The sequence below is a fragment of the Gymnogyps californianus genome, chromosome 1 (genome assembly GCF_018139145.2).
Source record: "Gymnogyps californianus isolate 813 chromosome 1, ASM1813914v2, whole genome shotgun sequence".
Lineage (NCBI taxonomy): Eukaryota > Metazoa > Chordata > Aves > Accipitriformes > Cathartidae > Gymnogyps > Gymnogyps californianus.
Genome location: NC_059471.1, coordinates 125,837,614 through 126,123,905, shown reverse-complemented (window position 1 = coordinate 126,123,905; position 286,292 = coordinate 125,837,614). Strand labels below are relative to the sequence as shown.

At 42.1% G+C, this 286,292-nt stretch overlaps 9 protein-coding genes across 14 annotated transcripts in view; 6 read left to right on the top strand and 3 right to left on the bottom strand.

The window, feature by feature from the left end:
- CCDC80 (coiled-coil domain containing 80) overlaps positions 1–9,616 on the top strand; it is a 26,918-nt gene extending 17,302 nt beyond the window's left edge. The window contains 2 exon segments of the mRNA XM_050915417.1: positions 2,132–2,212; positions 4,974–9,616. Of these exon segments, the coding sequence (XP_050771374.1) occupies positions 2,132–2,212; positions 4,974–5,320 (428 nt within the window). The 3' untranslated portion in view covers positions 5,321–9,616.
- A 965-nt stretch (positions 9,617–10,581) lies between these two features.
- Positions 10,582–22,364, bottom strand: SLC35A5 (solute carrier family 35 member A5). Of its 3 annotated transcripts, none has more exons than XM_050915421.1 (7): positions 22,300–22,364; positions 20,917–21,069; positions 19,999–20,097; positions 18,201–18,334; positions 14,984–15,051; positions 12,846–13,641; positions 10,582–11,659 (listed from the first exon to the last, which is right to left on the bottom strand). In XM_050915421.1, the coding sequence occupies exons 2-7, from the start codon at positions 21,044–21,046 to the stop codon at positions 11,591–11,593; spliced, it is 1,296 nt and encodes a 431-aa protein (XP_050771378.1). In that variant the 5' UTR covers positions 21,047–21,069; positions 22,300–22,364; the 3' UTR covers positions 10,582–11,590. The 3 variants fall into 3 exon arrangements, with proteins under 3 accessions (XP_050771378.1, XP_050771379.1, XP_050771380.1); XM_050915422.1 differs by lacking the exon at positions 22,300–22,364 and adding an exon at positions 21,936–21,982; XM_050915423.1 differs by lacking the exon at positions 22,300–22,364 and adding an exon at positions 21,866–21,925.
- Positions 22,365–22,885: 521 nt separating this feature from the next.
- ATG3 (autophagy related 3) lies at positions 22,886–48,095 on the top strand. The gene is made up of 12 exons (XM_050915428.1): positions 22,886–22,972; positions 26,101–26,142; positions 29,433–29,482; positions 30,728–30,798; positions 32,572–32,679; positions 34,676–34,725; positions 36,753–36,834; positions 37,325–37,359; positions 38,131–38,286; positions 38,952–39,079; positions 45,499–45,567; positions 47,873–48,095. Exons 1-12 carry the CDS (start codon positions 22,901–22,903, stop codon positions 47,952–47,954), a joined length of 945 nt encoding a protein of 314 aa, XP_050771385.1. The 5' UTR covers positions 22,886–22,900; the 3' UTR covers positions 47,955–48,095.
- Positions 48,096–55,857: 7,762 nt separating this feature from the next.
- Positions 55,858–92,492, top strand: F5 (coagulation factor V). The gene is made up of 25 exons (XM_050915416.1): positions 55,858–56,018; positions 59,129–59,220; positions 60,642–60,764; positions 62,047–62,259; positions 65,722–65,865; positions 66,792–67,013; positions 67,786–67,951; positions 69,724–69,901; positions 70,940–71,042; positions 71,431–71,642; positions 72,458–72,608; positions 73,016–73,228; positions 75,035–76,973; positions 78,886–79,051; positions 80,276–80,512; positions 81,006–81,216; positions 81,711–81,890; positions 84,190–84,306; positions 84,761–84,832; positions 85,923–86,017; positions 87,367–87,522; positions 88,365–88,509; positions 88,674–88,822; positions 89,613–89,795; positions 90,589–92,492. The coding sequence occupies exons 1-25, from the start codon at positions 55,858–55,860 to the stop codon at positions 90,775–90,777; spliced, it is 5,817 nt and encodes a 1,938-aa protein (XP_050771373.1). The 3' UTR covers positions 90,778–92,492.
- An 8,990-nt stretch (positions 92,493–101,482) lies between these two features.
- On the top strand, positions 101,483–113,972 carry SLC19A2 (solute carrier family 19 member 2). The gene is made up of 6 exons (XM_050915420.1): positions 101,483–101,668; positions 101,774–102,379; positions 105,568–105,790; positions 109,952–110,144; positions 111,063–111,204; positions 111,424–113,972. The coding sequence occupies exons 1-6, from the start codon at positions 101,483–101,485 to the stop codon at positions 111,547–111,549; spliced, it is 1,476 nt and encodes a 491-aa protein (XP_050771377.1). The 3' UTR covers positions 111,550–113,972.
- Positions 113,973–115,133: 1,161 nt separating this feature from the next.
- CCDC181 (coiled-coil domain containing 181) lies at positions 115,134–127,918 on the top strand. Its single transcript, XM_050915419.1, has 6 exons — positions 115,134–115,181; positions 121,260–121,420; positions 121,952–122,950; positions 125,331–125,465; positions 126,117–126,271; positions 126,885–127,918. Exons 2-6 carry the CDS (start codon positions 121,283–121,285, stop codon positions 127,045–127,047), a joined length of 1,590 nt encoding a protein of 529 aa, XP_050771376.1. The 5' UTR covers positions 115,134–115,181; positions 121,260–121,282; the 3' UTR covers positions 127,048–127,918.
- A 78-nt stretch (positions 127,919–127,996) lies between these two features.
- BLZF1 (basic leucine zipper nuclear factor 1) lies at positions 127,997–137,474 on the bottom strand. Of its 3 annotated transcripts, none has more exons than XM_050915427.1 (7): positions 137,418–137,474; positions 135,711–135,767; positions 134,157–134,596; positions 133,280–133,479; positions 131,548–131,676; positions 130,735–130,954; positions 127,997–129,804 (listed from the first exon to the last, which is right to left on the bottom strand). In XM_050915427.1, exons 2-7 carry the CDS (start codon positions 135,727–135,729, stop codon positions 129,619–129,621), a joined length of 1,194 nt encoding a protein of 397 aa, XP_050771384.1. In that variant the 5' UTR covers positions 135,730–135,767; positions 137,418–137,474; the 3' UTR covers positions 127,997–129,618. The 3 variants fall into 3 exon arrangements, with proteins under 3 accessions (XP_050771384.1, XP_050771382.1, XP_050771383.1); XM_050915425.1 differs by having other exon boundaries at positions 137,348–137,466; XM_050915426.1 differs by having other exon boundaries at positions 137,361–137,466.
- A 381-nt stretch (positions 137,475–137,855) lies between these two features.
- NME7 (NME/NM23 family member 7) lies at positions 137,856–231,326 on the top strand. Of its 2 annotated transcripts, none has more exons than XM_050898655.1 (12): positions 137,856–137,886; positions 157,532–157,639; positions 161,103–161,269; positions 166,459–166,569; positions 170,289–170,339; positions 172,818–173,025; positions 176,322–176,427; positions 191,611–191,675; positions 192,535–192,603; positions 196,980–197,081; positions 214,211–214,318; positions 231,266–231,326. In XM_050898655.1, exons 1-12 carry the CDS (start codon positions 137,884–137,886, stop codon positions 231,296–231,298), a joined length of 1,131 nt encoding a protein of 376 aa, XP_050754612.1. In that variant the 5' UTR covers positions 137,856–137,883; the 3' UTR covers positions 231,299–231,326. The 2 variants fall into 2 exon arrangements, with proteins under 2 accessions (XP_050754612.1, XP_050754602.1); XM_050898645.1 differs by lacking the exon at positions 231,266–231,326 and adding an exon at positions 214,645–214,835.
- Positions 231,327–231,342: 16 nt separating this feature from the next.
- Positions 231,343–246,807, bottom strand: ATP1B1 (ATPase Na+/K+ transporting subunit beta 1). Its single transcript, XM_050898664.1, has 6 exons — positions 246,532–246,807; positions 243,722–243,850; positions 236,354–236,509; positions 235,384–235,568; positions 233,398–233,478; positions 231,343–232,736 (listed from the first exon to the last, which is right to left on the bottom strand). Exons 1-6 carry the CDS (start codon positions 246,629–246,631, stop codon positions 232,470–232,472), a joined length of 918 nt encoding a protein of 305 aa, XP_050754621.1. The 5' UTR covers positions 246,632–246,807; the 3' UTR covers positions 231,343–232,469.
- Between the last annotated feature and the right edge of the window lie 39,485 nt (positions 246,808–286,292).

Below are 286,292 nucleotides of genomic sequence, written 5' to 3'. Positions count from 1 at the left end.
CCTGTGGCCAACTCCCTCTAGTTTATATACTGAGCATGATGTCCTATGGTATGGAATATCCCTTTGGCTAGTTCAGGTCAGCTGTCCTGGCTATGCTCCCTCCCAGCTTCTTGCACACCTGCTTGCTGGCAGAGCATGGGAAACTGAAAAGTCCTTGGCTTAGGATAAGCGCTACTTAGCAACAACTAAAACATCAGTATGTTATATCAGCATTATTTTCATACTAAATCCAAAACACAGCACTGTACCAGCTACTAAGAAGAAAATTAACTCTACCCCAGCTGAAACCAGGACACCAGCTCAGAACTGGGCCAGGTATCAGGGAGATGCATGGACATCAGGTTTTTTTCTTTTCCTTCCTGCTTCATTGCCAAAACCTGTAAAAATATTAATGGAAGCTGCTTTAATCCAATAAGGACCCTCCCAGCCCCCTAACTAGGTACTTAAGATCCAACTACATAGTCAGTGGAGACAGATGGGCTCCTCCAGGAGGTGATTAAGGGCAAGACCCAGAAACACTCTGTCTTTCCATTATGAAGCCCAGAGAGACTTACTCCTTAACTTAGGTTCCTAGCAATGCAAATACCATACAGGGCCTAGACTTGACTCCTACAACAGAGTGAAACAGGTCTCATTCAAAAGCTGCTATTTCAATACATTTGAGTTATGCCTGAAGGGAGATCTGCACAGTATTGCTGTTTATTCCTAATCACCTGGCTTTCATTCAGACTGTCAGCATCATCTCATTTGGTAACTACCAAAGTAAACTGTGACATAGACCACTGTAAAATGCTTTCTGAAGAATGGAGTGTAATTGTCCTTGTTTTGGCTGAGATAGAGTTAGTTTTCTTCTTAGCAGCTGGTACAGTGCTGTGTTTTGGATTTAGTGTGAGAATACTGTTGATAACATGCTGATGCCTTAGTTGTTGCTAAGTAGCGCTTATCTTAAGCCAAGGACTTTTCAGTTTCCCATGCTCTGCCAGCAAGCAGGTGTGCAAGAAGCTGGGAGGGAGCAGAGCCAGGGCAGCTGACCCCAACTAGCCAAAGGGATATTCCATACCATAGGACATCATGCCCAGTATATAAACAGGGGGGAGCTGGCCAGAAGGAGTGGATCGCTGCTCGGGCATTGGTCAGCGGGTGGTGAGCCACTGCATTGTGCATCACTTGTCTTGTCTTGGGTTTTATTTCTCTCTCTTTCTGTTATATTCCTTTTTATTACTATTATTCTTAGTTAGTAGTGTATTTTATTTTACTTCAGTTATTAAACTGTTCTTATCTCAACCCACGAGTTCTACCTTTTTTTTCCCCTCCTCCCCACTCCACTGGGAGGGGGGAGGGGGAAGCGGCTGCGTGGTGCTTAGTTGCTGGCTCAGGTTAAACCACAACAGTAACCAAAACAATTAATTCTCCCCACCCTTTGTTAGGGACAGCTTGAAGGAGATCTAGTGAGTTCCTAAAGCATTTGTCCTCAATGGCTGTTTTAACTAAGTGATATGTTTCCAACCATCTTACCTCCAAGCTGTAAAAACAGTTACATCAAAGATTTTGTAGATCGTACAGACTGATGTTACACGAACAGTTTCTATAGTCCCTAAGGTCTTTCTTCAAAGCAGAGGCAACAGTCCAAGCCTCTGCCCAGAACAAATGAAAGAAGTGAACGCCTGTCATAAGCCATTCCCCACAGTCATTTGGAGTTTAACTGCGATAGGTTATATTGCCTCTTAATACTTTTTGCTGTGTGTATGACAAGAGCGAGCTTTACTGGTGAACAAAACAGTGCAAAAACATTCTGAATTTGAGGAATGGCCTCTGCAATTTACTGCTGTGTCTGATGCTTGTATCCCTATGCTACAGAACCACAACAAATGCTGTTGTCCTTGGGACACTAGCAACAGCTTTTATGCAACTGATACCATATTTACTTGACACACTAGCTTATCCCCATGTTTGGGACAGGTGATGTGACTGGCAGAGACTCCGTAGAAATCAGTAACTCTTCCTCCTAGGGGGCTGGCTGAGACTGGCCCCCAATTTAGCATGCACAGATGTGGCTGATTAAGCTGAAATCTGCCCAAGAATGAGCAGAAAGGCCTGGTCTGACCTGAAACCTCCTTCATTTCCTCCACAGGTCTGCGCCATATAACTATCCTCAAATTGCTAGGACTTGGAGAAGATATTGGAGGTGTCTTAGAGTTGTATCCAATTAATGGTAAGTGACTGTTTCCAGTTTCTTCAGTACTACCCATGAAGGGCATTACACAGTGCTGAGTGTCTTTGCTGTAATTTCTTTAGAGGGATGGGTATGACTGTGTTTTTCTCTTTTGTTTTGTTTCTTTTAAGAAACAAGACAACACAAAAGCAAACAAAAAGCTTTCTTGGTGTTCCTGTGCTAAGCATTATATAGCTTCTTCTGGAGAGAAAAGCCCAAATATCATCTGGAAGTCATCTCACATCTTTATCTCCCACCTAAACATACAGTCCCAAGTACACTCCTCTGCCTGCCTTGCTGTCAAAGACAAAGGGATGTCTGTGCCTTTTACACGCTCAAGAGCGATAGAACACAGACTCAGCAGATTCTCTTATATGGGTCCCTCATCCATGTTCATAGAATGGTTTGGGCTGGAAAGGACCTTTTAAAGATCATCTAGTCCAACCCCCCCTGCCATGGGCAGGGACATCTTTCACTTGATCAGGTTGCTCAAAGCCCTGTCCAACCTGACTTTGAACACTTTCAGTGATGGCACATCTAAAACTTCTCTGCACAACCTGTTCCTGTGTTGCACCACCCTCATCCTAAAAAACCTCTTCCTTATATCTAATCTAAATCTACCCTCTTTCAGTTTAAAACCATTACCCCTTGTCCTGTCTCTACGAGCCCTGGTAAAAAGTCTCCATCTTTCTTATAAGGCCCCTTTAAATATTCCACTTGCATCCCAGCAGGCTACTTCAGGTAGCTATTCTTAGGAGATCTCACCATCAGGGTACATTTCAAATGCTACAGGTTCCTCTACCACCTAATCCCAACAACTGCCTCCATCACTGGAGGAACAAAGACAGGAAGGAGCTTATTTATCCCATTGTCATTCCTACTGCTCTGTACATGAAAGCATCGTAGTCCTTCTACCACATATAAACATTAAGTCCGTGCCTAAGAAAGAATAAGCACAGAGGAAGCAGATGTCATATTTCTTCCATCAACACTCTTGCAGCCTCCACTTACTTTTCACTGAAGGACTTCATGACCTTGGTTATAGTTCCTATTTGTTAAGATCAACATATCTCTCTTCAATTTACTTGTCTAATGTCCCTTTGAATCCACACTAGCTTCTAGCATGTGTCCTCCTGTGAGAACCTCTACAGATCTGCAAGGTACCTTTTATTTGTCCTGAACGTGGCCCCTATAGCTTTGTTTGATACCCCTTATCTCTTGTGTGGGGAAAAAGGTAAACATTTAATCTCTATCCATCCCTGCAGTGACATTCACAATCCTGTAGACCTCCCCCCAGCTCATTTATTTTACAGACTGCAGTCTTTACTTGGTCATTTCTCATACAGAGTTTATTCCAAACCTATGATCAACCTTGTTGCCTTTCTGACTTTTTTCCCCAGTTCTACCATATTCTTTTGAGATGAGAGAACCAGAATTTCATGCAGTGTTCAAGATGCACACAAATGATAGGTTTCCATGGTGGCGTAATAATACTCTGCTTTGTTTTTTATTATTTTCCTCATGGTTTATAATATCTGCTTCGGCTTTTGACCATTAGTGAGCACTGAACTAGCCTTTCATGAAACTCTCTTTCATAGCCCTAAGATCTCACTGCCAAGTGGTACTGGTCAGACTTCACCATTTCTTATGTGGAGTTAGCAAAATTTTCACCACGTGCATCATTTTACTTCAATCGGAACAGAATTTCTTCCATTTTATTAACCAGTCACACAGTCTTACAAAGGTCTTCTGCAATGCTTCACCATCATCCCCTGCCCTTACTGCTCTGAGTATCTCCACACCCTCAGCACACTTCCTCACCTCCACGCTCGTACCTTACGTGTGTCATTTACAAATACATTGTAAATGTATTGAACAGCACCAGTCCCAGCACAACCAACCATGGAACTTCACTGGTGGCCTCCCTCCACTCTATGGACTGATCATTCACTCCCACCTTGTTTCTGCCTTTCAACCAAGCTATCAAAGTTCCTTTTGAAGCCTTCTGGAAATCCACATAGCCTGTATCAGCCAGACCACCCTTAGCCACCTGCTTGCTGACCTCCTTCAGAGAACCTCAACAAGTTTGTAAGGCAGGATGCCACTTTGTAAGAGTCCTGTTGCCAAGCCAACTATGTATATATGTGTGTGTGTGTATATACATAGGTGTCCACTGATCCTAGTTGTCTTATAGTTTCTACTCATTTACCCAGATTTCACACTTACAAGCCTGAAGTTCACCAGATTTGCACTAGAATGTATATTTTAAAGTGGGCATGACATCTACCACATCCCATATCATGACAGTTCAAGAGTGAGGCTCTCTACTGCCATTAATGACCCAGCAAATTCATCCTGCAATTCTTTGCACTATCACACTTCAATCCTTCTGATTTCTTTCACTGTGACTGTTTTTCACATATGCCTTCCGCATTATGTGAACCAGTGACCCAAGCTGCATAGAAGCTGAACAAGTGCATGCGTGTTGGGTGACAAAAAGGTGTGCCACACTCCAGTAGCTTCAGCCTAGAGAATAAAGACAAGTTTACTAAACCTAACAAAACTGTTAAACACACATCTTTAGTTCACAGTGGAGCAGTTTCATTTTGGAACCAGAAAATCCTGAACTTGTAAATGACAAGAATCTTACATTGCCAACTATTGGGCTGTATCCCATCTCACATTGCTAACTCGCTTACTACAAACCATCATCACTGCCTAAACAAAATATCAATGCTGTTTTTATGTGATCACTTTCCAGGAAGCTCTACTGTAGACCGAGAAGATATCCCAGCTAATTTGGTGAAAGACATTCGAAATTATTTCCAAATTAGCCCAGAATATTTCTCCATGCTTCTAGTTGGGAAAGATGGAAACGTCAAATCCTGGTATCCTTCTCCAATGTGGTCTATGGCGATTGTGTATGATCTGATTGATTCCATGCAGCTTCGGCGACAGGAAATGACAATTCAGCAATCACTTGGCATGCAGTGCCCAGATGATGAGTATGGTGGGTATGGTTACCATAGCTATCACCAGGGATACCAGGAAGGTTACCAAGATGACTACCGTCACCACGGAAGTTACCACCATGGATATCCATACTGAAAAGAGCAACTTAGCCTCCGACTGTCCCGTGTCTGTCTTCTAATAGCTATCCAAGCAATAGGTGGCCAGTTGCAGAAAGTCTTCCCAGGCCACCTAGATATCCATGCCTCATTCTTCCACTGTTCAATCAAGGGACTTCGGTCATTTGCCTTCTTAAAAACAGAGAAGCCTTTACAGTGAAGCAATTCAAACCAGTAGTATTGAAGCTTTAAACAATAAAGACTCCTTTATATTTTTAAACCTTTATAAACAAAGGGCATCAGCAGGTGCTGTTTGTATTAAAACCAAACAAAAAAAACCCCACAGCCCCAGTCCACGGACACTACTGTAGGGCAGGACACAAACTGTCCAACAAATATTGCAATGCTCTTTTTAGTATTTTTTTCTAAGGAGAAAAAAATAAGTATATTTATTGGAAAGTGAGGTTGCATTGTGCTGATGAAGAGGAGCAAAGAATCACACTTCAGGACTTTCCCAGAAAAGGAAAAATTAAGAAAGAAGCATGGGGCAGGCTCTTTAATAACAACAATAATAAAATCCTTTTGAAGTACCTTGTCTAAAAAGACAGCATCCCTTCTACAGTGCATTAACATTGTAATTAGCTGACTTTATCAATGAAAATAAGAATTTATGGCTATGGCAGGATTTGTTCCAATACAATGTAAAGTTCTTAACTACAAAGCTTGCTGCATGGTCATTCATTCTTTTAACTGGAGTCCCTGTTCTCTTAGGTCCTGCCCACCTGACAGTTAAATCCAAGCTAATGAGAGCTAAGTGGAAACACCAACCGTAGTTAGCACTGTCTGAAATACAGAAAACAGAAAAGCATTATTTTAATCAGAAAAAAAGGAAAAAAATTCTCATTCACTTATATTTTAAATTAGTTGTAACTAGCTCTCTATAATAATGTTTTTAATTAAACTATTGCTCTAAATTTCAAATTTCCTTCTACCTCTTCTTCTCATATCCTCCCCCATGAAAAAAAAAAATCTAGACTAAATATTTATAAAACTATTTGGGAATAATTTGATCTGCTACTAAACCAGCTCTATTTCTGCCACACTTTCTGAAATGGTTTTCTTCTCCCTTCTCATTGGTGTCTTTGGGCATTGGATCTCTTGCACCACCCTACTCCTACTGAAATCAGTGGCAGGAACCGCATGCACAGCTATGCTTTCAACACCATTTGGGTTAGATTTCTAAAGGTTAAAGAGCCAGCAGAAAGATTCAGGAATATCCTGAAGTGAAGGTATCACGCAAGCCTTCATAGTGGCACAGCGGTCACTTCCAATGCCGAAGGCATGCCTGCCCAGTCACATTTCTTTTTATAATCCGTGACATGGCTGCACATGCCACACATAGATACATGCAACAGGGCACTTCTTACTAGGTTTTGCCATCACAGCAGTAGCACGGGAATAGGGAGAAGCTACAGCTCTAAGCTGGCCAGAGCATGCCCCACAGTTTGAGTTTATACATTTTCCTGATCCTTTTTTTTTTTTTTTTTTGGCCCAGATGAGAACAGAACTGGGTAAAGCAACACGTTCACTCAAAACCAGATATTTTCTTTAGAAACTTAGTCACAGAAGGTCAGACCTTGCTTGCCCTTCTGAATGTCAGAAAGGCAGACAGACGTTGAGAGGTCACAGGACCTGGCCAGTTCTTCCCTAGCTTTACAAACCTGGTCACCCTCTAGGGCAGGCTGCCCTCCGTACCACAAGGTCTAGTCAGCACAGGGTACAGCTCCCGACTTACCTCTCTCAGGTGACTGGAGCTAAGTGGGGGAAGGTAGGCATTTGACAGAACCATTTTGAGAGGACCACTGCCTGCAGAGAGCTTCTGAACTTTGATTAACTACAGCACTTCCACAGCTGAAAGCAGTGGACAGAGAAATTCAAAAAACCAAAGAGGAGCTATAAAAGAGAATCACAGAACTGAAAGGTTTCTAGAAGAAAATGGGAGGTCCAATAGCTCAGTTTTAGAAAACAAGTGCTTATTGCATCAGTGTATGAAGGTCAGCTGCCTAACTTTCTTTGCCTGAAGCAAAAGCAGAGGAAAGTATACCAGATGTCTAACAGGCACCTCCTGTAGATAAAGAGAGAAACACCTTCAGGGTGTTTTCTTTCAGGTGTTCATTTCAACTTTTCTGTAATCTTGTTTTTCATGTAATGTCTTTAAATGTCTTTTAACTCACATTACAAATCATGGAAACTAAATGTCCTGTGCTGAGCAGGAAGAGGAGACAGTTAACTTACAAAAGAGAGTGCAACACCTGATCCAAATTGCTTTTTTTTTTTCCCCTCTCCAGAATTCAAAGTTAAGTTGTGCAAGTACCAACTCCAGCCTAGGCATTCAGTGGGAGTTGCACTAGAAAGACAACTCCAAACAAGTTGTCCACTTCTAAGGGAGGTTGGGATGGGCTCTTAACCAAAACTACATGTTCAAATATTCATAGAATGTGAGGAAGACTCAGTATTACTCTATATTCTGGTGCCAATTCCTGCCTTCATTACAAACTGGCTCAAAATTACCAGAAACTTTTAGCAATGATTTAAAATCCTGATTTTGCAACCTACCTCTCCCTATGGAAAACTAAAAGCAAAGCCTGAAGGAACACCAAGCCAAAAAAATCCTTTCAACAACAATATATAGTTATCTTGAAAACGATAAGCATTTGGGAGCTACAATACTCCAAATAAAGACTTCATTTTGCGAAACACAAATCAAATCCAAAGCACTGGATCTGTCCCTGCAGCATCACTCTGAGGACAGACTTACTGAAATTAAGGTCCTATTTCTACAGCCCTTAGTGGGAAGATTCCACACGATAAAGAAAAACTTTTTAATATGTATTTATGGGATTAGATTCAGCTCCAAGATGGCTGTTTTCATCCACAGGCTCTTTCAAGCACCATGGCTCGGTTGCTACATTCACAAAGTAGCTGAAATTAACCAAAAGAAATATTGCTTTAATTGGCTTGTTATAAACAAGAGAAACATGAACACATCTCTCTTCCTGGGAGGTTTTGTGAACTATTTCCTCAAACCTGGAGGGAGGAACATAACATCCTCAGCAGCTATTAAATTCAAACATTTGTGAATCTGGGCTCTAAATCACAGCTTAGAAAGAGCTCTCTGCCCAAGGTATTTATTAAAGACTATGTGCCAAACTAATGCTGCTCTCCAAAAACCTCTTCATAAATTTCCCTATTGTCATTTGAGGAGAAAAATAGTAAGCTTTCCAACATGGAGTAGGTCAACAACCATATAGTGGAAATACTTAATCAAGTGGGATTCACGTGATCTATCCGAAACGTGTAACTCTATAGAATAGCTTCCCCTTGCTAACCAGGGCTGCTCTCCAGCTGACAATCGTTTACACTCACTTCCTCTAACAAATCTCATGTACACACTAAATTTGACTATTGCCATGGATAGTACAGCTGCACAGAAATGCATGCTTATACTTTCGGGTTACTTTACACACTTTTTTATTGCTAAGTTGATGCAAATCATTATCCATTTTTAGACAGCAGTTAACATTCCTGTTGCTGCAAAGGGGATATACAGTTCTCCTCCATTATTAAAAGAAACCAGCCTGGCCAATCCAAGAGAATCTCTCTGAGACCTCCGACATGAAGGTAACAGAAAGATTTCTACATGTTAGACAGGACCAACTCTACAGTGCAAGTAAATGCTTGGATCAAGTTATATACCTGATTTCTTTGTGCAATCTAAGACTTTGGCAAATAAGTTAAGCATGATAGCATCAGCGAAATTTAGAGAGGAAAAATCATTAAGCAGGACAAGAGTTGAACGCAAGAACTAAGTGCACTTTATAAAATCTGCAGATCAGTCATTTCTGTATCTCATTTCTCTTAGTGCAGATATTTCAAGCAGGAAGGTCAAACATATGGTTTTTAAGACATTCATCTTTGGTTTGATGCTCTCGTTAGAGGTATGAGGCTGATTTCTATGTTCTGACTTAACGCAAGGCAAAGCCCTCTGGAAAAGTTCACGTAAAAAGCTGCTGCTTGTGTAAATGCAAAGCAATCTAAAGCTAACAGTACTTTCATTCTTCTTGGAAATACCTGCTAAAGTTGGTAGCTTTGATTGAAAAAGACAATGAACTCAGGCAGGTATATATTGCAAAGCTGTATGTAACGGGAAAAAAATGAAAACATCTTATTGCAACTAAGTCTTTAACAGTTTGAGCATTTTTTTTTTTTTGCGTTGAAGTTTCGTTTCCCAAAATAGGACATCGTAAACCAATGAAAACCATGTTTCTGGAATTTACATTGAAATATGCTTTCTTATTCATTCTGTATAAATGCAAATAACTAGGATTCCTTTTGTTGAAATGGCCTACTATACAAGAACAATGAGATCAGCTGTAAAAAATTTTTCAATCACAACAGTAATTTCACTTCATACAGTTATTCTTAATATATGCCAGAAAAAGTTAATACTCCTGGAAAAAAAGTAAGAAATGAGAATAATAATTTTAGACTCATAGTTTATAACTTGACAGTCATCGGCCACATATGGAAACAGGCTGCCCCTCTTGATGCATCAGTGACAGGAGGTATGTTAATTAATATAGCAATGAGCCATCAATACAGTATGCATAAGTAAGCTGTTACACACAGAGCCTGGAAACAGGATGGCAGAGGGGAACAAAGGCAGGACTGTCTTCAGTCCACAGAGGAGTGCATCACTAACTGATTACTATACACTGTGGTATGAGGCTTTGACACTGAACTCATTGCTTATCTTCTTAAGAATTCTTTTGACAGTATCTTTCAACTATGAAAAACGCATTTTTGAAGGGAGGAAATTATAAACCAACATCTTTTCCACTGTTCTGAGAGAAGAGGCTTTAGGAACATACCAAGAATCTCTTATCTGCATCCCTGTTCCCTTCCCCCTTTTAAAATTCTCTGAATTATTTGGAACCTATTTTTCATCTCACTCAAAATACAATCCAGCAGACGCCTCAACAGTGATTCTGAGATCACTATGCCTGGCACTCTGCAGAATGATTTCTCTCTCTACAAAATGAATGCAAGATCTTATCAGTCTGACAGGGTGGAGCAACGCCAAATGATACTACCAGCTGTACCTTCTTGCTCAGTGCTCCAGATGTTGAAGGGCATCACTGTAGCTGCATAATACTTGTTTTCAGATAGTGGCCTCAGTGCAAACTAAGCCTCTACACACTAAGCCTTTCTAAACACAAAAAAGACCCTATGATGCATTCATACTGTATAACACACTTTTGTTTTATTCAAGCTCTTTCAAAGTTAGGCCACATAAGTTGCATGTAAAATTCACAATCTGCTACAAAGGCATTCCAGATTCCTATTTCCCCAGACTCTGGGAGACAGGCACACAACAGTCTCACACTGAAAATGTGAGGAGAACTAGTGGCTGAAGTCAGTGAAATCTATTCTGCTCTCAGTCACATCAGAGAAAAATCAGAAAGAAAGTACTCCATAGGAGTCAGTACAGAGTTACGCTGATGTAAAAACAGGAATGAAGACAGAATTAAGATTATTCAAACTCAAATCACACTCTAGAGATCTGCCTGTTTGACGGATCAACATACCCTTAACCCAAATTATTTATTATACATTCTCAAGTGAAAGTTTGATGAGCTTGGTGCAGAGGGACTCTTTTACTCAGATATGTCAATCTGAATTGCCAAAATACAATAGAACAGTCAATATGCCTCATTATTTATGAGGTTGTTAGTAACATCTTAAGTCCTGAAAAGAAAGCTTACTGGAGCATTTGTACATTGGAAGATGCAGCAAAAACATTAATCAACGCTTATATCACTTCTGCAAGGTGGAGAACAGTTTTATCTCTGCTTTGCTAACCAAGGAATTCATACAGGAAGTTACAGTGACTTGGGACAGTCAACGGAAGTGGTGAAAGACATATGGTTAGAGTCCAGGACTCCCTTCTACAATGTAGCACATGTCACTCAGACCACTGAGTCCAGGGTTCAAGCCTCTTCTTGTTTGTATCAGTTACAAATTTTGTTTCTTTCAGCAGATTTTTGAACTCCTGATTTACATGGACAGGAAGAGGGAATACAACTCTCCATATATATGGCTTGAATGTTTTCCTCATCCACCTCTGACATCCAGCCTGAAAATAGTCTCAATTGCTCTGCAAGTGGGGAAAAATTACCCTTCTCTATGTTAATAAAACATTAACATGCTTTCACTATGAGTAATAGCACTCCTCTGAGCCAGCCTCATGCTAGATGGAGTCTTCATCTGTATCAATGTCACTGCTTGGTTTGTTCAATCTCTCAAATTCTTCTCCATCCTACAGGAACAAGAAGCAAAAGACAACAATGTGACTAAAATTTATCTTGTTATTAATACCAAAAAAAAAAAAAAAAGGAAAAAACCAGAAGAGTAAATTTTATTTTGAAGGCATCACTTATACAAAATCGAGACCCTGTAATTTCAATCTCTTACCAGTGTGTTATAATCTTGCTCTAGGATATACATGCTCATAAAAAACATCCCCTGTATCTTTAACACTTTTTAGTGACTCACTCCCTAAAACAGCTTGTAGCCCATTCCTTCATCTGGAAGCCTGCTCACATAGTGCTATTTGTTTTTACCACAGCTGCTCAATTGTAAGTGCTAACATAGATAACGCCTGGTATACCAAAAATATATGACCGTGTTATTTATTGCTTGTTAAACAACAACCTAAAAAGGCACCACGTGGAATTTCTGGAAAACATCTCTTCCAAGTTTAATGTTTCTTAGACGTAAATGGAGACAGCACTCTCTGCTGGTTGCAATGTGTATTACAGAACACATCTGTACAGGCAGACTAAAAGTACATAGACATTAACCCTTCCCCCTCAGACTGACTGCTCAGCTCAATTGAATGACATATCTAAGAGCAAGCCCTCCCTGCCATGTTCTAGTTAACTAGATTACTATTCAAATTAGGACAAAAAACACTAACGGGCCTGGAGGAAATGTTTCATAAGGAAAAAAAGTGTTAAAACTCTGTATTTAAACATTACCTTTTTGTCTTCAGGTATCTTTGACTGTTAAGGTAGAAAGAATCTTAACATCAAATATATTAACTTCTTCATGATGTGTGCTCACCTACACAGATTTACCAGTTCTACTTAAGTACAATTATCTCCCAGGCATCAACTCCAATTTCTGAATGCCCAGGGCCAGTAAAATATTTTGGTTATAAAGGTTTCAAGAAAGGATTTGTACAAAGCTGAAGTTGCTCACAGGACTGTCTATAGTCACAGCAGGAAAGCAATGCTTACCTAGGCTTCACGAATTGAAAAAGTGGAATATGCAAAGCAATACCCAATCAATTTAAAAGATTTTAGGAAATACTGAGGAGTTCTGGTGTTTGAGTTGAGGGATGAGTCTGGTCACGTGCAAAATGAATCTTCCAAACATTCCATAGCATAAATGGAGGTGAAACACAAGAGAAACCAGAGGAGACAAGTCCTGAAAAGCCTTACCCCACTTGACCTCTCCCATGCGTCTCCTTTGATGAGTTTGCCCCTTTCCCGCAGAGTGGCATACTCCAGGCCTCTTGGTTTACTGGCATTATAGATGAATATGGAGAGAAGCACTACAGGAGCTTCCAAAAAGAACTCTAGAGAAGGCCTGAAGTCAAAGATGACGAAAGAGACGGTGGTGATGATGACAGTGGTGATCTGAGCAGTCATAACATGGAACATATTGTCTCGAAACTTCAAGATGAAGGCTACAGACAGCCCCAGGAAAGCTGTGACAAATATGAGAGCCACCGAGAAGACATTGTGCCCATAAAAGAAGCCACAATTCCCTATCTGCCTCCGGTCCTTAGCCTGCAGCCCCAGCATAAGCCCATTGAAGAGCACCCCAAAGGCATAGAGTTTGCTGTTCTGCATGAAGATGCTTTCAGCAAGCTGATCCCCGTCTTTCAAGATCTTTTCGTTGTAGATGTTAGCCAGGGCAGAAATGAAACACTGCACTAGAATAAGCAGATGGCCCAGGCTGAGGCGGAGAGGTTTCAATGCTCCTGCCATGGTACTGGTGACATTCCACTGGAAGCTGGGAAGAAAACTTGGTGCTGCACAGTTGCCCTTTTCCAGGCACGCTTCCTCAGGTCTGGCATAGAGAAGGCAGTGGTTAGATGGACTAAAAAACATATTGTGATGGAATCCATGTGCAGCCAAGCTTTGCTGATGGCCTCCAGTTCCTAGAGTCAGGGCAACGATGGACAGGAATAAAATCACCAGAGATGCCCATTGTACCCAAGAGAGTTTTCGCCTAGAAGTAGACAAAAAAAGCCACCAACTTTAGAAACACAGTAGCACAAATTAAATGACAGGAGAACAAGCTCTATAAAACACATAGAAGACATCATGCCACAGATAAGGAGACAGAGATATGCGCAAAGAAAAATCTTGGCTTTTCAGAATTGACAGTAAAATGCCAAATCGCAGCATGCTTTTCTATGGCAAGGGGGGCCCAGCCCGGCAATCACAGAAATACAAAATGGAATATTCTGTAGAGATAATTTAAGGAAAGTCTTTCAAGATTGTGTGTTAGTTCTAGATACTGACTGCCTGACAACTTAAAAGCAACTGCTGTCTCCATGGGAACACAGGTCTGATGGATAAAAAGAAATCACATACATTCAAATAATTACCCTCTTTCTCTGGTAAACTTTCACTACATTTCACTTTTCCCCCATGATTTTGTGCCCTTTTCTAGTATTTTATGATGATAAATCATATAAATCTACTAAGGTAATTTGTAAGACTGTTAGAACTATTTATACTATTTTTTCACTCAAGCAAAGCCTGTTTATCTTGGGGAAAATCGGAAATTTGGAAGATTAAGTAAACTGTGACATGACAAGAGACATAAAACTAAACAACTGAGAAAAAGCATTTCAAGTCAGACTATCAGACACTGTTTTGGTATATTAACACCTGTAGAAAAGGCATCTTTGCTCCATGTTCAACACAAGTGACATTTTGAGTAGAGTGTGAAGTTAATATCCATTTCCCTGTCAGTCTTTTCTGAATCTAAATCACAGCATAAAGAGCACAAATTAGGCGAAGTGGAACACATAAGACAGAGTGTGTGGCTTTTGTCACATGAATAATGAAGAAGGGACATATAATTACTTTTTAAAGCTTACTATGCAGTTGACCAGAAACACATCAGGGCTGGCACAATATTACTGAAGACACCTCTATCTTTCACTCTTACATATCTCATCCTCTCTCATTAGATTACATTTACATTCAATTAAGAATTACAACAGACTGGAAAGAAGTACTGCTAATCATGAAATATGAGATTTAATGTACAAATGAAAGTACCCAAACCTTAATTCTGACCTTCCAACAACTATATAATCATGATTTCAGTTGTTTTCTATTACATTTGACCAAATGTGCAGAGATATGTAGGGACTCCTAATAAGCTATTATTTCCTACACCTTCAGAGGTAGAAAACAAAGCCATCTCTTCAAGTTGGTATAGCCACAAGACAAGAGAATTACTGTTCCCATCAGACAAAGAGAAAGAATGTAGCTTAACTTCTTCATCAATGCTAGGAAGATAGAAAATTTCATTTGCTTTAGTAAATACTACTTACTTTAGCACCATCCTGAAGAGAAGAGCTGTTGTTATAATGACAAAATTTGAGAAGAGTACAGCCATTGCCTAGAAAAAGAAGGGGAACAAAGTTATACTCCAGACATAGTGTGGACATCAAAAGCCCGCTGACTTCAAGTGTTCACCTTTCTGCAAGGTGCCAGAGTGAAAAGCATCATCCTGGTACTGAACTTTCTTCCTTACCCAAGTGGTAGAATAACACGCTCCTAAAATGACATTAAACTCCCATTTCAAAATCTCAAGCAAACCACAGAGCCTAAGTTCCACTGTAGTGGGGAAAGCCACACTGAAACAAAGATGTGAGGAAACCAATCCAGCGGAAAACTTACTTAGCAAAAAAGAAAATGGTTTAGTTTTCTGTCAGATCAGTTCCCCAGCCAGGCTGACCAGTCAGCTGCAAAAACAGCTGTGTCAGCACAAAGGAGGAAGTTGCTCCAAAATGAAAATAAGCAAAGAATAGGGGAAGGTGAGGCTGCTTCTGGCTGCAGTGCCAGCTTACAGCATTCATGAAATCCCACACTTGGACAAGGCACTTGCAGAAAATAAACTTCTTGTATGTCAAGTGTACTTGCTGTATCATTTATCAAAGGTAAGGAGGTGCTTGGCTTGAATTTTCAAGATGTAACTGTCCTAAAAAATTCACCTATTTCAAAGTACAACTGCAGACAACTATAAAGCTCCTGTCTAATTTGGGAACAGTTGTATAATAATGACAGTGCCCTAATCCATGGCCACGATCCCAAGCTGCAAACTCCTTGTGGCAAGGATTGTCTTTTTGGTCTCTGTATGAGACACTCTATACTGGGACACTGGACCACAAAGAGGCTCTCTTAGACACTGCAGTTACCATTAAAGATCAGAATCTACCAGCACCAGTGGGGAAAAAAGGTTCTTTTTGGGGGGTAGGGATGTTTCCCAAATTATGTGTTATTCAGGACTGCCCTGTGTAGTCAGTACACGTACAAAAATCTAGGCATCTGAACTCTTTCCTCCAATTCAGCCTCAGAGTGGGATCACTTTTTTAGACAATTTTACACAAAAACATATATGGACTCAGAAGTGCAAAACACAGACTTTATCTTGAACTTTCTTATCTGCATTTCCACATTCCCAGTTCTGCAACAGAAGAGCCTTTTTCATTTACCAGAGGAAAAGCACAGGCCCTTTTCCAGTACCTTAGTTCCACTCTATTCCAACATACTATCTGCTGAATAATAAATCTCATGAAACAGCACAACACAGGGTCCCAAGTAAGCTGAAGACTGACACAAGACATCTCCCTAAGAAATCACAGCTTAATTTTCTGCTTTGCAAGATTACAACTCAATAAATATTCGTATTAGGTGAACACTGTGGAAGAAGAAAAATATTGAATAAACAAGTGAATCTGGCAGAAACCACTCCAGAAAAAAGAGGCTTGATGCAAAATGTACAAGTGTTCCACGTATACTCTGGTTTTGCTTTACAGTCAAAGCCCCCCATCCAACATCTCTGGTAACATAATATGATCAAAATCTATAGCAGGATAGTTACAAGGAACTAATTTTGAGTTGCTTTGTTCTCTGAGGCCTCAAGGGACCTCTGTCCTAAATGAGAAGGAATAAGAAAAAAATTTACCGAAGATCACCATGCCACTAATGTCCATGTCACAAACAAAGACTCTAAAAATAAGTCTATCCATAGTTATAGCTGAAGCTTCAAGCAAAAAAAATCTCACCAAAGCAACTCTATACTTCAAGCAACTGCTCACCCAGGTACTACTTAGTCCCAAACCTACTTAGCTTTTAAAGTCACATGAAACCAAGTTCAGTCAGGTATGGCCTCCTTCTTTCAAGCATCTTGCCTCCACCTTTTCACTTTCATGGTCTTGTACACTGTCCAGGTATTCTATCTTACAGGTATTTAGTTATCTCTTTTAATACTTGTTTACCATGATAATGTTACAATTTCAGCTAACCCTCATAAAATATATCCAGTTAAAAGGTATAAGACGCTAAGAGTTCTAAAAAAGAGGAATCTTAGGGCACATGTTCTGAGGGGAAAGACACAAGGGGTGTGGTGGGGTGTGGTGTGTGTGAAACATAAAAGCTGTGCATATTACAAAAGATGACCTTAACTGAGCCAAATCAAATTCCTCAGGAAAGCAATAATGTTTATGTAACCTTCTAAACATCAGGCTTTGCTATTACAAACATTATAGCTGAATTTCCTTCCTAAAGTAAAAAAAAAAAAAACAAAACAAACCACACCACAAAAACCCCACACACAACAAACCACAGAACCAAGCACCTGTGCATGTTATTTTAAGATATCTGACTCTTGATTTTAATTAGATTTTTCCAGGCAGGTCCTATTCTAGACCCTGGTCTGTCCCTGACAAAAACATACACCTAAAAGGACAATACTGTAAAGAGAAATTCTGAAAGAGAAGGAACAGACACATTCATACTTATTTTTAATGTCAAACAGGGGCAGCCACAGTATTTTATAGCAAGCACTAACCATCTGTTTCCATCTAACTTTAAACATGGATTCTGAACCAAAAAGTATCCTAGCACGAAAATAAAAGAAAGCACAAAAACTGTAGTATTTCCTGAGCATATGTAGATTCATCCAAAAGGATGAATGTAGCTAGAAGAAAGTACCAATTAAATTTCATGCTTAAACATAACTAATAAACAAATGCAAAAATTAAGAGCCAAACAGTTTTCTTCCTCCCCTCCTCAGTTCCTGTTACGCTTACTCCCTTTGTGGGATTACATTTACTCACTTTTCTTTGGAGTCAGTGAGGAAAGAAAACAAGTCATCATGTGAAGTCACATACATAAAGTGGTAGAAGCCGCACAGAAAAGTGCGGCTCAAATACTAGCAAGACAAGCAAATGCATTGAAAGAGAAATACAGAGTTGAAGAAACCAAAAAAGGGAAAGCACCAAAAACCCGCCTCGTACTTAAGCAATTCAGCCTATTTCTAAATCACTTCAGATGGTGAAAATACACAGAGACTCTCCTCTACTGAGAGCTGTACAACACCGACCAGTGGGCAAGAGAATGGGAAGGTCTGGCTGGTCAGGTAACAGATCATTCTTTTACCTGCAAATCTTGCCTTGCCAGTGTCACAACTGTAGATAGTCTAAGGGCAATGTTACCTACCACTCAGACATTGGAAGATACTTTATTCAGTATACATATACTTACTGGCTGGAGGTAGGACAGTACGTAGAAGACAATCAAGTTATCCAAAAAGTAAAGAAAGGCAGGAACTGACCATTTCATGGAATTACAAAAATTCTTCCAGGCAAGACATTCAAAGGGATGATCCAAACAACCCTCTGAAAGGAAAAGAAATGAGTAAGACATCTTTCTTATTACAAAAAGCCCATTCCTTTGTAATAGAATAGATAAGACTGTTCTGTTTTCAGGAACACCGTTCACTGAAAAAAACTAAGGTACCACACGTCCCTCTGGCAACACAGAGGACAGATCCAGGGCAGAACACACAACTAGAGCAGCAATCCCGTGTCTACGGGCATTCATATCCTTGCTTCAGCAGAGAAAACATCAAGGAACATGTTATCTCCATCAGAGTATTTGCCCACTGGGAGAAAAAATTCAATTATCAACCATTCTTTGAGGGCCAAAAAGCACCCCAAAGTCCCCACACAGTAGCGACATCATTACTGGGTATCATTTTCTGATCATTATCAATCAAATCTAGAACTGAGACAATGACACAGACAGTGGATATGCTCATGTAGCACCCAAAGGGCAGCCAGTGATGTCAGAAATATAAAATAAACCAGAACTCAGTATCTGTAGCACGCAGCACATGATCTGGGTAAAAAGAGAACATATAGAAAGAATGAAGAAAGAAAGGACAAGGCACAAAGAATGACATTTACTTAGGTATTCAGGACACACTTTAGGAGGAAGACTGTGATAAACCTTAGACTACTCTAGAGTTGGTGACAAAAGTACTTTGTTAGCACAGATTTAAGACTACACAATGTTATCTAATCCTCTTCTGAACCACAGACATATTGAGTTCAGCAAAACTCAGACATCTGGAAGAAAAAAAAAAGAAAATCAGAAAACACATAATCAGCAGTAGCCAATGATGGCAAACACTGACTGAATATATTTACTGTCTTAGGTATATGTGTACTACATGGTGGAGATAAAAATTTCATCAGCTCACCAGAGCCATGACTGTTACATGGAGAAGTGGACAAAACCAGCAGTTCAATTTAACATGAGTCTCCAGTGCCCAACACCTTCTTCCAATTTAAATGTCTGTTCTCTACCATTTTGAAATGCTATGAAGTTAACCTCTCATCCTTTTTACATCAGGACAGAAAAGCCAAGAAAGAAGAAAGAAAAACAGCCTGTAATGCAAAACCAGTAGCTAGTGAAGCCTGACACCGCTTTTTCTGAACAGCAGCCCCAAGATTTGTCTTTACAACAAAGCTACCTTGAATTGTAACATCGATATGTTGCCTCCGACTCAAATACCACTACACACACAAAGCCTCTTCAGTGGAAGGTGGTGGTGCTTTTAAATAAAAGCAGTCAGAAAAACAGAACATAAAGGCCAATCCTTGAGTTAGTGCAATTTATCAGCTTCTGTTCAGTCACGACTTCACAGTGAGGTGACTATTATCCTAGCATGATGCTGTGTTAAAATTCTGAAAATGTTAGACTGTGTCTTCATTACACTTTCTAATTCAACTTACCTGTCCCCATTTCAGCTACCATACACACAACTAACAACACCTGAATTTACAGCACAAAGTAGGGTTATAAAAGTAAAGTTTAGTTATAATTCTGCATGGAAGACACAATTCCAGTGAACCTTACTAGCAGGACCTACTCCATACTACTACATGTGAATCTATCATTTAAAAAAAAAAAAAAAAAGCAACAAAAAAAGGGATTTGAAGTACAGCAAATCCTAGATAGTCAACACATTTTAGTTATTTTAAACATAAGTACTTACCCTTTTTCTTAACCCATAGTGCCAATACCACACACAGGACCAGTTTTACTACTTCAGAACATATGTTCACTGTTGTAGGAAGGTAATCGTATTTGTTATCTGTGGGATTCAGGAAATCATAGAGTACACAATCAGATTCTGTCTCCTGCGTTCATAATTAGAACAAGAAACTATTTTAACCCCTCCAGGCAGAATTTTAGCCACTTTCCATAAATGCAAAAGACTATGTCAGCACTTTCATTATAAATATTCCAATTTTTATGACATACAACTTCCTCAATGGTGTCCTTTCTGGGTTGAAATCTTTCCTCATTTGGTCCCAGTTTACAGCAGAACTTTTTGGAAGAACTCAAGAACATCACTGTTTTAAAAAAATTTTAAAATGGGAATGTTTTCCCCAAACAGCAATATGCTATTTTTTCCCCTCACAAAAAATGGCTTCCAGGATGACACAACCTTCTTCTAGGAGTGCATCTTTTCTTTGTTAGCATATTTTGCTAATATTTGGTGAAAGGAGAAGCAGTAATACTAGCCAGTTATAGCATACCCACTATGATGCAACAGGCTTAGGAGAAAAGTGGTAAGACAAATATTTCAGTCAAGACATGTACCATCGATAGTGCTTACACAACAATTTAGTCTTTGAAAATCAGCTATAAAATAATTCACTGCCTTATCTTTTAAGGGTGAATCTCCATATGGATCATATACCTTGCAACCCAAGTTATCACTTTAACATTGTTAGACCAGTGACTATACAGAGATTTTCCAGTACAGAAATACACATCACCATTTATATAATAGAATGTTTATGCTAAGAACTCTACAGGTGGAGAACTAGGCTTTTGGGTATCTGTTTTACTCCAAATGTCAACTCTTTCTTATTTGAGGTACATTATGTTTATTGCTCAACAGCACCTTCATTGGCAGAATACTTCATCAGGAGGATTCTACTTGAGCCCAATGCAATAAACACTCCTCCAAGCAGAAAGGTATAGATGGTTGTCTTGGAGCAAAACACAAATCGAATACAGCACTTGGTCTTCATTCTGCTGTCTTGCTGTCAATGCCCTTTAGATGACAAAATGAAAATGCACTATAAATAGTACTTCCAGAAACTAGTTAAACAAGGTGAAATGTGTGTATTTTACTGCTTTGTGTTATTTTATACAAAGATGCTTACATCACAAGCCATGATCTCATGCTACAGTTATCTTTTTCTTTTTTATTTGGGAAAAAAAAAATTAAGAGAGAAAGATATGCTATGCAGACCAGCAAAGGGGGATAAACAATGTATACACAGGGACTCAGAAGGTGGCACGAAGAGGCCAGTTTGTCAGAAAAGCGCATCTACAGAATACTGATTAGCTAGAAGGATTAAATGAATTGCATGCTTATTTTTCTCTAATATTTTTAAAAGTGCTCCTGTTCCTAATTCCAGCAAGGAAAAGTTTTACAGCTGTGGAGCGAGAGCAACACCTCACAGATGACTTGGTGCTTACTCAGCGCCGGCTTGTGCCCAAGAGGCAGGGGAGGCATACGGATTGCCGGAGGCAGAGCCAGAGCTGTACCCGTGTTCTCCGTCTCCAGCGCTGCCGTTACTCGGCCGACCCGTTAACGGGCCCCCAGGTCTGAAAAACCGGCCAGCAGACAGCCAGCACCGGCCCCGGTGCCAGGGGAGGAGGGGGAACCCCTTCGGACCGGTTGCGGCCGTTAACGGCCGCCGCGGCGCGCGCCGTTCCACCGCAGCGGGGCCGGGCGCAGCGCGGCACCCCGAACGGGCCCGGGGCGGCAGGGAGAGCGGCTTCAAACCAGGCCCCGAGTGCCGGCTCCGCGGGCCCCGGGGAGACACGGGGCGAACACCCACCTCGCAGCGGCAGCGAGAGCGCGGCCGGTAAGCGCCGCCGAGCGCTGCCCCGCGCTGAAGGAACACCGACCTAGCTCTGCTGACCGCCGCCTGCCACGTCGCTGCCTCAGGTCGACGCGCGGCTGCAGCAGCCAGGAGCGGGGCCGGGGCCGCGGCCGCGCGGGGTGAGCCGGGCTCCGAGGCGGCAGCGGCCGGTGCTCAGACACCGCGGCCAAGCACGCCGCGGACACACGGGCTCCCGGGAGGCCGCAGCACCGCGCTCGCCCTCACCCCCGCTGCACGCCCCCAGCACCCATCACCAGGCTCCCCGGCCCCCCACCAGGCCCGCAGTAGCACGGCCAGCCCCTCAGCACCCCGCGCAAAGCTCCCCACTTCCCCGCCACGCCGCAACCAAGGGGTACTGCCCGGCTCCTACCCCTCCCCACCAGTCTCACCTGGCGGGGCGGGGCGAGGCGGGGTGGTGCCCTCCCGCCCGGTAGCGCGCGCCCCCTGGCTGCCCTCCCCGTACCGCCGCCCTGCGCGGGCGCGCGCACCCTCATTCTCTTTGACAACCGGCCCCGCCCCTCCCAGCCGCTCCGGCCACGTGACCGCGGGGAACCGGGTTCTGGCCCGCCCTCGTCCCGTCAGCCACGTGAGCCGCCCCCGCCCCTTCCCGTGGGCTGCGGAGTGCGCATGCGCGCGAATAGTCGTTGGCTTCCCGCCCCGCCCCTCTCTTCCCTCCGCACCTTCCCGCCTTGCGCGCGCTCACCCGAGGGGCGGGGCAGCTACGGCGCAGGCGGGCATTGGGCTGCCGCGGGCCAGGGCCCGTTCCCGCGCAGGCGCATCGCCGCTGGGCCGGGAGTGACGCAACGTTGAGCGCCTGTGTGTCGTCACGTGTGTGCGACATGGGGTGGGCGGGGACGGGAAGGGCTCAGGGAAGAGCGGGGGGGTCACGTGACCGGTGGGGGCGGTGCTGGCGGGGCGGCCGCCGCCGCGGAGATCGTTGGCCGAGGGGCGGGGGAGGCGGTTGTCCTCCTCGCGGGGCCCGCCGGCAGCATGCAGAACGTCATCAACACGGTGAAGGGGAAGGCCCTAGAGGTGGCCGAGTACCTCACCCCCGTGCTCAAGGTGCCGGTCCGCGCGGGAGCCTGGCGGAGGGGCGGGGTGAAGTGAGGGGAGGCGCGCGCTCCCTGTAAGCGTTGGAGCCGTTAGGTAGGGGTGGGGGGAGGCGCCCCCGCCCTCTTGCGGCGGGGCGGCCGCGGAGCCATGAGCCGCCGGGGTCGCGGGTGGCGACGGAGCAGCCCCAGCCTCCCCCCCCCCCCGGGGTGTCGCCTGCAGTGCAGCCGCTGCTCGCCCGCTGGCGGCTCCTTATGGCGGCTCCCTCCTGCGCGGGCATTTCCCTGCCGCCCCGGTGGGGTCTGAGGGGCGCCCGACCGCCCCGGGAGTCGCTCCGCCTTCCCGGAAGCCGCCCGGCGGCTGCGGCTTCGATTGTCGCCCGGGCCCGAGGAACTCTGTCGTTGCGGCGGCTTTACGCAACCGGCGGAGGGTCTCCGAGGGCGCGGTGTTCCCTCACGCCTCAGGGGGAGGTTGTGCTGGGGCAGCCTTGCGGCGGTAAAGCCATCGGCCTTCATCCTGCGCCGGGGCGCGCGGGATGGAGGGAGGCTGAGTTGGAGCTCGCATCCCATTAGGGGTGGGAGCATTCACCTGGGAGGTGTAGGCCTTCGAAGACCAGATGTTGCTGGTACTACTGCTCGAGGAATAACTTATTTGTTGCTGTTTTCTATTAAAGTGGCTAAAGTTTAACTGATTGTGTGACTAGGAATGGAAATCCAAAGGCGCTCATGTACTGATAGGCTTAAGCCTGGTTTCAGGAATGCATTGCAATGGTTATTTTGGGTAAGAGTGCAACTTGTTCAGCTGACAAAAAAAACCCTAGTCACCTCTTCATTATGTGAGCAGGTATAAAGTTATGTAGCATAGCTTATTTCTGTATCAGCGTTACTATATTAATACAAGCCTCTGTGCGCTAAAGTAATTGCAATAGTAGAAATGGGCTGTTTAGTTCTTGAGAGTGAATTGTAACAGTCTGCTTGTAAAGGTGGGCAGCACATCTGTTATAATCCCTGTTATTGCTTATTTAGGTAGAAACAAATTGTGGTTTTCTGCAGTTGTTAGATTACATCCCATCTTCTGTCTCCTATTTACAAATACTTTTTTATGTAAAACCCGACTTTGTGTGTGAATGCTTAACTTGACAGCAGTTCTTTCACTACTGATTTTCATATTTTTCCATGTTTTTGAAAAAATACTTCTGCTGTAATTGTTTATGACAGCAACCTCTCTGCCTGTGGTTTTATGGTGTGCATTATTCTGTATGCCTTGTACTCTGCGGCTTAGATTTTTAGGCAAAAGACAGTGATACTCAATTATTAATTGAACTTGTCCCTCCGTGGTATATAGTATGCTCTTGCCTGGATAGTGGAGCTTTCTAGAGTTGCCCACCAATGTGACATATATGGGCTGCAGTGAAGTTGTGGCGTGGAAAGGTGAAGTGACTTGTTTACCATAGTACAGTTGCTGTTGCACAGCTGGTGTAATAGTGGAGGAACTCTTGTGCCCAGATGTACTGTTGGGAGGAGGCAGGAGTAGAACCTCCCACAAATGGGAGGTGATAATATTATATGTATGTGTTCCCTTTACAAGGGGTTGAAATAAATACTCCAGCTTGGTAGCTTCGGAAGGAAACTAGACCTGTGTCTCTCCCTAGCTTGCATACCACAGAATGTACAGGGATGAAAAAGTGAACTGTTTATCCTGAAGGAACAGAGGATGGATATTTTACATATTTTCCTTATGTAATTCCAGAAACACAAGTTTGTGCATGTTCCCTACTGCTTATAGTTCATTTTGAGGTTAAATAGTAAGTTGTTTCCACTGTGGTGTGGAGAATTCTCAGTTTTACAGCAATCCAAATTGCTAAATTAGCATTGTTTGAGTTTCTTTGATTTCTGTTAACAAGCATATAGTGATGTTACGGTGTTTGTACAACTGCTGTTTTGCTTATCTTAATCTTGTTTTTAAATGTCTCTTCTTTAGAAATGAGAGAGAAAGGAAGTAATCAGTATGGTATGAAACAGGTGTGCTCATTTCCTTTTACATAGCACAGGTGACAGCATGCACCAGAGTGAAGCATCAAGAATAACCAAGTTAAGCAGTGGCTGGTTTTCTTTAACGGTTTCCTAATGATTGAATAAGGTGAAGTTGTAGCCAAAAGTGAGGTACTTTTCAGTTGCTGCTTTTAGTCTTGATTGAAAAAAATCATGACTTCTTTAGGGCAAGAAGTTATTCAGTAATTGATGATGCAAAAACTTGGAAAGTGAGCTATGCCATGATTGAAATTGTATTCTTTTTCAAAAGCCATTCTTAGATACCTCTAATGCTGGGGAATAGTAGGTTTCTGTGGTGCTTCAGACTTTTCTGAAGGAAAAAAATCAAACAGAAACAGAAGTCTGACACAAAATACACTTACTCTAGATTTGAATATGCTAAAAAATGTTGTATCCTTAAACTTCATGTCGTCTTTAATGCAAAAGTACTTCATTTCTCCATGCAGAACTAAATCATGTTGCTGCTTGCCATCTATTCTTTCATCCATAAAAAACCACGACCATATGAGAAAATCAAAACTGTTTCCATGGAGTGCATAATGAAGGCACAGAAATGGGTATTAAAAAAAAAGTTAATAACTAGGTCTTACTACATAACTTTTCCTACCACAGCGAAAAGTCGGTTTGGTCATTCATTTCATGACCTTTCTTAACTGCAAAGCCTCATATTGATGCATTGCAGTGCTGTTCAGTGCCTAGAACAGTCCCAAAGTCCTGACCATGAGAATCGCTGATTCCAACTGGTTTTCTATCTCTGTTTTTTCTGGCAAATGTAATACTGAGTACCAGGGATCTTTTCTTCATTACTGATATAATTGGTTGTAGCAAAAAAATTATTTTGTATATGTGATCTTTTTTCATAATACCCCACATTCTGCAACAAGTAATTTTGTTGAGCCTTACATTATAGGATGTGGAAGTAAGCTGCCTATCAGCCCTGGCAGAGGTTGCCTCCAAGACTGATTCACAGATCTCTGTGGACGGAGCTAGTTCCAAGACAAAAGTAGAGCAGATGTTTGTCTTACCAGTAAAGTGGGGTACTTTGATTTGTCAGCAGTTCTCAAAATTTCTAAATTTTCTTTATTGCAGGAGTCCAAGTTTAAAGAAACTGGAGTAATTACACCTGAAGAAGTAAGTATTTAGAAACTTTGAAATATATTTTGAAAGTAATGATAAATTTTACTCAAAATTACCATGTTCATCTCAAACAGTTCATGTCTTTGCCAACTAATTATTGCTTCTTGAAACAATTTCCGCAAAATGGAAGTTCTAAATGGCCTTTTTACTCTACAGATGAAGTAGATCAACAGAATTCCTCTTGAGATGACACTTGACATCTGAATGTGGGATGCTTTTTTCCTGTGTTATATTGTGAAAAGCTTGTAAGAAAGCTCGTGCTGGGTCAACAGCTCTATTTGTCATGGGAGTTCAGGACTAAAACAGGAATATATTGATTACAAAAGTCTTTCCTGTAAGCAGCTCAAAGGGGAACTTGTATCTTGGGAATGGTCTTTGCTTACCTCAGTTTTGGTTTCTTCCAGGGCTCTGGCTAAATCATTACATATGCTTGTCCACACCAAGTATCCAATGATTATTATTTTTTCCCTCCTCTTCTCTGTAGGCTACTTCAGGCTGGTTGTATTTTGGATTGCTGCCAAGCAGTTGTAGTTTTTCAAGGAGTCTGCTGTGAAGAGAAACAAGCAGGATTTTTTGTAGAATAGTGAAAACACTGTTTGTGCAGTGCTATTTTGACTTCCTCGTTCTGCTTTTTCTCATATTAAAGTGCTACTGTTCTGAAAATACATTGTCTTTACAGAGGTATAAGAAAATAATGTTAAGACTATTAGGTAGAATGAAAGAAAAATGAGACAAAATGCACAAATGTGAAGATGAGATGGAAAAAGATGGAACAAATGATGACTGATACAGGTAGATAATGTGGACAGATGTATTTTTGCTAACGTTGGTACCTAGCATTTTTCTGCTACGTTGCATGGCAAGCAAGCACTCGTGCTTTCTATGATCCAGAAGAGTACCGCTCAGAAAAACAGGCTTAGCAACATGATGTTCTGCTGTCCTGATAACCATACATATATGTGTGTGTATAGAAATGTTTATATATTGTGTATTACATAATAATATATTTATAATCTGTTATATATAAAACAAATATAACAGAATGTCTAGACAAGTGTTCTACTAATGCTTAATCCCTTCTTGATCTATGGGAGAAAACTTTGCAGTAGTACTGAAAGGAAAGGTACTTTCTATAGAACGTAGCAAGAACCACACTATGTTACATTAAACAGTGCAGCATTTAAACACCAGTAAGAATGCGAATAGTATGTATTCTCTGTATAAAGTTAGATGCTGATAGGATGAATAAATTGGATCGTTCAAAGCAGTAGTCAAGGGAAACAATTATATAGCAAGATTAATTTTTTGTTAAATTTAGATGAGACTGGAGCAATGATCTGCTGATTGTCCCTTTGACAGTCTTTCCTCTTCCCTGATGATTTTGGTCGTTATATAGTAATGATTGCTAAAGAAGAATTGAAAGTCATCAGTAGGATGCTAGGATGTTGTCTTCGAACGAGTTTGGATTTCTTAAGTAATGAATCTCAATTCAACTGTATTTTAGTCTGAGATGCTGACTGTTTTATAGACTTTGTGGGGTTCCTGTGGCTTGCCTCTGAAGATGAATCAATTAGCGATAAGGCTAAAGATGACTCATTAATCAAACTCAACACCTACTCCCTCTTTTCATACATCTGTGTACTTGATTTAATTGCAACAAACTCTTCCCTGTCATGAGTTCTTACTAGTTAATACCTCAGAAAGATAACACCTAGTTTAATTTTATATGTAAGTACAGACAAATCTTAAAAATCATTCTTTCCAGGAGTAGAAATAAGATGTTGTCCTAAAATTGATCTCTTGCCACTTTTGCAATATTGATTCAGGTATGAGATAGCATTAGTGCTTCAGAAATAGGAAGTGAAACCAGCTAGATAATTTTGCTGCCTAAGCTGAAGAAAATGGAAAAGAAATTTCAAGTATTGTTTTAGGTTTTTGCATCTGTTAGACCCACAAAGAACACTTTAAATTTTTTTCATCTTTAATAATATATTTTAACATCGGTGCTACAAACAGTGTTCCAGTTCCTTGAACAGAGAATTTTAAATAATTCTGGAGTTTCATGTGTTATTTATTATTATGTAAAGGCTAATGAGTTTTAAAATTTTTATGTGTACTGGGAGGGATTACTGTTTTCTTTAAAGTGAAGATTTCACTTTTGCTAGAGGCTTTTGTTGGAAAATGGGTGAAAGAAAGCACTTTTGCAGAGATTAAATCTGTTAATCCATATGCAGTGCGTGGTGTGGTGTTTTCCACTATGCTGATATGCCTCGTTTTGGAGGACATGGTGAGAAAATGGCTGACACGCTGCAAGCCTGTTGTGTCACGCTACAACAGCATCTGGTCAGCTAGGAAGTATGTTGTTATAAACTGGCATTTTAAGACAAGAAAGCAACTGTAGCAAGAGTTGTGCACCTCATTTTCAGAAGTAACTGGTGCGAAGACCACACAAATTGCTTTTCTTGAGCGCATGCTTGCCTTCCTCAATTTATGTGTACAAAAAATAAGCCCAGTGGGATAGACTTTGCTGGGTAAATTTTTAGTTTGTACACAAGTGTAGCATGAGTTTTCCAATACTGCTTTGCAATAGTGATGTAATTTTATAAAAGCCCTTATCTCTGATGCTAAGAACAAGTAGAGTGAAGATTTTTAAAAGCTATTTCTTCAGAACAAAGTTATAACTAAGTTTTTCAATGTACTAAGTACTTGGTTATCCATATTTAGTTAACATCAGTGGTGAACTATTAGAGTGATGGTTGTTACTTAAAATGTATACTGTTTATTCCTCTGTTGCAGTTCTCTCACTGATTCAATGAAATTATGTCAGTCTCGCTTTTTTTCTTGCTGCAAAATTGTTTTGAACACCGAAAGAGAATTAATTTTTTTTTTTTTACATTAAGCTCTTCATTGCCTTTGTAAAACTTTGAAGAATGGCAAATAAAAACAGTTTCTTCATCACAAAGTAAACAATGTTACTGGGTCTAGAAACTTTTTTGCTTGTTAGAAGACTGGTAGGTAATACCACAGCTTTTTAAACTTTATCTGAATTTGCTATTGTGCTTAATACGCATTTCCTTCAGGTGAAGTCGATTTAGTCTTTGGGTTTTCATGGTTAGCTGAGAAATGGAGTTAAAATAAAGCATCAAATTGATATAAACAGTTATTAGTTACATAGTTAATCTATCAAAGGAATGTGCAACTGGAATATTAATATTGAGAAAAATTGGAGATTGTTTCCTTATGCTGTATTTAACAGTACTTTAATTTTTTTCCTGCCTTAACAGTTTGTCGCAGCTGGAGATCACTTAGTTCACCACTGTCCTACTTGGCAATGGTAAGTAAAATCAAAAGAATTATAGAAAGCTAGCATCCCTACCTGTGCTTTGATGTGTTTCTGTTGGATGCAACTATACAGTTGTCTCATTTCAGAACAGTATATGGACTCTTCCAGTAGAACTTGTGCTGTTTTTATGATGAAGCTATCTTTAAGTCAGGCAGGACTTACTTATTACTCTGTGTAGCAGTAGTTGAGAAGAGGATTTGTTTGGGAATTTTTTGTTTGTTTATTTGTTTTCCTAAGGTTTTAGAGGAAATAAGCTGGTACGTACTGTGAATGCTTTCAGTGCTTAGCTGCAGTAGCAGTATGTCTCCCTGAGCTTCTCTTGGTGATTGGTGATTGAAAAAGCAAAGGCCATGTGCAACTGGAATTGCTAGGAAGTAGTTGTAATTGGTATATTTTAGACAAGCATTTGTTAATTAAGTATGCTCAAGTTGGCCCACATCAGATCACTTTGAGCAGTGCTTGCCCTTGGAAATCCCTTATCTTTCCTGTACAATAAGGGTGCAAATAAGGTGCTTCCTGATGTTTTACTGGTGTCTTGCATTATAAAACTAATCAGTGCCTAGATGGGCATTGTCTGTGCCATTATCATCATCAAGGTTCTTGGCTCTGTACTGGGCCATGAATTGCTGAAGGAGGAGTTATTATGCTAGAATCATTGTTTCTTGCCCTTTTACTGTCTCCTTCAGCGAAAACATGATGTTGAGTCTGACCTATGTGCCAGCAGTTTGAAACAGGCTATTTAGAATGTTACTCTTATTTCAAACCAAAAACCACTGAAGGTGAAAGCAAATGCTTGAGTAATGTGAACTTGGCAAAGATTACTTGAGCTCTAGTGACTATGGGCAGGTTTTATATTTATAGAGGTCTATTTCTTGCTTTTTCTGAAGTTGCTTTCTTCACACATTTGGGACTATGTTGTTGCTGATCCTAGAAAATTTCATATAGACAGACTAGATTGTTCTGTCAACCTGTCTTTGCTTGGCCATTTCAAAGTGAAAGTAGTTTTTGAAACAGAAAATAGTTTTGATCCAAGACTCCATAGTTTAGGGGTGGCCAACCTTTTTGACTCCATATCAAAGTCTTTGTATAGGGAAGAGTGAAGTCATAGCAAACAGATTCTGAGAATAGGTAAAGAGAAGCATATAAAATGTTCCTGATATACACTGAAATTAGTAGGGTTCTTTTGTTTGCAGATCATCAAATTCTCAACCTTTTATGGTGCACTTCATTTTACAGGGCTTCAGGAGAAGAACTAAAAGTCAAGGCTTATCTGCCAACAGACAAACAGTTTTTGGTAACTAAAAATGGTAAGGCTGAAGTTTAAATATAAGTGTTCTTAGGATTGATAGCATGGTTGACTGTGCTATCAACTCTACTGATTGTCTGTATTGACAGGGGAAGCAAATGTCTTGCCATTTTGGATGCTTTGGCTTTGTGATATTAAAAAAGTTTTTCCTGCACATCTAAAATCTTTTCCTTAGACTAGTTGTTAGCAGGGCTTTATACTAGTAATACAGCTTGCCTTGGTGAAGTAGAAATGAAGTTTAAACATTATAAAACCTCCTTGTCTGTCTTTCCCTTCTCCTGTCCTTCAACTCATACTCAGTGTCTAAAAGGAAAATATGTTTATTTTCCTCTTTCTTTTGGAAAACTCAGGCTATTGAAGTGTTCCCGAAATGTCTTTCACGGTGACACTGACACTTCTAGTTCAGATATGTAATTAATGTCACTGTCCCTGTCAATAACAATAATATAAAATACAATTTTAAATAAAATTTTGATCAGCTTTATGGTTGTGTATATATAATACTTGTGGTGACTACCTTTTTAATGAATAAGAAGGCTAACATCTTGGCACAACCATGGGGAAGTAATTTTCTCAAAAGATCTTGTATCAAAATGTGTCAAAGATAATGCCATTAGATGAACCTTTAGTACTAAGAACAGCCTGAGGAGGTTTTTACCTGCAATGGGTTGTATTTTATACTTGGATTTCACTTGCTGGCTTTTGGAGTCTTGCAGTGCACTGTCATGTGAAAATGCTTACAGTAGTGTTGGACAGACTTTCCTAAGATGGTCCTGATGGCTGGATGGCCAAGTGATCTACTTTGTTTCTCTTTTCCCCCTGCTTCCAGGGTCCCTCATTGCTCTGATCCTTCTAGATCACATTCCAAAATAATGTGTTTCCTGCTGATGGTTTACACATTGGCCTACCACCTGAATAAAAGTTGTGGGCTATGAGTGAGGCCGGGAGCCATCCTACAGACCTCATTTTGGAAGTCTTTGGAGAACTTCTCTTCACTGTGATTTTCACACCCCTCTCCTCCCTTTCTGAAAGGTCTAAGAGCAATTTACAAATTCTGCACTTTACGCAGCAGGGGTTTTTTTCTCCGCATTAGTAGAAAAGAAGCATTTTTTACATAGTCCTTGTTTATGATGTTGGAAAATGTCTGTTTTGCCTTAATCAGATCTGCATTCTTTCTTTGACTATTTTCTGAAAACTTTGTATAAGTCTGTACTTGAATGGCTCTGTAATGCATGTGACTGAAGTTATTCTAAATAACACATTAATTCTAACGTCTTCTAAACTTCTAGATGTTAATTTATAATTAAACATACCTAATATATCGCATAAATAGCTGATGCAAACTTCTAGCAGAATTCTAAAGACAAATCAGTTTGGTAAAATGCTAATCCAGGCAAAGTTGTACTTAAACTAAAAGTTGTTTAGCGATGTGAAGAAAACTAATAGGTTGTCTCCAGTTGTTAGCAAATGAGAAGTTAATTCTTTTCTAATCCTTAAGAGTCTGGATGAAAGTGCTCTAATGGGTAACAGAAGAATGAACTTTTAAGGCCACTCGAAGTGTTGTACTGTACATGAAATAAAGTATCTGGTACAGCACATCAACATATTTTTTTAAGTTCATGCTTTTGCATTTGAAATATAGCTTTAGGATTCCTTAAATAAGGATATATGAGAGACTACCACATTTCAGAAGGCCTTGTAGGATAATTTCTTGCTCCAGTCTGGGTTTGTGTAGGAATGACTGCACTCATTTTGTTTTGCAATTTTTTTGCAGTGCCATGCTACAAAAGGTGTAAGCAGATGGAGTACTCAGATGAGCAGGAAGCAATTATAGAAGAAGATGATGGTGATGGGGGATGGGTAGACACTTTTCACAATGCAGGTATTCGAAGTCTTGCTTCAGACTTTGCGTTTGGTAATCTGAAAGATTTTCAGTTTCCACTCTTAGAAAGTAAAATCTTTCTTATATATAGATGGCTGTGTACTAGTATCTAATCTGGAAGAAATAATACATTGCCAGCTACCCACTTGATTGGTACATGACTGCTCAGGTGTTTAACTGTATGGCTGTACCTGCCTGAAACAGGCTACTTTTTAGAGGAGTTGACAATAAATTATTTCAATATTCTTTTATTAAAGTTCTAGGAAGTTATTTTTAAAAATGAGCTGTGTAGTGGCTCATTCCTTGGTAAGGAGATCCTGTGAAGAGAGTGCTGGTTTAAATTATTTGTTTGAAGAATATGCAAACTTCTCTTTTCTGTTAAGATTGCATGTGAAGCACATTGAGATTTTTATCTTAATGATGACCTCAACTGACTTAATTATTTCAGTGTTTCCCAATCTGTTGAATTGTTGGATTGAGCTAAAAGGGGGAATCATTAGAAAATAGCTATTATCTTAGTATCTGAGGTCACTGGGGGAAGCCGGGGGGGGCACTAAAAAGAAAGAAAATATTAAGTACATAGATTAGTGTGGGAGATAATCCTTTTTTACACTAAGTCCTTAGATGAGCTTGTGTTTATAAAGAAGTCTAAAAATTACTGCTTACATGAATCTATCTCATTAGCTGTTCTAGCACAGCCTCTTATAAATCCTTTTGTTCTTTTCTAAGAATTGGCAATTTTATTAGTTTTAGTCTGTTTCTCGATGTTCTATCATGAGTTAATAAAATTTTGTCTTTCAATGATGTTTTCTCCACCATTTCCAAATCTAGTTTTTACTTTCTCTGGTGTAAATTTTTTGCTGTAATGTGGAAGAAGTTCTCTAAATAGTTCAGCCAGGGTGGGGAGAAAAAGGGTGGGAGAAGATGCCTTTTGTTTCTGTAGATGTACATTTTCGTCATTGGCAATTCTTAAATGTATCACGGTTCATAATTGAACACCCCACACCAAAGAAATCGTTTGGCATAGCTTTGTCATGTCCTTGAATTAAGGATGCATTCTCCATCCCTGCTGTGGATAGACTCCTCTGCCAAGTTTTTCTTTTTAGGGTTGACTGGTTTGGGCACCATGCTGTGGTAGCACAACTGTAACACTCTGACTAGACCTGGCCAGGTCTCCAAACACTGTCAAAGGAGATAAAATCCTGTTTCCACCCATCTGTATAGATGTCCTTTATAACACCACTTTTTCTGGTAGGAAAAACACTTATGTAAATGATCACACAGCCACTAGAAATGCATTGTTTCCAAGAAGCATTCAACTGGCATTCCTTTTCTTTAAACAGTTATTTCTGCTGAGCAGTTACTTGATTCCAGGTTCATTCTCCATAGTGATGTAACTTATTTTCAGCTGAAGAGTTAATTAGACAAATGTACTGTGGCAACATAGAATCTTGTCATGTATCCCAAAGAGTACTGGGTGAGAGCTGCAGTAAAACTAGAAGGCTAATGAGGAGGAATTAAAGAGTTGATACTACTGTGATTTGGGATGTTTTTTACCCCCACTTCGTCTCAGCTAAAAGCACTGAGTGTTCTGCTACATTATGCTTTTTCACGAGCACCGTGCTTTCAAGAGGCTCAGAAATATTCATAAATGCATGCCTTGCTCATGAAGTTGAGTTCCATTATTGTGATGTGAATGCCTATCCTGAACTCACTTTTATGCAAAAAATCCTTAAAATAAAAATCCAAATTACTTTGCAGTGTTCCATCAACAAAATTTGTATGATATGCAACAGCTGTGCTGTTGTGCTCTGTTACTGGTATGGTTTGTTGCTACCAATACCAAATAAACAGCCCGTCAAATATCAAAATTGTTGAGAGATCTAACTTGGAAAAATCATGTGCTGCTTTCTGAAATCTTTGCAACCTCTTTCTATACTATTCTGTAACAAAGAAACAAGCTTTTTTTAACACAAACTTCTTGTTCAATTAACAGGTGTAGTGGGTGCAACAGAAGCAGTTAAGGAGATCACACTAGACAGTAAGGTACTTGTTTCTGAATTTTTCTCTTGCTTTATTAAAGGACCTAAAGGTAATAGAAGTCTTACCTGCAGCAATCTAGTACTGCCTGTGAAAGATTAAAATATACTTTGTCACTAGGTGTGTGGCAGATATACATTGAACTTCAGAGCCCATAATATTATTCTAAGCATGTGCATCTCCTCATTACTATGTGTTTACTGAGGCAGTGTTCTTTTTGGAACGTCTTTAGCCAGTGTGCTTCTGTGCCAGGCTTCTACAAACTGAAAATGAAATTCTGTTTGCAGTGATACCGCACCTTTGTGTCTCAAGAAACTAATGTTTGGAGATCCACTGTAAAGAAATTTTTATATGGAAAAATAATGTAGGGATGTAAAGTATTTCTTTACTTTAACTACTGCAAGCAGAGTTTTAACACATTTAGTCCTGTTTCACAGGCTTGTACCATCAAGTTTAGGAGTACTAAAACTGTTTAAATATATACGTTTTACAAAGTCATCAGTTGCTGCACATGTTTCCAAAAAGTCACTCTGCAGCAGGAGCCAAATCTGAAACTTAAGTCCTCAGGAAACTGAGAACAACTGGAAGTACTTGAAATGGAAATGTGTTAGCTAACGTGTTTAAGAAATGTGGAGAAAGTCACAGAGACACAAAATGCTTTTAAAGATGAGTTGGTTGTTAAAGTGGAGTTCTGTCTGTGTGCTATGAGAGTTTGTTAAACCATCCAAGCACAAAGCTTCGGATTCTAAAAATTAAGGGGGAAGGGAATGGGCTGCTGAATGCTACCACACAATTGTAAACAGCTCAAAATGCTATTGATATGATGAACTGTGAAGTACATGTATTTCAAGTGAGACTGTGCTGAACATAGTAAAAATACTGCTTTTTCACAAGTCAGTAACATAAGGGTGGAAGAAACACTCTAAGGAATACCTGAAGGTGATCACTATTTCTGCAAAACACAATAGTTGCAGAATGTTATTGTGATTCATAACTGCTGTTGTGTGTTATGAATTGGATTTCACTTCTAATATATTGTATGTAGAAAAACTTGCTTGTTGTACAGTACTTCATTTCTTGGACCACAGGTCCAACGCAGAAGGACAACCCTTTTTCTGCTAATGTTCTGTTTGCCAAAGCACTTCACAACTTAGTTTCTTACTGGTTTTGGTGTTTTGTTTTTTTTTTTTAATGAGGAAACCAGCCACCTGATGCTTACCATTAGAGCAGCTTCTAATTGTAATCATTATTTGGAGTATTCTCCTAAAGTCTTCATGAAACCTTCGTAAATTGAGACCTCCCCCTTCTGAATTTCACTGGGGTTGTCTGTTGGGTTCAAATGCTATGCGTAGGCCCACAACGCCCAAAAGAAAAAGTTGGCTGAGGGCTTGTGCTGTATTCATTTCTGTTGGACTGTGCTTCCTCAGACAATGATATCAAAATGTGGTATCTTTTGGGACTCGCTTGTGTTTTAAAAACAATTATGGAACTGGATAGTGCTCTTAGTTTATGGAACTGGATGACGCTCTTACTCATATGATTTAGCATTAGGTAGTCCTGCAAGGAGCAGGGAGTTGGACTCGATCATCCTTATGGGTCCCTTCGAGCTTGAGATTTTCCACAATAACTGCTGCACAGTTGGCTGTGGGTTAGGACATACAAAATCTTAACCTACATATTTAGTCATAGCTGTTTAGTCATTGCCTTTCATTTGAGATAGGTAGGTTTTTTGAAAAGAATTAAGGGCTGTTTAACACCATGTTTATTCTTCTTTGCTTGGGAATTAAAGCCAGGTTACAAAATCAAAGGAGAAATTTTAAAGCGGATTTTTGATGTCATACCAGAACTTTGAAACTAAGATTGGTTAAATAAGCAAATATTTTAGTTCAGTATAGTCCTCCTTAATATTGCAGAAATTATTGTTCTGGTTCACTGTATGTATTGACTGGACTTATACTTTAAATTTGCTGGGGCTGTTAGGCTGTGTAGATGCAGCAGTCTTTAAAGCAGTGTTTTCAATTTAACTTCTAAAGGATAATATAAAAATACCAGAACGTTCAGCATCTTGTGAAGATGATGATGAGGAAGATGAAGGAGAAGCTGCAGACATGGAAGGTATTTCCTTAAATTGGGTGGGATGTGCTTTATTTCAGGCCTTTAACTAAAGCAGTGAACTATGAGAAAACACTACTCTTTCTTTTCATGGAATGCATGCTGAAAAATTCAGCAGGTATATGCTCTTTATTATCTTTTGTGTGGTCTTATTGATGCATGTTTACTCTAACTTGCCAAAACCTGTGTGAATGTTAGTGACTGGGAAATTAATTTGAGTAGCAGAGCAGATCCAAGCAAGTATAAATTAGGGATTTAGCACAGCTTCCTTCCTGCTTCATACCTACACTTAATCTGCCTACTTAAAACCACTTAAGGATTGCTCATCATGTAGTTACTGTAGTCTTGGTCAAATTTGTATTAAAAAAGGTGTAGTCTGGTTTGGGGATTGGGAAGTCTACCTGAATAAAACTTCTTTAGATATATGTAGATTGTTTTAAAGGAGTTTATGAATGACAAACTGAACACAGAATCTTATGGGTCTTCTTTTCAGAGTATGAAGAAAGTGGGCTATTGGAGACAGATGATGTGAGTGAACAGTTCTCTATCTTGTCTGTTACAGTGCTTATCACCAATATGAGCACAGGCAAAGTAAGAATAATGATAACAAATGGATGACGTAACAAGCTTGTTAGGAGCAGTGGGATTACTGAGCCTGGTTTCCTGTGGATTTGTCTCCTGCGAACCTACTGCAGTAACCTTAACTTTTAGGTCCTCAAAGATTTTGATCACAGTAATTTTGCTTTTTTTGATGATCCTTTTCGCTCTGCTTACACATAGTGCTGTATTCACAGGAGGTAAAAAATGCAGTGGTTGTTCTTGAGGCTTACATGTGGAGGATGAGTGGTGTATAGGTTCAATAGATTACACTGATGCACCAGACTGTCATGAGGGAAGACAGAGGGCATCATTATGCGTGGTACTCTGCTAAGTCTTCATGAACCTGCATAAACGGAGACCTCTGCCTTCTGAATTTCATCGGAATTGTCTGTTGGGTTCAAAAGTTATTGGTGAAAGGAGGGAGGGGGATGGGACAATGTAGTTGCATCCTTCCTTAAGAAATCGGACCTTTTTTGAAAAATAAAAAACCCCACCAAACATAAAACCAAAAGCCACTTGGTGGGAGAGAAACTGATACTCCTAATTTAAAGGTAAAAACAAAACCCAAAAGCCTATGTTTTTTAATGCTCACTTAAGAACATTAATTTCAGTTTTACAGTTTTACATAACTACTTAGGATGGGAAAGGAGGGAACCCAAACAAAACTATACTAATGTTGTCATTTTTACCTTGAACCAGGCAACGCTTGACACAAGACAGATTGTAGAAGCTAACAAAGCTAAAGTTGATGTTGGAGGGGAAGATGCTATTCTACAGACTAGAACTTATGACCTCTACATCACTTATGACAAATATTACCAAACTCCAAGGCTCTGGTTATTTGGATATGATGAGGTATAGCTATGTTGTTTTTTTCCCACTTCTGTGAAATTAGACTCACCATGGCAAATAGCAAGGCTGTTTTGTTGCACAGTAGAAATTTAAAGGAAAAAATGGTGAGAAAACCATTATACAGTCAGGGTTGCAGACAGGACTTACGGTACTTGCAAGAAGTAGGAACAGTTTCACTGAAAATTGTACTTGGTAACCAAGCACATTTGGAAGGAAGGAAATCATGCTGTGTCATCTGAGTTTCTGTTAGCTCTGTAGAGCTAGTAATAACCCCAGTAAACTTAGTCAAGTAAGTAGGTATGTGTTTTCATGATCTTCAGAGGGAGAGGATTAGATAAATTATTCTTCCCTTTAATGACTAAGTTTCTTGAGTTAAAGTTGGTTAGAGCTTACAGCTCAAATACCTAGATGGGAACCTAGGTGGTTCTCAAATATATTGACTTTACAATTCACCTGGTATACTAAAAACAAAAATTTGTGCAGTACTATTTCTACACCATATGGATTTTAACACACTCAGTTCTTTCAGTGTACCTTCAGAACTGTTGTATATTAGATGCTTATAATTTACAGTGCTTCATCTGTTAATGATGTTAGAATCTTTTGCTCCTTCTCAGCAATTCTTTGTTAGTGATGCTTTTGTTCTCATGTTCCTTTTTTCCATGTAGCAACGGCAGCCTTTAACAGTAGAGCATATGTATGAAGATATTAGTCAGGATCACGTCAAGAAAACAGTGACCATTGAAAACCATCCTCATCTTCCTCCACCTCCCATGTGCTCAGTTCATCCATGCAGGTAAGTCTTTCTGGTCTGATTCAACATGCAGGCACAAGGCACTTCACGGGTCTTGTTAAGGATTTGGTTTATGTTTTCTGGATGTACTTCCACAGTTGGCTGCTATAGTGGTCCATTAGCTTCTGAGGGAGTATGAAAGGAAGATATCAGCGATTCTCTGAAGTCATTCCAGTGCTCACTGCCGCAAGTGTGTTCTGCAGTTAGAGCTGTCTTCTCTCTGCTCAAATTGCTTTTCCTCCACTTCCCTATGGACTCCAGAAGATGGCAGACTACTAGAACTCTATAAAAGAAAGTTCTCCTATACTTTCATTTGCTGCTTTTTTGGGAAGTTAAAAGTATAATGTGTACTTTGGGAGCAGAAAAAGCTATTTGAACATGAAATAACTCTTTCTTATTTTGTAATAAATACATTCTGCTCCCCCAGAAGTCCTTGAAATTTTACACTGATAAATAGAGGTCCTCTAATTGCCACACTGAAATATTTGTGAACACAAGTGCAAAACACACTTGTGTTTTCAGGGTTTTTTCTGTTGCATTTTCCACATTTCTCACCCAAGACATAGGGAGTCTGTAGTTTCACTAGCTGCACAGGTATTTTTTTCTAGGTCTTTGAAAAGTGCCTTTCATCTTAGAAGTAGGCCCTAACATCCTTTTAGGTGTCTTAGTAATACAGAGTCAATATCTTAAACAGTGTAATTCCTCAGCTTCTTGATAATATGACGTTCTTAGAGCTATGAGTTTGGGGTTTTATCTCATTTTTAAAAAAAGAGACACCCTTTGTAGTCTTGCATATGTTTTAAAAAAAAAAGTCTGGATTGCCCCTTTAAGTCTTGTAACTTTTTTTGACTTAAAGAAACACTTCTGGGATCCATGTCACTAGCTGAGATGTCAAATAATCAGCTTGTTGTTGACAAGCTTGTGGTAGTTTTTGCAGACTCAAAACATTCTTATTTCTGGTTTAGGAATTATTTGATCATAAGATTAGTCTTGGGAAGGGTATACCATTCTTGAGAGACAGAGAGAGCAATGGAGCTTTGCACCAAGTAGTTTATGGCTACTTTTGATCTTATTATGAGGATGTATATTCATGGGTGTTGTAAATCTATCTAGTGTTTCTTCCAGTTCATAGTTCTTTAACTACTGCTTTACAACAGTCTTTGCTTTCACCAAGCAGTCAGGCTTATATCTGGACAATATTGAGCAGAGAAGCCATTGTACAACTGGGAAATAGCTTTTTCCCCAGTTTAGCTGTCTTGTAGAAAATTTTAAAGTGGTAAAGTTTATTGTTGGTCTTTAAATCCTCAGGTTTAAGTCTACACTAACACAGTAGACCTGTGAAAATGTCAGTCTCGGTGCTCAAGAGTAGTACAGGAAACAGTAGTACAGGAAGTACTTAAAAACTGTTAGGAAAAGAATAAAGAATAGAACAGAAAACAACAGCATAAGGCCTCTATTAATCTGTGGGACCACCCACATATTGAATACTGCAGTACAGCTCTGGTCATCTGTTCTGTAGTCTGTGAGATGAAGGAAGACTAAAACTGGAAAAGGTAACAGAGGGGTTATCCAGGATAACTGAGGTTATGAAGATCTTTCCCATAAGAAATGATTGAATAAGCTGGGACCCTTCAGATTTGGAAAAGGCAACTGAGGAGGGAGTTATGATTTCTGTGACCTTCATCATGAATGGCACAGAAGGTAAAGTAACAGGTGTTCAGTTTTTTCTAATAGTAAAACTGCTAATAGTAAAAATGCTACTCACTGCTGGCATGTTCTAAGCCAGAAAAAGGATTAAACTCTGCACACAGCACCTAACTAAACTAAATATTTATTTAAGCAATATGATGTTAATGAAAGAAAAATTTGTCAAGAGGTGTTAAAAGTGAAGTTATCAGAATGCTCCAAAATTAGAAAGTCCCTGGGTTGCATACTGCTGGAAACTAGTAGTACTTTGGGGAAAGCATTACTAGGTCCTTGCTCCGGCCTCTTTCTTGAGCATGTACTGTAGGATAATAAGCAGGACGAGGTAGACCTTTGGTTTGATCCAATAAGGTATTCTTGTACCTTATATGAACATACCAGTCTTAATATGTCAACCTGTTAGTAACTTTGACTGTCTTATTGTTTGCTGTCTGCAGGGTTTTGGATGAAAAAATGGATGCAGCTTTTTGTGCAACTAGTGTTTTTGAAGGAGTGTGAGGTGGGGTGAATGTAGGAAGGCTTAACAGACTAACTAGGAAGATGATTAATAGAAGAAAAGGAGGAGAAAAGGCCTGAAGCCAAGGCTTAATTTAGTGATTGCTGGAAGCCCTGCTAATAAATTGGTTGGGAAGAAGCTCCTGTTGATGGATGCAGGCTGGGAGGACTCTCAGAAGAAACAAAGATGACCAGTTATTTGGGCATGACAGCCCTCACTGACTAGGTAGGCCTGTGGGTTTTATACTGGGCTGTGGCTGCAATGTAATCTGCTTAATTTTGTAGACACCTTTGCAGAGTAAGAACCAATTTAATACTAGTCTGTGAATTTGGATTGAGAGTCTTCATGGATGAGAGCTCTGTGTGCATGTTTTCACTTCTTCCTCTGAAGCCAGTGAAGTGCCAGTGCCTTTGTTATGTAATCCGCATCTACACTTGAAGAAACGGTTTGCATCATGGCACTTGTTCCAATTAGTCTTCTAAGCATGGAAGAGATGATTGTATCACAGTGAGACAGACTTGTTGGTAGTCTTAAATGTGGAGGAAACTGTCTAGTCCTTCTCAAAAAGCAATCTAGTTGACCAGCAACTGCTTAACATCAGAAAGGTTTGAAAAGGTCATCTTGAGACTGTGAAGAAAGAGGCTAACAGTGTGTCTAAAATGGAGGATTTAATTATGTTCTCTTACTCTCCGAGGTGAGCTATTCTATTTTCTTAAATTGGTAAGGCTAACAGCTAACAAGGTCTGGGCTTCTGAGGTGAAAAATAATAGCCAAAAATGTTGTTTTGTTCTTAATTTAGCTGGGAAGTACCAGTGTTTAGCTAGCTGTGCTGCTGTTGCTTCCCTGCACGTTACAAGAATTGTGTAATGCAGGGTATTTGGATGGTCCTAAACTTACTTGGCTGTTTCTTGTGACGTGTATATCCCTATGTCATGCGTCAGAGAAAGGGAAGAAATGGCAGTCTGGTGCCGCTGTCAGCTGCTTGAGATTGCTTCTATTTTGAGTAGTTAGTTGAAACTGTTCATCTTGCAGCTCTGCTCTACATTTTATTTCTTGTCAGCATTTTTATGGTACTAGGAGGAACGTGGTCAACTTCCTCATTAATTGCTGCGAACTGGTTTATTCACAATTCTCAGCTTTTTTCATGTGGGAGTTATGAAGGGACTATCAAACTAGTTAACTACTAAACACATTTACAATTAGATCTGAATTACTTGCACTGATTCCAAGGGCTTATTTTTGTCTATTTCAGAATAAATGGTGATGGGCTTCTGAAGTCTTTTTCCTTCTTATGTACTGTATAAATATCTGCAGGGAAGTGACTAGAGGCAACTGCAAGGATCAGTGAATTGTAGATCTTAATCGGCAGTAGTCAGTTAACCTTCTGAGTGTTTCTCCCAATGATGACATTTATGGGTTTTTCCACACCTGTCTCACTGTGTGTGAGCAGTTACAGACACTGAATCAAATTCATAGGTAATTTTCTTTTCTTGAAAGTACACTGTCCTAAAAAGTCTTGTGTTTTCCCCTCTGTTATAGAGGCTTATAGTTGTTGTCCACTACACTGAGAGCCCTGTGGAAGGCCTTTTATCTCTATGAACTGTAAGGCGGGGGGGGGGGGGGGGGCAGGGAATGAATCATTTCTGGTGTTGGGTTTTATCCCCATATATCAGGAAGGCTTTTATTTTTTACTTTTACTTTCTGATGGTATTTATTTCCCTTCCAGCTGATACTCAGGCAATGTTAATGTGTCAACTGTGCTGAATTCCAATGTGAAGTTAATAACAAATACTTTGACTGACAGCTTTGGTCAACTGCAAAGCAGGAGAGGGGTTCTTCAGCTGAAAAGCAAACGTTCCTGATGAGAGCATAAAGGGTTGTCGAATCAATCTAAGAAATCAGCTTCTTTCAACTTATTTTTAACCCCTTAGTGTATGGTCTTAACTCTGTATATCTCAATTTATTTTCAATAGAAGCAGCAGTATTTCTGACTTGGAATATGACTAGTAACTCATTTATTTTACTTGAACCACCTCAAGAGTTGGTTGGTATACGGGAAAGTAAATTAGGTGATTTTTAGATGTTTTAAATGTCTGATCTGTTTGATAGCTCAAGTGATCTACAAACAGGTCCTGGAACAAGCGCTGGTGAGCATGTAGTGTATTTAGTCATCTTGAGTTAAGAGTTACTTCTGGGGGAGTAGAGATTTCTAGATAGCAGGATATTTTAGATGACATTTCTCCCAAAGTTATCTTATTTCTTTCCATTATGGGGTATACATACTTCATATTAATTCCTCAAAATTTTCTTATAGAAGGAAACTGAAAACAGGAAACAAACTTTTGAAAGTTTATAAAGCACCTGCAAAGCTTTTCAGGGTAACTGTATGACAGTAACAATGACCATTACTGTGGCCATTATGGAATTCCAGATATCTAACTAGTCCTTGGAAAACAGAAAAGAACAAATGTCATTAAGATGCATGAAGTTGAGCCAGTATCCTGTTAAAGACTTCTAATAGCTGTAAGGTGACCTGTATTCTGTGCCAGTACAAAAAATAGTCCACTGTTACAGACGAGGTCAAAGCTTAAGTTTTGAAGGTGGCCAGGTTCCTATATAGAAGCAACTGATCTTGGCACCTGATACGGCATGTGTTCTGCAGGGGCATCATGAGGATCCGGAATTGGAATCAACTGTGAGGGTTAGCTGATTTGCAAAGACCAACAGCACAGTGAATGACAAATGCTGACCTTTAGTATTTCCCCAGACTTGCGTGTTCCTGTTTACAATGTGTCTTGGTAACTTTGCAACAGCTTCCTTCCTTGTGTTTGCAGTCACTGGCAGCATGATTAACTGTGGAGGTAACTACTAAATGCCAGTTACTGGTCAGCTATTTAGATTTGCATAATGGTATCAAAGCATGGTCAGAAAGTTACGCAAACTCTGCTTACCACTCTTCCTTGTTCTCAGTAGGCACATAGGTTGTTTCAGGACGGGTATTTTAAACTACTACTGTTAACTAGCTTGCAGTGTTGTGTAGGTGGATGTCCATAGTAGCCCTATGTGATCTCACTGATAAAGATTGCCTACAGAATCATGAATTTAAAATAAAGTTGAAGTATAGGTAAAAGTAAGATGAGTTACACAACCTGGGAGTTTGTGTTAAAAATATATAAATAAAACCTCAATTAACCATACAGTAGTTCTCCCCTCAGATTTTGTATGTTCTTCATCCTCTGATTTATGGGGTATAAGAACTATCCTGAACACAAGACCATTACTTCTGAATTGTAACTGGTCATGAAAAGATTTGAAGTCTTCATCACTGGAGATATTCAAAACCAGACCAGACAAGGTCCTGAGCAATCTGTTCTGGTTTACTGCTTATTGAGCAAGGGCGGTTGGACTAGGTGATGACCAGTGTCTTCCAACCTTAGCTATTCTGTGATTCCATGTTATATTCCCAGGATCAGCTTTGTACACAAACATTTGTGTGGTTCATAGTAGGTCTGGTATGTCACTGATGACTTAAAGTCACTCCCCTGTAGTGCTTTGCAATAACAGAGTCATGAGAGAGAAGCAGGTAGCTTAGAAACTGTTGATCTGCCACAGAACCCAAGTTATCGCTGTAGCCAGAGAAAGTTTCCGTACCCTAAGTCACTCCGAGCACAACAGTTCTGAATTTCTGCAGGGTTGGTTTAGTCTGCCTTTCCTAGGAAACTATGAATTGTGTAAGTGTTTGATACCACATAGGTTCTACAAATTTAAGGGTGCAGCAGAGGCAGCTGAAAAAGTTGCGGCAATTTCTAGGCATCTTTTTCAGGAGTCATCTGGGAACTTCTGGTGGCTTGCTGCTGGTGAGGATTACCTTCTGGGGACTTACCTAGTGGCTTCTGTGGCATTTAGCAGTTAAAAATTACACTAGTGACAAGCAATATGTATTGACTCTCATTATAGCACTCAGTCTACACTGTAGCATAGAACATCTTTCTCTTTCCTTGTGAATGTAAGGAGCTGGCAAATAATGTTACATTCATCACGTAGTATTAACTTTCCGTTATTGTTGAGATTTTTTTCCTTAGTAAACTGAAAGCTTCCTCTTGCTGCTTCTGAAGCTAACAGTCCAAAACTACTTAATTTGCACAAAACCTCATATTATTGAGATGACGAGGGAGCTACTTTTTCCTTGAAATGTTTTTACTGTTTCTGATCTGTTTTTCAGGCATGCAGAAGTGATGAAGAAAATAATCGAGACTGTTGCAGAAGGTGGGGGAGAACTTGGAGTTCACATGTATCCTTTTTTGTTACTACATCGTATTCTTAGAGATTTCTTGCAGTGTAAGGAGCTGTTACCTCAAGGTTCCTAAACTGGAATGCAATTGTGTGTAAAAGCAGTAAACAGCTGTTTGTGGTAGCACTTACTAGAGTTCTGGGATGAGCTCCTTTGTGCAAACAAACTCTGTTAATCAGTTGTTGGGGGTGAGGGGAGGATGGCAGGAGCAACGAGGAAAGTAGGTAGAATTGAAGGGACAGGATTGAGCCCTTGTTTGTAAGGGTGTGAAGGAGGTAGCTGTGAGTATGAAACTGAGATCCCAGTGTAGGAGGATGACGCTGGAGGTTCGTAGACTCTGGCCAGAATGTAATCACTCCTATTGGTACAGCAGCTTCTGTATTAGATTTGAATCTGAGATTCATTTCTGAAAGGTGTAGAGGTCCCATTATTCTCTACTCTGCATGTGAGCAATATCTTGGTAAAACATTCAGCTGACAAAAAAGCAATGAAAGTTATTGAAACAGTTCTGAACATCAATATCAAATGCCTCACAAGTATAATTTTCTTTTAGCGAGGTGACTGATCTTAGTTATGCTTTGTAGTAATTCATACTGTGTTTTCTGACTGAAGTAACCTCCGTGTTAGAAGCAAGTGTGTCCTTTCAAAATAGTGTTCTAACTGCTTTTGCTGCTATAAGGCAAGCAAGGAGTGATTACTGAGCAGCTATAGGCCCTGAATCAGTAAAATTCTTGTTCGCTGTATGAGTAGAGATTTGCTCAATTTGTGCAGCAAGCAACTGAAACTGAAATGGAAAATAACTTTTCTGGCAAGGTAGTTCCTACTCCTCAATAGTTAGAAATAGCTTATTTTCAAGATTTTGATTACTTTTTTTGCTATTGCTAAACAAATTGAGGGGTTTTTAACAGGCAATTTCTTCCCTTATTATCATATAGTTTGTGTTTGTCAAGAAACGGTCCATGAGACTGACATGCCAAAATAGTAGGTTTTACTTATATCCAGTACCAACGTAACTTAATTATCAGTTGAAAGTAGTGATTTATTTTAATTTTTCAGTTTGCTGTCTGTCTCAGTCCCAGGTGGACAGACAGTTTATAATTATCCAGTATACTCCAGACTGCAGATTCAGGCCCAACATGCATTTGAAGGTGATACACACAAGGGAGACGAGGAAGGTCTCCTCTACAAAGGCAGACTTCTCAGCTTAGCAAAGCTAATCTCTCTACTTTCCCTCATCAACAGGAAGGAGCTCTTTCAAAGGATGGTTCAGAACAGGAACCTATTTCTTTTTCTGAGCCACTAAAACACTGAGGAAGGAGCCTGCTTTCCCTGCAACTACAGGAAGGTAGCTAGGGATTAGCCCTGCTAGGTGCAATTCACTTTGGCATTTGTTAATAACAGATATTAAGTACGTAAATGCGATTGTAAATGTTTGTGTGGTGTTTGTAAGATTTATTGAAAATAACTCCTGGTTCCCTGCTTTAACTAACTTAAAACAGGAAGGTCTGTATGTTTGGGCAAGCATCAGATGTCATTACCAGAGTTCTGCTGTATTAATTTCCCAGTCTCTAACTGTGTAATTGCTAGGTGTTATTTTCCTATTAGCAAGAAATACTGTTGAGCGGATGTCGTGGTTTAACCCCAGTCAGCAGCCAAGCACCACGCAGCCGCTCCCTCACTCCCCCCCGCCGCTCCCAGTGGGATGGGGAGGAGAATCGGGAAAGAAGGTAGAACTCGTGGGTTGAGACAAGAACAGTTTAATAACTAAAGTAAAATATAATGCTAACAATAATAATAATGGAATAATAATAATAGTAATGAAAAGGAATATAACAAAAAAAAGAAGAGGGGGAAAAAAGAAAAAAAAAAAACGAAGTGATGCACAATGCAGTTGCTCACCACCCACTGACCAATGTCAGAGCCATGATCCGTCCCTCCCAGCCAGCTCTGCCCTGTTTATGTACTGGGCATGATGTTCCATGGTAGGGAATATCCTTTTGGCTAGTTCAGGTCAGCTGTCCTGGCTACGCTCCCTCCCAGCTTCTTGCACACCTGCTTGCTGGCAGAGCATGGGAAACTGAAAAGTCCTTGGCTTAAGATAAGCGCTACTTAGCAACAACTAAAACATCAGAGTGTTATCAGCATTATTTTCATACTAAATCCAAAACCCAGCACTGTACCAGCTACTAAGGAGAGAGTTAACTCTGTCCCAGCCGAAACCAGGACAGCAGACCATTGAATGTGACTTCTGCTTTGTTTTACAGGATTTCTAGCTATTGCACACTTTCCTTAACAAGAAACTCAGGTACCTTCTTATTTTCTTGAAATTTGTACAGGCGGTCATTCCAACGATAGAATATGACTACACAAGGCACTTTACGATGTAACTAAAATAAGAGATGTCCTCCTCTGATTATCAAATCTTTTTTTTAAATAACCCATCCATGTGACTTATATGACATTATACACAATTTCTGTAACTAACCTTTTATCAAGTTGATGCATTAAAATAAAATGTTCCATTACCAGCCTTTTTAATAAAATCTTTGTGTGTAATATAAATAAATCACTTTCATTCCTATACAGACACTGCATTAAGAGATGGGATTTTTTTTCTCCATAATTCCTTCAATTTCCTTTCAACAGAAGACTATTTTTGTCTATATTGGAAGCTAAAATCTGCTTTCCTAGTAGAAGCGTAATGCTTTTGGCTTCATTGCTGATTCCTGAACATGTGAATTTTTCTTTTTTTCCTCCCATTTAAATTCACTTGAGAGCTATGTGGTTTTTTCCTAGTTATGGAAGGTTATGTTTCCTCTAGCTGGAGGAGGATTTTGAGAGCTGAAAGAAAATAAGTGATCATCTTGTTAGGAAAGTTTGACGACATCTTAAACTAAAGTAGCTGTAACTAACCAATCTTTGAAAGGTGATTTAGATTTACACTTGAGCAAGACCAGTGCTTTGAGATGGAATTTTTTTGGAGACAAAGGAGGAATATTAGTGTGTAGTCTGTTCATCTTGTAATAAAGGCAAGAACAGTCTTATTGACAAAATTACAGCTTGGGGGTAAAGGGAGAAGATTACTATGGTAGAGGAAGGTTCAATCTTGATAACTTGTCTGCCTCAGCTACACTAACTGGTAGTCTAATAGCATGGTTTCCTTTTTGGGGTAAATACACATGGGGTTGTTTATGAATTCAGATGTTGCAGACGCATCCAGGCTTTAGCAGCCACTTTCTGCCCTGTAAAATGTAAGTTTTTCATTAATGAAAATGGGAGGAAAGGACCATTATATATATATTAGGTTCACTTAAACTCTGTTTAGCTTTCAGGACAGCATCTTTGTCTCCCAAACATCCAACTTGCATTCTGCAAGGTAATCTGAAGTTGGGTGTCTGCAACTGACTGAATTTACTGTTGGGTAGGAAGGTTGGTCCCTGTCTTGGCTGTCCTCTGTACCGTGCTGTTACTTACATGAGAGCCTGTAATCGAGTTCTGTGTACTATGCTTAAATTGGGTTTCCTCTTTTGATATCTATCTTCACTTCCTCTTTCTTGGACAATATCTTAAGCAATGTCTGCATAAGTGAAGAGTAATGCTAGCTGAAACCTGTTAAAACTTCACCACACCCACTGAGTCATGCCATAGGATTTTCCCTATCAGACTAATTTCAAAGATGTTTGGGGGTTTTTGGTAACAAAGGAAGTAGCTGTCCTGCACCCAACAAATAGTGTGTTTTGGAGGGGAGAAAAGAGGGAATATGACTTAAAATAACCAGCAGTGATGTATATTTTTTTTTTCTTTGCTCTGTCAGAATCTTTTGAAACATCCTTCTCCCTAGAAGGTGTCTATTCTCCTCTAGGAAGGTGAATTAGTCTTTCACTAGTTTCCAGTATGTTGAGTTAACAACACATTCTTCTTTGTCAGGCTGTTGACAGAAGTAGGTGGCATGATTTTTTTTTTTTTTCCCCAAGTATAAACTGATGAAGGCCTCTTTCTCTGACCGTAGCAGAAAAACAGAGGAGCAGCAGAACTGAAGAAAACTTGCCAATGACTTCCGTCAGCACCATGGTATTTAATGTCTTATGGCATTTGTAGCACAGAAATACCTAGTATCACAAAACCTGGTGCTTGGTGACTAATATGTGATGCTCTGCTTGGCTGGATATCAAAGTGGCTGTACCTGGCCAAACAAATTCGACCTGGGTACACTTGCAGCGGGTGTACTGTATGTTAATCCTTTTCTTCTGTTTGGGACTGGTATTAAAAAATCCTGTTAGAAGTGAAGATTGCTGCTGTAGGAACTGCTATAAACATATGCAAACATTGTAACCTCAGTTATAGCTTCTGGCAAATCCTGCATGGTCATCAATTGTCTGAATTTGCCTCTACATCAAAATAGCTCCTGAGAAGTTCTGCTCTGCTGGAGTCCCTTTCCTTCTGCACATCTTACAGTTCTTGTGGCTCTTTACTTGCCCTCTAGATCTCTACCTCTTGATCTTGGACTTTGAGTGCATTCTAGTTTGTAGGTGCCGCATGCAGTGAAGATGTGGGTGAAATTTTGATTCCACTGAATCTGAACCAAAGTTGTGCACAGGGAGTGGATTATGATGCAAAGGGAATAACCTTACAGAGATTTAAAATAATGACCATCACAAGCTCTGTTGTCAAACTTAAGATACCTAGTCCTCAATTTACATGAAATACTTTTAAAATACAAAAAAGACTTGCTTCCAATAAAAAATAAACATAGAAGAAAAAAATCAAAGCAGTACCTTCCAAGCAATACATGGGAAGCACACTTCTGTATTTAGTCTTCTAAAAGTCTAATCAAAGTCTAAACTATAAATAATGAAGGGTGGAAATAGTGTTAAAGAATGAGGGCAATTTCAACTTTGTCCTTCTGTGGCTGCATTTTTAGGTGTGGGAAAGTGGAGCTTGTTTAACCAGCTTGCTAACAAACAGCCTGATCCATTGCTAGAGAACTAGAATGCCTTGAATTTGTCTGGGTGTTGTAAAGTCTGTAGGGACAGATGTGTAATTTAGTGTCTTATCAGCTAAAAACTTATTGATTTCATGTTTCTTCCTGAAACATACCTATCTGCTTTCCTATTGGAAAATAACCTTCTCTGCTAGTAACTTGTAAGAATTGTTCTAAGTCTTTTTTTTTTTTTTTTAAAAAGATACCTGGATGTAGAAAATGCAACCATATGAAAGAAGAAAAGTTAATTCATCCAAAGTATCATGCCTATTGTTAGAAGTAGGTATGTATACAACTTGATAAGAGGCTCTCTTTTTTGATAATCCACTTTAAGTCCCAACAAGGATTTATGATAAAAAGATGCAAATCTTCCTAGTTGCAAACTCTTGGAATCCTGTACCACCTGGTTAACATCGTGTTATGGGCACTGATATTCTTACTACTTTTATTCTCTACAGAAAAAAAGCCAAGTTGAATATGCTGCTAGACTGACTTAGTATGAGGGCAGCTGGTCTGATTTAGCATATCAGTTGTAAGCCTGGGCAAATAAAGAAATCTCTTAGTAAAGAGGACAAACTGGAACACAGAGAACACAAACATGGTTTAGAGTAGGAGCAAAATTCTTTGTGGAGCCAAACTGAAAATTTTCTGGCAAAAAACTAAACACACAGAAAAAAAAAAAAAAAGGCTTCTTTTGGGTCAGTCCAGAATTTAGAGTCAGGCATTATTAATGTAGTTTTTGAAGAGAGGAAGCTGGTGTATCCTCCTCTCTTTTTGTTCCTTAAAATGAATTTTTTTCAGACCAAAAGCCAGTGATCTTAGACAAATTTGTTAAAGCACTGAAACTAGATTTTACAATATTTGGAAAATTCACATATTTCTTCTTCTCTGAAACTGTTTACTGAATTCAGTATTTCTGTGCAAATAGTTTTTGGTCCTGCTAAATAATTGGTTTTGGCAAACATATTGACTGGAGAAACACCCAGTTCTAATCAAGGACACTTGCTTTTCTCCTAAGGAAAAATACAGGTTTAAAACACGTGAATGTGTTTAGGTTTACATTAACTTGATTATGTATCTTCTGAAGCCTTTAGCACCAGAGCAGTCTGAAATGCTCTTCTACATTCTTACTGCCCTTGTAGTGTGTGTACGACCACACAAGTTACAGGGCCTGCCTTCCTTTAACAGTTATGCAGAATGTGTTCTTATATGACCTGCCATCAAATACAAAACGCATGTACGTATTCCTTTTGAGTAAGTTGTCTGAAAGAAAGCCTGAGTTTCTCTGCCATCTTTTCTTTTTGCCTGCTCACATGGTTTTCGACATAGTACATCTACTTTAAACTTCTAAAACGAGCCATTTCACAGATTAACCTTTCTTGGCTTTAGTGCCTTCTTGCAGAAGTGAAGATATTTATCTGATGGCTTCTGTTCCAAGTTGTGCCTGGCAGATTTGGTAAGTGCCCCCTCTGTCTTTTACCTACATTCAGAACCGTGTGTTTGCTGCTGATCAATAATTAACTCCTTGTTTGCCCATGAAAGTCCTTTCACCCTGCATTAAACAAAGTATGCTTGCTGGGGCATTGTGCATCAATTTGTGTGTTTGAATGAGAGAGAGATCTATGTTAGGGCATTATTAGCAACCAATTCAATAATTGGTTTACAACTTTTTACTCTTTGTAATAGCTCCCTCTCGGTCACTCTAATACAGTTGTTAAAACTGATAGCAGCCATCAGGATACGGCTGCCTGCTAGCACTTAGGATAGCATTTGTGATGAAGTAGAACTAAGTTTATGGTGGGTCCTAATCCATAATTTGCAGAAAGTTCCAAATCACCACTTTACAGCTCTTTTAAAGAGTTATCTGTTCTTGATTGCTCAAACTCAGCCTAGGCTATTCTGGGTGAAAAACTGGCAATACCAGTTAGTTTTAAAGGTCAGCCTTAGAGCAGTACTGTGAGTATACTCTTTTAGTATGTTTTCACATGTAGCATAACAAGAATCAGAACCATAATTACTGAGTGTCAGAACAGACAGTAATCTTCCCCAGTTAGAAGATGCAGACCTGCTTTTAGTGTTAAAAAGTATTGCTTATGCTTGTCTTTCTATGCTTTCTTTTCATTTGGCATTTCACTATCAGTACATCCCGAAGGTACTGCTTAGTTTTGGCAATAACATTGTTTATTGTGCTGCAGAGGTTGTTTTGCCTGTATGGACTAGACCTATGCTCCTCCATACGTGGCTTTTGCCCACAAGATCTTTTGATGTTGCTGATGACCAAATGTAAGCTACATTTGAACATGTGGGTAAGCAATGAGGATAAAATACAAAGTTTGTGGCATGTGCAGTGTTATGAAGTAGAAGAAGCTAAGATCACGGCTATATGTATGAATAGACAATAAAGTTGCATTGTCTTGGAAGACTTCAACCTGAAGAATGTATTCTGTAGTCACTTGTCATGTGACTAATAGTGATAGCTTGCAGGCAACCAATGCTAACTAAAAAAATTATATGTATGTATTAGACTTTCACCACGTCAGACAGAGGATATAGTTGCAGATATTAGAAATTAATGGTCAGGTGAAAGGGAACAAGGTCTTTGGATTATTAACAGTGATTTTCAGAACACTGTGAAACTTCGCAAAGCCTAGAGGAGACAATGTGATGCAATAGCTTAAAGAAAAGAAAAAAAAAAAAAAAAAACCCAGGCTGACCCAGATAATTTCAGACGGCTCAATCTTACATTGATCCTAAGAGGTGTGGGAAGAGGAGAAAATAAGGGAGTAGCCAATATTGGACTTTTTGTTCGTAAAGGATTAAAGAAGGGTGATACATGCTAATCAGTGTAGCTTAATGGAAAGTATCTCTGGTCTAATTTGATACTCTTCTTTAAAACTATCAGTATTATCAGCCACCCTTGTAAAAGTAATTTCACTGATGTAATGCATTTTTAATTCCTTTTACCATTTGATTGGTACTGCACGATTCATTGGCTAAGAAATTTGAAAAATACAATCCCCAAATTCATCAAAATGGATAAAAGAGAAGTAACTGGTGTCAGCTTTGATTCCCAGCTCACAGTCACAAAGCACGGGGTTTTAAGCAGGTATTCTGGGTATTAATTTTTAGCCTGCAATATTCTAGCTTTTATTACATGGAAGAATTAAGTAATAGAAACCTATAATGGAAAATTCAAATTCACTTAGTTCTTTAAACAGAATTACAGGAAGACTTGTTTGAAGTGTATTTTAGTTTCATCTCCTCAGCCAGTCACGTAAGAATACAGGAAGGTCTTCAAATACCTGTATGGGAAGGAGCTTTAGGAAAAGCGTTGTAAAGCCCAATGGGTGGAGATGGGACTCAAACGTGAATCAGTTTCTGTTCTGATAAAGATGCATCATATTTTCTGTGTGCTTCTGTATGAATGTTGAAGACCTGGAGATGAGACAAGCTAACTTAAAAGTGAAGATGGTTTAGGTTTAACAGAATGCACCAGGCACTTCAGCACCAGCTGCTTCCCATCAGTTCTGGATCGAAGGAAGGAATTGTCCATCTGCCCAGAGATTTCTTTCATAAAATCTAACTTATAGGCATTTTCACACCAACTATCAAACTCTTAAGCACCAGCATTGAAATAGATCCTGAGCAGAGATGAGATTGGGACCAGAGTAGAAATGAGACAAATATTATAACTTCTAATTAAAAATTATTGAAATAGTTTACCAAGGATTATGGTGAGTTCTTTAATCAAAACAATAATTAATTAGTAATGAAATACTATTGGACTGTCTTTACCTGAGATTTTCTCTTCAATATCAGTGCACGCATTCTGGTCCAACTTAATTGTTGCTGGATTCTGGGTTTTGAATCCTTTTCATACATAATGTCTGTGTCAAAGCAGCTAATGGGAAGAAGTGATTAACTGTATGCAGATGCAGTAGGAGGCCATTTAAGTTCAGTTTGCTGCCTTGAAACTGCTCCATGATGTCTGTAGTCTTATGCTGTCCAAGTGATCACGATTGTTTTCAGATTTAGGCACCAAACTATTCTGAAGTCCAGTAGGGAGCATTCAGCTATTGATCTTCATCAATTTTTTTTTTTCCAGCCATCTTCCCTATGTCTTCTAAGGCCATGTGGTACTGTATAGTTTGGATAGAACCAAGCTGCCAGTTAGACCATTCTGCTGTTGAACAATATATCAAACCTAGAATTGATCAGGTTTTCTTTTGAAGTAGTCTGAGGAAATGTTGTCCTTATTTTTGTCTGCATCTGGAGTGGAATTATTTTGATTTGGGGTTTTCGGCAATTTTTTCATAAAAACATTAGCAAAACATTATTGAAAAAGTTGTTGTGATCTTCCATCCATGAAAAAAATAGGTAGGGATTTTTCTTTTTCCTGTAATCCCAGTGCATAGGAAACACACTCAACAATTTTCTTGTTGTTTTGACAAACTTCTCAGCACTGGCAAAAGCAGGGAAACATTTTTGGTGATATAGTTGACATTGGTAGTTAGCTTATCAGAAGGTATTTTCTTAATCATTTCTATTTAGATAAATGCCAACAGATCCTAATCAAGGATTCTGACTATGGGCAAGTCTTCAGGCAGACCCGTTAGCTGCTACTGAGAAGCCAATTTGTTATCCATTACCTGAGATACCTGAGAGTGTAGTAGGAACCAAACTGAAGCTGACAACATGTTTGGAAAGGTTACTGACTTACTATTATGAGTATGCAGTATATGTACTAGATTTGAACTAGATTTAGCTCTTCTGGTGCCCACACCTAATCCCTCAGCATTTTGCTTTCTAACTGGGAATGATTTCTTAGGAGATGTAGCATCTAACTGGGAAATTTCTATCAGTGCTAGCCGTATGCTGGGTTTCTGTTTTCTGGGAAGATAGAAAATATGCCCCCCTTCTTCCTAACTATGCAAGTCAAATATGTTGTAATTGTAAGAAATCTAAGTAATTGTTTTCTGCCTCTGATATCCTGCTGCTTCAGTAAACAATGACCAAACCACAGTCTGTAGTGGGGCTGAAGCTGCTTCTCCTTGGTGCTTGTCTCTCACTGAAGATGGTGTGGAGGAGGGGACAGAAGGTAGTTTAAACAGGGGGTTTTTTTATCTCTGTTGGATCCCTGTCAGCAAGGGCAGGAGGAGGTGAAGAGCAACGACCTGAGCATAGCAAATGCAGTTACCCTCTTGCATCACAATTATTTCATTTCTGAGGGGAAGTTAGAAGCAGCAACAGCAATAAAAGCAGCGGTTTCTGCCTTGTCTTCCAGAGTAGCATCAACAGGCATCTGTACCATGACACTCCGCTGCATGTGTCTTTTTCTCTTGCTTCTGCTTGGTTCATGGTGGCCAGACTCAGAGAAGCATGTGGTGGGAGCTGTGAAGGTCAGGGAGCACTATATAGCTGCTCAGATCACTAGCTGGACCTACAAACTGGAATCTGAGGAAAAGTCCAGGTAACAAAGTACAGGATAAGAAGGATGAAACTAGTCTTCTCTTGTGACTGGAAGTGTTTTATGTCTCCCATCTCCTGTGGAATTTTAGAGCCCAGGAGGACTTTAGAGCCTGATCTGTTGACTTCAGAGGAACTTGTGTGACTTTAAACAGCATGATCTTAACTGAAGCCAGTGGAGTATTAAAAGTTCCTTTTTACTTACTTCATTAGTGGATAGAATTATTTTTATGTTTTCAGAGCACTTTTGTTAAATATCTTCCAGGGCTTGCTTTTATCATCTTCTGTGTGGGTTGATGTTTGTTGGTTGGGGTTTTTTTAATGTAATTATTTTAGGTATATGGATTTTGAGCAATGTTAAGTTGACCCATGGTTTGGTAAGATTTCAAAAACTTTCAGACTTTAGAATTTGCTGAACGAATAAATATGTTCCAATTTGGATACTATCACTTCCACTTAAATCGGAGCCTGATGAACTTTGGAACTAGCTATGTTGTTTCTGAGTTGTTCAGTAGTTTTTGTGAAATGTCCATCCTGAGTTCTGCCGACTAAAGGTTGTAGGATCAAGCATTGCTATACTTCATTAAGTGAAAATACTAATTTCATTTTTTTTTTTCAGATAGCATTGCAGAATGGCCAGCCTACATGCATACACCAATCAAGCATATAAAATATCTTATTTGTATTACCACTGTTATCCTTAGGTTTATAAACACTGCAAGTGCAATGCTACAGATGACAAAACTTGGACTTAATTTAGAATTCTGTTTAAATTAGGCTTCATCCTTATGCTTTGTTTGCTATAGTCACCATACACAGCTTTTATTTGTTCATGAAGTGGCATGAACTGGTACAAATTACTTGTTCTCCTACATTGAAGTGTGTATTTGGATACTACTGCATTTTTTTACATTGGTGGATGGCTTGTTTTCTTTATTTTTGTTTAGTTTGTGATATTTTTTTAGAATATGTATTGCATTTCTGGATGTTATGGAAGGGACATTTCCAGTGCAGGTTGAGACTTTCTAACTATTCTTTTTTCAAGACTTATTTAAAACAAAGTTTCTATGATTTCTGAAACTCCCCGTAGAAGTTTAATACAGCTGGTGTAAGCATAATGTCAAACTGGCTAAACAGAAGAAGACAGGATTTAAATGTAAGAATATGAAGCCAAATGCCATTGAAGTATTGACCCAGGCTGTGAATTTAGTAGTTAGAACTTCATTCTTATCTGCACTGGATGCATCAATATAAGCATCAGCTGCTGTTTCATTAAACGTCACATTGTGGATAGACTGTTTTCATGCAGTAGAGACCCACAAGACTGCCTCAAACCTCAGCTGAAATACTCTTTGATTAGCTAGGAGTTTTTCATACACAGTGCCTATTGAGATAGCTCGCATAAGTATTTAGAGCAAGTCACAACCCAGATGGGTCTGATGAACTTTGTAGAGCTTATAGAAATTTAATTTAAAAAAACCCCAAAACAACAAACCAAAGATACTCACTAAGGAAGAGCTAACGGCTTGGATCCCAAAGGCATTTGGGTATGTAACTTGCTCTGATTTCAGTAGAAGCTGAATGTCTAAATACAGTGTAAGAATCTGATACTTTGCTGCTTTTGGTTCTAAATAACTGAAGAGAGGCTGAAAAGAAAATGGGTTCTTCCTGAACTACTTCCTTAATTTTCCAATCATACAGGCTAGAAAAGGACACTTAACTTCTCTGAGTGTCAGTCGTCTTATCTTTGTAGAGATTTATTTGTTACATGTACAAGTGATATTTATAAGACACTTCAGAGCAAATTGAAATCCTATTATCTGTGCATGCAGTGTTGCTGCTGCTAGTCCCGAAAGTTATGTAACTAGACCTGCTTGCGTAGTCTGAGATTTCTGAAGTGTTAGTAAGCTACGTATTTTGTTCCTTCTAGCTATACAATTGGCGCTGATAAATTTCCTCTTCCACCCCGTAGTCCTATGCGCTTATTCTATTGAACATTGCCACGTTAGGGCAACACTTGTCAATGAAGGTTATGGATCGGGTCCTTCTCCTTAAAGAGCGAAACAATTTTATCAGTGATTTTAAAGAGAGGGGAATGAATTGAAACATGAACTGCTTCTGCCTGACTCTTCTGTTGCAAGAGAGTGTCGCAGAGGGATTTACAAAAGATCTGTGCAAAAAGAGATCTCCCCCTTATGGACCCTGGATGTCACTGAAGCGAGCTCACTGTGTTATCTCTGCCCAGCCTCTCTATGCTTGAGCAGCCCATCAGCTCCCCACTATCAAATGTGCCTGAAAGGGCATTACAAAAAAAGCAAGTGGAATTACTGTTGGATGCAGTCATCATATGTACTATACGAAATCAACCAATAAATGTGAAACTAAATACAGGCTATTGTCCCTTCAGCCCTTTTCTCATCATTATTTCCATTCCAGAAGCGTTATATGCTGGTTTCCTTCTGCTTGCCTAAATGTTTTCTAAGAAAACGTGTCGTCTACTGGGTGCCTGATTCATTTACATAACAAGACTAAGGACACTTGCAGTGTTTCTCAGAAAGCAATTTTCTGACTTGCTGTGAGATCCTTAGTTGTTGTCAGGGAACAGTTTTGTGCTTGCCTCCAAGGTCATTGCTGCTACAGGAGCTTGCTGTTAATGCTGTTGTAGAATCCTTGTGGTGAGTCTTGAAGTTCAAGCATGGGGCTGAGTAAAGAGAAATTCAGGTTTCTTTCACTGTGTTTTGTGAGATGCTTTCTAGGTTAAGCATGATCACGACATCTTCCTCTGTGTCTTAAATGGACAAAACAAAGACATCTTAATCTCAGAATCAAAAGGACCTATAGAAATCACCAGCAAAATCAGGGGTAAACTGTGCTAGATACTGTAATTGTCTAATATGAAATGGCCTAGCTCAGGAACATCATCGATTCAATAGAGTAAGAGGGAGAGGGGAAGACACTACAAAGGGTTGGACTGTGTGCCTTGCCTTCAGCAAAATGTGCAAGTGATTCAATGTAATTCCAGGATTCATTTTCTGAGATATCTGTTAAACAGCAGTGGCATCTCTGGGAATCTTTGTCCTTTTAATTTTTTTTTTGTACCTCTTTTGTTTTCAGATTGGACCGTTCAGATCCTGTGTTTAAGAAAATTTCTTACAGAGAATATGAAGTGGATTTTAAAAAAGAAAAGCCAGCAAATATATTTGCAGGTAAACAGGAAGGAAATGTTCTGAGTATTTTTGTTTGTTGCTTGTTTATAAAGCCAGGAACAAGCTAAGCAAGCTTGTATTTTTGTGTCCATTGTTTTGCACATAAACCAAATACGCACAGGGGATGAGGTCTCTACAGTGCACTAGGCTTTCAAGGGCCATGGAGGGTTTGGATTTTCAGAGGCTGGGGCTCAGTGCTATCTGCAAATTAATTGCACGATACAAAGTTGTTCCCTTTGTTTTCAGCATCTGATGAGACTTCCCATACACATTTAGACTTGTACAGCACAGTCACAGTGGTGACACTATAAATTCACATGGAAGGAGCTTAAGGCCTGAGGCTAAATATGTTTCTGATAGATCAGTGGAAAGGAAAAGAAAAACTATGAGGTTGGGTGTGAAAGATGTCCCCTTGCCTTTGCGTCTGTTACTGCTTGAAGACGCTTTAAATGGATGGAGGCAAGTTCTCGTACTTATGCCATACGTAAGTATGGTACTTGTGTTATGATGCTTATGCGGAGTACTTACATGGTCTGTCTGCACTTCATATGAATAGATAAAATAGCTTCAGATGTTAGATGTTCAGATTTAGATTTCAAAGTAAACGTGTGTGAGGTTGGTGATATGAAATTGTTACAAGTTGCCCTGAAAGGTCTAGTCTATGATCTGATTCCTTTCAGTTTTGTTTGTTCTCCTGTGTTTTCTGAAACTGCTCTTTCTTTTCAGAGAAAGAAATCTGCAAAATAGTTTACACAGAAAGAGACTAACAAGCCATAGGTTGTCTTAGCAGGTTTCTTCCATTGCTTATTTTTGCAATATGGGGAGTACGGATACAAGCCCCTCTTGAAACCTTTTGCAGGCTATGCTTCAAGAAATTTGCAACATGGAACTGATTATTTCTTTAGATAATGTTTTGGGATTGAAAGATCTTTTTGTTCTGTGACTTCTGGCATTGAGAGTGCTATTCAAAGAAATGTGCTTGAATGCCTTTCTCTAAACTTTTAAACTATAAAATGTCTGCCTTCCTAAAACTGTTTAATTAAATTGTGTGTGAAGGATTCCTAGAAATTCCCAATGAACCTCAACACGAACCTTTTGATAAATTTTCTGTATCTGGAAATAACTTTTTTCCCCCCAAATCTACCATTTTCCTGTGACTTTTTTTTTTAAGTGCTAGTTGCCAGATACACAATTTGTAACATTCCTGACTATGAGCTGCAGGTTTTAAATCCCACGTGCCTTTTTATGGGTAAATCTTCATTGAATCTTCATTGCAGTGGTATTACATTCTCTGCCTGTATTAATTTTGCAACTTGTACTTTGAGAGCTCACGTTCCCTAATGGGGGGAGAGAACTCTTCATTTCACTGAACACACTGTTTTGCTCACGTTTTCCTCTCTCTTTATCTTGAATAACTACAGGACTTCTGGGACCAACTCTGCGTGCTGAAGTGGGAGATACTTTAGTGGTTCACCTTAAGAATATGGCTGACAAGCCGGTCAGTATTCATCCCCAAGGCATAGTTTACAACAAAAATGCAGAAGGTAAATACTATAAAAACTCCATGTTTTGTTCATTTACTTGTAGACTACTCTATGAAATAATTGAGAGGGGCCCAGACCAACGTTTGAGGATGTGTAACACAAGTGTCTGTTGATCCTGGATTAAAACTTTACACCCATTGTTAGCTCCTTTCTTGTTCATCAGTGTAACACTAGGAATATGAGTGTCATCTGACATGCACAGTCTCCTGACCAGCTGCCTGTGTGCTAATACTGTTTCATAGAATCACAGAGTGGTTGAGGTTGGAAGGCACCTCTGGAGGTCATCTGGTCCAACCCCCATGTAATTGCAAAATATTCTATTTCAGGACATGTAAACTCTTAAATACAGGTCTTAAAAAAACTTTTCCAAATCCCTTGCAATAGCACACATCAAGATGTTATTGGTAAAGGCAGTTGACAGTGCTGATCATGTTGTTCTGATACTTAGCATTTCATGCTCAGCTTTGTAGTGTTTTGCTCCTGGAACCCTCATGAGACTAGCAAAAAGAGATCATAAACCGTGACCGAATTGACAGTTAAATGTCTGCACTAGCCCAGAGTGAGCTGGATTGCCCGTGCTTCTTGGATTGCCCTGCCCTGGGTGCTGAGCCAGAGCTCTGACCTGCAGTTTACAAATTTATTCAAGGCTTTGTTTGTTGTGTCGATACAAAAAGAGTTTTGCAACCCCATCACATGGAGTTGAACAGAACACGTTACTGGAAATGATAGGCAGTTCGGTTTGACTATCTTATTAATGTGCCTTTTGCACCTAGGATTTTGATTTCTGGCTCCCCTTTGTCATATTGCAGATTTGTTGGATATGGTAGGCATAGATATGAGCCATTGCTGCCATCTGGATATGCAGTGCACAAAAGGTCTAAGGCAACAAGGCAATAAGGCAATGCTAGCCTGTGCAATGGCTTTATGAGAAACAATTAGAAAGTTGACAGAGTGGGCTGTATTCCTCCACGGAGTATCAGTGAGCAGAGGCTGAAGCTTCATGCCATCCTAGCCCTAGTCAGACTGATGAAGAGCCCCACCTTTCGGCAGTGATGACAGTTCTAGGAAATCTTTAATCTTTAAGAAACAGGATGGTGGAACAGCTACTCTCCCCTATGCTACTGTCCACAATGTGAGCGGAATCATGAGTTACCTCTTTGAAGCTGAAGTATCATATAGGCAAGAAACAAACCAAGCTTTTGGAACTGATTGTAGAAGGACATTCCAGATGCTTTAATTGCTCTTTGTCTTCATGCCACCCTACTGACTCTTTTCTTGGCAGGCTTCCTATATGATGACAGAACATCATCTGCAGAAAAACAAGATGATGCTGTACTTCCAGGCCAGGTCTACACATATGTGTGGGATATAACGGAAGAAGTTGGTCCAAGAGAAGCTGACCTTCCTTGTCTTACTTATGCATATTATTCTCATGAGAACATGGCAATGGATTTTAACTCTGGTCTGATTGGAGCACTGCTTATCTGTAAGAAAGGTAATGAAATGCTTTAAGACTACTATAAGGTAATATAGTTTCATTTCTTAATAAAGCTAAGATTTTATGATAATGAGGGAAGATATCTTATTTTCCTTATCACATCTTTACATGCAGTGTAAAGTAAATGGCTTTCAACATCTTTCTCTTAGATGTTAAATTTTTTAAATGCCAGCTTTCATGCAGATCCATCCTATAATTATAGGATGGACAGAGAGTGCTATTAATAGATACATTTGCCTGTACTGGTTGCATTTTCAGTTGCTTAACTGCTAAATATATGACCTCAAATTTCCTGTCTTAGAATAGATATTTTTTAAAGCTTCATTCAAAATGGTTCAGCCATTCCAGAGAATAAGGCAGGAAATAATTGTTTTACCCATGCCTTTTAAAGGCTGTCTGATCAAGAGGCTGTAGCGCACTCTCTTCTGTAACAAGGGTTTGAAATCTTTTGCTAGTCATTTGAAAAGATGGCCAAATTTGAACAGATTATAAGTCTTCGAAAATCGCTTTGCATGTGATCAGGGACTTGAGATTTTAGCAGTTTGAGTCACTGAATTCCATCTCCACTAATATGAACTGGTGTCTTGTAGGACTTGTAAGTAACTGCTAGGTACATGCCACTGATTTGAGGGAAGTTTGAAACAGCATGCTACTTAAACTACTTACTGGTCCCTTAAATCCTAAATTTTTCCAAGTTATATATCCTTCTTTTAGTGAAAGCTCTGAGTTATTTAGCTTGATCCTCTTTCCCTGCAGTTTGAGCCAAACATTTTGTATAGACTGCAGACTGCATGGACTTGGACCTTGAAGCTTTCCTGAAAGTAAACATAAAACTGGTTCAGTGTGGGTTGTACAAGGGCACTCGTCTCACTGATAGATATCCATTTAATTGCAGAACACACCTACTCATATCACCTCAAAGGAGTGGCGTTAGTATTAATTATATTCCTCCTGAAGTTTTTTTGAGAATTAGCGCTTTTAGTATTATCTAGGACTTGTTATTTTCCTGATTTTCTTGGGTTTTCTTTCTCTATTTTCATGTGTGTGTGTGCATTTTATGGCATACTGGTGGAGTTAATCTGGACAAATGCTTTGGAATTACTTGCTTTCTTTCCTTGTCAGGCTTCTCAAATTCATGCATATATTGTGGGCTTGAGTTGGATATGAGTTTGAGATGGATTGGTTTGAGCACTACCTTCAAGACAATTTGAGCATATGTTTCTAGCTAGAGCAAATACAAACGGCTAACTACTCACATTTTTAAGATTTCTGAACAGGGTTTCTTTGACTGGGCACTGTGTGGTAGGTGTGCAACATGCATGTGTATTTGGTCTGGCTGGTATGGAGTTAATTTCTTCACAGCAGCTCATAGGGTGCTGTGTTTTGGATTTGTGTCTAAATAGTGTTGATAATACACCCATGTTTTAGCTGTTGCTGAATAGTGCTTGCACCTTGTCAAGGCTTTCTCTTTTTCCTGCTCAGACCTCCCCAGCTAGTGGGCTGGGGATGGGTGAGAGGTTGGGAGGGGACACAGCTGGACAGATGAACCAAAGGGGTATTTCCTACCATGTAATGTCATTCTCGGCAATAAAAACTGGAGGTAGAGGAAGAAGCAGCAGTGCGGGGGGAATGAGGGGTGTTGACTTCCAAGGTGGCTGTTCCTGAGAGACTGGCGGGGCATCAATCTGCTTGTGGGAGATGATGAGTGATTTCCTTCATGTTGCTTGTTTTTTTTTCCCCTCTTTCCTTCACCTGTTGAACCATCTTTATCTACCTCCAAGTTTTCTCACTCTTGTTCTTCCTGTTCTCTCCCCTGTCCTGCTGGGGGTGGGGAAGCATTGAAGTGGCTGTGTGGGTGCTTGGCTGCTGGCTGGGGTCAACCCACCGCAGTCTGACACATAAGAGCAGCATAGGTGGTATAACCTGGGAAGGTTATAAAAAGTGGACTTCTGAGTTAAAGCACTTACTGAATGTTCTTTGTGTGACAAGCAGATAAATTCCTCTGTTGATCTGAGACTTCTTTTGTGCAGGAAAACAGGACTTTGTAGCCTCTCATAAATAAAAAGGATTACATTAAAGATAACTGCTTCCACTGCCAGTGTCTCTTCCTAAGTAGAATAATCAGCAAGCTCCCAAATTTTTAGTCCCTGCAGTCTAGAGGGACATCTATTTTAGACCTGGATTATGTATTGAAAGTAGCAAATGGAAGTTTTTGATGTGAGCAATCTACAGAAAGAATCAGTAAAATCACACCAGTTCTGTGTGGCATGTCCAGAATGAATTCTACTTGAAGACAGAAATCACACCTGTATCACAAACTCAACTAGATAGTTTCTTACAACCAATCCAATTCAGCAGTATTTGTCAAAGTCTTTTGTATGTAAAGGTTGTGTCGTGGTTTAACCCCAGCCAGCAGCTAAGCACCATGCAGCTGCTCCCTCACTCCCCCCTGCCCCGCTCCCAGTGGGATGGGGAGGAGAATCGGGAAAGAAGGTAAAACTCGTAGGTTAAGAACAGTTTAATAACTAAAGTAAAATATAATACTAACAATAACAATAATGAAATATAATAATAATAATTGTAATGAAAAGGAATATAACAAAGAAAAGAAGGGGGGGGGGACCAAAAAAACAGTGATGCACAATGCAACTGCTCACCACCCGCTGACCGATGCCCAAGCAGCGAGCCACCCCTCCTGCCCAGCTCCTCCCTGTTTATATATTGGGCATGATGTTCCATGGTATAGAATACCCCTTTGGCTAGTTCGGGTCAGCTGCCCCGGCTATGCTCCCTCCCAGCTTCTTGGGCACCTGGTTGCTGGCAGAGCATGGGAAACTGAAAAATCCTTGGCTTAAGATAAGCACTACTTAGCAACAACTAAAACATCAGCGTGATATCAACATTATTCTCACACTAAATCCAAAACATAGCACTATACCAGCTACTAAGGAGAAAATTAACTCTATCCCAGCCGAAACCAGGACAGGTTGTTTGCTGAGTGGTCGGTTTTACGCTTTTTAAAGGAGCTGATGACCTCAGTGTAGTGCTTGAAAAGGCAGTGTTCACACTGCAGGTGACTCTACCATCATTCTTCTCCTTGCCTCTCAGTCTCAAAAGAGAGGCCAGCATCTGATTGTGGACAGAAGGCTGTTTGGCGCTCCCATTCATTAAGGCAATCCCTACAACGCATTGCCAGAATTGTCTGAGACAATTAATTGCATGTTGTTTAATCTCCTCTGGGATATTACAGACTTTTGATTTCGTGGTTACCGAACCCAAAAGTACTTTCAGAAATAAAATCACTTTATGAGCATTCTTAAGGTCTTGTTTTGGTCAGGCTCAGCCAGTACATGCTAACAGGTGAAGCAAGCTCATTAAATACACATTAATGCCACTACGTTGATGTGAAAACTGCTTTACTTCTGCTTCAAATTAAGACCTGTTGTTTCTTCTCCATAGGAAGCCTAAATGAGGATGGGTCACAAAAACTTTTCGACAAGGAGTATGTACTGATGTTTGGTGTGTTTGATGAAAACAAGAGTTGGCAAAGATCAGCATCACTCAAGTACACAATTAATGGCTATACTGATGGAACATTACCAGGTACTGTTAAGGCTTATGTGAAATGAAATTAACATTGATGAAGACTGAATATTACCTTTGTTCGCTTTTTATGCAAGAGAACAGGAATGTGGAGGAATGGGATACAGCCTTTTTTAGAACATGTCTGTGAGCATCGAAATTCTAGAAGAGAAACTGCTGCTGGAAGGAAGTCATGCCATATTGCTGATAAGAATGACAGGATTAGTTCTAAGAAGAGTTCTGCTCGAAGAACAGGATTACTAACTTCAAAAAAATAAGAAATCCCTCATTTTTTTTACACAGCTGATGGGGAGAGAGTGATGTGGTTAAGTGAACTGCTGGTTTTACAGCATGTAGAACATACTAGGTGAAGAACTTCCTGGAAATGGAAAGTCAGTTACCATTAAATGAGACAATTAAGTGGGAAGACTAGGAAGGTGGTAATGGGGCTATTCTGTTGCTAGTGTTTTCCCCTTGTTCTCCTAAGGAACTATTTTCATATCTCGGTCCAGTCCATTGTGCAAATACAAAAGACTGTCTTAGGTGGGGTTTTGTAAACAAATATTGGATAAGGTAGTTACTGTCACTAGATACCACCTCATTCTTTATCTTGGATCCTTGCCTTTTTATTTTCTCCCCCCCCCCCCCAACAAGGACAGATCAGCTTTCCAAAAGAGGCTGCTGGTTTTCTTCCTTCTTCCCCAGCTCACTGTAAGTCAGGTTGTCACTTGCATGTAAGATTTAAACACCTGTCTTCCACTGACGTACAGGATTTTGGTACCTGTTCCATTTATAAGTTTCTGAAACTTCCTCTTGTTGCAAATGCTGATCACAGGAGTCAGAGATTTTCTTAATGTTTTGAGCGAAGATTCACTTCAGACCTAGTGTGCATAGGGAACTTGCATGATTTGCCTGTATTCTGAACCCTACTCTCATTTCTCTTTCAGATTTAGAGGCTTGTGCATATGACAACATTAGCTGGCATTTGATAGGAATGAGTTCCAACCCAGAAATTTTCTCCATTCATATCAATGGCCAGTCCATGGAGCAAAGACATCGCCGAGTTTCTACTGTTAACCTAGTGGGAGGAGCATCAACCACAGTAAACATGACAGTGAGTGAGGAAGGAAGGTGGCTGATATCTTCTCTTGTCCAAAAGCACCTGCAAGGCAAGGAAACATCTATTTATTAGGCAACTGTAGAGTTGTCCTTCTCTTCTTTACACCCCAAATGGCTTCTGCTGTTTTGCAGTGGTACGGTTACTGTTTCAGATGGTAGTCATTTCACTAAGAGACCACTGGAGAACAGGGCATTGGAATGAGAAGTGCACAATGAACTAAAAGGCGTTCTTATCTGCAGCTTTACTGTTGTGTGCAGATCACAGAACAACAGTGAATCAGTACTCCAGTGTCTAAGTGTCTGTGAGCTGTTCAGATAAGCACCATTTTAAAATGAGTAAGGAACCACCTGCTTCCTGAGAAACTGAGCACTTCAGCTAAGGGTCACTCAATCTGATGAAAATATTTGCTGTTCATCATTTGAAAGTGGATATGTGGGTATCTCTCTCTCAGCAGTGATCAGAATTCTGTTTTAAAGAATGAGAGAAATGTCTCTCTTACAAGAGCTGTGTAAGACATATTTTGGAAAAAAAAAAAAAAAACAAACCAGCAAAAAAAAAAGCTTTCTATCTGTTCAGCTGGTATTTTCAAAGAGGGCTAGTTGAGAGAGCTTCTCTATTCCATTTGATTAATATGGGCTCCTTGGAAGGCTCCCAGCCTCTATGTAGTCTACATGGATGCAGCCTTTTCAAGCCTGAAAAGATGGCAATCAGATGAACCAAACGCTTGCTGGCAGCCTTAGCTAAAGAAATGAGAAATGCAGTTGAAGTGGTAAGGGTTCATAAAATAGAAAATCACTATGATACTGTTTCTTCTCAATTAGCTGGAATGCACGGTTACCTCACTATAAGAGACTGTGGGGACAAAGAGGTGAAGAAGAGTCGTCTCTCCTATAAAGAACGTCTTATGGTCAAAAACTGGGAATATTTCATTGCTGCAGAAGAAGTTACTTGGGATTATGCCCCAAGTATTCCAGACAGCCTTGACAGGTAAAATAGTACTTTGTTGACATAATATGGAATGTTAACATGAAATCACAGAATAATTCAGGTTAGAGAGGACCTCTGGGGATCCAACGGCAAAGTTGGATCCAGTTGCACAGGGCCTTAGCCAGTTGAGTTTTCATTGTCTCCAAGGATGGGGACTCCTCAACTTCTCTGGGCACCTTTGCAACCTCACAGTGAAAAAGTTTTTCCTTATATCTAATCAGACTTTCTCATGTTGCACCTTGTGTCCACTGTGTCTCATCTCTTCACTAGGCTACTCTGAGAAGAGTCTGGTTCTGTTTTCTCTATAATCTCCCATTTGATAGTTGAAGATAAAAATAAGATGCTCCCTTAGCCATGTTTTCGCACGACTGAATAAACCAAGATTTTGCTTCTATGTCACATGCTCTAGCTCCCTAATCACCGTGGTGGCCTTCCACTGGACTCTCACCAGTGTGTCAATGACTTTCTTTGCTGAGGAGCCCAAAAGTGGACACCTTGTTTTGCCTCTAATGGGGAGACCAAAATATGAAGATGACTTAGGAAATGCCCTAAGTAGCATACAAGCCTATTTTCTAAATTACTTTTCAACATGAATTCTGCTGAAATAAACAATCCTTAAGAGGAAGGGAAAGGGAGGGAGGGAGTATTTCTGGAGGATAAAAGTTTTTAAAAGTTCAGTACAATAAAGTGTTTAGGAATGGGTGAAAGAGAGGTCTCTCTATAAATGACCTTTGCATGGCACCAATGTAGATGTAGTAAAAGTCATAATAAGTAAGCATATTGGGCTATTTTGTTCAACTTAAGGTAAATAGAATGAATTCTGTAACATACATGAGGTCATAGTAAACAATGCTGCCAGTGCACTGTAAGGTTAAATTTGCAATCTGTCAGTTCCCCACTGCTAGAGTACTGGTGACTTTACAAGCTGATGTTCATAAGAACCTTTAAGGATTTAAGCAGAACAAGACAAATTGCTTACCCTGTATGGGGTTATAGTTTCATATACCTCCTCAGAATATAATGTTCACATAACTCTGTTAGTATTCCTCCTTCTTTGGTATGATTTGCTTCCCTTCTTATTTGCTCTTGGACTGCATGAAGCAAACTTTCATATCTTTCCGTGCTAGTTACATAGCATTACTTAACCACCTCAGTGCTCTGATTTTTCCTCCTTTGTTCAAAATTACAGAGTTTATCCCTGTTCAGTAACCTTTTTTGAAGCACAAGTGACCAGGACAAACATGTTACTCTGTGTTACTTCCCAGTATTTATCCTAGGTTTGCTCTCAACATTAACAATTCTAATGTTTTTAAACTTGAGTGTAACACTACTTATTGTATGGTACTTGACTGGGATTAGGATTATTTGTTCCTGTCTCTCGTAGAGTCTTTGCTACTGTAAGCAAATTGTTTATTTTTGCTATGCTCAACTATGCCTTTGTAAAAGGAGAACAGTGATTTCTGCTATCTTATCTTGAAAATGTAGCTGCTGCTTCAGTTTGTTTCTTTCTTGCATGTATACCCTATTAAATTAAATGTAAACTCTGATACTAATTGGTCATATGTGATACTAAAACACAAATAATGTTCCAAGCTTCTTCTTACCTAATGTAGGTTAGAATTTCGAGTGAAGAGCACTAGGTTAGTTTAGGGTTTGGATTTTTTTTTCCCAAGCAGTGAGGTTTCTACTCAGTTGCTTGAGTACTAATTCTGTATTCTAATAGATGTCACTATTCAAGTTTTGTTGATCATTTCTTTTCCTTTATTTTTAAGACACTATAAAGCGCAGCACTTGGACAACTTCTCAAATCTCATAGGTAAAAAGTATAAAAAGGCTATTTTTAGGCAATATACCGATGCCAGCTTCACTAAACGTCTGGAAAATCCTCGTCCCAAGGAAACTGGAATCTTGGGCCCTATTATCAGAGCTCAACTCAATGACAAAGTCAAAGTAAGTAACATAAATTCAGAAATTATTTATACTACAGCATAATTTTCTGTTGGGCAGAGATACAAAAGAACTAGTTTGATTTGGTTTTTTTGTCAAAAAATATAGCTAATGTTAAAAATACTGGCCTTATTAAAAGGTACGATCACAAGTGACAGTGTTTAGCTTAAATTTTTCAGCATTCCCTCTATAGTTTCCATGATTGTGCTTTATTTTACAGCATAAACACACTTCATTCACACTCTCTGTAAAATATATTTATATGTTGACACTGGTCCAAAATGGGAAAAAAATGCTAGACCCAAGTGGACTTCTGGGGGGATTTGGATGTGAGGCCAAACTTCATGAGCCCTTCATACCCTACGTTGTTATTTTTTCTGGCTGTTTTAGACAATGGTTCTCAGTTTTCATAGTTCTGTCATGGAGTTATGAAATGAAACTACAAAGCGTTTGTATTACAAGCTTGTGCTGCTGTCACATCCACTTGTCTTTCTGTTGTCACTTGATGCATCACAAAGTTTCATGACCTTTAATTGCCACCATGACTCTGTGACTCTGAGTTTAGCATGTTTCTTCTTTTTTTTTCTGGTTTCATCAAGAATAGGCAGGACATTTTTCCTTTTCCTCCCATATCCCCTTCGGGTCTTGGAATCTGGGCAAGATTTGTTTTTAAATCTGTTTAAATTTGTTTTCTCCCATATTGAAGGTTCTTAAGAACTTTAGTCAATAACTTCATATTCCCTGAGGTAGTGTGTGCCTAGTAGCTGGAAGAACAAGTGTTCTTTTTAGATTTTCCAAAGACCAACCGTAAGAAGCTGAACTTCACTCAATGGGCTCTACAAAGCCCACCAGCGGGGTACCAGCAGCATTTAGACTGTGGGTTTATATTGTCAGACAATATTTAAGACATCCCTTTGCCTTTCCAGCACTTCCCGGGCTGAAACCGGGCACATTCTACTGTAGTTGAAACCTTGTTATGTATTCAGGCAAGGATTAGCTGAATACTAAATTCTTTTTTTTTTCATTTGCCTATCAATATAGATTGTATTCAAAAATAAGGCCAGTCGACCCTACAGCATTTACTTCCATGGAGTGACACTTTCAAAGACTACAGAAGGAGCTGATTATCCTCTGGATCCCACAAGTAAGAAATTTGTGAATTACATTTTGCATACCACTAACTGTTGTGGAGAGTTTCATTGCTTCAAAGGAGATGCTGTGGCTAGGAATGTGCGTGACTGGGAGACCTCAATTCTATGCTCTGCCTCTGCTGACCTGTTGTGTTGCCTTACAGAGAAACCAAGGTATTATCTGCAAAGCATAGACAAATACCCTTTTTTGGTGTCTTAGTTTTCTGTTCTTGTTTGTGATTTTTGAGAGAGACGGAAGTCCGTGCTGAACTTCAGTTATCTCAGAGGTAGCTTGAAATGGCATAACTGTACCAGTTTCATTAAAAGGTGCAGCCTGATGTTATATAAAGATCTAGCTCTAAGTTTGTATCATTACTGTTCTCCTTCTTTATTTTTCCTTAGGCAATGGCACCCAGAGTAGAGGAATTGAACCAGGGGAGACATACACTTACGAATGGAAAATTGCTAAAACAGACCAACCCACTGCACAGGATGCACAATGTATTACAAGGCTATATCATAGTGCTGTAGATACTGAGAGAGATATAGCCTCTGGACTGATTGGCCCACTTCTGATTTGTAAAAGTGAAGCATTGACGCAGAAGGGTGTGCAGGTAACATGTTTGGCAACCTCTTAGAGGTTTTGCTCAAACAATATTATTTGATCTACAGTGAATTTGGTTTTGCTCCCCTTAGAGAACTGTTGTGTAGAGAGCAATTAAACCAATAGGCTCCTGAAGAAATGACTTGAAGAAACAGTCCTCTAACTGTCCACAGCGGTAGAGGAATTATATTCTGATTTTCTTAGCAAGAGCAGCATTTCAACAAAAGGTCAGCCTGACTTGAAAGTCTATTTCTAGACTTGATAATAAACTTTCCTGCTGCTATTATACCTTCACACGCTAAAGACATTCAGATCTGAGCTGGTCCCTTTCTGTAACAGGTATAACTCAATAGGGTCTGACAATCTCAGGCATCACTGAATCCATAGCAACCCAAACAGCATGGGAGAGTTCTGGGAGAGTGGTTCTCTTTGCCATCCATTGAAATCTTGCTTGGCAAAAACTTGAGCATCACTTGGGAGAAAAAAATGTCAAAAGCTATGCTCAGGTCAAACCAGAAGTCTGGTCCTTTTACAGAGAGCCCAGTCATATACCATCTGCTTATCAGCAGTTCTAGTGGCTTGCTCAGTGCTCCACCACAGGTTGGTTGCAGTAGTAGGATTGTCACCTTGAAGTCTTGACCCGCTACTCCCTTTCACTTAGCCCTTGGATCATGCTTACCACAACTCTGGTGAAGGTTATATTGCTTATATAGAAAATATTGCTTATATAGTAAGTAAGAAAGATAGTAGGATTGAGTCCTTAATACATGTCTCTGCTGTATTGTACATGTATAAGATGTAACTGCTGTGTTGATTGTCTTTCAGAAAAAGGCGGATGGGGAGCAGCAGGCAATGTTTGCTGTGTTCGATGAAAATAAGAGCTGGTACATAGAGGATAACATCAAGGACTACTGCAGCAACCCTGCCAGTGTTAAAAGGGATGATCCTAAGTTCTATAACTCGAACATAATGCACAGTGAGTGCGATATCAAGCTGAATATTGTGAAAGCTCATGCGAACTTGAGCATTCAGTGATTGCTTGTTCTTGGATGTAGTGCAATCAGGGAATTCTCTAGAGAGTCAGTGAACTTCTAACAGTGCCAGGTGGCACTGCACAGAAATATGCAATATTTTAGGGACCAGGCTGGCTCTGGACTCTGAAGCAAAGGCAAGAGTTATTTAACTTTGATGCAGCACCCTGATTAGAGATACTATTACCAGAGCTGGATTCTCCATCAAGGCTATTGTGGTTTCAGCCCTGTGCCAGTCTCTTTCCAAGTGCAAATGTGAGTCCAGTTCAGTGGACTGACATCAAAGAACAGGAGGTTTTAAAAGTTTTGTTCTGAAAATACTGAGACCACTTTTATTTTGCTTTTCTTTTAGCAATAAATGGCTATGTGTCTGACAGCAGTGAAATCCTTGGATTTTGCCAAGATAGCGTGGTTCAGTGGCACTTCTCCAGTGTTGGCACTCATGATGAGATTGTCTCTGTTCGCCTTTCTGGGCACTCTTTTCTGTATCAAGGGAAATACGAAGATGTGTTGAACCTTTTCCCAATGAGTGGAGAATCAGTCACAGTGGAAATGGACAATGTTGGTAAGTGGTAAAACTATAGTGTTTGACAGCTCTTCTAAGACATTTTTTCATCTCCACTCTATAAGGACTTACCTAAATAGGAAAGAAAGCTTTTCAGATAAACACAGTGCTGGAAAATGTTGAATCATTCCCCAGTGCAACTGATGTGTGTGGAGTTTTGTTGGCTACACAGACTTAGCACATAGCATAATTGATGCTATACTGAGGCTGGGTTTTGTTGGGGTTTTTTTCACTTCACAATTAGTATTGGAGTTAGCAATGATCATTTTAAGGCAATTCTAAGATTGTTCTTGGAAACAATCCAGTATCAACTCCACTGTCTGATTCCCAACTCTGCCACATATTTGTCCATTCTGAGTTAGCTAAAATGAGCCAAGACTGTCAAATTATGCTAGTCATTATTGGACAAAGTGGCTACACCTCAACTTAGGCTTGTGGTCATTTAGCAGTAGTAAAGTCTGCCTGACTAAATCGGATCACTGGTCCATCGGTATACATCTCAATGTCTAACTAGGATTAATACCGTATCTTGAAAAGGTGACGCTAGAACCCACGTAGTCCACACTTACAGAATTACCTGCAAAAGGACAGAGATTCTTCCTCATTGAAGGCTGTGAGTGTTTAGTGATCATCCTAAAATCCCACAAGGTTTAGGTATCCTTATCCTATTTAAAATACCAATGGGGTTTTGTATCTTTTTTCTATTTAAATAACAAATTCTTTATGTCCTCAAACCTTGTTTTCGGTGATCGCACAGCGTCAAGACCTTATAAGTTAAAAATGTATTGTATGTTAAGTGGTTTTTATTGTTCAAGGCTAGGGAATCATTAAAACTCCATCAGACTTTATGGAAGCCTCCCCAGTAATGAAGTTGTACTTTTGCTTGATTTTGGTATGTGATCTGTTCTTTCCATCTAGGGCATGTTTTCTTTTGTAAATTTGCTATTGTTAGAAATAAGGAAAGCTATGCAGGTCACTTCAAACTCTAATAAATACAGAAAAATTTATGTGACTTTTTTAATAAAAAAGGCTGGTTTTCTCAAGCTCTGTTAATTCTGTCTATTCTGTAATTTCTGCTAGTTCCAAAGCAAGCTGTAACTAGCAAAGAACTTGATTTAATGCTGTTTAGGGAAACAGATTGTATTTTGTTCTCTGCAGATCCTAGTTTCAAATGGAGAACTTATCTTCTGACTAGGTTTTGGAGGAATTATTAAAACTTTTAAGTTAATCTAAGATGCCTCAGATTGGCACCTTAATGTTTTGTGTCCAGATTGGAAATTCAAATTACTTTATTCTTTTAAAGATCATCCTTTATGCATTCAAAAGCTTTTAAAATACGATGTTTGTCAGCATTGCCTCAGAACATTTGTTCTGTTCAGAATGCTCTATCTGTGTGGCAATGCATGCAACACTAAGGACAGAGCAAAGTTAAAAGTTTATCTCAAAATATCCCAATCTTAGATCCAGATCTAAACATAGGATCCTTTATATTGTTTCTTTCTTTTTTTTTTCATAACCATCTCTTTCATGGGTTATGTTTGGACTCGGGTCCTAGGTACAGCTTAATCTGTGCAGAAGAGCTCCAGCTCTTCGATGTATTTATTTATATGTGCTATTACTTATTTACATTTATTAATTATTTTTCATTGCAATGAGAGCTCATGGAAATCCCAGATGAGGATTAGCACTCTGCTGTAGCAGGTGCTGTAGAAACAGACCCAGCAACTTGCCCTGACCACTTACGTGATAGGTAGTGTCCACTCGTAACTACTGCATATTAGAAAAACACTTTTATTTCAATTGCAGGTACTTGGCTTTTAGCATCCTGGGGTACCCCAGAGATGAGTTACGGCATGAGGCTGAGATTCAGAGATGCTAGATGTGACTATGAGGAAGATGACACGGTTGATGTTGTGGATTTCACTTACACCAAGACTGATAAAAAGGCTGTTTCCGCCTCAGTTGAAGATGTGCGAGAAGAAGGAGGAGATAAGGAGGATTTGGATTATCAGGATTACTTGGCTTCTTTTTATTCCATCCGAAGCTCAAGGAAGGCAACAGGCGATGAAGAAAAACAAAACCTTACAGCACTGGCCTGGGAACAATATGAAGGCACTGATGCCACGAGTTCTGAGGTGGCAGCTGGCTCAGGTCTGACAGCTATAAATAGTAGTGAATCCACAGACACCTCTAAGTTCTTAGAAACTCGTATTACTCCTCTTCCCCCAATCGAGGCTGAAACATTCCAGTCAAATCACACATCAATCACAGCAGAAGAGGACTTATTTTTAGCTAGCACAAGTGATGGAAAGGCTGACTTGGTATTTGAGAATAGAAGCCAAAGCAGTTATGAAATAGATCACAGTAACATGTCTGCAGGTGAACAATTGCTGAGCAATGGGGAAGGCCAAATAAATGTTGCAGAAGAGCTTCCAACTGATGGAAAGGACAGTAAATTTTTTTCAGAAAAGCATCAAGAGGAAAGCACAGGAAGAGGAAATTATAACATTAACAGCAAAAGGAAAAGGCGAAACTCACTGGCCATTAAGTTTTACTCCATCCAAAAGATGAATGCTCTTCTAAATCATGTACGAAATAAAAATGTCTCATTTTCTGACAAGACAAGTGTACCTCATTCTGTGCATCGTGCAGAGAACACATCCGATATAGACATGGTGGGAACTGGCCAGCTTCCAAATGATGATGATGATGAACTGGAAGAGGAGGAAAGCAAGGTGGAAAATACCATGCGTGCAGTTAACTTGACGCTTGCTTTGGACCTCATTGTAGGAGATGGGTCTAATGCATCCAGCCTCTCTGAACCCAAGCTATCCAAAGATAAACAAGCAGACACTTTTCCTTTAGATCATACATTAGGCAATATAAGCCCTAATTCCAACCCTGCACTAGTGAAGAACTTATTAGAAGCATCGTTGGCCAGGACTGGGAAATATTCATCTAAAATGACCAATGAGGAATGGAATTTGGTGTCTGCAAAGGGGAGTCTGAGATTAGAGGCAAATTTAGATAAATCTGTTAGTGGTAAGTTAAATCATTGTGGCAGAAATGGTACAGCATTCATAAATAAGAAGCATATGAAGAACTATCAAGGGTTCTCACATCGAATGGGAGAAAAACAGAAAGGGAGCCACATGCACCCAACTCTGAAAGGAAAGGAGAGGAACAAGAATGACACTGTGAGTACATCTGGAACCTTTATCAAGATCCGTAGGAAAAAAAAGGAATATCCAAAAATTACTAATTTGCTGAGCCCAAGGAGTAAAAAGCCCCCCAAAATCACCAATTCAATGGCAGGGTTTGGCCGTACATTGTTTCTGGGTGAGACCAACCACACGACACTGCCATGTTGCACTAACACCACAGAGGCACCCAGCAAGGCCAACCATACAGTGAATCTGAGTAGAGCCAGGCATGGAGAGTTGCTAAATTACACGCTCACCCCACGGCAGCTTAAGCCATCGATCATGATTGGGCTTCCCCAAGAAAATGGAGGCTATGAATATGTTATGGAAGGATCTTACAGCGAGGAAACATCAGGTGGTGAATACGAATACCATTATGTGAGCTTTGATGACCCATACATGACAGACCCAAAAGTGAATATCAACGAACAACGTAACCCAGATTACATTGCTGAACATTACCTGCGTAGCAAAGGGAATGAGAGGAGATACTATATTGCAGCTAAAGAGGTCTGCTGGAACTATGCAGGATATAAAAAAAGGTTTGGCTAAATCATTTGCTTTCATTTTGCACACCGTCCTGATAGATATTAGCAGAATGTTGATTCACGTGCTGATAGGCTTAAGAGCATCTGTAATGTGCCAAGTGATTTCCAACATTCCAGTTGCAGAACCCTAAGAATTTTCCATGGGAGGCTGGGACACCCCTAGAATGTCAGAGAGAGAGATTACTATAATCAAGAGCAACACAACTAAGAACTCTTTTCCTCCCCCCTCCCCTTTTTTTTCTTAACACCCTCTTGTAGACTCACTAGAAACAGAAGTTGAAAAACCCACTGTGAGAGGTCAAGAGGGAAACTTCCAGCTAGTTTTGTTATACTTGAATGATCTTTTTTACTTCCTCCTTGAATTCTTGGATTCTGTAGTAGAGACAGGATAGAGACCTCCTTGTACAAAGTCTTTCCAGGAATTTAATGGACTGACTGATCTAATATAGATAGGATATGCTTACAGGCAGGATGAAATCACAGTTTCTAGCACTAGGAAGAAGTGGTTCTGGTGTCTCAGTTCTCTGTTGTAAAATGGGATAATAGCACTTTCCAACTTCACAAGGCTGCAGTACTGAAAAATATATGAAAGATGCAAAGTCATTAACCACACTGGTGACTGCCTTATACTTAAAGTAAAAATAAGGCTGCATGAATTATTGCATTGTTGTTCCTACTGTTTAGAGAAATCAGAAGGTGACTGAATCACAAATCCTAATGTTGAGGGATTTTCTTACATTTTGACAGGGAAGACTGACCACTATGCCACAGGAAAGAGTACATGTGACTTGAGAGAAGCTCTGTACTAAAAATTCATTATCTTAATTCATACAAATTAGGATCAGTGCTCACCCTACAATGTGTAGAATTCCTAGTCACTTTTCATCAAAAAGCTGAACTTTGTGGCCCTTGAAATGGACAAGACCAAAACTGCCACAACTTCAGGGTTTTTATCAAAAGCAGCAAAAACAGGAACAAGAAGATTTTCATTATACAAAATTCAGCTCCAAACATCTATTATTTCTCAAATTGAATTTCTGTTTTGTTTGATTTGATATTTTTCCCCCCACTTTTTCAATACTCTCCAGGTTTACTCCTGCCTTATCTCAGTCCATATAAATGGCACTTGCAAAAATGGCAGAAACCACAGTTTCTTTGTGCACCTGGAAAATAAATAAACCCTTATGCTCAGAGCTGTATATAGATCTCCCCATTGAGGTTCATCCTCAGCTGGTGTGAGGTGCATAGTTCCAGTGAAATTAACAGAGCCTATGGCATACACTGTCTCAGTGTGTTGAAGAGCTGAAAACCAATCTTCCTTCTTACTAGATGACTTCGGTTAAGTTTCTGGTTTTTGCAGAATTGATAATGAGGCAAAGTTTATAGGGAATTATAATATGTTTTATCAGCATAATAGCATTTTGATGCTTCTATTTAAGATCTGAAGAATGGTTTGAATGCCTAAAAGCTTATTTTTTCTTACCAGCACTGTGTTGCAAAATGCAGATATAATCAAATGTAAAATGTGTTTCTGTTAGCTTTCCAGAGAAGGTACATCTGTGAGACAGTAGGGTATAGGTGGTAGGCTCACTACTCTCTGAGCTAAGCTCTGATTCAGATTATTACGGCAAATGGTAAAAAAGGAGAATAGAGCTCAGGTGGGTTTTCAGAGACTAGTTGGAGTTTTTCGGTGATAGTTGACCAAATCTTTGAAGGATCTCATATACAACTGTAGAACTAGAGTTGCTTAAACATTGCAAGTCATGATTTTCAGAACCATCTGACATTTATTTGTGTGTTTATTCTTTATATTGTAAAATGTCCCTGCTGTATGAGTTCTCAGATTTCATCAAAGCTATTATTTCTGTTTCACTGTGTGGGTTTTTAATTGGGGATTTCCTTTCAGTACAATGATGAATGACAAAACCTGTAAAGATGGCACCACATATAAGGTGATTTTCCAAAGCTATACAGACAGTACCTTTACGACTCTTCAGGATGAAGATGAATATAAAGAACACCTTGGCATCCTGGGGCCAGTTATCCGGGCTGAAGTGGACGATGTTATCCTAGTACGTCAATGTTTTGACTATGTGTGCAGGATAAGATTCTTATGGCAACCTTACAGTGTGACACAGAATGGGTCTAAAAATACCACAAATTTTTAAAAGATCATGATGGGAAGACAGTTTTCAAAGCTAGAAATTGCAGTGTGGACATACAGTTCTTTGAAACACAACCTTTTTCTCTCCTATCCACGGTAAATTCACTTCTGTTTTTCTTCCTTATGTTTCCCAACATTAAATACTGTCTTATCAGTCTAATGTAAAATGAGATTTAAGTTTAACATTAAAAAAAAGTAAGTTTTTTAAACCCAGATTGCACTGAAAATATTACTTTTTATATATGTAAAGGGAGCTTCTTAATTTTTTTAAAAGAAATTAGTAAATTTGTATTCAAGATGAATATATATATATTTGTCCAAAAAGTGTATTTTCATCTGAAAAATTTTGCTGTAAATAAGTTGGTTAGTTCTAATACAAACAACAAGGATGGAGAGGAACTGTATCCCTGGTGATACAGTGGTATATTTGCATTAGGAAGCACATTGCTGTAGCATTTCCCTTCTCTCATACTTCTTCATCCAGTCTTCCAACACACGGAGATGGACTTAGATGGGGAGAGTAGACCTCACTGCTTTCTGCTTATTTCAGTAGGAGTAGTGCGCAACAAGAACACGTTGAGCTACATTTAAAAACATAAGTAAGAGAAGAAAGAGGCTATTTTAGCTTGGGAGCGTCATTCTCTAAGGAGAGGTAAATATGTAATCTCCCTATCCTAATGCTTCTCTGGGACAAGTGAGAAGCACTGATTTCAGTGAGAGTGATACATCCAGAGGTCTAGTGTTACTGTTTTGTGCACTTTAGTGCAGCTGTGCAGCAAAGCATAAGAGGTAGAAACTCCCAATCTCCCTGCTTGCTGTAACTAAGCATATCCAGGTGTGAAGGACAGCAGTGAAAGTCCTAGGAACCTAGACTCAGTGGAAGACAGGGAGTTAGACTCATGCTTTCTATTTTTTAATTAACTACCTGCATCAAAGAGGGTGACTCTGCATGGAGATGTCAAAAGCTCTCCCTGCCTGCTTTGTCATGCACAACATAGTCTGTAATCATTATACAAATCTTGACCCTGATTTGAGGTCATGGGAATGTATTGTGTGGGGACTTCGGTTTAGGCCTGAATTTGTTGAACAGAATCTCTCTCTCTCTCTCTCTCTCCCCCCCCCCCCCCCCCAGGTTCATTTTAAGAATCTGGCATCCAGACCATATTCCCTCCATGCTCATGGACTCTTCTATGAAAAGTCCTCTGAGGGAAGCATTTATGATGATGAATCTACTGCTTGGTTTAAGGAAGATGACGAAGTTCAGCCAAATAACAGCTATATATATGTATGGTATGCAAACAGGCGATCGGGACCTGTGCAGTCAGGAGCAGCTTGTCGGTCCTGGATCTACTACTCCGATGTAAATCTGGTGAGGAAATCAAAATAGAAGTGGTAGTGTTGCTCGGGTTGATCGCAGAATCACAGATACATTTATGTTGGAAGGGGATCACTAGAGATCATCTAGTCCACCCCCCCCAATTCAAGCATGGTCAGCTAGAGTAGGTTGTCCAGGACCATGTCCAGTCAGGTTTTGAATCTCTCCAAATGATGTTACTGTATGGCTGTAGAAACATAAGCCGCAGAACATGTTTTGGATAGCTGTCCTTTCTTCTGGGCCTGATGTTCCCATCTGACATTTAATCTCTTACACTCAGTTAAAAGAGGATATAAGCTGTTGAAGAATTCAAATTAGGGAACTCTTTGGTAGACTGAGCAGGGGAAAGTAAAGATACAAGGCAACAGCAATTCTGGCCTCTGCTTTAAATTTTTAGGGCCTGATGCATTTCTACAGAATGCTATGGTTTTTTGACATCTTTTGGGAAATCCACTTTTACATCTAATATGAGTTTATTACCTTCTAGGAGAAAGATATTCACTCTGGTTTGATTGGGCCAATACTGATCTGTCAAAAAGGAACCTTCAGTAAGTCAAATAACAGCAGAACATCAACCCGAGACTTTTTCTTGCTTTTTATGGTCTTTGATGAAGAGAAAAGCTGGTACTTTGACAAACGTTCTAGAAGGCCTTGTACTGAGAAGACCCAAGAAACGCAGCAATGCCACAAATTCTATGGTACTTATTTCATTTTGCCAAGTATTCAGTTTGTTGGGGTAGAGGGGAAGGTGTTGGGGGAGGTATCTCAGCTCACAGTGCCTTTGAACATGTATAAATCCTACGTGTTAATTATGTGAATGGGTTTTTTTTGTTATTCTCCATTGTACCCATAATAGTTTTATATGTAAGCTGCAGAACACGTTTTGGATAGCTGTCCTTTCTTTTGGGCCTGATGTTCCCATCTGACGTTTAATCTCTTACACCTCCTTGTTCTCCTGGCTGCCATGTGTTGCAAGCAAACTGTGCTCAAATCCTCTGGTGAGGTCCCTGGATTTTCTGAATTAATGTACATAGACTGTAAAGTGTGTAGCACTTTGAATTGGAAAAAGTGGTATTTTTCCCAAATGCATTACTTCATTAAATATTTTCCTCATTTTAATAACTACATTCTAGCACTTTAAGAGACCTGTTTTGTGAGCGGTTTTCCTTACTAACAATATCTTTTTTTTCAGCCATTAATGGGATTTCCTACAATTTGCAAGGCTTGAGGATGTATGAAGGTGAACTGGTCCGATGGCATTTGCTGAATATGGGTGGTCCAAAAGACATTCATGTTGTTCATTTTCATGGACAGACCTTCATAGAACAAGGGGAGCCAAAGCATCAGCTTGGTACATACACGCTCCTTCCAGGTAAGTATCAGAGCAGAATAAGTTCTAAGGTGTGATCATTGCAGTCGGTCATCATCATACCAATGTAAAGGTGAACAGAAGTTGGCTTTGGGCACAATAAGAAAGAGTTCGAGAACACTAACGGTTCATTTGCCTATGATGGTCGGAGGAAGATCATCACTTTGCACCTCACTTAACACTGTGGGAGGGGGGAAATAAAGATAACGTTGCTGTCCTTTAAAACTGGAAATATGAGTAAAGTTACAGACAAAACTTAAGTGCTTGGACAAATGTCTTCCTCTCATGAGAAGGGATATATATGGAAAATGAATAGCAGTGTGGTCTGCAGCACTACTTCCTGTTTTGCACTTTCCTTGCCACTCACCAGATATGTGAGCATGAGCAGGTTTCTCTCCTTTATCGCATCTCTCTCTTCCTATCTGCAAAGTAGGTCATAGTGCTGGGCTTGGCTTTGAAACGTGCTCAACAGTAAAGGTTGGTTTTGGAAAAAGGAAGTCAGTAGGATAGTGTCAGCCACCAATTCCTCGTGAAATGACAAACGTACAGTGGCGCAGCCATCCTGTTCATGTGTCCCCAGGCTTCAATACCACTGAAGTCTCACTGATGTTTGCTGGGAAAGACTATTGGTATCTGGCTCAGTATGGTGAGGGTTTATTTTTATAATGTCAAGATGAGTGTGATACAGAAGAGAAAGAACAAATGTGAGCCCTAGGAGAATTCTTATGTCCAGGAAGAAAGAAAATAGGCTAAAATCATTCATTAGGCCACAGGATATACTCCTTTGCCCATCACGGTCAGCAGTGCAAGTGTGCAGTAACAGGATTATGAAGCCTGTATTGCCAGCTACAAGTGTTTAAAAAAAAAACAAACAAAACAAAAACAAAAAAACAAAAAACCAAACAAAAAACCAAACAAAAAAACCCCACAAAAAAAACAGGAAACAAGGAGATCAAAATAATGGGATTAGCTTGGAATAATAGGAGTTTATTTTAGTGAACAGTAAGTGGTTTATTCACTACTTAAGCTTTTTAAGGTGATGTTTTTCACTGTTGTGGTTTAACCCCAGCCGGCAGCTAAACACCACGCAGCCGCTTGCTCACTGCCCCCCACCCCTGGGATGGGGGAGAGAATCAGGAAAAAAACTCGTGAGTTGAGATAAAGACAGTTTAATAGGACAGAAAGGAACAAAAAACAATGATAATGATAATAATAATAATATGACAATAGCAATACTAAAAGAATTAAACTATACAAAGTAAGTGGTGCACAATGCAATTGCTCACCACTCGTTGACCGATGCCCAGTTAGTTCCCAAGCCGCGATCCCCCCTCCCAGTTAACTCCCCCCAGTTTATATACTGGGCATGATGTCATATGGTATGGAATAGCTCTTTGGCCAGTTTGGGTCAGCTGTCCTGATGGTGTCCCCTCCCAGCTTCTTGTGCCCCTCCAGCCTTCTTGCTGGCTGGGCACGAGAAGCTGAAAAATCCTTGACTTAGTATAAACACTACTTAGCAACAACTAAAAACATCAGTGTGTTATCAACATTCTTTTCCTACTAAATCCAAAACACAGCACTATACCAGCTACTAGGAAGAAAATTAACTCTGTCCTAGCCGAAACCAGGACATTCACTATGACATCTACATATGTTTTTGTTTAAATGGGAACCAGAATTATCATGTCTACACTAACTAGGAATATAAGAAAAGCAACGAAGCGTGTAGTGTGCTTTCTAAAAAGTGGAGCAAACAGCCTAAACTATATCTGCTTCCTGCTCAATCCTTGGCCCTCCTGGGGCATGCAGAAAGTGAGGGGAGGGCCCATACATCTGATTCTCCTATATCTACTTTTGGCTTCTTTACATCCATTCTTTACATTACTTGAACAACACACTGGGGCAGCAGGAGTAAGAACTATAATCAGCACCACAGAATTAACATCCCTGTGTTATGTAATAAGCTTAATAGCACTGTTCATTACATGGCTCAGCACTGTACTTAATGTGCAGATATCTGTTGTTACCTACAGGCATCCAAGGTTTTGTACTTTGCACCAGAAGCAAAGGTTAGGTTTTGATCTGGTCACTTAATTCCAATCTCAGTCTCCAGCTGGAACGTGCTCGCTAAGAAAAAAATGATTGAGACGGTGGTAGTTATTGCTCTCTCTGCAATGTGTAGCAGGTTATTTAATTTTTCTGGATTAAGTCATAGGATGATCTTTGGTTTAACATCCAGTCTCGCTAACATCAGCCTTAGAATGCTAATGTTTCTGATACGTTTCTCTTCCATTTTTTCAAGGCTCGTTTAGAACAATTGAAATGAAACCACAGAGACCTGGCTGGTGGCTTTTAGACACTGAAGTGGGGGAATATCAGCAAGCAGGAATGCAGGCATCCTATTTGGTTATAGAGAAAGGTACTGAACTAAGGTGTTTTGTGGCTGGGGGAGTCAAGCTGTAAAGTCATCTCTACCCTTTCAGGATCACTAAAAATAAATTTGGTAGATTGTTCTGCAAAAACCCAAAGCAGATTCTCTGTGCTTTCAAGGAGGGGGTGGAGTGGTTACTGTAAATTTATTCTAGAAGAAAAAATGTTTAGCCTCTGGCATACTAGCTTTGAATTATTTAGCATACTACTTTTATTCCTTTAGCATACTAGCTTTGAATTTGAGGTTTTCTCACAGTGACCAGTGGATCAATCTGCTGAGAGTAATTGCAGAGATTAACTTGGCCTTCTCTGGGAAGAGAGTGGTGATGTTACAGTATTACTAAGAATTGTTCTGAATGATATTGTCTTAAAAGATTCCACCAGAATATATATTGGAATAGCCCTCCTTTTCTTTAACAACGAACTTACTGTGCTCTCTTTAGAGTGCAGGATTCCAATGGGTCTAGCAAGTGGAGTTATACTCGATTCGCAAATTGACGCTTCACATCATATAGGTGAGTTAATACCTGAAAAGGTCCGGGCATGCTCCTGAATATTCACAGCAAAGTATTGCAGTTCCATATTCTTTTGGCATCTCATGATACATCGTACAAGATCAGTTCAGCAGTGAATCAGCTGTCAGGTTAAAAAGCTCTCCAGTGCTGCAAGCAGAGACTGTGAGCTGTACTAGGTAGCCCTCATCATTGTCGTTTAGCAGTGTCACAGGTCTACTGTCAGTATCACAAGCCTGAGAGTCAGGGAGTCCTCTGTCCGTCGCCTGCTTGATGACCTGGAACAAATCCAGCTTTACCTTTTTGTCCTTTGGGTTCCCTGCTTGAAAATCAACAGCAAGTGTTCAAAAACCTTTTGAGATTTGCATGTGGTATGAGATGTGAAAGGACAAAGTGTATCTGTTATGAAAGATTTGGCAACGTGGCATCCAGAGCAATGACAGTGTCTTTAATCAAGTTTATTCCTGGTATAAAAGTGGGATCATTTGATAGAGAAATTGACAGAATTTTAGATGGCAGTGGCAAATCAAGGTATACAGTTTACACACGCATGCAGGAACACACATCCTTTCCCTCGAAATAACAAATAAATTACTTATTTTGGAAAACTTGATTTTTTTCTGTGAATTTAATTTCTTTCTTCATTTCCCACCACAGTGGTGTGAAGGCTTGAAAGCTGTGTTGTCATATATATTTCATATCAGTTGTTAACATGGAAACCTACTTATGCAGAGGGAAGCTCTCTGCCATGAATGTAGAGCATGTTTTGTGTCTGATCCTGCTGGCAGCCAAAACTTGTTTAGCAAACTCTAGACCCTGGTTCCAAATCAGTAGACAGTACGTTATATAAAAGGCTGTTATTTTTAAAGTCATTCTGCCAACTATAAAACTTTGCAGGGTAACAGCTGACTTTCAGTTGCTAACCATGTCCAAATATCCTAGATTATGGTTTTAGAGTCTATTGTTTGGGGTTTTTTCCCCAAGACAGATTGGAAACGAACTGAAGCACTCAACATCAGTAGCTAGCTACAGCTTCCATTTTTTTTCCAGCATCTCTCTTTAAATTCTTGCTTTATTCATATTTTCTGTCTAGACTATTGGGAACCTAAGTTAGCCCGATTAAACAATTCTGGAACATACAATGCTTGGAGCACTACAATGGAAAAAGAAGAACTCCCTTGGATCCAGGTATGGTTGGTACAATATGTGCTTGACCATCATTGAGCCTGGGTATGGCCATACAATCCTGCGTTGTGATTTTCCTGCAACTTGTTTTAAAAGGTCAAGCTGCTCTTGTTCTTGCTGAGAAGACTGCTGGGGAAAACTGAAAAGATGCAGCAAGGTTGACTGGCAATACTATAAACTGCCCACCTCCCCTGGAGTAACCCAGTCTACTGCTATTGAGGCCCATTGACTGGACAGTTACCCTCACAATTTAGACTGTAACTGTTTTGTAGGCAAATGGAGTCATTCTTTCCATTACTTTTTTTTTTCCCTCTATCTACTTAACAGTACATATTTATATTTATGTATGTTTGTTGGGTGATCATTTAAAGTGTAATACTCTCAAACATTGCTTCAGATAGTTTTGTGTTTGTTTTGGATGCTTGTATGTCCAACTTGACAAAGCACAGTGTGGCTTCACAGGGAAATCAAGCTTATAATTGTGGCTTCAAGCACTGTATCATTCAGTCACTTCTTCCACACCAATCACTTTTGTACCAGATAGCCAGTTCGCACCCAAATTTAAGGAAGATAGTTGATTTCTTACAAATCTCATTGAAATTGGCAGTTGGAAGAAAAGAAAGACGCAAACTAATGTTGCAGTGTAAGTTCAACAGGTGGCTGTTATGTGTGGCTTCCTAACATCTGTCATGCTAGCAAGTTAGTGGAGGTGAAGTAGGGGGAGAAGGTTGCGGGATCTGATGTGGAACTGGAAATAATGTTGGGAAGAGAAATAATTTGATAGAGGGCACGGCAATGAGAAGCTGAGGCTACTGCAGTAAAGCATGGAGAGATGTGGAGGGCATATCCCGAAGAATGAGTTTCACTGCTGATAGGAGCATCTTGCTGATTTGATTTTATGTGCTAAGTTTTTGGGTCTGATATCAGCAGGGATGGTGGCTTTTCAGCACTTCAGAATGCCCATATCCCTTTTCTCAGCATGGGTATCCAAAACTAGAGGCAGCTTATGAAAATGTGAGCCTTGAATTTCTCTATACTCCTTTTGCCTATCTGTAAAATGAGGACAGTGGAGTTCTGCCTAGCACAGAGACACAGATATTTTTGAGGTGCCTTTGTGGTGCTGTGCTGAACACTGTAAAATGGCCTCTGAAATTAAATGCACGCACAAATAAATACACATATGAAATGAGACAGCATTAATTTGGACTCTGGCATCTGCTTGTATTCCTCCTGAGAGTGTTAGTGTTGTGGGTTTTAAAATGCGGGACTCAAAGCTATTGTGTAAATGACAAAGAATGAAACGGATTTCACTGTGCATTATTGGATTCATAAACACTGTTCGCTGTTCCTAGGTGGACTTTCAAAGACAAGTTCTGTTAACTGGGATACAGACGCAGGGAGCCAAGCAGTTTTTAAAGTCCTTGTACATCCAGAAGTTCTTTGTTGTTTACAGCAAAGACAAACGGAAGTGGAGCACCTTCAAAGGAGACAGCTCTCCGGCACAAAAGGTCTGTACACACCATAGGGGTTGCAACAACCTAGGTAGCAGCATTGGATGATGCAGTGAGGTGACACTTTTATGTTAAGAGATAGGGGAAAAAATGATGGCCTTCAGAGACTTAATAATACAGTTTAGGGCCCCAAAGGGCATTTACCAATCTAATCAAATTCAGACCAGAAGACAAATTATAAGGTGAGGAATCTCCTAGACTGGGGTTTAGATTGGCCCCGTGACCTTGACTGTATAGAGTCTGGCTTTCTCACAGGCATCTCTCCCTACTTTTATTTCCTAAGCCCATGTCAGCTTCTTGGAGCAAGCAGGAAGCTGAACCAAAAATCAGGCCCTACCTCATTTGGGACTAGGTCCTCCTTCCTCTCCCTCCCTTCCTGTTGTCACAACAGTTGAATGTTAAACTGTCTGAATTGCCTGCAAAAGGCCTGTGTAATAAGTGTGGCCATACCCTGCAAGAGGTTCGTTTTATGTCCAACCACTCCAAACCTACTGATTACAGCTCCCTTCAGTTTACCCTGAGGTTTCTGTGATAGAACTCCCAAATTGAAAACCTGTTGTCTCTTACCTCTCCTTTTGCCTCATTACTAATGTCTTCTTACAGACTTATATAGTGCATAGAAATGGGTTGCTTATTTGAACTGAGGCCTTCAGGCTCCAAATATGCTAAGATGGGACCATGAAATATTTCAAGTTGCACTGCAGCATAGGGTGTTCCATCACAGTGGATGGGGCTAATGGCATAAAAAAGACTACTTTTGTAACAGAGCAAATTTTCAGCATCCAAGCTTGTGTTAGCATTAAATTAACAATATGTGGATTTTTTTTTTTTTTTAATAGCTTTTTGAAGGTAACTCCGATGCCTATGGGGTAAAAGAGAACATCATTGATCCCCCTATTATTGCTAGATACTTCAGAGTCTACCCAGTGGAGGCCTACAACAGGCCTACTCTTCGCATGGAGCTTCTGGGCTGTGAAGTAGATGGTAAGAATGGGTCATGTGCTGGTGCTTCATTTCTGGCAAATTTTGTACCTAATACATGAAATGAAGCTAAAATTGTGGGTGTTCTCAATTCCAACATTGTTGCATTGTTGCTGCATTGTGGCTATTTGGATGAACTGGAGATAACCTGGTGCTTCTCTTAACAGGTTGCTCTTTGCCACTTGGAATGGAAAATGGAGAGATCACGAATACGCAGATAACAGCCTCGTCTGTTAAGATATCCTGGTTTAACACATGGGACCCTTCACTTGCTCGTCTCAATCAGAAAGGAAAGATGAATGCCTGGCGAGCCAAGGTAACAAGTGAAAAATAAGGACGACAGCAAGACAGCTACAGTTAATAAATTTGTGCTGCCTGTGTGCTCATGCCCCTCCTGCACGCTGTGTCCTGTGCGAAGTGTGATAGGGTTACTTCACAGCTCTTTAGCCATCGTTTGGGAAGAAGCCCATTCAACTTTTCCAGTAGAAAACTTGTTGAACTTCTGGCAACAGCAATGAAATCATATTTTGAGAGATGGATGGTGTCCTCTGCGCCAGAGCCTGCAGCACTTCCTTGCAGAAATAGCCCTTTTAATTTCAGGAGATGAATACAACTTGAATATTTGGCTTGAAGGGGTTAAAGAAACCCTTCCTGGCTTGACTTATAGGCAGTGTAGCTTAATGGATCTGGGGGTGGATGACCTTCAGCAAGGCATGTGAGCTTCTGTGTCTTCAAAGTGGAGCTGCATTTCTTTACGAAGCACCTTGAGATTTGCTGGAAGCTACTGTTTTGTATAAGCATTTTGTATTAGTATTATGTATTACATTTTAATACTGGAGATAAATCTGTGTTATTTTTCATTATGTATTGGAAATGAATGTGGAAATCTTAAGACACCAAATACACCACCTGCAGTGAAGAAGTTAATTGTATGGGCCACCAAGAATGATTGTGACTTTTGCCTCAGCTTTACTCTTCTGCACTTCTTTGATACAGTTTTGATGTATTTTGATGCAGTTTTAACTATCTTTAAACAGCATTTTTCACTTAAGCAAATACAGACATAGACATGTTTGCTAATAGACAACCCTTTTTATCAATTGTAGTTGAACAACAATCAAGAGTGGCTGCAAATTGATCTCCTCACAATTAAGAAGATAACTGCTATTGCTACCCAGGGGGTCAAGTCCATATCTACTGAAAACTTTGTGAAAACCTATGTTATCCTATACAGCGACCAAGGCTCAGAGTGGAAATCCTATACAGATGGTTCAAGCTCAGTGGCAAAGGTATCATCCGCAGCTCAGGCAATTGTATCATCACTTGGTTTTAGATGCTGAGCACAGTCAAGGCCCAAGGGCAGAATACCCAGCCAAAGAGATATTCTCACAGGACTTTTAAATGGTAGGGAGCTGGGGTTACTACAGATAATGTCATAATATCCATCTGATTTTGATCATAGTAATTAATAGTAATAAAAGGAAAGAGCTCCAAATCTGTAGAGAATGCAGTCTACATTGTGATAAAAGGAGCTGACACTATTTGTAAAGGAGGACATTTAATTTGAATGCATGAGGACATTTAATTTGAATGAACAATAGATTTCCCAGGGCCTCTTTTCAGCGTTTTTATTTCAGCCTTGATTTTATAAGTGAAATTAATGTTAGTGAGCAGTTTTGCTGTAACAGAGCAGGAGATCTCCAGATACCCACAGAGCAGACACAATACTTCTTATTGTTGCCGATATCACCTTACACCAACCTAACCCACAAGGGCTATTAGCAGAGGTAAAATAAGGGAAGGGGTTTTTTTGAGTCCATCCAAATTAGAATGGCAAATCTTGTGGTGTGGATGGAAATAGAGTCTGTTTAATTCATTCAGACTTAGATATTGCTGGCCTGAACTACCTTTGACCCAGCATTTTAGGAAGAGACTGGATGTGGTCTTATGAAAAATCAGAAATGAGCCAGTCCATCTACCCTGGATGGCTAATGCAACAGCTTGGAACCATTTTAAAAAGAAAAAGCAGGGGTTTTTTTGAAGTGCTGCCTTTTAACTAATTGTATGTTTGTGTATTTGCAGGTTTTCTTGGGTAATGAAAACAGCAATGGGCACGTCAAGCATTTCTTTAACCCACCCATCCTGTCCAGGTTTATCCGCATTGTTCCAAGAACATGGTATCATGGTATTGCTCTTCGGGTAGAACTCTATGGCTGTGATTTTGGTGGGGGTCTAGCTGTGAAAAGGACTGACAAGTCTGAGAGCTCTTAACCTTTCAGCAAGCGTCATGCAGAACAACAGTTTTTTTAAAACTCTTAGAACAATCATACTTAGTAGTTTGGATGTGTGCTTCTTCAAAGGACCTTAATGTTTTGCCAGCAAGAATTGAGAGAGATTTCTCTGGCAGATATTTCATTCCTACAAATACACACTTTAGCAAACAACTTCTTTTCTCTGGGAAGAAATAGCAGTCCCTTCTGATTTGTATTATCCCTTCTTCATTCTAACCAGTACTCTGTCTTACTTTTTACTTAAGTTCTAAATTCCTAGGGATGGAGACTCTGGCCTTAATCCTGAGCCCTGATTATCTCCATTTTGTAATGCTTCTGCAGCACAGAGGAAGAATAGAAAGCTACAGCAGATGGATGTTCTCCATACGTAGGGCTGAGAGGGAAAACCAATGCAGTTGTGGAGCTGTGGTGCTGCATTCCAGCAATGCCTTGGTAAGAAATGTTTGTAGAGGTGGCCTTGCCTCCACATGTCTTTCATCTACACTGCGACAAAGGTAGAACGTATCCCAGCATGGAGGCGTGTGCAGCCCCTTCTTGGAGAATGTGGGTTTGCATTATTGATTTGGTTCTTACATACCCAGCACACCTGAAATGCTGTGATTTTCACATCATTAATCTTCAGTGCCCTGGCAAGGAGAGGGGGAGTCAGCAATATCTCTTTCTTTCCCAGAAATGAGAAGGGAAGTGATTGAACCTGGCAGGTCATGGAACAGCAACGTAGAACCAAAGTGAGAATCCAGAACTCCTGATGCTCAGTCCCATACAAACTTTTAGACCATGGGGAGGAGGAGCTCCCTTGAATAGGAAGGCATGGAGAACTGTAGCTGTTCAGTGAGAATACAACCTGGTGGTGGCAGAGGAGGGTTAGATTAAACTGGGTAATAGAAACATCTGCATCTTCTTTACCATTTAGCTCTAACAGTGTTTTCACTAATGGAACTACTCTTGTGCATAGAGCATACATGGATTTTTCCCAGGATGACTACATCTAGTGCAAATACATACACAGTCCATGAACTCATTATTCCAGCAGAGTTTTAGCTAAGCTTTTAGTAGTGTTTTTGGCTTCTATCCTGTAAATTGTTTAATTGCAGAACTTTCGCTTATCACACTAGGTACCGTTCAGCAGGGTGAATTTTTCAAAGTAGTTTGTCTTTGAACCTCATATGGTGTTATCCACGTTATTTCAGTAGTCTTTCAATTCTTGTATCTTACAGACCATGCATTTCAAAATGAAGGTATAGAACAGAAGTGAAAAAAGTATAAAAACTAAACAAATATTTTCTTTTTTTTTTTACTATGTCACAAACTTGTCTTTTTTCACTGGAAAATAAAGATAATATTGTAGCATGAAAAACATCAACATTTTATTTTGTATATTTGCCTTGACAGTAGTAGCTCTTTGGCAACAATTAGTGAAATTTTGCATCATGAAAGTAAAATTTTCAGCTTGATGGGAATTTTCAGTGCTAATTAGAATTAATTTCAAATGGTGAAACTGTATGAATAATTGCCTCATCTTAAAAGATAAGTTTCTTAATATTTTGTAATGGTGCTTAATTTATTTTTGTTTGATACAGCCATGAAATTGCAATACAAGCCATATTCACTAAAAAAAAAAGAAAAAAATGTTAACTTTGGAGTCAGGTTTTACCCTAGAAAACCGATAATAAATGCTTACTAACTTCAGCAGAACCAGGATTTTGTGTGATAAGTGCTAAACCATTTATGTTTAAGGCAGCCATGATCCTAAAGGTTCTAAATAAGTCATTGGTTCTTTACATAGAATCATACATATATATATATATATATATATAAAGTTAGACAAATGCAAAACTGCTTGCAGGACTGTGACTCAATACATCTGCATCAATTTTACAAGTTGGAGATTCTGCTTCTACTTGCGAATGGGTAGGACTTTGGTCAGCTGGGGTCAGCTGTCCTGGTTGCGTCCCCTCCCCGACCTCTCGTCCACCCCAGCCTACTCACTGGCATGGCAGAGAGGGAGAAAGACGCTGTGCAAACATTGTTCAGTAACAGCTAAAACACTCATATTGTCAACACTGTTTTAGTCACAAATCCAAAACTCAACACCCTATGGGCTGCTACAATGAAAATTAACCCCCTAACACTGGTGTTCCAGTATAGCAGCACAGGAACAGCAGCAGTGCCTAGGCCCTATGCCAGCCCAGGCACGTGGCCGTTGCTGCTAACAAAATGTTCCCTGGCACAGCAGAGTAAGATGATAAGTGCTACAATAAACAGCAAAAGTCCAAAACAGCCCCTAACAAGCACCAGACTCTAATATACAGTAAGGCAAGCAAGCACAGGACCCTGCCAATTAACAGCTTAACAGTTATAAATTCCACCTGGCGTGCTCTGATCAGATGTTATCTCAAAGTCCTCTTGCCCCACGTTGTACACCAAAAAGGAGTGTGGTGGGTTGACCCCTGCTGGCAGCTAAGCCTCCACTCAAGTCACTTGCTCACTCCACCCTAGCAGGCAGGGGGAGAGAATTGGAAGGGCAAAAGCAAGAAAATCTTGTGGGTTGATACAAAGGCAGTTTAATAAGTGAAGCAAAGCTGCACATGCAAGCAAAGCAAAATAAGGAATTCATTCACCACTTCCCATCAGCAGGCAGGTGTTCAGCCACTTCCTGGCAAGCAGGGCCTCGGCACACCGAACAGTTACTTGGGAAGACAAACACCATAACTCTGGACATCCCCCCTTCCTCCTCCTCCTTTCCCCCAGCTCTTCTCGCTGAGCACGATGTCATATGTTCTAGGATATCCCTTGGGTCAGCTGTTCCAGCTGTGTCCTCTCCCAGCCTCTTGTGCACTCCCAGCCTACTCGCTGGTGGGACAGGGTGGGAAAAAGAGAAGGCCTTGGCGCTGTGCAAACACTGTTCAGCAACAGCTAAAACATCGGTGTGTTATCAACACTGTTTTAGTCACAAATCCAAAGCACAGCACTGTACAGGCTGCTATGAAGAAAATTAACTCTATCCCAGCCAGACCAGGTACAGAAAGTATTTCCAGATGCAAAGGGGGGGGCAAATTCTTGGTCCACGTTTACAGCAAGGAAGATGTGAAAACATATCTGTACTGGATCTGCCAGCCCGAAGGTAAGTGATGTTTAGTGAGCCCACAGATGACTGGAAAACAAAGAACATATCGGTTTTATGAAGCAGCCAGCTTAGATTGAATCTGCCAAGGCTTTTGGAAATTTGTACTTAAAACAGTCAGTCTTGCACAACCTTTTACACACTGTGGAATGAAGTCCTGTGTACATTGAAATTATTTGCAAAATACACGAGGAGAGCAAGAATTCTTGCAGTTTTCTCAAACTAAATAATAAAGATGCATATCACAGCATGAAGATTAGCAAACACAAGCTCTTTCGGACTGAGGGAGAAATGTGGTGCCAGAGTTCAGAATATTCCTATCTGGCCAGTAATTTCTTCACTCACAAATCTGGGTGGATGCCTTCACACTGGCCTTTTGATCCAAAGGTCCAAAGTTAACTGCTTTTAGCCTCAAACAGCATTATAATGGAGTTGCTGCCCTCTAATGCTCGTTCCAGCTTCCAGGAGGCCTCAGGGTGCCCAAAGCTGACCATCTGCAGATGACAATAGCATATGGATGGCTGTGCATGAACATGAAGTCTCACGCTTTACTCACTAGGTGCCACTAAGTGTTTCCTTTTGCTTTCCAGGGGTGGTGGCTGTACTCCTTCATGCAGAAGTTGTGAAACTGGTTTTGTCTGCACTTGGATGGGAAGGGAGGTGGAAGTACGTGTAAAGACAGTTGAGCAGCTCTAAAGTAGTTACTGACAACAGCACCACAGTAGTTTCTTCAGACCCTGACGTATTAGTCCGATATTCAGACAGGTTTGTACAGACTGCCCTGTAAAGTCTAAAGCTGATTCAGGTAGGCTTATATGAATCAGTAAGCACACCTGTTGCTTACAGAGTAGATGTAACCTCCGTTTTTGCCAGTTTTTCTGCTGGTGGTTCTGACCATAATGCCTGTACTGCAGGGGTAGCTGGACTGAAGCAGAGCCAGCTCACCTTCACCAAGGTTTCCAGGAGTTTGCGAACTGGGTGATTCCCTCTACACCACTGGCATAGCAAAGCATAATGGAGTCATAAAGCTGCATATTACCCATGGATTAAAGTCAATGCAGATCATGTTTCTGTGTTCACTCTCGGAAACCTCCTGAGCTGTGCATCAACATAGATGCAAAGGTGAATCTGGGCTTTGGGGCGCTTCACGTATTAGAGACATCAGTGAGCAAGCATGGCAAAAGTATGCCCACATGAAGTGCCAGAAGAACTCTACAGAAAAAGCATCAAGTGGGAATCTGGTCAGGACTCCAGACAAATATCCAACCTTTTGAGCACCCTCCAACACCCCGTGAAATGGCCATGAACACTGGTGGGTTGATCAGAATTTTAGGACTGTGCTAAGGGGCAAAAAGAGGGCTTGAAACTTCACAGGCAGTGATGCTCGTGAGGTATCTTTCACGACAGGAAAAGATTTTTTGGACACATACCTGAGGGAGGAAGGTAAAGGCTGTGCCTATGCCCACATATGTGCTAGGGAAGACTGTTTATTAATATGTTACTATTTAGCACCATAGAAATGAGATGCAACACTATCCTGGGGTGACTAATTGCCGTTTTGTATCAGTCAGTCATTCCTCTTAATCAGCGTTAAATATTCCTCTTCTGGCTCTCACTCCTATATTTTGTTTTGTTATGTTTATTCATGCTAGCTGTACATCATAACCAGTTTATCCACCTACGTTTTCCTATCATTACTGTGCCCCGTTCTCCATTTGTTTGTTACACCCAGTACTTGCATCATGCCTTAATTACAATAATCTCCTCTAGGTAGGGACTCCATCTTGAATGTTTGTACAGCACTCTCCAAAACAGGCCATGGGATCATTCTCAGGGTTCCTGGGCACATCTGTAACACCGTTCCTAATGGGAGCAATACTATGTTAAGCCCACTGTGACCTAGGTACGTTTAAAAGCACCAAGTAATTCAGACCGACCTATGTGCTTCTACATTTAATAAACGTACAGGGTATGTTTCTTCTAAGTCTACATGGTCCACTGCTTGCTTTTCTTCGTAACACCGCTATTGTACTCTCTTTTAGCACTTCCCATGAAAATTTGTCCAACAGTGTCCCCATTTGTAGCAGACTTAAGTGACTTTTCCATTTTTTTCCCTTGCAGCTGACTGCAAAATGTTTTTAAAATGTTATGTCCGTAATGGAAATGTATAGTGCTCTACAACGTGATCCATCTTAGACCCAGAGTTAATTTGATATCCTGTGGCAAGTGATTCCACAAATTCAGCCATAAATGCCTTATTTCCAATGGCTGTGTGCTTCAGTCTGGATTGTGTCAAACGCAGAGCCTGCTATGGTGTGCTGGGCATAAGGGAAGTTCTCTGCCAGAGGCTTTCGATAGCAACCTGCCTCCTAATGACTCCTGTACTTTGGAGAGATGGCTGCTGTTTGTCCTAAGCCTTCTGCAGGTCTTGATAGCTTGGATTTTGCACTGGTTTCTTTATCAGCTGTGTTCCAGTAAACTGCAGTGCTGCTTTTTTCCCTCGCGTGCACAGCTTTCAGGACATACTTGGTTTACCAGTCTTGTTGAACGCAAGATCTAGCATGTATGGAACTAGAGGTGATGAAGGCAGCGCTGGAGGAGATACATGGTGGAACGTGTGGACATCAAGGCATGAACTATAGGTAAAAATAGTGATGTTTCAGAAAAACAAAAAAGATGAATTTTGTGTTGCAGTACCAAAATATCTTGGACTTCCAGATTGTGTATAGTAAAATAGAAGCAAAAATACACTCTGTCCATGCTACAGAGAAGAGCTGTTGCATTCTTTTAGCAAGGGATCTTTTCTTACAGGGCAAGGACAATTGATCAGATTATAGCAATATATTTATGACCACAACTCTGGCCCTCTCTTCACCTCTCTAAAATACAAAGTTACAACATACCCCTGAGAGTTTTCTTGCTCTCAAAAAGCCAGAATGGCTCCAGAATGGCTCCAAAAAAGCTGTGGCATTCAAAGAATATCCTAGCAGAATTTATACATCTTTATTTTTTGAAGAGGGGGAGGAATTTTAAAGGAATTAAGAAGGAGACATCAAGAAGCTGAGTCAATTCTGTTGTCTCTCTTAAGGCTTTTTTAAAAAGAGTAATTTACTATTTGAGGTCCTGATATGGGAAAACACTGTATTCTTCCCTCCAGTTAAATTGCCTTGTTCCATTGGTTTTGATGCCAAGGAAACACATGCTCTGTGCTTGCAGGACAGGGCTACCCTCTTGAATTTGGGTTCGTATTTACTCAACATGTGACATCTTAAAAGTCTGGAACTGACAAACCCTTGGAGAATAGAAAGTAACAGAAGTGAAGGCATACTATCTGAATAAAGTAATCAATGCCAGAGCTTTTAAATTAACCCTTCATGGCTGCATAATATTTGTAAGTCTCCTGTTCAGAGCCCCCAAATTATGAAAAGGATCAGTCAGCGGGGGAACTAGAAGACACAGACCTTCAAGGTTGTATCCGGTCTTCCGTTCTTACACATAGCTACAATCTGTAGGCTTTGTTCTAAGCTACATTGTTCATGCTTCATTTCAGAAATAATTTGGCTTTTTTTGTTCTCGCTACTTCTGTTTCATTCCAACGTATATACTAGCTAATAGAGTCTACTTCCCCAAATTAATTACAATGGCCAAAATCATAAAACCAAAGAAATCAGTTGCTGCCTTTTCTCACATTTATGTGCCTTTGTTCCTTCCATGCTCAGCAAAAGACAAATCTGTTTTACTCCCTCCTTCTGGAGAGTTTCTGAGGTATTTGTACCATCTTAGTGATCTCACATACTGAGAGAGCACTCTGAAGAATGGCTTCATGAGAGTGCAGAAAGTTTTTAACTTGCAGAAGCTTTTCTCCAAAGAACTTGGCAAGACTTTAAGAGAACTTTTCTTGCATGTATATTTTATAAATTCCTCCACAATAAACTGCAGACCAGAACTGATTAACAATACTCCCCTCTGGTGCATCTTTGGGTGAAACCTGTCAGAGTTTACGGTGTGGATAAGATGTGACCTTAAAACGTTGTTGACTCTGAGACTGACGTGCATTTAGATGAGTTGCTTGGATCTCATGCTGAATCAAGCATCCTCTAGGGGTGATTCCACCCTAGATTCAGACAAAAAGGAATCATTAGTCATTAGCACTAAGGAAAGCGGCCACAGTGCCCTGCTGAAGGGCTTGGTGTGATCCTTTTCTTCCAAAGTGCCAGCAGCAATTTCTGAGATTGATCTGAAAATCTGAAGAGTTCTGGGCAAGTACAGACAGGTTTCAAGCTTCCCTTGTGCAACAGAGGAGCCAGAAAACACAGCCAGCATGTCCCCTGGCCGGCAAGAGAGCCTTTTAGTGTACGACAGCCCTGAGTTGTACGAAGGTGAGGCTTCTGATCAAGAGGTTGTTTGAGGAAACTCATACGCTCTGAAGGCTGTTCTGAGTGGTCAAGTAACCCAGCACAGAAGGGTTTTGTCCAATACTGCATGAGCTATGTCGTTGTATAAAACATTATTCACTGGGAGATGTTCAGGAGATGTTCAGGACAGAGTTGTGTCTGTAAAGGGCAGCCATCACACAGTGCAGCCATGCTGCAACTATCACTCAATCGGTTCAGATCACACATGTGCAAGTGGTACCTCTCTGGCAGACTTGCACTGACTGTTATGGTCTTGAAAGATTTTATAATCATTTCCATGTAATATTATTTATGTCGAAGTGTTCAGAATACGAGCAGTCACTCCAATTGGTCAAATCTTTCTGGTAAGAGAATGATTTTCTCTGGGAAATGGTTTCATCTTGTGTGGAATGTAGTGATTTTCAAAACACTCTTCACATCACCTGTCTGGGGAGCTAGAAATGAACAAACACGTAGCTTTGGGATGAAACCAGTCATTGTTTAACGCTAATGTAAATTGTAAGGTTATTTTGGTTTTGAAATTAAAAAAATTACAGTTGAAGGGTAGGAATTTTCCCCCTATTCCTATTTCTTTATTTTTAAACTTCCTATTACTCCTTTTTTCCACTGAAAAAGGTGTGTGCTTGTTGAGAGAGGAAGGGAGCAGGTAACATTAAGGAAAGAAAGTGTGAGGAAACCCTACTTTTCACAGCTTATGTCTTCCATCTTGGAAAAAAATATTGGAAGTTTTGAGGTTTTTCTTTGCTATCAAGCACCTTTAACCTTACCTTACTTTTTCTAGTAGAGTGGCGAGATGGAGAGAGAAAATGGGGAGGAAGGCTAGGGAAGGAAAGGTAGAAGTAAAAATTCAGGGAATAAAATTTTATCTTGTTTCTAAAGGCTGAAAATATCCTATGAAAGCAAAATAAGGTGAGTTCTTCTGAGAACAAAAGAAACCCTGAGAAAACCCAGAGTACTTAAATCAAAACTTTGCAGGTTCTTTTTCTTATGCAGTTTTTGGAGGAGAAATCTAGGTTGCCTGACTGACTGACTGACTGACTGTGTATTGCTTCAAGGAAACTGGTTGAGCTGACCTAACTCCTTCTACCCCAGCCAATCCCCTGGAAACAGCAGTTGAGCTCCAGTGGCACAACTCTAGGGACTGCTGTTTTGGAAAGGACCGAGGCCACCCATCAGATCCTGCGAGCAGCCTGGAAGTTGTGGGAACTGCTGCCCCTAGGCAGGGCGTGCCATGGGAACTCCAAGGTTTTACTCGTTTCCTCCCCCCTCTGCTGAGCGTGAAGCGATGACCCAGGTCGGTAAGAAGGTGCACTACACCTCATGCTAGCAGGCCATATCCTTTTACTACCTGCTACTGAGCTGCTTGCCAGCAGAACAGAGGGGCTGCTAAGAGCTAAGTGAGAGGGAACTGTGTGTTTCTGTTCACCTCCCCATGGCAACTCGTTTATCAGTCGTCGTTTCAGCTCATTTCACTCTAACCGTGCTATTCTAAGAGATCAGCAGTTCCTTGCAAATGGCTGAGATGGATGCCAGTATTAACGGGAGCGGATTCTTCCTATTTAGAGTTTTGCTTCAAGCTGAAGTGTGGTGAAATGGCAATTGTCATCTTTTTTTCTTCTTTTTTTCTAATAAACCTGTAAACAAAAGAGAACATGGACGTGCTGAGGAGCAGCAGCCTGAGAACAACTGAAAGGAAATTTTGCTAGACCCAGAAGATAGCCAGAAAGCAGCAAACCACTGATGCCAGATGATACAGGACCAAAATGTTTAGCTGCATTTTACAGAGAGCTGAGTAATCTTATGGCCCTAAAACCTTTTGTAGCTATGTTTATTAAGCTATGATGATGGAGATAGTAGTAAAATTCTGCAGTTCAAGGCATCTGTTCTGCCGCTGAGAGGAACCTGTTCTTGCCCACCCACCTGTGCATAGCCAGATGCCTTCTGAGGGCTTTTGTTTTGCTTCCTCGAGCATTGACCCCAGCTAGGAGGCAAGATATGCAATTGCACAGGTGGGAGGCCTGACCCCTGGTGTGAACTTTCTATGGCATCAGCCAATTTGGAGAACAAACTGTAGGTATAGAGTAGGAAGCCCTAGCAGTGGGAGCAATGTGGTGGAGATCAAGGGAATGGAGCACAGGGAAAGGCAAAGCAGGCAGATAGAAAGACAATGTGGGATAAATTGAGTAGCAGAACAGCAAATAGTTTAGAGAAGGATTGCCAAAGCTTTAAGAATAGTAGTCCTGGGCGAAGCTTTAGATAATTACGTTGAATGTAATAGCTTTATTTTCTCCTCGTCTAATATTTCTTCTGGCTGAACAACAAGGTGCAGCTTTTATTAAACCACAGAAGTGGTTCCAGCTCTTATCTTGCTAAAGGGAAGAAAGCGGCAGCGGTCAGCAGCTGAATGCATTTGGGCCAGGAAAGAAAGAACAAGCACAGCAGAAAAAGGATCTCTTTGTCGAGATGGTTTTCAGGAAAGGCTTGTACCTGCCCCTCGGGGGAAGGCAGAGATGAGGAATTTTGGTGGGGGAGTGACCTGTGGGGGGCGAACCTCAGCAGTGACCGGAGCTCTGCCGTGCTGCGTGCGTTTTCCTTGGGCGCGCACGCAAGAAGGGCGTCAGCCTTGCTCTCCGCGGTCAGTTCTGAACGTGTATCACAACCCACAGAACGCGCTGCCCCTTCCTGTGAGGGGCCTCCCACTCAACGCCGTTCAGGTACGGAAGGCAGCGCCCAGACTCAAGGGTGGACCCCACCTCCAGGTGTCCCTCACGCACCCGTGGCACCGGCGGGGCGGGGGCGATGCCCCTCCGCAGCCACGGCCGCGCACGCCCGTGGACCCCCCCCTCCCTCCGCGCGCACGTGCTCGTCTCCCGCCGTAGCCGTCCCGCCCCCCGCTCCCCATTGGCCGGCCTTGCTGAGAGGGGGCGGTCTCGCCCAATCAGAGGGCAGCGTGCAGCACCGCCTCTCGCGCGCCGGCGAATGGTCTTTAAGAGCAGCGCCGCGGGCGGGCAGTGGCTTTTGGGAGGCGGCGGCGGCGGCGGCGGGGGGTGACCCGGGAGGTCACCCGGGACGGGCCTGCGGCTGCCAGCCCCCACCGGCCCGGCCGGCCCCGGGAGGGAGCGCGTCAGGCCCAGCCCCTGCCCGGCATGGCGGGGCTGCGGGGGGGCCGGCCGGCGCGGCGCTCCGCCCGGGCTGGCGGCGGCGGCGGGTGCTCCTGGGCGCTGCCCACGGGGCTGCTGTGCGCCTACGGCTTCTTCTGCAGCGTGCGGCCCTCGGAGCCCTTCCTCACCCGGTACCTGCTGGTGCCGCACAAAAACCTCTCCGAGACCCAGGTACCGCGGCCCCGGGGACCTCGCACCCCCGCCTGGGTGTCTGTGTTTGTCTTTTCCTTGCAGTACGTGGGTGCTGAGGGTTACCGCCCGCTTTTCCCCCCCCAGGTGTTCAACGAGATTTACCCAGTGTGGACTTACTCCTACCTGGTACTGCTGTTCCCGGTGTTCCTGGCCACGGACTACCTGCGGTACAAGCCTGTGGTCCTGCTGCAGGGCCTGAGCCTCATCATCACCTGGTTTATGCTGCTGTATGCCCAGGGGCTGCGGGCCATCCAGTTCCTTGAGTTCTTCTACGGGATAGGGACGGCCACCGATATTGCCTATTACTCCTACATCTACAGTGTCGTTGATGTCAGCCTGTACCAGAAGGTCACCAGCTACTGCCGGAGTGCCACCCTGGTGGGCTACATGGTGGGCTCGGTGTCCGGGCAGGTCCTTGTGTCGGTGGCAGGATGGTCCCTCTTCAGCCTGAACGTTATCTCCTTAACCAGCATATCCATTGCCTTTGGCATAGCGTGGTTCCTGCCGATGCCACAAAAAAGCTTTTTCTTTCACCACGTCTCAAGTCAGCAGCTCAGTTGGGAAATGAAGGTCATGGACTGTAAAAATGGATCTGCTGTCCAAGATCACCCCGATGTGCAGAGGGCACCCGGCTGGGAGGATGAGACGAAAGTTCCCTTAAACGGGGAGGGTGATTCAACAGAGAAACAGGTGAGTTGTGCCCTGGGTTTGCATAAGTAGAAGATGCAATACTGATGTGGTCATGCATGCATATATGTATATATGTATGCATGCATACATGTATATATGTACACAGCAGTAGAGATGTAATAGCCAACAGCAAAAAGTATCCCTTTGCTTATCCTGCTTCCTTATTTATGGCACAGGAAAATTTATTCCTGGCTTCCTTTTGCTGATTGAGCATGGTAGGCTGCTCCTTAGTTTTTCTGAAGTTGTTCTGCATGTCTCACAAGGCTGTGATTAAAATTCTCTGGGCATCAAATTGCCGTTCAACAGTACAAAGCACGGGACATCTCTGGGGCACTAAAAATTGTGTATATGTCCAAATTCTCTGTGTGCTTCTGGATGCACCCTGTGACTTGCAGAAAAGAGGCAATTCTTCATGCACTCGTGTTTTGAAAACACTTGTTACTTCAACTGTTGTGCAAGTTGTGCAGTAATAAGCTGTGTAGTAATTGGGTTTTATCTTATGATCCTGGAAAGAAACTGGTCCAGGAAGGAAACTGCAGTAGTCCTTGAGAGCACTTACAGGCTGACATTGATTAGTCATAAACGGACAGAACACGGATAAATTGCAGGAAGCACTTGTGCATAATAACAGCTTAATGCAGCCCATGAGAGCGCCAAGGTAGTGCCTTGACTTGTGGCTTTTGTGGGCTACGTAACCTCTACAAAGTCACTTGTATGGAAAGAAGCATGCAGGTGCCCTTGTTTGGTGGCGGGACGTGTTGGGTCCCACGAGGTGACGAGCGAGCAGCCTCCAGTTTTGAGGCCCGATGCGTGTGTGTATAGTTGCCTGCTGGGCAGGTCTCTGCCACGCTGCTCCAGGTAATGCACGTGTACGGAGAGCTGGTCGCGGCAGGGGGATTTGAGGCCCTGGGGAGAGGTCAGCCTTGCTCCTGGGTCAGGAGGAGGTTGTGCTAGTTCTGAGAACAAGCCAGAAGATAAGCGTGGCTGTTGGTTTAGTCAGCTACCGGGTATTTCACTTAGCAAGTAAGCCCTGGTTGGCTGGGTCGGGGGAGGCAGCGTCCGGGGCCGCTTTCAGCTTCTTCCAGCTACAGCTGGGAATTAAAGGTATTAACATTCCAAGGACCTAATCCTGCCCCATCCAGCACAATCTTGTGTGAGCAAAAGTATTTTTAACCATGTTATACTTGCGTGCTGAAGGGTATTTCTTAAACAAGACAAATTCTGTGCCAATAATGACTAAGGTATTAATATAACTTATCCGTCCCTTTTGTTTATCTTACTCTCATCCCGTGAGAGCAAGGGTGGTTCCAAACTAGTGGTGAAAATTTTAAAAAAGGAGCAAGTACACTTGCATAACTCTCCAGAGTTCAGTTATACCAGGTGCTAAAAGCTGAGAAGCATTGGCGTGTGATGACAGTCCTTCTTACTAAGGTAATGGCAACCGTATTTCACAAACATAAATGAATGGCTGTACGAATAATTGTACTGAAGAAGCACTGCCAGGTGGTGGGAGGGCAGATGGGCCTTTCTGGCTTATCAGGCACATGCTTGGGTTGAATGTGCCAAATCAGTTTTTGCAGCGTATGTGATAATTCCCTTCCCTGGTTTTCCTGCACCTGAACTTGAGCTTCATGTGAAACCTTCTGTGTGGGAGTTACATTGCTAAAGTCGCATCGCCAGAAGCTGACCTCTTCCCAAGTTGTTCTGTTGGGCTTTGGAGGAACGGTGTCCGCATCTGGAGCAAGCATTTTGCCATCGGCAAAGCACCGATGGGACTGTGTGGTGTTTAATAAAGATGCTTAGAAATCAGTGACACTTTGAGGGGTGGAAAAAAGGGAGGTCAGGACAGAGTTAGGCTATGGTCTTTGGGGGTTTTAGTAGAAACACCTTAAAATGAGTTTTATTGCTCATGGAGCATAGTCTTTCCCAGGCACACACTGCATGATTCCCCTAGGGAAAGGGCATACCGCCAAGAGCCCAAAGTTGCTGCTGCCGTCTGGAAAACGCTCCGAAACTGGACATGCAACAGCACAATGTGCAGTAGCTCAGTCCTGTGACAGTGCTTTATGTTTCCCTGCAGGGAATCCAAGTTCACAGGGGCTAGAGATGCTGGGTGGGCCTTGGGGGCTCTGCCCTTTCTGCATGAAGTAACTGCGGCTCTGACTTACACAAGAAGGGTCTTGCCTGTCTACAAAGACTCTGTATGTGTGTGCATGCAGCAAATGTAATCAGCAGTTCTGTCTAGAAAGTGAAGACATGCTCATTTCCTCTGCTGCTGTTGGCATAAAGTGGTTGGGAACAGAACTGTAACGGCCTGTATGTAAAAAGCAATTTTTGTTTATTGTCATCCCCTGTTGCTAGAACTGATCTATTTTCAAATTTTTTTTCAAACCACTTCATGGGTCTGCCCCCTTTCATGCTCTTTCTAGAAAGATTTGGAGGGGATAGCCTCATTTTTATGTCATGCCGTTTGTCAGAGCACTTGTATATACCAGGAGCTGCCATTTGTGATAGCAGTGTCTGGTGGAAGTAGCTTCTGTTTCTCTTCAGATCCCCAGGCAACATCTCTTACCTTCTCAGGGCCTTGGTGAACATTAAACGGGGTAGAGTGTGGCGTAATGAGATTGCTTCTTTGAATATTTATAATCCCTGAATGCTAGTACTAAAGAAATTGACTTATTTGTGGGGAAATGTACTCATCTGGTGGCTTTCATGTTCTCTGTGCTACCAAATTTGGTTGAATTTGGATCAGGACTTAAAAGTGTCGGTGATGCTTTTTGCCTTTATGATTTGAATGACTGGCTTCTGATCCTGTCTTGTCAAAGTGGATATCGTGTCCTGTTCTCCTCTGTCTCTTCTCTCTGGAACCCTTCAGTTGCTCACATAGTAATTCTAACATCTAGCAGTTACTGCTCTCTGCTTGAGAGAGCCAGAGATGGAGAGGTGCTTGGGACTGAACCCTTCCTCTGCTCGTAAGGGGACGGCCCTGGTTAGGGCAAAGACCAGCTGCAGAGACCGTGGGATGGGGAAGCTCTTTATTCATTACTCTGTGGAGGTTTGTGTCCGAGAGTGGCACTGTCACTCACCAGTGATCAGACCACTTGAAAGGGGCAATTTTGTGGAGCAGTGTGAAGTATTTATAAACAAAGACTAACATTTCTCTCCCCTTCCTTCTCCAATTTATGCAGGAGCAGAAAGTAGACATTATAAAGGTGCTCAAAGATCTCTGGCATGACTTCCTGCAGTGCTACTCCTCCCAGACAATGCTCTGCTGGTCTGTGTGGTGGGCACTGTCCACCTGCGGCTACTTTCAGGTCATCAACTACGCTCAGGGCCTGTGGGAGATGGTGCTGCCTTCTCATAGCATGGAGATCTACAATGGTGCTGTGGAGGCAGCCTCGACGCTGCTAGGTAAGCTTCTGGCGTAGCTCCTGCTCTGCTGTGAGAAATGCCTTGTGTCCTTCAAGGTCACCAGAGCATGGTTTGGAAGTGTCTTGCATTTCCCCCAAGCATGCAGGAGAGGCAGCAGTGGCATTCGGGGTGAGTCTTCCCTGACGTGCATGGATACGGTGCTCAGTGTTGAGTTAGTTGCTGCACGCAGCCCTAATTCTTGTAGTCCAGTAAGTAGGTGTTTAAAGGAGCCTCCTAAGTCAATCTTCATTCTGAAATATTTGGCAGAAGGCTCCAGGCATGTGGCTGACTGTGTTCTTGGCTGTCACTATGAGTTATGCTTGTTTTAACCGCTCAAAATCAGACTAAGGGTCCTCTGGGTTTATTGCTTTTTTCCCTGGCAGTGTAGGGAACATATGAAGGTTTCCTATACACGCACAGCATGCAGTGAGCCATATTTAGTCATTTTAGCACTGTTAAGCAGAAAAGCTATTAAGATGAAAGAAGTTGCTTGACTTGAAAGGGACAGGTAGGTCAGTCAACACAAACATTTGTTTATTAAGTTGTTTAATATTGTTCCATTACCAGAACTAGGACAATACCTTTTTAATATAGCTAACATACCCTTACAGAGGCTTTCTAGGTGTTGCTGCAGTATGTTCCTTTTCTTTGATGGAGTCATCGTTCCACGATCTGCTGTGGACATCACCTACTTGGGGGCAAAAGAAACCAAGGTACACAAACAAGGAAGCCTTAGTACTTTCTTGGGCATGCTCAGCCCCCTCTTGGAGTTCAGCCAGAAGCCATGGCTGTTACATAGTTCTAAAAGCTGGTCTACCACCCATTGTTAGTGGGTTTGAAACTGTCGGCAACTTGATTCTGAAGGCTTTCTCCATTAAATCGTCTTTGATGTGCTAAACCTGCACTTTAATAGCATGCAGTCATACACTGTTCCTCCACTCTAGCATGATGCTGTGGCTCTTATTTCTTGTTTGATTTGGCTTCCTCTACCACCGTGTCTTGGTCCCAGGAAGGAGAAGAATCGGCATCAAGGGAAAGAAGACTCATAGCGTGGCCAAATGTCAGCAGATTTAAAAAAAAAAAAAAAAAAAAAAAGAAAAAAAAAAAGGAGTATTCTTCAAACCTTGTTATGAATATTTGATATTAGTGTCCCTTTTTTTAGAGGCCTGTGAACAATGGACCTATTGGTAGAAAAGGTGGTTGGCACTAAACTCATGTAAAACTGAAGTTTTTAGTTTACCATTTTGATTTTTTCCTCTGGTATAATTTTTATAAATGGTTGAATCATTTTGGGTGATGTTTTCTGAAAGCAAATTAGCCTCTGTCCCTGAACTGCTCAAAAGACAAAATGAAAAAATCCTTCCAGGTGACACAGATTCATTGCTTGGAACAAGTGAAGTTTAGTGAAGTAGTAATCTCAACTAAAAGCTTGAAGTGTATAACAGGACTGGAAGGGACCTGTTAAGGATGAGCATCCAGTGACCTGACTTCCTAGGTGTCCTGGTTTCGGCTGGGACAGAGTTAACTTTCTTTTTAGTAGCTGGTACAGTGCTGTCTTTTGGATTTAGTGTGAGAATGATGTTGATAACACTCTGATGTTTTAGTTGTTGCTAAGTAGCGCTTATCTAAGTCAAGGACTTTTCAGTTTCCCATGCTCTGCCAGCAAGCAGGTGCACAAGAAGCTAGGAGGGAGCAGAGCCGGGGCAGCTGACCTGAACTAGCCAAAGGGGTATTCCATACCATGGAACGTCATGCCCAGTATATAAACAGGGGGAAGTTGGCCGGGCAGCGCGGATCGCGGTTCGGGAACTAACTGGGCATCAGTCAGTGGGTGGTGAGCAATTGCATTGTGCATCACTGGTTTTTCCTCCCCCCCCCCCCCCCCTTCTTTTTGTTGCATTCCTTTTCATTACTATTATTATTATATTTCATTATTACTATTGTTAGTATTATATTTTACTTTAGTTATTAAACTGTTCTTATCTCAACCCACGAGTTTTACTTTTTTTTTCCTTTGCTTTCCTCCTCCTCACCCCACTGGGAGGGGGAAGGGGGAAGTGGCAGCGTGGTGCTTAGTTGCTGACTGGGGTTAAACCACGACACTAGGCACTAGTGCAAATGCTCTAATTTCTTCCAATTTCCAGTTTGAATTTATTAATGAGCAGTTTATTTATCTCTGATGTCATGCCAAGGTTGTATTTTAGCATAAGATCTTTGCTCTGGGCCAAAGAAGCCAAGTTTTTCCAGTTGTTCTTTGGTAAAGTTAAGCTCTTTGTTCACTTTGTCATCTTACTAGCCCCTCTTTGCACCAAACCTGGTTTGAGTTGCATTCTTTTTGAAGGTGGATGACTAGAGCTGCACTCAGCTTTATTCAGTGAGGCCTCAGACTTCTAGAAGAACATACTGTTCACTCTTCTCCCTTTACTAGAAATACCTTTCCTGGTGCATCCCAGATCTGATTTGCCATTTTCATGGCTCTTAGTTATGAGCTCTGTGCTCAGTTATGAGCGTGTTTGGCAACCTTTGTGTAAGATGCTGTTGCCGTCCCTGCCTGTACCTGTGCTGCCCTGCAGAAGAGTTTAAGTCAAGTCTGGTGACTCATGTGGCTGTCAGCTTCCTGTCCTGGGCAAGCTAAATAGTATTCCTTCTAGTGAGGTCAACTGACTGTTAAGCTGCATCCCTGCACCTTCTTGGGAATGTGGCAATCCAGTTGGTTCGGTTGTGAAACCACTGGATCAGCTGTAAGTGTCTAATTGCAGAACACAGATTGTCATAATTATTGTCATAATTAGGTGTCAGGCTGATATAACCTTGAGACATAGGGAGAGTACAACTTCATTAGTTGCCATGAGATCCGCAGAGTCATGTCTGTTCCCAGATTTCAGAATTGCTGAGGCTGTAGAAAGAAGGCTCTAGGACTTTAGCTTCTTTTTGCATCTCAGGGTTTTGCTACTGGGGGAGACAGACTTTCAAAGAGCAAAATGTCAGTTTGGTAGTGTCACAGCAGGCACTGGAAAGAAGAGTTCGGGGGGGAAATAAGTTCCTTTCCGTTGGCATAGCTACCTTCTTCACTAGTCCGCAAGATTGATGCAAGGTCTGACAGGGTTGTACACGCTGATGATACATAAGAGTCTTCATGTAGTTGAAGGATTTCTAAGATAGCAGGCCAGCTAAGGGCTACAAGGGGCTTAGATGCTGCACTGTAGCACTTCTGTACAGTGGTCAAATGCTGAATACAATCCTGTTTTTCAGAGATCTCCAGTAAACCTCCCTTTGTCAGTATGCTGTTGGTCTAGTTTGCTGTGTACAGCAGCGTCGTTATGCTGTTGGTTGCTCTTTGGCTTGTTTGCAGAACAAGGCCTACTTCAAATGGGAATTTTCTTGTAATGTAATATGTATTTGGGCTTCTCAGTAGTTACAACTGTGATAGTGCGTGAAACACACCTTGTCTGCTCGTTGAGTTGTATGAAATATCACACACTTCCCATCTTGTGATCTGTCTTCTCTCGCCATCTCCCCTTCGTAAAATCCAGTAGGAGTTACAAACCTGTTCTGGTTGTAAAGGATCGTTCTTGCACAATCGACAGTGCATGATTGTAGCTTGCGATTAGGTTGCATCCTGGGAGACGTGGATTTGCACCCCTGCTCTTACTTACTCTGACAGCCCAGCATGAAGATGGCAGTAAATGTAGGCTTTTCTGCCTCCTGGGAGAGAGCTCTAACAGCTGTGTATCAAAGTGGGTAGTGTCTTCCTCCCTCCTACCCCCCCTAAAGCGCCACAAAATAATTAGCTGAGTGCTTTTGAGAACCAGGGTTTGCATTTCTCTGTAGCCCAATTGACAACACTGCTACAGTCAGAGACAGAGGACTGAGTGGCAGTGGTCTGAGTCCCGGGGCTATTGTGCTTCTGAAGCCAAAGAGGAGACTTCAGAGGCAGTCAGCATTGACCCTTTTTTTTTTTTCTGTTCCTGTAAAAGTGAATGGGAGTTTATAGCAGGGTTCCAGGTGAGGGAGAGGTCAGGAAGGAGAGCCGCTAAGGTGTGCACATTAGTGTCGTCCACTTCAGTCATGTTTGGCTATTAGGAGCTGTACAGCTCCTAATACACAGTCTCCAAATGGCTCCAATTGCAATCGCTAACAGTTATTTCCTTCCCCTCACAGGAGCTGTTGCAGTATTTGTTGTGGGTCACATAAAAACATCCTGGGCAATGTGGGGTGAAGTGGCACTTGCCCTGTTCTCCTTTCTTATTGCTGCTGCTGTATATATCATGGACACGGTTCGTAACATCTGGGTGTGCTATGCATCCTATGTTGTCTTCAGAATTATCTACATGCTGCTAATCACAATAGCAACGTGAGTATCTTTTTAATGTAAATTGCTCTCAAGGTTACAGCTGGTGTGAAAGCTGGCATGTTTTCTGTGTAACTAGAGTCTCACCTACCAGGAATTTGGAAATCTGTTGCAAGGGTTTGTGTTGTGATTCAGGTTGGAAACTGAGGCACAGAGATATATTTGGCTGGCAGTCTGCCCAAGCTTAAAAGTCTTATGACACTGAAGTGACTACTTCTGAATATTAGACAGTGCTGCTTGCCAGGGGAATGTTTTTCATAAACATGGCTGGAGTGAAGCGTTAACAGATGAGGAGAGGACAATGCTTTGGTTGTGTTGAAGTGTCAACTTTCCCTAACCTGTAAGGAGGAAAACTTCTTCAATGTTATTTGTCACTTCGGGGAGGAAAACACAGTTGTTGAACCACACGTGCATAATCGCTACAAGGCAGCTCAAGCACAATATGAGGGGTGATGCTGAAACTGGTAACTGCAAAAGGAGTTCTGCTTGGAAGGATGTGGGAGGTTATGGACCACACTGCAGCAGGCTGATGCTTTAAGATTGCGAACAGCTCTCTGGGATCAAAGCGCATTGTATCTTCTCTGTGTGACAAGACCCTTTAGCTACATCGGACAGGAGGGCTGCTTCAGTAAGACTGAAACCCACAGAGCTCCCAAAGTGGGTGTTTTTGTGGTTTTGTTTTTGGTTTTAAGCTTTTTACATGTGTCTGTGGGTCTCTTCTAGCTTCTATGCTAGTCTGTCATGATCCTATTTAGAAAAGTACACTATCAGTGCAAGGTAATTTAGCTGTGGAAAATACTGGACCAGTCTATGTAACCCTTCAGGTTGCATAGTCTTCTTGTCCAGAGATGTTCCTCCTATTCTTGCATTTCCCTGCTTTTTCCCTGTCCTTAACGTTTCTGGTCATCCCGTTCTTTCCAGGTTCCAGATCGCTACAAATCTCAGTGTGGAGCGGTACGCCCTGGTGTTTGGGGTCAATACTTTCATTGCCTTAGCACTTCAGACTCTGCTCACTTTGATTGTTGTGGATGCCAGTGGGCTTGGGTTGGACATCTTCACCCAGGTATGATAGACTCTTTTAGCTTTACTGATGGGAGGGAGGAAGGTAACCCAAGCTGTAAAGCTTCTCAGCTACCTGTTTCTGGGTCAGGGGTTTGACAGAGAAATAATCACTGATTCCTGATATTTTAGAAGAGGAAGGGAGCTCGTGTATTAACCTTCTTACAAATTTGGTAACTGCTTGGTTTAACCACTTTTTTATTTTCTTTCCCCTTCTCTGCAGTTCATGATTTATGCCTCTTACTTTGCGGCCATCTCACTGGTGTTCTTGGGCAGTGGCATATACAGTATTATGAGAGCTTACAGAAGACAAGAGCAGATGCAAAGCAGATCTCCTGAAAGCCAGTAGTGCAGCAAGTGAAGACTCTTGGTGGCTACATAGGAAGATATAGGTCTGGTTTTTAATCTCTGCCTTTTCTTCCCAAGGCAGTCACCTTAACGGTATTTGATCCATATTTATACTATACTAGTAGCACATTTCAGAAGGTAAATGTATTAGCTCTTACGTAAGTAAGAACAAATATCTTCTTTCTAAAATGCCTTTTGTTCTTCTGTTGCATATAAGGAACGTGCAGCAAAGAACAGTAAGTTTTCTCAAAGAATGAAAGCCTTGGGAGGTTTTAGTCTAAGGCTGTGCATCTGGAGGCTGCCATTGAAAATGCAGCTTCATGATTGTCTAGTCAGCTGCTACTCTCTGTGTCACTGAGGTGCTGCTGCAGGGCAGAAGTGAGGGCACACTAATAGACCTCTCTGTGGAGAGCCCCAGGCCTGGGACAGGAGGTGGCCTTAGGCCCGTGCTCTGCAGCGTGGCTCTCGCTGTGGCTGCCCCGTGATGCTGGATGCTCTGCTTTGAGGACTAGTACACTTATGTTTCTGCATATCCACATGCTTCCTTGACTTGCTTGTACTGTTTCTGCTGTTCCTGTCTGTCACCTCTGCTGCCAGAGTTTTACCATAGCTGATCATGGTGCTTCCCCAAAAACTTAACTGTGTCCTGGGGCAACTTGTGACGCTGGTGAATTGGCTATCAGGAGTGCTACTTGTGCCATGAAGGCCTGTGCCCAAGGGACTGTAAAGCTGGAGGTGAAGCTTAGAGGGAGTTGAAGTAGACAAAATGCTAATCCAAGGGACCCTTGGACATCTTTGCCTTGGTCCTTTAGGACTGCAGATTCCTGCGATTACAGGAGTCACTGCCTCACAGCCCTGGGGGCTGGGCTATTTCAGTGGGATGGCGGATGTTAGTATAGCACTGGGAAGGAAGGTGTCTTGCAGGATTTTAAGCTATTCTTTGTGATCTTGGAGAATTGTGATTCTAGTGACTTAAATAGACACCTTCAGTTATGGTAGTTAGCAGGATGACTGCCTGAGGCTTTGAAAAATGCTGATTTCTGGTCTGTCAGTTTTTCCCCTTATTTTAAAATGCCTTTATGCTTCTGGTGGGTTTCTGTCCACTCGTTCTACCTCTTCTTTCCACCTAAGCGGGACAATGAATGTTTGGAGCGGGCAGTTCTTTTATTTTGTCCAGTCTCAGCAATTTGGGACTTGCCTCATACCTGTTTTTTAAAAATAATTTATTTTTTCCAAATTGCTTCAGCACTGGGAAGGAGTTGCACAGAGTTGTCCTGGGTTTGGGTACCTGGATACTCAGGCACCATGACCAGCACAGCAACAGATATCTGTAGTATACTGTGGAAATGGCCTATGGACTGCCCCTGTTGCTGTGCAGGTTGTGGTGAGTTTTAAGTGTACAGGAGAACTGGCAAGGGAGAAGATGCAACACAGTGTGCTTCCCTCCATGCCTTCTCTGTCTGTGCTGGTTAGAGCTTCTTCCAGTCGGAGCCTGAAGAAGCAGCTTTGGTTCATTGCTTGCTTTTAGTGCCATGGAGACTTCACAGCATTGGGGCTGGGAAGGCATTTCTCCCCTGGCTGGGACAGGTACAGCCTTTCTCATCACTTCTGTGAGCCTCAGCCTTTACCATGCAAGGCGAATGATTAATGTGTCTGGGATGTGCTACCTGGGGTCTGGGGAGCCCTTCCAGGCCGGCTGTTCAGGGGAACCCACTCCCCAAAGCTTCTCTGTGTTTGCAGCCTGCATTCTTAAACAACCCCCTAAAGAGGGGCTCAGCTGTACTGGCATTTACACATGTAAACTTAACTGCCTTATCCTGAAATGGAAACTTGAAGCCACCCATGTATATATTCCGTTCTTTACTGGGTTTTGTTTTAAAAAAAAAAATAAAATGTGAAGCCATGAGATGCTAGCTGATGAGCTGTCCTGGGAAAGGGATAGTAAGCGTATATCCTGTCCTTTGAGTTCTTTGGTCTGATGGCAGTTGCAGCAAGGCATGAGGAGTGGGTGTACAGCACTTGTGTCAAGTGACCGAAAGAAGCAGCTCAATTTTAATCACATTTTTCATACAGAGAACAAATCTTTGATGGGGAACAACCCAGTTATTTAAAAGCAAGTCAGAAATTAACTAACGAATTACAGCAATAACAATGATTTTTCTACCAAAGTAATGAAACTGTGGCAACTGCAATAGAGAGGCATGCTACACTGCATACATCTTGAGCCCTGTTAATGTATGGAAGCCACACCTGGCTGCTGTTGAGGTTCCTGCGCTGTGCTGTTGCTGTGGTGATGAGGTGACTACAGAGCCTGACTGGAGCTGTATGCAGAGTTACTGATGCCTATGAAATTCTGTAAACATGTTGACATTGTTGGTTTCTAATTGAATCGCTATTTTTGTTAAATAAAAATACTCTGAGATATCCTGTGTGGCCAGTGTTTGTTTTGTGTTTTGATACCTTGCTAATCCACAGCACTGCTGCTGCAGGTTGTTCTGAGCATCTTTGTTAGAAAGAGGAAAAAAATACAGAACAAAACATGCAAAAAGAAGCAAGTCTTCAAGAAGCTGATAGTTGCTGGCTGGTTTGTGTAGGTTTGCAGAACTCTGTGCAAGTGTCTTGCATTGAGGATCCTTAATTGCTGCGCAGTTCAGAAATACCGCTCTGTAGTTCCAGTGCAGACTGGTCCAGTGAGGGAGAAGATCACTCACTGGTGCAGGGTAACCCTGGTCAGGATGCATCAGACTTGCTGAGGGTGAGTGTGAGGGAAAGCAGGTGTAGGTTTGCCATGCAGGAGGACCTTTCTATTTACATTGACCTAATTACAAAATTGACCCTTAAGGAAGGAATGCTGTAAACTCCCCATTCTGGCACACCCACACTTGACTGCCTTGGAAAGCTCTCCCTGTCTTGTGCTTCTAGAAGAGATGGCTTGTACCTGATAGTACAGGCTGGGCTGGAGAGGAAGGTGGTTTCTGAATATCTGCTGCCAGTTTGATGTAGTTCGGTGTGGGGAATAGCCCAACAAGCCCTCTGCACAACACCAAAAATGAGAAGGGTGGTCTGGGGTGGAAGGGGGGCCTTTCTTAAATATGTTTCCTTGAGAGCCTTATTGCTGAGGCAGGAGGGATAGGACTGTCAGCATGTTGGGCTTGCTCTGAATTTCATTCATCTGCCTTCCCTGGGTGAATGCAGGAGTCAGCTGTGTAGGGATGAGCTTCTTGACAGCGTGGGGGATTAAAATCTCTGCTTGCATATGACAGGAAGGTAATTAGTAGCTCATACAGGTATAGCATTACCCTTTAAGGTGGATTCAAGTGTTCCATGTCTCTGGTGCTGGTGAAAGGTGCTGTGAGAAGAACCCTGAGGCTGCTCTTGCCTGTGAGCGAAGCAGGTCCACGTGAACTGTGGTGATCCTCCTTGCTCCTCCCATTGCATCCTGCCACACCGCGTACAGCTGAGAGATCTGAAAAAGGACACCCAGCTGCTGTCAAGGAGCTGAATTCCTGTGTTAGCGATAGAGCACACAGTGCGCTTTGATGGAGATGAGATAAATACCACACACGGCTGGGGTGTCTGCCTGGGATGCTGTGGCTGTTTCTTTGTTCCAGTTGATGTTGGGGGCTGCTGGAGGTGAGTGTTACCACCCAATCTATGTGTCCTGCACCGGGCTTGCTATGACGCTGGTAAGATATGATATAGTTCCTGGGCTTTAGGATCACTGTTAGGGGGAGAAGCCAGGTGCTGGGCTTGTTCTGTCCAAAAAGTGAGAAATAGTAAGAGCTGCCAGAGGCTGCTGTCCCAGGAGCAGCACCCACTGCTGTCCCCCGGGGCTAGCACTGGCTGTGACAGCCCACCAAGGCATGGCAGGGTTACGCTCAACTGGGCTGTGGCTGTGTGCGTGTGTGAAACAGCCGGCTGCTCTGCCAGTGCTCTCAGGGAAAGGGAAGGGCTCTGTGTGGAAGCGATTACATTTTCTTCTCTATCGGTGTGATCGTAGCCAAGTACTGGGAAGGAAAGAGGGACTTCGGTTATGGAAGGGGCAGGAGACTGGACGCTCTGGACCCTGTTCCCAGTGGCTCCTGACAGTGTCAACTGTTTCCTACACAACATACAAAAGGTGTTAAGGTGCTTGTTTAACATTGCTCTGGAGGTGTTACGCAGCCTTTCTCTGTCAAACATACTCGCTCTGCATGAATCAGTGTTCCCTAAACACAGTGTCTGATGCATTAGTGACATGGAATAGAGCAACCAACATGTTGGTGCTTGTCCTTGGAGCCCTGCGTTGGGTGGCCTGTCCTTGGACACCTGCATTGCTTAGCTGTTGTTTCCGTTGAGTTTTTTCATAACCGTGCTCTGTAGCTCTCTCACAGACAGGAACATCTGAAAACCTAAATTTAATGACATGAGGGTTAATGAATGCATGCATGAATTTAGATTGACCTTAAGATATCATTAAATTATTATTCAGCATCACAGCTTCATCTTCCAACAATGGGGTCTAATCCTTGTCTTACAGTCACGCTGATTTGTAATTACTTGAATAAAGCATCTCTTGTGAATGAAAGGGGTAGCACTGGCTTGTAAGGAGGAGGATAGTGTTACGATAAAAGCAGAGCAAAAAGCTTTGATATTGTGCCCAGTTCTCTTTATTTTAGTCTGCTATGAACTTGTCAAAGCCACCTGTCTGTGAAATGTGGAAAGTCAGAAGTTTGGCATATTGTCTTCAAGAGCGGGATAATTGCATGACCCTGGGTGAGGTCAGTGGTTGAATTTTTTCCAGGTACAGCAGGAACCATTGCCAAAGCAGGTACCTGAGTGTTATCTCGGGTAAATATCAGGGAGCCCTTCCAACCCACTGAAAACAATGTCAAAACCCACTTCTCTTTCTCACTGTATGGTGTAGGATTAGCAGAAACCCCAAGGTCGTGGATTCCAGCCTCCTCCTGTGGTGTGTGGCCTATGACGGTGTCTTCAGAGACCTCCCGAACCCCACCTTGAAGGGGTTTAGCTTTTCTACTCTGCGTGACTTTGAGGGCGTGTTGCCCTCTGAGGTGTGTGGCCTTCTGGTGCATTTGTAGACTGTCATTCTTCACTTTGCTGGGCCAGTGTATTCAAAAAACTGGGGGCCATCGCTGTGTGGGGGACAGTGTGATGGGCGCCATGTCAGTGCTGCCAGCAAGGACAACTCCCTCCCTCCCTCCCTCCACCCTGGAGGGGCCATGCTGCTGCAGCCCAGGCCCACGTGCTGGCGGGAGGGCTGAGGAGGGTCATCCCCCAAAACATGGTGCTGAGAAGCACCATGTGATGCTGCATGAGCCTTGGTCACCCTGGAGGGCTGCTGGCAGTGTGGGCTGCTTCCCCTTGCCTGGAGCTGCCCTCACCGGGCTGAGGGGACCGTGGAGGTGTGTTGTACGCTGGGAGGTTTATACCTTGGTCTTGCGCTGGTGCTGCAGGTGGGAGTTGAGGCTGTCACACGAGCTGACATTTGGAAATGGTTTATTTGTTTTTTCTAATGAGTGAGTGTATCTGCTTCCCGGTGAACTACACCTAGCGGGGTCGAGCCAGTGCCTCTCTGTGGTAACTGGTGGCAACACCAACAACCACATTTATTAGGAGCCTTTCAGAAGTTATCAATGTGTTTAGCCAGCTGTTCAAACACCACTAGTGCTTCTCTGAGACCGGGCAGTGCAGCGCTGCCCTCTGCAAGGCCCTGACGGGCTGCAGCAATGGCAGCCCCTGCCTGGTGCCACCACAGCCAGCGTTTTGCAGAAGGGCCTCTGCCCCATGGCGAGCCCTCTGTGTGCTGCATGGCGGGTCTGGTGGTCACGCGGCTTGTTGTGAGGCCTGCTAATCACAGGGGCACAGCATCCACAAGCTGTGGGGCTGTCTGGTCCTCCATAGAGGAGGCTGCCACGTGCCACCTCCCCCCCCAGCTCTGCTGAGGAGCCTGACCCCTCCGCCAGCTCCCCCGGCCCAGGAGGTAACTCAGGGTGGTTTTTGACGGCTTTTTTCCAGAAGGGAATTCATTTAGGGTGTTTTTCTGGTTTTTTTTTCTTTCTTTTTTTCACATTTCTGAGTTCTAGGAGCGATGTGTGATTAATGCAGAGAGGTGTCTCTTTGGAGAGGCGGCGCTATCTTTATTAACAAAAGCTCAGATTTTGACACTGCTAGCTTGTGGTCTGATCAGACTGCTCATCACCAGCCGGAGCATGAATAATACAACACAAAAACTGCCGACGCTCAGGTTGCTCCCAAACCAGTGCATAATTTGACACCATCAAAAGGCTTTTACCTGGGCAGGGAAAGCCGCCTGCCGCGCTGCTGCCCTCTCCTGGGCGCTCACGGCTGTGGCCCGCCCCCACCCCGTGTTCTGCTTCCCGTTAATTTCCCAGCGTTAAATGAAATTGTGTAACGCAAACGGAAAAGAAAGCGCCTCCTCCTAACGGGGCCTCGGGCCTGAAAATGGGGGACAAAAGGGGTGGGGGGCGCGCGGCGCGGAGGCCCGTCTCCATGGCAACGGGGCGGTGCCGCCTGGCGAGCACGTTCATGCCCGCTGCTGCCTCGGCGCCGGCGGCGGGGAAAAGGTGCGGGCGGGGCGGGGAGGAGTTTGGTCCTCGGGGGCCACCATCGGCGGTGACCGTTGCTGCGGGTAGGTGAGCGGGGGGGGCGGCGGCCCCCGCTGCTGCCATGGCAACGCCGCCGGGCGGGGCGGGCCGGGCCTCGGCGGGCGGCGACGACGGCACCTCGTCCCCCGGGCCGGGGGGGCAGCGGCGGGGCCCCGGTGAGCGGGCAGGGACGGGAGTCCGAGGCAGGCGGGGCCGGCTCCCGCGGGGAGCCGGTAGTGCCGGTGAGGCGAATGGCGGCTGCACCTGCCGGCTGGGCCGGGGCGGCCCCGTCGTAGGAGGCTGCCGCCGGCCCGCCGGGCTGCAGACGGCCGGCCTTCATCCGTTACGGCGCGGTGAGAGGCTGCTTCGCCTGCTCGCGGGTGTTGGTAGCAATCGCGGTGAGGCGCTGCCAAAGGTAGGGCCGCTCCCAGGCGGTGCGCCGCCGGAGCGTCGCTTGCCGGTCTTCATAAGCAGAAGCTGCCCTCGCTGAAATGCGGAGCCGGGTGCTGCTGGTCCCGCCGCGGGGCTGGACGTTCCCCACCGTAACGGTGTTGGGTTCGGGTTTATGCATCTGTATATTTTGGGACAAAGGGGCAAAATAACAAAAGTCCATCACTGTATCCCTCTTTTTTGTTGTAACTGTGCCTAGCCTGTGCCTGAATATAACCACGTAGAGGTGTTATTAAGCTTCGCAGAACAATTGAGTCACAGCATGCACCTCCCCTCCCATTAGAATGGAAGCAGGTGAACACGAAGACTTGAGATTTTCTGAATACTCTTGGTCCCTATTAAAGCTGAAGCACTTTAATCTTTGCTTCATAAGACCCTAAATAGGATAGGAGCTGATTCAAGATTTTCTGAAACAAGGTCGTTAAACTGAAATTATCTCTTCAGCCATGACTACTTTATGTTACAACAGGAGAGGCTGATTTTTATGCTGCTCCCCTTTATTATACGTATCCTAAATAAATTGAACAGTTTTCAGTATTTGTGTTGAGTGTCACAGACTGACGTGAACGTGTTTTGTTAAAGGCACAATTCAGGTTTGTAGCTTTTGCGTCCACTTACCGTAATGATGAAGAAGTTAAAGAGAAATAGTTCTTTTGTGCTGAATATGTACTAGAGGACAGTAACCTCCATTAAGAACCCAGGTACATGTCACCACCCAAACCAGGGATATTTGTGAAGGAGGAGGCATTTCCCAGCAAAAATGATTACATGTTGCTTGAGATGAGGTGCAGGAAAAACATGATGGCAACAGACAGGGTGTGGAAAGCCAAGGCAACCGTCTGAAAAAGTTTGAAAAATTACACTCAGAGAAATCTAGAGTGATTCTCCTGGCAAGTGGTAGCTAAAAAGAAGTGAATTAGGAGAAAAAAATTGCCAGATTTTCTTGAACAAAATATGGATCAAACAGAAAGAAGAGCTTTTCTAAAGTTTGTATACAAACAAGTTTGCAACAAAGTGCCTAGCTTTATTACCATTCTTTCCTCTTAAACAAATCTTGACTAAATTTTGAGGTCTAAAAGAGCAGCACTCTTGTCAAGCATGAAACGCAGAGTTTTAAGAAATGGGCTGGTATTCATGTGAGTAAATAACTGAGAACTCTGAGATGCTCATCAGAATTTAAAATAAAAGCTTGAAGGAATTTAAGCAGCATCTTCTGGATGGAAGGGTTTTTATAAAATGCATGACAAAATGCTTAGACAGATTGGGAAGTCCAAGTGCAACCCTTCTTGTCTGGAAGGGCAGGGTGGTTACACAGCAAGAGCTGTCGTGCTGTTCCAGAGCCATCCAGGGTCAGAGCTAACTCTTACATCCCATATTGTGTTGCCATATGCTAATACTCATATTGGGATCTTTTAGTATGTTGTAAATGACACAGATTTGTCCTACTAGAGAGACACGTAGAAGTGGCACCTTCCAGCGTTCAGTAGAGTGTACAGAGAATGAGAACTTTTGAATAATCAACATTTCCTTCTTTTATGTTGCTTTTGTAAACAGTAATAAACAAATTAGGGAAGGAATGATGAGTGGCTAAAGCTGTAAAAAGAGCAGAATCAGCTCTCTAGGCTGATGTTTGTCTCCTCATGTCTTTAACCCTTTTGTGTCTTTAGATGGAGACAGCTATGGAACTGCTGAGCTATTTAGCGATTGAGTGAGCCGAGCTGAGGGGTGCAGGCAGTCAGCCTGGAGCCCCAAGCACTGGCATTTAAGCAGTCCTTCAGGAGCTGTTGGCACCTGTGTGCTATGCAGTCCAAAGATTGTTTAAAAGATTCAATCCTTATAGTGGCTCATCTTCAGTTTTGTCATGAATATGACTATATCCAGCCTGATTAACTCGTTAATGAGTATTTCCCATTGTTGTCCTCCTCAGAAATTCAAACTGGAACTGAATCTGTTTCCCAGCAGTCTCGACTGGTGTCTGTGTAACTTTCTTTACTCCTAATACTGGTGGAGGTGATATGGTTTGAAAGCTAGCTGCTTCTAAATGTTAAGTCACTCTAGCAGAAGGTTTCTGTCAAGAGTCCAATCAATGAATGTCTTTTCATTTTAATATGTCATTATGAGAAGCTTTTTGGTAATTTGATCTACTGTAAGCCGTGGCATGGATCTTCTAGGACTTGTGCATCCCACATTTTTGCAATGTAACTTTAAACAAGTTAAGATTGCTTTAAAGGAAAATGGGCCAGTCAGATATAAAACAGCAATGTAGAACACACCTGGGAGCAATGAAAGCTCGTACTACTTCTAACAAACATAAAATAGTGGTCTCTTTGTCCAAGCACGAGACTAACAGTTAAAAGATCACGAGTTCTCATTTTAGCTCTGTCAGAGACTTACTACAAGACATTGAGTAGGTAAGTCACCTTGGTTTGCTTTGACTCAAATCTTCCCCTAGTAGTCAGAGCTGGAAAGGCCAAAACCGTTCATGTTTATAAACCATTGGTGATCCTTAGTCCTGAGGTGCTGTGGTGCTATCTAACATGGTTGTATTGATACTGCTCACAAGTTTGATGTGGGTGCCATAAGAGATATCAATGTTCTCTATTTGTGTGTCACTAGAGTTTTAAAATAATTTTTTTCCCTCTCCTTTTTGTAGTATTACTCTAACACAGCACCAAAATGAGTGAAAAGGAAGACCAAGGAGATCCAGCAGATATGGGTGATTTAACAGAAAGTGGAGAATATGAGGATGATTTTGAAAAAGACGTTGAATGGCTAATTAATGAAGAAGAAAAAGAAAACCTTGGTGAAAGAGAGGTATTTGTTAAATTAAATGCTAGTTGTCTTACTTAGAAGACAAAATTGAGTAATATTTGGAATCATAAGCACAAAATTCAGTATGGTTTGAAATGTGTAGGTACATTCACTGAATTTTGATGAGGAAGATTATTTGGAATTATAGTGAAAAACAATTCAGTGAACTGGTTAGTTTGGTTATAATTGCCTTAAAACAGAAAATTCAGTGTTCATTGAAAATAATATGTTTGTTTCAAAAGTACTTCTGGGTTCCTTTAAGTGTTTGTGCAACACACGTTCTGTTTTTATGCTGTCACTGATCACTTTACTGCGCAAGCCATGGTTAGTTAAACTTTGTGCAGATGTGAACATGGAGAAACTGCAAGAGAGTTGTTAGTGCCAAAAAAGCTGTTAGTTATGACATGCAAGTTTTGACAGCCTGTTTTAGAATTAGGATAGTTAGTACTGCTCTTCTCTCTTGCTATTTCTTTTCTCTTTCTCTGATACTGTTCTTTGTTGGGAAAACAGACTAGTTTATTTTAATTTTTTTAGAATCCTGAAAAAAATGAAGAGGATATCGAAGTACAAATTGTTAAAGTTGCGGACAACTTTGAGGAAGACAATGAGGAAATGGAAGAAAATCCAGATCAGCTTTCCGAGGCAGATGTAGATGCGGAAGTGAGACCCTCCAATGAAGAAAGTTTGGAATCCAGGTCTGATATTAAACAGGGGGACCGTGTATCTGATACTGATAGTGAAAGCTCTATCCAGGAATCCAGGCTGGAAAACCAGCAGGAACTGGATGAGGAAGAGGATGAAGAAATAAAGCGTTACATCTTGGAAAAGATTGAAGAAGCCAACAAACTGCTGGAGAATCAGGCTCCTGTGGATCAGAATAGAGAACGGAAATTAAAATTTAAGGATAAGTTGGTGGATCTTGAAGTTCCTCCTCTAGAAGATGCTGAAGTTTGTAAAACTGACCTTGCAAGAGGAGATGATGTTTCAAATAGGCTGTCTCAGTTGCATATTTCTAATGAAATGGGACAGGAAAGCACATCACTTTCACCACATGCTGGCAAGGATGAGGAAAAGAAGGATGGTAAAATCCTAGTGGAAAAAGATGGGAAGTTTGAACTCTTAAGTTTACGTGATATTGAAAGCCAGGGCTTTTTGCCCCCAATAAGTGTTTCTTTTACCGATATTGAAACTCAACGTATGTCTCCAAAATCTTCACACTACCGTCCTTTCGGCACTGTCTCTCGAACAAAGGAAGTACCTCCAGTAAGACCAGGAGCACATTCTTTTTCTCCTGGTGGTGAAGAGTGTGTGTATTTCCCTAAGCCTCCATCTAACCCTAAGCGTCGTCCAAATTCTGCTATCAATGCTGCAAGAAGTCTGGGAAAACGGAAGACTCCGCAGAGGGCACAGTCTGCAAATGTGCCTGTGAGAAGTTCCACTTACTGTCTTTCTCCCAGACAAAAAGAATTGCGGAAGCAGTTAGAACAAAGGAAGGAAAAACTGAGGAAAGAGGTAAAGATACAGAGGCAACAAGTAGATCACAGTGACCATCCTGTTCCTCTGCATCACAGAGACCACATGTTCAGGGCATTTACTCCATTTTTCCATGATAAAAGAGGCAGCAATAACAGTAATAATAATAATTCTCTCAAGTTTGTACAGAATCTCTCAAAACTCCTTTCCTTAAAAGAAAAAAACCCCACAGAGTGGCATAGGATCATGCCTTGCTCACAGGAGAAATTAAATATTTATTTAACGTATCCCTCATAAATAGGCCTCCTTCTGCTATATTGTGCTTACTGCTTTTGCTTATTGACTCTCGTTCTACCTAGGTTCCATTGCAGGCCCCCTGTTTACTGGAACGTAGCCCATGGTATCGCATCTCCACAGATTACACTGCAATGCAGGAAGTTAACATTAACCACAGTAATGCGGGTGCACATTTGGGTGCTCATGAAGCATGTAATAGGCAATTATCATATGGGAGAGTGTTCAGTCATAAAATAAGATTTACACAGGAGAAAGACTGTGAGAACTATGAACAAAGAGGGGTGTGTTTAACAGGTAAGGAAGATACAGTTGACTTCAAAAGTGACATGCTTTTTTGCTTGCATAAGATGCATGCAGGTGAAGTCACGCTGACAAATAATAGAACTGGATACTTTTTTCCTGTAAAGGGTTTTGCATGGGTGAGTGTTGTAGTAAGTTTTCTCAATGAGTTTGTTGCCAAGCAGGTTTTTTTCCCCATTCTCTGTTAATCAATACTACTTTTCCTTCTTATTTGGTTTTACCTGGGCGCTACACAGAGGACAAAAAGAAGAAAATATTCCCAGTACTGAGGTTATTCTTCTTGTATCTACAAAGGGCAGTAATTTAAAAGAAACAAAAAATTCTATTTTATAAAATCAAATCAGTATCTTATGTATTACCGGGAAAAAAACCCTTTTAATTATTTCTCAGCTCCTTATTCAGAAAAAATGAATACTTAATAGAGAGTCAGCTTCTGACAGCTGTAACAGGAACTTCAGAAATCTTTACCAAAGATTTTAGAAACTTAGATGTTTTTCTTCACTTTGCATTATGATGATACAATTACAAAAAGGTAACTTACTATGTATGTTGCTCTATAAAAAAAGCATGAAGCATCTACTGTTTTTCTGTGCCGTGATGTTGTAAGCAAGCTGGCTGAGTAGCTTCAAAGGTTGCTTTCTATCTATCTGTGGAAATAGGTCTAGCCTGCTTTATTTGAAAAGTTTGTTGAGGCTTAGCTCAGTAATGAGGGGTATGAAATGTGAAGAGTTACTGATGTGTTTTCTTTGTACACACAAGACTAGATCTCTTGACACCATATTTATCTATGTATTTAAAGTAAAAGGTAGTGTGGTGGAGGTAAGGAAGGTTATTTTCCTAACAGTGTGTGCTAAATCTCTTCCTCTTTTGGCTGACTTATGAAAAGGTAAGAATGTATTACCCTATTTCTTCATTCTTGAATGGAGTTTTTCCATTCTGTGATGGATTTCACAGGCATGAAACATTTCTTGACATTACTGGAATCCATCTGCTTCATTTTGGTGGGGTTTCTTTCATTACAGTAAATTACAGATTGTAAATTTGGAGGATAGTCTGAAAGTTGTGTGTAGGTGGGAGCAACATCATTTATTTGCAAGAAGAATAGAGTTCTCCGAGTGTTGAAATGAGTGGGGATTGTAACTTTTGTGTCAGAGAGAGTCAAAACCTGGTAAAATGTCCTAATCGGCTTTCTGAAGTGTTGTTTGAAAACCTTTCTCCTCCTTGTAGATACTTGTCGTTAGCTAAAATGCAATTAATAATTAAAAAAACCTTTTCTCAATTTTGTCAAAATCAATTCATTTTGTAAACTTGAAAAAAGTGTTAAGCTATTAATACTCCTTAAGTAAATACATTACAACTTCATGTCCAGAAAAAAATCCTTATTTATAGGGTAGCGCCTGCAGTCCATAGGTAGTTAAATATCCTTTAGGGTTTAGTGGTCCATCAAGCCTGAGAGCTGCATTCATTTTTAAAATGCATCAGTTTAAACTGATTTTAAGCCAATCAGAGCTATTGGGCAGGCTTAATTTTAGAAGTCTTCACCTGTTGCTATTGAAATGTCTGTGAGTTGAGATGTATCATGGAAACGGAGGTAATCACAAAAAGGGTTAGACTGAAAGTATCTGAATGTAACGTGAACCGCAGAAGTGCGCAAACTCGTTTCTTCCTAAAAGTAGTATCAACTATGATTCAGTCTTTGAGTACTCCTCTTTCATCAGTATTTTTGTGTCTCTCATGTAATTCAAATGGCTTATTTATTGTCTGTGAAGGCCTTTGCAGATTAAGATGATTCTTTTAAAAACTAAGTTTATTCACTCTTCATTCCATTTAAGGAAGAAGAAAGAAAAGGGAACAAGAAGAACAGAAGAGAAGAGAGAATGAGACGGTTTTTAAAGCTTGGTTACAGAAGAAGAAAGAACAAGTGCAAGAAGAAAAGCGAATTCGTCGTGCAAAGGAGCTAGAAGACTTGAACGGCAAAGTAAGATCTCCCTAATGTAGGACTGGGATCTATAGTGCTCTTGTTAAATAGGAAAACCGAATTCTAAGCCTGTGTTCTTAGCTAAGCATATGAAAATTTATAGTGATAGGAAATGTTTTTCTTACATTGTTTTCAGTGAAGAGCTAGATTGACTTGCATGTTTAGGATTGTTCTGCTTGGCAGGGTGGCTTGTGTCGTAGAAGCTGCATATATGAACTTAACAGCTATAAAATCACAGGAGATACTGTGATGCTCCTTTTTATCAGGAGAATGACTTGATTGAACCCTGCACTGAACAAGCAGGCGGAAACCCCTTTGAAGTGTATTCCTTACCATCAGAACTTGTTGGCAAGCAGTTAATGCACGTGACCTGACCAAAACCCGAAGATTCAGATGCTCTGTTCTAAAGTTCCTCTGCCTTGCAGTGATGGGCTTGAAAAGCTAAATTCAGTAATTTTTAAAACATACCGCTTTGAATGCTTGCTCATGTATCTATTCCATGCCAGATTAGCATATGCTCTACTTTGCTTATAAAGTATGTTTCATGGATGGGAGATGCCAGCAGAGTTCAAAAAATTATTATAATGTGATTAATATAAAGGTCATTTAATGATAAGCCTTGTGTACATATGTCTTTTTTTTTTTAAATAGGAGAGGAGCAGGAATCCAGAAGAAGCCTTCAAGTTATGGCTTAAAAAAAAGCACCAAGAACACATCAAAGAAAAACAGATAGAAATTTTGAGACGCCAAGCTGAGGGAATCGCCTTTTTTCCAAGAACAGAGGAATGCAACAGAGCCTTTAAAGAGTGAGTAGGGTCATTCCTAGGGAATCATATTTGAAAATTTTGTAGTCTATCAGCTTAAGCCTGTAGTTATTTTATGGTACATTTTTACTGCTGAAGTCCTTATTGTTTTGGGGTTTTTTTTGCATGAATATGCCCTCATAAACTTACACCCTAGCAAAAGTACATCAGTTCCTTGATGTTGTTTGTTCACTGTTGTGAAATTACTTGTCAGAACCTGAGCTGAAATAGTGAATTACTTCTGCTGAAAAAGGGAGATCCTTCTCCCCTGCCCCTTTTTGCCTGTTCTGGAGCAGGCTTGGGTTGATTCAGTTCATTAAACAAGCAGAAAGTTAATCCAATAGAATGATTTTTTTTTCCCTCGAGTCCATGAGTTGAATCAGCTCAACAAAAGGGGGGAGGTAAAGGTGGGTGCAGAAGCAGAATTGGTATGGAGAAGTAGTGCTTCCCGTGTTTAGGAGCGGCAGGCTTTTAGACTGGCTCAGCCATGACACCTGACTTTATCCTACAGGACAAGGTGACTCTAGTTAAACGGGGGCAAGTCTCCTTTGAACGGATGATGTAAAACTTCCAGTTGCAACTGTCAGTACTTCTAGTCCTCCTCCTCTTTCCACAGATGGCTAAAAAGAAAGAGAGAAGAAAAACGAGCAGAAGAACTAGCTGCTAAAGAGAGAGCAAGGCAGCTTAGATTAGAAGCCAGAAGAGCAAAACAGATGCAGAACATCCACTGTATTAGTTCAGAGCCAAAATCCTTTCGCTTCACAGACCATTACACTTGAAAGGTTAATGTAACCACAGAGTTCTTGATGGCAACCCTCTTAATTTTTATGGCTTGAACTTTTGCTCTTTACAGCTACTGACTTTTCGTGGTGTTTTTAAAGCTTTCAAGCAAGTTTAACGATTACCTTCACTGACAATGATTTTACTATCTATTTATTTGTAACTTTGTTGAAAAGCCTGCTTTTATGTATAACTCAGGGATCTTCTTGGTTTGACCAAATCTAAATGAGTGCGAGATCTATATACGAGGGTGGCAAATACACACTGCTGTCTTTAAAAGGCACTTTATATTCCACCATGAATTCCTGGATGCAGGCTATTATGTAAAATGTTTGCTGGATTAATATTGCTGTTTGCTGCTGCTTGTGATGAAGACTGTACAAGGCGTTACGTTGTTGGAAAATGCTGTTTCTTGTACCACTTCCTATTGCTCTGTTGACCAGCTGTTAGTTCTGGCTAGACCAGAGGACTATTTTATTTTAGTTCAGGAAAAGTGGTCATTGAAGGCTAACATGTCTGTGAACGTGCAACAGTTTTTGAAACTTATTTCTGTGAGTCATATTCAGTAGTTTTCTATTCCATGAAATTAAAAGGTTGTGTGAATTATGACCTTTACCAATATCAAGGAAGCTGGATTCCTTGTATACATGTCCATGTTTGCTAAATTAATTGTAATAAACTACATCACCTTACCCAGCTAAACTGTGAACTCTTGTCAGAGAACATGCTGAGGTCACTCATGAAATCATAAAAGTTAGTGGAAGATGAGGAGCATTCTGTCCAGTTATGTGTCCAACAGATTTCATGATCTGGTATTGTTCTTTCCACATTCAAAGTGTTTTCTGGAAGTAGTGTAACAGGTGGAAGTGTAGTAGATGCAAAGCAAATTTGCCATTAGTATTCTTCTCTTACCATTCTGGAGATAGTTATAGGCATATTGAGAGAGTACTGGTGTCTGACTGGAGGGTGCTGTGTTGCAGCTTTTGCCAGCATAGATAAAGGGCATGGATGCAAAATGAAAATTTCACATGCTACTGAGAAACATGAGTAACAACAGGTGCCTTCCTCCTTCCTATACCTTCCCCCAACACCAAGGGCAAGAAATGCTTCTTGTATCTAGCAAGCAAATGCAGGGGGAAAGTTGGCAAATGTTCACGCTATCTCCCTAACTGTAGTAAGCTACAAAAAGAAGTGCTGCTTTCTTCATTACGTCAGACCAGTAGAGTGAAGGGTTTTACAGTTCAATGCCATATAGTTCCTTTTATGCTGCAGAGACAAGGTCAGAAATACAGCTATATTAAATCCAAAATTGCAACTTGAAAGCAAGCAAAGAAAGTTTATTGTAGCTTTCTTCATGCAAACCAAAGCATGGCCAGCAACAGCAAGAACTTCTAACTTATATATTCTGATCATGGTATGTGATTCAGAGGAAAACAGGGTACAAGCAACCATTTCAGAAACCCTTTCCCCAAACTAGACAACTATATACGATAAATTTGGCAGTGAAACTAAGAAATTAAAATGCATATTTGCATCCTCCTACCTTTCCTCTTTACATTTGCAACTTAAATAGGCTTCTTTGGATTTAGCAGATTATCTGCTAGAAGTTCTCTTCAAACCTACATTAAGATTATAAAACCATACAAGTAAAAAAATATATATTTTTTTTACCAGTATCTGTGCAAACTTAGTGCTTATCTTCAGCTTCCCATAACACCCAGGAAGATCTTGGGCAAGGACCGAGTTCTAATGCTAGGTCAGGTTTCAACACTATGTACTAAAGGAGGTATATCAGTCTGTCTTTGCTGAGGATCAGCTATACAACAGCTTCACTCTAGAAGCTGAAATAGATGGAAAAGCCATTATTTTAGCCTTAGGGAAACACAAGAATAATCTCACCCCGCACAGTTTTCCATTTAAAACCAGTTACTATTTATATATTATAGCTAGAGTTCATTCAAGCTCTTTCCCTTTCTTGCCAGGAGGGCTACAACACTGCATATGCTCTTACTTTCAGAACTTTTACAGCTATGAAGAATCATTGCACATACTCCTTTTTATTACTAAATTTAAAAGGCTGAACATAGACTTGGGGACAGTTCATCACCTTGGCTAAGATTAAAAAAAAGCATGGAGCTGACCATTTTCCTTTTTTTTTTTTTTTTTTTTTTTTTAAAAACATTACCTATCAGCACTTCATTTACTTTGGTATAGTTATGCTTTTGTCTCCCTCTAAAGAGAAATTCATTGAGATTTGCTAATAAGACTGTAAACCTTAAATAGTCAAGGGCATCTCTATGGTCTACAAATTGGACCAGCACAAAGTTTTTGATCGTGCCTTTGTAGAAGAAAATAAGTAGCTTTCCAGACTGAAAAGTAGTAGAAGTATCCCAGAGGCTAAGGAAATCCCATCAATCCCTAACTTCAAGGGGTAAAAAAGCAGAAACAGCATCATTTCCAATGTTAAACCCACCCATTATGGAAAGAAACAGGAAAAATGGAGGCCTGCTGAGCATCAACTAGTGTAATTCTTCAGAAAGACTGCACATGCAGTTGCATTGGCTGTGTTTTTAAAGGGCTATCAGCTCTCCTTGACAGTGATTGCAACAATTGAAAGTTACATCTTCATATCTTGTATATGGGTGAAACCTTCCAATATTCTTCTTTGTGGAAAGGAAGGAGGATGGAGAAGTCTCAGAAAAAGAAACTTCTGTCGATGTTTCTGTACGTGCAGCTGGATCCAGTACACGTAGCACCTAAGGATGGAAAAATTGAGACTGAAAATGTATCTGTTAAGTTTAATGGGTTTTATCCTTCTCTAACAGCTAGGAAGGATTTCTGCTCAAAAGCAATTTTTCCATTTTTTTCCAAGTTGAAAACTATCCATCTATCCAGACCCTCAATATAAAGACACTACATACTGTTCATAAATTAGTAATGTCCATCAGAAACCCAAGGTATGATTTTATTGAGAATAAAAAAAATTCTAATCTTTTTAGCAGAGTTGAGCAAACCCAGGCAAGAACACCACAGATCACTAGGCACTGTGAGCCTCCTGCTGCTCAACTATTACTCAATTGCTTCCAGACTAAACTGTTAGTCTAGTTTGCTATTTAAACATCAAGTTTCCTGCAGCAGAACCTTATCTTGAAAGATAATCATATAGCTTCTCTCTGTTTCCACCCACTTTCAACAGAACTGACTTCTAGGGCAACAGAAACTACTGCTGAAGTGTTATGACTTATTCCTACCTGAATTTCTTCTCCCACTCAGTTTTTAAACTCAACTAAGTATTTTCAATTGGCTTCCTCCTGACACACTAACTCTAAATAAATTGGGACCCAGTCATTTGTGGTGCTAGGGACAGAGAAGAAAACAGTATGTATCATCATATTATTTATGTTGTTCTGCTTATTCTTCCAGGTTTGTTTGGGTTTTGGGGTTTTTTTTGTTTTGTGTGGTTTTTTTTTTTTGTTTGGTTTTTTTTTTTGCAGGGGGAGCAGGGGGAGGTTTTGTCTTTTTTTTTTTTTTTTTAATAAGGGAAACAGACAGCTCTATTCAGCATGTTTCTCCTGCATATAGTTTTTAAAAAAGGCAAGATATCAAGTAGTTAACACAAAGCAAGGCGTTTCTTTCTGGAAAGAAGGCTCCGTGCTGACAGATTGAGACATATGAAGAGTTCTTACCATTTCAGCCATTTTCTCAGCAGGGGTATTGCAAAACTCTACAGCTGTTGAAGCCTTCTTTGGACTGTTAGTGCCAACATTTCCAAGAAGATGCGAGCTTACAGCTTTGGCTAGCTTACAATTCACCGCTGCTAGCTCTGTTGTAGTGTAAGGCTGGGCACTAGGATAGTATGTCTGTTGTCTCCCCCATTGAAGAGAAACCATCAGCTCCTCCAGCAGCCTGTGCAGAAAGAAAAAAGCACTATTAGTGGTTTTTGTACTCTATACTATCAGCACACAGCATACTTCAGAGGAATCGTCCCTTCCCAAGACTTACTGCACAAGCTAAATGTTAATCAAAAAAATGAAAAAAAAAAGTGTTTAAAAACAAGGAGGCAAACGGGCTATTCTCCAAGGCAAGGCCTCACCAACACAGTATTTTAATACTGGTAAAACATATGTGACATCTGGCAGGATAAGCACTAAAAAGTCAATGCGGGTAGAAGAATCTGTATGTTTTGGAAGGAGACAGAGAGGACTTGAAGTCAAGGCAGTAAGTGATTAAACAGAGAAAGCCTGAGGATATGAGGGATGTCAGTTCTGCAGTATATTACACCCCTAGGATCTCACACCTCCAGCAAATGAAGAAAGAATTAATGCTACTTTGGCTCTTTCAGCTCCAAGACTGAAAAGTGACCATACTATCCATCAGCATAATTGATTTTTGTTGAATGTCACTGGAACAGGGGAAAGTTACTTGATTCTTCTCTGGCCTAGAATAAACTGACAGAAATGAAGTCTGCACAGAGGTAGTCTGGATTAGAAAAATCATACTTCTGTGTATCAATCATCTCTTGACGGAACTGATCGCGTTCATTCAGCAAGTCCTGGATTGCACTTTGTGCATCCCTGGTTTGACGCTGAAGAATTGCTCTGGTATTGGTTAGCTCATCAGCCATAACCCTGCAAAAGAAATCTCCAGTCAGTAGTGTAAGTGAGCAGTTTGAAAGTCACCTTTATTCTACTACAGACCATAATTTGTCAGCTCAAACTAAGGATTAAGCTGCTGGTCTCACTCCCCTCCCCCATACGGAGCCTATATCAACCTAATTACAAAGATACTTATTAAGAATAATTTCTGTTCAACTACAGTCAACACAAGTGCAAGATTATGTTTTGACTTGCTGAGTTTAAACAATCTTATGTTACTTAATACAAATCTAGTAACAGACATTTCAAAATACCTTGGGTAAGTGAACACGGTGGACAAAGATCCTGAGATATAAAAAGCTAAATACCTTTTGTTTTACTAACACAGTTCTCACAAGTGTGCTGTAATCACATCTTTTCATACTCATCTCTAAAGATGACAGCTATGGCTATAGACTGCAGTCATTCACCTCTTTGCCCTTCTCAGGGGCAATAACTAGACGTTACATGCGCCAGATACAAGCATTTAAGAGCTACAAATGAGACAACTGTTTTCACATTTTGCTATGCCATGAGGCTTGGCACTGACCCCTCAAGCAGGTATTTCAAATGCCTGTGATACTGCAAATGCAAAAGACAGAATGACAGTTAGAAACCCAAGATCTCAATGAACCAGAATGTTACAGTATTGAAGGGTGTTACTCTAAGCACATCACCAAGGACTCGCATCCCTGATCTCGGAACTCCTATTAATGCTAAAGAAACAAGTTAAGTTAGGACAGTAACTCTTGCCTCGCTAGGACTATCACAAGTACTTACCATTCACTCAATATGCTGAAACTTCTTAAGACCAGCAAATTAAAGGGAGGAGACTGTATTCTATTACCATTTCCTTCAGGCAGTAAGGTCTTTTGTAATATGCATTAAGCATCATAATTAAAATTTAGTCAGTTGTATCTGAGTACAGTAGAAGATTAAAAATCTTAGAACCCTATTTACAGATCTGGTAAGACAACTACACTTATCAAGTTAAAAGTCTAATCCATTGTCAAATGAGATTTTGACATTCAGACCAGCTTTTATGGTTACAGAAGTCACAGTAGGCTTCTTAGCAGTAACACAACCAGTGTTTAATGAAGAGGTCCTCCTACTCTTTCTTCCATACTGAGCTGCTCTTCCCACTAGATCCCTGAATTACTATAAGCAGAGTTCTTAATCAAATCAACTTCTTCACAAACTGATGACTGTATCATACTGGGGAGTGGGGATGAAAATCAAGCTAATTACCTTTAAGAGAAGTCAAGACAGCAGTCCTGAAAGACATTTTTAAACCCTAAACTGCACACAGTCTATCAGAATTAAGAACTTCTCTTGCTATGTTGACAAGAACTGTAGTTAAGATTTTTAGGAGGTTTAGGACCCGCTGTATTACCTTTGAAAAGCAGAACTATTCAGATTTACAAGGAGCTTACTTTCTTTGTACCTTTTCTGTATACTCAAATTTCATAGCAGGTGTCAGTATAGCTGTCGTGGCTGCCCTCTGTGTATATAAGCACATTGCCAGGCATTGCAATGGGTGTACGTAATGAAAGACTAAAGGAGAATGCTGTTACAACAGCTCTGTAAGAGGGTATACCTGCTTGCTAGGAATTTGCTTCGCCACACATCACATTGTATAGACATGCGCTCTAATTGTTCAGACAACTGAGACATATTCCGGCCCAGGACTTCATTTTCTAGGATTAGCTGATTTTTCTCACGAGCCATCCGTTCAAAGTGATACTGCAGATCATCCCCAACAGAAGCAACAAGTAATTTCTTCAGCTCCCGATTCACCTAGAATTAGACCAGACTGTCTTGTAATTGTCAATATAGAATGAAACACCTCCTACTTCCAGAATGCAGTGCAAATTATTGCAAATCGCTCACAACAAATTGCCTTTCTCCTTCCAGAATGGGACGCATCCAGTGCAGAGTATATTAAGCCTCACAATCCACTCTAGTGAGCATAAAATTTTGAGACTAATGCACGTTTAACACATTCTGGTTTAAATTCTAACAGAGGCCAAAGAGGAAGCCTGAAAGCCTGCTACAAAAAGCAAAGAAAGTTTCAGTAGTATTCAAGTCCTGAATCAGTAAGATAACAAAGGATTAGACAAGACGCCCACAGGTTATATTATGTAGAAAATTACAGTCACCCCTTCTATGGCATAACATTTTTCACTTAGCAGTTGAGGAGCAAAATCTTTCCTCATGAAAGATCCATTTCTCTGCAGCCCTCTAATGTGTTTCTCCCAGCTTCAAGTCTTTGATTCTTTCATCTGTTGTTAGAGAAGCAGCACTGGATTACTTGGATGTACTTCTACTCTGTATCTTAGCTGATAAGTTCAAAAGGGAAACTATTTGTTTCAAGGCCAAAGTGTCATAGCGGTTCTCTTTGGTCACATTCACAAACTGCTTATATAAACCAAAGCAGCTCAGCTGTGTAAGAGAAAATACCTTTCATTTCTTACCTCTGTCTGTACACGCAGCTGATTAGAGAGACCTTCTTTATCCTGTAACAATCGCTTTTCTGAATTCTTTAGCTTTTCGATTGCATTTTTCAGCTCTATCTGTTCTTTCTTGGGATCTGCGGCTCCATCCGACTGATGGAACGTGTCTCCTTTATGTCCCACTGATTTAGCTACCTTAGCATTTTTAGTTGGAACAACATGGGTGATAGCTGCTTTGGGGACTAATATACGAATAGCTTCAATCTCCACTGATTTATCAGCAGGTACTTTCCCTAGCTGCAGAACTCCGGGACTCAGGGAGGAGACTGCTTTTTTATGTGGGCTGTGGTGGATGTGATGGTTCGTAGTGTTGGCTCCAGTGATTACTTCCACTGATGCAGCTGTCTGCTCTGTTTCCATGCCATCTCCAGGTCCTCGGATGGGTGATGAGGCATCATCAACTAAAATTTAGAAATAGTGGAGGGAAAGTTTACCACCTTTCGCTTTGTTATAGTCTCATTGTAACTCTTCACTTAATTTCTGTACTTCAAAGTTACAGATTTTAATTGCACACTGCACGTGTAACATAGTCCTTTGCAGCAGCAGTTATCAAGCACAGGTTAGAAAAGTCCTTACTCAAGTGTGTATTGCTCATTAATACTAATAGTACAAGACACAAACATTGATCTGAATTGTATTAATCTTAATTTCCTGCTGCCATACAAGATTAAATGCAGACACGAAAAAGAGCTAGTACGGAGAAAATTCTTGACAATATTACTCATAGGTTGAATTTTAAAATTCAGTCTCATTTTAAAAGCAAGAATTAAATGAAAAGCAGCTATTAGCTACATAGCTACTAACACCTTAAGAAGTTTAGCAGACTTTTAGGTACTATCTACCATGTGTTTTAGTTGTCCAAGTGAAGGTTTAAGAAAAGCCAACAAGCCATTTCTGCTTCATTTCTAATCAATAGACCCCAGTACTTCCGTAATGCTGCATTCTGCTCTGAATTCCCCAATATGCATGATAATGTTTACTGAAATTCATTTAAGTTCACTAAGTTTTCAGCTGAATGAAATATAACTGTAGTAAAGTTTCCTCACAATAGGTGAAAGCAAGAAAGCTTCTTAGAACATAGCTACACATACTGCTTTTTTCCCCTCATATTGCAGACAGTAATGTGAACCTGTGTCCTCTATCCAAATAACGATTTCAAAAATGCTGTAGTAACACCATTATATTGCCCTACTTTCAAGTTGGCTGAATCAGTACCAACAGGTTCTAAATACTAGAGGAAGACTGACAGACAAGCGTACAGACAGATGACAGTACCAGTGACAAACTGGTTTTTCAATATAAAGCTAGATTAGAAAACTACATTCAATTAACTGTTGCATCCAGGCAGCTCTGGTTTTCACTGCAATAATGAAGTCACTAACTACTTCCTAATAGCTACATAAAAGGAATAAGTTTAAATGAATGGAGCCTGGCATACAGTGCAACTCTGGTCTTTAGAATTCAAGTTAAAGTACTTTCAATCCAGTCTGCTTAGATATCATGTGAACCACCTACCTTTTTCTAGAGACGTCATTTTCTCTTTAGCAGTCAGCTCTTCCTAACTACATAAGTCTGAGGAGGCGGGGGGAAAAAAAAAAATCTTTAGCAAGGTAACAGTGACAGTTAATCTTGGATTACCCTATTTTCTAGTACAACCTCTAAACTCCAGTTCAGTAGCACACTGAAAAACACCACATCAAAACATAGGAAAAAACCCCAAAATGATAAAAACCACACCAGGACCCAAAGAGTTAAAAGGAGAAGGCCTATGAGACTTCTGGCACTTGTTTCTTTTTTGACTAAGAGCTGGACTTCAACTCCTATCTCTTGTTCCTCATCGAGCTCCAGTTTCCATTCCTCAAATTTCTCTTTCCGGTCTTCCTCCTTTTTTCAGCGAGCCCTCATCTTACCCTTTAAAACTCTGTAACACTCCCAAAGTACAATTGTATGACCATGCAGAGATAACCAAAGATCATCACAGAACCACAAGAAAGGGAAATCCCACACTGTGCTTAAAGCAAACCAAGAGGTAAGGAGGAAACGATGGCAATTTTTTTTACAACTTTTATTTAACAGAGCCAATTCCCAGCCAAAGCAGGAGTCAGTGCCCTGAGTGGCTGCACATGCTTAGTTTAAGCCAACAGTAAAACTTTACCCCCAGTTTGGCCCAAACTGCCATCCTGGCCATTTTCTCCCTTATCCACAAACTCTGTTGACCACTGCCTCCTTTATCCGCAGGTCCATCCACTCCCAACACCCCAGGCCACTCGCCTCCCTTTTCTAGGGTCTGCCACTAACTACATTAGTTTGAGATTGCTATATCCTGTTGGTTTTTTTAGTTCTCCCTGTTATTCAAGGGAGATCTCCCAAAGCCCTTGCTTCCTTTCATTATACCACTAACTGAAAAGGCTTAACTGCAACCTTTTTGACTTCCACTGCTACAGCTCTCTGCCCTGAAAAGATAATGTTAGCAGTGAACACACTACTGCCAGCTTTCTAGATTCATGATTTGTTTTGTGAGAGGTAGGTTTATCTTTTGTGATGACTAGAAGACAAAAGAAATTACTTTCCCTCCTTGAGTTTTCTCAAACTACAGATACAGGAACATCTTGCTATCTGTTGCTTCTACAGCTGGAATTATGTTTTTGCTCATTTAAGATCATGATGTGCTAATCACCACTACTGTTCATTTTTGATTGAGGATCTCTGCTCATTTGAGAACAAACAGGATGAAAATTTAGCTGCTCAGACAGAGGCAAGAATACTCAATAAAAAACTGATTATGAGTCTGCTTCATCTGAGACCACCTGCTGATGATCCTGTTCCTTCACTGTTCATCTTATAAAACTGTTCTTACTGTCCTGTTATTTTCGAAGTCTCAGTGTAAGCCTCTGCACCGCCCCCCCCCCCCTTTTTTATTACATCCCTATAGGCAAAACTCCTTCACCGGTGGAATCGTTAACCACTGCACCTCTCAGCTAGCGTCGTGCCCTGTAGAACCCCACACATGACAAACAACACAAGGAAATCCTGTATTAACACGGCTGAGTCACGACCTACGAGGGCCTCGGAAAACCACCACCGGCCCAGTCCCGGCCACCCAGCCCCCGCCGCGCCTCGGCTACCAGGGGCGAGGAAGTACCCCCTCTCACCTCAGCCCCGCACCTTGCCGGTAAGCGAGAGCTGGACGTTACCCACCGCTCTGGATGAGAGGCTTCTTACCCCACGGCAGTACCGGCCAACACGGACCGAGTCCTCCCCCGCCCGCCTCGGCGCCCCGGGGGGCCAGCCCCGGCCGCTCTCGAGCTCCGGCCCCGCTGCCACCAGGCCTGCTGCCACTCCTGGTCGCCCCAACCCCCCTGCCCCTGCCCGACCCCGACAGACCGGGCCGCCCCCCGGGCCGGGCAGAGGGCCGCCCCGCGGGCGGGGCAGCGCAGGTCCGAGGACGTTACCGGAGCGCGCAGCAGCACTGCTACGGCAGATGCTGCAACTGCCACAACTGCCACCTCCCCCAACTTCCGCTTCCTGGGGCGGGCGGAGCGCTCCCGGGTGACGTACCCCCCCTCACCCAATCGCTGGGCCGCGCATGGGGGCGGGGCTCCGGTTGCCAGGGCGCGGCTTCGCGTGGCGTCACGTCGCGCTCGCGGCAGCAGGGTGAGGCGGGCTGCCTGCCGTCGCCGCCATCGCCATGGTAAGCGCCGCCGGGGGGTGGGGCGGGACGAGCCGGGGCCGGGGCCGGGGCCGGGGCCGGGGCTGGGGCGGGGCTGTGGCGGGCGGGGGTCAGTGGCGGCAGCTCCGCGCCGTCATGCCGGCTCCCTTCCGCAGGGCGGCTGCTGAGGCGGGCGGCGGGGCGAAGCTCAGCCCCGGGGCAGGTGGTGCCGAGCTGCCGGAATAACGGCCGCGGGGGCCGGCCCGGGGCTCCCCTCAGGGGCTGCGCTCCCCGCTGTGCCGGCGGCGTGAGCGAGGCGGGGAGGTGCCGCCGCTGTCCCCCGCCTGCCCGCGCGGCCCGGTGGGCGCCGGTGAAGTTTGCCCTGGCCCGAGGTTTGCCCTGGCCCTTACTCTCGCTCTTTTGTGAGGGATCTTGTGAGGCGCAGTAAGTGGGTAATTTCAAACTGCCGTTAAGTCTCGTTGATACCCTACTGGAAAGCTGTTTGCGCGTCCGAGCCGCCTGAATTAGGAACAGGCTAGTTCGGAAACTCATGAGGGACCCAGCGGGAAGGCAGCTGGTGGATTTTAAGAAGGGAATACGTTTCACATGCGGCAGTCTTTATTCTTGCCTGGATCTTCTGTTTAGTAATGCAAGGAAGATGACAGGATGTCGTTGCGCGGGCACTAACGAAAAAACAATTTGCACTGATAACACAATTGACTGAGTCCCCTTTGCCGAAGATGGTATGCAAAAAACACTGTTGCAAAGCTGATTAAAAACCAACAACTTGGAATCGAATTTTGTACTCAAAACACACATGCAAGATACGTGTAAGAGCCTGGCCGATGCACCTGCTAGCACGCTCAGCTTTAAATACCTGCCTCAAGCAGCTCAGATCTGCCCCAGCTCCTCCAGCCTGTGTAGCAGCTTTGTTTGCGCCTTGCTTTCAGAACACAAACTCAAGATCAGCATTTGCCACTTAAGTAGGAATGCCACTGTTCGTTTTAAAATACAGGGGTTACAGATCTTTTGTTTAATCCAGGCAAAATTGTAGTTTTCAATTCCCATGTTGAATTGATTCACATCGGCAGAAGTCCTGCTTTGTGAGTTCACACAGATGTCACTTAGGTAAAACGTTCACTTTGTTGTAGTTGACTGTCACTATGAGTGTGATGTGTTTCTAATCTCCCTTTATTTCTGAGGTGACACCAAGTTAATGGATTCATTAAAGTGGTGACAAATCTTACAGCAACCTCTAACAAAACGTTTCATGATGAATTTGTTTAATTTGTTTTGAAAAGCCTTCAGTTACAGGAACTGCATGATCTATTGACATAATTCCATTACGTGATGATTTTTATAGTTTGCTGACGTTTTTTCCTAATGCATTCCATGCTGCAAATGATGCCAGTGATTAGTTGTTCTGTCCTTGGTGGGTATAAAGATATTCCATTTTTGTCTTTTACGTGCAGAAGAACTTGAAGATTATAACATCGCCCTTTCCTCTTTTCACATTATTCTACACTAAACAAAGTTTGTTCTCAGTATATTCCTACTGACCATGTGTTTTTAAAGTTTAGATTTTTTCTACCGTCTGCAGTTTTCTCTAAATGTGATGTTTAATGTGTACATTGTTTGCCAACTGCTGTGTGTTTCACTGCTGCTGAACAGAGCAAAATACTTGTTTCTTGTGTCTTAGATCTTCATAGTGCCAAGTTTGCCATCCTTTTTTTTCCAACTGTACCTCATTGCACTCTCACTCTCTAACTGCAACCCACTGTAACTTTCAGATTTTTTTCCTGTGTTTTTGTTATCTGGCTAGTTTTTCCCCTTGTATTTGAATTTGTTTTCTTGATCATCATTGTAGTACTTTGCGTCTGTCTCATAGAATTTTCAGATCATCATTTTGAGTTCTGCTTCTGTTTACTAAACCACTTGCAATCTTTCCCACCTTAGTTATCAGCACAGATTCTGAAAGTGCGCTTTCTCAGTTTCATTGTCAGTGTAATAAGGAAAATATGAAATAAAGCTAGGTGCATGGCAGATCATTGTGGAACCCCATTTGACTCCCAGTTTGCAAAAGAAGTATTCCTAATTACTTCTTCATATAGTTGTCATAACTGCTCTTTAGTTTAGGCCATAATTCCCTACTCAGCTTGTCAGACTCTCAAGTGACTTAGATTAAAAGCCCAATAAAAGCCAAATTTGTCACATCTGTGGCCTCTCCCTTGCTCACTGTGTCAGAAAAAGATTTGTTCTTGACAAAAATTTGTTCTTGACAAATTCAAATTATCTGCTTTTTATTGTTGTATTGTCTTCTTAGATGCTCAACAACTGACTGCTTAATAACTCATTCCATTATATTCCCAACGACTGCAGTTAGGTTGGCTGTCTCTCTTGCCCTTCTCCAGTGCCCTGGTACCTCTCTCTTTTGGTTTTCTCTGGCCTTTCAAGTGTTACAGAGTCCTGCTTGTTTCTTTTATACTTACAGAGCCACCATTTTCCCACTCATGTACCCTTCCTCCTGCCAGTTTCCTAAAATACAGTAAGAATAACTTGGTAGCTGGAAGACAACGGGAAAATAGATGTTTTGGGAACGTGTGCTGCCCAATTAGGTATGGACACAGCGTCCTGGGAAAGGGATAAGTTATGTGACTGTTGGACACCACGACTTTACACACCTGATCCATCTCAAACATTTTCAAAACATCTTTTCTCAGGAACAGTGAATCAAAAAATAGAAGACTCCTTCCAGTGGATTCAAATATTGATCTACAAGCTGGATTGTAGCCTTGGGAACCTAATTATATTTTGAAAGTAATGAATTTTCTGCTAGAAAGCTTGGCCAACCTTGAGTACTGTGTTGCTTCCAGACAGTCGTATAGATTGCACTAGTTTTAGTGTACATACCTACCCAGAAAAAAACTGTTACAAGTCATGTCATGGCCACAGAAAGAAAAATGTAATAACTTCTAGTGGAATCAGTTTGGAGTGTGTTAGACCCTATACTTCATTCATATGGAAGCATCGCACTGGAAGTAGTTGTGTGTATTGTAAAACTGGGCACATAACTGTAGCAGAAGCTAAGGTAAGGGGAGAAATGTTCTGAAATATACTGCACTTATTTGTCTTTCTATGACAGCACTTTGGCTTAAAGGTCTGCTAATCTTTGGAAAACGGTTTTCATTGTCATCAGATGACAGTATTTCAAATCAGCTCTAATGCGTTCTGGCGTCTTGATTGTACATGTGTGTACATGTGTACATGGCTGCTGTGAATGGTGAGCAGTAAATTCCCAAAGGGGAACTTGCTTATCTCCGTCTGAGATGTGCTGTCTCTCTTGGCTGCTGGAATGCATTCTTTAATGGTGCCTTTCATGTAGTCACATGCAGAGACATATTGGACCATCATCTTCACAATGTTAGTTTCTTTTTATTAATGAGTTTGGTGCAGTCTGACACTTGAAAGTATTCCAGATATAGAAATACAGCATTTGCCAGAGAACAATGGCCTCTGTACGCAAGCAGCGTGTCACACAGATACAGAGCCTTATTGCACTTGGAGAGGCTGTACATAGGTGCAGTTGGATGATTTCCTTTCCCTCCGCTCTTTAAAACAATTATTCTTACCCCTGCACATCTGACAACTGCAGCCTACAGTACAAAGACTCTTTGAACAACAGGGTAGACAAATATTGTTTCTGTCTTGCTGTTGTGGTTTAACCCCAGCCAGCAGCTAAGCACCACACGGCCACTCCCTCGTTCTGCCCCCACTCCTAGTGGGATGGGGAGGAGAATCGGGGAAAAAAGTAAAACTTGTGGGTTGAGATAAGAATGGTTTAATAACTAAAGTAAAATATAATACTAACAATAATAATAATGAAATATAATAATAATAATGGAAAGGAATTATTTAAAATTTTTTTAAACAAAAAAAACAAGATGGGAAAAAACCCCCAGTGATGCACAATGCAATTGCTCACCACCCACTGACCGATGCCCGAGCAGTGATCCAACCCTCCCGGTCAACTCCCCCCCATTTATATACTGGGCATGACGTTCCGTGGTATGGAATATCCCTTTGGCTAGTTCAGGTCAGCTGCCCCGGCTCTGCTCCCTCCCAGCTTCTTGCACACCTGCTTGCTGGCAGAGCATGGGAAACTGAAAATCCTTGGCTTAGGATAAGCGCTACTTAGCAACAACTAAAACATCAGCGTGTTATCAACATTATTCTTACACTAAATCCAAAACACAGCACTGTACTAGCTACTAAGAAACTATCTCAGCCGAAACCAGGACACTTGCCCATAAAGAAATTGAGGCATGTAAAAGCCAGGTGACTTGTCTAATATGATGCCATCTGGCTTTGATTTTGTGGATGTAGAAGCACATGGTTAGTGGAATTTGAGTGTCCAACTACCTTACTTCTTTTTGCAAAGTTGGGGGAAAATATATATGAAGTAGACTCTCCTGGGGTAGGTTGCCAGAGCTTGCAGTCTTGTAATTTTGACCACAGTCTTGAATATATCTGGAGATGAGCAGTTCAGCTCACTTCTCAGAAAATTTTACAACTTTTATGTTATATGTTTGTTTCTGTTATTATTAATATCATCAGTTCATTGGTAAAACCCCCAGCTTACAGAATATCAACATGGAAATCCTTAGTTTAGAAAGGGAAGAAAAATGAGTAATTTTTTAGAACGCTTTGATTCATCAGTGGAAAAGACTTATTTCATGTTTTGGAAAATAGATCTTAGAAAATAGGAAGCGAATCAGCCATTTCTAGAACTTGACAACAGTGAGTCCTGGGTTCCTCATGGTCCAGCATATCATGGTGTGATCAAATTTTCAGCTGAAGACTTTATAAAGGCAATACAGCTCATGGGGCAGCTGTGGAATATACCTTGGTTTACAGGAGTTTCATTTGGGATCAATAATCTCAACCATACTGGATGAGCTGGTAAAATGGAATAACTTAGGTGAGGAGCTGTCATTTAAAGCTGATCATATAAACAGACAAAACTCTTTCCTGCTAATAGACTTTACTGAACAAGTGCATGTTTATAAAATAACTTTTCTTTTAATAATTTTCAAATTATGTACTTTTTCTTGCAAAATAGTTGCCATTTAAAAAAAAAAAAAAAAAGGACATTTTTAACTCTTCCAGGAAAAGATGCAAAATCTCCCCAAAAGACACTTTCCTAATGCTTGAGAAGATTTGCTTCTTTGGTCGTAAAACAAGACTCAGTTTCACTAGAGTGCCAGCTGATGATTACATTGATTTTTTTCAGCCACAAAGTGGCCTGACCCTTTCAGTTGTAAGCTTGCATCACAGAACCAACCACAAAGACAAGTTTTCTTACTTAATGGCTAACTGTCATTTGCAGCATTTCATCACAGGGAAAAATAAAACATTGTATGCAGTGTGAGGAAAAAATAAGCAAAATGCTATCAGGTAGCCTTTAAATGCTTATTGCAAGGTGAGTCTTCCTATAAGCATCAATAATATGACATGGTTTCTTCTTGAACTAGTGTTTCCAAATACTGCTAATTTACTTCTTGAGCAGGTAGGCTATGTACATTGCAGAAGATGTAGCTGATAAAATAAAAGAATCTTTGGGCCTCTGTCAGCCAAATGAAAACTGCTAAAAAATATAACTTTCCTTTGTTCCAGGAGCTCATTTTTGGGTTTGATGCTGCCATCTTTATGACATTACGTGCTATATAAAATACCATCCTACAAATATAAAGTTGACAGGTTCAGAATCCATGGGATAAATTACCTCCTACTCTAGCCAAGTCTTGGCTTTGGCTTGCAGAAATTGCCATCTCTCTAAAAGTAATTTTAGATGCATTGATGGCTCTTCTGATGGAGTGGCTCAAATAGTTAACAGTATGATAGTCAAAGTTATCTAGCATTGCCTAATGATAAATTCGATACTAATCTCCCTTTATCACCCAGAGTTGCCTCTCTGGGTCCTTCAGGTTGTAGGTGCAGTTCTTAATAACTTTGACACATCTGTTCTAATTGTATGTTGGTTTTTTTTTTTTATATTGTCAGAAACTGAAGAAATTCAGGAATTACTTGGTGAACCTTTGCCAGGAATAAAGAAAAGTTACAAACTTTCCTTTCAGTTGGCAATAAAAAATAATAGGATTTGATGATAGAGCCAGTGGTTATTTAGAGAATTGTTCCAGCCAGATTTGATGTGGATAAAATTTATACTTAAGAATGTTGTGTCAGAGCTCTTAATTTTTTGAAAGCACATCTAAATTCTTGTTAATATATGAACCCAACAGATCTGTGTAGGCTCTGGAGAGGCTTGGAAGGATGGACATTACCTTTGGGCAAGGAGCTGCCAAGCTATAATAAGAATCATAGGATCATTGTTTAGGTTGGAAGGGACCTCCAGCCTGCTCAAAACAGGTCTAACCAGACCGGGCTGCTCCAGGCTGCGTCCATGTGAGTCCTGAACATCTCCAAAGATGGACATTACACACCTCCTCTGGGCAGCCTGTGCCAGTGCTTGACCACCCTCTTGGTAAATTTTTTTTTTTCCTAATATGTAACTGGAATGTTCCATGTTTCAGCTTGTGTCCTTTGTGGTTTTGGCTGTCACTGTGCACCTTCGAGAAGAGTCCAGCTCTGTCTTTTTGGTGTCTTTCAGTTAGGTAGTTGTAGACAGCAGTAAGGTCACCCTCAGCCTTCTCCAAGCTGGGCAGGCTCGGTTCTCCCAGCCTCATCTCGTGTGTCATGTTCTCCAGCCCCTGACTGTCTTGGTGGCCAGTGGCTAAGCACTAAAAACTGAACCTTTTATCTTTTTCTCTTCGATAGTGTCTGTTTCATTTAAACCAAGGGAATAGTGCGCCTCTGAAAAGTGTTTTTGGCTGTTCAGTTGAGCATTTTAGTGCCAGTTTCTAAAATATTATGGTGATCTAGTCTGTCCAGGTGGGATACTCAGTTAATAATTAACTGGCTGGTGAGAAACAGTGGTAGTAGCGTACACCTGTTGCTGTGAGTGTGAAGAGGGCTTTTTCCATGAACGTTGACCTCTAACTATAATTGTGGCTACCAGGAATAATCACCAAAAATATTATTTCCTGGAAGTAAGCACTGTGCTTGGCCTAATCCTCCCAAACTTTTGTGTTCACTTATGTCCTTAGATGGAAACCAGAGGCACTGGTGCCTAAGCAACACACCAAGGTCACTCAGTAGTGTTTTGTGGGTGGAACCCAGTGGTTCTCTCCCAGCCGACAAAATGGAAAGAAAAAACAGCATAAGGTTTGATAAAGGGAGGAAATTTTGCATAGCTGGGCTTTGGAACACAGTGCCACAGCTTAATACTAAGAATGAGAGCTTAGCAAGTATTTGCATGTATAACAAGAATATCCCCCGATCAGATGAGCACATACAAAAGGTAGAAATTCTTTTTTTCCTCACACTAATGCCTAATAGAGAACTATGTTTCCAGTATGAGATAAACTCTGTGAGGTGGCCCTTGCAAGTTGTCCTGGAGTGGACAGCTCTGATATTCATTTAAAACATGTGCCATTGGCATTTTTGGAGGCTGGGTATTGAAGAAGGCCATGTGCCCGTGTCAGCAGTTTTCCTATGTGAAAGGACTTTATCACCCGGGCTGTGGTGATCTGTGCTTTATAATTTAGTCATTTCTACCTCCTTTTACGAGGTTACTAATTTTGAGGCATAGTGCACTAGATAGAGATAGCAAACAGAGATGGCTTCTTACTGATCATTTCAGAAGTTAATTCTTGAGGTCTAAATAAGGTGCTCAACGTGTCTTTGAGCACCAGAGGGTGCTCCTGTATTTGCAAAGAAGTGGCTCTCTCCGGAGATGTGTTCCAGAGAGCCTGTTGCATGTTCTTTGTTTGCATGGGATTGTTCAATAATTTTAACTACCTTAATTATTTTAAAGAAATCACACTTTTTCCGCAGAATATTCTGACACACTTGGAAAGAGAGCCACATATAAGAGAGGTCTACTCATGGGAAGGGGGGAGATGTGGGCATCCATATTTGAGGCTGTGTACCTGTTCTTCTACATGAACACATGCACATTTAAGTATGATCCTTCACTAAACTTGGTATCCCTCCTATTTTTATCCTTTGTATGTATTCTCTCTCTTAGTGTAGTATCTAGGAGCAGGACTGTATTACACTGTGTGTTTTCTAGTTACATAATAGCAATGCTGTCCTTGCCTGTCTGATGTTCTCTGTTACGGTACATTCTTTGATAACTGAACCACGGCCTCTAAGTCTGAACATCCCCAAATCACTGGGGAGGAGGAGGGAACTGTGGTCTGGATCCAATCCTTGCAGTTACTGACATTCTGGACTAGCAGTGGTTCCTGGTGGCAACTGCAGAGGCAGTGGGCTGGGCAGTGTTAGCAGCCCTTTCTAACTTCTTCCACAGGTGTCTGGTTCCTGTGCTGCAATGAAGGGTGTGCAGAAGCAGGAAAAGAGGATGAACTAACTGAGTGCCTCTGCCATGTTCTTGGTAAAACCAAGGGAGATTTATAATGCCTAAATAGTATGGATATTTTAGCTTTTAAATCTTGCTGTCCTTCCATTAAAGGAATGATGATGATGGTTATTCCCATTTTACAAATGGATAAAGTGGGAAATAGAGCCTCCTTTTTTTAAAAGTGCTGAACATCAAATGCACTAATGCAAGGGGCAGCTGTGAAGGTGGAACTAAGCAACTTGACCAAAACTGTGTATGGGATTGGAATCTCTTAGTAACTGTCTGCATCCAGTAGAGACCTTTGCATCTCTGGGGAATAACGTAGTCTGCTCAAAACTGTGGTGACAAAAGTCCTGTTCTCTGGGAGAGAAATAAATCTTTGAATTGTAGAACAAATCTTCATAAGATGAACCTGTAAAAGCCTGCTAGGATTGGCAGAGTTTAAGAACATGATTATACTTACCCACTTTGCTTCCTCTACCCCACAGAAGTTTTTAATTTTTGACAACTTTACTAACGGGAAATTGCTGAACAGCTTTTATCATAAGAACTTCTGTTCACATGTAACTTGTCATTAGTCTGACTTTAGAATAAAGGATATATGACCACGACATCTGTACTAGCTGAAATCTGGATTTAGTCCAGCTACCTTAGAATTAATATTTGACACAATCTGAGAAAAAATAGTATTTTAATGTCAACATTTGGTTAAACAGTAGTGCAGACAAAATGCTTGCTTTAAGTGCCCACAATAGTGAGTAAGATAGGTGTTGGCAGAGTTGTTTGTCTACTTCATAGGATCATAAATTGTTACTCGACTCTTATAAGCTCTGACTGTTCAAGGTAGATGCAGCACGTGTGGTCTTTAGAGCATTCACACAAACTCCTCGGTGCTAATGCTCGCGGTATCGGCTGGCTGAAGGACCCTCTCTCCATTAGCTGTGATTCCAAGGCAACCAACCGGTTCTTGTTAAAAATGCTTTTCAGAAGATTATTATGAGCTGAGAGAATCTGAAGATGCTGTAGGTATTATACTGCTTTGAAGTGCTGTTGACAGCTTTGGTTCAGGATTTGTAGGTGTTTCCTTTCAAACCTCTACTTCCAGCTGCTTGTTACTTTCTGAAATTTTAACCATTCTGCTTGAAATCTTCCAGACAGATTCTACTGGAGGTTGAAAACTTAATGGAAGACTTGAATAAGAAGCGGGGGAGGGGGGGGAATGAAAACATTTCAGAATCCTAGTTAAAAAAAAAAATAAATTCAGTGTTCCTCTGAAGAGCTTTAGTTCTGAAAAGACTGGAAATTGAAAGCTGAAAGTTTGCCAGAGGAATGGTCTCTATAAAAGAAGACTACCTTTGAATATTGCCATTAACTTTAATGTTGGGCACAGTTTTGAGCCTTTCAAAAATGTTTTTCCTGTAAGTACAATATAGGTTGGATCTTGTAACAGGATGTGCACAGGTAGGTCCATGTATGTGTAGCCCTGTTTCCCTTTCTGGGATCACATGCAGAAACTAACCTCGTAGTTCAGAGTCAGAGACCCAGCATTCAGCAGCTGACCACGGCAGCATTAGTTCTGCCACTACTGACTGATTAGGTGCAAAGCACCTAAACTTTATGCTTAAATGTAATTATGTGAGATGACTTGTGTTACAAATGCTGTTCTGAGTCAGGGAACAGCTCTGCTTTCACTAAAATCACTGTCAGACTCTTCTTGAGTTAGTGGAGGCAGATAGGCACGTGCTGAGCACTACTGACTACTCTTAGAGGAATTACCTGCAATCATGTAATTAAGAGTACAATAATGTAACTTATGATCTGCATCTTTATAAACATGCATTAAATGGAGACATATTCCCCTAAAGACAAGGTTTAGCTAGTCTTCTAAGGCTAAACCTGTCTTTACAGAGCAGTGAACAGCAGTATGGCATCCTTCATGTGTTTTAGAGAAATTGTGTTCCATAATCAGAAAAATAACATGAATCCTGTAACTAAGTACTTAACTATAACATGTAATTGCAGAGGATTGGAGTTAATGGTTGAGGATATTTGAATTCTTGATTCTCTTATATGAGAGACTGGGAAAAAAAAGAATAGGTTACAGCAATCATGCCTACACGCTTCATACAAAGCTTACAGAATTTACATAATCTAGTAGTAAAAGAAGATTTCTTGCTTAGTGAACTGACAGAACAGCAAGATAATTTTGCTGATGTGGGGTGGGATTGCAGATTCCGAAATCTGAGAAGAAAATTTGGGGCCTTCAGCCTTCTAGAACTGTGTTCATCACAACCCCTGAGCATATGGGGATGATTTACTGAACTGAGATCCCAGTCAAAGAGGAAGATTCACTTGGTTAGTGCTACAGAGACAGAAGTATCCCCATGTTACTTGGCAACAGATGGTCCAGGCAGCAATAGCCATATGAACATATATAGTCCAAAAGGCATCTGAGAAGCCTAGGTACCAGTAATATTGGGAGTCAGATAACCATGGATATAAAGATGTAGCACCTATTTGCAGGAGGGTAAATGTAAATGCAGTCGAGTGTTTGACTCAATAGATTTCTAAAGATGACTAAGAATTTTAATAATTTAACCAGTACTTAATTAGTTTGAAATAGTTGTCCAGAATTTGTGTGAAATTTTCAATTGGCAGGATTTGCTTTCTACAAGGGGAGGATAGAAAGAGGTACGCTTACAAAATTCACCAGTGAGCCGCTGAATATGAGGTTTAGATTGAGAATTGTCTGTAGTCAAGACACTGTCATGGAAATTGCAGTTGTTGGATGCTTCTCCATCTGAAAAGTGATCTTTTGATTTTACTTTTTGACTAAAGAAAAGCCTGTTGAGAAAGTGGCGGGAGGTCCAACAGCAGCAAGGGGGCTGCAAAATTAGAGTTCTAAAAATTATACCAGCTCATGTGTCAGAAACATGAATAGAAGAGGAGGAGGAAAATGAGTTTTAAGAGACAGAGCTAATTGAGTGCTCTATCTACACAGGGTCGTGGATTTAAGTTTTGCCTGGAAAATATCCTGTATTACAGGATCTGTGAAGGTAGAAGATGGGTTGAATAACACAACTTAATAAGCGTGCACTGCTGAGGATTCATTTCGGGATTTGAGGTGCATTACAATGCTGAAAATGAGAGCACTTTCTGCCACTCAGAATGTTGTTTGTTAAATACCACCAGCATGTCTGAAGTCTCTTGTTTCTGTCTTGCAAAATTGTCGCTAACATTTAATGGCTTAGCTACTTCTGCACTTTTTTTCCTTTCCCTTTTCTTTCACAAATGGAGATTTTTCTTTTAAAGAATTATTGATGATGGAAAATTACTTGTTGTGTGCAAGTAGAATTTTTCATACAGCTGCTTTCAGCCTGTTTTGCCTCAGAAAACCAAAGTTTTGTGTGATCACAGTCTGTTAGTGTGTATCTGACCACTAAGTTTTCCCCCTGGGAAGTTTGACATTTACTGGCAGATTTCAGTCAGATTTGGCAGAGGGATAATGATGTTCCTTCAGGTTTCATAAGAATGGGGAGGGGGAAGAAACCCTCTAAGGCATCTTTAAAGAAAGACTTCAGTGTGAGCTCAACCCTAGTTAGACATCAGAGAATCCAGGTAAGTATGAGCCTTTATTAAATGCCTGAGCTGAAGAGAGGCTGTGGTCAAAACAGTCAGGGATGAGAAACATGAGTGTAGAGAATCAGGCCTCATTATTTCTCGTGCTTGCAGAAGTACATGTCATTCAGTAATGACAAGTAGTCCTAAAGAAAGGCAGAGAATAGTGGTTTGGAAGTTTATTTGCTTAAGATTCTTGCCTATTGTAGTTAAACATACTGTCCTCCTTGTTCAGTCAGACAGAAGGGCATACAGTGCCTGGAAACTACCAAGATAGACACGTTTGATGAAAAAGCAAGTGCTTTGCACTGTGATGAAGTGACACTATCTATTTTGCTAACCATTCCTTTGCTCTCTGAAACGCATCTCACTGTAGCAGTCCAGGCATAGATTGTATAAGAGGAAGTTAAGCTATCTGTTTTGTATAAGCTAGAATTGCTTTACAACTTTTATAATACAAGTATCCCTTTTATTTACTAGTGCCCGGAGTGGCAAGCCCTCCTAGAATAAGGATTTTGTTACAGCTGGAGAAAAGGACGCACAAACGGTTGACTTGTCTGAGATTGCACAGAAGTCCATGAAGAGCTTGACATGTCCCATTTGATGTCTTGACTTTTTGTGTGACATTTTTGTAGAGATTCCAATTGTTTTAAATGTTTTTTGATTTTCCTTTTTCAGCTTTATAGATTTATCTGCAGGGGATGATCACATTTAAGATGTCCTTAAATGAAAGAAAAGCTCTCCTAACCCACTGGTTGAGACCATCTTTAAAGCTAATTGAAGTTACATTTTTTGTCTGGTGTTCTGAATTCACAAGCACTCAGTGCTACTTGGAAAGCTGGGCGTACTGCTGGGCCTGCAGTTCCCTAGATAGATGCACCTAAAAGCACTCAGCTGAAAATAAAGCAAAGCTAGCCGGGTGTTAGAATGGAACAACAGGAAAGCTAGTAAGTGAACCATTTAAAGCAATCAGAGTATTTCTGGGACTCTTAAGAAAGCAGGTGATACTGTGACAATGCTTGTATCTGTGGCCTGCTGGGGGAGTATAAGACTGTGAGTCGCTGCCTTTTGAGGAAGGTAGAGAGAGATCTGGCTGAAATTAGTGACTCTTGCTCCTCAGACTAGGAGTTTATCAGTGACTTTCTTTTCATTTGTGCTGAAGTCCTCTTCAGGACTAGGAAGTAGAGTTAAATCTGAAGTGGTGATTGGTCTGGAAGATGAGTGATCAGTGATTTATGAGCTTTGAGGAACTGTTTCAAGTAATTCATAACAGGACTTAGATACCTGCTGTTAGAGGTTGATCATACATCTACAACAATAACTTCTGGACCCAATTCTGAGACTAATGTTCTTGATGAAGGCAGCTGGTCAGGTCCCTCACTTCAGCCCACAGTCTGAAGAGCATGAAGCCAACGTCTGTCTAAGGGATGCACCAACACATATGGCAATGGGTATTGTTTTGTAGAACCTACAAAGAGGAAAGACAAGGAGGAATATACCCGTTCACCGGCCATTTCGACAGATTCTATTTTTTGCCAAAGAGAGCAGTCGGCAAACTCGCGTATGTTTGTGATTTTTTTCTCTTTTTGTCTAAAAGCATAAGGTACATGTTAATGCATAAGCAGACTACCTGATGTTGGAGTCAGTTAGCATCATGATATCTTCATCTGAAAAGTTTTAAAATAATTTCTATCCTTGTCCTTTGATACCATCTCATTTTTAATAAAAATATTCTTGCTCTTCAAAATATTTTTGAGAGTGCCACTAGCCTGGTTTGGGAGGGCTAGGTTGTGAAAGAAATGTTTCTCTTAAAATTATTGCCAGAATTTTAGGAAGTTTCAGGGCAATCTTTCCAGAAAGTTTTTGTGTGTGTGCATTAGGAGAAATACCCATTCAATGTGAGAATAGTTCCTGTCTGCTGGTCCATCCTGTTCCCAATAATTTTCACAGAAACAGCTTGATTCTTAAGATCAGTGCTTGACTGCAGGTTTTCCCTGTGACAGCACAGTTTTACAAAATATAGAATACAGATACCAAGATGGATCCTTTTGGCTCTGATTCAGCTTTTACTGGCATTTGTGCAGTCTTTTTATTGCTTCGTTGGTAGTTGATTCAGGTCCTTTGATTCTTTTTCTCTCTGGTCTGATTTCAGAGTCACTGAGTCACTGAGAAAATCGAAGGAGCAACAGACACAAAGCTGCCCACTTAAAACGTAGCAATACTCTTCATGACTCCTAAACTTATAAATATGTGGGCAACAGGCTGTGAGCCTGTGTCAAATACGTCATGCATGTTGAAGTTCCTGATAGCATGTGTAAGCCTCATAGAGACCAGATTGCTAATAGCATGTAAAGATGCACTTTCTAGATACCTCAGGGCTTTTCTAATTTTAAGAAATATTTTGATACTGTTTCATGTGAAGTTTTCTTGAGTAGTAAGCTAAAGGGGTTATGATACATTGCAGGCTGGTAACTAATTTAAGCACAGGTAGTTGTTTCCAGTCAATTACACATCATGGAGATTACAGCTCAAAAGCATGAATTGACAAATTGGCAGAAAAATACTAACTTCTAGCTTACAGATGGGACAGAATTATCTGTATAATGTCAAAAAGAAAGTCATGTGAAAGGCAGGATCTTGGTAAAAATATGTTGGCCATATAATAACGAGGGGAATCATCTAAACTGCCCTTCCCTTAGACTGTGCTAAGTCTGAGAGTGCACATGACCAGCAGAAAAAAAATTCCATAGCTCCTGATTCCCTGTGTTTTCCATTGTAAGAGAAACTCTAGGATGAAATTTCTATTCAAAACTAGAGGAAGAGGACAGAAGTACTCACCCCAGAATAGTAAAATAGCGTGGCAGTCAGGAGGCATCTTGAAGCTGGGAAAACCAAATCCAGATGTATGTTCTGCATGGTTCAGACCAGAGGGATAAAATTGTTTCTTCACCTTCCCATGCAAGTTCCTTAGTCCTTGAGCTGCTGTTCTACCACTGTTGCTTCTCATGAAAACCTTTGGAAGATCTGCTTTTGTTTTACTGCAGAACAGAAGCCCTTTGGAAGTCTAAAAGGTTTACAGGACAAGAGATCATTTCCTGTCCAGCTTCCTAAGCATTCTGCTTTCTGGTTATGAGCTTGCTTGGCAGCTATGTTCCAGACAAACCATTTCCCTCTGCAGCAGAGTTTTTGGTGAGCACAGTTCTTTCATAAATGCTTGGATTTAGCTTCTAGAACTTAGTCCCATGCTAGCTAAGAATGACTGCTTCCCCCATCACTTTCAGAACTAAGTACGAAATTTAATTTTTTTAATTCAGCTGTACTTCAGTAAATGTTTCTCATGTGCACAGAGCCATCCTAATGCATATTCACACATACTAATATAAACAAAAAAGCATAAGCTAGCAAAACCTACACATGCATCCAAATGTTTTTCCATGCAGCTTGTAAAAGGAGGAAGAAAGAAAAAGATTATTCTTTCCATATTCACAGTAGGTGAACTCTTGACATCACCGATTTCAGTGGCCCTAGATTTTACCACAGAAAGGGGCTGTAAAAATTGAGCTACAGGCAGCGACTCTAAAACTATCAGTATGAAAACATAAAGTGCACAGTCAGTGCTGGGTTTTTTAATGCTGGTAATTTTTCCACTGATGTGAAAAGTTATTAAAAATTATTTCTCCCTAATTAGGTATTGCTTGGTTAATTGCGTAGTCATGAGAGCAGAAGCTATGTGTGATTTTAATGAGGGTACAGTACAGAAATGAATGGAAACTAATGTTTTAAAGCAAGAATTTTCTGAGTTATAATGTATTTATAGATTCACTTGATTTGTTATTACTCGAGCTGTTCACAGTGATGTGATTTCACTAGTGACTAACGTGTTTCAGCCATTTCCTGGGCGAATGAAGAGCCAGGGCTCTCTGGTCAAGGGCTGTGAAATCTTCCCCTTTCAGTACTGAGTGTTGGTCTGGAGCAGTGTGGTGCATTGAACGCGATACCGCCTGACAGGTCATCGCTGATCTCTAATCACTCTGCTCTGGACAATTATTTTCTCTCTGAGTTTCCTTTGTTAGGAGGATGAACACAAGCCAAGGATGAAACTTAGCATGTCTCCCATAGTACTTTCTCATCTTTGAGACTCCTTCCCACATTGCAGTCTAGGGCACACTAGTGAAAGGGTATGTAAGAAAGTTGTTTGCTGTACCAGTTCTGTTGATTAAGCAGTGAATTGGTTGAAAGTAAATGTTCAGGAAAGATAATTTCAGGGTTGTGAAGACTTAAAATTTTATTGCAATCCTTACAATATGTGATGGGAAGTGGACAGCTTTTTGTGTTTGGTTTTTGCCTTCAAAATCCTACTCCTGCATTAAAGAAGTAAATAAAAGTCTCAGTTCTCATTTAAAAAGATGTATTATGAGCTTAATATGTACTCACTTTTTAAAACTTATGATTTTAAATTGGTTGGTGTTTTTGATGACTTGGAGTGGCAGTTTTACAGTGATGCCTGGCAAGGGCTCACCAGAATATGTTCACATTACTCCATGTCATGATTGTATTCAGGATTGTCTTCTATCTGTTTTAAGACTATTTGCATGAATCTGCAATAGTAAAATTGCAGTCCTACTGTGTTTTACATTATACTTGTTTGGCAGGGTCTTCAGTTTGCTTTTAATATGAATTTCTTCACTTTGCAGTGTGTGCCTCTGAAACAATCTACCTGTTCACAAACATAATCCGTTTCCAATTAATTTTACAGTGTTTCCCATAAGCTCTTAAGTTTTCTTCTGATATTGTTCTCTGCATTTAGAAATATTTTTTGTGATAATTTTACATCCATAAAGCAGAGGAAGTTCTAGTTATGACCCAGGAGAAGCTTTACAGACTTTGTTTTGGTCGTTTTAGAAAACTGTTAGCTCTCCGTATTTTCCAGATACAAAATAATGATCGATTCAAATTTTCCTGCTTACTGATAACATTACTGGGCATTTGGGGATTAGCTCTGCAGTGTTTTTCAAGTCTAAGTAGCATTTATTACCTTGCCATTGCTTACAGTGCTAAAAGAGGATAATACAGAATGGTCATTTCTGCCATTCAGCTGTATCAGAAGCAGTGGCCAGCAGAGCTTGCTGAATAACAAATATGAATAGCTCAGACATTGAATAAGATCTTATAAAATGAATTTCAAACAGATCTTAAAACCAAGGTTGTGTTAAAAGAAAAAAAGCAGACCAATTCCTCACCAGACAAGACACACAATGTAGTTTCTCACTGTAAACATGAAGGTGCTGATGACTGATACTGGTGACTAAGTGAAAAATCTAATGGTGTTTTCTTTACTTGTTCACATAAATACATTACTTTCCCGAGACAAGTAAGCATTTGGAAATTTTGGAAGTTTTGCTTAAATGAAAACTAGTAGCTTCTCTGGCAGCTGCTACTTAGAAAATATATTTGAAAGTGATGCTATAGTATGAAATAAGTAGCATGAAGTAATGCAATTATCTATGTCTTCATGTTATGAGGAGGCATTGATTAAGGATGGTGCATCTTTTTTTATTTCATACATCACTAGTCAACTTCTGGAGGTAGTACTCTAGGAACAGGACTGTTTTTAGGCAGCCTCTTTGGTAGAGAACTGCTTCTCTATAGCATCCATCCTTGACAAGATGATGGTCAAATTAATCGATGAAATGTTTTGTCTTGTCTTCCAGCAGTATGAGTGTATTTAAGATCAAGGTTGAAATCAGTCATTTATTATTGTCTGCCAACCCTTATTATTGCTTATTGCCAATGACATGCCTATATATAAAAATTAAGGTGTGAGTTTTGACAATATGAAAGAGTTTGTTCTGGCTTACATATCTCCAGAACGACAGCAGTAGCAATGAAAACACAAGCATGTCTAGCTTAACTAAGGGCCAGAAACCAGGCTAAGTCCCTAGGGAGTTTTTGTGCTGGATGCTGCACCTAAAACATGAGTTTAAGTATTGTCAAAGGCTGCAGTGTGTAGTGTAGAGATAACACAGAAGTTAAAGTAGCTCAGGTAAAGAAGGCTTTCAGTGCAGAATTCTACAGTTAGGAATGAAAGCTTTGCATCCTTCACAGAGCACTGTGCTGCCCCTGCTGCGTCTTTCTGTCATATAATCATATCTTCGTTTTGCAGTGTAGAGGTACCATAAAGGCTGACAGGAGGGTGGGGCACTTGCCATGATGCTTTTAACTGAACAGGTACAAGTATTCATCACATTGTAAAATTCTGAAATTGTTCTTCACTATATCATTCTTTCCTGCTGCTTGTGTTAGGACTTCAACCTGCAAAAGCACTTAGTCCTTAAGTCAGTTTTAAGCTGAAGATGCTGAAAGAAAAAATGCACTGATAACAAAAGCAAGATCACTGTTTTGTTTTGGGTTTGGTTTGTTTTGGTTTGGTTTGGTTTAGTTTTTTTTTTTAAATGTCTGTATGTCTATAGGCTTGCACTCACTAGGAAAATGATTATGATTCTTTTCCTGCTGGTGTTCCACAATAGTCATGGAAGCCCACGGGAACTCTTTCTGTCCTGTTGCTTATTGAGCAGTCTTTGAAACAACTGAAATGCTGCTGTTTTCTAAAATCTGAAGGACTAAAAAGGCCTACATGGCTTCAACTTGAAATCCCAGTGGTACCTAAATGTTTAAGCTGTATAAGAAGAGTACACATAAATGTAAAGAGCGGAAGCCTGTGACAAGGCCGTGCTTACCCTCAGGAGTAGAAATCAGATTTAGAGGAGGTGTGGAAAATAAAAATTTAGAGCTCCATCTAACAGCTGTCAAATAACTGATGTTACAGCATCAATAGCTAACAAACATATACCACTAAGAGGTGTTAGAGCTGCATGTCCACATGCATTGCATCGCCTTTGTGCTTACTTTCCTGTTGGGGGTTATCCTCTGAAGGATGAGGAGTGGAGAGAAGCTATGCATGTAGCTACAGTTTTAGAATTATTGCAGTCTAGCTGTCTTGTCACACTCCTTAGGGGCAGAAAATGAGTTGTAAATGAGATCAGGCTATTTATGCTTTATGTAAATTTCAGGAAGTTAAGTAGTGAATCAAACTAATGTTGTCCTTAACTTGAATATGTTTATCTCATCATTGACAGGAGTTCAGATATGACTGCTCAGGAAGAGGAAAGTGTTTTCTTGTAGGATGTGTAGAAAATGTGTTAAGATTCTATAATTTAGTTGTGAGCAAACACATTCTTTTTAACAAATGAAAGTAAATCAAATACTTTCACAAAGTTAAGAAGTCTAACAACAACTTCTACAACAGTCCACTTTTCATGACTGATGAAATCAGAATAAGTTTTGAGATTGCCTGGAAAACTGCCATGCTGTTTCCATCATACTTAAAAGATGATAGCTAACAAGTGAAAAGATGTCACCAGCTCTGGTAAGCAGAAGATGATATGCAGAGTATGCAAGTGCATTTACTAGTGATTTTTTTTTACTTTTTTGATAACAAATGCAAGGAAGTGTTTTATTTGTGTGTTTTTACATATAAAACATGTATGCTTTCTGTAATAGCCCTTTTCCCCCCTTTTCTTTTTCCAGAGTCAAGATGACAGATTTGCTTTCACTGCTGAGTGGTATGACCCAAATGCTTCACTCTTTCGGCGTTATGAACTTCTGTATTATCCGAAAGATGGATCAGTTGAAATGGTAAGAATAAAAGAAAAAAATCTATTGTCATAAGTATAATATCCAATTAAACAGTTTGTAAAATGGCAAGCCACTGCCTATGCCTATTAATTTTTCAGGTAAGGAAAATGTAATTTAAAATGTATCTTGCTCTGTTTCTAAAACTAAAAGAAAAATAAAAATACAAGTTCACGGTGAAGCATGTGGAAGAGCTTCCACATTTATGATTTTTATTTTTTTTTTCCTTAAAGTTTGCTTTGGCATGGAGAGATTCATTTTTACAAATCTGTTTTCATTCAATCTCTACTTGGGTTTCAGAATTGAAACTCAGCAACACTGACTACTGCTTGAAAAACATAAACTGAAGCTGATTCCAAACAGGGGAATAAGCTTCAGCAGGAATTCCAGAAGTCTCTGAAGTGTAAAATGTAAAAGAGTCTTATCAAAGTAGAGGAAATGGTAAATTGCTCTTCATTTGCTTTTAATGAAAGGAGGGATGTTTCAGACAGTGATATCTAAATTTTTCCATCAGTGGTGCTTGTGCAGACCTTTCTGACTTGTGGTTCATACAACTAATCCCCATTGTTTATTGATAGCAGGTTAAAAGAAGCATTTTGCAGTAGCAGGCATATATAAAAAAATGTAATATGTACTGTAAAGATAATCCTAATAAACCAACCAATGTTTTGTGCTTCCTTTTAGGAAGGAGTGAATGATTTGGACTAGTCTTTTCCGATTTTTGATGAAGACCTAAGGGTCTGAGAATAGCCTAGATTTGGATATTCACACTTAGTTAATTTCATTATCAAATTTTAGTTTTCCTGCTATAAATGTCAAATGCAGAAATAAGGAAGCTAGTGGAATCTGCCTTTTCTTACCCAAACTACTGCTCACTGAAACCATGGTACCCACCTGTGTGAGGAGATGCACTTTGCACTTTTTACTGATAGTCTCTTTAAACAAACGGTATCATGATGTTGTCCCTTTTAAGTTAGTTCTTTGCATAATGTCTGTGTGTGCACAGTTGTCAAAATGTGAGGTTTTTTTTTTTTATCTCCCAGAGACAGTTTAGCTAATCAGTCAGGAGCCATAATAATCTTCCTACACGACCATGTGTAGGCTGACAAAATTGTTGTTCATTTCACCTAGACGTCTCAAAACCAAGAGCTTTCAAGGTGTTCTTGAACTTCTTAATGCATTCAGCATCAAATACCTATGGCTTGGCAGACTTTTGCATTTTGCTAGTGTGCTCTTAGGTTAAGGTAGCATGGTGTGTACACAGTCATGAGTGTATATGGACTGTGTGTGATCAGGACAGGAGTTAAAGCAGAAATGCATGTAACACCTCTATAGAAAGAATATCTCAAAATCACTTTTAGGGGTGAGTTTGTGGACAGAGATTAAATTTAGAATTATCTTCTGGATTTTTTTAAAAATTTCTGCAGAATTTGCTGATTCTTTCTTTATTACTGCCTAATTCTTCTGTATCTTTTGGTATCTTCCTGAGGAGATGACAGCCCGCTCTTACCTCTAACGTATCTGAGGGGAAGCGAGGTAATGGATATGAGCCAGCTTCTCCCTGCTTATGAGAAAGATGTTTCATCCCCTCTCCACCTCCCTGACATTAGCTCTCCTTTATCACACCACCTCAGCTGAGGGTGGAGCAGAGCTGTTGAAGGCTTGTGTTACGTGAAGTCCTCAGCTTTCCTTTTCTTTCTCAGTCCTTCATGTCTTGGTTCCTGTGAAGAAAAATGACAGTGGGAATAATGAGACAAGTTTCCAGCTTGCTTTGCAGCTGGAAGAAGACAGCATAGGTTTTTGTCCAAGGACAGCAAGCAGCTCTTATGATCAAACTGAATCTCTTGACAAAGAGATGCCCCATTCTCTGAATTTTCCATAGTTAATAACTCTCATGGGGAATTCTTAAAACCTGAACAACTTTTCTTTCTACAGGACATTTCCTAAAAAGAGAGATGAAATCTTTAAAAAGGACAGATTCTTAGCAGAGAACTATTTTGGTTTGGGTAATTTACTTCTACACGTACATGGGCAGGAGGGGAACAGTCCAAACAGTCTTACATTTCTTCTGGTGTGGCTTATCATTCACTTTATAAAACGGTCTTTTAAACAGATCCAAAATTCCACTCTAAAGAAGAATTCTTTAACACAGGTAGATGCCTCCCCCCCACCTTTATCTTCTGCTTGAAAAGAGAGAAACAACCTTTCTAGCAACTGTTAGTGAAATAACGAAGGAAATGTTCAGATTTTTAATCAAGATATTGAAGAATTTGAATATGGTCAAGACAGTTAATAGGCTTCCTGGCAAAGTCCAGGAAAAAACAAGTAGCTCAATTCAAGTGATTTTTTTTTTTCAGCATGTTGTCATTTCATTCCCTACTGCACTTGAATAGAGGACACTTAGTAGGAGCACGTACAAGGGGCTAAAGACATTTCAGCAGGGAAGGATTCTTCCTTATAATCCTGCCTCAGCGGAAGGAATCATCAAAATAATTTATATTCTCTGATCTGCAAAGTTTTGGCTATTCTGGAAAAAAGTACAATTCTTCTAGCCTTCTAACAGGAGAGAAATGTATTCACACATTTCAGAACATGGAGGAGTATGTAATTTTGCTCTTAATTTTTTTTTCCTCCAAAATTTGTGGGAATGATGTTCTTTCTTTTAATGCTATTCTAGTCTATATACCATTGCAGTGGAGGACAGTACATGTAATTCAAGACAGAGAAGGGGAAGTTTGGCCTGAGGAGGACAAAACTCTTCCTTTCATAGGGTTCCACTTCCCCGGGAAACTGAAGGCATCTGTAATATCTACATGCAGTGAAGAAACTGTTCAGCAGGTTGCCTTTTGTACTTTGCCGGCCCACCCAGAAAACTACACATTAATGCCTTGCTTCTTGCTTGGAGTGATGATATATAGCTGAATTGTCTTGACAGGCTTTTGAGCTTGCAGCTCTAGGCAGTGAGAACGTCTCAACCTAGTGTTGCAATCATCCATCCGTCCCTAATTCTGAGTCAAATAAAGCATAGTATCACTGGAACGATGCCCTGAAGAGGAGACCTGCCACAGTGTGTATCTTGATCATTCTTGGTGCGAGCCATTGATCTGTGAAACAGCATAGATCTGCTAGGGGGAACTCTCAGTGAGACTGGGCAGAGATATCCACTAGGCACCCGAACCATTTATCACAGCTTGAATTAGCACAAGCAACTGATAAAATAAAAAATGCAAAGACAGCTGTCAGCCTGAGACTATTTAAATGGAATAAATTTGTAATTGAGGTTTAGTCTCTTAAGCTTTCCTGGTACACCTGTAAGTTCAAAGGGTTAGGAATTAAATCAATTTTGTGATCAGATTCAATCCCACAGTACTATGGAAATTTCTCAAGGTAGAGCAAAAATTATGTTAGGTTTGCCCACAGCTTCAATCTCTTGCTATGGTAGATTTTAATCTTCTTTTCTCTGCAGTATGATGTGAAGAACCGTCGCACTTTTCTGAAGCGCACCAAGTATGAGAGCTTACACCTTGAGGATTTATTTGTGGGCAACAAAATTACTGTTTTTTCCCGTCATCTGTCCTTAGTGGACTATGGGGATCAATATACAGCCCGCAAGCTGGGGAGCCGCAAAGAGAGGTAAGAAAGCACATTTTTTTAAATGTTCCTCTGTGGCTGGGGTTTCAAAGTAGTTGTTCTTTGCTGGAAATGAGATAAGTTTTCTGTACTATGGGGAGAGGAGGAGATAGCTACAAGTTTGCGCGCAGTTTGAAGTGATGTGGCATACTGATAGCTGGAGAGAAGCAAAGTGGCCTCTGCTTGTGGGCAAACCCATGACTGCCACTGTTACCTGATGAATCTTCAAGGCCAGCTTCTCCATGGTGTCAACTGCTGCCTCCTCTAGGTCTCTTGGGAGAGAAAAGGGGGAGGAGGAAAACAGGGGGTCCTGTTCAGCTTTGTTACTCCCTGGGGGCAGGCAGCAGTAGGATTCTTGTGATTTGCGGATTCTCTTGGGGCAGAATTGATATGGTAACCCTGGTGTGTGCTGGGCTCGAAAGGCCTGGATCGTGCGAAACTAGCACCTGTCTCTCTGGGATCTGTGCAGAAGCCTAGTGCCTTACTAATCAGATCTGCTCTGTGTTAGTAGTAGTAACTGAAAACAGTAGGAACAGGAGTGAGAGGCCCATTCCCATTCTCCATTGTTTTTCCCACTATGGAGGATTTTTTCTGAGGATTTTTTCAGCATCTCCTAAACTCTATGTGCATGAGGACAGGAAGTATAGAGTGAGAATGTCAATAAAACCTATAGGCTTGTTTGTTAAGACAAATTTCGTTTATAATGGATGAAGATAAGACTCATCAGGTCTTTTTGATTGAAAGACTTGCTTTGGAAAAGACTTTAAGAGCCCATCCAAGAACAAAAATATCAGGAGAGACTTAATAAAATGACAATAACATTAATTTACAAGGAATTTAAATCTGGTTTGACTGCAGTGCAGGTAGTCTCTGAATTTGCAAATTAATACATTTTGATAATTTGCTTCAGCTTTTTTTGAGAAGAACACAGAATGTTTGCTTAGGTATGATATTCCAGTGAGCCCTATTTGCCTACTTTCTTGCTCCTGCCTACTAACTGGGCTTATTTTGAACTCTTTTTGGAGAGTTGTATATAACCAGACATACAGGAAGAGCTGCAAGTTTTAACATACATCTTTGTCTTAACCTCACAAAAACATTGCCATATTATCTTTCTAGAATGAGTTCTCTTGGTACTTTTTCTCCAAGCTGGGATTGGGCATGGTGGAAGAGTAGCAAAGGAGGTGAACGCCAGAGGACGGCTTCTGTATATGTGGCTACTCTCTCTGTTCCTCAGTGGAGCCTTGGGTAGATTACATCTGTCTTGTTTATGGTTTTTATATCAATGTAACTTTTTATAGTGGTGTTTTTCCTGCTCTGCCTAAACTAGCATAAGCCCTGGTGCTGATGCAGTTATACCAAGAAGCAGCAGCTTGTAATAAAATGACATTTTTTTCTTGTAAGGGAAGTTGCCATCTATACAGCAACTCTATAGTTGTGTCAATGAAGTGGTCCTGGGAGTGGGTGAATTTTTGTACTGCTCTACAAAAGGAAGGAAGGGAATTTATGACATGTCAGCTGTTTGGAAAACATTTTAGGAATGTCAGCTGAAAGATAACATAGATATGCAAGTGGTGTTACATATTCAGAATAGCCCAAAGGAACATAGTGAAAGGTGTCTTAAACAGGCAAGGGATCCTCAAAATCCAGTTTCTTCACAGAAGCTTTCACTGGGTAAACAGGGTCATATTAAAAGAGTCCTTGGGCAAAACAGTTGCATATGAGGTATTTGTCTTTTTGGCCTGTTCCTAGCAGGTTTTACAGCAGTTATTAGTTAAATAGATATAGTAAGATTTCTGCAATACGTGATAATTCCTAAAATAATCTGTATTTGGAATTCTGTTAATAATTTTAAGGATGTTTTATGAGCCAGAATATTTCCCTGTCTTTTTCTTCCCTTTGTGCTGTACAGGACTATCAGCTGTTTAGTTCGACTTTGGAAATATGTTCTTTGATCACTGAATATGTATGCAGACAGGCTCAGCAAAGGCCTTTGAAGGAGACTGAGGAATGTATATAAAAAGTCTTGAATGTTTTGAATTAGGGGCCTTTGTTTTTGTCAGTAAAGCAAGTGAATGTGACTCTAGGTACATGAGGTACTAAATAGATGTGTAAGAAGAGGCTAGATTTGCACAGGCCCTTTCTAGAATTAGGCTAAAATTATTAAGACCGTTCTATGGAGTTTCAGTTTCCACGCCTACTTTTGTTAAGTCTTGGGTCAATTTTTAAATACAGCCATATTTGAGTGTTCATCTTCCCTGCTCCCTCCCAGTGTATCGTAAGGAAACCATCACAAACAGTGACTAAAATGGGTAAGTAAGCATGTGCTTAATTACAGTGTACCACGTAAGGAATCACTGGCGTGGGACAGGGATTTCTGTTTGTGTAGTCTTTCTCTTGTGATCCTGGGTGGTTGTAACCTGAGGTAAACATTTGTCTGACTAGTGTGTCCTGTCTAAGTAGACTATACTTAGAGTCAGTTAATATTGCTGATTTTGAAAATGGTGTTAGAAAGCTTGTGTCTCAACCAGAAATATTTGAATTCTTTTTTGATCGGGATATGTTATTCTTATGCTTCTAGTCATTGACATAATCAGTGTTTCTTCCCCTACAAGACATAAGCTACTGTACATGCAACAGCCCTATTATTAGAAATAAGTAGATCTCAAAAGCATAGCCACAGCATGTTTTGTGCACCGTTCCTTTGATCAGTTCCCATCTTCTGTTGTTTCAGTACTCATTGAAGTACTGTCATACAGTCCCTCTGAAAATGTAAGCAAATGAGCTTAATTTTCATTCTTTCTCCTTTGTTCCTAGACATAAAACTGTTTCAAAATGTACTTTGCAGACTGCATCGTGTCAAACCACAAGAAACATATTCCTAATTAAAACTGAAAATAGGGCACATGAATCAAAATCGAATCTCAGAAACAGTCTTCAGCATCCTGAATTATACTTTTCTTATTCCGCATACCTCTGAGATGCTCACACTGAAATGTTAAAGTTTATATATCAGTGTTGGAGAAAAGATGTTATAAGAGTCGCTCATTGCAGTTTGTATTAATGTCTTCTAGGTAAATTGCTTCATAATGCAATATTTCATTACATATTGGTAGGAATTACAGTTTTACTAGAAAGCTTGAAATTAGAAAAGTAAGGGACAATTTATTTCTAGCATTAGCAGGCTGTCTCAAATAGCCTATGTAATAACATAGATTCAAAAAAGTATTCCTCAAGGAAATGCAAACAGCACTGGAGATCTTGTTCCAGTGGTTTGATCCTTATTGTTCATGGTAAACAACAGAGTTGAGAACGTCTTATGCCAGGGTGCAGGTCATGCATTGTGTGACTGGATGGGTGTGTGTCATCGGTCAAGCACACAGCTGCTCCCCCTCATGTGGCACAGCCTGTCACACGTTAAATAATATCACAACATGAGGTGGAGCTGTGAAATCCTTCGGGAAGAGGGGAACAGGCTACCGGCCGTAGGCTGCATGGAGTATGCTGGCAAACTGTGTTGAGTGTTGGCCAGAGCTCAGCCTTTCCTGATCTGAAGATAGAGCTAAACCAACTTTAGTTTGCACGGCAATGGACTGAAGCATAGGCTTGGTTGACTACTCTCATGCAGTTTCTGGCTACACCTTTAGTCCATCAGTCTTTTTGTGTCATTTCCCAACGTATCTGGGCCTAAGATGGTCCGTGTATATGAGCTTCCTGATGCTTGAGGAAATCTCTGTTTGTTTCTGAGGTCTGAAGGTCATCTATGTCTCTCCCTTAGTTTCAGGTAAAATGTCACATATGTTCAAATCTTCCTCTTTATATTTCCTAGTCCTAACACCTCCCTTCCTTTAGATTTGCTGTGAAATAGGTAGTCTGTCTGTTCCCAAAGTATCTGTCAATCTGGAGTCACTTAAGGTTCAAAGTAAATGTAGTGGAAGTTCATCCATCTCCTACAACCTCAGAATATTTGCCCTGGCTAGAATATATTGCTGCTAACCTAAAAGCTGCTTTCCATGCTATGCTGGTATATAAAATGAGAAATTTGTAATTACTTGCCTTTCATTTAGGGAAGTACTGCAATAAAAAATTCTATCTTGGGTAGCCTTCATTATTCGAAACAGTGTAAAAGATGGAAAGAGCTCTTTAGGATTGTCAGAAACATGGAGTTTCTGAGATCCAGGGCTGAATAAATCTGTTGATTTGTAAGCTGAACACATTTGAAGCTGACTCACGACAAGATGAATGCAAATAGAAAATGCCATTTTACAGACCTTCTTTTTGTGCTTGTTATTTTTGATTAATAATATGTTTAGTGCTGATGGTGTACTTGGTGCTATGCAAAGCGCACTAATAAAACAGTCCTGGCCTTGGGGATGTACACTATAAATAAAGATAATTATCGAGAAGACAGGATGTACTTGGAAACAAAGATGTGGGGGAGAGTGTAGAGATTTTTGGATTGGTCTCCTTTAGAATATAGCTGTCAGTCAGTATCAGAGACGTAATACCTCTTCTGCCAACCTTTTATTGTGTCTGTTAACAGTGTCAGCTATTTGGCATGCAAATTGTATACCATGAAGCGTTTGTACTATACCAAGCACAATAGGACCTTCTTCTCACTAAGGCCTCCAAATATTTTAAAAGTAATAATAAAACAATCATTTCACTTGAGTTTTGTGGAAGAGGCACATGTTTAAGTAGTATTTTTAAATAGGGAATTTTAACAGCTTTATTTTTATGTATATAATGATTAACATTAGGAAAAAAGGGAGCTGAGCAAGCATAGGGAAACATTAACAAATCAGTTGTGTTCTAACCCAGAGCCATGAGTGAGGAGCTATAGAGATATACACTAGCTAAGGAAGAAGTGGTCAAATTGTTTGCTCTGAGAGTCAAGGGAGAAGCCAGTAAATAATGACTGCTGGTGGAACACTGTGGGCTGACTTGGGTTAGAAAGCCGAGGAAATTGTAATGTGCAAAGCTCATTCTTATCAGAATAATGTCTTGTGCAGGCGTTCAAGAACAGCGTGGAAATTGATGAGACACTGGGACTAGGATGTTTGACTGTGGCAGAATTTCTCTCTTTGATGTGATGTTTTTTTGTCTGCATAGAAACTTATCATGCACACCAAATCCTCTAAGGAAAGTAGTGTTGGCTGTATCTCTCTAGGTTGTTTTTTTTTCTTCCCCAGAACGCTGGCTTTGATTAAACCTGATGCAGTGCCCAAGATTGGAGACTTAATTGATATCATTATTAATGCAGGATTTACAATAACTAAGGCCAAAATGATGGTGCTTTCAAGGTAAGGAATTTTTAAGGTTAGCTCTATTGTATCTAAATATTATTTTTGCAGTTAAGAATGTTCTCTGAGGCTATCCTGTGTTGTTCCACACATCAAATCCATTCCAGTGAGTAATAGAGGGAAGACTCATCAGTTTCATAATCACGTAGGCTTCTGAAAGCATGTAGAGAATTAAGCTAAGTATTAAAAAGTTCTGTGCAAATGAGTATGGGTGAATAAATATGTAATGTCTCTGTATGAATCCAAGTTGACTACCATAGCTTTAGCAATTCAGCAGTGTTTACAACCAACATGTCTGTATGTCCTCACCTCATTGCTTCCTGATACAAACCATATTGCTGATTATAACAGCGTTGTGTTTAAAGTAGCTGGGTTGTTTGCGCTCAGTAAATCCATTGTCTTAATTTGTGCTCTCAGAACCCAAACTTTTTTGCTTTTTAATGACTGGAAGTCCTGGGAAAAGCAAGTGATCTTCCAATGTTGTTGCAGGGTAGGACAGATTCTACTTATGCATCTTCCTAATCCCCCCCAACCTTCACTGTTCTTCACTTATCTCATTGAGCCACAAGATTTAAAAAAAGGCATGCTGCAGAGGAAGGAAAACATAATTAATTTACCCTAGAAGACTTCCCCGAAGTTACTGCACTATTTCTCCGTTGCTGCTTTGCCAAACCTGTTCATGTACAGAGTGTCTTTGAAAAGAAAAGCTGTTTGTCTTACATAATACCATTTTCATGTGTTCTTATGGTTTCTCTGTGAGGTCAGGAACAATTTCCCCTACCTCAAAACCTTTTTGGTTTTCTGAAATACTGATAAAACAACTATGTGACTTCCTCCTCTTGTCTCTGCGTTCACCTGCTGCAATGTTTGATGATACTGGTCCCAGATCCTCCCTCAAACAACTCCAGTTCATGAGTTCAATCAGGTTTCTAATGCTGATTTACAATTCACAATGTCTTTCAAGCCAGCTTTTTTTGGCTTGCTCTCCTGCAGTCTGAGAGATTTGATCCTGAAGTGTTGTGTTGGGTGGTTCTTTATTCCAGTGTCTGTCTGAGAGCTTGAAGAACTGTTGAGCCAAGTCATGTGCTTTAGAGTTGACTCACACGGAAGGGAAGAAACTTTGAGACTTGAACTTTTGTTGCTTATTGCTATATAAAAATTTCTGCTTGTCTTGTATAATTGAAAATAATTATTAATAAGCACAAGATTGCGCTGTGATACTGGGTATATCTAAAATAATGTCTTGAATATTTGTGGTTTCTCTGCATACTATATTCTCTGTTTCGTGGGACTGTGCCATTTTAAAACTATAGAGCTATGGCTTTGCCAAAGTCTTCTACCCTTAGATCTCTGCAGGGATGCTTGTTCGAACCAGCATCATCATCTACTGCTTTCTTTGAAGGGATGATTACTCACATTTGTATGGCAATCACTGTTAAGTAGATTCATGCCTTTTGTAAAAATTGTAGCCAAGATACAAAAGTGAGGGCAGGCACCTGCTTTGATAGGTCAGCTCTCTAGTCTCTTCATTTAATCATGTGTCAGCTCAGTCTATTATTCCCACATGAACACTGTTTTCCATTCTTTAAAAGCAGAGAACTAATGAGAGGGATGAAATGAAAAAGGAACTAAGTTATACAGCATAACTGCAGTTTTATATTTATTGTAATAGGAATTCTTAACTGAGTATTAGAGCTCAACTTGTTTCAGAAATATATCCCTCAAGTATTTCTTCACATTCAGAAATGATAATAGTTAATCTGTTTGCATACCTTTTTCATATTTGCTTTCCAAAATTATTTGGTGAATTAGTTTCAGAAGAGGATTTTCTGGTGAAATAGTGAATTGTAAGCAAAAGCTCTGGGCTATTTGCAGAGTGTAGGTTTGAAGCTTGAGATTTCCTGTGACTAGCATCATTTGAAAATCATGTTTCTGCCTTAGTTATGAAATGGAAGGAAACATATTAGCTGTATGGACAATGAAAATCTTTTGAATTTTGAATGGCTCATACTTTCACTGAACTGAAAGCAACAAACCCGGATTATTCAGTGCCAATGAGCAGGTGGTCATTTTGATAAAAAAGCTGGAGAAAGCTGTGACTGTTCAAATATTTGTCAAGGTTAGGAAAATTAAATTCTTCTTAGGTTCTTCTTGAGGTTATTTCTTTTCTCTGGCAATATTGGGCTTAAGTGTGGACTGCAAATGGGAGACAGATGTGAAAAGTTCCATTGCAGATGACAGAACTGTGCCTTTGTTCATACTTGGAATCTGTTATTTGAAAAACATGCAGGTAATTTCTTTCAGTAGAGAGCTGCTCAAAGTGAGCAAAATCACGGAGACCAGAAAAAATCAGAAGACTGTTTCTGCAGGTAAAAACAATATTCCAAGTGGGAATCTATTTTAGTCTCCCTGCAGCTCTGCTTTGATGATGAACTTTGTACTCAGACTAGGGGTGAGCAATATTGCTTCCTTTCACCTGTCAATCCTCCTGAAGAGCTTGTCCTTCTCCACAAATTCCAGCTTCAGAAAGTGGTACACACCAGGATTTGGAGCAAGCCAAGACCAAGCCTGTGCTTCTTCACTGGAATTTTGAAGCTACAAAATAACTTGAAAACCTCCATGGATTTTTCTAGCTGTTGCCATGCAGAAAAAGCAGTGCATTAAGCAGGAGTTAAACATGAGAAGCAGCTGGAGAAAAAGCAGGGAAGAGAGTAGGTTGGCTAGCTGCAGGGGGTGGTGGGGTGAAAAGCCACAGAATGGTATGCCCACCGGTGAATGGATGGTGGGTCTGCACCATGGTCCCTGAAACTTGTGTAGTTGGGTAGCTGAGCCCAGTGCTGCTAGCAGCCTGGCTCTGGCAATGCAGAGCTTGGAGAGGGCCACCACCCTGTCTGAAAAGGGTATCTTTTTGCTTCCAGTACCTGAGTAAAGGCTAAGTAACAGCTGTGGTACAGACATACTGTGTATGCCTGGTGGTCTTTATTTACCTGGCGATGTGAGGAGCCCCCCTCATTACAGAAACCCCATTGCTTTGGGAAAAAGCAGTGTGTAGTAACTGCTGTGTTCCCTGAGGGGAAGCGCAAGACCGAATTGAGTTTTCAAGTGGGAAAGTGTGGGAGAAAGCAAGTTTTAATCTGGAGGGCATTGTGCTGCCTATGTGACTTGTAACATTTGAGGATACTGAATAGAAACCAGGTTATGCAATATTCTGTTGTGCACCAGTGTAATCAAACACTAGCCTTGATAAGGAAATAAGTTCCAGTGAAGCAGATAAATTGTTTATTTATGCTTTAAAACCAAACTTCATTAACCAACATACACACTCAAACTGAGATGAAGGATGAAAACAACATAACAGTGAATGGCTTGGCAAGAAGGTGACTCTGCTGCATTTATTTCTCAACCTGAGAATGTGGGGACCATCAGTGACCCTGAAAGTCCGTGCTATGGGCTTCAGCATTCCTTCCTTCCCAGAGCAGGAGCATAAGGAGGAGTCAGCTACAAGCTACACCTGTAGGCACACAAAGTATGACAGAAAGTTAAAAGTAGTTTCTGTTATTGGGCATGAACACCCCACAAGCTGTCCAGCTTGGGAAGACATTACCTGTAGAAACATGTTGATGAATGATAGTTTGTGGTTTTCAAGGAGGTTTTTATATATATATGTGTGTGTATATCTGTATCTGTACATCTATATCTATGTCTTTTTACTCTTCCAGAAAAGAAGCAGCTGATTTCTATGTAGACCATCAATCAAAACCTTTTTATAAGTAGGTATATCAATTTCAGCTTGACATATATTAAGCGTATTTGTTGAATGCACAGGATTCATTTACCACATTTGGTACTGCAGGACCATGGGAAAATCAGAACTTGTCTTAGTTGAGTGGAGCCCTTTGCAAAGTATGCACCCTGTTCATCTTCCTCCAGGGACAGATCCTTATTTCAGCTATTCAGGGTTTTAACTCACACTTTTTACAGCCTGATGATATCTGGGGAATGTCTTTGGTCTCTCAGAAGTGAAAATGCTCCTAGCAAGTCGAAACCTCACAGCCAAGGGAAGGAGCATCTTTAGGATCAGGGTGGAGCTTGCAGGTAATGAGAACTAGGGGGAAACACTTAGCTGTGAGAATTGATTTGGTAGCAAGTACCTCAAATCATAAGTAACTGAAAGGATAGTGCACGGGGCAGTTGTTTACTGTACTGCCACCCTTGGACAAAATGTCAAACTTCCATGATGCTAGACTGCTCCACCTAACATGAAAAACCTTAGTCTTTCCATAGCTGACCAGATTGATGCTTATGACCCAGAGGTTGTGTCATTTCTACTTTGCCTGAAAGTGCCAACAACCAACTTTCTTTTCCTTCCTCTGGATCTGGCAGCGTGCCTCTTTTAGGAAGAGGGTGCACCTCTGCCTTGTGTTTTTCAGCCATGTTGGAACCTGGGTTGCACTGACTTGGTCAAAAGACCTGGTTTCAGTACTGTCATGAAGTGCTTGAGTATTAGGATCTGCCAGGTGCTCTCCTGCGACAGCAATTGATTTATTCTGGGTCCAAACTCAAGCCCTTCCTGGAGACATGGTCCCAGGCTATGTCTGACCATGTTGGAGATCAGAGGAAGATTTAGAATTGCCTTTTCTTTGCTGAGTAAGCCTGCTTGAATATGTTGATAAATAAGCAAGAATTTTGCCTGTAGTGTTATTTCACAGATGTCTATCTACACTAATGGTAATTATCTGAGGAACTGTAGCCTTTGTCCACATCAGACAGGCACAGGAACTGTGCCTGTCTCCCATCCTACAGTCCTATTGGCTACATCTTCTGTATAGGATTTTTCTCTAAATTAGAAACAAATAGTTATACAGCATTACAAATCAAATAGAACAAGAATCTTCAAGGCACTGAAATGTAAAATCTCTGACTCATTTATATTTAGAATTGTATTACTTGTCTTTAAATTCAGATTTAGTTTGCAAGTTCACTAGTCAATGTAAGTCTAGTGAATAGTAAGGAAAAATAGCAATTCTGCTTTTTTGGAAAAGAATGTTTTTCATATTAAAGAATTTAATTTTAAAAATTTATTTAATATTCAGGATTAGTCTGCACAGTAAGCAGTGTTGTGGAAGTTACTTTTTTCTTGGGTGTATGTATGTGTAAGCCATTTAACTGTATCCTAAACAAGCAGTCTCTGACCAACAGAACCTGAGTTCCAATAGCTTTTCGCTGTGTAGTTTCTTTATGTTTATATAACTTTTCATGGTTTTAATATTGTTCCTTTAACAAAGAACTAGTAGGATTTCTCTTCTCTTCTTGCCCACTGATTATTGCATAAATGATCATTAGGAAGAAGATGGTTGGAAAAGCATACACATCCACAATTATAATTGCATAAAACTCTTTTTTTAAGAAAGTAGTACAAAAAGCATTGAGTCAACTTTCTCCTTTGTTGGTTCTGTCCAGACTACACAGTGAAAAGGCAGACTTGTTGGTATGCATGTTTTGTAAAGATAGAGAATTCTAGTTATGGTGTTTTGTTTAGTTTTTAAAGAGAACATTTGGGTTTCCAGTTTTGGATGGTTGTTTTCCATGTAAGTGAGGTGGTCAGGACAGGAGGCAGGCTGCTCCTGACAATCTCTTCTCCTTACTCAAATTCATCCCATTAAAGTCAGTTGACTTCTGCTTATGCCAGGATGCGATAACTCACTTTGTGATTAAGTTCCTTCTCCCCCGCAAACTTTCCAAATCTTGCTTCTCCCTTCTCTCCCACTTTGGATTTTGGCTGGGCAAAATCCATGGGAGAGATCCATGGGGCAGTGGAGCAATCCATCCTGACAGCAGTGCTGAAGTTGTCTCAGTGGGGAACACACACAAGTCATGTGTGAGAATCCTGAATTTCTGCTGTGCAGAAGAGACATGCTTAGGAATCAGTCCTGTCAGACAAATGATTAGCAGGGTCTCTTTCTGTGTTGCCAGTACTGATCTTTTAAAAATTCTTTTGAAATCTAACATACTACACAGTAGCTTGAGTGAGTTTGTATTATCTGGTTCTTTTTCTACAACCATAATAAGAAGGGAATGTCTGCACATGACCTAGTCCAACCTCCTCCTCAAAGCAGAGCCAAGTTCAAAGTTAGATCAGGTTGCTCAAGGCCTTGCTGAGTTGAGTTCTGAGCACCTCCACTGGGTCATATGTTTTTGTTGGTTTTAATTTGTAGTGTGGATCACCATGTGCTGTTTCCATTTTGCAGTGAGCTTCTTCAGTTTATAACGAGTGGTCCCATTGTTGCTATGGAAATCTTAGGAGATGATGCAGTTTGTAAATGGAAAACATTACTGGGGCCAGCAAACTCTGCAGTGGCTCAGACTGATGCACCAGACAGCATTAGAGTGAACTTCGGACATGATGGCCTAAGAAATGCAGCTCATGGCCCAGATTCTGTTGCTTCAGCTGCTCAAGTAAGTTTTTGATTGTTTGTTGACTGAGGTTTATTTTTACTTTATCTCATAACAGCTGGGTCAGGAATTCCTCATTTTTTTTCCCCACTTGAGTTCAGAACTAGTTTAGATATTCTTCATGGATCCTTTTTAGCATGGAAAAATAAACTGTCTGAAAACAGAAATCTTGTTTATCTCTGTCACAAAGGGGAACCTTGGGCACTTTGATCAGGAGAGCATGCCTGGTCATTTTTAATGTCTTCTGTACATCACAAACATTGAGTTAATTGCATAGTCTGCATAATCTACCTATAGCCTACCAATGTTGGTCATAAAAAGAAAGGGATTAAACAATTAAATCCTGTTGTGCCCTCCTGTGTTTTGCTTATCTGTTCTCCTCCACAGTCCTCACTAGTCCTCTGCCTGCAGCCTACTTTCCTCTGCTGTTACTGTTCAGAATGAATAATTATGAAAACAGGCCACTTTGTAGTGCTTTGTGTTTTGAGAGGCAATATAGTGGGCTTGGCTTTGAGGAGTTCGGTTGTCTTTTGCTTTGTTTGCAGTGTGTCTTTCCTTAGTGCTAAGAAAAAGCCCTGGGACTGAGTGATAGGTATTACCAGCATTTCTACAGAATTGAGGTGGCTATTTGTGTGCGTTGTTGTGGGGTAGATATACTGATAAATGATGGCAAGAATAAAGTTTACCTCATGATTGATTGGTATTACGTGGGGAAAAGATACCAGTTCTTGCTTCCTTGATCCTTGTCTTTCCTCTATTTAAATTGAAACAGCTGCAGTAGCACAGCTGGAGAGAGACCCGCCCTGGAATACCTAATAAGCTACCAAGTACTCTATACTAGAAAATATACGTAGAGATTATATCCTGGTGGTGAGGGCAGAGTTGGTCAGCCTCTTCTTCTGGCTGGCTGTTAGGCTACGTGGCATAGTGAGCTAACTGCAAAGTGTGGGTGGTTTTCTGCTGGTCAAGCACTCATCTCACTTATCTGCACCGTGCCTGGGCTGCTGGATCCTCTCCATGTGCCTCTGGTTTTGGCAAGAAATCATGTGCTGGACCTGAACTACTTTTTCTGCTGGCAGACTTGATGAAGATGGTACAGAGCCAGAAAGAGTTTGGATGAAATTAATCTTTTCTGATGAAGGAGAATTATAGTCAGAAAAGCCTTTGTAGTTCTGGTTAAATAGCTAGATGTCTTCATATATAAGGGTGAAAGTTTCTCTTTGTTCCTGTGTACTGCCATGACAACTGTGCCAGCTTTTGAACTGAGAATGTAGGAAAGAGTACCTATTAGCATAAAATTTTGATTAGAAGCATAAGTATGTGCTTTGGCTTAAGTTTGTTGTTCTTTTTACATTTCATTATTTTTGAAATGCTGTTTGAAGGCCCCATTCATCTGCAGCATTTTTGTGACTGTGGGATTATTTTGCTGAACTTTTGCAGGTACATGCATCTTTGTGGTGTTACTGATACCCATCTTCAATAAATCAACTAAAATTGTGAATTTAATACCCCTGTGCCTATTTTAATTTAGTAGGCCCAGTATTATATGGCTGTATAGCAGTTGCCATGGAAACTAGTTGGCTGTGTCTTACAGAAGCTTTGCTGAAAAGAAAGAAATATAAGATAAAGTGACCCAAATGAACTCTTCTGAAGGAAAACTGAAGTCTCGACCATATTTAATGAAAGTATTGTAAACTGAACAGTTAGAGTGGAAGACTGCATTGTTCTTTTGGGGGCTAAATGACAAGTGAAAGTATGCCTCTGGTGTACGCTAAGCTGGTGTCTCTCTGTAAGCCAAATTTTGGAATTTCTTTAGATCAGGAATAAAGGGAAAGGAAAAGAATTTTCTTTTCAAAGCTCCACTTGGTTATAGTTTGGCATTTCATTATCCTAGTCCTTCAGTATTATTTAATTACTTTCCTTTTATGACTTTTAATGGATAAAACAAAGTGTTAAATATTGTAAATATTTTGCTGCTTTTTCCTGGCTGCTTCTTTTAGAGTAAATATTAGTTAACAGAGTGGGACAAGGTCTTTGAAGCATGCGGCATTTTATCAGTAGATGGATGTAAGAAATTAACCCTTTTGTCTCAGATATGCCCACTTAAAATGTGGATTATTTGCTAGGAGAAAAACAAAACCCTTTTTCCTTCTGTTGAAAGATCCATTGGTTTGAATTGTATAATTGTTCAAGTAAGAGTTACAGGAATCATCAGAGTGCCATGAGCTAAAGACTTGGGAGATAGCTAAGTCTATTCCATCTGAATTGAGCTAGTAAATTAAATGAGACAATTCCAGGAAATGGCCTTTAGCACTGCTACTGTTGCACAGGAAAAAATCAGATAGATTCAGTAGTAGTATTTCCAGGATATTATTATTTCCCTTAAATAGAAATTTATCAATTCTCTTACTGAATTTGACCAATAGGTCTGAAATGGAATCTGTGTTTTGAGCATTTGACTAATGTTAATTGGCAGATTGTGTAACATATGTGAATAAATGGTATGGAAAAAGTGTGAAGTTGGCAGTGAACAGTGAAAAAATACCACTGAGGAAAGAAACCTGGCTGTCAAGCTCACCCCAGCATGATCTAAGACCCAGGCTATATGATACCTGAATAGTGATGGTGGGAAGAAAGGAAGTGATCGGAGGCAAAGAGGTTCTTTTGATTCATCCCAGAAATCAGAGCAATTGAGTTAATCAGCTTCAATTCAGTAAGATAAAAAAAAATAAAAATAGGGTCAAGAAGGCATGAGGAGTGAGTCAATAATTTTTGAAAAAATTTAGTTGTTTAAGACAAAAGGAAAAAAAATGTAAACAAACGGGATGGAGGTCAGTTTTGTGTAGGGAATAAAACATACTGAGAAATGGGTGGTAGTTGCATTTTTGCTTGTATAGTGGAAAAGATGATGTGAAAAGAGGGAAGATAAAATAAGTGTATATAGGAGTGGATTTGGGAGAGATATTGGGAAACAGAGAAAGAATTCAGAAAACTGGGAACACCTCTACCAAATGATTGTGGCAGAAGCATTTTGAATGGAAATGGATTGCGTTGCAGAAGTGAAAAGAAAGACATTGCAAGAAATATTCAAATCATGTTTTTATGATTGTAGCAATGGTGCCAGAGAGGGAAGATATATTTGAGAGAATATTATAGGGAAAAAGTATTTGTAGTGCAAAAATCTATAATTAAAGTTTACCTTCTGTGACTATGGATACTTCAAATTTTGTTACTTATGATAAAAACTGATGTACGCAGATAGATCAATCTAAAATATATTCAATTACAATTGTTTTCAGGAGCTGGAGTTGTTCTTTCCCTCCAGTGGAGGTCGTGGACCAGTCAACAGTGCAAAATTCACAAACTGTACTTGTTGCATTATTAAACCTCATGCGGTTAATGAAGGTAAGCAATGCAGATAGTGGAGGTGAAAGCAATGTGTGCTTCATGGTATCCATGATCATTCCTGTGCCCTTTTTTGGTAGAATGAGACTGCAAGAGCACAGGGTATATTTCATAGTACATGCAACTATGCAGATACGTTGTCTTTCATACACCTTTGGTATTTCTGCCGTTCAGTTCCATGAAGAGTGGGTCGTGTGCTTTCCGTGTGGATACTTGTTAATTTCAGAATAAGAAGGGAGAGGTGAAAGAAAGAAGGATAAAAATATACATGAGATTTGATGAATCTTACTGTGACAGCTTACCGTGTCCTTGCTCCTGTCTGCCCACCACACTCATCTGCTGCAGGTTAGCGTCCTCATGGCGGAGTGAAAGCTGGACGCCTGGCTATACTGCAGGGCCTTCCACTCACGCAGTAACACATTACATTAAAACTACTTATGAAGGGAGATTTGTGCTGATATGAATCTTGTTCTGCTGAATGCAGTGGGGATGGAAAGTAGAAAAGGCTTGTTTACTCTATGAAAGTGAGCCAAAGACCTGAAGCATTTATTGGACTCCAGGATGCTTTCTGTGCTGGAGAATGCCCTGTGAGCTCGCCATATGAGTTTTGGAAATGTTTAATGCCCAACTGTTACCATGCAAAAATAATCTCACTTTTGTGTCCTGTACTCAGATACAGGAGCATGTGTAGGAGCAGTGAGTGCAGTAAAATATTTTGGCTCTGGCACTGCAACAGTATTTTTGAATGCAGAATAAATATTGCCATATGAAAGCATTGAGATTTTTCTTTGTAAGATGCAGAGCACACTGCAACATTTTAATCACTTCTCTGTGGATAGCTGAAATGGAAACAGCAGAAGTGGCCATAGCAGTTTCCAGGCCTTTCACACCTCAAGTGGGATGTCTGGACAGCTTGCTGAAAAAAAAATGGCTTTCACAAGAAAGAGTCTCGCACTCACTGCTGATAATATGCTTGTTATGTCTTTGAGGCCTTGCATGGTATCTGCTACTGATAAGTCTGCCATGCAGCAGAGTGATGTTCCTTTTACAGAAATATGGGCAGCAGCTGGGACTATGATCTTACCTAAGTAAATGTTTGCAGAGGACAAACTTTTCCATGGCAGGATTGTTAGGGTCCTTAATTTGATTGTGAAAACAGCAAAGTGGATGGCTTGGGCTGTGCTTTCTTATACTTAAGATATAATTTCTATTACATATGGGGGCTCAGACTCTCTCTTAGTGAGCTCAGGTTGTCCCTTCCTACTTTTAATCTTCTTCATTTCTGTAGATTTCATAGTGCCCTGTCTGTTACTTTCTTTCTGTTTTCTTGAACTACTCAGAATTTTTCTGAATCACCAAAGGACAAATTCTGGCCCATTTTGCACTCCCCTCTGGGAATATGAGTGTCTGGAGGTGGTGAGAAAGAGGTACGGGTACAGATAAACAGAAAATGTAAGTGCACACCCAGCTTTGCAATATGAGTGCTAGAAAGACTGGACTAACGTTGAGCTTAATATCCACTATATAGTCCTTTTTCTCACACCACAGAGGGCTGGAAAGGCAGACCACAGCTGCCAAACAGCAACTAAAATTTGAAAGACAAAGCGTACCTTGTGTGAGCATTCTCTGTCCATACAGCTTTGATTACTACCCTCAACAGAATGAAGAAATCAAAACTGAATTTTCTTTTCTAAGTCAGCAAAGCGTTTTATCAATTTTAAATTAGTATCAAAAATGATGGAATTCGGGGACTGGCTATGCTTTTACCTTACTAAGCTCTGTTGTTCCTGCCTGTTTTCTCCAATGTTACTTTGAATGTTTCAAAAGCCACAGGTGCTGCAATCTCTTAAAGAGATTATGAGACTTGTAAGGAGGTCTTGTAAGACTTTCCAGAAGTCTGGCTTCTGATGGGGAGTAGGGCTTAGGGAAGGGAAGAGTCACTGTGGCTGGGTGGTGGCCTCCCTCTGGCTGAGAGCACTGGTGTGGCTTCATATTGCAACTGGACTGGTTCCATTCTGCAGTTTGAGGCAAGATTAATCCTTCTTCACAAGGGCTGCAGGAACTCTCCAACATCAGCCCGATGGGCCAGGAGTGTTGCAGGGGAGAGGATTTGGCTTTCTTAGCCTGACCTCTTCTATCTTCCTTAGTCTTTCTCGTATTCTTCTTCAGCCTGTTTTTGTGAGTAATAACAAAACTATCACTGAGTGGCATCTCTTTTGGTACGCTTGGTCTTCTTATAAAGCACTTTGCATTGTCACAGTTGGAAGAACCATGTGCAACAGAGTAGAGAGCTGTGCACTAGCTTTGCAATGGGTTTTGGAAGTCTTAATTCTGAAATTACTCTCTTATGGTTAAACTGCCTGTTTTAAAGTTGAAGGAAGCAACTTTGCCTTTGCCTTTGAGCCTTTGCCTCCTATAGATTTTAAAGCTTTTAAAGTTTTGAGCATGCTGTGTGGCAGTGGCAGGCTGTCTCTACAGAAATGCCACCATTCCGCCCTCCCTGTGCAGACTGTTTTGGAGTCAGGGAATAGCATGCTGAAAGGGTGGTTTGGGGGGACCTAACAATCTGCTGAGGAGAACTCCTAGCTGCCTGTCTGAAACAGGCAGACAAGAAGGGAGAAGCCCGGCTTTAGGGATTAGAGAGCAGAGACGTGGCAGTGGAGCAGGTTGGCCCCATGGATTGTGCATCTATAGGCAGAAAGTTTGAGAAAGGAAGGGCTGACCTATTTGGGCTCAGCCATCCGTGACAGAGCGGGGAGGCCCTGCTCATCTCATCTCCCTTTCAACGGCTGCTAGGAACTGTGTTCAGTGATACCCGAGACATTCTGGTTAAACCAGCAACATCTCCTGTATCTCAGTTGCAGTAGGTGCTATAGCAACTAGTGAGCTGCCCTTTTGGCAAAATGGCATGTAGGAGACTGTGGGGTCTTAAAAATAAGCAATTTGCTTACCCCCAGCAACAGTGCTTCTAGCTGTGGCTGTCCACCCTGCTGTTTCTGGTGGGCAGAATGTAAGTGGGAACACAGCAGCTGGAGAGGAAAGGAAATCCTGTGTGGCCATTAGTGTGAAAAGGTGGTTTGGCAGAGGCATGGAGAGGAATTTATGTGGGTCAAAGCAGCAGAGCCTCTTATACATTGCAGATTTGATTTGTGCTCCACAAATTTTCAGTATCGAGTATCTAAAAATAAACCTCTTTGCCATTTCCTATGCACTGCTGAGGCTTTGAGCTTGATTATCTAATTACCATGAATATAATCTGCTCATTACACATTTACAATTACGTGAAGTTTCACTTATGTACGTGAGCTTATACGGAGCTTTAGTCTTTCTTTCTGCAGAAACATTTGACCGAATTCATGATTTGAATTTTGCTTTCTGGTCCTTTTTCCCAGTGTTTCTTTTTCCTCCAGAGTCTGTTGCATAACTCATTCTTAGAAGGAAAAATCTTCTATTTTTCCATCCCAGAAGATGCTTTGCTTTAACCACAGCTGTAAGCTAGGAGGCTTTTCAGCGAGCTTACCTTGCTGTCAAAAGGCTGGATCTAATCTCTAGTTTATGCTGGTTAGTTCTCGCACAGAGTCCTTTCTTAGAAACTGACTTTGATTACTGTAGAGGGCTTGTAGGGTTCCTGTCCAGCAGCAAAGCAGTGGAAAATCACTGTTGGTTTTATCTCTGGCCTTGCTGACCCTCTCCTGACAGGCACACAGAAACATCTGTTGCTAGGCAGCTGCAGCAGCACAGCCCGACCACCTGCAGCAGGACCTGGCGCAGCGCTCATGCACGTGATAAGTCCTGTAAGCGAGAGTACCAAAAGTGTCTGCCAGGCTGCAGAGAAACCCTGGGGCCTGATAAAAGGTGTCAGGGGAGTTACGCAAAGTTTAACTTCAGCTGTCAAAGGTACTGGTAATGCTGGAGGGGTGGTATCGCGGGCCATCTAGGAACACGTATCATACGCGCCTCAAAGAAGTAAGGCAATAGCTATTTTGTTAGTCTGCTCTCAGCATAACGTCTTCTGTGGAGGATCAGAGATGGGAAAACAACTAGGAAGGCCACTGAAGGCAATGTAGCCCAGCGCTCCGGACTAGACAGCTTTAGCTCATTCTCTAGCGGCTCCTCCCGGTGGAGATGAAGCATTTCCCTGGCTGGCTGGAAAGTTGGCAGTGGCGAGGTGGTTGTATTTTAACTCTGAAGAGGATTTGCAAGAGCAGTCCAGTTCCTCTTTATTGGGAGCTGAAAGAATGCAAAAGCAACCTGATGCTATTCTGTGCAGACTTGTTCTGACCAGAGGTGTGTCTGGGAGATGCGACGTGGTTTGACTCCTCTAGAATCTGCCACGCTTTTCAGTGTCTTTTAGCCTCCTTCTCTTCTCCTGAGACCAGTTTTCAGTCGAGGAGGACAGTAACTAGTAAGCACAGGTCCTCAGTGTGTTGATTAGGATTGTAGGGCTTAATTGTTTAATAATTGGAGAGTTTTAGTGTGTTCTGTAACCCACTTGCTTCTTGTGCTTGGAGCGTCTGGTAATTCAGATGCAAGGTCACAGTTGCAATCATTTAGACATTCTCTTTTTGTAATTTCCCTCATGTTATTAGATCTGGAGGTATTAGCAGTAGTGCTCAGAAGCCAAAATTGTAAATGCACCAAAATGGATGAACTTCAGTTTAATGCCCTGAGGACAGTTAAGACTCGACTGTTTTGTCAGCAGAAATAGCACCTTGTAGATCACTGGGTGGGATTAACTTTAATGTATTTATGTGTAACAGTTTTGTCATGTTTACTGTAGGATAATGAATGGATGAATTTGGTATTTCATGACTGGTTTAAAGTTTCTTTGATGTGGCTTTTACTTAATTCCTTTGAAAAATGAGCAGGAAAAAAATGATGAAAGTAGTGATGATCAGGCTATGAAGGCTGAGGTCAGAAGTTTGTTATGTTTCACATTTTGTACTTAGGTTACAGCACAGAGCTTGAGAGGTGATGAAATCCTACCCTCCTTTTCTGCACTCCCAAGCTGAGACATGGGTTCTCCTAAAGTCAGAGTTTTGTCAAAAACAAATTTGGGGCTAGAACTGTACCACAAACTTGAAAAGCAAAACTGCTAGTCAGGAATTCATTGGACCTGATGCAAACTGAAAGGCCTGCCTAGAGGTAAGGAAGCCTCTATGGTCTTGAGGGCTCCTAGATGTGAGACTGGCTACCCAGACAGGTTTGTTCTCCTAGTATGTATTAAGCTTGAGATTTTGTTCTAACATTGCTGGTAAGTTAAACCCTTGTCCATCTTTTGTAATACAAAAAAATAATAATAAGTTACAGTGCTGTCTTCCACATTATTCTTCAACTAAAATTTAAGTCTCATAGAAAACAAAAGGAGCAGGAGTGGGTTCTTCCAAAATGGGAAAGATATTCTGTGGAAATGTGGTTTTAGACCTGTTCTGAGTGGATGATAAATCTTAGAGAGCACTCCTATCTTAACTTAATACCTACTGCACTGCTTTAGAAATTCATAGACCTTTATATTGATCAACAAAATGCTGCATGACAGGTAACCGTAAGAATCATATTTCCTTATTTATGTGAAGACTTAGAAAAATTTTAATTGAGAGAGTAGTTCCTTGCTCCAGATACAAACCTAACTTTGACAAGAAGAATACCAAGGACAGTAGTTCAGTCTCAAGCAGGTACAGAAACAGAGTTTACTTATGTAGGATCTCAAATGAAGTTACTTTACAAGAGAGAGTGGGGAGAGAAGGACTAAAATCCAGCATTTTAGTATGGCTGACTGCATATGACTGACTGCAAAAACTGAAGAGCTGTTCCTGACACGCAATATATTTGTTGCTCTTTGAAAGAGAGAAGGCATCACTGTGAAAAAGTCCAATTGACTTCTGTAGTGTGCTAAGTATAGTTACATGTATGTAGTTAGGAAAGGAAATAAGCTGGAAAAGAAAAAGATGGGATAGAAGAGGTGCAAATCTGTCATCATTCTCAGGACTAGGTATCTGTATCATTGTTTTTTATCATGATGATTTGTATTCATTAGATAAGATTTTTAAAAATTGTAAACAAACTCTGGAAATTGTTGGTTTTTTTTTTCACCCTGAGTTTTTAGACATAAGTTTGAGTAACTCATTGTTTTGATTTTCAGGCAACTTAGTAGAACAAGGTTTTCAGAAAGCTGTTTTCTCACACTTGAGAAAAAATGAGAAAGCAATTTTCTCATAAGTGATCTGAAAGTATATCTTCTGTCTGTGATAAGTATTCATAATAGAAAGGTAAAGTGCAGATGCTGTGGACTTCACCTCATTGTAGGCAGAACTTTTCTTTGTATCTTGTCTACAACGTTGAGTACAAAGGGGCATCAGTGATAGCCTTGATACACGTAGCAATTAGAAGTCTGGAAGGAACTATTTGAAGATAGAATCTGGAAATGGAAAAAAAAGTGGGATGAACACAAATCTTTGCAGATGCTTCAAAGAAGTACAGTGGATCATTTGAGATGTGACCTCTGGATATTCCTACATGCAATATGGCAATCTTAGTGCTGCAGTTATTTGAAAACTACCTAGTAAAGCACTATGCTTTCAGATGCAGGTGTTTTTTTGCAGATGGATTTGCTCAGGCAGAAGACATATTTATGCAAAATTAAATGCACTTTGTTTCTTATGTTTTCCTTGAATATATTATATATAGGGTGTGGAAGTGTTTGGTGGTGTCTGGTGGTGCTGGGGTTTTTTTTGTTTGTTTTTTTTGTTTTTGTTCTTTTTAGAGAAGCTAGGAAAAAGTGATTAAAATAAAAGCAACCTACTTTACCACTTTATCACTGTTTTTTAGAAAAAAAATTAGCTTCCATGAGAACAGTAGTCCATCCACTTCCATCTGTGTTTTAAATTCTTTACTGTAGTTGTAATGATGGATATTCCTTGCTTGGGATGTTTGTTTTTGAAACCAAGCCTGTGGAGTTTCTTGATTATTTGCTGCATAAACTTTTAGCAGCTTGGCATTGGCTTCCCAACTTCAACTGACTTTGGATTTCAGTGGCTACTGGGGAAGTGACATTTATTTTTTTGAAGTATGAAAGATATATTTTACATTTTGAATTGATTAAGGTAGAGGGGGAGGTGAACTGAATCTGGAAATCCTTTCTGGCAGTTTGAGCCTGGAAGGAAGAGGAGGAGGTATACTTCAGAGACAAAAACAGATCAAATGGCACAGCCAATCCTTACTGAAGCTTATAAGTATCCTCCTGCTACTGGAAAGAGAGTGTTTCCCAACAGTGTTCAGTAGACTTATATTAGTGGTGCTCCTGTTGCTGAAAATCATCTCTGTGCAGGGATGATGATGTTAACATAAAAAAAAAACCCCAAACCGTTAGGAATAAGTGTTTTGTTACTGCATTTTTGGATTTTCATTCTTAAAGGGTTAGAGAAAAGTTAATTCTAAGAGTGGTCCAGGGAATTTCAAGCTAATGAAACTTCTTTCATACCAAGGAAACTGATTAATCAAGAGTCTATAATTTCATTTAAACCACTTAGATAGTGATGATATAATGGACATTTACCAGCATGTCTTTTTTGAAGATGTCCTGGTTTCGGCTGGGATAGGGTTAATTTTCTTCTTAGAAGCTGGTATAGTGCTGTGTTTTGGATGTAGTGTGAGAATATGTTGATAACACGCTGATGTTTTAGTTGTTGCTAAGTAGCGCTTATCTTAAGTCAAGGACTTTTCAGTTTCCCATGCTCTGCCAGCAAGCAGGTGTGCAAGAAGCTGGGAGGGAGCATAGCCAGGACAGCTGACCTGAACTAGCCAAAGGGGTATTCCATACCATGGAATGTCATGCTCAGTATATAAACAGGGGGGAGTTGGCTGGGAGGGGCGGATCGCTGCTTGGGCATCGGTCAGCGGGTGGTGAGCAATTGCATTGTGCATCACTTGTCTTTTCTTGGGTGTGATTTCTTTTTTTTTGTTATATTCCTTTTCATTACTATTATTATTATTATATTTCTATTATTATTCTTAGTTAGTAGTGTATTTTATTTTACTTTAGTTATTAAACTGTTCTTATCTCAACCCACCAGTTTTACTTCTGTTTTTTCGATTCTCCTCCCCATCCCACTGGGAGGGGGGAGGGGGAAGCGGCTGTGTGGTGCTTAGTTGCTGGCTGGGGTTAAACCATGACAGAAGGAAAACATGCTTTGCTGATCTCTGAATTCCCTAAGTATGATTTCCATAAAGGAAGATAAAACAGAGCCAGATAGTCTAGTTCACTAGAATATCAGTGCCTTCGTCGAAGTCCCTTGCTGTTAGGAAACCAAAATTTTCCTTTAGTGAAGTAGTTCGTACGTTTAGATCTGTGCAGCATAGGCATCTGCATAGCTTTAAATGTTTTCCTGAACATTAGACTGGACATGAGCACATCAAATTAAAAGGGCTTTACAAGTGAAATCTTGTCACCCATCCTTGGGCCAGTTCTTGTCAATATTGTCATTAATGACTCAGATGGGGAAGGACAGAGCATGCTTGCAGTGTTTGCACATCGTACCAAGTGCCTACTGCAGTTTTGGAAGATGTGATTAGAATTCAGAACATTCCTGATGAACTGCAGAAATGAAGCAATGTGAAGAAGATGAAACTGGATATAAACAACTGCATAGCACTACCATGGAGGAGGGAAAATAAATGCACAAATATAAAATAGAGAAGAACTGGCAGGGTATCAGTGAAAGGTCTGTAGAGAAACGGTTGGAATAGTGATATATCATAAGCACAATCAGTGTTCACAATGTTGGACACTTTGTTCAGGTTCTTTTTTCAGTAGCTAATTCTGCTCAGTGCTGGTGAAAACCCAACTTGTGTACCATGTCCAGTTTCTGGGCACTCTGTTTCAAAAATAACATAATCACTGAGAGCAAAAAGAATAAGAGATTTAGCCAATGAAAACTTGAATGGTTTCATTTATTTAACCTGAGATGGAGAAGACAGGGATATACAGCTTTCTATATGTAAATTTGGAAAGTATGTACATATTTACTAATTTTGATGAAAGACGATTTAATCTAATAATTCAGGAAAACTTCAAAATATATCACTGGTCTGATATCTAGGGATGTAATGGAACATTTGTTACCAGAAGTTTTGAGAATATTTTAGAAAAATTTAAAAAATGCAGCCATGCATAGTCTAACTTCACTGTAGCTTGGAGCAAAAGATAAATATCTTGATGTCTCTTCTCTTGCTGCCCTTTCCAAATCAGAGCGTAAGGAGAAAGGGAAGGCATTGGGTCTGAAAACAGCCAAGATGCAGAATGTAGGAATATGTGGTAGTCTTTTGCCAAGTCAAAAACAAATGATAGAGCTTACAGTATATTTACTATTGATCTAGGACAGTGAGTTGGCAAACCTTCCACAGGAAGTGGAATATAAAATTAGTAGAGGCTGGAGCAGATTATAGGGGATCTCCTGAGGGTTTTAACCTCCAGAGTTAAGTTAATTGGCAGTGCAATAGTAGATTAAAATTATTATTTATAATTGTGGGCTAATGAACACTACAAGACATAATTTTAACCATTTCCTCTCTGTAACTGTAACCATTCATGAAAAGTCCCATGCAGTGTTCAGTAGGGATAATCAGAAAAAAGAAAGAAATATTAGTAAGCATACAAGTGGTTTGAATTATAATACTGAATGCCATCATATAATCCAGTGGTACAGCCTCAACTAAAATATCATGTTTAGTTTTGTTCACACTCAAGAAGTAAGCAAAAGTAAATGAAAATCATTATAGCCATAGAAACATTCTCCCCGCCAGAGTGATTGACCATATTCTTTTCAAGTGAATAAAAATCAGAGTGGATGTGCTAAAGGACTGCAAGATAATGAACAAGTCAAAAGAAAGAAGTAAAAAGAAAAACAAATCGGATTTTTCTTTTTAAGCTTTCTCTTAGCACAAGGACAATGAAAGACAGAAACTTAAGCCTTTCTGTTTTTTTGTAAACATACAGCCATCAGTTTGAGTTCAGCATAACTGTTGCAGAGATATTGAACTTTCCTTCTTAATCTTCCTTTCTTCCTCAAATTCCCTTCTCAAATGGCACACACTGCACAGCCAAATTGCTGGATACTTTCTGTAGCCTGGCTGTGATCTTTGACTTGCATTTCTGTATGGGTTTTTGTACCTGAATTTTAAGTGTGACTCTTCCCATGCAAGAACTCCCAGAACAGTTTTTTTTTCCTACAGGTTTTCATCATTTTGTGTCTTAATGCCCTGATTGGCATTCACAAGTGTGGTCTTGCCTTGTTCATAGCGGTTCAGAAAGTTGCAGCTGGGATTAAGCCTTTGAACCTTCCACCCCCTTTGAATCTTTCTGTTGGTTCCCATTCTCAGTTGCATCAAATGCTCAGCCATTTTGGTTTCAAGGTCCCCTAAGATTTACTGTCTGTATGCGTATTTTTTCTTGTGCTAGCAAAATGCCGACTTTTGTTCTCCAGTAAGGCAGTGGTGATACCTTTTGTCTTCACCCTTTTAGTATTTTCAAATGAATATTGGTTGTAAAGATTTTCACCAGTGCTGCAGTGTTGACAGAGTTCTCCATAAACATCTGTAAAGCTACCCTTCAAACTTCTTAAGGTTCTTCTTTAATACAATGCCTAGAGACAAATGAGGAATGATGGAAGATTTTGGATTCTATCACTATGAACAATATTCTCTCATCCTCTTTATCTCATTCCTCTTCTGTCTGCATCCACTTGTCTTTTCTTCCCCCTCATGGTTAGGCTGGGTAGCTTTTGAGGGCCCCTTCTCCTCTCTGTTGGCTCAGTGTGTGTCGCTCAGGAGACCCTCTGTCCCTCTGTGACTCACTTCTTTGTGCTCCAGAGTGCAAATACAAAAATTACTGGATATCCTTTTTCATACAGTATACAGCGAGGCCGGGAAAACAATAGCTGCAGATTATCACTGTGGCCAAACTTTTGGGGAGTCTAGAAAAGGTGTATTTATATTGCATAGTAAGAAAGCCTAGAGTTGCATTATTTCTAAGTAGAAAAAACTCTCTTTTCTAAGAGAAGAGATAGATAAACCTTGTTCTTCAGGGGAAAGGTCGATCAACTGATGGGAAGAAGTGCACTTTTTGAGAAGGACATCTGTCGGCTTCCTACTGCACAGTGTTTTGCAATGTTGTCTGAAACAAAGATTAGTGAGAACTTCAACTGAAATACATTGCAGGAGGACCCAGCTCTAAGTACCACTTTTTCCTCTGTTGGGATTCAAAAAGGACTTTGCTCAGAGTCAAGCCTGATTGTGATTCTCTGGAGTTTTGGGACAGGACCTTGACACTTGGCAATAAGGAATCAGATAATTTCATTATACTGTGAAGTAAAATTGCATTTTAAAATGTCAAAAATAGACATGAAATGAAATTGCTACATATAGGTAGTGCTACTTTAAGCATCTGGTACCGGTTACTCCTAGAAATATGTTATTGGATTAGGTGGATCATTGATCTGATCAGTCACAGCAGTTTGTGTATTCCTGTCAAAAAACTGTTGTTGCTCCAGAGGAATTATTTTTAATTATTGGAAGGGTATTAAAAAAGTGACATATAGAGGTTGAGATGAGGAAGCTAGTTCTTGATTTGCTTTAAAGGCAGTCTGCTGTCTTGCCTAATAAGCTTTTAACAGTGGAATAGTTAAATTGGGAAACAGGCCAAGAACAAAGGGAAGAGAATGTAACATCCCTAGTCATACGGCTGGTGGTTCGTAGTGCGCTGGGACTGGCAGGTCCCGATAACACCACTGTTACATCCCATTAATTAAAGTGCTGTTAGGTTAAAAGTGACTTTCATGAACTGTTTTATTTTATTCCAATCCATAATTCTGGAAACAGTTGTAACATTTTTCAGTCTGATGTCTTCCGTGCTACTTTCTGCTTCTTGATGAAGTACAGTTTTCAACTATTGTGTGTTGTAAAGCAAGAAATTGTAGAAGATCAATGTAACTGATGAGGTCTTGGTGCCTTATCATTTTATCTGATTAAAATATGTTGAACATTATCTGTCCTGTATTAGGTGCGTAGTAACATAATGCTGCCTAGGAGACATAAAGCGTGTGCATGCGCGCTCTCTCTCTCACTCTCATATTTGTTAGGATTAGTACTAAATTCCCCCATGCTTGTGATTCTTGTGTGCTTTGTGACTGAAAATTCATCATAACTGGTGCCTAATCTGCACCTTTGATTTGGGTTCTTACTGTAATCACATTTTAAACATGCACTGGCCCTGTTTGAAGGGTCCTTAAAAAGTTGTTTTTTCACTACAGATCTGGATTTTGAAGTTGAAAACAAGTTGTTGAAAACTGCTGAAATGGCATATCTAGCTAGTTCTTCTTTTCCTCAGCCTTATCTGCCCACAAAGGAGAGGACACGTCCCAATTCAGTCATGCAAGTGGCTGAAAGCCTGAAACAGATCCCAAGCCGAGCCTTGAGCTTCCACTCTTCTGTTGCTTGGGGATTGCCTTTATGCTTTTTGTTTCTATTTTGGTTCAGGTAGAATTTGAAAGGAAAGTGTCCCTAGGAGAAGTGATACGTGTATTGCCTAAACTGGGACAAGGGAGGCCAAGTCACTGGATTTGTAGGTCTGCGCTGCCACTGGCAACCCACTTCTCCTCCTGTGCCTCAATTCCCACATCTGGGAAGTGGAGCTAACACCCCACTTTGCAAACATAAATGAAATCTCATGCCTCTTCCTCAAGGCACTTTGAATTTTTTTGGCAAGACATCTGTCTGTGTACAATGGTGACAATAATTCCTTTGGTTAAGCCTTTTGGGTATTGCCATCATGGGCAATCTGTCTGGAGCAACAAGGTGCTCTGTTGCTCTGATGAGTGAGAGTGAACTCAGGAATACAATGTAGAGGAAAATCTTGATAGGTTTATCACAGTTTATTATTAAACAAACCTTGTATTAAAGATCTTTGTGCAAAATACATTCCTACTTTGATTTCTATCATTAAAGGAGCCTGTCTCCTCTCTACAGAGAAGAAAAATCTTAATGACTTCATAGAGAAACAGCCCAGAAAGCTGAATATTTGAGTCCCCCTTTGTTTCTCTAAAACATGGATTTTGCTTACAGCTTGTGAAACTGCCGAGGACAAAAGTTCTATAAAAAGCAGATCTCCATAGTACCCCAGAACCGGATACCTGATGAGTATTTTAATTAAATTCTTGGCGACTGTGAAGGCCTATGTGAGTGGCCCATTCTTGACTGATAAAGTGTAAAATGGAGATCTGTCATGCAAAGCAGCTTTCTCATACCAAGGTAGCCTTGTCCCTGCAAGTGGTGGTTGCCGTTTGTCTGCCACTGCCCTTTCTTCCCTCTTTGTTGGTTTCTTGTGAAGCAGTGGCTGTTGACTGGAGTATTGGCTCTGAAAATCGAGAATGAGGAAATGTTTATGCTCTGTCACAGATTATTTATTCATTTATTTATTTCCTGAATGATCCCCAGCCAGTCAGTTAATCTCTTTATAAACTGGCCATTCACCTCTGAAGTCAAGGCTGTAGGCTGGCTGCCTCACTGGAACCTGTGTGTGGAAGCATCTGAGCCGCTCAGCCTTTCCAGCAGTGTTGACAAAAAGAAACTAGAGGTCTGTTTTCTCTCTCCAACGTGGTCTTGCATTTCCTGGGCAAACCTGTCCAAGTCTCTTCATTTTGGTGCTGCAATTATTTTTTTTCACCTTGAAAAAAAGGGGAAATATATTTTTCTGGTTTCACAGGAGTGTGATAAGGAAACTTTTATCAGTGCTAGTGAGCCATGGTGTAACAATATAGTGGGATGGCAGGAACTGCACCTGCCTCCACTTGTTTCTACATTCTGTAAGCTCAAGGAGCTGTGTGGACTGAGTATGTACCAAAATCTCAGGTTTTCCCTTTAGTAGTTTGAAGATTTTTTTTTTGAAGTATGCAGTTTTATATGTGGAAGGATTTTCTACGTAAACCTTAATGTAAAAATACAATGGGAGATATTCAGGGACAGCTTTTTTCATTTTCATTTGTAAATACAATTTTTGAAAGCCCTCCAACTATCCATCTTATTTACTCAGAGCTTCCACTGACCTTTTAATGTGTTAGGAAGCTCCCCAATCCTATGCCACAGGTGTTAGCAGACTGTGTACAATTTAGGTCTTGAGCATGCTAGAACCTAGATACCAGATGTGTTTTATTCTCATCTACTACATTTATGCAGTGCTAAGAAATCCTGCAATTTAAAGACTAGTTAATAGAAGGATTTAATGACCAGGAGTCAAAGCCTGCTGTTGTCATTCATAGCAGGGTATTCTTCTATGATTAATTCTGCTCTGAATAAATGTCCAGAAATGTGTAGTTTCTCACAAATTGTACTAGAGGACAGGCATTTACGTTCTATAAAAACGATGATTCTGTGAAATTCACTCACAGAGTACTGTGCTTGGCTGACATAATCTTTCAAATGGCCTAATCTTGTAAGCACAGGCAAATCTAAAGTACACATTCAGTGGAAAATCAGTGGTTCTTGTTCTCCAAAGTTTAGTGTTTTGTTTTACAATGTCATTCAGTCTTTGAGAATGCATTCTGGAGAGAATAAAGCAAGCAGTACAATCAGCAATAACATATTTGTGAGTTATAACCTTAGAAGCAGTAGGTTATTTTCAACTAATGTGTTTTTCCCATAGAAGACATGAACTTTTGTACTGGTTTATTGGGAATATTTATTATCATCCTGCATTTTTTCTAGCTTAAAGTAGGACCCCCACTCTGGTGAACACTGTATAAAAACAGCAAAATAGGCAACCTGTGCCTTGAAGTGATTTCTGTTTAAGCATCACTATTGCCAGTGAACTTAATTAAAAATATAAATCTTGATCTTGAAGCAACTGGGTGTTTTGCAGTTGATCTGAGAAAAGCAAAGGCTTCACTAATTACCTTTTTTTGGTAGAGATTCTTTTCAACAGCTGTATGGAATTTAGTTGTTTGAAATCATCAACATGTCACTTTAGATAGAACATAGAGTATGTGAACTCAGCTCTGCTCCCTGCTTCCTCTCACAGCATTACACAAAAGCTGTTTTTTTGATTTGAAAATAAGTGGTATATTGCCATAAATACCTTCCAGTTGTAGATTCTGCTTTTTTAAATTGAATACTGTCTTTTGTGTGTTTCTTCAGGGCTAGCTGGAAAGATTATAAAAGCCATCATAAATGAAGGATTTCAGATCTCAGCTTTGCAGATGGTAGGTTTCCTTTTGTGTATGTTTTTCTGATAAACAGAAGTTAAAGAAGTGCTGTGTGCGCTTCACAGCAATGCACAGGTGTTTTCCTGCAATACAAAACCCTTGTGCAGACTGTGTAGCAATGTTTTGGGATCAGCACTGTCCTTGTGATATTTGTGTTTTATTATTTGATTGATCAGCTGATCTGTTTCTCATTGCTGGGTGACCTTGAGCCAAGACACTTTACCTCTCTGTATCTGACTTTCCCTATAGTTAGAAGGGGGATAGTGATACCTGTGTCTTCTGGAGCAATTTGAGATATCTTTACAAAATGTACTAGCTAAGATTAGAGGAATGATTGTTAATATCCCTCAATTTTTTTTAATATATATTTAGTATGAATTTAGGGGAAGGTTTTTAAAGATACTTCAAGGATTTTGACACCCTGATCACCCTCAGCAGTTAAAGGAAGTTGGCACAGAGATTGTTCCCAAGAGTAGTCCTGTAAGTCCTGCCCTTTGATTTTTGTGAAAGTCTCAAGATCTGAAATCCCCCTATGACTCAAATCCCCACAAGAAATGAAGAATAGCCCCTTTCCTTTACTATGCAACAAACAGATCCTCTTGCATGTCTTAGTGGCATCAGCCAACACTACGTTGTCTGCTTATATTTAAGGTGGAAGAAGATACTGTGTGCTATGTTGCCTGTGCCGTCATAGGCTAAGCTGTTGACAAACTTCATATTGCAGCTGTAAAACCATTCCTTTTACTTAGTAAAACTTCAAAGAGTATTCTGAATGTTTGCAGGTTAAGAAGGGGTGTCTGTCTGGGTTTTTTTGTTGTTGTTTAAGGCAGACTGGCTAACATTTTTGTTTTCTTAGTTCAACATGGAGCGTGCAAATGTGGAAGAATTCTATGAGATTTACAAAGGTGTCGTCGCTGAATACGTGGTAAGCATAAGTTTGAGAAGAATCTGTTTAAAAATAAAATATGATTAAACGAGGAAGCGGTCACATCTTTCCTTTTTTGGGACTTTGATAGGATTTCTTCTGGGGACCTAGTATTAGCCAGTTCTAGCTTGTTCTCAAATTAACTCATCTTGAAAATTGTGCTATCTATGTTGTAAGAAGGGAGAGTCTTTTGAGAAAATTGTTCAGCCAAAGAATTTGTAAAATACAACAGAGTGAAAAAAAAACCGTCAGGTAAGTTATTTTATTGCAGTAGAGCTATGTGAATGTGTCACATCTGTATCTTTGATTTGATACTGCACTAGTGGCTGGGACCAGAGTATACATTTATTATTTTGTTTACAATGGGCTGCTGATTTGAATGCTTTCCTAATGACATTTTGAGCTATTCTTAAATTTATTGATCTGACTTTTGTGGATCTTCAGAAAATTTAAGAAGTTTAAGATACGCTGTAATCCCAGTGGACATCTAAGACTCTATATATTACTATGCCTTGTACTGTCACATAAAACTTCCTGACTGCAGATAGAACAACAGGAATACAAAAAGATGAGCTTGCATTTCTGTATCACCTTCTGTCAGAGGATTTTGGTTCATTTTACAAATAGTAATGAGTTTAGCTTCACTGCCATGCTATGTACTATGCACATTATCCTTAATTTTTAAATGGTTAAATTATTAAAAGTTTTCTACACAGTTACTAATATTACTCTGATAATGACATTTTTATTTTCTTTTTTTTCCTCCTTTATGATTGTTTAGTCCAACTTACGTCAACAGGGTTTGTAGATTTGTCTTTAAATAGGTTAGGAGTACTGTTAGTTCACTCTCAGATTGGGGAATAATCTTAAAGTCTCCTCTGATAACACCGTTTTTGACAAGGGCCAAAGGAAGATTGGACAGGCAGACTTGTACGTACGTGGTGGAATTCAAATATGGTAATATCTGACCAGTATTTCAGGGCCCGAAGAATCCCGTGGTACTGCAAAAGTCTCTGCTTTGAACCAAACTGGAAATTCTCTACCATCTTCTGCAGCTCTTTTGTACAATCTCTGACCCCCTAATAAGTTGCAAATTTTTAATTGGAGAGTTACTCAGAAGGGAAAGTGACATTTAAACAGAGTAAGTCGAAAAAGAAGATATGTTTTAGATGGGATTTGAAGAAAAGTGAGAATCTAGGGCTCTGTCCTGCAAGCCATATGTGCTGGATGCACTCAGTTGAAATGAAATGAAATTAATATCTCCGTGCACTCAGGATATCTGTGAAACAGGAAAACGTGGGAATGCTAATCATGATGGTAAAGGGATCCAGGGAAGGCACATATGGGAACAGCAATAGATATTGTCAGTGCAGGCCAAATAGGAAGAAGTACGTTGCAAAATAGGATATTGAAGAAAAAATATGACCTCTTATATATGTGACTCAGAACCGTCTGTTTTGATCTGAATTTTATTTATCATTCCAAAATAACTCAGCACAGAAGATACTTGGCATCCAAAATCCTTTTCAAAAACTGTACTCCTGTTTCTTTGTCCAGCCCCCTGAGCTCGAAGACAGGGACGGGGAGCAGATTGAAGCCCCCATAATCCAAGGGGAAATGGTTAGCAACCTGCTACACCACTTAGACACTCACAAGTGTCTAAGCAGCAACGAAGCTGGTGAAGGGTCTAGAGCACAAGTCTTATGAGGAGTGGCTGAGGGAACTGGGGTTGTTTAGCCTGGAGAAAAGGAGGCTCAGGGGAGACCTTGGTGCTCTCTACAACTACCTGAAAGGAGGTTGTAGCGAGGTGGCTATCAGTCTCTTCTCCCAAGGAACAAGTGATAGGACAAGAGGAAATGGCCTCAAGTTGCGCCAGGGGAGGTTTAGATTGGAAATTAGGAAAAATTTCTTCACCGAAAGGGTTATCAAGCATTGGAACAGGCTGCCCAGGGAAGTGGTTGAGTCACCATCCCTGGAGGTATTTAAAAGATGTGTAGATGTGACGCTTAGGAACATGGTTTAGTGGTGGACTTAACAGTGCTAGGTTAACGGTTGGACTCGATGTTCTTAAAGGTCTTTTCCAACCTAAACGATTCTATGATTCTGTTCTATGATTCTTCTGGTTACCCCTTGTCAGTCAGATAAAGGCTTGACATTGTATATAAAGCACTCCTCTGTGAAAAGAGAAAGCTGAACAATTGCTCAAAATTTTAGCTTTGTTGGTATCTCCTGCATGGGATTTTGCATACTATTGATTAGTTTTTGTGCTGTTTTGCTTTGTATTTCCTACTGTAGCCAGAATAGAAAATGGGGAAAAAAAGAGGGAGATTATTTTGGGTCAGCTCAGAATCCACTTTGTTAATCAAAAATGCTTGAGCTTGATCCAGTTCCAGGAATGGTTTTGGTTTACCACAAGCCATGTTATTTGATGAATAAACTATTTGCTAAAGAAAATTTGATTTAGCTGTAACTGGGAGTCTTACCAGAGAAACTGTCTGCTATTTAAATTCAACTCTGGACTGTTGATGTGGCTGTATAAGGTAGACCAAGCTTGTCTCACACAGTATCACATGCCTCTGTGTTGTAGTTGGTGGCAGCTGGTCTTCAGTCTTCAGCTTTGCATTGTAATGGAGGAGTCAGGAGTAACTTTGCTCATGGTGTTTGCTGTTGCTGGTGGGATGTCAGTGCTGATACAGAAACAATAGAAAAGGGAGGAACAAGAAAAAACACAGTTTGCGGGCAGGAATTCAGTTGATTCAACTAAAGTTAAAAGCCTGTTTTTTCTCCACTTTCCTGTTAACAGTTATTTAGATGACAGAATTCAATGAAATTGTACAGAGTAGTGACTTTGTGGCAATTTACTGTTTCTTAACAGAATGAAATATATTGCCCTTTGACCTGTTCTTAACAGAGAATCTGTTGGTGATAAGACGTTTTTTTGGAATTAAAGTATTTATTCATGTTGTAGAGCATGAAACTAGTCTGCACTCTTTTCATGTCCTCTCAGGAATACTTCTGCCTACATTTCCTAGGATCAGGTTGATGATAGAGGCACTTGGCTAAAATTCTGTCCTGTTGACTTCAGGGTGGGGACATTAAGCACATGCTCTCAGCATGGAATCCGTTATGAAGATACCAACTCTTTGGAACAATGCTGCTTGACTTGGAGTCTTTGTGTATTTAGTTTCCATCACAATTCATAATAGGCAGAGAAGGACTTAATCCTTCTTTTCCTGCTGCTTTTTTGCCCACTCTGTATGCTCTTGTTCTTTGCCGTGGCTCATCCTTGACCTGCCCATGGCTGGCGGGTGGGATTGCAGTACCTTACTCATCCTTCCCTGTCCTCCCTTCTTTCCTGTGAATGTTCTCCTTTCCCCCTTCCTCACTGGTTTTGATTCTTTTAATTGTCCTGATTTGTTTAAAACTTGTCTGTCCAAATTTCTAGACAGGTATGCAATTATAAGGGCATGTTTTAAAAAAGGAAGTCAGACTAAAACATCAAAATAGGTTCTTTCTGCTTGTGAAACCTATACCTCTAATTAACAAACTCCAAATTGGCACTAATGCCCAGCGTTAATTTAAGCTTATGAAAACTAAGACCCATCTTGATCACCCACTCAGAACTCACGATGTCACTTTACTCTCCAGGAGGCTCCAGGGAAACAGACAATTTCAGTGTAACTGAGATTCTGGTAACAGTACACCACAAGAATGTTGCCAGATCAAGGACCCTTCCCCTAACAGGTTGTGCCACAGGCCCCTTTCAGTTCTGTTCTGTTGGCTTGCGTGTTTCAGCTTCTGTACTAATAGATGAGGAAAAGACAGTGAGAACCAAAAGCCTAAGAGACATTTTAATGACTTAAAACCATCAAACGGGTGTATATTTGGAAACAAATATAGCCTGTGTACTGTGCTCCCTGTAGGAAACACTACAAAGTACATTGCTGCCTGTGGAACTGGCTGAACATAGCGTGATTTTTGAGACTTATACCCAGCAAAGTGTGTTCCATTGATTCAGTCTAGTTTGACAAGTTATGGGATACCTCTGTGAAATCCAGGTCCGGATCAATAAGGATGTAGCCACAAAAGAATTTAAAGTATTGTGGATGCTGTTGCATGCTATTCAGTATCCTGTTGAAGCTGAATATCCAATTTACCTCAATCTCCACCTTCTAAACCAAGTAGCAAAATGGAAAACATTTCTTTTGTTGTGAAATCTAATGACATCTTTGTTTCATGTTTTTGCTTTCCTAAATGCACCAATATTTCTTAATTGTTCCTGTCCTGTAAGTTTAGGTCTAGTTTTGGGGGAGGAATACAACCCTTGCTAATGCCCAAAGAAGCTCAGATTTGTTTCTGTCTTTTTTCCCTTCCAGGAGATGGTTACAGAGTTGTGTTCAGGCCCTTGCATAGCAATGGAGATTACACAACCCGAGCCTCCAAAAGTGTTCAGAGACTTCTGTGGTCCTTCTGACCCTGTAAGTACTTGCTTGAGAGATAAGGAACCCTTAAAAAGTTGATGTGCTATCTATGTGAATTAAAATATCGCAGTGTGGTATAGCTGCCATGTACCTGCTGCATTCCTTGGAAACATGTAAGCATTACATTATTATGGAGGCCAAATGCTAGTCTTAGTGGACCAATTTGCAAATCCTCTAGCAACTCTTCTGATCTTACCTAAACTAGATGATAAAATACTGTGATGATATTTATGTGAAAGGAAAGCTATCTAGACAAAAATCTCTGTTGAAGATTCATAAATATTCTAACACAAGGCTTCAGAGCCCTGGAACAAATAGTTATTGCTTGTGCAGGCCAGTGTAAATCAAATGTTAGTCCACTGCAGTCTGTGGCATTCTCCTAGGGTGAAACTGTAAAAGGAGAATTGGTTCCTTTGTTTCTTAGAAGGAAGTGAACAAAAAAGGATGTAAAAGTTCTCATACCTGTTTGCTATGCTAATGCTTCTAGCTTTTATTTTTCTTTTCTTGAGGTGACTAATTGGATATGTGTGATACTGTGTGCAATTTGGAGACAAGCATAAGTGCCGTCTCAAAAAGTTTGCAGTTTTTTATTAAACAGTGAAGGCTACTATAGCACACAGGAGCCACGAGGTGAAATATCAAGATAGAGGCAATGAAGTCAGGATTTGTGTGGGTTTTTTGGTTATGTTTTGATGTTTTAGTTGCAGACTGAGTGAATTTACCAGTTTGCATGGAAAATATTCACACAGATTAATATTTGAAGGGGAGAACAAGTTGTTCGTGATATATTTTTCTTCAGATCCAGAGTTTCCATTACAGAAAGCACAAGTTAAAGGCATTATCCGAACCTTTTTTTCCCCTTCTATTTGGTAACATTCAAATGTTTCTCTGCTGGGTTAGCACCTTGTAAGCAGAGCATAACCTGTTTATCTGAGTTTTAACTGCAAGATGATATAGCAGTAGTAATGTACACAATATGGTGGTTTCAGTTTTGTTTGAAATTCCATGTTTAAGGTTTCTGGTCTTTAAAACTTTCAAAGATGCAGTTGTTTTATTTGGGCCTATTATATCCTTTTCATGTTTCTGCTTGTTTAATGCCTGATACGTTAAAGTCAAAATATGCTTGCAAACATCACAGCTGCTTTAGGTTGTTAAAGACAAGTGTACCGATAGAAGGGGAATTTCTCTATTTTCCCTTACTACATCACATGAAAAGCTCTGTCATAGCCATACAACATGTGTGTGACCGAAGGAATTGTTGATGAGCTGAGGAACTGGGGGATGTATAAACTGATGGCTTCTCTGGGTAGCACAAGAAAACAGCAAAGGAGGGAACTAAATTCCTATCTCCCAGATCTCTTGCTAGTGACCTACCTATGCTGTTTGTGTTTCCCTTTTAATGGTTAACTGTGTGACTTGTGAAGTGAAAATGAGTACCTGTCTGCTTCTAGTGGAAGCAGGTGGCTGTAAGTTTTGGACACTGACTTCATAGTGGTTACACTAATGGTAGGTTTGGAAGACAGGCAGCTGTGTTATATATTTCTGTCTACTGTTTTCTATAAGAATTGCACGTAATTGATTCTTCAGGCACATAAAGCATATGTACAGTCAGTACAGCTGCTCTCAAGAGTGATCTTTGCCTGAAATTTATCTGTCTCTTCAGATAGCGTTTGTAGCTTGTCCTTGAGGAAGAAGGGACTAAGGTATCTCAGTGGTCTTTTGTCATTCCCAATCGGAATCATCAGAGAAGCTCACAACTGAACTTTGTGGTTACAGTATCTGTCTCAAATAGGGGTAGCAGAAACCATAACAGCAGTTTCATTATCTAACAAGGTTATATGCAGACAATGAAGATACCATGGACTTCATATTCTAGTGGTTAAAGTAAATCTAAATGTCGTGCAAATAGTGCATTATTATTGAGAGATCTGAATCTCTCTGTAACTTGTTTGTTTGTTTATATATGCTAGATCCTGATGTGTGTACAGCCTGTTTATAAACACAAGTGAAGAGTAAATTTACTACAAAATGTACCTGATTTGGGTCACTTTGGCTCCTGTTAAATAGTACCCTATTTGGCAAGTAGTGCCATTGAAATCACTGTGATTACTCTCAAAACAAGGTGCTGTTTGAACTGAGTAGAGGTATTGAAATTTGACATATAATGAATCTCTCCCAATCACGTGTGCTGATAATTATATCTTAGATACATAGCAAATGTAATAATTGCTTTGTGGCAAGTCAGATATCTAAACTGGGTATGAATGTTAACAGCCCTTTCAGTCTGTTCTTGGTTTTGCAGGGAGACAGTTGGGGTACAGATCAATAAAAGGCATCCAAAAAGAGGTGACACAAATTTTCCCAAATCAAAGCAAGATGTCATCTGGAAATAGGTCTGGTTTTGTCCAAGTCTCTGATGTTTAGGGCTGAAGAAAGAATTAGAGTTGTTCCATTTTGAGGATTATACTTTAATAAGCTAGCAATTTATACCAAGTATACAATGCTAAAAATGAAATGGAACTTTGTGCTATTTTCTGTAACTGGGTAATATTTTGTTAGCACTGCAGGTCAGTAAAGCTCTCTGCCAAAAATATCCTTCATTATAAACCAGCTTATAAATACTTTATTAAAACCTCTCATGTGGTAGTAGGGAAGACTACTAACCAAAAACCTGTTTTGAGCTTCTTTGTAGTACTGTACAAACAGCCTATCAAATCTGGAAAGCAGGCAGTGGGATAAAGATACTTGTCTGTAAGGAGCTGTGGTGGACACGCTCACTCTCAAAATTACTGTGACCTGATTAGGGCTCAGTGTCACACGTTGCAGGCTTGTGGAATGTTTGTCCCCGGTGGATAGTATATGCACTAGGAGAAATGTTTTTCTGCAGCTTGTTATTACTTAGGTCTGAAGCTACAGCTGCAGTTTTCACATCATCTTCATGCAGCTTCTATGTTGAAATAGCTGGTAACATTTTGTCATGGAATTGTTGAGGTGATTATGTAGTACTCATAAGACACTTGTAAAATGCTGTAGAAATTAGATATATTGCTTTTATTTTTTTATTTTTACCTTTCTTGTGAACTTTCTTCATACACAAATGAAAAGGTTGGTTATACCATGTGATTCCAGGAGTCTACATCAGCTACAGGTTCCTGGCTGATTGCATAATTTTTAGTAGTCTTAAGAGCTTTTAGTTAGGATTGGCAGTATGCTAGAAGTGACTCAAGTACCTTCTGCTGTGAGATATTATTAAAGTGATGGGACGTGCTGCAATATTTCTGCATCCAGATGGCTGAAAAGGGATTTTCGTATACTTGCTTTAGATCCTAACCTGCATTCTTTTTACATTGAGGATTTGCAATTTTAAGGGTAATAGTGTATTAACAGTCTTTTGTACTTTTGTATCAACGCCAAAGAGCTAAAAGGGAGATTAGATGGTATAAAACAAAGCAGTGAACTGAAAGAGCTGGAGCCTGCTTTAACTCCATTCCTGACCTCGCTATGTGACCTTGGACAAAAAGTTCAATACGTTTCTGCCTCAGTTATCACATCAGTTAAATAGGGATAATAGTATCAGCCAAAGAGCACTGTTGCTGTAAGATTTTTGTTTGTATAGACCTCCTGCGAATCTCTAGCACTGAAAAATATCTACATATGTGGCCAAAAATGTTCATGTTCATTCCTAGAACTACATTAGCAGCACAACATTTTCATATTACATCACATAAAAAATAGTTCAGTTGACGATATAAAGAAATATGAAAGACTATTTTTGAGCTCCCAAGTATTCATTTTCTGGTAATACCTTCATAGCTGTTTCAATGTGGATTCTCCCTGTAGCCTAGTGAGCCTTGGTCAGAGTGTTGACAGTGAAGTACATACTGTGTTTCAAGAGAAATAAGATTTATTAATCTAAGTCTTTGGTGAAGAAGATTTTCATATAATTGATTATCTACTCAGATAGCCTGAATCATGTAATAATAATAAAAATTTTCATTCGGTGCCAGACCGTTATCAGCTAGAGTAGCAAACAGATCGATCAGTTACGATATCCTGCTGTCTAAGCCTGCAATGGGAAAGACATGATTGAATTGCTTAGACGTTATTTAGGGTCAGACATCTGACTCTGTCCTTTCAGTTTTTAATTTCCACATCAGCCTCTGCAGGTCTAATGAAAATGTGTTCTAGACAGTACTAAGGCCTCTTAGTTGGGGGACATGGTAATTTTTGACTAAGTGTCTGTGGAGGGAGATTCTTTCCTCTAGTGCAGCCCCCTTTTGCTAAGCTGACACTGCTTGTTCATAAAGCCCAAAATCTCGGTGGGTTCAGGACATCTCACACCTTGTTCTGTGTCACCCCTCTGTGCATGGGCAGGGGGCTTATTAAGACTGGATCTAGAAGAAAGTAAGTGTTGAGACAGCTGTGCTCTAATGACCCACAGCTGTAATGTGACTGTAACCATGAGTTGCCACCACCGCTTTAGACTGCCAGTAAGTTGGTGTATGGTTTGAAATTTACCTCCAAAAGTGTTATAGCTTGTTGTCAGAGACAAGCCTGTGTCTGTGTGGATGCCAAACACCACACCTGTGGCAGTGAGTTGCTTTCCCTGGTTTAAAACGGATGGAGTCTGCACTGGCTGCACCAGAAACAAGACTGATACACAAATGTCATATTTGTTCTTCCTGTCAAAGCTGTGTGTAGCCCTGGGAGCATCTGAGAGTCAAGAATCCAATAATTAGTTTTTACAGGCATGAATTCAGTGTTCATAGTAAGTTGTCCTGATGTGTCTCTTGCTTCTGAATGGGTATTGCAGAGGTCTGCCAGCCCTTGACACCCTACCCCTGCCGCCCCGTTTGCTTTAATCGTGTGTGTGTATGTGCTTTGTAGCGGCACGTATGCATGATCTGGTTACAATTTTGAGGTGACCTGCTTAGAGCTCTGTTTCTTGCATACTGTCTTCTCAAAGCCACCCTTTGCAGGCAACGGGAAGCCCTTTGATAAGAAGAGGGACTTCAGCCTCACTGAAATATGTCTTTGTGGGGAGATCAGAACAAAAATCAGAGCACTAATAGTGGTGGAGGAGTCTTTTGCTTGCAAGTGGCTTACTTTAAATGTGGCTTGTTATTGCCTGAAGGTTGCTGTCATATGATGGCTGTTCAGTGTCATGTGGAACTGGAGTTCGTAGGCTTACTTTGATTCTTGATGGGTAGGTGCATATGTGTTGAAAATTGCTGTTGTTAGTAGTGACTGGCAGTCTCCATCAGGAGACTAAATACTGACAGAGCCCTCAAGACTGAACTCTGCTTTAAATCCAATGTGATTGAGGCATGTTGGCAAGGTTACAGTTTGAAAAAAACCTTTTATCTGCCACTCCTTGTCTGAGGCTCCAGAGCTACCAGACTTGAACATGTCAGCAGTGCCTAAATAAATCCTGGATGGGAGGTCATTGAACTTAGATTCAGTGGTCACGAATTACAGTCATTTGGTAAAGTAGATAATAAAAGATATTGTATTGTCTGATATCAAGCCCACTACCACCACAGAGGCATGACACTGGGAGTCTGCTGTTTTCATCCTCTGGAGAGAAGGTGCTGGGGACTTCAGAGAGAGGACTGAAACTGGAGTACATTTGCATCTTGTTTCTGGTTGCTGCAATTTTTTTTTTTTTTTTTTCTCAGTTGGCTACCAAAGCCCCTCTAGCCTATGTAAGGGTGTTTTGTAGTTTCCTCTGCTACCTGTCACTCTGATATTTTAGTATCCCTTCATGACAAGGCACCTTCTTAACTGCAATTTCTGGACATTTTCAGGTGGTTATCAACATTTTGTCAAAAATCCTGTATGCCCTCCTGGAAAGCAACATCAACTTCAGAAGCCTCAGGTTCCCATCTGTGTTCCCATCTCTCCCTTATGTCAGGCTGTCTCTGGCTTTGAACTGGTTCTTCCTGGGCTCCTCGTGCCTGGTACCAGGCTGGAATAGCTTGCCCTGTTTTAGCAAGAGGAGGGAAGCTGAACATGAGCCCAGAGACTGAAGAAAAGCAGAGATGTGCCACAAGGCATTAACAGCACTGGTTACTGATCTTCCTTGACTTGCTGTGCTGCCATAGAGACCTCCTACCTACTCCCCAGAATGGGTAATGTGCCAGGGTATCCTGGAGTGAGGTTTTTAGGCCTTTCCCTGCAAAGCATCATAGGGCTAGCCATTTTTATAAGGGTTTAAGCCACACTTAGAATATTTACTTTTTAAGAAAACTCAATTTCTTGGTCAAGGACTTTGTACCGTTCAGCTCTGCAGACACATGAAGACATTTAGCCTAATCTGAAATCACAAAGACTAATTGTATCTATAGGTAGGTGTGAAAGAAGCCTGAAAGACTGGCTTAGGGATCATAAAGGCTCCCTTTGCACTCAGACTGAGTGTATCCCAAAGTAGTAGGTGGGAGTTATTAAAAAAGTGGTATTTTAAGCATCTATGATGAACACAAGATTCTTATAAATGCCGTAAGTTACATAAATTTGTCTATTCTGCCTTGAGGAGGTGAGGTTTTTCGGATTGCGCGGGGTTTTGGTTATAACTGCCCATCTGCATGTCTTGTTTTGCAAAATGAATTCTTCCATGTCCTGTTTGTATTGCATCTTCCTGTTTAGGTTCTCTCCAAGCTTTGAATATATGCCAAGTTTTAGAGAGTGGTGTTACAGATTTGGTATCTCATATAGATGGATCATATTTTATTTAAAAGGTGACCACACAAAGTTTTGAAAGTGCTTGCTTGCCTAGTTTCTTTTAGCATTTGCTTCGTTTGTTTTTTAAATAATGCTAGCTAATACCATATCTTTATTGTATCTCTGCTTACATATCTTAGATAGATTAAGGAGAAAAGTTTTGTTTCTCACTACTGTAGAAAAAGAGGTAGGCTTCTAACATATCAGGTGATCGTGTGATACCAGCCTGGTATAGACAAATACACAATGTAATTTTACACCAGTAGGCTGATCAAAGGTATTCCGCAGGGTTCTCTCTAGGGCTTGTTTCTCCCAGCTACGCTGGATTAAAATGTGATTTACCTCGCCTATGGGGAGGGTTTTAACACTTTTTAAAAATCAAAGTATTCTTCCCCTTGTGAAAATACAGTCTTTCTCAGTAAGATACAGAGCTGGTCATCAGAATTCCTAGGTTGTAGTCTCTTGTGGTCACAGGAGGTCTACCTTCCTTGGTGATCCTTTATCTTTTCCCCCCTCCCTCCTTCCTCCTTTGGACTGTTCTACTATGGTTCTGCTGTAGCTGCTGAGGTTTCTGAGAATAGACTCATTAATGTAATCAGTCCATAAAGGCACAAGGTAAGAGCCTTTTCAAGAATAAGATGGTTCTGGGTTAATTTCAGTCTACGTGCTTATTTTCTTTGCTTCCCTTGTGTTCTGTTTGGTTACAGCAGACAGCAAATCACTCTTTTTACATTGGACAGTGATGTTTTTGAATATATGAAAGTTAATCCCTGAAAAGAAGCATTCAAGCAAAAAACAAATTCTCTATAACCTCAGTCCTTCCTTGGAAAAAGGGAGCAGTGTTTCCAGAAGATATGGGAAGTGCTGAGGTCACTCTGTCTGGAAAAGATGATACTGTTACTGCACTAAACAACTCTTTTCTCCTTCTCCAGTTTCTTAGCATCCTGGTCACAGTGACCTTGTGTGTTTTCAGAATCTTTGATTTGAATAGATTAAGAGCATTTGCTTACATGCCTGACTCAGGTTTTTGTTGACTATAGATAGCCTTGTCCTTCACTTGAATTCTTCCTGACTTATCATTGGAACATAGTAGTTTTGCAGTGCTGTTATGTATACTTCAAGTTAGGAGGTAATATGAATGATATCGCCAGTAAAAAATATTAAGAAAATAATAAACCAAGGTAGAACTTGGTAGAACAGGCTGCAAGGGCTTTTTCTAGAGCACTGTAGAAGGCGGTTAGCAAGAGTCAGCACACAAAGGTGCTTGTTGAAAATGTGCAATAGAGGAAGTTATAAATGTGTAGAAAAAGGGCAGTAGGGCACTTAGTTTTCCATATAACCATGATGATGATGTGATCTTAAGTATCCTGAAGTTGACTGTAGCTGTCCCAAAAGGTTTCATGTCTTTCAGTTGGCAGCTTATGAGTAGTCAGTTCTTGGATGTGCATGACTTTTTCTTTTTTTCTTATCCCAGAGGACTGTTTATTCAGGCTCTGCTTGGTTAATAAATTGGTGGAAGAGCTAAAAATAACTGAACAGAAAAGGAGCTGCAAATCATAGTGTATCTTATGTACTCTTGATGATAAATTGGTACACAAAAGAGATTGATCTGAGGGGAACTGATCACTGCTGGAAGGAGATCTATCAGTTTCTCAAGTGGGTTTCCCCTAAGAGGGATCAGTTGGCTTTCTAGGTGTCATAGGTGGTATCCTTGTACTGTACATTGCAACAGGGTGTATATGAACAGAAATTCCGTAGGTGCTTTGCATGCCATTGTAGTAATGCAAGAAGTACATGCTGTGGCCAGAGCGTATCTGCAGTTATTTTCAGCTTGAGCTACATTATTGAAGGCTTCAAAGTGGGTGAAAACAAATACCATGGCCTAAGCCTTCCCTTCTGTAACAAAAAGAAGTAGGTAGTCTGGTTTTGCATTTCTGATTATGATAGGTGGTATTATTATTATTGTTATTATTATTTTAAATCCTCCTCTCTGCAATTGCTGACAGCCATGAGAACAGCTGCAGTAATAGTTTTCATTCCTAACCACTGGTCTCATTGACTGTGGACACTATTAACTAAACAAAGGCATTTTAAAAACTAGCTATAAAGTGATTAATTCAACTGCTGAGAACCTGCTGAATAATTTGGAGTGCTGCTTGCTGGTCTGTTTGGTTTAGGCTGACATTCTCTGTTCTACTGCAGGGCCACCTGAGCAGAATTTTTAGCAGCTCCTTTCGCTTACAGTATGATAGACTGCATCTGATGTGCACATGGGACTTCCCTTGGATACTCCTACTAAGAAGTTTTCCCTTTCTCTGCGTCCCTTGACTTCCCAGATCAAAGGACTAGAATGAGGTCGGGGTGGAAGATGGGTGAGCAGCAGTTCTTCATGTTCCCATGGCAGCTCTCAAGTTCCCCTAGGTGACTTGGCATGGCCTGAGTTTTGCAGCCTGTGGCTTATCATCAGAGTGCTACACAGGAGTTAAAGCAACATTAAATCAGGAAGAGAGAATAGTTGAGGAACTGGTCTGGGATTCAAAAGATGTGAGCTAAGAGCTAGACACTGAACTTGTGATCCTTGTGAAATGTGTATTTCTTTGTGCTTCTGGGAAATTACTGTCTCCCTGTCTTGGTTTTGCACTCCAAAAAACAGGGTCCATTCTGCTCCTATTTTCTGTTCTTTATGTCTCTTCATATAAGTTTTCCAGGCCAGGAACTCTCTCTTAGTATGTATAGGAACACTGACTAGTACAGCTAGTCCTGAACGCAGCAGGGGCTTTTAAAAAACAGTTGTAACACAAATAATGAGTGATTCCTTCCATCAGAACAGGGCTGTTCACAACTGTGTGGGAAGAGACGGCAGCACTGCTGCTTCCAAGGAGAAGCTTGCTGTTGGATTGGAGAGGCTTGAGGGCACAGAGTGGAAGGGAAAGCTCTCTCCCATGCGAAGCCCCGAATGAGAAGGATCTCTGGGGTTTGCAGCAGACTTGTGAGTTTTGTCTTTGAGTTCATCTGTGTCTTCTGTTGAAGTGAATGGTCCGAAGTTGGTTCAGCTAGGGAAGTCTCGGTAGAATTTTGAAGCAGTTTTTTCTGCTTTGCAGAGTGTAAAGCTCAGATATCTGGACTGCTTTTGCAAATGTAAAATTCCCTCTTAATTTCAGAGGAAAAGATAATTTGTAATTTTTCTTGTTCTTACAGGGGGAAACTCAGCCAAGATATCTGCAGACTAAAAATAATGTCTTGCAACTTTGTAGTGACTTTCACTGGAGGCTCTCCAGATATTTTGCTAACATGAATTAATGAAATCCCAAAATATCCCTTGCAGCCTAGTATTTTTTTTTTATCCTTGTTTTACAGGTGAATTAATAAATGGATGAAATTCTGGATGCCTTGAAGGCACTGGAAAAGCATCAGTAGGACCAATATTTCACCTTTAAAGTAAAGCAACTAATAATCGAATTAACAGTTACACTGTGTTTTCTGATGTCTTGAGGGGTTAGTTGCTTTTCAGTTCTTAAATGCTTCCTTTTTCCAACTTGTCAAGTAATATAAATATCCCTTATTGCACCCAGATAATACAACAAGATAGCTAGATATTTTATCTTTATTCCTATTTTGTGACCAACTTACATTTGGTATGTCAGTTATCACCATCCAATCTAGTTTACACTTAACTGAGAAGCGTGGCTGCTTGCTCTTATCTAAATTCAGCCCATTGGCAATGGCAGATAGGCACACAAATACAACAGTAAATAAGTTTCTGAGCAGGGCAGTTATCATTAGAATTGCTTAAGCATCAACCAGAAGCACCAAGACCAGTAAAAATGCTATCTCAGTCTGGCGAATGTGCCATGTTTGCTGCCCACACCAGGGAGCATGCGGAGAGTTGGTGCAGCACCTGTGGGCTGCCAGAGAGGAGGAGTGGTAGGGAACGTGTGGGAGTGAAGCAGAGAGAATGGAAGTGCCTCAGGGGATGGAGGGTGAGAAGGAGTCAGTGTAACAACTTCTACAGACTTGTGAGCTTCCAAAAAAACTGCCAACACTGGAGTATGGAAGATAATTTTAGGTCCGTTAACAAAACTTCCAAAAGATACAGGGCTTCAGACTAGTAGTTCAGAGGTAGGCTGACTTTAAAATAAACAGAAAAGCAGATGGATTTTTTATTTTTAATTTTTTTTTTCACTCAGAGTGGGCTTTTGTAACAAAATAAACTATGGTTTGATTACTTGCTGCTACTGTTGCAAAACTATTTGATTTTGGAACGAGGTGAGCCTCAGATGCACTTTTTACAGCCTTGCAATTGAAAATGTGGCTGCTGTTGCCTGGATCAGATCATTTAATTTGCTGAACAAACCTTTACAGCCATGCTGTTTCAAGTACATAACTATATGTACACAGACTTGGCTCAGTTAAAGATACCAGAAACTTGTCAGGACAGCCAGTAAGTGATTGGAGGCATAAATATTTCACCATCAGTCAGGAGAAGACAACCTGAATGTCTAGGTCAAATGCACAGTGCTCAGGAGATAGAATATTAGGCTAAATGTTATAAAGACTTTCAATGCAACCTTTCCAGATTCTTGGGAACCTGTGTATCAGTTTGTTTTGTGATAAACGTTAAAAGATGAGGAGTGTTTAGTTTGGAGGGGATTGTTTTAGTTTGATTATTTTTTTGCAATATGTGGCAAGTACAAAAGACTTTCTGATAACACTGACTCCCTTGGAAGTGTGCATAAGGCTGTTGATACTGACTCCATATGTGTACATGACGTTGCTGCAGCTCCTGTGGCACACAAAGAAAGAGAAGTCTTTCTTTGTCACTCTGTCAACAAGAGACTTCTGTTCTGGATTGGTTTGTGAAATCTAAGCTGAAGGAAACCTATTGCATTCTCTTTAACATTGACCTGGTTTTGTATTTAGAAACTTTCTGAAGTACCTTTCAACAGGTGGGCCCCAGGTTTCAGGGCAAAATGCGCTCTTCCCCAGTTAAAGACTTTACAGTGGCAACAGCACCATCTTATGTAGGTTTTTCTCTCTGTAATATAGACAGAAGGCTTAGCACTGCATTTAGGGATGATTAAATGGACCTCGGATTGATGCAGGAGTAGAAAATTGTTGTGTTCTGCAGCTGCTAATGTTGAGTGTAAGGTGGCTCATCGTATGAAACTGGGGAACATGTCAGGTCAGAGCTGAGGTAACTAGGGGGGAAGCACAGACATCAAAACTAGTTGGCTAGAGTTTGGAAGGAGTATGGGCTGCAAAGGAAACATATGAAGCAAGCTGGGGCAAGCTAGCCCTTGTGGTATCATGCACAAGATCATCTCTGACGACAGATTTCATTTTGACAGTTAAGCCTTTGTCTTTAGATGCGAACTTCTGTGAGGAATATATCAGACTGATCAACTGAGGTTGTTCCCACAGTAACAATACTGTTAAGGTGTTTCTTAGCTTGAATAAGCATTACAGGAGATGTTTGTCTAGTATTGTATTCTGCATGACGGAAGCTGTGCTGCTTTTATCATTTTACCTCTTGCTGATGGCTTGTGTAGCAATGAGTACTTTGTGCAGCTCCCTGCAGCAACCAGCAGTGTGTGATATGACTGGTGCTAAAATCCCCTGAAAATAAAACCCAACTGAAGAGCTGTGATGACGGGAAGAGAAGAGAGAGGCACTTATCCTACCTACCTTACATAGCTGTTGTACTGCAAAAGAGTCTTTTTTTTCCTGAAAGGACTTATCACCCTCTGCTCACTACAGAGGAAGCTCAGGTGTCTCACTTGGATGAGGCAGTCAGCTTTCTGATGGCTAAAGTTCAGTCAGACAAATTCCATGGTGAGTGGTGGAATTTACATTGTTTTGTTTGTTCACAGTTAATGTGTGTTCTGTTCTCTTGACAAGGGCATAGCTGGTCCTTAAAAGGAGAAAGGCACTTGCTTGTTTGCCTGAGGCTGGCTACTGCCTTCTGGATCAGCTGGCACCCCAAGGGGAAAGAGGGACCATCTCTTTCATGACAGCAGCAGAGCATGGAGAACTGCAGAAGAAAAAAGCTTCATGAGTGCAGGGTGGGGAAAGCAGAGATGGGGAGACCAAGTCAACATAAAGCCTTCAGAAAGAGTGATGAATGAGGAATGCCAAGAAGAGCAAGGAGAAGACGTGCAGTGAGGGCGTGGATAGAGAAGGAAGACAAGATGTTTTACTGCGGGCTTAGACGGGACTGTGCAGAGTTTGTTGCAGCCCAAGAAGTCCTCTGAATGCTGCTGGCCTAAAAGCAAACCTAAAAGAATGAACCTGCCCTGGGAGCACACTATGGGTAGGAGAGGGTTTGATCACAAACTCTCTTATTTTTATTCTGCTTCACTCAAGAGGACCAGTAATGAATTTTCAAGGTTTCCTTGTTCTAGTTCATGTTCAAGTAGAACAAAGTTTTAGGCTGTAGAAGTTTCTTTGTCTGTTTTTGGTCCATTCAGAGTTTGTGCTGTTTCCCACTGAGGAGGGAGGGAATGGTTGCTGCACAGTCAGTGGTCGCCTCTTTAGCTTTTCCTTGAATGCCATTTAAACAACAACAAAGCACGCAGAAATGTTTATAAGCAGTGGCCTTTTGGCCTTTCTAGATACCCAATTAAGTATTCAGGGCAGATGCTTTTAAAAACCTGGTCAAATTTTCTTGAAATCTGCGGTTTTGGCTGGAATACATATTACTGTTCTATATAACTTCCCATCCAGCCCGTGAAAAAACAGCCATTTGAAGGAAAAGCAGTTAATGAGCTTTGCTCATGAGTATATTTATGATTTTTTCAGTCTGATTTTGACATATTACTGGCATTGGTGACATTTTTGTTTCCCTTCACTTGTATAGGAATAGAAAGATTTTAGAATGTGCGAAGTACTTCATACAGGCACTGTTGCACCGGGAACAGTTATAAGATAGAGAGAAACATGAAATATGTGCATCTGTATCTTGTGTAGGACAAGGATGTTCAAAGGGCTAGCTGTAGACCAAAGCCCAGCCAGTAAGGTGTGGTCAAATAGCCTGCTGAATAAGACCAAAGAGAATGAAGCCTTTTGGTACAGCAACCCTCGTTTGTTTTGCCACAGACAGTGTATTCTTTATGTGAGGTGCGAGTTTGTGGCATCCCTATTTACACACGCATATGAAGTTCCAGCACACACATGTTACTCTACTCTCATGCATATGGTAGAGCTGCAGCTGCTCTTAACTCCTCCATCATCCCACTCTCAACTCCTTTCAAAAAGTTTTTGAAAACCAGTACACAAAACACATGCCCTGGAAACTAGACTCAGCAGAAAGCTTAGGAAAAGAGGTTTAAAAGGGGATGGAGGGGGGTGGGGGAACCAACCCAAACCCCACTATTCACTATTATATTTGTATCTCCCTGTTGTTGCAGATGAGGCCCTATAAATAAAATGCTTGGCAAGCTTCCTGTTGTGGAGCAGAAGAGTGTATATTAATATGTGCTATGAGGAATAAGTTCTGTAAGGAACTCTCTTCCTCCTTCCCTGAAACGTTCCCAAGATTTCCAGCCATACATACACAAGGACACCTATATATGATCTGTACAGCTCTTTGTGTCTCCATCATTTACAGAGGCCTTGCTCCCTGAGGGTTCCTCAGTGGTGTAGTAAGAAAGCTATGGAATAGTAAAACTTTGGAATTAACAATTATTGTCCTTTTTTTGGCTATGTAAATATAAGCAGAGACTGCTTTACCTCTTGTCCTGTTTGTTAACTGATGGCAAGAAAGGCTTATTTAGATTCTTATTAATCAGCTGCTAACAATTTAAAGTGCTGGAGGACCTACCTTCATGTACTTCGGATCTAATTAACCCCAGGCAGAACAGAATGAGTCCCTTTTTGTGCAAGATGGCTGATGAGTTTCAGGAGGGCAGGAGAATGCATAGCAACCTGCATTGAAAAATTGAAGGCAGAACAGGAGATTGTGTACTGCAACAGTAGGAGCTTTTGCCAATGTTACTGAGAGAGTGAGTCCGAGAGAAGAAACATGAGGTCTTCTGTTATGAAGTTGTGAAGTAGAAATGAGAGCTTAGGAAAAATGATAAGTCAGGAGGCCATAGCTGCTTTTAAAGTAAGAAAGAAAAAAAAAAAAAAAAAAGAAAAGTGGGTTTGGTGAGGAAGATGGGTCAAGAGAAAACTTGGGAAAGTTTCATAAGAAGCAGCATTTTTGGACCTGTTGGAGGACGGAACAGTTTGAGCAAGAGTTTGACAGATAGGAAATAAACAGAATATGAAACACCAAGCTTTAGCTTTTTAGATCTGAGCTGTTTCTTGCTAAAGTGTTTCCAAAGGTTTCATAGCCACAATAATTTTTTCTAATATGCCCAAACTTTCCTTAAAATAATTGAAAGCCTAGTGCTATTGCTGGCTTCCTGACAGCTAGTTGTTACTGGAATCAACAGTTGTTTCAAGGAAGGCTTGATTAAAGTGTCACATAGCTACAGTTAACTGGCATGTGACTTCTGTTTCTCCAGCAGACTTTCTTATCACAAACCTTTAATGAGGATCGTGTAGAGGAGGGTTTTTTTCTCCTTGGGGCTTTTTTTTTTTTTTTAAAGTGAAACTCTTGAACTTTCCTCTGAAGCAAAATTTGTTTGATGTTGAGTGTATCTTATTCAAATGTCCTTGACATCCGTATCCAAAGATCCTGTATAACCTGTGACGTACACACAGTAACAATGGGGAACTGAAAATTCTCCTCGTGGAATGTTTTGGGTTAGACACACTCCAAGCATTAAAGCAGTTTAATTGTCTTCCAGGTGGGTAACAGATCACCATAGGTAACAGATCTAGGTTACTAGTAACAGATCACCATAATTGTTAATTGTTATTACAGGAAAATATCTAGGACTTGCTGGGCTGAGAGAAGATCTCGCCCTTAAAGTCCAGTTGTCTTAGTTTAGTAATGAGACACAACAAGTGGGCGAAGCTGGAAACTGGCTAAAGGGTGTTGTCAGATAATGCTCTTGTGAAGTCTTTTGGGACTAGCTTAAAACATTCACTGCCGTCCCAGAAGAGAGTGTGCATCATGCAAGTGGTTCTCATCTGTACCTGTGCAAGTTTTCCAGGTCAGCCAAGAGCCACTACTGAAGTTACTTTGAACCCATTTGACACTGAAAGTTAAGAAATGCTTGGACAATCCAGTCTGGTGACTCAGCTGTGGGGGCAGTAACCTCCAGCTGTGACACCGAAACAAACACGTGGGAGTGGCACAGTGAAACCGCAGGGCCACTTCCAAAGTGCTTACACCCTAATGTACCCAGTGCCTTTTCAGAAAGGGGCGGATGTAGGCTCTCTTGGCAAGGAAGAATGGGGTTTTTTGTTCAGTAGCTGTAGTGTGAGCTTATCATTGGCCTGTCCCCTCACAGGCAGCAGTGCTCAGGAGGCACTCATGGAAGAATGTCCAAAGGGTTTTAAGGAGGGAAAACTGGGTTAATGCCATCACCACTGAATTTTAAAAGGAGGCAAACTGTGCATGAGGTAGGCTTGGAGAAGAGCTCCAGGGTATTGGGAAGAGAGGCCAACAAGGTGTAGCACAGTTGGCATAGGAAGGGTTAAAAGACAACACTACAAGGTGACAGTGCAGAGAATTACAGCAGGACTGCATTATTCCTTGAAAGAAAGAGCATGGTGGAGGGACTGCCAATGAAGGCAGTCCTGGGTGGTATAAGATGGGAGGTATACCATAGTAAAGAGGTAGGCGAGGAGTGTTATCTCAGGACTTCAGTGGTATCTGCTGTAGTAAGAGAAACACTCTGAGAGGCTAAGGAAGTGTTTGGCATTGTAGACGGAGAAGAGTATTGAAATGTCAACTTCAAAGAAGAGGAAGATGTAGACAGAGTCTGGACTGATTCTCAGAGGGGATCAGATGTTGGCACTAGTCACGGTGTCAGAGAAGCACCGCAGAGGAGAAGACCAAGAGGCTGTTCAGTAGCTGGGCTTCACAAATGTCAGGTTCTGAGGCAAATAGTTCAGTGTTAGGGGAGGCAGTCTGCAAGGTGGTGCGCTTGTGTCTGCTCACTAAGGACAGCATGTTCTGTGCTTGAGAGCTGCAAAGTTGTTAACATGAGCTAATTGTACTAATACAAGTGCCAGGAAGGTATATCTGTAATATGAAGGGTCCTGCATTTCACCCAAGGTGGCTTGATTGGCCCAATTTCAAGCAGTCAGTTTTGACAATCTTGGTCATGGTTTTTTAGCAGTTGTGTATGTGTGTAATGCAAGCTGGAATTTCCCTCTTCTTTTTCTTTTATAGTGTACCACACATATATTAATAGCACAATAATGTTTTACTTTATAAGATTCTATTGCATCCACAATATAAAGGAACAGTGTGGTTCACAAAGGTCTTTTGGTTTTCATGTGTTCAATAGGAAATAGCCCGTCATCTCCGACCTGGAACTCTGCGTGCTGTCTTTGGGAAGAACAAGATTCAGAATGCTGTCCACTGCACAGACCTACCTGAAGATGGACTTCTGGAGGTAAGACCTGCTAGACAAACATGTGCTTTTATGTGATAGGAAGTTTTAAAGTGAAAAGCTATGCTTGACACTGTTTTGAGCTGTTGAAGTGTTTTATATGTGGAGTACCTGTGTTGGAGACCAGTGATCAACTAGAAACAAAAGCAAAGAGTTTATTAAGGGCATTTAACTCAGTTAATTCTGATACTGTAAAAAATTAATCCATGCAGTTTTCTTGAGTGGATATAGTACAATGAAGTATTTAATGAAATGAAAGTCAAGAGTCTTCTCTTTGACCTGAATGTGACCTTGGGAGTGGATATCAGCACCTAACATTGCTTCTGCAGGGACACCTTCTTAGCCCTTTCTTGGATGACCACCATGACTCCTGATCTGTATTGTCTCTATAGTGAGCTTGTGTGGGGCTTGGAATATTACAGGCACTAGGGATTCAAATTCTCCAGGTAGGGTCCAGGTTTATTTCTAGACAGTCATAATTATGCACATCAGTTGGTATTTCCTGTGTTTTATATTAACTTACTAATTATGATCTGATTTTGGCTTTGTATGCTTTTATTAAAGTTCAATAAAATGGGAAAATGTTAAATTAAGGGAGTTTATAAAGACAGAAGTACTCACTATGAAAACCAGAACAAGCTCACTCACTTAATTCCATGCCTCAAAACTAAGGTCTGTACAAGGGTGTTGAAGCGGTGTGTAAGCATATCTTGGATGGATCTCTGTGTCAATGCAGATGTTTTTCCAGCGCATGCATAGCTTCTGTTTTACTGTCTACATGTATTTGTGAGTGTTGTGCTGTCAGACTGTAGCAGAATAATGGAGCAGCAAGAGTTTTCCTAGCTTGGATAATTTTGCACTGCCAAAATGGTGTTTTCGTTGAGGAGAGGAAGAGCGTACTGTGTCACCATCTTCCTTCATGAAATAAAATCAGATCTGTGCGTTAAAGTGCTGTTTGCCAGGAAATTGCATCTAGTTTAAGGAATAGACTAGTGAAATTCAACACTGAGAATGGCAGCCAGTATCAACAAAGTTGCAGCTTTTTAAACCATTTCCAAGCTGTCATTAAAAGTTGACAACTTCTAGTTTCTGCCCAAAGGGACTGGAGTTAAACAAGCAAATAGGTATTTGTCACTGCATGCCTAAAATCCCTCAGTCGTGGCTTTTCAATGGCGGCAGAAAAAAAGGCATAGCCTGCAAGGGAAAAATGAAAGTCTCACCAACACTCACAGAGCATTTTAGTACTTCAGCAGAGTTCTCTCTCTCGTGTCCACAGTCTGTCTCCTTTATGCTGGTGCAAGGCAGGTATAAGCCCATTTTGCTAGTTGTTTAAATTGAGTTTACAGCTACTATAAGTGAGGTGGGGGGAACAAAGCAGTTGAATTGCTTCTCCAAAACAAAAATTGAGGCTGGAGTTCTTTCTCAAGGTCTCCACTACATGTGTTTGTCCTTGGAATCCCACAGCTGAATCATAAGCTAACTTCTTGATCTAGTATTACTCTGACAACACACTTTGCAGTCCCCATTGCAGACTGGTCATTTTAACAGTCATTTATTGATTGTATCTTTTTTGGGAGAGGGGTCTAAAATCTTTTTTTGCCGTAGGCTTAATTGTGCACAGAATGTGGCTCTTCATCTGTCTGTAGTTTCTTCTGTAACAGTCCAGGTTAAGCCAGCAGTTGTAAAGGACATCGGTCAATGTTATTTAATGAGTAAATAAAGCAGTGAATGTTTCATTCTGATTGCTTGGCAAATAAGCATTATAATGTAAACTATAGAAACCTTTTTACTGCTAACACTTTAATTCTTGGAGTATCTTTAGATCTGTGTTCTGTAAGAAATGTAGTTGCCTGAAAACTTAGGTAAGCAAAATAAAAAATAACCTCTGGGTTTGCTTAAGTGCCAGGGCTTGTCACAACTGATGAAAAAGAAACGATACAGTATAAACGGAGATCATCCTTGGGAAGGACTTTCTCCTCAGTGAGCTTTTCTGTGAGAGGAATTCAAATCCAGTCATAGAGGCCTCATTTGCTGGCAAGCAGAAACCAGACCTTTCTCCCACCTCAGCCCCAATAACTGTAACAGTGCTGTACATGCTGGGCTAGAGTAGAGTGACTGTATGGCATGCAAGACAACCATAGAAGGAAACTGAGCCAGACTAACATTTTTAAGAAGTAAAATTTTAAGAAGTTCAGTAAATGGTAGTGAATGTTCTTATTCTTTAATGGATGACTGAATATTTTAATATGCTGAGTTTAACAGAGCAATTATTCTCAGCCTCAGAGGAAGTGAATTCAGAGATAGGTAAGGCATTTGTTATTGAGGAGAATGACCTCGGCTATGTTGGCGCAGTGGAACCTGCTTCTTCCGATTTGGAGTTAGTATGTGTTCTTTATGTCCATGTTCTGGTAGGAGATGTTGCTGTTGCTGAGATGTTAATGCTACTGTTGCTATAAAAGCTTTACAGTATCATTGCAGGACAACTGATTAGTAGAGGAGGAGTCTGGAGTAAATTTCAGAGAGAAATCTGACCTACTAGATTTATACTACAAAGATGAAGGATCCTTTTTAAAACCCTAAAGAAAAGTAATTCATCCCTAGCAGTCTCTTTCCTTTCTTCAGGTGGCATTGTTTTTTGTACAGTGTTAATACTCTGCTGCAGTTACTACCCAGTATAGCTCCAAAAACCAGCCTATAAGCAAATTCTTGCACTCCTGTTTTGCTCATGAAAGGTAAGTTTGGCAATCTGAATTCAGGCACAAAAGCTTGGAACTCCAGAGTTTCATTTCTAACTCTAGTGCTGATTTTATCTGAGCTTGGCTAAGCCACTTTTCAAATTTTGGCATGAAAGAATTTTGGCTCTGAAATTCTGTATGAAGATGTTCTGATTTATATTTCTCTTCTCCAAAATAAAATACTAAATGCAACAAATTTTAGAAAGCAAATGGCAGAATCATTTTCACAAATAATGACACAAAATTTCTAACACTTTTTCCCCTCCCAATTCACACTACATATACGTTGGTGGGGTTTTTTGGGGGGTGGGTTGGTTGGTTGCTTGGTTTTGGTGTTTCGTGGGTTTCTTTTTGGTTTGTTTTTTGGTTTGTTTGTTTGTTTTTGGTTTGGGGTTGTTTGTTGTTGTGGTGGTGGTGGTTTGGTGGTTTGTTTTTTTTCCCAGAATGGGAAATAGCTTAATTACTCTTCTGAAACCCAGTAAGCTTTCTTGGAGAGAGGCTGCTGTGATGTAAGCTTTCTGAAACTTTTGGTGAACCAGAGAGGTAGACCTCAGGGAACTGTTACAGCCCAACAGCAGGCAGAGCCAGTCTGATACACTGTGAATAAAGATGTTTACTGCCTTTGATTCAGAGCTTCTGTATGACCTTGTCCATGTTTGATGGCTGAATCATCCTTTTCCAGAGGTTCCCGTTGCCAGTGCAGCCTCTCCTTACAGGTCTAAGGGCTGCAGAGTGGAAGTCCCAGTATCTCTGAGCTTGAATTGAGCCCAGTGGGTTTGTACAAAGCAAGCCTTAGCTGTGTCTGTTTGGCTGGCATGTGGACTACTTATGCTGTTAATGCTAAAGCAGCTTATTAGAGGTCCCTGCCGCAGTCCTGACTCTGTGGTGGTCACATGTTCTGTGTGCACATCTGCAGGGTCAGCAACACCCAAAGGACCTTGGAAGCAAGATGGTCAAAGGGACTGCTGCTGTTGCCACTTTGTGGATAGGAAGCTGAATAGGTTGGTCTATGTGTTAATTGGTTTTGTGACTTTTGAACTTCCAGAACCAAATGGAGATGGAAAGGGGAGATATCTGGTTGACCTACTATCCTATCATGGGCCTTAAATGCACAGTATTTATGGAAGCACAATAAACGCGTGTTCCTGCGTAGAAGGGAACACACTGGTGCTTTTCTGAGGAGTCAGTGAGGTATCCTTAGTGCCAGATACTGCTTATTTTAAGTTTTTTCCACCCTTCTCTGCAGTTTTCATCACCCACAGTTTAAGATCTAACTGAAATTTGAAAAGTGTTTGCGATGTCAGCTGCTGTCTGATTGTCCACAAATGGAGACTTCTTAGAGGAGATGAGATAGGTAATTGAGGGCTAGATCAAATGCTTGCTGAAGTTAATAGCCAAACTCTAGGTGACTTTGGTGGTTCATACTTAGTTGACAGTTACTAGGAAGGGCAAGGTAGTGACCTTTCTCCCAAAAATCATGACCAACAAGTACTCGGGGAAAGGAGAGAGAACAACGCTGTCTCAGGAACAGCAAGGACTAATTAACTAAATAAGGGTCAGCTTGTGCACCTAGTTTTAGAACACTATATTTAATTAATGTAGTACAGCGGTTTTTCAATGTTTTTTTGTTAGACCTCTTTTCCGTGGACCTGGAAAAAGGAAAGTTCACTTTTGATCTTAAAAAACCCTCGAACAGACAAACAAAAAAACCCCAAAAGCAAATACCAGCACTTGCTCCCACCAGTTTGACCCTTAACTCCTGTCTTTGTTCTACAAACTACTTCACGTTTTAGGCAGTGACTAAAGCATACCAGAATTAATGAATAACTCACTTTGGCTCAAGAGAGGAGGGGAGATGCAGTTGAGCCTAAAATGCAGCTGGTCACAGTGGAGAAATCAGTGTATTTTCAGTTGTAAAGCTGTAACTGCTTCTTTTATTCCTAGTTTAGTGATACAGGAGGGGGGTGAATATTGCCCTGAAGCCTCTTGGATGAGCTCTTTAACTTACTGGGTCAGGCACTTATTTATTCACTTCATAGACTTGCATGTCCTTGTATCAGTACAAAATGTATTTTCACAAGTGACAATGGGTAGACACGAATAGCTCAGAACAGTCCGTTTTCTCAGCCTTGTCATCAGTTTCCTATTTTAATGGGGAGAGGAAAGAAAGGAGGAAGGAGAGAAGGGAGACTGATAGCGATGGAATATTTATGAAATTATGAAGTTTCATGAGTGAAGGCTAAACCAGCAGTTTCTTAATTTTTCTGATCAGTTGATGTTGCGTAGGACATTCATTCAGAGCAGGGGTTTGCATTTGTTTCCCACATCCAAAGCAGGTACTGCTCTACCTCTTGTCAGTTGGTTTTTTTTTTATTTTGTATAAAGCAGGTACTATTTGGAGCAAGCAAACAATTACAGTACTCACCTGCATTCACGTTCCTTCTGAGTCAGGTAGGGCAAGGACTGGAACATGCATGTTTTATATGCCAAGTGCGTGCTCTATTTAACAGACTAGAGATGGTTTTGCATTTGTGTCTTTCATGTACATGTGGTAAAAGATGATTCTGTTTCTCAACTCACCACCTGAGGAACATTTCTGATAAATATCTTGTTGAAATAGAAGCTTGCAAACCATTGGATCTGATGAATCATCAATCTCTAGATAAAACAAGTTTCTGTGAAATTAGTCATTCCTGGACTAGTTTTAATCGAAGTACTTGATACAAGGTGTTGTGGCTACCAGACTTCACGGTTTATGTGCCTGCTTAAAGAAGTGAAGCCAAATTAAAAATTAGTCAGTGAAGGCCTGATTCACATTACTTGGAAGTACAGTGAGTAAAACTTTCCACAGGAGGTGGTGCTGTACACACACCTCAGTGCGTTGGGTCTCAAGTGGCTGAGTACCTTTCAGATATGCAGGAATCCACATAATCTGCAACCATTAAAAAACCTGGTAGCCTAGACCTGCAGTTATAACAAAACCAGTATTTCTGGGTTTTGGCATGCTCTGCCTGTAAATTGTTGCTCATACTGTGCAGTTCAAGGTATTTTTTTTTGTGAGCAGTTCCGTAAAGGCATTTCTACTTCAGCAAAACACTCTGGGGACGATAGACAGCACACATCTGGGGTAACCTGAAAGGTTTCTCCATTGCGGTGCAGCCTGCTGTGTCTGAGCCACCCATGCTAGCTTTATGTTCCTATGCCATGGTGTTTGGGTAATCAGTCAGTCTCATGGGGTTTCTTTGCATAATTAAAAAATGCTTAATAGTCATACATGTATATGTGTGTGTGTACTTATACATAGAGGGAGAGGATGCTGCCCGCAGTAAGATATGCCTGAAAAAGGATTTGCTGTGGGATGGGTAAAATTTGAGTTCTGGGTGAAATAACCTTCTCCCTGTTGCCAGCAAAGATGCTGTTACTAGGTGAGTAATTCTTCTAGTGGACAATAACATGGCAATTGCTGTGGGAGTGTGCTTACATGTGCCTTTGCGTGTTTGGTAGGCTATGTGTGAAACTGCAGAGGGGGGTAGGCTGTTAAGCCAGTTTCATGGGAGTGGAGGATGTGCCAACTGCCTTCTCAGTCTTGCGTCCCCACGGGCGCTCTTTCCACTGACTCCTCAGGGTGCTGCGCGCATGCCTCCACATGGCTGCTGGGTGCCGTCAGGCTCCACCTTGGGCATTGGGACTGTGGAGGGAAATGTGTCAGTTTTCAGTGTCATGGGCAGCTTTCCAGCCAGGCAGTAGCAAGGACCTCCTCGAGTATCATCTGCTGGCCTTCTCCCTTGCCTCAGAGCTATTTGTGGCATCCACAGACATGAAAATAACCTATCAAAGGGGGATGATTTTGCTGTTATCAAAGAAAAGTGGGTTTTGTTTGTCTTCTGAGAGAGCTGTCATGATGGTTGGTTTTTTCCCTGTCACTTCTTTGAATTTCAGCTATGCAGTGGCGTTCGAGAGTGAGGCTGGGGACTGGCAGACTGTGCAAAGTACTGCTGGAAGCTCTTCTTTCCCTTGCTCAGCCTCGCACCAGTGAGACTGGCTTAATGTTTCTAAGGCATTTAAGCAAACGAGTAATATCCTCTAGCTGTACAGATCAGCTGTGGTGGTCTGACGGACAGAGACTCGCACAAGTTCTGGCACTGGAAGTTCAGCTGGCTGGATCCAGCTGTGGGGAGATGGGAGGTGATGTCGTACGATAAGCAGTGACAGGATGGGCCAGTTCAGCAGATGTGTTTTGTACGGACAAGTGCTGTGGGTGATGAAAACCAGCATCATTTTCCTCAGACTTGGTATTAACTAAATGCTCTGAGGAGCTGTGCTGCTCCTGGGCTTTTGGTGCAGCTTGTCTTCCACCTGCTAGAAGCCAACTGTCCTTGGTCTGGCATTCCAAATGGTGCCAGGAGAAGCACGCTTATGCCTCCTTTCCCTTTGCCTTTATTCAGGGAGGCTGGGGGGAGGGTGGTGTTTTAGCAAGCTGTTCGGAGTGGACAGGGGGGCACTCGCCTTGCAGCAGGGGGACACAACAAATGCTTCCCATAACCATTTCCATAAGAACAGAGTCCTGTTACAGAAGTGCTCTGCTGGCTGCCAACTTGCGTTTTTCTGTTTGCTGCTTCCTTGCCTGCCTACTGCCATTGACTCGACGTGTGGGCATGCTGCAAGGTGCTTGCTATCATCCACCCTGGAGATGCCTTCGTACCAGTAGTGAGCTGATCCGTGAGTTGAGGTTATAGTGCGACAGTTTAGATGGAAGGCATCAGAGGGATGCAGCTCTGTTAAACTAATCTTTTTGGTGCATCAAGGTATAGTCCAAGCAATTTAATAAAGCATGTCAATGAGTAACTCTCAGAAGCGTCAATGTGCTTAGTGTGGAATTTGTGTATGTCACACTCGGAACAAAGGTCTCCTGCATTGCTTGTTACCGATTAACTTGTCTGGTATTATGCAAGCTGCTTCTACCAGCTGAGAACTAACTCTCCCCATTCACAGGGCAGCGCAGCTTGTAAAACATTAGACAGCAGAAGTGCATAGCATGGCAATGAACCTTTCACTGAGGGCATTTCAGCTGTACAGCATTTCCCTCAGGAGTCTTTAAAATATTAATAAAGAAGCCATTGTTTCACTCAGTCATACGGCAATTTTGCAATGAAGTCTTTTATTAGGGGCCCATACTGAGCTGCATAATCCAGGGTAAGATGCTTTTAATCATCTCCAGTGAAAAGAAATAAAAAATTGGAGGGTTTGGGTGAGGCTGGTTTTTGGCGGGGTTTTTTGCAAGTTTTCATCAAAGCAGTAGCTATTTTTGAATGTCAGTTGGAAATTTCAGTCTCTCCTGGTACAAAATGATTTCTAGAGAGATCTGTCAGATAATGGTTATTATGATTCAAGTGCTTTTCCATTTTAACTTTCTGAGACTTTTTATCCAACAGCTGTGGGAACAGGTTGGAAAGAATCTGGAGTGTAGGAAAACTTCATCTTATTTGGTGGTGGTTTTGCATATCAGAGGATGTTAGCCAGCACTGGAATTCTGTCTGACAACGTTTCCTCATGCTGTATGTATACTTGTACAGAGAATTAAGTAATCTTTTTGCCTAGGCCTATCTGAAGAGAAATTAAAAATAGCAATAATAGAGGGATGGATTTTGAACATATGTTGGTGATTTCTCTTTTTAAAAAAAAATAAATTATGGTATTATTAGGTCACTTGCAGCCTAATTTTGAACATAGGTTGTATAATTATTATACTTGTGGGCAGACAGGCAAACTAAACTAGAAACTTGTTTAAACAGAGTTGTGAAATAGTTCAGCTCTTGTGCTTCCACTTCTGGGTAAGATCCGAGGTCCAATTGCCCCTTGTTCTGCCAAGTCTGAGGTTTATAAGTGCCAGAGAGAAGTTAACGAGTGTGAACCAAGCAGCTCCCAAAGCTCTTTAAGTTTCACCTGATCCTGAAGGTAACCTACGTGATAAACAGGGCTTGGCTTTTGGCACGTGTTTGTGTTGCGCTGAGCAAGGTAATTTTGTGGAGGGGAGGTCAAGGCAGAGGGAAGGCGTGACACTTCTTGATAACTCATCTGAGGCCCAGTTTGTGTCTTTGAGGCTGCTGCCTTCTTTCTTTCCCTTGGCATGTTCTCATTTTGAACCAAAAATCCCAGGTCCTCTTTCCATTACCCCTTTTCCTTCAGCTGAAGCATAGCAACAATTGAGCTGCAACTCAGCTGCACGATGGGCAGACTACAGCAAAGAAGAGAAAAAAGCCCAGGGGAATAGCTTATACAGCAAAAGCAGTAAGAGGACACTGTAGTTACACAGTCACGTAGAAGCTCAGAATGTCCTTTCGTTTCTTGAGCAAGGGGTCCTGCACCTTTTTTGGGGGTGAGAGAAGCACTGTTGTCCTGTAGCACACACTGCTGTGGGATGTAAATATATTTTTACGTGGATTCCTATTATTGACCTCATCCAGTTGCACCTCCCACCTCTCTCTCAGAGGTCAAATAGGCAAATGATTAGCTATATTGGTACTTTCTGTGTGGGGTTTACCCCTTCCTTTATCAATGCAACTTCCTTGACTGACTACTGTAAACTAGCAGTAATTAAGAGGAGAATTTAAGTCAACTATCTGCATACATGTGTGGAAATGTATGTGGAACATGGGAGGAAAAAACCAAAGCCAAACATGTTAATATGGATAGAAGACCATGAACAAGATTCCCTCTCTCTCATAGATGCTAACACTGTGGGATATCTTGAGTTAAGAGTTTATCAAGCTCTAGAAACCACTTCTTCTTTCATAAGTAATAATAACGAGTTATTCAAAGTGTAGTGTCATACCAGTATTGGTTTTGTGTTGTGATAAAACTGAGGGCTTAGACATTGGCTGTGACGGTCTTGTGCTAGCAGCTGTGCAAACACAGAACAAGATGGCAGTGGTCACCTGAAAGGGTGCTGGCTGTAGTCTAGGGCTCCCCGAAGTCACCGAGCATCTTCTGGTTTCAGTAAGAGCTGGATTCTCCCTCTTCCTCTTTAACCCTGAGTGCATTGGCATATAGGCAGGCATGATGTATCTACAAGTATATCTGAGAGATACTGAGATATGTAGGCAAGTCTCTGAGCAAGAGGCAATTCTCTTAAGTGGCCAGAGTTGCTAAGTGGGCAAGTTTCTTTCCGCGTTGGTGTCAGTGGTAGTTACTGCTGTTCTGCTGGGGAGAGACAATGTGCCAGGACTATCCAGCCACAAACCAGGAACTGTGGGCCTTCTCTGGTAGCTGCCTTACTCAGTCCAGCTATTGAATAGGAACTTGGTCACTCAAGTGTCAAGAGTCTAGTCCTGTCGTGACGGTACATGGTTTAGCACACAGCAGGAGGGTTGAAATTGCAGAGGGCTGCTGAGACTTGAAACAAGCTTTTGGCCTCTTAATATTGACCCATTCCACAGGGGAGTGGAGCTTTCTAGATTCAGTGACGTTGCTCAGAAGGTACTTCGAGCACTACGCTGGGGGAATTTATGCCATTAGTTTGGTGGCATGTTTCCTACTGGCACAGGGAGCCACAGTCTACACAGGAGCCTGTGATGGTGCATGCAAGGCCGCTACTTGTGGACCAGGTGGTGCTTTTGTTTGGTTGGGTTTTTTCAGGATATTTTGTTGCTGTCTTATCTGTTTTAACTTTTACTCTGCTGCCAGGTGTAGCCTGTTGGGTCCTCTGGCCAAATACTACCCTGCAGAACATCTTGGTTGCTCAGGAAGACCTTTAAATGCTGGCTGCTTTCTACTTCATTTATTTGCTTGTTGCTTACATCCTCGCTTGAATCCATGATGTGAGTGGAAACACGTTCTTGTTCTCTCTCTGCGACCACTTCCTCCTCTATTGGCCATAATCTGGTAGCTCGTGAGGACCATGACTTTCAGTGCTCTCTGAGTAGGCTGGAGAGCCTTAGCTCAGCATTGGCAAGGAGTCCCCACAATGCCTGTGGCTTGTATGAACACATCCAAACCAGGCTTTACTTAGATATTTCAGGTGCTAGCAGCAGGGGCCCTTTTCAGTGTTTTTATCCAGTGTTCAGGATGTGTTTGCAGCTTGCATGGACATCGGTGGTGGTGCGCCTAGCGTCTTGTCTGTACCTAAGCTGACTGGTTCAAAGGCATCATACAAGAGCTCCACAGGAGCTCCCAATTTTGAGGCAGGCAAGTGTCCCTCAAGATAAGCGTGAAGTGCAGAGGCAGTGATCGTGGTGACTCAGTGAGCTGCTTGGGATCCTTGGGAAAGCAGTACTCTCTGTTATGTTGTAGTTTTTCATGTGTGATGGGACCCAGGACCTTTCACTTTATTTCATTCCAGTGGCTCTACCAGGCCAGTGATCTCTTCTGATGGCGACCAAAGATGTTGCTAAAGGAGGAGTAGAGCTCCTGGTGGGAGAGACCTGGGCTAATATGTTCAGCCGCAGCTACTGAGCCGTTGGCTTATGACGTGGAGTGGGGAGATTCAGTGAACCTGTACCTTCTTATTAAATCTAGAAGTATCTGTACTTCAGAAATTAGTGGTCTGAGTCAGCACAATAGTTATGTACGATGTAAAAACAACACTTTGGTTTTTTAAATAAGTTTTTGTGTTCACTAATTTTTCTTGTAGTGTTACAGAGTAAATAGCATGAAACTCGCTTTCTTGGTGTTTGGATTGTGGTGTAATGAATTATTGTCTTGTCCTCTCATTTACATCCTGTTTGGAAATCGGATTTCTCTAATCTTTTATTTTATGGTACTATTTCCAAATAGCTTCCCTTGCCCTTCTCTTTCACTGTATTTTCAGAGTTGTTCATAACCATACGCAGTGTTTGAGGTGACTGTGCTAGCAGCACATAGCATAAAAGCAGAATGCACTCTATGTTATCCTGTAGTGTTTCTTTAATAAAACCTTCCATTGCAAAGTTTTAATTTTTGGTGCACAGGGGTTTTTGTCCCAGTTATACTTAAGAAAGTAACTTGGACAGTTGAAGTGCATGTGTACAAATTGTTCTGCCTTGGGCAGCCTGACTGGCTTTATTTCTTACAGTGCGTGACGCTTGAGAGAGAGGCAGGAGTGACTAACTTTCCTCTTTTTTTGAACAAACTTCCTGGGACTAAACCCCCTTCAGGTTCATGTGGGAAAATAATTCTTTATTTTCAGAACAAATAATACAGTGAGTAAGTAGATCCTCTTCTTTGACAACCATTTTTATTTCTGGACTGCTCGTGGCTGGAAGGATGGTATGAATCCATGGGTTTTCGGTGTGTTAATCTAATGATTTAGTCGTATGAGTCAGCTGAGTCAACCGTATCTGAGATGCATTTTAGATGTTAGCAAGTGTACTTGCTAACAGAGTTGGAAGGTTCATGCTGATGTACAAACCAAGAGTAATAGACAAAGAGAGATTTTTGATTCCTACTAGTGACCTCAAACTGAGATAACCTGTAAAAAATTGTAAGACCTAAGTGTTTAGGGAGAGTGTACTGATGCTGAAATGTTCAGTCAGCAAAGAATCTCTGGATCATGTGCCTGGATACCTATGCTGAACCAAGGAGATACAGTTTTGTGGTGATTTTGGGGAGAGGGTACTGGTGAGTGTCCAGCTGCGTGAAAGGCACTGAGATGACTGACAGGCTCTGAATGAATACAGGGATGAAAAAGCCTTCCATCTCCCGGCTGCCAGTTTTGGTTCGGCAGAGATGAGGAAAGACTGAAATTGCCGTCATCTTTCTGGTGATGGATGAGAAGTGAATCTGTGATCTCAGCATATTTCCTACTAGTGTGTCTCCCCGTCAGCCCCCTTGCTTCTGCCACGAATGATACTAACAGGGTCTCTTGCCAAAAACTGCCAGCTCAAGGGAACAAGGGGAATGGACCATGAATGTTGAGGTACCCTTTCAATGCCGGGGTTTTCTTTGAGGCAAGCTGTAATGCTGCCTGTATGATATGCTGGTACCGTTCAAGGTGTACCTTGGTCTGTCCTTCTGTAGACAAAAGCTCTGACTCCAAAGCTGCTCAGCTGGCACCTCTCATCAGCACTGCTTTTTGCTTTGTTTTCTGGGCAGAAGGAGAATGAAATTGTAGGTGTCTGTAATTCTTACACTTGAAATCTTCAGGACAGTTTGTGCCTGTCCTGTGTTACTACCAAGACCTTTTGCTCTCCCTTGGAAGACTGGCTGCCTCACTTGATTTGCTGCCTTTTTTTTTGGTGGGGGTGTGTGTGTGCCTGGCCTCTCCATGCTCTTAGGGCACACATTGTTCAGATGATAACTGTTTGTGCTCAGCCAGGACATTAGACTGGATTTTGTTATTGCCTGCTGTATTAACTCCTGAAACTTTGCGGTAACGCGTGGAAGTGCCCAGAGGGAGCGACCAACTTCATTAACACAAGTTTTGCAGAGAGCGTGTGTGACTGAAGCAAAACTTCATGGAACTGAAGCAGCTCTCAGCTCCTCCTTGGTGAAGCAGTTTATAGGGTCAGAGCCAGAAGGTCACAGTTATTCACCCGTTATTACTTCCTGAGCATTATTGTTATTTGTCCCTGAACAGGAGCTAGAGCAGGCATAGCTGGGTGCTATAAAGCAGGTAGATGGTTCCTGGGGTCTGTAAGGAGACTACTGATGTTAAATTTAATCCTGTTTCATCCCTGGGAAGGAGGGGAGCACCTGGATGTTAGCATCATTTGGAGGGCATTTGGGTGGCATCTGTGAAATGCGTTTGGTTGGTTTCAGGTCAGTTCCTGGTGTGGGTTTGTCCTCTGCCACCTTTGGGTCCTGTAAAGAGACCAGAGGTGTGCTTGGCTCAGAGAAGCTGACCTTGCCCTAGGTCAACTGTGAGGCTTGTTGAGATGTTTTGTACAGGCACAGCTCCCTTTTCTGTGGTTTATACTATACTTGAACCCTGGGAAAGAGAGTAACTGTATTTCCTAAAATACAGAGTGCTTTGGAATACCTAACCCCCATCTGGATGCTCGGTGCAAGTACCTCCAAGTCCTGGATCCCCTTGGAAAAGGACCTGGTGCTTTTAGAATGGGGTTCTCCAAGCTGTCTCCAGCTGGGGCCTCACAAGATTTGGGCACCCCAAATCTCTTGGTAGTGCTGAAATCCTCAGTCTTGGTTCTTCTGCAGAACACCGTACATGTTGTCATGTGAGTGGGATAACGGATGGCCCTTATTTCTGGTGTTTCTTGTCCAGCACTGCCATGCTCCCGAGGGTGTGAGGTTCTTGGAGAGAAGAATCCTTTCTGTGTACCACAGATATGCCAGCTCTTAACTGGTTTTACTGGGAACTGGGTGGCAGCTGAGCCACATAAAGATAATTATATATAAAGAGAACATACTGGCACCTAGTTTTGCACATGATACAATACGTAGTGTGCTTGTTCTGCTGTCCAAGCCTTGCCAGTACAGTCTGCGTGGATCTTCAACAATCCAATAAAAGCTAATTGAGGAGCAAGAGGTTTTCCATAGGTTGTAAGTAAGCTGAGGTTGTTTAGCGTGGCTTGGGAAAATTGGTTGCACAAAACCAGGGGCTTTTAAGGACTAAAATAGCGCAATGCCTTTTGTTGCTAACAGCAAGTGAGCAGGAGTTGGGCGAGGGCAGCATTCACCTGTATCAGTGTGTGCTGCAGGGGCACATCATTACCTAACCTCCGGGGAGGCCAGGCAGCTCTGGCCAAGGTAGCGCAGGAAGCGGTGGGAGTTGACGCAGCTCTTTTAAACCTGCCCCATCTCGGAGAGATGGGGCCTGCAGTGGCAGCAGCTGTATCAGCGCCCCAGGCTGAGGCTGGGCCCAGTTACTATCCGCAAAAGAGCAGACTCCGCTGCTCTTGGCCTTTTTCTTTGCTCTTGGCACAGCTCCCCACACATGCCGCAGGTCGTGCCTGGCCTGTGCCGGCCAGCTGCCCTCGGCCAAACAAGGAACAGAAGCCCAGAAGTGCCAACACTCAGAGATGTAAAACTGGTAGCTGGTGTGTGTTAGTGCAAGTGTTCCTTAAAGGTTCTTGTCCTTAAATGTGTGTGTGTCTCTCTCTCTCTCTCTGCTTTTTATTTTATTAGTATTTTTGTGTGTCTCTCTAACCTTGAAATGCAGGTGTCCTACATCAACAAGAAGGGAGATAAAATTCACTTCAATGGCTACAATTATACTTATGTTGAGCCAATCTGGCAGAAAGAACAACACGTTTGAACTGGCAGTTTATAATGTAATGTCCTATTAGGCAGTAAGGAAAGCGATGTCTTCCTGAGAATAGCTTTTACATAGGCAATACAGCACAGATTTAAAAAAAAAAAAAATCTTGAAAGCAATGCAAATTTTAAATTGGGTTGATGAGATGTCACATCTTGGCACCACCCCCCCAGCTTTTGACCGGCCACTGAGCATAGCAAGGCTGTGTCAGCAGTGGTTTTTGAAAGGTCATTTTAGTATCAAGTCTGTTGTGTACCAAAAGTACTGGTGCTATTGGGCAGCCTGGCTGGCCAGCCAAAAGTGTACACCTGCTTGTTGGGGGGGGGGGGGGGAGCATGTTGGAGTTTGGGTGTTTGCGTTTTTTTCTAACCATCCTGCAGCCTTTAATGCTGTATCTCTACCAGGTCTGACAAATTACAGCAGCATTTCTAATGGGGGGGACGACATACACACACATCTGACCATGTGGGTTGTGGGTTTGGTTTTGTTTTGTTTTGTTTTGTTTTTGGCGGGGTGGTGGGGTGTGGCCCTTTGTTAGCAGAGTTGTCACGAGGCCTGTGAATAGTTGGGTCTTTCCAGTGGGTGGCTGCAGGGTGTGGCTGGGGTAGCTACTGCTGTTACTGACTAGTTAATTAGTGATCAGAGTGGGCCAGCCCGCTTTCACTGATTTGGTATGAGAAAGTGATGGGGGGGGGGAGGGCACGGTGTAAAGGTTTGTTTTTGCTGTATTTCATATGCCATTACTAACAGTACATTACACAAGTCCCTTCTGACACTTGCTCGCTGAAGGCAACACAGGCACCATATGTTTTCTACAATGTTTGTCCCAACCCCTGGAATAAGCCATTACCTGTATTACTAGTTCGTGCTTGGACTTTGCGCTCATATAGTAAATTAAAAGGAGATAAATTATCTAACGGTGAGTTGGGTCTTTTATAAATAAAGCAGTTTGGGGTTTTTGTTGTTGTGGTTTTGTTTTGGTTTTTTCAAACTGTCACAGGCCATGCACCTAAGAATTGAATTGTTGGGACAGCTGATCCTACCAAACTGTGAGCCATGCAACCCCCCCCAAATGGTGGCAGTAGTACACCCACCAATTGCTGGGAGCCAAAATGGCTCAGCTTTCCTGCAGCTCTTGTGCAGGTGGAGCTTCCTTCAGGGAGTATTTTAGTGCTTTCATCACAGCATCTTTGTTAAATCCTTGCCTCGCTATAAACATACAGCAGCAAATGAAACAGTTGCAGGTGAGATTTCCACTACCTCCTGCTCCTTGGGAATAGCGTGGAACAGCCAAATGTGTACGCTAACCCCCATAGCGTCCCGTAACTATGCTTTTCCTTCTAGCAAATAGCAAAAAGTTTAGGAGCTTGCTTTTCCAGTATCGTGCATTCCGATGAGGCAGGCTTTATCAAGCAGCTTGCTCTAGGATAGTCATGTTTTGTCACTTTACACGGAGACATTCTCCCTGGTAATCTGCATCATGCAGCGTCAAGAGATCTTGACTCCTGCAGGAAGCCAGCTGCCACATTTCATCACATCTGAGCTGCCCTGTCAGGCACAGCCCATTCTCAGCACCGAGCTACTGGCCCAGCAGCAACACAGAACAAGTTGCTGCCATGAACTCGGTTTCTTCTGCTTGTGACTTCGGTGTGTGCCCTCCCCTCTGGACCTGCAGCACATAGCGCTGGTGGGTGCTTTAACCCACGCTAAGGATAAACCATTTTTACCTGTAGTTACTACTAGAATGTGTGGCCTGTGCCTCCTGACATGGAGAACTTGCACTAATGGTGAATACACTGAAGACTTTTGGTGTGATCACAGGCATGTGTGCCACAGCAGCCTCTAAAGCAGCCCAGGGAGAGGGGAAAACAAGTAACAAACACCAAACCACACTGTTCTAGAGCTGATGTGTAACGCCTTTGCTCACAGGTGGGAACAGCAATTTCAGGCAATCCTAACACATTTCAGCTACCTTCAGCTGGGATGGTCTGGGAATGATAAAGATGTATTTTCTGTTTGAAACAGGTGCAGTACTTCTTCAAGATTCTGGACAACTAACAGCCTCCATCCTCACCCAATGCAAAAGACATGCACACAGAACGGTGTGTTCATTCATTTATTTGTCCAATGTTTCAACCTGACTGAAATACAAGATCAACAAGAGCACTGTACTCCTGGCTATTATTACATGTTAGAACATAGAGTTTTGCACTTTAGACAACATTTAACACCATTCTATGGGGTACTGCATTGCTTTTATAAAGTTTAAAATAAAGATTTATTTTCAAACATGTGACTTTGGTTTATTTCATACATTACACTTTCTTGCAGAAAAAATAAAATTGTACAACTGCATAAATATAAAATTCTTCCACCATGAAAATGGTTAAAACATTCAATAAAGACATTAGCACCACAGTGTGCGATGCCTCCAGCAGGAAAAAAAAAAAAAGAAAAGAAAATATACAAAGCAAAGAGTTATGCCTATCACTGAGAGGAGTGATAGTCTGACCCAGTCTCTCACACAACATACTGGAGGATGAGGGAAAAGGTGGAGAGAGAGAGAGACAGCATTCGCTACAAAGCACAGTACACAATCATCTATTCTCTTTAACTTCACTTAAGTTAGTTCCCCCTGCCACCCCTCCAAATAAAATACCCTAACACCACAGAAAAGTCAGAAGCCTTATGGAGTGCTGTTAAATATAATCTCACAGGTGGGCCTTTCTTTGAAAAGGAACAAAATAATGAGAAGTTATCATGCCAGTTCTAGTCCCATTGAGTATTTACACCTTGGACAGCAAAAGTCTTTGCTCACAAGAAGTAGAAAACAGATACAATACATGGCTTGAAAAATGACCAGAGTATGCACCTATAGTACTGTACACTAAATAAAATACACAAGGCAGCAATACTTAGGGGCCAGAAAACACTGCTTACTACAAGTCAGTTATGGAATCATAATTTACAGTAAAAATGGGCATGTCCCAAGGCTCAATTTTGTCTTCTTTTGTCATTTACAGTAGAATAAATATTTGTCGCTATTGCTACACTTTGTTTACATTCTAACCTAGTAAATGCAGAAAGCTAGTGTAAAGCATATAGATTACGTGTAGGTCCCATACGTATGACAGTTTGTTCAAGACTAGTAGGTTTTCTTTTTTGTTCTTTTTTTTAACCTTTTTAAATGGCTAGGGGGGGCGGGGGGGGGAGAGAGTTGTGCTTACAATCAGCTGCTTTTTATGTCAAATTTAATATCAAAACGTCCCTGGAAGCGGTCCTTGTCGCTGTACTGGATGTTCTGCCCGTAGGCCCTGCATTCCACGCGCACCTCCATGTCGTAGGTCAGGTTGGTGAACTGCACTGCCACCAGCGGCTGCAGGTACCGCGGCTGCAGGAGCTTGCCATAGTAGGGGTAGTACTGCAGGGCAAAGCCAGGGTGGCCGCCCATCCCGTAGTACTCCACCGTGCCTATTTTGTCTGCATCCTCCTCTCTCTAGAGGTGGGAAAAGGGAGAAGAAACAACGCCAATCACCCACACTCTGCCTTTTGCAGCCCTTTTCCCTAGCAGCATCTGTTGTTTTTCACCAAGACCGTGACCTCTCTTCGGTCATCACTGATCCCCACCTTGACAGCACGAGGACGTCCCGGTGGTGGAGAGGACACTTAAGCGCTCTCTCACCAGTAGCTACACAGTAAGCACCTCCCAGCATGCATCAGCCAGGAAAAGGGCTTTCTTTATTTAAAACCTCAACCACTTTACACATTCAGAAACCACCACAGCTTCCTGTCGTACCAATGCACTATCTTTGGCTAAAAAAGTCTGCTGTTTCTCAGCTGCGTTACAATGCTAAGTAAAATACCTCTTCCCTGGAGTCCTTTTTTTAGCCATCTGTGCTAAGAGCTCCAGTACAGCACTTGGAAGCAAAATGGCTACTTTTGACAATACCTTTTACTATCTGGCCCTGCTTTTACCCCTCCCTGTGAGGACAGCGCTAGCTGCCATCCATCATGAGTGGGGTTTTGAGAAACTCCTGTTCCAAAGGGGGAGCTATCCCAAGTAAGAACCACCCCCGTTGTCTGTGGAAGGGCAGAGAGGGACAAAGACTGTCTTCCCCTGCAGCTTCCCGACTCCGCTCTATCGTATTTCAACTTACCTTGGCAGCGCAGTGGACAGGGATGAGATACGGGTTGTATTTTGCCATAACCTCTGGAGGGAGGCTCTCATTTACCGGAGCCTAGAAGAAACCCAAAACAAGGGGACATTACACACCGGACACTTCTCTGCAGACTGGAGCACCTTTGCAGCAGCAAAGGTCAGCGGTACCAAACACGTTCTGTTAACCAGAATCCCTTCTAGCTCAGTTTCAGAGGCAACAGCTCTTGCTGGTGGTTCTTGGGACAGATGAGCAGCATAACACAACTAGAAGCAGGGGAACCTAACCGCAGCAGAGCTGTTGTCTGTTCTTACAGCTTTCCTGCTGTGGATACCAAGGCAAGCAGATCAGGCTATTTTTAATTTCGTGGTGTCACTGGGGAAAGCGTTTCACGGCAGAGTGCTAGCTAGCGGGGCTGGTTTGTGGAAAGCCCAGGCAGTGGCAGGAAGAGAGGTGCTGCGGGAGGATTTGCCACCTGCCTGCCAGGTGTGTGCAGTCAGGACTGGAAACCCACAAGAAAGAACAAAGAGCGGCAGTCACACCCTGAGGCTGCTGAACTTCGACACCACCTACAGGGAAGGACAAAGGCTCCGAGTATGTCAGGGAACGGTGGGAGTGCCGACTCTGATGTTGGTCTTTGGTCTCTTCACAAGTGCCGTAGTTTTGCTTCACAGCCTTGCGAGTCTCAGATCTGCTTTACGCACACCTTGCCCAACACAAGAGCTATAGGGTCTCTGCGGGAGCGTGGAATGAGGAAAACAAGTATTGCCTTGGATACACGTGTCGTTTCTAAATGAAACATGTAAAGTCATTCCTTGACTAGACCCTGCTGTCTAATGTGGTCTGGAGCTCTTCAGAGCTCTGTGGCAAAGAAAAGAGGAACACACCAAACCCTTCTCTTCCCCAGTCATCAAACGTGCGCATCTATGTCATCCCGCAGCCACCACATACCAAGCACAGCGCATTCCTGCTAAAATGCACCCACTGTTTCCACCCTGGATCAGATGAGCCCAAATTCAACTCATTTCTTTCAGCCCAGGACAGGCTCCCTTCGAAGAAAAATGTTCCTCACAACTCATTAGCTAGACAGCACCATTCCCCGTCCTCTACCGCACTGACGGATGGTGGTGAAGGCGCTTAGCACACCATTTGCACTGTTTTCTGTCCAGAAGATGGAGTGGCAGGTTTTGCACACCACCTTATTGAATAGCATGTGCTCTGCCACTGAATTCTTACAGAATTTTTTAGCATTTAAATGTGTTGGGGGAAAAAAAAAAAAAAAACTAGAAGTAAAAGCCATTCCTGTCCAGATTAACATCCTTCAGCATTACTGCAAACATGCCTTCAGGTGCAGCACAGAGCAAGTGGGTAACAGAGACATCCTACAGCGTCTGGGAAACTGCATTAAATAACCTACAGATCTCTTCACCTTTCTTGCAGCAAGAACTGTGCCTGACTCTCAGATGTAGTTTACACTTTATAGCCTATGTTTCAGTCTGATGATAGTTAATATTAGCACTACTTCATTTAATGAAGTAGTTTTAGCAAGGCAGGCAACTCTACACCGCCTGAGGAAAGCACGGAGTAGATCGGGGCACGACACAATGTACTGAGCTTACTACAGATAGTCGGTCTGGGACAGTCCCATGGAAGCACACAGGAACTTAAAATGGGTTTTATCATTTGAAGAAAACGCTCCATTAGAGCAATTCAGTTAGCAGGCTCAGCAGTTACCAGATAAACAACCAGGAGTTTGCACTGTGAGGTTCATTGCTACTTGTTACCAACTTGCGGTGTGCAGTTTTCATTGCTTTTTGATGAAAAGTATTTTTAAAGCCAGTTACTCAAATCGTCTCACAATTTCTCCTCTGCAGAAGGGGTTTAACACTGATCTCTCTCCAGAGACAGAAAAGCAGGCACAGCAAATCTGCAGCCAACTCCTCCTCCTTATCAGTAGCTTCTGCTAGAAAGGGAAGAGATACTTGCCTTAGGTTTGAAGCCGATAATTCTGTTGAGCTTGACGAGGATGCATGGTTTGCCGTCCCTGTACCCAAAAGTGGGATCATTTATTCCAGAACAGTTTTCCAGCCATTCACGTTTGAATTTGCAGACCTTCTTCTGGCCCTGGGCATCATTATATGGTCCTCTCTCTTTGTAATCGGTAGGTATGTCTGTCACGGTGGGGGAATGAAAAGACAACCACACGCAACGTGATCTTTTGCTTGTCAGGAACAGCAACACTTATGCTTCACTGTGTAGTCTGGATTTCCCCCTCGTCCAAACAGGGAAGTGACACCACCTTCTTGAGGCTGACACCACAGACATGCACCCAGCCACCCCCCACATGTCGGCTGGTCCCAGACCAGCAAGTTTGTGGGGTTTTGTTTTTTAACTGAGGATTCTTCCAGACAACAAGAGAACACACACATTTGTAATCCACTGGCTCAGAGATCTTTTTTGGCAGCTTTTACAAGCAGGTTCCCCTCAGATTTTATATGCGCCTATCATGAGGTGATAGTCTCATTTGCATTTTTACATATAATCTATTAAAGGTTAATACTTCCCAGATGTTTTGCTGCATTGCATCAAAAGGAGCGACACTGGCTTTAGCAAAGTCGCCAGTAAAACCCCCATGGCTTTCAGAGAGGCTAAGGTCAGCGCCACGTGCTTCTGACAGCCAGCTGCAACTTTCTCCAAGTGAAATCTGGGAGTTGCCAACCATACAACCTCTACAATAAGCTTCTAGGTACATCCTGGCCAATTCTGGTCTGTCCAAACTAATTTAACGAGCAGCCATATGACTGAAACCAGAGCCTGCCAGTTTACCAACATGCCATTGGTTACAATAAAAGGAATAGCCGAAGACAGAGACCACCACTGCTCCCTCATCTTCTGATGGGCCTAACGCAGAGGCATTGGTCAGAGCCCTCAGCTGCAGGAAACAACTGAGACTTACCACCACAGTCCTGAAATATGATGTTTTCAGTTTGTTGATCAGCGCTGTAGTCCTTTAAGAACTTCTCAAGGTTCTTCACATACGGCTCAAAACTTTTGGGATCGGAGGCAGTAAAGGAAATTTCTGTCTTTTGTACCTGGGGGATTTGAGTCAGTCCTAAGAAAACCAAATGAGGAAGAAAACATTAAGTACACCTCAGAGCTGCACAGCCTCCAGGCAATGCAACGCACACCAAGAACGTAACTCATTCTAATAATCTCTATTTTTCAGACTTCAGGACTCGCACACAACAGCTTAAGCTCACTAGAGGGGAGGCTCTGACAGGCTCTTATCTCCTCTTTCCAACAACAGTCTGGAATATTCGTCATGATGCTTGCATCACTAAGCAGATAAAAATCACAGAATCCAGAAAGAAGGCTACAAGTCAAGGTTTTCCTCCAGAAAAACAGTCAACCCCAGGTCCCCTGCCCACTTCTGCCTCCTCCTCAAGGACAGAAGGGAAGCTGCTTGCGTGAGACAACCGCACAAAATAAAGTCCTACAGAAGCCTACTCTTACATATGTATCCCTAATAGGTTGACTTGAAAGTCTGCAGAACACACTATGTGTTTAGGACACAGCAGAGCTGTCCACTTATAGACCCTTGCAATAAAAGACAAGAGGTTCCCCAAGTCAGGTACAGTCACTCTCTGCTGGTTGTAATCCACACGGCCTTCGTGTACTCTCCCTTGCAGGATGCAGGGCAGGAGACATTCTCTCACTCAGTAAATTCATCAGCCTGATCACTTTCTCTGGTCTTTTCACTCCGTAAGCGAGTATTTCTGATTGCAGAAATAGCCTGCTGAGCTCTCTAATCAGAAGCTTAAATACCACCACACGGGAGAGACGTTTAAAAGACTGTCCTAGATTCTGGGCTGTGTAACTAGCTCCGCTTTTGACTTTAGGAGGATGAATAGAAAAAGAACACATGGAGAAGAGAAGGGACTAGATACAAGTAATGCCCACAGATGTTGAAAAGTGCCAACCCCTTTGCTCTTCATTATGGGACTTGGAAATAGTTGCTCCTGCGTGATGTTTAGGTCACATTTTAATTGAATGCGTTGATGCATGGCTAACACTTTAAACTTAAGTAATGGGAGCTGGAGTTCATGCTGCTTTTTGTGGCAGCCACTGTAATTATTGAGGTCTTGACTTCTGTTCAGTTTGTCATCTTCATTTTAGCAAGAACAAGAAAAAGGAGCAGAGGAGCAGCATTTGCTCTGACAGCCTTCAGAACAGGCCTGTTGCCAACAAGTTCCCCTGGTGCAAAACTCGGGCAGCTTAGGTGGCTGGCCCCAACCCACAAGAGCTTGTGACTCCAGCAATTTTTCCAAAGCCACTTGAGTGCTTCTGCTTAGTCCCTCCTCAAGCCAGCTCACCACTCCCCCCCCCCCCCCCCCCCCCCCACTACCCACTGAGTTGGAATTTGTAACCTAGGACAAAGATTAGCTTTGTTCCCCTAAACGCAGCTCCTAGTCGCCAAAGATAGCAAGACATCCAGCAAGTAGCTCGTGGGTTTCAAGTTTTATTCCAGGAAGCAGCTTTAACCGCTCAAAACTCCCTCTGGTACAAATTGACCAGGTTGAGTGTTACAAGTTTAGAAACCACTTACTACTACACTAGCAGAATTACGTCCTACCCTCCAAAGTCAGCGGCTTTCAACCCCTTTTCGAGCAATTACTTGCTTTCTTGCTTCACAGACAGTTATAAATAAATATATATAAAATAAATAAGCTGGGTTCAATTTTAGTAAGGGACTTCAATCCCATCCTGCCAAACCTTCCTCATGTTACCACTCAGCTGGGAAGCAACAGGCTCAGAGTCACTTGAAGTGGCTAACTGGAATTGCAGCAAAGGCAGGCCAGGCCTTGGTTCCTCTCCCGGGCCTGCCTTTTCCAGAGTTCAAGTTACAGGTGTGTCATTCAAATGTATAAATATAAAATTCAAGAAAGCTTGGCCAGGCCTGTTAAGCTTCGGTCAGGCAGTTAAGCTATTAGTTTTGCTCAGGACCTCTAAAATGAAGGAACTCCCCACCTCTGTTTTTTGTCTTGTCCAAGATAATGCATAAAGGCACCCATGCAGGCATGGCAAAGGAAGGGAAGGTCAACAATATACACCCTGCGGTGTGTAAAAACCACCTAGTAGAATATCCCTGTTCTCTGGTTAGGAGAGCCTGGCCGCTGATACGTACAGTCCAAAGCCAACCCTCTGCCTATGAGACAAGTGACTTGGTTGGGAGAACAGACTCCCATCCCAAAGCATCCCCGTCTTGCAAATCTTTGCAGAATGGCACCGAAGTCCAAGCAGTACCTCCATGCAGCCCTTCCAGTGGCCAGAGCAAGAGAACAACCATTCCTGCCAGGTAGACTCGGCCTGTGGCCATAGCTGGGCTGCTTTCAGCCCAACTGTGGGCATTTACAGGTGCTTGGATGAACAAGACTGGACCAGGCTTTGGTACAGCAGGTGCTTGCTTTGTTTAGGACAAGAGCGAAGTGGGGATCAATCTTCCCACTTATGAAGCAAGGAAGTAAGTATTTGTGAAGATGAAAGACTTGTTATAAAAAATAGCTTTATCCTGATTAAAAACATATTACTGGCTTCCACCACAATGTCCATTCTCACATGCCTGCAACTGACCAGGACACAAAGCCCTAAGACACAAAGTCCTAAGCACAGATCTATCATTTCCTTCTTTGTTTTCCATCTGTACATCCCATAGCCAAAATAAAAGCTTCAGTGCTGTTATCAGAGCAGCACTATCACTGAATTCTTCTTAAGCAATCTTGTTTAAAAAAAAGTGTGTTGATTTGGTATGATGAGAGGAGGTAACCTCTGCAGAACACTTCTGTAACCCTTCTGAAACCTTCTCTCATCCCCATTAGGGAACTGAAGCAAGTAGGGACAAGAAGAAAATTACAAAGCTGAGCTATTCCAGTGCTACCTACCTACCATGGGTTGCTAGACACCTAAGGAAGTATGTGGCTCCAAGAAGTTACAGGCATGAATAAGCCTCTTAGGGGCTTCAGGCACATGAGGAAGCCATTCATAAGCAAGTCCTATCGGGGAAAAGAAACAAAGCTTCAAGTGCTTTCATAGCCAGGAGTCTAAACAACCCTCTCCCCATCTTCAGACTATAATCTGTTTGCCACAGTTCTGCATCTCATGCTACTACCACAGAGATGCACCATGGTGTCATGTGTGGTGACGCTGTTCTTCACACATGGAAGAATCAAGTAACTTATTGCTAAAATACTGACAAACTACTTCAGAAAATTTCTGCAATTGGCTCTTAGAGTGCCTTGCTAGGAAATATGATTCCTATCTTCACTTGACTGACGCTGTCCACATAAATGATGAGTGATGCCTTGACTTGGTAACAGACACCACCTTCTGTTGGCTTTCTAACTCTGTGGATATACAAAGACACCAAAAGCAAAAAAAAATGTAAAGTCATTGGTTTTGGTTTTTTTTTTCCAGCTACAGTTCCACTTCCAAAACACCATTGCAGATTAAAATCACATTTATTCAAGTTCATTTAAAAACAGATTTTCCACATAGACTTTGTCATTCTAAGCTGCAAGAGCAAGACTTCAGGAAAAACAGTGTCCTGAGGGTGAAGAGGAAGAAACTAGAAGTGGGAAGTCAGGCTTGTTATTAGGAATGGTTGTGTAAGTCCATAGTAACCACTCTTGCTTCATCATGCAATGCTCATTTCCAGGTACCATGTAATCTTGGTTCAGAATGAGTCTGAACACTCCTGTGATGACACAGATGACAAATTGAGTGATCACTACACCATTCCTATTGACCACCCCCCTCCAGCTCACTAAATAAGGATAGACTTTAAAAGCCTCCATACCAAGCAATCTCCTTCCAAGCTTCCAGTCACCCTCTACCTCATCCCCAAAGTACAAAAAGCAGGTGCAAGTTCTCTACAAATGCAGCAAAATCTCCTTGGCAGATAACATCCCTGGAGCTTGAGATTCAGAGACTTTTCCAAACATAGGTGCTGAGACAACAAGAGACAGACGCGGAAAAGCGTGACTTCACAGGAGGCAGCACACGCTCCTTGGGGCCTTCCTGCCACCTCCCTGCTGCTATCCAAGCTAAATAAGCCAAGCGGGGAACACACACCAGAGCAGCCTTTTCCATACCACACTCACTGCCCAGGCACATCGTGGCCAGGCAGCACTTGAAGCAGGGACACCTGAAATCCACTGGCTTGAGCAGGGATTCTTCCTTCCAGCTGCCACTTAAAAAGAGCCTTAGGTAGCAATGAGCTCTCTTGGCCCTACACCAGCCCTAGTGATGGGATGCTGTGTTTCACAAAATGCACACCACAAGATGGCAGGGTACACAGCCCAATTTATATGGGGGTGGGAAAGGGGAGGAGGAGAATGGAGCATTATTTTTTTTAAACACTCCGTATGCTGTGTTTAAGAGGCAATATCCTCATCCTTCCCTATTAGCAGGGTAAGTCCCCTGTGCTTAAAGCAGAGTCCGAGCCGGCAGCACACGTGGCACTGGGAGCTGGAGCTGTCGCAATGGCAAGGCTGGACAAGAAGGTGAACTGCACTGTCCCTTCCCCCACCTCAAGACAAAAGAGGAGGAAAAAAAAAGTATCATGGAAAGGTACAAAACTCAGCTTGCCCTGAAGCCCTGTATAACATTCCTGTTGTGTTCAATGCAGAAACCAATTAGCATATTAATGACACTTGACTATAAAAATAGCACTTTATGGCTTTCAGTGTTATACTCATGTCAATAACTCAATAAAACATCCTGTAGGTTCTGTTGTTGTTATGAAATCCGTTGTATTTCAGAACAAGAATGATATTATAGCAGCCCCTACAGCATTTTCTCCTGCACATCCTGAAGGGAAGTATAGTTTCCCCTTTCCCAGCCATTTTGGGCTGACACAACAGGGACTTGCCCAAGAAGGACAGAGCACTGTAACAAGAACAAAACCAGGTTTTCTAGCTTCCTAGAAAATCCAGGGCTTTATCAAGCTGCCAATATACTTACTTGGCTTGCAAATCTTCCCACAAGAACCACGAAATAGAATTGCACAACACCCTATTTTATGTAGTTCATAGTCTGCAGGGGTCCCAGGTCACAAAAAATTCGAGTTTGATGCTCACCAAGTGCAGGAGTGAACATGCCCACACACATGTTCGTTGTCAGAAGAGCAGCTGTGCTTGCAGCACAGGGAGAGCCCTCCACAGCAGGGGAATACAGGGATTGCTGACCTCCCAAACACAGCAGTGCAGCAACTCACTAGTGTCAATCTCTCTGAAAGCCTACATTAAAAGGCTATTTTTGACTCATTGTGGTCTAATGGCTGCTGTGCTACAGGACTAGGAACGGACTCGACGTTAAGAGCCAACCTCCACCAGGCCTTACCCCCAGTTTCTCCACATCTGTAGAAAGAGTTGTCGCATGATGCCCTGTAAAGGTCACCGTGCTATTAACTGGTAATTATTTCCTTGAAGTTGATGTGTGTGCCATTACAGCTTGGTTCAAAACCCTTGTTTATTGGGCTGCCCTACTGTCATGTATTCAAGGAGCTGCATTTTGTTCCCCTTGATTTCAGTACATGAAAGCCCATTGCAAAGATCCCTGATGACCTTTTCATTCTTCCTCCATTTTGATTTCTGTAATACACACTACAAGAGCGTCTCAAAATTCAGTTCCTTTTTTTGGTTAAAAAAAGGATATGCCCCAGAAAAACTGGTGCAGTATGCAACTAAGAGATGAATAAAAATCCTCTGCAGGCTGAAATCTTACACAGAAATTTTACCACAGAGTTGCTTTGAAATTGGAATCGCAAACTGCTATTACACAGAAAGCGAACAGTTTACCTAGAATGAGTAATTATGTGACATCAGGCTAAACAGCAGGTGTATCTGGATGTGACCCAAGATCCATGGGCTTCTTCGCTAATTATTTCACGTCTGGTGAGACCACTGGGCTTCAGTCGGGGCAAAACACATTATTAAAATAACAACTACTCCACCATTAGCCATGTTGGCTTTTCAGATGCAGCTAATGGCTCTGGGCAGTATCAGTGACAGTTTAGTCTTTCCTGCAAATGTCAGAGCCCATTGCAGAGACAGAAACAGCCACTTTCAGTGCTTAAGACAGCATTTACTCCAGCCATGCTGGTACATTAAGAAGTGCCACACACTAACACAGCAGTTCCAGTCTCTGTTCTGCCTTTAAAAAGTGCTGGTGGAAAAGCAGTTATCTGAAAAAGATGACTCTTTGCTGAGACATAACACCATTTGGTGATGGTAACATTCCCTGTGTTGTTAGAGCAGGGAATAATCACAGCATAGCACTGCAGATAGTGGGGCTGTAAGGCACCATGCGACACCAGAGCCAGCTTCTGTAGCTACAAGCCATCAGCCTCACAATTGTCACTTAAATACCACTGTTATTAAAAGCTTCTGAACTGTTTTACAGAGCAACTGGAGACAGATCATTACCAACCCCAGTGCCAAGCAGCCTCAAGGTCATCTGTAATGTGGGAAAGCAGCAGTTGCGCAGCTCCCCCGCCACGCTCTGAGCCGCCGCTGGCTGCGGCGGGAATCAGATAGCGCAGCAGAGCCTGGACAGGCAGAGCGGGAAACCTGCGGCAAGGGCTAGTTACTCCGTCTGCTGCTACCCAAGGCAGGCTGGCCACAGACACTGCTCAAGCGATCACTTTAATTTTGAGCAGAGACTTATTTCGTCTAGTAAAGACAGGTCATGCATCAGCAACTACAAGACCCACCTTTAACCTCCCACGACACATTCAACAGCAACACCCATTAGTAAATGCTACCATCTCCTCTAGATCACAGTGTAGTTCAGTGTTGGCTAATACAATTCAGTAAGCAGACCCAGAATTGGTACTGTCCCCTTGCTCCTTGTGCACCCCCGTTTCACAGATATAGCTAACATTTTACCGTTGTCCCTTCACTTACCCATGGGAACACAGTGGCTATGAAGAAAGAAAAACTGAACCCAGCTTCTTCATACAGCTCATTCCCAAGTGAAGCCTCTTAGCCTCACTCCCCTTCCCCTAAACCCAAACAATGAAGAACAATAATCCAAGTTCGAGCTCCTCTCAGGAGGCATGTCTCATGTGATGCAACCTTTAATTCTAGCAGGATTGCCTTCAAGGCCCAGTACTGTTAACACAGAAGGCTGAGAACATACCCACCCCCTACAAGTATGTGTTGCAGCAACGACATGCTTATTTCATCCTCCTTCTTGAGGTGAGTAACCAACCCGCCTCCCCAGAACAGCGTGCACCAAGTCAAACATGGGCCTCCTGTTTAGTTACCTGGAGGTGCCACTCGATCCTGGTATTTGGGCTCAAATTCACTGACAGTGAGCAACATCACTTGGATGGTCCCAATGAATATACCTGCCAGGCAACCGTAGAAGATGACATAGAAGAGGAGGATCTTAACTGCAAGAGAAAACAGACAGAGGAATCAAATCAAGCCCTCAAGGCAGTCACATTTCAGGACAAAATTTCCAACCTTTACCACTTGCAAGGAAGAGCCCAGCACACTGAATTCAGATGGCAAGCCCTGTTGCGGAGGCATATATTCAACAGTGAGATTATGCCCTGATGCAGACAGAAAATATAAGTCACTCCAGTTGTTTGGGGGGCTGCAAGCATGAGCCCCTGAAAGCCTAGAAATCCATGAATCAGGATTTGTGATTGTAAAACATGAGGATTAAACCATGTTCTTCCACATTTTAAAGGGTCCCTTGGCTGACCCAGCACTACCATCACATGCTATCACAGGTGACAGACTTTCAGTGAAGCAAGTGCCCAACGGCAAGGAGGCATACTATGGGCATGCTCTGAAGGACACCCATTCCACAAAGCTCTGGGCCTCAAAGCTATTTCCAGGGGAGTCTACAGTAAATGTTTCATTCAGGTTTACAAGCAATTGTAAACCCTGATCTCCCCTAGTAATTCAGGCTATCACCTCCGTTAAAGACAACAGGAGCAGAATTCAGGCCCAAATTAGCTCCAATACTCAATCTCAAATGTAGGAAAGTACTCAGATGTGTCACTACCGCATGTTTAGCAGCCTTGTATGTCTACAAAGGCACTCCAGCACTGCTCATACCAATTAAAAAGTGACTTACATAATAATGAAAGATTAAATTTAGTTTTGGTCTAAGGGGAGATGCCTAGAATAATCGGGGGGGGGGGGAGGGGAGGAGTGGAGAAGAGCCTGGAGATGCAGCATGGCTCAGACTCTGGGTATCAGTTACCAGTTTACAAGGATTATCTCAACTGATTAACTGCACAGTAACATGCCGTACTAGGCATCACCAGGCTGCCTACACAGCGGATAAGCCAGCCCATGCCAAGCAACTATATGCTAATCAGACTGCAGGAACAAGCAGGCCAGCACAGAGGCCAAAAAGTACTTGAAAGTAAGCCTAATAAATAGATCTCGGTCTGTCCTCATCTAACTGCAAACAAAAAAGAGGTGGTTTATTTGAAGGACTTGAAGTGACAAGCTACAAGGGAAGGGGAGGAAGCGGTAGGTGGAAGTATTCCTCCTCGCTCCCCAACCCCATCGTAAAAAAAGCTCCATCATTGGAGAAGCCTCCTGATGAAAGCAGGCAGTTCTGGTTGTTTTCTTTTCAAGTCTATGAAAGACAGGCGAGCAGGAGGGACAGTCAGTGACACAGAGGCTGAGGGACACTGTCAGAAAGGCACTCCATCCTCTTGTCTTCCTCACGTGCAGTGGAGGCAGGGGAGGTAGCCAGAGCTGGAGGGCAGAGCTGGGTGCGGTAACGTGGTGCTCCAGGAGTTAAAAGCACTCTTTGGTATCCAGGCAGCGTAAAGCAAATGGCTGTGACGTCAGGGACGTGTGGAAATTTTTTCCAGAGCACGGTCATAGGAGGTGCTGTTGTAACAAACCAAACACTAATGCTGTTGTCTGCAGCGTAACGCCTTTGAGTTTTGTAACATCAGAAGGCAAACGCTGGGAGGTAGCTTATTTAATCAGGTTCCCAGCCAGGATGCTCTTAACGCCAAAGACACCTTAAAGGTCAAAACCACTCCGAGGTCTCAGAAAACACACAGCGGGTCTAGCAACCGAGCACAACAGGGTTGAACGAGAAAGCTTCCCGCAACAGGTAGGCTTATAACAGAGGAATCAGATCATCAGGCTGCAGATCGACTCCACAAATGGAAATCAGTCCTAGGCAGATAGGTACGGGTGCTCTGGGAGAAGGACCTGGTTCAGCCTCCGCGTTTGAAGCACTGCGCAGTTGCCTGGTGTCTCAGGAGCAGAAAATACCTATCCATGCGCACCCACAACCCAATTCTGCTCACGTAAAGATACAGCAGAAGCCTGCTCTAGTCCGCCCGCCTGCCAGAGCTAAAGCTGGCAGCTCCGGATGTGGCACCTCCGGCTGATCCATTACAACAGGAGCTGAATTCAACATCGCAAGGGTGGCACACCAGCTGTGGTTGGCAGCAACTGGAAGATTGTCTATTTGCGTAAAGAAAATGTTAAAAGCCTCTTAGTCTAAGTGCTATTTGTACAGCACCTAATAAATACATCATGAGCATTTAATCACAAATGCACATATAGCCATTTCCTTCTTGCAGAGGCATCAAAAGCCAATTGTTTGCTCTCGACGAGGTAAAATTAGCTCAGTTTCCTTTATCCAGAGAAGAGGGAAAAAACAAAAAAGCCACTCTTAAGTCTAAGGCAGATGACGGCTGGGAGGGCAGGCTCCCCCGACGGCGATGCTCCCGGGCCGGGCCAGCCGCCGGGGAAGGAGACCCAAGGACGAGGCGCCCTCGCCAAGGTCGGCCCGCCTCGGGCTCCATCCCGGGGCCGGGGGCCGACCCTGCCTCACCCCCGGCTCCACCTGAAGTTACACCTACGCGGGCAGCGCCCCCCCCGACCCCCCGCGGGGCCCCACAGGACAGCGGGGGTGGGGGGGTGAAGGAGGACCCCCACCCTCGCCCCGGGCCGCCCTCGCTGGGGGCCGCAGCCCCGCCGCAGCCGGCGGAGGCGGGGCGCCGCGGGCCGTGCTGCAGTGCCCGCCGCATCGCCGCCGCCGCCGCCCCCGACCCGGCCTCGCCGCCCCCGGCCCGGCACTCACACCAGCTGCCCCCGGTGCGGCCCAGCAGCTCCTTCTTCTCCGAGTTCCAGATGAATTTCTTCCAGTTGCCGTCGCCGTCCTTGGCCTTCCCGCGGGCCATGGCGTGCGGGCGGGCGGGCGAGCGGCGGGGAGAGGTCTAGCCCTCGGCGGGCGGCGCGGGCAGGCCCCGGCCGGGCTCCGTGCCCCGCGGCACCGGGAAGGTCTGGGTGCGCCCGCCCGCGCTGCGGGGCAGCCGGCGGCGCTGGCCCGGCGGGGTACGGGGGAAGCGGCCGGGGGCGGGCGGGAGCAGCGGCGAGGGGAAGCTGAGGGAAGCCCACGGGGCACAGAGCAGCCGCGCTCGCCGCCTGCCGCGCCCCTTCATATACACCGCCGGCTCCGCCCCGCCGCTGCCTCCGCCAATGGACGCCGGCAGAGGGCCCGGGGGCGGTGCCTGCCGAGCGAAGGGGCGGGGCCCGGCGGCGGGCGGGGCCCGGTGGGAGCGCGCCGGCCGCGGGAGAGGCAGCGCGGGCGGGGGCGGGGGGCTGCGGCACGGGCGGCAGCGCGGGTCGGTCCCGGCCGCTCCGCCGCGCACCTGAGCTCTGCCCCGGCCGGGGGGGGGGGGGGGGGGGGGGGGGGGCGGGCTGCGGCGGGCGCGGGGCGGGCACGTGCGTGCCCGTGGGTGCGCGCGCGCAGGGGTGTGCAGGCGTGGGCGCGCGTGGGCACGTGTCCCTGCCCGTCCGTAGCTGCATGCACGTCTGCGTGCGCATGTGTGCGCCTGCACACCTGGACGCGCGGGCACGCGCACGTGCATGCTCGTGCCGGGGCCGCAAGGCCCCGCCTGGTACTTCAGACCCCCCTGCTCCCTGCGGGTCCCGGCTCCTGCGGAGGCCGGGCCGGGCCGCCCAGCCGGCAGCGCCGCAGCGGAGCCTGATCGGCCGGGCGCTGAGCATCGCCTTCCTCTCCTCCTCCTCCTCCTCCTGCCGCCGCTGCCGCCCCGCACCGGCCCGCCCGCCTGTCTCTTGCCGGCCCCGCCACGCTCCGGCTGGCTCACGTGTAACACGGCTGCGGAATACTGAACGCAAACAGCGCTCCCTTCGCAGCCGCACGCTGCGCCGCGTTTGCGCTGGAAGCACCTGCCGGGAGAGGAAGGCAGGCAGGCAGGCAGGCAGAGGCTCCCCGGGGCGCGGCGGGGAGCGGGACCTGCCTGCCCGCTTGCCTGCCCCGGGGGGGGGGCTGCAGCAGGAAGAGGGGGGAGGAACAACAGGCCGCAGCCGCCCTTGCAGGGTGACCTTCAGGGCGGTGCACAAACGCCTCTTCCGCCCCCGGGGCCGGGGGGGCACCGGGCTGCCGGCAGCGCAGCTCCAGCGGCGGAGAACGGCCGGCGCTGCCCGGCCCGACCCGACCCGACCCGACCCGCTGGGGTTTGGGGTTTCTCTGCGGGGCGGCCGGAGCCCCGCTACAGGGCAAGCGTCGTCCCCGCGGCGGGGGGACCCACCCGCCTGCCGGGCCCCCACGCTCCCAAGGCCGGCGGGCCCCCGGGGCTCCCCAGGTGAGGCCGCCAGAGCCGCCTTGCCCGCCTGCCGCCCCTGTGCAAGAGGCCTGCGGCTCGCCGGCCTCCCCCGCAACCCCGGCGGGCTGCGACAGCACTGCTGCACAGTGCATCACGGAGCCCAGCACCGCTCTCCCGGGGGCGCGGGGGGCGAGCGGTGCCCGGGGTTACCTGCGTCCCGCCGGGGAGGCCAGCACGCGAGGGGCCTCAGCATCTCAGCCTGGGAACTCATCCTGCTGCCCCAGTCTCATCACTCCTATGCTTGTAACTTGCAGGAAAACAGAAAAAAAAAGGAAAAGGGCATTTAATGCACCATTGTTAATCTGCTCTGTGATCACAGGTAACTAACGGGCCTTGATCCCGTGGTACCATTACAGGACAGTTAAAGTTACATGTGTAAATCCAAGCATACTTGGATTTACCTCTGAATTTCCTATTTGGCTGCAATATTGTATTCCACGTATTTTCTTGCCCTTAAGCTACTGGTATGTTCTCTCAACTTTAACTCCATCCTTTTTTTTTTTTTTTTTTTTTTTGGTCTGGGAGTCAGGATGAATGCATATAAGATAGGCCTTTCCTTGGTACCACCTAGCAGGTGCATGTTCTGGAGGTTACCTGCAAGAATGACCTAGCCTGAAATTGAGGACCACTCAACCAGCCAACCTCAGCGTGCTCTTCTCTGATCTCAAGAAGAAGTAGTCTGGCCACTGTCGTCTCCTACCCTCCCTAAGCCATTAAGCTGGCACTCAAGGGGACAACTAATGTGGCACCCTTCTCCAAGTGATCTGTGGCTACAACCCAGAACCAGCCCCTGAAGCAGCCAACTGAGACACCTGCTTTTTTAGGCCATCAGCCTTAGCCTGCTGGAGCCACACTGGGTCCACGCAGGCCAGATACTCTCAAGGTGATGCCACCATTCATGGCAGCAGCTGAGCATGGCCTCCTTAGCTTTAGGCATACAACCAGATTTCTCAAAGCTGTGCAGGCTTGTGGGTTAGAAAGAGGACATGCAGGTCCTCTTGTGGACAGGGTCCACAAGTATCATGCAGGAGGTACAGAGAGGTGCCTAGAAGGCTGCGTGTGTTTAATTGGGAGTGTCCGGTTTGTTCAACGCTCTGTGATAACGTTATGCATGATCAAAGGGAGCCAGGTGTGCCACAGGGATTTTCATCCTAGGTTAGGATAATCAGCTCTCAGTGGCATTTATGTGATGGGAAAGAGCCGATCAGCTAGAGGGAAAAGGATAAATGGCATCTCTCTTTTCTCCTTGGTGTCTGGTCAGAGCCAGTCTTTTTAAAGAGACCTGCCGATGGTGGGTGATAACAAAAGCAAACACAGACAGCAGTATCTGATACCCAAGCGAACATCATCTACGCTGCAGGGAGGACAGTATCAGTTACAAGTTAAGGCGGCTGTGATTACAATCAAGCCAATAAATAGACAAGCACCACTGGAGGAAAAAAACCCCATTTTTAACTCCCAGACCTCAGCGCAGTTGCTGCTGTAGCCAACTAGGTAGTTTATCTTGGCTGCTGGGCCTCCAGGTCTGCACTGGCCACTGGGGAACTGAACCAACTCTCCTTCTAATGCCCTGGGTGCAATTTACAGCCCTGGTATGCCACCCTACAAAGGGCAGCAGTTTGGCAATTCTGTGTGGGTGTGCAGTGGTGTCACCCAAGCGTGAAGTCTACTCATCAGACAGCCTACCCTTGGATGCTGTGTCTGGCATTATCCGTGGGCCAGGACTCAGCTCATCTAGTCTGCAGAGGAAAGCACCACACAAGTTAGTTCAGGGCACATGCAACAGCAGCAGTTGCTGCAGCCCTCCCCTCCTTGCCTTCTGCCCGAGGAATGGGGTGATCCAAAATAAAACAGGCATGGGATATTCAGGCAGGTTCATGGTGACAGTCAAATCAGGGAAGATTTGAATGGGAGTACGCTCTCCCACAGCATTATTTCCTAAGACCACGGAGAATGAGTTTGGAGAAAGCAGCTAGAGGGTACCTGAATAATTGTATCACAATTACATGGTAAATGGCCACCCAGAAACACGATCTTCCTCTGAGCACATTCTCACCGTCGCTACAAGCTCTAGTGGTGCTGGTGGAAGCTGAGCTGCAGGAGCTCCTGGCTTCATCAGTGTTTGTTTAAGGATCACCGGGAAACTCTCTCCTCTTCCTGCAAGCGTCTGTATTTCTGTATAAATACACAGAGAAGTCCTGTTGGGTTGGCAGTGGCCAGGGATACCAAATCCCTGTGACAGGCTGGGGCGTGCAGGATCTGGAATGGGCAAAAGGCCCTTCATGAGGGTTGCACGCCGTTCCTGCAAACTCTTTTACACACCTGAAGCCTCAGTCCCATGCATGCTCAGGACACACACTTTACTCGATATCAGTGAATTATCCTCTCAGAATCAGCAGAACTAATAGGCAATGGGGTGCCAAATTTTATTCAAATTTACTGTTTGTTTGGCTGCTCAGATATCAGTCAGGCCGTCTCTAAGGCCACCACTATATGAACTGATTTTTTAAGGCGATAAGGGCCTGAGGCAACGTTTGAAACTGCCAAGAACAAAATGTGCAAAGCAAACGATGTCCGGGAGATTAGCTGCAGGAGGAAGGACGGGGCTGGGGAAAGCTGCGCACCAGCACCTAGGAAGGAACAACCTGCAAGATGGAAGTTGTTAAGGGTTTATCTCGCTGCCCTGAGGAATTAGCATGTGAGGAGCACTCTGATTTTCTCCGGTGGGTTTGGGCATAGCCACGAATGAAATCCCTGCTTCCTTTGGGTCTCCTGCCTTGCAGGGCTGGGAGAAAGCACCTAGAGCAAGGAGAGGTGTCTCACTACAGGGCAGGAGGGTGGACAATTACTTTTGATGTAGTGGCGAAAGAGAAGGGCCCGGCGCAGAGCAAAGCGAAGTGAGGATTTGTCCAGCTTGATGACTATTCTGCCTGTTAGTGCCATTTGTGGGGGAAAATGATACTGTGTGGCTGACGGTCACACGCAGGAACTTTGGGTAACGTGTGATCTAGAAATGTCTCTGAAGGTGGCTGTGGACGATGCTGCGATATGCAGCAGAGGAAGGAGAGAGGCACACCGGGGGGCAGGGACTCTCACAGACTGTGGGACCGAGTGCTAATTATAAGATGACAGAAGTGTGCAGAATGGCCTCAAGTAGTTACTATTCGTGGGCTGCCACTGCAAACAAATGGGGCTGGGCCTCCTTGGGCTGGCATGCCCGGGAGCTGGAAAAGGGCAGCTGCTCAAGAGCTTGGCACCAAGCCTGTATCACACACAACAGGTGAGAGAGGGCTAGGAACAAAATGGGCGATGAGAGCTGCTGTGGCCCTGCAGACTGTGAGCGAGAGGCCAGATGGCACACGGGCATTTTACACCCTTCTGGGAGCTGCAAGGGGCCTCGAAGGGGAGAGGAGCGACCCTCGAGAACTGCCCTCAGTGTCCCAGCGAGGCGAGTACCGGCCTGTGGTCCCCACGCCAGCTTCCTGGTCCTGCAGGGCATTGCCTTAGGACTGTCCTCCGATTTTCTGCCTGGGAGGTTCAGGAGAAACAGAGCCTGCTCAGAGGCTGCTGCGCATTACACTGGCTCAAGTAGGGTCTGTGGTCTCCCAGAACACAGTATGACAAAAATGGCTTTCAAGTCTTCCTCCTTCCCCTCCTCGTCCCCCCCACAGATGTGGGGTCACTAGGGATTCGGCTTATAGACATACGTGGTTTGTCCTCTGAGCACAATGACTGCATTTGAACAGATTAATTGCATATAGCTATGCAAGCTGAGGTAACCAAGTTCAAAAAATCGTGAACTGGTAGGCACTGAGAAAGTAAATATATAGAAATAACCTCCCCCCAAATCTAGCCATGGGGCCAGTATTCTTTTCTCTAATATCAGTTTGATAGTTTTGTAATATAACTTGTGGGGGTGCCTGCAGAGCTCACCGTTGGCAAAATGATGTGGGAAACAACAGCTGTTATGATAGATAAGTGTAAACAGCATGTGCGGATGGAAAACCCAAAAGCGTCTGAGAGGGCATTTGCCCAAAACTGATCTTGCTGAACAGGGAAACAACCATCAGTCCTCAACTGATTATGCTAAAGAGGATGGCAGTTATCAGCTGGATTAAACAGTAACCAGGGAATGACAAAGACAATTTTGAAACAAAGAATGAGTTGGTCTGAAAAGCTGTATAAAAGAAGCATAAAAGTTTGTAATGGAGCAGGGAGAGGCCTCGGACTGGGAACAGAGCAGCAGTCAAAACCCAGTCTGGCACATCACAACCTCTGCCGAGACCAGACGCAGCAGCTTCCCCATCCATGAGACACCGTCAGCAGCTGGCACCCAGCACGTGGCCTGACCCTGTGGGGTGCAGCATGCAGGGACCCACACTTTGGGTGTGTGTGGGTGACCTGCTGGGGTGCCTTCCCAACAGCGGGTACGTTAGCTGATTGTAGGGAGTAGTGTGGGCACCCCTAGAGCTGGAGCGGCCACAACCCCAGTGGGAGCGGGGCGTAAGCGGGAAGACATGCACTCCCAGAAGTGACCTCCCTGCCAGTGAGAGAAGGGTGGGTGCCTGCGTGTGTGGGATGAGAACTTCTGGGGATTAGTTACAGAAGTGTGTTTAGGAACTTGCAGGAATATATTAGTGTTTTCTAAGTGTCTAACGTTGTGGTTGAACTGCTGTATTGCTGACATAGATCCTGAATGTATAGTTCACTGATTATCAGTTAATTACATGTCCTTAATAAATCAATAACCATTTCAATCCTGGTTTGGTTTAACCTATGTGAGCTGAGCCATTTTTCCCTGCAACAATGACCAATTGATAGAAGTTTTTGACCAGTCCTGGCAGGAGAAGGCCTATATGCTCAGTGATCGAGAAAAGATTCACTTCATGTTGAACTGGAGACTAGGTGCAGGACAAGGGATGGTTTCTGGGGTGGACTGGCTGGCAGGTGGAGACAGAAAAGGGGGATGCGATAGAGACAACGTGCTGTGTGCCTGGTGTTTGATAACTGGGATAAATACTTCTGGTGGATGGTATAGAGTTCCTCTGGCTGAGCACAGCCACCAGTAGTGAAACCTGCCAGCTATCAACACTGTTCTGATGGAGGCAAAGGCAACCTGTGAAGGCAACAGAAGTCAAACCGTATTGCCAGAATTTCTCTTTTTGGCTGATGCAGGAAAAATGACTCTCATCTCCTCACTGAAAATAATATGAAAATACTTTCTTGCACGAAATCCACCCTGTTTTCCTTGGCACATCTGGAATTGACCACCACACAGGGAAGAAGCATTACCCAGGAACTAGCTATGAGGCTGGGAAGAACAGCACGTGTTTTCTGACAACGGGCACCTGGAGCCCTTACAGGAGCAGCAGCCAGCTTCCTGGTAGGCAGCCACCGAGCTCGGGCAGTTACGTGAGGTCCTGATGCAGCCAGCAGCCGCAAGTCTGGGGGACTGATTTGGCTTCACCCCTGCTGGTCCAAACAAAATGGTCCGCATTCAGCTCCTACTGGATATAGCAGCACTATGCACCATTAAAACAGGCCATCATTAGTTTTCTCTCTTGGCAGCAAGACCACAAAGCTTCACTCTCCACTTGCTCCTAACCATGGTTCATAAGGGGCTTCTGAGGGCAGGTTGTATTTGGGCACCAGCCTGCTTGGCTGCCCCACTTAGAGCTCTGCTGTCTCCAGGGCCAGCCAGTCTGGGATGTCCAGCATGAAACCAAGTCAAAGGACGAGAACTAAATAAACTCCAAAACTATTTCGAGGCCTGCTCTAATAGAGTTTAAAAAGAAAAACAAAATCAGAGTGGAAAAACATTTCTATCTTTAGCCATCAGGAGCAAGACTTACTAAGCAGCACCACACAGGAGCTGGCAATGGGAATGGTAAGTTAGGGTTCGACTTGTTCCTAAACATCTTCTTTTAATTGTTCGGTCAGGGCCACAGTGGGATGCTACATGATTTACAGTGCCTGCCAGAGGCCTTTCTCCTTCTCATGGGAGGTCCTTTCCCTAAAACAACTCACAGATGTCTGCGATAATTTTAAAGATTACTCCAGCATTGTCCACACTAAAAGTTCTTACTGATTGAAGGTAGACAACTCCGCAAACTGGGAAGCCTGCTGTCCCCTGTGGGCTTCTTGGTGGTCTTTGCTTTGGTTTGGGTTGTCTGGTTCCACTGCAGTGTCCTGCAATGACCAACACTGCACCCTCACCTGCAACACAGTAGCACAATACATGTAAAAACCAAACACATTTTGACTGGAGAATCTCTCTCCAGTCCTCAACATCCAGTTATCGTGACAAAAGACATCATGCAGCCATGATGGGAACTGTCTGTCTTCGTTCCTCTGATGTAAATTCAGTGCTGTGGTAACCACGCTGGAGTCTGAAACTGCCTTTTCTCTTTTAACCAGTCCTGCGTGGACCGCAGCACTTCACACAACCTGAGAGGCATTCACATACAGGCCAAAGGAGGCAGACACACATCTAATAGGAGTTTAAAAAGCACTTTAGTCTTTCTCATTATAATCAGTAGGAGTTAAGGACCTGACCTGTGTGGATGATTTGGAAAGCTGGATGGGCCTCAGTTTGTATTTTTAGATGCTTGTGTACTTTGGAAAATCTGCTTTGACTTTCCACAGTTCAGCCTTTCTGCTCAGATAGCCAGAATACATTTGACATGGACATTTGTACCAGACCCACATTAAAGCGGATCCGTTCTGCAAAGGCATAATGGGAGCTGGGCACTTGTGTCACTGGTATCCACAGATCCATCAGGCATTTCTCAGAAACTATCAATTCTGGCTGGCAAGACACCACAAGTTACAGGCAGAGGGAAATGAACACCACAAGCAAACCACTCCATCACGTCTGGTCTAACAATGGGACAGGTAGAGGAAGACAGCGTATGCAGTGATGCTGCTGTTATTTACATAAGGCAATACCTTTGTTTTTCTGTTATTTAAACCCTATTTATCAGCTGAATAACACAAACCCTTGGAGGATATAATCGTGACAAGACCCCCAAGTCAGCTAGAGTTTTGAGTTGCACTTTTTTTCTCATGGGAAACATCCCCAAAATACCAACATGCAAATCTGTTCTTCTGCATGTTAAAAGTATTCCCCAGGCAACCAGGATCGGGAACTGAACAGAAATTCCCTTTTCTCCCCACCCATATTTCCTTTTGAAAAAGCAGTCACTAATGGTACAGATTAGCTACTATTGCCTGATGTTCAAAGCACTTCACAAACGAACACTCAATACCAAAATGGCCTTAGCTAACAAGTTTTATTACAAGCTAGTTTTGTCGATTGCAAGAACGTAAGAGTGGCTACGCCTGGAATGCACCAAAGGTCCATTTAATCCAGTATGTCTTCTCCAGCTGTGGCCAGTAGCAATTAAACTGGGCATAGTCCCAAACTTAATCTGTGTCTCACTTTGGAGAAGCAGTTTGTATTCGGCACGTTGCACCTCACCCTCCAGCTCGGCAGTGTGACTGCAGCCTCTGCAAGTTCACCTCAGTGAGCTTTAGAGGCCAGCAACTGCACAGAGGTGAGGGCAGGTCTCATAGCCACACACATGAACAGCTATAGCCTGCACTGGGCTTTGCACTGACACGTTTCACCATGGTTCAGCAAGGTGGTTTAAAGCTGTCTCTGGTCTTGCTATGTAAGCCACCACCAGCCTCAGGGGGCCCACAGATCAGCCTTCCCATGGGGCATGCCGTAACAAGTGGACCATAGACTTCAGTGGACACACGGTAGTGTATCTGATGAGTGAGGTACCTAGCTACATGTTCATCTTCCTGTCATGGTGGTATTTGAGCCGTCACCCACATGTCACCACCACCAAACAACATACTAGCCTATAACATAAGAGTACACAAAGAGCTCTGAATCTTCGACTCTGAGCAGCTTCTTCGGATGCAGCCTCCTAGCACATGGGAATTGCCTCTCATTTTTCAGTTGAGGTGACCGACTGAGGTGGCCTGCATGTTACCTGTGGTGACCCACTGACTCACAGTCCTTCCTTGCTGCACTGTGAGAAGAAGCTTGCCGCATGGAAAGACACACTCTGCTAGGCACATACTTAATTTATAAGTGCTAATTAATTGAATAATGGGTTGGTTAGCAAAGCCCCTGGTCTATATTGTATTCAAAATGTGATCTGGAAAAAGGCTGGTGTGGTTAGTAAGATGGGTGCTCTCTTAAACCTGATACCTTTGTAAGAGAATCTGTCCCAGCATTACTGATGAGAGAATTTAACAATGAAGATGTGTATTTTATTCTCCAGGAGAATATTTTTGAGATGGCAAATGTTTGGTCATTGGGATGGTGATCAGTGTGCTTCATTCCTGTGACAAACAGTGGGATGAATATCCTGTTATAAATGGAAAGCAAATAGTTTACTCGAAAAGCTTTAAATGTCATCAGTCTCTTAGAAAATGCATGTCAGTAGGTCTCATGTGACTCTGAACGCAGTGTGGCTGTTTAATGTAACTTTTGCCTCCACCTAGGCCCACTGGGTGCCTACGACTGAGAGCAGCTATCTTTACACTGACAGCCTTGTTCTAGGTCAGGGAGGCTCTGACCTGCCTCTGAACTGAAAGTCTGAAGCACTGGACAGATACTGCAGTTTCAGTTCTTCCACGTTTATCTCAGAGATCAGGTTTCCAGGAATCTGCTGCAGTTGAGTTCCCATAATGAAATGGCACAGGAAAGTCACCCACATCAGGTGCTCACAACGGGCCTGCAAATCCCTCTCTCCCCTTCAAAGCACATCGAAGAGTAAATGCATATACATTGTTATGGCCCCATTTCTAGCAGGTAGGTACCTGTGGTACATGGGAAGCTGGTGGCAGAAGAAAGAGCAGAACCAGTGTTTCGCTGCCTTGGGTGCGGCTTCATGCAGGTGATGGCACTGTCCTTGCTAGCTGGCAGGCATCTGGGAGATGACTGAAGAACATTTAATTTAGCCCATCCTAATTCTTACTAAAGGTGTCCACTTCAATGCAGTTGATTCACCTATTTGAAATTCATACTTTTAGTTCACTTAGATGACTTTTTCCTCAGTTTTCCTTTGTAAAGAAGCCATTCAAGAGACAGAAGAAGGGACTTGTTTAGGATCATCCACAAGAAGTGCCAGGAGCAGAAGTGGGGAAGCCCAGATGTACACAAGTATTCAGGGAAGCAGCTTTTCTCTCCACTGCCTTTCTACCACTGCTGGAAATGTTTTCTGTGGATCTAGCCCTACTGCACGTTTTTTCTACCCCTACCACATCAGGCTTTGCAACAGACCTGAACAGCAGAGGCAAGACAGGAAGAGCAAGCTAGCAGGTGTCTTGTCTGGCTGCGAGCAACACTGTGCGGAAAATTCATGAAAATGCCACAGTCCTTTGAGACCGCAAAGTCTGGGGATCATTTATTCTGCCCTTCCAGCATAACACAGGCAGTATAATTTCATTCCATTACTTCTTCAGTCAGCCTGATAGCTTATCTTTGACTGAAGCATAAAGTCAGGTATTTGCTGTAGTCAAATTGTTCCAGGCATTTTGCTGGATGTGTTTTCCACTGAAACCAATTTTCCTTTTAGTAAACTACTTTTTCATAATCTTTTCCCCTCTGACAGACATGCCTTTCTGTGCAAATCCATAGTCATTGCTTTCTTGGGGATGCAGCTTTGGTTTACAGCAGCTTAAAAAAAAAGACAGGAAAACCCCATTCTTTTCCAGGGGTCTGAAATTATTACACCAGCATGAATGCAAATTTCTCCTAACCTCAAATACCTCTCTCTTATTGTCACTGCCATATCTAGGTTCTTGAGGACATACAGTGGCCCCGTTTGTCTACCTCACCATGTCAGCAAAGCAGCTGGAACAAGAACACCAAAGCCTGTGAGCTTTACAGGGTGGTCCCAGCCTCAGGCACTCTACAGGAGCCAAAAGGAGAACCTGGTGGGCAGCTTCAAGGCAGCTACATGAGCCATGACTTTAGCCTTTTCTCTTCCCCTACCCAAATGGCAGCATGAGGTTGGGCAGTGCAGAGAGATTCAAATACACATTGGAATAAAGCATAAAAATGAGCAAGACCGAAAAATGGAGAATAGCCTCTATAGGGTAGGTAATTCACTCACAAATATTTTAGTCTTGCCAGACTAGATTTACCGCACTGCACTGTCTCAGCATTTTGGGATCATCAGTAACATTCAGAACATATATATAAGAAATTTTCCAATGCTGGATCTTAACATGATACTAAGGACAAGAAGCACTATTTCTTACCTTTTCCTGAGGCAAAACCTGAGAGATGGGAAAAATGACTTGACCTTGGTCACACTAGACAGATGTTTACTAGAGAACTGGGGGCAACACCCAGAAGTCAAATGATAGTTCTAGTGTGTTTGGCGCCCTGATTCATAGACCCATCTGGCCAAAGCTCACGGGATCCACAGCAGAGCTGGGGGCAGTCATTAGGTAGAGATCTGTGGACATGATCTTCTCTTGCAACATTGATAGAAACCCACTCATCCCACCTTCTCTATTGCCAGGATCCCTTAGACCCAGACCTTTCCTCAGGCTGCCAGTCCTCTATTTGGAAAACTACAGCGCTCTGACAAGCCCTGTAGAAAAAATGTTGGAATCATCATTAACCTGTCAGGGACTTATGCGCAGACCTTTATTACAGTACCCCTACATGAAGCTGAATAAAACATAGCATATTCAACTGAATCTATGACAAATGCATTACGTTTGCCTAATTTTCTCATTTGCCACAGGAGAGAGTTGGATTTATTCTTTCTGAGCAAATGACTTTTAGCTTTTCTCATTAGCTTTTCATAATCTTTAGTGCACAGATTGGGAGGAAAGGGCTTTCAGAAATTTCAGCTGAAAGTAAAATGACTAAAGGTTAAAACTGAGAGCAGGAGGGAAGGCGCCACTGTTCCAGAGAAGTTTCCAGCCTCCTTCTACTAGTCTTGACTGCGTGAGGAGTTTAAAAATGGCAAAAAATGACAGAGCCAGACAAATCCTTACCCAGGTAGTGGAACAGGCTGTTCAGGTCAGATGCTGTGACTCACACAGGCTGATCTAATGTATATAACCAACTTAAAAATGAAGGGCTTATCTGTACTGAACTGTCACTTTTAGCCTTGGTTAAGTCAATTTAGATCACTCCGGTGAGTTAACTTTATGGTGACACTAGACCTGTGAAATCTCACATGGTCTAAGGCAGATATAGGGAGGTATTACATAGCATGGGGCATCCTGCATACATGCTTGCATCTGTCATCTGACCTAAAGGACCATCCACTCTCCTCCAAACCACTGCATCTTCCACTGCACTGTGCCCTGTATATTGGAACTGAAATAAGCTGAGGTGAATGCTTTTGAGCCCACGGCTGCAGTATCCTATATTAGAGGCAGGTCAGAAGCCTCTCACGTGTTCTCCTCAAACCTAGACTTTGCAATAGATGCATACCACTCCTAGGAGTTGCACCAAGGTCATCAGACTACTACCTAGATTGAGTAGCTGCCAGCACCGTACAGCTTGAGTCACAGCCAAGCTGGACAGTATACCCTATCATCTATGCATTGCATGATCTACTCGAGATGGGGCTTGCCAGTGCAGCAGTGGAAGCCGCAGCTAAGAGCACCAAAGGAATGCATCCCTCAGAAGGAAATTAGTTATCCAGTCAAAAATTTTTTTTTGCTGACACAACTGTGTCAACAGCAGGGCTTTCACAAGCTCTGTTTTTTTCATACTCCTATCCAGCTCAGCTTCACGAGCAAAATGGTGAAATGTAGGCCAAATGCTCTGAGGCAGCTAATCCTTTTTATTTATATGAGAGCAATCAAATATATACGATTGATCACATGCGGCGAATGTTGCAGCATACAATAGCCCACGGCCAAAGGAAGCACAACGTGCTTCATTTTGTGCTGTTTTCAGGGAAGTGGGAGGCGTGTTTGCTCGTGCACAACCCAGAACGTGGGCAGGGCTTTGGGAACTTGAAGTGAAGGTCACCCTTACACACCTCCATACAGCATTGCCGGCCTTGCTCTAGTCGGCAGCTACAGGACACCAGCCCAGAGGACGTTGGTCACGACTGAGGCACACACACAAGGTGCACGAAGAGTGGGAGAGCAGTGGGGGAAGTAGAGGGCCTGTTGCAGGCTGTCAGCAAGGCAGCCCTTCTGCACAGAGGCACACGCAGCACGCAGGTCCCCAGACTGCTGTTTGTCACCCCGTGTACGAAGGAGAAAACGAGACTTAAGGAAGATGATGCCACTTGTAGTGTATATCCTATGGCAGATGAGCTGTAATTCTTTGTCTGTACAATGTTAGAAAGCGGGGGTGGTGTTTTTAAAGATATTTTCTACACTGGAGCGCAGAGTGGCAGGTTTCACAATGAAGCTGTTGTTCAATTAAACGTGAATCAGTGTATTTGCAGACCTGACTGAGACAGGGAAGTAATAAAACAAAGACACTAAAACTTATCAGTAATTCTTACCATTTCTTAATGATGTTTCTAATCTATGCCTTTGACCCTTTGGTAATTCTACTTCGTTCTCTGCTGCTGTAACATTTAGAAAGTAACTGAAAATTTTATGCCAGTTGTTAGCTTATCATGTTTGCTTTACGACAGCCCAAGACAAAGGCCAATATATCATAAAATAAAAGTCCAACTCCATATTTAGACTCCTGAGTAAATGGCTTGAATTTCAAATGAGCAGAACTCACACTCTCTCTCACTGCTTTTAATAGAAACTCAAGGGTTCCTGAAAAATCAAGGCTTTTATCAGACTGTCAGATACGGTCTTGGGGACATAGCTTTTTATGCAAATCATAGGCACACGCCTTCAGTGAACATCATGTCATTAGCACAGATATTGGGCAGGGAGACTCCTGTTGTGGTTTAACCCCAGCCAGCAACTAAGCACCACCCAGCCGCTCCCTCACTCCTCCCCACTCCCAGTGGGATGGGGAGGAGAATCGAAAAACAGAAGTAAAACTGGTGGGTTGAGGTAAGAACAGTTTAATAACTAAAGTAAAATAAAATATAATAATAACAACAATAATAAAATAATAATAATAATAACTGTAATGAAAAGGAATATAACAAAAAAAAAGAAATAACACCCAAGAAAAGACAAGTGATGCACAATGCAGTTGCTCACCACCCGCTGACCGATGCCCAAGCAGTGATCCGCCCCTCCTGGACAAGTCCCCCCCGTTTATATACTAGGAATGACATTCTATAGTATGGAATATCCCTTTGGCTAGTTTGGGGCAGCTGCCCTGGCTATGCTCCCTCCCAGCTTCATGCACACCTGCTTGCTGGCAGAGCATGGGAAACTGAAAAATCCTTCACTTAGGATAAGCGCTACTTAGCAACAACTAAAACATCAGCGTGTTATCAACATTATTCTCACACTAAATCCAAAACGCAGCACTGTACCAGCTACTAGGAAGAAAATTAACTCTGTCCCAGCCGAAACCGGCACACTCCTTAGTATAGGAAAGGACCTCATGAGGATATTTGTGCTTTTTCTTTCAAATTACTTGAGGGACAACTTTGGATCTCGTCAGGCTGGTTTAGCCCCAAAGGCTGGATCACTGCAGACTTCTGTTGGCCTACATACCAGTCAGGACAGCAAAGGGGTGAGCTGCCTTGCTGGTGTCACTCTTGCAGCAAAGCCCTGTTTTCTGCCTGTGGGTTACAGGTTAGTACGGAGTACAGCCTTGACAACATGCCATCTCCACAGCAGAAACACCTCCCTGGTAAAACTCACTAGTGCTGGAAAAGTGTTTGTAACAAAGCTGCGGCTGAAAGCCGTGCTCTTTTGACTACACCTGCTCACTGAGTGAGCGTGGTCACACTCATATATTGGTGCTTTACATTGGCAAAGCTTTCACTTCCAAGAAGAGAGAAGAGTTAAATCAACGGCAGACCTATTCAGGCTATTGTAATGGAATTTAAAATTGGGAGTTACATTGGTATGGACTTGGTTAAGTGAAAAACAGCCTCCCCTTGACACATACATATAACCACAGCAGTTGTGCAGGCATGCAACTATAGATCAGACACTAGTCTGAAAAGTTTCTTGGTGACTGAAGAAAGACTTCCATGCAATTTGGTCACATGGCAGGATTATGCAGAAGAAATGGCATCAAATGAAGTTACGAGGTGGCAGATTCAAAGCTAACAAAAGGAAACACTTAATCAAATGCATAGCTAAGTTCTGGAGCTTGCTGCCAACAGCGCTGTGAATGCCAAAAATAGATTTCAAAAAATGATTTGACAAAGTTGCGGACAGATCTATTAAGCGCTATTAAACAGCAAGATTTTAGGAAGCTTTCAGGAACCCACAGCCTGGCAAGTACACCAGAGAATTACCACTACATGCTTGCCTTTCTCATACAGTGTTCTCTAAACATCTGCTACCAGCCACCAATGAAGAGAGGATACTAGACTGGACAGACGTTTAGAGTGATCCAATATGACCATTTTTCATTTAAAACTTTCTATGTTGGTGCTAATTTACCTTAATGATGAGGATTGTTAACCACTGTGGTTCACCAACTGCTTCATAAGCAGCTGAGCCATCCCTGCAGCCCAGGCAACCTCTTCAAGAGACAAGCTCTAAATCGATGGGGAGATAGTCATGCCATGTTCTCCTGGGTTAATTTATCCAGCTGTTGCCTACAAGAAGGTAGAACTGCTCAGGCACTTAGTTCACCTGGTGCAGACATACCCTAAGGGGTTCGCCCAGCTCAGACGCAAAGGATTGTGGCAGGCAAAGATACTGATTGCACGTCTCCCAAGTGCTTTGCTGGCACCCAAACACCTGCTCTGTTGTGCTTCTCAACTCAGGAGACAAGTGCAGGACAGGGAGGAGGTGGTAAAATAGGCAAGAAATAATAATTATGCAATTGGCTAAAAGGATATTGCCAACTTTTATAGGTCAGCACATCATCCCCCACTTAGGTTTACAGTGCACACCTCACTTTGGCAGCCTTCTTCATTGGTGTGAGCAGTCCTTGCTGCACGGAAAACTGAACATGCCTGGGAATCCTGCTGCAAGTGGTTATTACTGCTGGTATACATGAGGTCAAACTCTGTTTTAGCAAGGAATTTGTCCTCTGAGCTGTAACATGGATTGGACTTGCGTACACAGGTGAGGCAAAAACATGCAGTAACATGGTTAGCAGAGAATTGCGCTGTAACATGACCCCCTGGCATAGAGATCTGCCTGCGTAAATGCCACTCCCGGCGTGATGGAGGGAAAGGAGTTTCTAATGCTGCTGCATTATGCTACTGCTCCCAAACGTAACAGATCCCAGACCGCTGTGATTCCTCAGTGTTTTGCCTGAACCACTGCACCCTCTTACAATGTGCTACCAGCTGTAGTCCTGTCCCTGTGGGCAGGAACCCCCTGAGGTAACTCCCCAAGGAACGCCAACGGGAAACCCAGGTTTAATTCCTGGTTCTGCCCCAGGATTTCTCATCATTGCTTAGGAAACTGAAGAGGTGACATCTCTGTGCCTCCGCTTCTCTTCTGCAAAGCAGGGCTTGCAGCAGTTTTTAACCCCTTAGGAATGTGAGGAGAATGCAGAGATGCGAGGGAAGCTGTGAGGTGCTCAGATTTGGTGGTACCAGAGACCACCACAGCACGAGACAGGCAAGCCCTGTGGACAGTGCCTGATGGACAGAACCGGGATGAGCTTTTCCCCTGACGTGCAGGGCAGGTGGCCGCAACCGAAGCTCACTCTGCCTATGGAAGACCTCCTGCATGAGTTGAGGTAAATCCAGATTTTGTCTCTTCCACCCTGCTCAAGCTTTGCCTTAGGATGGCAGCAGAACAGATGACTGACTTGTGTAGCCTTGGGTCAACTAGTCAGGACCTCAGCTAGGAGGGAACTCTTTGCACCAGCATCGCAAGCACCTTGTCCTGGCACAGCTGCAGAGCCCAACACCAAAATCTCCCAGCTCCTCACCATTGCTGGGAAGAATCACAGTTTCTTAAGACTTCCCTGAATAACCATACAACTGCGTGTTCCAGAACAGCTTGTTCTACCTCAAGCCATGTGGTTATTTCGTCTAGTGGTGGGCTTTGGGGGAGCTACTTTATCACCAGCTGCAGCAGGGCTGAACTGTTTCCTGCCGTTGATTAAGGAAATAAAAGTCACCAAGCACAGATTTTCCCGAAGTCCTTGCGTGAAGCTCTTTCCCTCTGCATGCTCTCCACTGATTGTATTGCTTTGCCAAGGCTTGCTCAGGCTTCTCCATTGTTCTTCGTGTGCTGTCAACCAATCACGGTTGCCTGTACACACTGGCAAGCTTTGCAAAGACGAATATGCAATTGAGATCCTTAATTAACGCCACGTAACATTCAGATATATTCACTGGGGAAGGGACGTGTGAAAGAAATCAAGGAAGAAACCTAGCAGAATGGGGGGAGGGCGGTGGACCCCTTCCAAGGATTTTATCTGCAGAAAGATCTAATTAAGCTAGAATAATATGCAAGCTCGTTTAAAAAGAAAATGAACATCAAGAGAAGCTGAAGCTAACAACCAGCTGTCTCCTCTTTGAGAGTTAAACGCATTAGCTCCAGAAGCAGAAAAGAAAGAGAAAAATAGGCTTAGGATTTGTGTATCTTAAAACAAGTGAAATCTACACCCACTGGTATAACACTGCAAATCTTCCACTTCATTTGCATCACAGGGGCAGGTCTGTTCACTAAAGGGAAAAGTCCCTCTATTTGCCAGTTAAAAACATAGGCTTTGCTGCCTCCAGCCCAGCCCAGCCCAGCCCAGCCCAGGCTTCCTCCCCCAGCTTTGCTGCCTGGGGTATGTCTGAGGGGCAGCGCTGAAGGCAGGGTGACCGACAGGTAGGCTGGATTTGGGATTGAGGGAAGATGATGCCATATTGTTCGTAGAGACCTCATGGGGGTGGGGGGGGACATGGAGAAATGTGTTAAACCGTCATTTCAAAAGAGAAAAAATAGGCTTTAGATAGTGATTTCAAATGTGTCTAAGAGAGTTAGGTACCTAGGTGACCTTCTCAGCGAGCTGGACACCCAGTTCCTCTAGGGTGTGTCTACACTAAAAGGAGTTTTCCAGCATATATATATATATTGCTAGAGCCATGACAAAAATATTTCAGTAATGGAGATGCCATTCATACCACTGAAGGAGTTATTTTCTCAGCTACCTAAATAGACTAAGCTGTATAATTTTTTTTTTTTTTGCAAGCATAATTGAAATTATGTTAGGGCCAGCGCTGATATGAGTTTGATGTGTATTCTCCCATATACTCCAGCCAGACAGCAAAAATGTTCAATGCAGAATAATCCATATGCACATTATCAATATCACCTTTACCGTTTAGCAAGGGAAAAACAAACCCAGGGAAAAGTATGCACTCCAGTGTGAGAAGTCACACAGCTCTGCTGAAGAGCCAACAGCAGTAACTCTGATTTTCCCACCCTTTATTTAACTTTTCCATTCAGTGGTTTGTCCTCAGCCCTCAGGACCTTGAGGATGCCAATGGTTCCTTTATGGTTGGGAAGTTTCTACCACTGTCCAAGCATTACCAGGAAATAAATTTATACCTGTGAACTAAAACCATCAAGAAATCACAATCCAATCTGCAAACTCTGCAGGACAATGGAGAAACTGAGCAGCCTTCAGAGCACAAACCAACACAAAGTGCTTGGCGTCCCCAGCAGTGGCTTGTCAGCGATGCATAAATTTATTTCCAAGGAGATACAGGGTTGTTGGAATCCAGATGAAGACCCAGATCAAAGAGCTTTCCCTCACTGCTGTAGCTGTCTATTAAAGAGACATGTAAAATATTACACTATTATAGATGGATTTGCTCTAATGCTTGTTCTCCCCTCTTCCTTAGCTGAAGGGTGGAAAGAAAAGTGTGCATTTCTATAGTCCAGGAATCAAGATTGGTTTTGCCTAAATGTAGAGCAAACCAAAGGATCTAGTTTTTCAGCAGACCGACTGTTTTTCAAAAGGGAGTGACCAAGCAAGCATATATTGCTATGATAAGACTGAGAAGACCAAAATGGGTGAAAGGCTATCATTCCTTGCCCTTGGAGACTCCACTTGAACCCTCTCAGGTCTGGCTGAGATTGAACCACTCCTTTGACAACTGTCCAGCCCATTCACGTGGGCAATGCACCGAGAACTCAACAGCAAAGCAGGGAGTAAGAATTCCTAAATGCCCGTGTTGAGAGGGTCAAGAGACGTTCTCTAACTGAAGACATGATCTATCAATCACAGTTTCCTCTAGTGGAGGGCAGTGAGAGTGGGCTGGTCAATACCCATCAGAACATAAGCAAAAATGAGATTAAAAATTTAGACATGTGGAGGTCTTAATTATTTTGAGAACAGGAGAGAGCAGCCACTAAACCCAAGCAGTTTTTCAATACAAGGATGAGCACTCCAAGTGCTGGAAGAAGGACAAGCACGATAAGGATGTATTATTGTATAGTTCATATGCACATGTATAAGGCCTGTGTTATTCTTTAAAGAAGGGCAAATAGAGTATGAAGAAAATGAGTAGCTACAAAGCAAGACCTGGATTCATAACTGATGCACCAATACAATTACCTCCCCTCCCCCCAGTTTTATTTGGGAGAAATGATTTAAAATTTCTTGAGTTTTTAATTGTGGTTTCTCAGGCATTTCTAATGGGTCATATTTCAACTGCAGCGTAGTGTCTCTAACCTTCTATTTAAGTAATACTTTGTTTTGGTGAAGAGAACAAACATGGCCTGGGAACAGACTGCAAGCTCCTCCAGTCAAATTCACAAACGTAATTCTAGGCTTTTATCTCCTGTTGCAGTCTGCTGCTGAAAAAAATATATTATTATATATGTGATTATTAAGGTAATCATAAAATACGACATATTGTTTGTCTTTGTTACAATAAACTCCCCCTCTCTGATTGGCAAAAACCATCTTTGTCTACATCACATCTTTGTCAGCTCTCTGACTGGCAAAACACGTCTTTGTCATCAGTGGCATACCAGGATACTTTATCCTGGGTTTTACCCATATACTCAGGAATGTTTGACATGACTATAAATAATTCAGTGCTGACACATAGTTTTTCAAAAAGATTTAGTCTCAGTTATAATGCAAGATAAAGCCAAATGCCTGGTAGGAAGGAGACAGTATGAGAACCATGCTCTAACCATTTTCCTTACCTGAGTGACTGAACAGTGAAGATGGCAATTCTGAGACCACGTCTCTGTGGGAAAATGCACCCAGCTGAAAAGCTGGAACAGGCAGAGCCGGTGGAAAATCCCCCGCACAGCACACAGCCCCTGATGGGAGCGCCAGCAGCAAACAGTTAACACATTCCTGGCCCAAATAGATTTCCTTTCCACAAGTCCTGGCTTGTGGAGGGCAGGATGATCTGAGACAACACGCTTAAAGGACACATCTCCCACTGGAATGCATTGCGGAAAACAGGGTTTTAAAAAATACTATCTGTGGTAAGAGGGGTGGGAAGTTTGCCTGCTCCTGGGATACAAGCAGCATGCGAAAAAGCCCAAAGAAAGGGGGCCCAAGGGGAAGTTTCTTACTCTTGTCCACGGCATCAGGGCCTCAAGACAAAAGGAATTCAAAAAAGAAAAGGAAGTAATCCAGTCTGGCTTCATCCTTCCAGCCTGATAATGGTGAAGGCCAAGTCTCAGCTCAAGGCTTAGGATTTGGTATTTCTGCTTGTTCCAAGGAGGCTTCCTTGACTTATGACCTCCAGAGCAGGAATCTCCTGCTGAGACCTTGACCAGTAGAAGACAGGGGCTAGCTGTCCTTGCCTGATGCCCTTTTCATCATTTCATGCCAGTCCTCAGAGCAGGAGGAGCAGAAAAAGCTGTTAAGGCTAAGACCACATATCTCTGGCCTCCTGTGTAACATTTAGGCAAAACCCCTGTCAGCCACACAGAAATGCCTCAGTGGCAAAGTGTGTTGCTGCATTTACAGCAACAGCAACTTTCCTTCTGGAGTTCAAGGAGAAAATGCTGCAGAACAGGACTTCCCCCTTGGCTTTTTCCACTACCCTTAAGGGCAACTTGGGACAGCAAAAGAGAGTGACCGTGAGAGTAATTTTTCTGCAAGGACACTGCTCCCCTGCAAACCAGCCTGTAGCACTGGATTGTGCCCGGGGCGGTGCCGTGCACTGACCCTGTGCACACATGGCTGGAGGCTGACATAAAGCACCTCTGTCCTTCCACTCGGCCTTGCGGAGGCACCTAACGCGCAATAGCTGTACTGCTGCTCGGCTGGTCGCCCAGGCTGACCCGCAGCTGGACCCAGCGCCGGTACATACTCTTTCCTGCTCGCTTTGATGCCTCGCTGGCTTTCCACTGCCCGTGTGCCAGCATGGGGCCCTTCATCAGTGGAAACCTTCTCCCTCACCTACGTGGCCCAGCCTTGCTCCACAAAGAACCCAAGGACGTATCGGGTGCTGATACCCTGCTGCTGCTGTGCCTTGAGGAGGCACCGGAGGAGCAGCCCCAGGGCTGGAGCAGTGTTGTCTGGCACCCGCTCTGGTCCGGTATGCTGACCAAACCAGTTACACCAGCACCACTGTCCTCCCAGCCCCCATGCCGAGCTGGCCGGGACACCGGGAGGCCTCCAGGCAGACAGGGGTGGGGACGGGACCTGTGCGACTGCTACGGCTCCTTCTTGGGTGCTAGCCAAGAAGGAAAGCCACGTGGCACCTCGACCCACGTGGTTTGGGGTCAGCCATTAAAGCCACTTGCTAACATTGCAGGTTAAAGTTGTAGCATAAGCAGGGCTATGCTATACTATGCTATATGCTACTGGTACACAGCGTAATTAAGCAAGGGCCATCTAAAGAAACGAATGTGAAACTCTCCATAGGGCCGTAGCTATCCCTATGCCTCCCATTTTCCAAGATGAATACTGTTTTGTCTCCCTGCTTGTAACAGCCTTTTGGCATCTTTCAGCCTTGGAGACCTTTCCAGTAAAATTTCCCATGTCTCCCAGCTAGTTCCCTTAGAGCTTCTCTAGCACGGACAAAAGCCCTGTCCCTTCCTGTCCTTCACATACCCATCCCGTAGGCTGGGATCACACATTGATCTCATTTTTCCTGTCCATTTCTTTTGCTACCTCCCTGCCCATTTCTTTTGCTACCTCCCTGCCCCATCATCTCCACTCATTTCCCTTTTCTGCTGCTCTCCTTTCTTCCCAGTTCCAGGGAAGGCAAAGCAGACATTTCTGCTGTGGACTCTGTGGGGCTGCGACAAATGTGCTTCTGGCTGGGAACGAGGTCAAGAGCGAGAGAGGAGACATGAAGCCTGACTCACCAGGCTGATGACCAGGCATTTTTTCCATGGCAAGCTTTTCTGAGGACTGACACAGTAGGTGGGTGGAAAGCAAATGGCTTTCAGAGAGAAACAACCAGTGTTTCACCAAAGGTGACAAGGAGCATGCATGACTGGGCCAGGCCAGGTGCGTGGCTCAAAGCCCTCTCGTACATCCCAGCACTCCTCCACTCCACTGTGAGCCACACACGGGCTCCTCAGGCTGGAAGACATCTGGTTTATAATAGGGAGTGGACTTTTCCTATCAGTTGTTGTGTTTGTAACTGGTTTTCCTCCTCATCTTTGTGAAAGAAAATATATTATCCTCCACTTGTGCTTACATGTGATTAGAGGTTGTCTTTCATAAGAGACTGTTGCCTGGGTCAGAGCTCCTGGGTAGATGTAGAGCAGATGTCTGATATGAAGGGAAAATTTCCAAAACACAGTAATTTCACACCACCAGGTCAAAGCCGTTCCTTAAAGCAAAGGCCCCGAGCCTCTTCTAGGTGGTGATCCACTTATGAATTTTCTACAAACATAAATGCCACATAAGCATTACTGAATGAACTGACTTTATGCCAGGCACATATTCCCACTCATAACTGGCGTATTAAAGTCACAACCATGCTTATCCCCCACTCCCCTCCATTTTGACTGCATTCAGAAAATCGTCCTCTGGGTATGGATGACACAAAATGCCAATATCCTTCGCTCATCCTTGCAACACATGTGGCAACGCTGCTTTGACAATGCGTCTGCCTCGGCCTGCAGCTCACCTAGTATCAGCTGTTGTGCAAGCGCCTCCTGGAAACCCCACAGTGTTTTTCCTGTGAAGCCGGCAGAGACCGAAATTGGGTCAGGTTCTGAACGCGGATCACTGCTTCGGTGGGCAGGATGCGAGCAGCTGCCCGAGCCAGTGCAGCTCCGATGCTTGCCCTTTCCTCCCCATGCACCACTGATCTGTACTGCGGCAGCGTCCCAAGCTCTCTGGGCAAAAGCACCAGGCGGCCAGGCGAGGAGTGCACACCGCAGTAGGGAGGTCTCAGTTTCAGTGAGCTTGTGCTTGATGCGATTCGGGTTACAGCGGGACGGGAGCTAAAGCCCTGCTTGCTACCTGGGAGCTTCATCCAGCTGTTGCAGCCTGCATTGCTGGCATGCCTGGGACAGCCCTGGCGGCTTGCAAGACAGACCACGCAAACATCACAGACAAAACGTGCTCCAGCCCGTAACTTGTTGCAACACTTTTGGGGTTATAGCCTAAATCCGTGGATGTGCATTGTGAAAACCGGGCAACGGAAGGGGTGAGAAATCAAACCCCATGTGAGTGCCTAGGTGGCTCCTGTGTGCTGTAATAGCCTCTTCACCTCCCTGCGCTACTCCCATTGACCTTGACTTCAGCAAGAAGGCTGCCAGCTTAAATCAAGCGCAGACTAGCAGTGCTTAGCTGTCAAATTCCAGTCGGTGATCGCTGGCAGGCTGAGCAAAGTGAGTTTTAGGCCTCAGTGGTTCACATCTCACTTGCAATGGGCCCAAATTACCTCTTTGGTTATGGGGCTGAGATCTGAACGGGCAACTGAAACTGCTCTAACCCAAGAGAAAGAGCAAGGATTTGGGAGGCTCTGGCATAACTGCTTGCCTTGCCACAAACCTATCACGTAACCATGCCCAAGTCACCTAGCTTTTAGCCCCCTCACCTTGCTTCCTTGAAATCGAGGTAAGCACTGTTTCAGCAGGGTACTGGGGGCTGGTACTGTGAGGCCTGTATGAAGTTTGGCCATTATAGGTGACAGGTACCCCAGAAGGCTCCACAGGAAAGAACTGGCTAGCGCTGACACCTGCCCCTTTCCTGCAGGACTTCACCTGCACTCTCATGGGCACAAGGTCCCAGTCCACCTAGAGCAAATGCAGGACAGGGATGTTTGCCCCAGCCCTGCCTGTTTTCCATACCCTGTGGGTAAGACAAAGCTTCAGGCTCCAGGGCTGTGAACAAGTTACTCTCATCAATGCTAAATTCGCTTTAAAAGCAGCAGCATCAGTTTTTTTTCTCACCTCCTCCCTCCTCACAAGTGTATGAAGTGCCTTTCAGGTAACAGGCCATACCCAAGGATTCCTCAAGATGTTAACACAGGAAATCTTGGGTTAGAGAAGGCTGCTGTTGTTAGGACAACACGTATCATAAATGCTTCCATTGCTGCATACTCCCTGCCTGGTCCCAACCACTCTCCTTATGCTTCACGGCCTCTCTCCCACTTGACAGGCTGCAAATGAGGTCAAATGCTCTGGAAATGGTTTGCGGCACTTTTTTCTGTATATAATAAAAAGCCCCAAATGAAAGCATTTCTCAAGTCAGCACTATATGAGCAAAGATGCCTAAGCTGCACTGTTGAATTAAAGGTAGCGTTGATCAAACTGCTGCAGTTGACTGACTTTGCACAGACAAACCAGGCCAGCGAAGTCTGCGAGCCATTCATCTCTGCAAGGACCGAGATGCCGTTCTCTCACACATCTGAACGGCAGATTTGGTTAATGATAATTCATGACTTACATTTGCGCGGTGCGTCCATTCCATAGCAGCTTTCTAGCTGCAAACAGCAAGGCTACACGTCTGGCCCTGTACGGCTGTCTGGCGAAGGAGAAGGCTGTATATAACCTATCAGATATGCAACTAGCGGGTACAGAAGAATTGAGGGAAGGGAAACTAAGTCATAACATCTGGGACTTGGCAGGGGTGCAAGGTTAACACACTGCAAAGAAAAAAATAAATCCACATGATTAGAACCAGTACACAAAGCGTCCAGACCTCATGGTTACACATCTCACTGAAGACATGGCCAGTAGCACAGATTTTTCTAGCACTGTGGGGGCCTTTCCTGCTTCAGATATAAGATTGCCATCTACTGACCAATCGTCCCGACTTTGGGCAATACCCTAGATCCTGACCCTCCCTCCTAAGACTCTCCATTCTCCTCCCATTATCAGCAAGACTCCACTTCATTTAGTTTGTGATATCTGATCAGATTGCAACCAGAGGTCATATAACTGTACAGACCATTAAGCACCAGTTCACTTGGGCAGAAGCAAATGGCTCCATTATACTGAAGTCCCATTATTCACGCAGCTCACCTTAAGCACCAGGATATCATCTGGGCAAGGCAGTGAAGGCAATAAAAATGCAATCTGCCCAAGACATGGTTCTTGCTGGGGAGATCTGGATGTGGAAAGTATTTCCAGATACTTCCAGATCTGTGCTGCTTAATGTACAATGGGAACACATTGCAAGCAGCTAGATTTACATGTCTGGGACTAGAATATTTGGACACATGTTGTTGGTTTGTGGTACCCTGCCCCTACCTGCCAAATGCAGAGAGTAGGCTTTTAAATGACTTATCCACATGCACGTGAAAAAGTATCCCTGCTGGAAACTTCTCACTGTAGCACAGTTCTGTTTGTGCTGGAAAACCCAGCTATCACCACCCAATAAACCAGAAGAGTGATCTTGGAGGGATTCTTCTCAGCAAATGTCCAAAAATAGCAGATATTGCAAGAGGGTAGAAGGTCACGTAACACCCATGCTACAACACTCTTCTGAGTCCTGTTCGTTACCTATGACAAGCCAGCCACTCCTTTTTTGCTGCTTGCTAGGCAGTTTCTAATTCACAGTCTTTCTTTAGCTGCTATTTTGCTGAGTATCTCACGCATTTTTTGAGGCCCAGTTTTCCTTCACAGAGCTGGGGTAGCCACATATTGGGCTAAAATCTGTGCATTTCCGAGTTTTCTCTCTCGTTTCAGTCACAGCCTCTGCCTCTGACTCAGACTGGTGTTTCTGATAGGATCCCAGAGAGGGAGGAAACAAAGAATAAATAGCATCACGCCCTCCTCACGTGGGTTGTGGTGCAGAGCTGAAACAGAAGATGAGGAAGAGCCTGGGCCGGCGAGGGAGGGGGTTCAGCTGAAACTAACCCACATTTTGAGGATGCCTCCACTCTAATGGGACACTGAAGCAGGGGTATTACCAGCCTCTCCCCTCATACCGGGACCCAAACTGGCTATTACTAGTTCCTAACTACTGGAAGCATGAGCTGTCTGTCTTAACCTCCCAGAGCTGGCGACAAAGCTGCCCTAAGAGGCAATTAATGCTGTCGGGCAAGATGAGGGCAGGTTAGCATGGTAAAGGTCATGGACACAGGGCACCAAGCCCTGACCAAGGGTGACGCTGTGTTTGCTTCTCTCTGGAAAGCAACATTAAAGGAGAAGTCAAGCACAGGCCACTTTGAAAGAGTAACGCTTTGAAACAGTGGCAGAAAGCTAAATAGCTTTACTGGCAAGGAGGGATAGAGAGCTTAAGGATTTTGACAATAAACAACTGATCCTCTGACCTGATTCAAAACCTGGTCTGGTGAGAACGGATGGTGACTCAGCCTCGGAGGACTGATTAGTACTCTGCATGCCAGGATATGCTGGCCTCAATTTGGTTCTTTGGAGACACCTGCATGATGAAGAGCTCCTTATATCTGGCACATATTGAGAATTTTAGGAGGCCACTAGGCTGAAGCTGAGTCAGCCACTTACTATTACAGTCAGTACCTTTCAGCCAGAAAGGCCTGATGGTAACCCAACCATGGATTCCTTGGTATCCCAACAGAGGCAAGCTGGGATGAGTAGCCACACACATAGAGTTTTGTGAAGCTCCCCTTAGAAAGGCCCCATGTGCATATGGATGTCCTCAAAACATTATCAAATGGTTTTCTTAGGTGCCTACAACTCAGTTCCTTCGCTCCTCAGGGTGCTGCAGCTTTTAATAAAATACTTTCCTGCCTCACTGGTTGCACAGTTTCAAATCTCATTCTTTGCCTCCACCAAACAAGGTACAGCTACAGGGGCAATGTTGTAACTAGCAAACCTCAGTATTGCATTTGCAGCTTATTTTCTCGGATAGTAATAATAAGCCACACCAGTAAAAAGCCTCCTGTTGCTGCTTTTGCCTCTATCACTGCATTTACATTAAAGATTGTGCTGATTGCAGTTGACTGGTGGGAGGAGAGGGAGAGAAAAGCTATTTTCCGCATTCCTAAGAGCTCTATAATTTCCTAGTACGAGATAAGGCTAGATCATGTCTTTGATCTCTGTAACACAGGACATCCCAGGGCAGATGGGAGGTAGATAGAGGCAGGCTGCCCATTCTGGGTGAGGAACAGAGCCTCGCAGAAGAAAGTAGAGCAAAAGCACACACAGGACTGAATCCACACCAGGAGATCGCTTTCCTCTTTTCAGCAGAGCTACTATGGTGGAGATGAGCTCTAGTATGAGGCAGGAACAGCTGTTTTTAACAGTGTGTGTTCATTAATGTCCCTTCGATTGAAAGGACAAAATAAAATGTTGGAAGGAAATAAAGTCCCAGCTACTTTCTTTAAGAATTCAGAGACCTCCTGGTCAACGTCTCGAGTCCACCAATAAAGACCTCCAAGAAACAGACTCAGCGTTTGTGACAGTTCTAAAGATAGAAAATAATTTTCAAAAACCTAAACATTTTCAAACTTTCCCTATATGCCCTAATGTGACAAAACAAGAGGAAATTTCTCCTTGTTTCCAGATGACAATTGTCTGTCTCAAAAGGGGAATGAAACAAGGAGAGGAAAATGAAACACAGTACATTGGGAAACACTGAATGTAATATTTACCTGTCTTGTTACATCTTTTTTCTTTCAATACTCTTTGCCATTTAGGCCTCTTTCTGCTGGTTAGCTTTCTGCTAGTTAGCTTTCTGCCTGAGTTCATGCATAGGAGAACTTGACTCTTGATTTGGGAGCCACAGCTGTAGTATATTCTAGTTTTGCCAAGGCCTGCCTGGGGAGAAAGAAAAGGAACAGCGTGTCATTTTACACCTTCACCTCATACTTCTTGGGCTTTTGCTATCTCAGCCTGTTGCACTTCACAGTTTGAATAACGCTCCTCAGCAGCCCAGTGCAGCCATGGGCCAGGCACATGCTCTTGAAGGGATTTTCCCTCTGCTGTTACGTGGGCATCTGGGTGCCTCTTGGTTTACATAACTCTGAGAAGCATCTGGGGTTTAAAATTCCTAATACTTCAATTTGTTATGGAAATAAAACACACGCTTGTTGGATAAGGATGCTGTTTGCAGCTTACAGCACTTGTTGAGTCAGAGGGAGGAGGAAGAGAGGAGAGGCTGGGTTAACGTGTGCAGTTCTCTGTCCCAATTCTTTTGATAATGGTCCTGGGCAGCTGATTGCGCCCTTCCTGAAGTACACAGAAAATGCCAGAAGACTGCTTTCTGCCAGCCCAGCTGAGGCTCTCTGCACAGCTGTGTGCAGAGGAGGGCATGTTTCAGAGAAGTATTTTAGTGCCGGGGAGCTGACACACCAGGAGAGAGAAGGCACCTCTCCAGAAGCTGAGTTGGGCAAGCGCGGGCCATCCATCCACCCCGTCCCTCTGCCAAAGCGCTCCCGACCTGGAAGGAAGCCACTTCTTGCAGAGGTAAGCAAGCTGCTCACCTGCCTTCCCAGGCTTCCCCTTCCCTGACGCCTCTCCACACCACTGCAAAGCACCCTGCCCTTTTTTGGGCCACACATACCTGCCTGGCAGGAACCCAACCCAGCCCAGCTAAGCAGGAGGTGCCCCCATGCCCCCGCAGCCACAGGCGGCCACCCTTGCTGCCCCCCGCCAGCCTGTGCAAGGCTCGCACCAGAAACCCAGCTCTGGGTCACGGACTAGCATCCACCCCTCCCAGGAAGACAGTTTTTTTTAATACGGTTTCTATTGTTCAGGAGATTAAGGACGTAGTTGAGGCTTGTGGCATTTTTCCTCTGGCGTCTGATTAGGGAGGAGGAAAAATGAATCTGTGTATTTATTAACTCTTCCAAATCCAAAATAAGACATAAGAAAGGCCCAGCAGAGCAGGGCAAAGGCTTATCTAGCCATTGCCCTGGCTCTGACAGTGGCTGCTACCACATGTCCAGAGAGATGGTAAGACATAGGAAAATACACACTGATAATTGTTGAAGGCACCCAGTCAGCCTCCAGCGCTACCCTGTGCCAGTGGCAGTGTGCCAGTAACTGGATGAGAAATGTTACAAAAAATCTGCGTACTTTTATACAGGAAAGTTTTGCAATATTTTCCTTAAAGCTGCAGTTCCCGTTATCAAGGGGTTGCATAGGTGCTTTGATCAAAGGGAAACAGGATTTGAGCTGTCATCACTGCGTAGAAAAGCCTGAAAACAGAACTTCTCTGTACACCAATGGCACCCATATCCAGAAGGCAAAAAAAAAGAATTTTTAAAAATTTATTTATTTAATAATCCTTTGATTTCTAAATTTTGAAGGCCTCTTCCTTGATGACTAAACACCTGAGATAGATTAGTAGCAGTGCATACAAATATTTTTTATTTGCACAAAGATAAGCATTTTTCTTGACATTTAAGGCGCCTTGGCTCTTCTTTTCAGAGACAGCAAGCACACGGCACTCCCACGATCTCCACTAAGCCCTCTGCCTACCTCAGCAAGACCCTGAAAACACTCATATTCAAAAGCAGGTCCCCTAAAAAAATAAATAAAAAACAGCTTTGAGGCCACCTACAGGTGTATGTAAACCCCACTAGAAGAAATATTGCTGACATACTATGCAGTAGATTTCTCTTTCATGGCCACCAGTACACCTTAGCTAGCCCACTCGCTATTTACTAAACAAGGTTAGATATCAAATGCAAAACCTGTACAGAGAAGACTGCAATAAACCAGATTTCTCATGCACCTTGAACCATCTTATCTGCACTCTGTCACAACTCCAGTAAGGGCTGCTAACATTGTAAATCTTTTAATTAATACAAATGAACGTTTAGAAAGAACCAGCTGGCTACAGAAAAGTTTCCTTTGTGTCCCTCTTGCAAATCACACTGACATGTAGTGTTTGATCTCGTTCGACTAGCTGATTTAGGGTACTTTGTCCTGTGAGAATACAAAAGGAGCTTCTGATCTCAGGACATAGGCTATGCTTTTAGGATCACAGACTATGAAACCGCAAGGCATAGACTGAGATATTTTACAGGACATTAGTACTACTAATTACTTTTCTTCTCCTACAGCCTTAGACTTACCCAAGGTTTTTTTTTTAAGGAGAGGGAGTAAATCACAACGATACATTTAGGAGTGCTCTACAGTAACCTTTGATAGAGAACACATGCTAATGTACCAGTGAGGTTCACTGATACTGAGAGTAGCTACGTAAATTATTTCCCATTTTGGCATTTCTGAATGATGCAGTTACTCCCCTGCCCGCTCTTAGATACCAGGATATACCAGTTTTTAGACACTTGAATATAATCACACATTTTTCTCAAGGTGGGCTTTTGTTTATTTTAAAATGCATCTAATTGGACAACCACTGGTTGAAATGTCTTAGTTCTTTCAGTAGATTTCCAGCTGGGTGCCTTTCTCTGTGACTGGGCTATTGGAAACCAAGTCATCCCTGGAACTCAGAAATACTAGGGAACATGAGCAGGACAAAGAATTTTCAAATCTTAAAATCATTGCATTCAGGATTCATTAATGCCTGAGGTTTATACTGGTCTGTATTTAAATCTGAACTGTGACCTCTTCCAAAACATGGCCAAAGTCAATGAGATCCCTCCCCCCCACCAAAAATATGAGACATAAAATTTGAATGTTTCTTAGGTTAATTAATCTGAATACTAAGCTTTTTCCTTTTTAATTACATTGTCCAACTCTGGTTTTGCAAACTGCTGTTTAGGTAAACCAATTTATGTGCATATGTGTGCAGTGTCAAGAACTATAACAAGAATTAAAATTCTTCTTTCATTAAATTCTAGAAATGAGCTTTCACTATTTTATTCCAGGAAATCTTGCAAAACAACAATCTTGCACTGAAGAAAAGGAAAGAACATGTCTTCAAATAAATGCAGTTTTAATGAGAAATTATTTTTGAGCATAAATACTCAAAATATCTACAAGTATTGTTTGTGCAAATGTGATACATGGGCAAATGAAAGAACATCTATTTGTCATTATCTCACACAACCTTAATTTAAGCAACAGTATCCTCAGTTAATAATATAGGAAGAGATTGGAAAGGAAGAAGTTAAACTTTTAATTGGTTGTTTACTGTTTCAATTGCAGGCAGCATTTATGTATCTATCTGTTCAACAGTGGGATGGCTTAGGAATAATAGTGGGTGTACTGACCGTAAATAAGCTGCAAGTTACACGCCTATGAACAAGCCACGATCTGATGTAATAAATCACAAGTCAGACGCTCTTGTGGTTTGTGACATCACGGGCACTCGAAGTGCTATTTATAAGCTCTACCATGCACTGTCCAAGAGTATTGCCAGTTCAGAAATGCCTGCAAATTAAAATGTTTAGGATTCTTTTCTTATGGTATTTCTTAGATAGGGTGACCTATTTGCAGCAAATTCAAGCCAATACAAAGACAGGATTGCTTGGGGCCACAGGTCAGGTGGGGCCAGGCACTTGCATTCAAGGGAACCTGGCGGAGTTGAGTACACAGGAGTTGTGCTGCTGAGCTGACTGTCACTGTTGCTCTTTCAAAAGTAGTTTTTCTTCCAGCTTCACTAAGGTGACCTGAAACACCAACAAAGAAATATTTGAAGAGTGCAATGAGGAAAACATTGAGGGTGAGTGAGGATAAGATGACAAGAAAGCAACGGAAAATGATCTGAAGGGATGCAACGCTGGAAGAGTCACTCCTGCTACTGCCCTGCTATCAGGCGGTGCAGTTTGTAAACCTTACCACCCACGCCACTGCTTGTGGTGGCTTTTCAGGTGGAAGATGGTAACAGTCAAATTCTTCACCTGATATAGTACAGAGTTAAATGGTTTTGCCTAAATCTGCTTTGGTCGTAGCACCTTATGCTGCTCTAACACAACTGCAAAAGCAGGTGAAGCACCACCCTAATGCAGGGAAATGCTGAGCCTTCATTCCTATGTGTTAGAGACTGCATTATGAGTAGCAAAGCATCGGCTGCTTCTACTGACAGGCTTATTCAGATCAGGATCAACTTATTTCCAGGATCAGTGCCTTCTACAGAGGTCAGGGCAGCAGCGGAGCAGCGCAAGCGGCTGCCAGAACAGGGGCAGCCGAGGAACTTCTCCAGGAAAATTGCCCTGTGTGTGCAAGGCTTTAGAGAGCAAGACACCACAAACATTTCTAATCTGACCAAAGAAACACACTGCAAAATCCTCAGGCATAATCACTGATTGATAAAACAGACAACAGGAGAAAAGATTTAAGCAAGAAAGGAAGAGAGAGTAATAGCAAGCCTCGCAGGCTTGTTACTATTTAATTCAATCAGAAAAAGGTAACAGCTGTTTAGTTAAAAGCAGCATCCCCATATAATTACTGCAATTATGCCAAAATATATTACTTTGTTTACACCAAATTGACTGCAACTTTCCTCAGTGCTCAACACATTTGTACTGCTAAGCAAGCACGCCAGTGAAACACATCACCAGCTGCTCCTCCCCATCTGCTGTGCCAGCCCCCCTGCCAGCTCCCCTGGAGGGACTCACAATGGCCAACACATTGCTGTGGCTAGGAAATGGTTAAAAAGTCCCATTTTTAAATGCTTCAGGGAAAGTAGGGGGCCTTCCTGGTAGTATGTTGCATGAAGGTTTACTGTAGTGTTTATTAGCAGTACTGCTATAACCAGGGCGATCTACTGTTACCAGTAAGGTAATCTTTGGATAGCTACTGATACAGCTGAGGGAAAATGGACATCCTCAGGCACAAACATTTTCTGTGTATCATCTGAGTGGACTGGAAGACCAACCTATGCATATTCTGTTTGCATCTGATTTTTATAAGAACTGAGCTTGCCAGCAGACACTATTGTTGTTAAGCTCTTCAGAAGAGGAAGCCTACTTCTCTGGTACAAAGGCATCGGTATTGCCAGCTGAAATTACAGGCAAAAGGACTAACAGCAGGTGCCAAAGAGCTAAAAAGCAGAATACTTAAGTAAATCCTGTATGAAATATGCATGATACAATTTCCTTCTGCTTACAGGATCGAGTGACTAATTGTAATTAGTTGAATTGTTAAGGTAAAACCCATCTCCTAAAGGAACTTGCAAAGGATTTCCTAAAATAGCCCTCTGAAATTTCCAGGTCTCTTTTATGTTCTACCAAACAAAACTATGAAGCCGCCAAATAGTCATGAACTGAAAGTGTCTCCTCCCTTCCCCTGCTTCAGAAAGGTGGAGATGGTGCTCTCTTGACCTGACTGACGGCTGCAGTTTTACCCTTGAAATGACTCCTGTATTTCACTGGAAATAACGCTGGTATACAGCAGGAAGGAAGCAGGAGTGACTTGTGGCCACTGCGATAAAGAATCTCTTAATGAGCATTGCTGCTGTGGGGAAGCTTTATCAAGGAGGTCTGCCCTGCTCTTGGGCTTGAACTCAGTCCATCCTAGTTTCTGGCAAATGTTTCCAGTCAGGATTGAGGTCTTGCAGCTGAAAATTCCCAGTACCCAGCGGTGCTTCGTTCAGATTTGGCATTTCCTAAACGCATTCATCCCAGTAGAACAGACTCTGCTATCTCAAGGGCTCGAAAGGGAAAGCAAATGCCTGGGACCTGCAAGGCTGGCAGGTCAGGAGCCTGGTTAACAGGCTCCAGTCGAGCACCGAGGACTGGAGATAGCGACCAGAAGCGGTTCCCAGCTGGCAGGGGTTCAGCTTCCTGTGTGACATGAGTCAGTGGCGCTGGGCCAGGGACCAGCGAACAAAGTACCCTCAGTACAGCAAACAGAGACGCCAGGGACTGGGTGGCTTAGCAAAAGCCGGGCTCTTCTCTGGGTTTTTAGACACAGCTTCCTACTGCCAGGGCAGCAGTGTTGTTCAGGGTTTTTGGTTATTGGGACCCTGAGCAGAGAACTGCATGGGTATAAGGCTATTTGGAAATTTTCATAAGGGCAGAGGTGGGCATGTGGAGAAGCAAAACTGTACTGCTGGCTTGCTGATACTGCTATCCCATCCTCCACACAACTCCACCAGAGATTTATAATCCCGAACAGCAAGTGTCAACCCACTAGAGGCGTCTGCCCCTCACCTCAGCAGGGAATCCCCTACAGGGTTTGCATTTCGGCACCGGCACTGAGCACAGTCCTACACAAAGCAGCGGAGCCACCTCTCTGGTCCAGCCTTTGGCGCCCTCCTCTCTGTTGTGCATGACACAGAGTTCCAGGTCTGAACATGAGACTGGAGACACCTTCAACTTTAAGCAGCTTTCTCATTTTTCTGAGGTCTTAAATGCCACACCTAGAAATTTCTGAGACAGGAAGAGTTAGCATTTCAAATAAGCAACCTGATATTCAAAGCAGTTGTCTCTGACAGATTCCAAGTCTTTAAAACAAGGTTGTGCAGGGACACAAGTGAAGAGAAAACACTTGGATTAATGAAAGAAGTGAGTAACAATAGATTTAATTAATCAATAACCACACAGACACCCTTCGGAACCACTGCCAGCCAGCTGGAAAGTTTCTCTCTTGCGTAACGAAGTCAAACTCTAAGTGCTTTATTGCTCAATGGAGATTTTTTGTTTAAAGCCTTAGGTTTGCATTTCATCTGGAATTACTGACCTTTCAAAAACATTGACCCTTTTGTGTGCACTCGTTTTTTTTCTCTTCTGGTGAAAGGACAAGAGAAAATGTCAAATGACATTGAACTGATAAATGAGGTGTAGGTGTCTCAGAAATACCTATAGATGATTTATCCAGAATGATCAATGTGTTCCAGAACGCATTTTGAAACAGAGACTCTGAGCTGATAGCTCCCAAGGACATACCTGCTGCATGTGCCCATGAACACATGCTGGGAAATGTCAAAAAAAATATTTTCTTTTTCTCATGATAAGAGGCTCTTCCAAGGACTATACAGGCAGAGAGCTAGAGACAGAAACACTGTCAAGCTGAAGAGACAAGACCTGAAGAGACAAGATGGCCATAAAAAGGGAGAGCGAACAGTACTGAAGAGACCAGTCAAGGTAACACTGAGCAGCACCTATAACCTAGTACACAAGTGGCTTATCTTAAACCAGAAAAAAGCACTCCTTATCTGGAATAACTACAACTGCAGGTAGAGCCAGATGTGCCAAGGAAAGGCACACCCAAAATGAAACATGGAAAACACTATTTGTAGCCTAGTGGGAAAATCAGCTCTTTTAGGACAGGAATCTGTCCTTCCTGTGGCACGTGGTTTTAATACAGCCCCCCAAAACTGAACAAATCAAATACATACAGAAGGATAGGCTTCCCTCCTCATGTGACCTAGCCTACTGTCCTCGGTGGGATACTCCAATTCAGCCCCACATAAGCAGATGAATCAGATGTACAGAAATGGATTCACTTGAAGTGCAGTTTCCTCGTTCCTCTTCCTGGGACCCCTCCTCATCTCATGTAGGTAAAGAAAAGGTGGACACTGATTCCTGATCCTTCACTGGTGACCTGGTGTTTGGGAACCCAGGCACTGGAATTTGAACCCCTTTTCCACAGTGCCCAGCAAGTTCAATAGGAGTAGTTCTCACTAGCCTTGGGCTAGCTTTGGTTCACCAATGCAATGAAAAGACACATCATACCTCCTTACTGATATTTTTGAGATCATATGTTTCTTCTGGAAGCTATTTTCCAGTTGTCAGTATCCTAAGAAATAAAGCACCTTACCCTACAGTACAAATTTGCTGCCCTTAAGTCATCTGACAAGGCTTTTAAAATCCAAACCTCCCCTCCGTGCTTCTCCATACACACTCATTCTCCCAAGTCGTGATAAGTGTTCTGAATCAGACAGATATTTAACAAATACAAAGAAAATACCACTGGAAACAGTACATATTTATAGAAGTTTTAAAGCTATGATCACTGCTTAGATTCTAATCACTACATCTAATAAAAAAAAATCCAACAGCCAAGCACCAAATTCCACAGTGACATCAACACTGTAAGTTATGCAATGTAAGGATCATTATTCTACACACTGAGAGACTATGGAAGGAGCAGAGAACAGCAAAGAGAGCAAATAGTAGAGAATTACAAGTGTATGTGAAAGAACAGTGCTTTTCCTTCTCATTTTGCAGTTTGCAACAACCTTGTGTTAGTTGTTTCCTTTTTTTTTTTGCCTTCTCCTGTCATCATACTATAAGCACTACTGAGTAACCATCTGTATGAGGTCCTATAGCTCTGCACCAAGTTAGGTCTTTTTGGATTGATTAACTGCAAAGAGCTGACCGCCAGAGAGGCTGGCTAACCAGCTTTCAGATCCAGGCTATGCAGCTTGTATGGGAGAGGCAGGAAACAGAAAGTGTCCATTTCTCTAAGTCAGGAACTCTGGACTTGATGATCTGCATTTTCATTAATCTTGTTCAGTGGGCCACACCTTGCTACTCTGAAGCAAGAAAGGGATGAAAAATAGTCCTAGATGCATTTCTGGTGCTGCAGCGTATTACAGTAAACTACCGTTCATCCAAGAAACTTGAGAACAAGCAAAGGCCACGATTCAAATAGTCTTTTGCATTATTCATTTCTGGGCCACGCTGAACAAAGCTCTGAGAGGCAGAGAAGTGGCGACAAACATCTAGACCCTAGGATGGATCTGAACTCTGAAACAGTTTGATCTGTGGATTTCCCATCAGGTTTTGGGCTTCTCTGCACTGTGCAGTGGAGCATGGGACAGAGATGCTTGTGGCAGGGCCGAGCTGAGCCAAGGCTCCTTCGCAGATCTCTGCAGCATGCTGCTACACTGATGTACCCAGTTTAAATGCGGATGCAGTACAGCTACTTTTATGCACTGCTGGGCCACAACATACTGCTTTCAGAGCTGAGTTGGCTAGGGAAGGAGGGGATGGAAAAAACAGGAGAGAGACCAGGTAGCAGGGAGCAACAATAACAGTAAATGCCATCTAAAGATAAATAGCAACATAGCTTATCCTTACAATAGTTATACCTGTGCCAAGAACATCTGACAAAGGCACTTATGAAGTACTTTCCTCATGATGCCTTTACAGCTAAGAAGTCGCATCAACTTGCTGTATCTCAGGGGACTCCTAGAAAAACATCATCTGTCTAATTGCGTAACACCACAGGATGCAGGGAGCCTGGAATTAAAGTTGTAATCCTTAGCAGGCTAGCAGCCTTAGCATACTGCCTCAGTTTTAAGTCTCCCAGCTTGAGAAGGTTTCCAGAATGGGTCCCTCGCTCAGCAAGGATGTTCACGTGGAGCAGGTGTGAGATCGACCATAGTCTATCGTGAGCTGGACTGAGACTTATCAATTCACAGCAACCTGGCTAAGCAGTCCATCCTTCCAAGCCATTAACAATGGGAGCATGGCAGAGCCTGCTCCTTTCACCACTGTGGACTTTAGAGAGGACTTTTAGATACTCCAAGCTTCATCTTCTTGGAGGAGATATGTTAATTAGGTTCTGTTAACACAAAGATAAATTATTTTTTACAGAACCTGAGCAACTTCTTTCTGTCATAAACCAGTGATAAGTACCTATTATCTCAATTAACTGACATTATTCCAAGTGAAAGAGATCATGTTGAAGGCTGGAGTCTAAAGCAAGAAAGGATCTTACCGATCCAGATCCAGTTTCACTTACCCTTGCATACATCAGAGGAACTGCACCAAAGACAAGGGGGTGCAGTTCATTACTATGATCAGAACTGCACTGCTTCTCTTTATCCCAACAGGTCCTGATTTAACTGCTCTCCTTCCTGGTGCTTAGATTGGAGCGTGCAAGTAGTCCAGCTGAATCAGACTATGCCCAGGACAAATACAGTTTGTTGGACTGGAGCCACAGTTCTTATCATCTACCAGAGCGAAGCCCACAGTGTTTCAAGTCTTACGCACATGCTTGAGAGCTTAAGGTAGGACCATCGGTCATGGTCTATCACTGTTTAGGAACCTCTATATTTGACACGGAAAACCCTTTTAAAAAAATAAGCAAAACCAAAAATGTTGAGACCACAGAAATATGAACAATCAGCAAGTGACTTGGGACGAAGAAAGAAACCTAATGAAGCTATCTCAAAGCAAACACACTAGATTTTCATGTATACAGTGGCAATTCATATGTAGTTTTATTAACTAAGAGAACTTACACTTGAGTAAATCTAATGTTTTAACTCACGCCCAGTGGATGCTGTTTAAAAATACTCAACAACCTTAAATGTAGTGCTTATACCACAGGTTACTGATAAAGTAATTTACAATCCATCTGTTTTACCTGTGTGCTGCTCAGCTTTTCCCCTTGACTTTGGACAAGGAATATAGGCATCCTAATTTCACAAATTTCTCTCCTATTCCAGCTCTGAAATAGTGAACCACTTTAGCTACGTCAGGGTATTTCCATCAATACCATTTTGTTACTGTGAATTTTGTTATTTGCACATTTGTGAGTGTAGTCACGGAGATGCAGGCTGGATCCTGCTGCCAGCCTTGAAGCTGCCTGTTTAAACACAGGACAAGCCCATCTCCTCCAGTTCATCCCTTCACAAAATTAAGGACAAGCAGTAGGGCTTTTTTCCCTCTTTAGCCCACTCAACCCAGGCCCCTCTTCACAGATGCTCCTGAAACTACAGGGTCAAATTACACCTATAAATCTTTAAAGGTTCTTGTGGCATTTGTTCTCCCCAAACCTCCTGTTTCCCTTTCCAGGGTTGGTCATTGGGAACTCAATGGAGATTTCCATTTTGCTTTACTTATATAATGAGATTATAGCTTGCAGCCTTGCTGTTAGAACTGTAGACTTAGTAGAAATCATAGAAATATTGGGCTGGAAGGACCTTCCTTACAACAAAGTAAAGATGCCTAGACCATCA

What these genes read in the sequence shown, in the direction of transcription:
- SLC35A5 (XM_050915421.1), bottom strand. Translation starts at nt 21,046, where the DNA reads ATGAAGACCAAGTGCTGTATTCGATTTGTGTTTTGCTCCAAGACAACC. An exon ending in ACTATGGGTTAAGAAAAAGG is followed by an intron (nt 18,335 to 19,998) that starts GTAAGTACTTAT and finishes TTTTCCTTTCAG; the next exon opens with AGGGTTGTTTGGATCATCCC. An exon ending in CATGGGAGAGGTCAAGTGGG is followed by an intron (nt 11,660 to 12,845) that starts GTAAGGCTTTTC and finishes TTGTTCCTGTAG; the next exon opens with GATGGAGAAGAATTTGAGAG.
- ATG3 (XM_050915428.1), top strand. Translation starts at nt 22,901, where the DNA reads ATGCAGAACGTCATCAACACGGTGAAGGGGAAGGCCCTAGAGGTGGCC. An exon ending in GAGTAATTACACCTGAAGAA is followed by an intron (nt 26,143 to 29,432) that starts GTAAGTATTTAG and finishes CTGCCTTAACAG; the next exon opens with TTTGTCGCAGCTGGAGATCA. An exon ending in AGAAGCTGCAGACATGGAAG is followed by an intron (nt 36,835 to 37,324) that starts GTATTTCCTTAA and finishes TCTTCTTTTCAG; the next exon opens with AGTATGAAGAAAGTGGGCTA.
- F5 (XM_050915416.1), top strand. Translation starts at nt 55,858, where the DNA reads ATGACACTCCGCTGCATGTGTCTTTTTCTCTTGCTTCTGCTTGGTTCA. An exon ending in GCAATGCCACAAATTCTATG is followed by an intron (nt 81,217 to 81,710) that starts GTACTTATTTCA and finishes CTTTTTTTTCAG; the next exon opens with CCATTAATGGGATTTCCTAC. An exon ending in AAGAACTCCCTTGGATCCAG is followed by an intron (nt 86,018 to 87,366) that starts GTATGGTTGGTA and finishes CGCTGTTCCTAG; the next exon opens with GTGGACTTTCAAAGACAAGT.
- SLC19A2 (XM_050915420.1), top strand. Translation starts at nt 101,483, where the DNA reads ATGGCGGGGCTGCGGGGGGGCCGGCCGGCGCGGCGCTCCGCCCGGGCT. An exon ending in AAAACCTCTCCGAGACCCAG is followed by an intron (nt 101,669 to 101,773) that starts GTACCGCGGCCC and finishes TTCCCCCCCCAG; the next exon opens with GTGTTCAACGAGATTTACCC. An exon ending in CTGCTAATCACAATAGCAAC is followed by an intron (nt 110,145 to 111,062) that starts GTGAGTATCTTT and finishes CGTTCTTTCCAG; the next exon opens with GTTCCAGATCGCTACAAATC.
- CCDC181 (XM_050915419.1), top strand. Translation starts at nt 121,283, where the DNA reads ATGAGTGAAAAGGAAGACCAAGGAGATCCAGCAGATATGGGTGATTTA. An exon ending in TAGAAGACTTGAACGGCAAA is followed by an intron (nt 125,466 to 126,116) that starts GTAAGATCTCCC and finishes TTTTTTAAATAG; the next exon opens with GAGAGGAGCAGGAATCCAGA. An exon ending in TGCAACAGAGCCTTTAAAGA is followed by an intron (nt 126,272 to 126,884) that starts GTGAGTAGGGTC and finishes CTCTTTCCACAG; the next exon opens with ATGGCTAAAAAGAAAGAGAG.
- BLZF1 (XM_050915427.1), bottom strand. An exon ending in AGCTGCGTGTACAGACAGAG is followed by an intron (nt 133,480 to 134,156) that starts GTAAGAAATGAA and finishes GTCTAATTCTAG; the next exon opens with GTGAATCGGGAGCTGAAGAA. An exon ending in AGCAAATTCCTAGCAAGCAG is followed by an intron (nt 131,677 to 133,279) that starts GTATACCCTCTT and finishes TTTCTTTTGCAG; the next exon opens with GGTTATGGCTGATGAGCTAA.
- NME7 (XM_050898645.1), top strand. An exon ending in AAAATGATGGTGCTTTCAAG is followed by an intron (nt 166,570 to 170,288) that starts GTAAGGAATTTT and finishes TTACTCTTCCAG; the next exon opens with AAAAGAAGCAGCTGATTTCT. An exon ending in CTGAAGATGGACTTCTGGAG is followed by an intron (nt 214,319 to 214,644) that starts GTAAGACCTGCT and finishes TTGCTTCTGCAG; the next exon opens with GGACACCTTCTTAGCCCTTT.
- ATP1B1 (XM_050898664.1), bottom strand. Translation starts at nt 246,631, where the DNA reads ATGGCCCGCGGGAAGGCCAAGGACGGCGACGGCAACTGGAAGAAATTC. An exon ending in GGATCGAGTGGCACCTCCAG is followed by an intron (nt 236,510 to 243,721) that starts GTAACTAAACAG and finishes TGGTTTTCTTAG; the next exon opens with GACTGACTCAAATCCCCCAG. An exon ending in CTGTCCACTGCGCTGCCAAG is followed by an intron (nt 232,737 to 233,397) that starts GTAAGTTGAAAT and finishes TCCCACCTCTAG; the next exon opens with AGAGAGGAGGATGCAGACAA.